We start from the raw sequence: 285,089 nt of genomic DNA, 5'->3' as shown, positions 1-285,089 counted from the left end.
TGAACAGATAACTGCTTAGATGTGGGGAAATGGGTTCAAGAACTTAAAAATCAGACGCAGTTACTCAGGAATACGTGCACGGAACGTGTTTTAGAAATGGCAACATAAGCCCCCATTTGGGGAAAGAGTCCAGGATGGTCCCCTGCAGCCCATGGGACTCCCTGGTGTGCACCCCCAAGGTGGCTGGAGGCTGAGGGAAGCTCCCAGAGGGTATGCAGCCACCAGAATTTTTTTTTTTTTTTTTTTTTTTTTGGCCAACAGTGATATTCTTTTTTTAAGTTTGTTTTTTTTTTTTTTTTTCAGTCATAGGGGGACACAATACCTTTATTTTATATATTCATCTCGTGTTGCTGACAGTGGAACCCAGTGACCCACGCGTGCGAGGCAAGCGCCCTGCCACTGGCCACAACCCATCCCCTACAGTGATAAGTCATTCACAAATCTACTTCATCTTGTAAAAATTTAAACGACTTCACCTTATGTTTCTTTTCACCTTATAGGCCAGACTTTCTGGGTCCCTTTTAGGAGTAAGTAGGTAAACTGTCAACCCCTTAGCCCCTGCTAAACCTTTCCTAGAGACTGCATGACGGGGCTGGGCCGGGGGCTCAGGGGTGGAGCGCCGGCCTGGCACGTGGGAGGCCCTGGGTTCCATCCTCCGCACCACATAAAACAAAGGTATCGTGTCCACCTACAACTAAAAAAGACGACTGCACGAGAAGTTTATCCCCCACCAAGCTGATCTCCCCACTGTTGGCAAGGCTCCTGCAGGGAGGAGCTTTGCCCTGCCCTGTGTGTGTTTTTATTACCTTTTTTGTTATATTTTATGGTTTTGCATATTTTTAAAATACTTCGAGTTGTAGATGGACACAGTGCCTTCATTTATTTTTATGGGGTGCAGAGGATTGAACCAGTGCCTCTCACGTGCTGGGCAAGCGCTCACCACTGAGCCCCAGCCCAGCCCTGTTGAATTTCATCCTAAGTAATCGAGTCAGAAGCTTAGCGTAACCTTGTGGGGTTTGGGATGGCTCTTCCCACAGTCCCCAGCCCCCCTGGAGGGCCACAGCTGTGGTCCAAGTGGGACTGGGGTGCAAACTACCACCCCGCTGGACTTTGGAGGGTGTTAGGAAACTGAAGGAGTGACCTCCCCCTTCCCAGCTGGGCAACAGGCAGCGAGAGCCAGGAGACAGTGTGGGCGGTTGAGGGCCCTTCAGAGCAAGCGGTCGGGGCAGTCCCCCAGCGCTGGCCGTCCTGGGTCCGCGGCACCCCGGCCTGCGGAGGTGGAAGCAGGGTAGCTTCCCGTGGCCCTCCTCAGGGTTCTGCAGAGAACCAACGGTGCAAGTAGACAGGAGCGTCCATCAGGGCAGCGGGCTCGCTCGATGGAGGAACTGAGAAGCCCCGGTGGGCGGCTGCAGGCTGAGACCCAGGGTCCCACCAACCTCAGGATCTCAGAACCAGGGAGGCTGGTGGGGGACCTCGCAGGTGGCACTGGAGGCCTGAGGGCCTGGTAGGACTCCGGAGTCCAAACGCCAGAGATGGGAGAGGAGCGAGCAGGAACCCACCCATCTCCTTGCTGCCTCCAGGCCTCCAGCTGCCGCATGGCGCCCGCCCACGTGGAGGAGGGACCTTCCCATTTGCTCCATCAACACACTCTAGCCCCGTCTTCCTGATCAAATGCCAGCCCTTCTGGGGTCCCCTGGGCAGAAGAGTGGCGGGCCAGATGCTCCTCGAAGCCCTGGGGGCATGGAAGCCTTACAGCCCCAGGCCTGCCCTGACCCGGCCCTGTCGTGGCCCCTCACCAGGGCAGCAGGGACCCTGAGTTCTCCCACCATCCCCAGCTTCCTCCTCAGTGGGACGCCCTCCAGAGCCAGCAAACAGTGGCCTTCCGAGCAAAAGTGAACAGTTGTCGCTTCAGGTGTGGGAACAGCACAGCCTCCCTTGTCGCGGGGAGAACTGTGCTGTGGGGCCGGAAGCAGATGGCCGGGGAGAAACCGACCTGTTCTTCACGGGGATTAGCACACGCAACCCAGCCTGGCTCAGAGGGAGCTGTGTGGAGCTCTGTCAAGTGCATGCACTGAGTGAGGAGAAGAAAGAGAAGCTGGTATGAAGGTGGAGGAAAAATGAATCTTCTGCCGGGTACGGTGGTGCACACCTGAAACCAGCAACTCCGGAGGCAGAGGCGGGAGGGTCGCCAGTTCCAGGCCAACCTCAGCAGCTTAAAGGGCCCCTGGGCTCCTGGGAGACCATCTTCCTGAGCCCCAGCCAAGCCAAGCCACCACTTCTGAATGGCCGCTCTGGTGCTGCCTAGGCCCAACCAAGGGGATCGGGAGGCCACCAGAGACAGGACAGCAGGAAGCCAAATGGCACAGCCGGGGAGAGGACTCCACACTCCGCAGCTCAAGTGGAGAGAAAAGGGTGCAGGCTAAGATGTGCCCAGAAAAGGTCCCCAGAAAGCAATGCCCGCTGAGCTCCTGCAGGAAGACCAGAGTCCACAGCCTCTCAGCCCAGGGAACAAGTGGCCTTGCAGGGCATTGACAGAAGGGGTTGAGCCAGCCCAGTACTGAGTAACAGCCCCTAAAAATCATGTACCTGACACATGGAAATACCCTAGGATCAGCTGGAACTGTCCTGGCCACGAACAGATGGGAAGAAAGAAATGCCTGCCCAAGATGGAAATTCAGAGGCAGTTCAGGACCCATGGGTCACTCAGGGATGTTCTATTTCTCTACCATCCGTGGTCTGCTTCTCCTGAGTACTTCAAGGTCCAAGAGAGCTGCGGAAGCTCCTGTTATCACTTCCGCGTTCCAGGCATGGAGCACCCATCTTGCCGAGCCGGCTTCTGTTAAGCAGGTGTCCCCATAGTTGGTGTTCTGCTTCCACTTACATCTCATTTACCAGCAGTTGGCCACATGCATGCACTAGTTGCCAGGAAGTCTGGAGAATTGAGTATTCAGTACTCGTGAGCTGTTAAAATGGAGTGAACCACTCACCTACCATCTAAGACTGGCCGTGAAGATAAACCCGCCCTTTTCTGCTAAGATCCAGCCATAAGGCTGCACGCCTGGTAAATGCGTTTGGGTACTGGGAAAGGCATGGGGCATATTTTTCCATCTGGTGGTCCAAACGTGTCTAACACGTCCCCTCTGTGGTGCTGGAAGAATGGACAGGGCACATTTTGTCCATGGAAGGATCCAGATCTCCGTGCTGAACTTCCATGACAGCCAGGCATTTCCTCTAATAAGAACACAAAGGAATCACTACTCTGGTCAGGATCAGGTTACAGGGCAGCAAACAGAGGAACGACCACACAGGGTCAGGACTGAGGTGAACTGTAATCCAAACGCGCAGGTGTCTTTAATGACCCGATCCCTGTACAGCTGCAGCAGTGTCCACTTTATACAGCCCTGGCTGCTCGGCCACTGCGACTTGTTTTTAAATGGACGGGTTTCTTTCTCTTCCTCTCTGCCTGCTCCTCCCTAATCTCTCCCCCTCCCTAATCTCAGGGGAAACAGGATCACCTTTCTTCCCCATTTCAGGCAGGTTTTTCTGTCCCAGCACACACCCACCGCAGCAAGGAAGTCATCCAGACTGTGGGAGGGCACCTCGAGATCTCAGAAGTGACTGTCTCCCAGGTGGGCAAGTGGCTTCCATCCAACAGAGAGCCTTTGAGCCTCCTCTTTAACTGTCCCCTGGTCCTGCAGAATCACAGCCTCTGGGACAGGAGTCCCCGGTACTTCTCCTTTGCTAGCAAAGCAATAAGCCTTTTTCCTTTTTCTCTAAACCCTGTCCTTGTTATTGGATTGGCATCGGGGACAAGGACCAAGTTTTTGCCAACAGAACCCAGATAATATTATATAAGAATATGTAAGTCAAAGAAAGTAATTTCCCCAAAATATTTCCCCAAAATACTGCAACATCTGGCTAATTTTCAGTATTGGTTTGCTTGTGTTCTGATCATTTTGATTGATGAAATGTTTGGTGAAATGCCAAGGCACTGGATATCTCTTGAGCTGTGATCTGTCAACTTGGACTCGGCAGTAACACCTTTATACATAATCGCGTGAACATAAAATGGAGAGGGAGCCAGATCACCACAGACTGTCTTTCCTGATCACCGTTGGATGTCAGGTCTGTCCACCAGCTGCAGCCCAAGGCCTTTGTGCCTCTGACCACTGGGATTTCAGCTTCCTGAACATTCCCCCGGGTGGAAGTTGGGCTTCAGACAAAGTCAGAGGAACTGTTGAGTCAGCTCAGGAGAAGTGAGTGGCCCAGATCCCGGCCTGAGCGCCTGCGCAGGTCGGTCTCAAAGGTCTCCTGGGGGCTGTGTGACGCGGGGTCTCTGACAAGCGCCCACGTACTGCGGTCTCTGTCCGCAGCGGGGAAACCAGCGGGCGGAGCCTGCTCCAGGTGCCCGGGCGGCTGGCTTCGCTTCCTCACTCGGAGCGTGGTGGGCGCTTCTGTCATCTGCAAAGCCTGCGCTGGAGCTACGTGCGGAGGCCGTCTCAGGAGCAGCGGCGGCGATGTCCAGCGGAGAGCAGACGGCCGTGCTGTCCAGGGTGTGGACGGCGACCCTGGGGCCCAGGCGACAGGGGTGCGTCACTGTGCGGCAGTACCAAGGAAGCAGCGCGGATGGAGCGTGAACTGATGCTTCCAAAGGAAGAAGCTCAGCAGTTCAGACTCGGGGATGTTCAGGCTGAGCCTGACGGCCGGAGTCATCTGAGTCTCTGAAAGGCCACAAGACTGGTGAGCCCGGCCGGTGGAGCACGCTATCATCCCAAGGCTCTGGGGGAGGCCTAGGCAGGAGGATCGCAAGTTCAAAGCCAGCCTCAGCAACTTAGTGAGACCCTAAGGAACCCAGCGAGACCCTGACTCTAAATGAAAAAGGGCTGGGGATGTGGTTCACTGGTTAAGTGGCCCGGGTTCAATACTGGTCCAAAAAAAAAAATCTCCGGGGAGGCATAAAAGGTTCAAAAATATATGGGGAAGATGAAAGAGGTCTAGAGGAGGGTGGTGATAGTGGCAGGAGCGTGTGACTGTGCCAAGGCCACTGAGCTGTGCAGTGAGAATGATTAAAACAGCAAGCTCCATGTGACGTAAGTCTTACCACCTCTAAACGTGAGGTGAAGTTTCCTCCTTCCTGTTTCTTCACCTGTAAGTGGGAATAATATTCACATCAGTACTTCACAGGGTTACTGAGGGGAATAAGATGACCTACCTCAGGTGCTTATCACAGTGTCTAACATTTAAATATTCACCAATATCAATATTATTATTAGCTAAATAATGTGTTATTTATATTAAAATTTACAACGCAGGGCTGGGGTGAGGCTCGGTGGTGGAGCACTTGCCTAGCATGCACAAGGCCCTGCGTTCCATCCCCAGCATCACAAAAACAAAAAAGTTCCTCGAGGAAAGGAATAAAGGAATATAGCCTATCGAATCAAATAAAAAGTGCACCGGGCCTCAGCCATGGTGGAGGTAACTCTAGACCTAAGTCATGCGGAGGCACCTGCTTCGGGCAAGATGTGATGAAGACAGCAAACTACCTCTGCGTCTTCCTGCCAGCAAGGAAAGCCAGACACGTCCAGCAGACAGGACACTGGCCCTGGACGCCTCAGAACCACCAAGGCCACCAAGAACAAGGCCGGTCTGAGCAGCAGTCACACCTGAGAGGAGCCCAGAAAAGACAAAAGGTAACAACCAAATGTCTCATGGAGTCCTCCGTGTGTTCCCAGGACAGACAAAGGACACTGGTGTGTGTTCCCAGGACAGACGAAGGACACTGGGTACTTCTGAATAAAGAACAGGTCTTTGTTAATAAGGATGGACCAATGTTGGTCCACCAACTGTGACGAATGGCCAGGTGGGAGGACTCACACCTGTAAGGTTAGTGACTAGGCTGAGGCAGGAACATGGAAACTTCCAGGCCAGCCTGGTGTCTTAGCAAGACCCCGTCTCAAAGTGAAAAATAAAAGGGACTGGGGTTGTGGCTCAGTGGTAGAGCACTCCTGAGTTCAATCCCAGTAATGAAAAAAGAAGAAAGTTATCATTCTGATGAAAGGGGAGAATAGGAGAAATTGAGAGTGGGGTCAATGGGAATGTCTGTGTTTATCTGTGCACTTTTTTCTGTAAATCTAAAAACTGTTCTAAAATAAAAAGATCATTAATTAGGAAGAGAGGAAGACTTAGAAAGGATTCGAAAGAGGGTAACAGTATTGAAGAAAGGCAAAGAAGATCCAACAAACAGATAATAGGATTCCCTGGAGAAGAAATTCAGAGCATGCAAAATTCTAAAATTAATAAATCAATGTTTCCTGAGGTAAAATTAAAATATTTGAAACTACATACCAAGAGAGTGCACTTGAGAATATCAACCCAAAGCCACCAAAACTAAACAATATTCCAGCAAACATCTGACTACTTCAATCATATACTCTATTGTCTTTCCTTTGGGAATCATTTGCTCTTTTTGCCTATGGAGGATTTTTTTTCCTTTCTTATTTATTTATTTATTTACTTATTTATTTATTGGTACTGCGGATTGAACCCAGGAATGCTTAACCACCAAGTCACATCCCCAGCCATTTTGAATATTTTATTTAGAGACAGGGTCTTGATGAGTTTCTCAGGGCCATGCTGCTGAGGCTGGCTTTGAACTCAAGATCCTCCTGCTTCAGCCTCCCGAACCGCCACCATGCGCAGCTCTGCCTTTTCTTTAAAGTCCAGCAGCACTTCATAGCAGAAGAACATCAAATAACATATTGAGGAGCACATACAAAGAAAATGTGAACCAAGAACATTAAATCCAATAAAACTCACTTTTTGAACGTTCTCACCATGTGAGAATTCAGGAAGTATTTTTGCGTCTAAGCTGTCCCTTAGGAGCCTGCGAGGGGGTGAGTCTCAGGCAGCAGATGATTACAGAGATGCTGGTTTGAGAGCTGCTGGTGAGAATGATCTACCTGTGAAGCTGAGGGCCAGGGAAAGCGGAGCGATCTTGGTCTGTGTCGTCAGCTCTGACGGCAGGAATAGTGCAAATAGTGAGTCAGGGGGAGGCCTGGCTGTAGCCGTGGGGGGTGCTCGCCCAGCACGTGCAAGGGTCCGGTTCCCTCTCCAGCACCCTAGGACCCCAGGCCCATCTTCTGCCTCTGTGTTCCTGGGTTCCAGCAGGTTGCCCTGATCTGAGCTAGTCCTCGCCCGTGTGCACACATGCACACACGTGTGCCCAGGTGTGCAGCTCTGGTGCCCAGCCCCAGGCAGCTGTGCTTGGCTCTGGGGCCACCTGTTCCCTCCCATGCTGGCTTTGTTTCTCCAAGTCAGGAGCTGGTCACAGCTGGCTCACTGCTTGCTTTTGCAAATGGTGTCTCAGTGGGGCACAGCCTGTGTGCACACTCTGTGACCACTTTTTTTTTTTGTTTTTTGCGGTACTTGGGATCGAACTCAGGGCCTTGTGCTTGCGAGGCAAGCACTCTACCAGCTGAGCTATCTCCCCAGCCCGTCTGTGACCACTTTTGCACACCAGGGGCAGTCGGTGGATGTGACAGAGACTGTCTGGCCCTCGATGGACGTTTGTGAACTGCTGGTTGACGTCAGGGGCGTTGCTGTGCCTCCTGGCTCAGCAGAAGGTGGGAGTCCTGCTGTGTGACAGCCGCCTCCAGGCTGGCTCCCAGCGCTGGCAGACGTTATTATCGGTAGCGTAATTAAATCTGCCAGCCTCTGGACCGTCTGCAGAGGCACACAGCCGAGTCCCGACATGAACCTCTGCGCCTGCCCCCAGCTTGGCCCCAGCAGCCTGCAGCTGTGCTCTGGGGGTCGCAGCCTCACCCCAGGGTCACGCCCTTCACCAGGAGGCGTCCGCTCTGTGTTGCTCAGGGAAGGGCTCCTAAACCTATGCTTGCACGGCGGCACGGTCACAGCCCCTTCTGACCCTCGCCCATTCCTTGGGTTTCCACACCATCAGAATAGTGTCTCTGGGGTCATTTGCTTGGATCAGGATCCAAGGTCCAGACGTGGTGTTTACCTGAAATGGAAGCTGGCTCGCTGTTAATCTGTAACAGGTCCCGTCTACCCACCCAGCCATGTCACTTATTTTTTTTTTTTTTTGATGAAGATAATCATTTAGCATTTTTAAAAAATTTTTATTGTAAACAAATGGGATACTTGTTGTTTCTGTTTGTACATGAAGTAACAGCATACTATTTGCGTAATCATACATTTACATAGGGTAATGATGTTTGATTCATTCCTTTATTTTTTTCCTTCCCCCACCCCTCCCACCTCTCTTTTCCCTCTATACAGTCCCTCCTTCCTCCATTCTTGCCCCCCTCCCACCCCCCTTATGTGTCATCATCCGCTTATCAGTGAGATCATTCATCCTTTGGTTTTTTGAGATTGGCTTATCTCACTTAACATGATATTCTCCAATTTCATCCATTTGCCTGCAAATGCCATAATTTTTTTATTCTTTATAGTTGAGTAATATTCCATTGAAAAGACCCCTGCCCCATCAGCTCAGGCCTATTTTAAGAAAAATCATTAACGGGGCATGTTAAAGGAATTTATCTGAAAATTTAGTTAAGAAAGGGGCAGGATAATTGGGAAAGTCAGAGCATGTCTGAACTAACAGGAGCTGATATGCAGGAACTATAAAACTGTCCTGTAAAACTTCTGATCCCAGATTCCTGACCAAGGACAGAGTAAATAGGATGAGATAACAAAGGACTGTAAATGACAAAGTAAAATTATGGCTTGTGAAGCATGTTATCTTAAGTTCTGAGCCGCTCTAACCCCCCCCCCCCCAGGGTTATCCTTAGTAAGGTTCCTTCTCGGGCCAGCTCCCCTGGGCTTCACAGATAAGATGGGAGAGGTCTGTGTTTATACATTCTTTACCATTTTTACGACCCGTGCTGCGGGCAATTTGGGAAAACCTGTGTCTCTATCTATCATACCCCCTCTCCAGTTAAAGTAAATTTATGGCTTTTCCAAGGATGTCTAAATGCTGGATTCAAAATAACCAATAAGAAACCTGTTGCCTACCGCGCGCGAAACCTGCCCCTTTACCCTATAAAAAACCTGTACCCCAAAGCCCGGTGTGCCAGTTCACCGAAGCTCCGGCTGAGGTTTTACTGAGCACCCGCAGGCGCCTGTGTAACATAACAATAAACTGCCTCTTGCTTTTGCAGCCAGTGATTACGTGAGTTCTTCCTTGGACAGGGGGTCTTAGGGTCTTTCACCATTGTATATATATACCACAGTTTCTTTATCCATTCATCAATTGAAGGGCATCTAGGTTGGTTCCACAGTCTGGCTATGGTGAATTGAGCAGCTATGAACATTGATGTGGCTGTATCTCTGTAGTATGCTGATTTTAAGTCCTTTGGGTATAGGCCAAGGAGTGGGATAGCTGGGTCAAATGGTGTTTCCATTCCAAGCTTTCTGAGGAATCTCCACACTGCTTTCCAGAGTGGCTGCACTAATTTGCAACTCCACCAGCAATGTATGAGTGTTCCTTTTTCACCACATCCTCGCCAACACCTGTTGTTGCTTGTGTTCTTGATAATCGCCATTCTAATTGGGGTGAGATGAAATCTTAGGGTAGTTTTGATTTGCATTTCCCTTATTACTAGGGATGTTGAACATTTTTTCATGTATCTGTTGATTGCTTGTATATCTTCTTCTGTGAAGTGTCTGTTCATTTCCTTAGCCCATTTGTTGATTAGATTATTTGTATTCTTGGTGTAGAGTTTTTTGAGTTCTTTATAGATTCTGGAAATCAGTGCTCTATCTGAAATATGAGTGGCAAAGATATTCTCCCACTCTGTAGGCTCTCTCTTCGCATTGCTGATAGTTTCCTTTGCTGAGAGAAAGCTATTTAGTTTGAATCTGTCCCAGTTATTGATTCTTGCTTTTATTTCTTGTGCTATGGGAGTCCTGTTGAGGAAGTCTGATCCTAAGCCAACAAGTTGAAGATTTGGACCTACTTTTTCTTCTATAAGATGCAGGGTCTCTGGTCTGATTTCAATGTCCTTGATTCACTGTGAGATGATTTTTGTGCAGGGTGAGAGATAAGGGTTTAGTTTCATTTTGTTGCATATCAATTTCCAGTTTTCCCAGCACCATTTCTTGAAGAGGCTATCTTTTCTCCATTGCATATTTTTGGCACCTTTGTCTAGTATGAGAAAATTGTATTTATTTGGGTTTGTGTCCATGTCCTCTATTCTGTACCATTGATCTACCTGTCTATTTTGGTGCCAATACCATGCCGTTTTTGTTACTATTGCTTTGTAATATAGTTGAAGTTCTGGTATTGTGATACCCCCTGTTTCATTCTTCCTGCTAAGGATTGCTTTAGCTATTCTGGGTTTCTTATTCTTCCAGATGAATTTCATGATTGCTTGCTCTATTTGTGTAAGGTACATCATTGGGATTTTAATTGGAATTGCATTGAATCTGTATAGCACTTTTGGTAGTATTGAAGCCAGAATTTAGGACAGGTAATTAGTGTAGAAATAGGAAATCGGGTCAATTCGAGGAAATGAAGCCATGAAGCCATCTGCCTCTGGAAGTTGGAGACTGCCCCTAGAAGAATGGAATGTCAAGGATCTCCAGAGTCCATTGATTATCAAATTAACCTGCCTTTATCAAGGACTGCAAGCATGGAGCTGCTAATTAATGCCCCTGGGCCCTTACCTGCCTGAATCACCTTGGCCCTCCCCTGCCCGTGGTTTCTCAGTTAATGCAAAACCAGGCCTAGTCATGTAGGCAGGAAGGAGAGATAAGTGGGGAGAAAACTGGAGAACAAGAGACTTTAACCTATAAAAGATGTAGGGTGCGCTCACTTCTTGGGACTTTTAGAACATCAGCCATGGCCCCCTTCTTCCTGCCGGGAGAAGCCTGTATTATTACCTTTAAATAAAACCTGCTTAATCTGCTTGCCTTGGCGTGCTTCTCTAGTGTTCAATCTTCAACATTAGAAGGAACAGAACTCGTCACCGGTAAACGGCGGTATCAGTATGGCTATTTTGACAACATTAATTCTGCCTATCTAAGAACATGGGAGATCTTTCCATCTTCTGAGGTCTTCATCAATTTCTTTCTTCAATGTTTTGTAGTTTTCATTGTAGAGATCTTTTACCTCTTTGGTTAGATTGATTCCCAAGTATTTTATTTTTTTTGAGGCTATTGCAAATGGAGTTGTTTTCCTCATTTCCCTTTCAGCTGTTTCATCACTTGTGTATCAAAATGCTTTAGATTTATGTGTGTTGATTTTATAACCTGCTATTTTGCTGAATTCATCAATGAGGTCTAGAAGTTTTCTGGAGGAGTTTTTTGTATCTTCTGAATATAGAATCATGTCATCAGCAAATAGTGCATGTCACTTATTTTTTAAAAAATATTTTGCAGTTCGTTTGTTGAGGAACTTAGGTCACGTGTCCCGTGGAATGTCCCAGGCTGCGGGTTCAGCTGGCTGCAAGGCCCAGCGATGTTCAGAGCTGCCCCCTTCGTTGCCCAGAAACGGACACTGATATCCCAGTGCTGGATGAGAGGGCAGGGACCGCCTGCGAGGCGCTCCAAGTCCAGCCCCACTTAGTAAAATGAAGACTGTTTGGGGTGCCGCTGGGGGCGCATCCGCCCCGCGTGCATGAGGCCCCGGCTCCTTCACCAGCACCGCGAAGAAAGAGAAGAAGGCTGATTGGCAGATGCAGTTGGCGACCCTGTGACCCGCCCTCAGAGAGCACGCCGCCCACCTTCTGCTGCCGGGTCTGAGCAGCCATCCGGGCTCGCCTCCCACCGGCGAGTTCCTGGTTCCTTTCTTCCTGCTCGTTAGCTGTGTTTCTTTTATAAAGAAGAGGCTGCCTTTGTCAACGTCTAAGCCATTCCAGGGTGCGGTTCAGAGTCAAGGCAAGATCAGCGTAAGGACTTGGTGCCTGCAAGCTCCAATAGGAAGGAGTGAAGTTTTCATTGTTTTAATATTGTTTGAAGCTCACATATTTTAGTGCACGTGACCATTATCATCGAGTTTTTGGTGATTGAACCCAGGGCTGCTTAACCCCTGAGCCACATCCCCAGCCCTTTTTATTTATTATTTTGAGACGAGGTCTTGCTCCATTGCTTGAGACTGGCCTTGAACTTGGGATCCTCCTGCCTCAGCCTCCTGAATCACGTGGGCCCCCATGCCAGGCCCAGCCTGTGACTCTTTATTGTGCTTCTGAATGGCGTTTTTGGTACGTAGAACATGCTTACAACCTTTTGCCATGGAATATTAGATCACAGAGGAAGGAGACAGGTAATGGAGCTTGGCCGAGTTCACCACCGTCCATGCAGAGGATGAGCCGGGAAGGGCCCTCCGGGGCCTGAGGGAGACAGAGGCCGACCCCTGTGCTCTGAAGACTGGGCTGAAAGTCACACGGTGCCCTGGGTCAGAACCTCATGCTACTTACAGAGACAAAATAAATAAAGAGCTCCTGGGTCAGAACAAAACACTAGCAAATCCAGTCCAATGATGTGGCTGAAGAAAGCGTGCCAGTCTGGAAGCAGGCGCTGGGGGCAGCTCCGTCCCTCCGCCACCGAGGGGACCCTCCTGGAGATGGGAGGGACCTGCCCCAAGTGAGCACTTGAATGGAACGAACAGCAAGTCCGCCTGGACGCTGGGCCGCTCACCAGCGAGCTCTCAGGCGGCCTGCTTCCTCCAGGCGGAAGGCCGGCCAGCTGAAGAACACAACACAGTGGGTCCTTTATTTTTTTTCCAGAAGCCGAGTCAGTCACAGTTCAGTGCTGTGTGAGTTTGGTGTAGCCAAAAGGTGGAGTGTCCCAAGATCCCCTGCAAAGTGACCTCACTTCCTCCCGGGGCCCTGCCAGCTTCCGCGCTCCCAGGAGCAGCACCAGCTGCAGACAGAGTCTGTAACCTGGGGACCTTGGGGGACAAGTACCCAGCTCAGCACTGGGGAAGACCCAAGGTGCACCTCCACCTATGGGGTGAGGCGCGCCGGGGCCAAGCTTGAACTCGCAGTCTCTGAGCCCAATAGGTGTTGCCCAGTAGGGGCCGGGTCACTGTCCAATCAGTTCTGATCCATTTAGAGGCACTAAAATGTTGTATAGACACACAGGACTCAAATGGGTAGCACCCCGGTGACAAGTGCTGCGTGACTAGTTCATTTTGGTATCATTCCAACATAAGGGAGACTTAGCACTGATGTGTCCATGCCAGGAGGAAGCCACCTAGACCCATCCCGCAGTTGGGGGGATAGTCCCTCCTGGGAGGTGTTGAAGTCATCATTGGGTTATTGTTCTTTCATTTTTAATGATGATTTCACAGTATCAACATATGAAAATATAGATTTATGTTTTTGGTGACCAAGAATTTGATTTATAGGTCAAATAAACGGAACCCAAATGGTAAAGTCAGAAGTCTGTAGAACACAGACTTCTGGTCTCTTTCTGACAAAGCAGTTTCTTAATGCTCCATAATTGTTCTATTGTAATGGCACGAGCCAACAAAATAGTCCAGAGAGACCAGACATAGGTAACTGACCACAAATCCAGCAATTCTCTTTTTGGTACTGGGAATTGAACCCAGGATCTCCCTGAGTAGCTTAGGGCCTCACTAGTTGCTGAGGCTGTCTTTGAACTCACAATCCTCCTGCTTTAGCCTTCGGAGCTGCTGGGATTACAGGTGTGCACCAAGCACAGCTGGATCAGTTCTTAAAATCAGCCTGTGGTTGAACCCACTAAAGGAAAACAGAGACTCAACGGTGTCTGCATGTGATATCATACAAAGAGAGGGATCGTGCAGCCAGGTCCAAGCCTTGGGAGAGCTGTCCACGCCTCTTGCTGCCTATGAAATGATTTTCTGGGTGTCCAGTGGGATTTTCACCCCTGTTCTCCGGTACCTTCTGCAGGCCGTCCAGGTCGGTAGCCTTCATTCAATGAGAAGAACAATCAGGACCAACGCCTTTTACTTTAGCAGCAGGAGGGCCAGCTGAGGGTGCCTGATATGGCCCCTCCCAGCGATGCTGGAAAGGGCTTCTGGACACAGTCCCCGGTGAGCCTGCAGGAGGACTTGACACCTCCCAGGAGTTTTCCATGGAAAGACCGGTCCACAGCCTGTGACTGTATCGCAAGGGCCTTGGTCGATCCTGAACAATAAGTGCAGGAGTTCATCCGAGCCCGTGGGTCCTCATGGAGTGTCAAAGGTCAGGTGGGGTGATTCTAAAGGCGACTGCTCACTTCCACCTGAAGGAGTGGGCGTGGACTTGAGTAACACCAAGGGCCAGGAGAGGTGTCCACTTGATGAGCCAACTGAGTGTGTCTAATTCCATTAGCACATTCCACCTGCACGCGCAGAAATGTTAGAATGTGGGCCAGGTTCTGCAAGCAGGCTGGTCCACTGGTCCAGTAAAATGGACGTACCACTCCTCAGGAAGGAATCCTCTTTGACAGCCATCCTGTGGCTCTGCACAGGGGATAGCTTCTCCCCCAAGGAAACAAGTAGGAACCAACACCAGGACGTGCACACGTGGTGTAAAGAGGGTTAGCATCATTTGTTATCTGATAATCATGCATTTTGTATCATTTTAATCCAGTAAGTCAAATACGTCTCTTTTAGATTGCCAGCCTTCAACACATGGACTTTTGAGGGACATTTCAGATCCAAACCATAATATTATGCATAAGTTTAAAGTTCATATCCATTGGCAAACTCTAAGAAAGGAACCTTTATTCATTCTTAAATCTTGCATTTTTATTATCCTTAAAATTTTTTTCCTTTAGTTGTTGGTGGACCTTTATTTTATTTAATTATAAGTGGTGCTGAGAATTGAACCCTGTGCCTCACAGGTGCTAGGCAAAGGCTCTACCACTGAGCTACAACCCCAACCTGCATTTTTATTGTCTTAGACACCTAATAGAGAAAAAATTATGTCTTAGTTATATTTAATGCTGATATATATGTCTGCTTTAATTAGACCAAGAATAGTTTATTTATCAAAGATATCTAAAGTCACGTGAACCTGAAAGACATCTGACTTAATTTAGTCTTTCTAAGAGGATAATTTTATTAACAATACTTTATTTTAGTCAGTTAAAATAGAACTCCTATAAATCCCTGGTAGAGAAATATTCACACATTCACACACTAATTTAGTTACTTACAAACACGCAGACAAAAGCAGAGTCATAGATTTTGCTTTGAAATTTATAGCCACGTCTCAGGTTCCATAATTGAAAAGTAAGGTACACCAAACTGTGAAAAGTATTTTCTCATCTGGAAAAATGGCAGGGGTGACTAATGGCCTTTAAAATATTTTTTTTTTTTTTTTTTTTTTGCAGTGCTGGGGATTGAACCCAGGGCCTTGTGCTTGCAAGGCAGGCACTCTACCAACTGAGCTATCTCCCCAGTCCCCCTAAAATAATTTCTTAACAGATGTATAGGTGTAAAAAGAATCATTAGAAATTGGTGAAATCAGGCTGGGCACAGTGGCACATGCCTGTAATCCCAGCGACTCGGGAGGCTGAGGCAGGAGGATCACAAGTTCAAAGCCAGCCTCAGCAACTTAGTAAGGCTTAGTTGACTCAGTGAGACCCTGTCACTAAAAAAATATTAAAAAGGGGGCTGGGACTGTGGCTTAGTGGTTAAACGCTCCTGGGTTCAATCCCTGGTACTTGTGAGGCACTGGGTTCCATCCTCAGCACCACATAAAAATAAATAAATAAAGGTATTGTGTTCACCCACAACTAAAACAAAAAAAAAATTTTTTAAAGGCATTGTGTTCATCTACAACTAAAAAATATTTTATCCAACTGCAAAGTAACGCGGGGAGGTCGTAGGAGAGAATCCTGGGCTGGGGTGTGCTCCATGGCAGAGCAACTGCTCAGCCTGCATGAGGCCTTGGATTCAATTCCCAGCACAGCAACAGCAAACACACAAAGAAAACAACTAAAAGCCCCTGAAGGATCCTGGCTGTGGCTGAAGTAAGTCAGAGAACACATCCTGTGTTTACCAAGGCTGGGACGTGAAGCCAAACCACGCAGTGACCTTCCCCATAGCTTCCTTGGAATTTCCTCCTTGCAGGAGCTCCCTGGGGTCCTGCTCTCCCTCCCTTTTCAGATGTTGCTTTTTTTCTTTTTTTCTTTTGCGATGCTGGGGATTGAACCCAGGACTTTGTGTTTGCAAGGCAAGCACTCTACCAGCTGAGCTATCTCCCCAGCCCCTGAAACTGCAGATGTTTAGGGAGCTTATTTTTTTTTTTTTTTTTTTTTTTTTTTTTTTGGGTGCTGGGGATCGAACCCAGGGCCTTGTGCTTGCAAGGCAAGCACTCTACCAACTGAGCTATAGCCCCAGCCCCTAGGGAGCTTATTTAATGAGGCTGCTAGGATGTGAAGATCGCGTAGAGACAAGGCAAACAAGACTCCCACAGTGATACAATGCCATTCGGCAGAGCGCCACCATTTCAGAGAAATCGCTACGTGCCAGATGCAGACTGTGCCCAAGACAGGGGCATTTGGAAAGAACACTAGTGTAATATTTACTTATTTACTTACTTATGTATATTTCTTATGGTGCTGGGGATTGAGTCCAGGGTGTGTGCCTGCCGGGCAAGGGCTCTGCCACGGAGCTACACCCCCAGCCCTGAAAACGAACGAAATAGCCAAAGAATGTAAAGCAGAGTTTGAGAGAAAGATCCGATCTGTTTTGCTGTCTTGCCTCGAATCACTGCCACCGAGGCTGCTTCCTAACATGTCACGGTATCCGATGTTTTTCGTTCTCTCTCCCAGCTTCGTTGAGCTTCTGAAGCCTTCTATTGTGCTGACCTTCTGGTGATGTGGCCTTGGCCGTGACCAGGGAGCTGTACCTCACATCTGCTGGGAAGTCGGCTTTCGTCACAGAGGCACTGCGCACCACCCCTGGCTATGTCCGCACTGGCACGCAGACAGGGCGTGAGGGCCACACCAGTCTCCCCAGGGTGGTGCACCCGCAGAGGAGCGGAGAGCTGCAACCCACAATACTGACTCTTTAACTTTGTTTCTTTTTTTATTTGTCCTTTTCAGATATATATGACAATAGAGGTTTGGTTATTTGTGGGGCTCTTACTATGTCGCCCTGCACGCCGGGGCTCAGATGATCCTCCCACCTCAGCCTCTGGCGTAGCTGGGACCAGAAGCTCACATCACGGCAGCTGACTTTGCTTTTGAATTTAATACAGTTTTTAATTTTGTGTGTGGGGTACAGGGGTTGAACCCAGGGTGCTCCACCACTGAGCTGCATCCCAGCCCTTTTAAAAACCTTTTTATTTTGAGACAGGGTCTTGCTAAGTGGACCAGGCTGTCCCTCTCGGGCTTGCCGGGATTACAGGCATGGGTCACTGCTGCCAGCTCTTTTAGCTTTTTTTTTTTTTTTTTTTTTTTAAATCATGGCTAATATCTCTAGGCCCGTCTAAAATGGTGGGGGAAATCAGCACACCAAGGAAGAAAAGAGAGTAGCTAACTCTCTTTCAGCTGAGAGGAAGTTGAAAAACACTTTTGCACAGCCTCAAAGTCTAAAAGGAAAGATTTCCGCTGATGCAGAGACCAATCCAAAGCCTTCTGGGTAAGTGATAGCATATCAGTTCTCCTGAGTCAAATCTGTTAAATCAAGAGCATGTGACTTTTTCCCAACAAGTAAGAGTATAGAGGAACTTGGCCTGGGGGCACATGCCTGTAATCTCAGCAGCTAGGGAGGCTGAGGTAGGAGGATCCCAAGTTCAAAGTCAGCCTCAGCAAATTGGCTAGGCCCTAAGCAACATAGACAGACGCAGTCTTAGAATTAAAAAATAAAAAAAGGGCTGGGGATGTGGCTCAGTAGTTAAGCACCCCTGGTTTCAAACCCAGTATCATTAAAAAAAAAAAAAAGGTATATAGAAAGGGGACGAAAAAAATTTTATGCAACCGCAGTTTTATGGAGTAGAATCATTTCATTAGAATTAAATGAAAATAATCATATAAACAATAATTGAGGGATATGGAAATGCAACAACCCCAGCGTGACCTGGGAAGTGGGGGGGAGGCCACACGTGGGCCAGTCATCCTTCAGTGACAAGGCAACCCTGGGGAAGAGCAAGCATGGGTCCTTTCCCGACGAATCCCAGTGACAGAACAATAGACCCTGGAGGGGAGGGGACAGTGCTGAATGCCGAACTTGGGACCCTCCATCCGTGCCCAGAAAACATTAGCCCAGTAAAAACAAGTCTGGATTCTCACAACCTTTTTCCTGAGTGCCCAGGTCCTGTTAAAATCTTCAAGAGCCAGGTCACACAGCCAGTGTGTGACCTATATGCACCCAGACCCCTCCTGTAATCCGGGTCATTCTCTACCCGGAAAGCGAGCCCTCCGATGCCCGACTCCACCACTGAATAAAAGGCACGGCTGATCCGTGAAGTCTGCTCCCGCCCCGGTTATTCGTGCCTTCGCTGTGGTACCGAAAACGTTTTGGTTATTTTTGCTTACGATACTAATCTAGGAATATATATTATTTATATAAAACATCTCATTTATAAGAATGCATACAGCCGGGTGCGGTGGCACACTCCTGTAGTCCCAGTGACTTGGGAGGCTGAGGCAGGAGGATTGCGAGTTCGAAACCAGCCTCAGCAATGGCAAGGCGCTAAGCAACTCAGTGAGACCTTGTCCCTAAATAAATACAAAATAGGGCTGGGGGTGTGGCTCAGCGCATGCTAGGCAAGCGCTCTGCCACTGAGCCCCAGCCCAGCCCCAGAGATTATCTTCACCATACACCGGATGCACACCTGGGACTCCACTCCCTTTCTGTCTTACCTGGGTTCTTTCTTTGGAAGACAGCTGAGCCCTGCAGGGTCTCTGCGGCACAGCCAGGACTGACCCACTGGGACAGCGGGCTGAGAAGATCCGGGTAGGTGTGTTGAGCTCTGGAGGAAATGTGTGCAGGCTTGAATGGTGTCCAGCTCTGTGTCCTTCCCAGGGCCTCTGAATGTGACCTTAATTAGCAACAGGACTGTCACAGATATAATTAGTCAGGACAAAATGAGATCCCACCAGAATCCGGTGGGCCCTAACGAGTCAGACTGTGTCTTGTGAGGAGAGAGGAGGCTCAGACACACAGGGAGGCCTGTGGAGACGGAGCAGAGGCCAGAGAGGCGCTGCTGTGAGCCAGGGAATGACCGGCCGGCGGCGCCCCCGAAGCTAGGAGGGATGAAAGCGGCTCCTACCAGGAGCCTTCATGGAGGGATGAGCCAGGCTCGCCTGTGGGTCTCAAGTTCTCCAGAACTGCCAGAGGGTATTTGTTGCTTCCCGACAACAAATTTGTGGTCATCTGTTTTGGGAGCTCTAGGAAACTAATGCATAATATCTACTTTTAATTTAAAACATAACAGTAAAAGACACCACGGGTCTTAACACTGTCAAGCAGAGGTGACGGGGGCCATCGTGTTGGACTAAGCTCCTGCACTGGACCCCGACAGGGCAGACTGGAAGCCAAGATGGAGTCACTCACGCTAAATTTCCACGTCTCCAAACAGGAACTAAGTTGCTATCTGACCTTCCAAGAAGTCAAAGGAGATAACTGAATTTCCCAAACTGGCCGGTTTCATTCAGCATAATCATTACAAAAAAAAAAAAAAGGAACTTGAAATAATCTGATTTAACCCTTTTTTTTTTTTTTTTTAAATAGTTCTCTTTCCCTGTCACATCCTTTACAAAGAAAGGAACTTCGAAGCTATAAACCCACTCTTTGTTCCGTTTCTGCTTTCGTTAGCCCTTCCCTGTCTGTAAAACCATTCTCTGTGCAACTCATCAGAACACTTTTATGGAAAGGAAGTTGTTACCTGATTCTAGAATTCCAAAATAAATCTATTCAAGATCTTTAAACTAAATTTGTGGTAGATTTGATTTTTTGACACACTCTATAGTTCCAGCAGTGGAACTATAGTTGGTATACAGGTGGTAGTGTGTAAGAAAAGGATTCTGAGCTGTGCGTGGTGGCTCACCGCTGTGATCCCAGTGACTCAGGAGGCTGAAGCAGGAGGACCTGGCTGAAGTTCCAGGCCAGCCTCAGCAACTTAGCAAGATGCTGTCTCAAAAATAAAAAGCAAAGTGGTTTGGGGAAGTAACTCAGGGGTACGGCATCCCTGGGTTCAATCCCCAATACGGCAAAAAAAGAAAAAACAAAAAAAGAAAAAATTTACATACCTGAAAATAATTGTGTTAATTTTTTACCTTACGAATATATAGAAAAAGAAAATTATATAAATATATACCCATCAAATGATTTGAATATTTTCCTGTATTTGCTTTATCTATTTTTAATAAATTATTATGAAATGACAGACATTATATATGTATTACTAAATTCTTTTGAGAAAAGGAAAATTCTGAGCTGTCTAAATTTAAATATAAAGCCCAGAGGGGAGAAGGAGGAAGAAATAAGTAAAGTTAGAGTTGCTGGTGAAACTAACCAAAGGATTATTTATGTTAAAACATTGACTTAAATCCCATCATCAACCAGACAGAATGAAGTACAACTGTAATCCCAGTGACTTTGGAGGCTGAGGCAGGAGGATCTCAAGTTCAAAGCCAGTCTCAGCAATTTAGCAAGGCCCTAAGCAACTCAGTGAGACCCTGTCTCAAAATAAGCTTGCCCCTGTTCCACCCTGCAGAGAAGGCGTTGCTGCTTTTTGGCGCAAATCCAAAAAATCATCCCTGGAAGAAGTGTTCTCTAAAACGCCTGCTGGCATTTGCTGCCTCCTGAGAGAGAAGAGCAGCTCAGGATGGGACCTGAGACCTCGGGATGGCTGTGCAAAGTCAGCAGAGTCAGACTGCACTCAGGTCACAGCCGGTGAAGCCTGTGTCATCTCGGGGTCTGATGGAACAGGATTCTAATTCCTTAACAACCACGCAGGCCAGCTTGAGAACTTTAGGGCCAACCAGCCAAAACTCCTCACAGCTTGTTTCCAGAAAGTGATAATAGAAAACACAGATGACTGGAAACGTGATGTCACCTTAGGCCAGCTTACAAGCACTGGCTCGGAGATGGAAAACTGGGACTTGGCAGAAGGAGTGGCCAGCTCGGCGTCCGTCCTTGTTTATCCTGTCTGCGATCGATCGGGCCAGAGGTCTGGCACGTCAATTTAGAAGTTTCGCACACATGTCCCTACTTAGTGGTTTATCCTTGATTTATTCAACGACAGGAATGCTGCTGAGGGCCTTCCCGTCCCCAGAGAGCGGCTGTGATGGATCCTGAGGGGGATCCTGCCTCCTGGAGTTTGCAGTGTGGATGAGGAGGGGCTCCTGCCGCAGTTCAGCACTCATCAAGAGCAGCACCTGAGGCCTGTGACTAAGAGCCTGAGTGTGTGAGGCAGGCGGCGACCCCAGGGAGTGCAGGGTGGCGAGCTCGGAGGGCCTGCAGCGCCCCACGGACTCCCCAAAAGTCACCTATGGACAAGGGCTTGGAGCTGGACGGAGGCTACAGACAGTGAGGCCCCACACAGGGAGTTCTGGAAAAGAGCCTGATTCCAGAAGAGGCTGGAGGGCCAGGTCTGCAGTACCCGAACAGTTTGGACGAGGCTTGTCCCCCGAAGGTCCATGTGCTGGTGGCTTGCTCCAACCTAGCAGAACCGAGAGTGGAGGCAGCATTCAGAGGTGGGGCCTCTTGGGAGGTGACTGGGTGAGGCAGAGCTCTCTAGCCTTGTGAAGAGACCAGTGGGTTAGAGCTTGTAAGAGTGGGTCACTTCCCCCAGAGAAAACTGTAATACAGAGCCAGCCTGGTCCCTGCCCGGTCTCTCTTCCTCTTTAAAATGCCGCTCTTGAACACACTCCCTCCACGATGCCGTCCGCCATATTGTGACGCAGCCAGGGTGGTTCTCATCAGAGGTCAAATAGATGGGGCCACCTGATCTTTAAACCTGTGAGGCAAACAAATTACTTTATAAGGGAAAGTCCCCAGTCTTGATATTTTGTTACAGCAATGCAAAATGCACAGATATTAGCACATAGTAGGTACTCAATGAACATTTCTGAACAATGACTATTTCCAAATTTGTCTGAAGACCAAAAAACTTTTAAATGTCCATTACAGAAATGTGAGATGTTGAAAAGTATCAGTGGGTTTCTTTCTAATAAAACTCTTCTTCCTGACTTAAAGGGAAAAAAAACAAAAAACAAAAAAACGGAAGAAAAAAGTCCTGACAGAGAAAAGCAAAGGGTGGCTTGGTTGGGAAATGCTGGCCACAGCAGTGTCGGGAGGAATCGTTTTCCAGCGAGAGGGAAGTGGGACGCCATGGGGGTGTGCATGAGCGGAGCTGGAGGAGACCACAGCGCTGGCTTCTGTTCAGGAGACACTGACCATTTCCCCCCAAAATAGACTCTGGGGAAAGAATGCCTCTCAGCATGTAAAAGTTAGTTTCAAACACTGGTCATCCAGCATAGGACAAGATGGCCTTAACATAAGCCCACATACTTAGAAACCTCCACGTCACCTGTGTAGACCCTAAGGAAGTGTGCGCGCACATCCCACGCGGGCCAGCTCCCTTAACTGAGGAGGGTCTGTCCTGTAGGAAGAAGCTGCCACCCGCCAGCGCCCGGGTATGAGCCTGTCCTCGCAGTTCTGGTCATGGGTGCCATAAACACCAGCTCCTTGCCATGTGCTGGCTCCTGGGGGGCCCTGCACCCTTCCTCTCCCTGTCTCTGCCCAGGGCCACCTTGTGTGGACCAGGTCTGCGGACTTGACCACCCACCCCCTTTCCAGGGGAGGGTGGGCTTTGGGGATCCCCCAGAGAAAATGGGAGGATGAAGGGGGTTGGGAAGAGGAGACCACACTTCTGGTCAGCGATGATGGCCGCTTGGACCAGGTGGCAGTGAAGAGAGAGAGAGACGCCCAGATTCTGGATGTGCTGGAAGCAGAGTCTGAATACCTGCTGACAGACTACCTGGGAGACACCAGAGGAGGTGGCCCCTGGCCGCTGGCCCGAGCTCCCAGAAGGACAGTGTGGGACTCCTGGATGTCCCGGCGGCAGGTGGACGTTCAAATCCAAGTTCAGGGGCAGGACTCAGCAGAAACACAAGTTTGACAATCGTCAGCTTGTACAGAGTTTTAAGCAATGAGACTGAAAATGTTAAAAATTGAATTAAAAAAATCTTTATTACTTGAAAGACATATTAGCTAATAAATATTAACCATTCTAAATCCTATTTGAAATTTGAAATATCTGAATTTGTTTATAATATTATCACTTAAATGTCAGGGACCAAGAAGTTCTTATTCTGAGAACATTCTGATCTTTACAATAAGCAGCAGCGCCCCTCCCTTCCCGCCGGCGCAAACTTCACCTTCCCGCCGGCGCGAACCTCACCTCCCGGCCGGCGCGAATTTGCACCCTATCAGGAACCCAGCAGAAGAACACAGCCAACCAGCCTGCACCTTGTCACACCCCTCCTTCCCTCAGTATAAATACCCCTGTGTGAACAATAAAAATTTGCAGCTTGATCAGAATTCCTGTCTTGCTGCCTCTCCCTGCGTCTCTTGTCCCTTCATTCCTTCTCTCTCAGGTTTGCGGTCCCGTGTTGATGTCCCGCGGGTCGGGACAGTTGGCGCCCAACGTGGGGCTCGATTGGAAACTTTGAGAAGCGGAACGCTGCCCTCCGGGGAAGACTTGGCCAAGCAGGATTCGGGATCGCCCTGGTAGACGCAACCGGGAGTCAGATCCAGGAGGAGAGTGAGGTCAGCGCAAGGTAAGTGACGTACCATGGGACAAGCAGTCTCGTCACATGATTTGTTTCTGACGGGTCTCGAGGAGGCCCTCAAGACTCGGGGAGCGCGTGTTAAGAAAAAGGATTTAAGATTATTCTTTTCATACATAGAGGATTTGTGTCCTTGGTTTCCCCTCGAGGGATCGATTGATGGTAAAAGGTGGCTCAGAGTAGGAGACTGCCTCAAAGATTATTATGAGACTTTTGGTCCTCAAAAGGTGCCCGTCACTGTCTTTTCTTATTGGAATTTAATTAATGAGATTCTTAAAAGTTCACCCTTTGACAGTGGTACTTTAAAACTTGTAAAGATTGGGGAGCAGGCAATGCAATCCACCTCTCGCCCCCCATCGGCATGCCCTTCGGTTAGTATTCAAATGCCCCCTGCTCAGGCTTCTCAGGACCCTGGGACCCTCCCAGACCCTGGGAACCTCCCAGACCCCACCTTACCAAAGGAGTCCCCTAAAAATCCCCCTAAGATTTATCCGGTTTTAAATCCCCATGATGAGTTGACCCCAGAGGATGAGGCCACCCTGGAGGAGGCAGTGGCTCAACACCATTTTCCAGACCTGCCACCTCTTACAAATCCACTTCCCACTTATACACCCCCTGCCTTTTGTGCTCCGGTCCCTCAGGGACCTACTGCCCCCCCAGACATTTTTTCCCCGCTTCCCTTGCCTAATCTAACCCCTTTACGCGAGTCTCTCCAACATAGGCGGGAACAAATCCAACTTTTAAAAGAACTAAAAGCCCTTGATGCCGAGCTTCGCTCACTGGCCTTGGGCACGGAGTTAACACAAACTGGCCCCAAACCCCTTAATACTCGTAAGGTGAAGCCGCGTGGTCAGCCTGTTCTTGCCTTTCCAGTCACTCGCAGTCAAGCAGATCAGCCCCCCCAAACTGAAGCAGAGAATTTAGAAGGAAGTCAGGAAGAGGAACCAGGGGAGGAACAAGAGGTAGAACCAGAGAGGGAACAAGAGGAGGACCAGGAATCAGGGGATGAGGAGGAGCCCACCTCTGGACAGAGTGGAGCCCTTGGTTCTTATAAAAGGCTGAGCCTCCGCTTTCTTGAAAGACTTAAAAAGGCTTGTACACAGTATGGCCCCACTGCACCTTATACACTGGCCTTGCTAGAGAACCATAGTACACAATGGCTCACCCCTAATGATTGGAAATTTTTGGCCCGAGCCACCCTCAGTGCAGGTGACTTCCTGTTGTGGAACGCAGACTTTAGGGAATACTGTCGGGAAACTGCCCAAAAAAATTCAACCAAGGCTTCCTCTAAATCCTGGACCTATGTTAAACTAGTGGGTAATGCGCCATTTGATACTAACCCTAAACAGGCACGCTTTCCTACTGGGCTCCTAGCGCAGGTTCAAACTGCTGGTTTGCATGCTTGGAGACGGCTCCCTCAAAAGGGCTCGGCCACCACCTCCCTAGCAAAAATTCATCAGGGTCCAGACGAGCCTTATAGTGACTTTGTTGCCCGGCTTAATCTAACTGCGGAGCGCCTACTTGGACCAAGTGAAAACGAGAGCTCCTTTGTAAAATATCTTGCCTTTGAAAATGCCAACCCAATATGTCAAGATGTTCTTCGGCCCCACAAAGATAAAGGGGACCTTTCTGACTTCATTAGGCTGTGTGCCGGGGTAGGAACAGCCCATGCCATGGGTCTCGCCATTGGTGCCGCCTTCACCAAGGCCCTTCACCACCCTGGCCCACGTACTTGCTTTACTTGCAAACAACCTGGCCCCGACCACCCCCAGAGCAAACCTAGGGGCAATAAGGTTTGTTCCCTCTCAGACTCCCAACCCAATCCAGGCTCCCTGTCCTTCTCCACAATCACCTCCCTCCAACGTGCTACCCCAGGCAGCGCAGGATTGGACCTCTGTGCCTCCACCGATACAATATTAGACTCTATGCAAGGACCTCAAATAATACCCACTGGGGTTGTAGGCCCCCCTCCACCTCATATGTGTGCTCTTATTCTTGGGAGAGCTCCTACCACCTTACAAGGTGTTCAGGTCTTCCCTGGCATCATTGATGATGATTACACTGGAGAAATTAAAATACTGGCCACAGCTGTTAACGGAGTAGCTGCCATCCCTGCAGGAACAAAAATTGCACAATTAATACTCCTTCCCCTCAATTCAGGAAATTCACCAGGAAACACAGCCTCCTTAGGTTCCTCTGATGTGTATTGGGTCCAACCTATCTCCCACAAAAGACCCACTCTTACCTTATTTATTGAAGGAAAGAAATTCCGAGGGATCCTAGATACTGGTGCGGATGCCACAGTTATTTCTCAAAAATATTGGCCATCAGAATGGCCCCTCACCTCATCACTAACTGACCTTAAAGGAATAGGGCAATCAAGAAACCCCTTAGTTAGCTCCAGGGTGCTTAATTGGACTGACACAAAAGATAACACAGGGAATAAAGGAACCGTTACCCGCTTCGTTGTTCCTGATCTCCCTGTCAACCTTTGGGGACGAGACATTCTAAGCCAAATGAAAGTTATTCTTGCTAGTCCCGACTCTTTAGTCACTCATCAAATGCTTCGTATGGGCTTTATCCCTGGTACAGGCCTTGGGAGGCTAGGACAAGGACAGGTTGAGCCTGTACAGCCCATACAAAAAACAGACAAATTTGGACTTGGGTATGTGGATTTTTAATGTCAGTCCCTGACCCTCCTGTACCCCATGCAGACAAAATTATTTGGGAAACTCAAACTCCTGTGTGGGTGGATCAGTGGCCCCTTACCCAAGAAAAATTAGAGGCTGCCTCTATGTTAGTACAGGAACAGTTGACAGCCGGCCATGTGGAACCCTCAACCTCACCCTGGAATACTCCTATTTTTGTTATTAAGAAGAAATCAGGCAAATGGCGCCTTTTACAGGATTTGCGCGCTATCAATAAGGTTATGCGCCCGATGGGGGCACTACAGCCAGGCATCCCTACACCGGTAGCTATTCCTAGGGACTATTATAAAATGGTCATCGACTTAAAAGATTGCCTTTTTACTATTCCTTTACATCCTGATGACAGACCCTATTTTGCTTTCAGCCTCCCCCGCATCAATTTTCAGGGCCCTATGCAAAGATTTCAATGGAAGGTCCTTCCCCAGGGTATGGCTAACAGCCCTAGTCTTTGCCAAAAATATGTTGCTCAAGCAGTAGACCCTGTGAGAGAGCGGTGGCCACAAGTTTATATATTACATTATATGGATGATTTGTTAATTGCTGCACCTAATACCTATGATCTTAATAATTGTTATTTGGATCTCTATAAAGCCCTTACTGCCTTGGGGCTTCAGATAGCCCCTGATAAGGTTCAGACACAGGACCCCTACACCTACTTGGGCCTCAAACTTCAAACTAATCAAATTCAAATCCCTAATATACAATTGCGTGTGGACCATCTCCACACTCTTAACGATTTCCAAAAACTACTAGGGGATATCCAATGGCTAAGACCATATTTAAAACTGCCCACCTATGTGCTTTTGCCTCTTAATGATATTTTAAGGGGAGATTCTGACCCTTCTTCTCCTCGAGAGCTTACTCCCGAGGCACAGCAAGCATTAATTCAAGTCACAGAAGCCATTGCTCAACAATTTGTTACACAAATATCTTATAACCTTCCTTTGGTTTTGGTTATATTACACACCCCTCATACACCCACGGGACTATTCTGGCAGCGGGATCCACATTTTAAAAATAAAGGTTGCCCCTTGCTTTGGGTTCATTTGCCCGCCACATCCTCTAAAGTTATTGCTGTCTATCCTGCTCAGGTAGCTTCTATCATTATTAAAGGTCGCTTGCTTTCTCGACAACATTTTGGCAAAGACCCTGATAGCATTCTGATTCCATACACTAAGGATCAAACCCAATTTTTGCTACAGACGAGGGATGAATGGGGTATTGCTCTATCAGGCTTTTTGGGAATAATCGATAACCACCTTCCCAATGACCCCCTTTTGCATTTTGCTCAGTTACATCCATTTATTTTTCCTCGGGTTACTCGGAAGGCTCCTATTCCACAAGCCCTTACTGTTTTTACAGATGGCTCCAGCAATGGCCGTGCAGCCTTTGTTGTTGATAATCAGCCCACCACCTTTGACACTGCCTATCCATCAGCACAGCTTGTAGAATTGTTTGCTATAACACAAGTCTTTATGACATTTTTTGATAAACCTATTAATATTTATACAGACAGTGCTTACATTGCCCATTCTGTGCCCCTATTGGAGATTTCACCCGCCATTAAGGCTTCCTCCAACGCAGCCTTTTTGTTTAACCAGCTTCAACGACTAATTCAGGCTAGAAAACATCCATTTTTCTTAGGACACATTAGAGCACATTCTGATCTTCCCGGTCCCCTATCACGGGGTAATGCTCAGGCTGATGTAGCCACTCGGTCCCTTTTCCCAGTTCTTATTGGATCCATCCGAGAGGCCACAGATTTACACAAACTTCACCACTTAAATTCTCAGAGCCTTCGGCTACTTTGTAAAATTACCAGGCAACAAGCAAGGGAAATTGTAAAAGCGTGTCCTGCTTGCGTTGTCTCCCTTCCTATTCAACATCTGGGTGTTAACCCTCGAGGATTACTGCCCAATCAGATTTGGCAGATGGATGTTACTCACTTTCCTGAATTTGGGAAAACAAAGTACATACATGTTTCCATAGATACCTTTAGTGGCTTTATTTTTGCATCACCGCATTGCGGAGAAGCTACCAAGGATGTCATTTCTCATCTTGTCTCAGCCTTTTCCATAATGGGAAAGCCAGCACATATTAAGACAGATAATGGCCCTGCATATACCAGTACCAAGTTCAAACAGTTTTGTGCCACTCTTCAAATCTCTCATACTACTGGAATTCCATATAACCCTCAAGGTCAAGGCATTGTGGAACGTGCACACCTCACCTTAAAAACCTGGCTTACCCGCCTTAAGGCCTCTTCCCTTGCATTTACCACTCCCAGGGATCGCCTTAATCATGCATTATTTGCTCTTAACTTTCTTACCCTAGACAATGAAGGACATTCGACCGCAGACAGACATTGGCATCCCTCTTCTAGTTCTGCTCGCCCATCTGTTATGTGGCGCGATCCTTTAACAAATAAATGGAAAGGCCCAGATCCCGTCCTCATTTGGGGACGAGGCTCAGCTTGTATTTTAGATCAAGAACAAGCAGCCCCAAGATGGTTACCAGAACGCCTGGTCAAACAGGTCAATGATTTACCACAACCCAGGGACGGAAACCTTCCCCCTGAGGATGAATCTTCCTCTCTTATAGATGCAGCTAACAATCTATGCGAAAAATCCCCTGAATGACAGACCCTGTTCTTGCACAACCTCTACAGCAGTGGCCTCAGGTACTGCTGGTTTGGGGGTCTCTCTTACTCAATATACAAAATTATCCAGACAATTGATTTCTGATGTACAGATACTCTCAAGCACCATACAAGATCTTCAAGATCAGGTGGATTCCTTAGCAGAAGTGGTCCTACAAAATAGGAGAGGTTTAGACCTTCTAACTGCCGAACAGGGAGGCATTTGTCTGTCTTTGCAGGAAAAATGCTGTTTCTATGCCAACAAGTCAGGAATTGTTAAGGACAAGATCAAACAGCTGCAGGAAGACTCAGAAAAACGCCGACAAGCACTGGCTGATAATCCACTATGGACTGGATTCAGTGGACTCCTTCCCTATCTTCTTCCCTTCTTAGGTCCCCTCCTTTGCTTGCTGCTTATTGTATCTATAGGTCCTTTGATATTCAACAAGATCATGGCTTTTCTTAAAGCTCAAATTGAGGCTATACAGGCGAAACCTATTCAGGTTCATTACCATCGACTGGAGATGATGGATCGTGATGATGATCTTAAAAGACCATCACCCCTGTGAGCTGAACTGGACAGCCAATGACGGGTAAGATTCGTGAGAGCTCATACCAACCTAAGACAGGAAATGAGGGCTAGAGCCTCATTATCCAATGACGGGTAAGGATGCTGCTCTGCCACGGACAACCTAAGACAGGCGCAGTTCCCGAGGGATTGTCACTCCAGCTCTGTACCTGTTCGGGCAAGCCGCGCCCCCGCCTCAGCGCATAGCCTCTATCACCCCCTTAAAATATGGCTATCGAAAAATGGTCAATAATTTTATATAAGAAAGGGGGAAATGTCAGGGACCAAGAAGTTCTTATTCTGAGAACATTCTGATCTTTACAATAAGCAGCAGCGCCCCTCCCTTCCCGCCGGCGCAAACTTCACCTTCCCGCCGGCGCGAACCTCACCTCCCGGCCGGCGCGAATTTGCACCCTATCAGGAACCCAGCAGAAGAACACAGCCAACCAGCCTGCACCTTGTCACACCCCTCCTTCCCTCAGTATAAATACCCCTGTGTGAACAATAAAAATTTGCAGCTTGATCAGAATTCCTGTCTTGCTGCCTCTCCCTGCGTCTCTTGTCCCTTCATTCCTTCTCTCTCAGGTTTGCGGTCCCGTGTTGATGTCCCGCGGGTCGGGACACTTAAAAATTTTTAATTTGAAAACATTCTATTAGTTGTGAATTGACAAATTATAGCTTTACATATACATGGGGTATAACATGAGGGTATATTTATGGAAACGATGGTGAATGATTAAATCAATTAATTAACATATCCATCACCTCAAATACTTACATTTCATATTTTTAGTGGTGCATCATAATTGTCCATAATGGTGGGATTTGCTGCTACATCTTCAGCTCTGCCCTCAAGTCCTTCTTTATGTGGGAGCGTTTTTTGTGGGGAGAACATCTGAAATTCACTCTTGGCAACTTTGAAGCGGGTCCCACAGGATGTTATCATCACTATGTTCCCCGTGCTGTGCGACAGGCACCACTTTTCCCGCGGGTCCAGTGGAGGCTTGGGCCTCCGGACTGTCACCAGCCCGTTCTCCCCACTCCCGCCTGAAGAGCAGAGTTCCATGCTTAGATTCCATGTGTCAGAGACACCCCGCTTTCGTTTCTCCATTTCTGGCTTATTTTGTAACGATCTCTGGTTCCATCCACGGTGTCACAAAGGACAGCATTTGCCTTTCGGAGCTGAAGCGTGCAGCATTGTGTGTCCCTTCTGATGGACACGGTGACTGCACCGTTTCCTGGGAGCAGTGCTGCAGGGAACGGAGGTGCGCGCTCTCTCTGATACGCCAAAGTCTGAACTGTGGGACCAGCATCCACACGTGGGGTTGCTGGTCCTGAACTTGCTTATTTATAAAGCAGAAACCCAGAACCTGCCCCTTCATTGTACCTGGGGCTATTAACAGACCATCTTCTCTGAGTCATTTCACCACAAATGGTGAGTGAATTTATGGTGAGGTGGCAACTTATTCCCCTGGCAACCTCTCTAACTCCAGAATTTTCCTCTTAATTGTTACTACTTAGTGGAAATTGGCCTGCCTTGTTCCCCTGAAATATCAATTCCCTTCAAATTTTTCCTCTTTTTGAACATGGTTCGGATATCATAGCAGGACTCCAGGTCGACCAAAAGCAGGAGTACCTTCTGCCTCAGCTGGAAACCATGGGGACACGGGGTTCCACCCAGGGCTGCTGTGTTCCAGAAGCTGTTCCCCAGTCGGGGTGTGAAGCCTCATGCCCCTAGGGCGGAGGCCGCCCCTTGGGCTCAGGTGTGTCTTAGTCCACTCAGGCTGCTGTCAGAAAACGCCATGACCTTATGGTGCTTACGAACGTATTCATCAGTTCTGGAGGCTGGGAAGCCTAGGGCCCAGGTGCCAGCAGATCCGGAGTGTGGCAAACTACTTCCGGTTCACGGATGGCTGTCTTCACTATTGCCTCCGATGGCAGAACTGGGCAGGGAGTTCTCTGGGGCCTCTTCAGAAGGTGAAGGTCCCTGATTCCACACACGAGAACTGTTAGGTATAAAGCCACCTTTTCCTCTCCCACTACAGGCATCACCTGTCAATCTGCAGTTAAGCCCGCCTTTCCCGTCAGGAATTTCCGGCTTACGACGCCGTAACCTTCCTGCCTCCCACATTACGTTCCAATATGTCATTGGTCCATCAGTCAGTCTGTAATAATTCTCCTCCGTGATTGGTTCCTCCCAGCCCGCGAAATTCCAATACAAAGAACCGTGCGCCATCTTCTTTTTTCTCTTTCCCTTTCCCCTTTCCCCCGAGCGGACACGTTGTGTCCGCTTGAATAAAAGTTCCTCGTGTGAGACTTGTATCTGCGGAGCGTCTTTTCTGGGAGTTATCGAGGAACCAAAACTGCCCCCTTTACATCTAACTAACAAGAACTCCACCTCCAAGACCTCCTCACCTCCCAAGTCCCCAAGTCCCAACTCCATCGCCTTGGGAGTTAGGGTCTCAACATATGTGTTTGGGGAGGAGGAGAGGACACAAACGTTCAGACCACAGCAGGCATTAAACTGCTCTGGAACAAAGTATTCTGAGATATGTTTTGTCTGTTTTAAAAGAACAGTATGTTAACTATAGAAAGTTTAGATCTTGCAGGCAAATAAACAAGGACGTTTAAAATCGCCCACTGCTAACATTTGGTAAACAGTGGTTGCATCTTTTCACCATGCATATGCACATTTTTCTTCCCCCCTAAATTGAGATTATGTGGTGAATTCTGTTTTGTAGTTCATTTTATTTCACTCAACCCCATGGTTAAGTGAACTTTTCTCAGTCATTCAATACTTTTCCATAATATCATTTTCTGTTGTGAATTAATATGGCATCATTGCAATCCGAGGTAAATTTTAAATAGCTGTTCATTTTGTAGCTTGATCATTCCCAGAATGTCCCCATGGCTCTCTCCACAGAGGTCAATGTCACCTACTTTTACCTTGTAGACGGGCCCCATTCACTAACGGATCTCCAATTGCATTTACTTTCAAGATTTCACTCAGATAAGTAATGTCTCAATCAAAACATCTTTGTAGGTAAGTCACACACGTTTCAAAAACAATGCCCTGTCTTGGACAGTCCTCTTCAGAAGAGTGAGAAAGAGTGATGGCCGGCAGCTCCGAAAGCCAAGTTCCTTGGGCCTTTGTTTTGAGTCCTACTGTGAATTACCTATTAATTAATGTAATTCTAATCAGTAGATTTGGCTATTTTGTTCTTACACCTGGCATGTTGGATGGAATGAACTGAAGAGCAGACGGAGCCACTCTGCTTACTGGTGTGCAGGGGAGAAGGGAGAACGGCCTGGGGCCAGGCCACAGCTACATGCAGATGCAGCTGGAGGCAGGAGTCACACCTTCATCAACTCCTCCAACATCTGTTCCGCATAGGAAGCATCCCGGCTCCCTGGGAGGAGAAAAAACAATCAAGACCGTAGGGACAATTCTGTGGAGGTTAAGATACAACACACTCAACAAACAGGCATCTTGGGTTTCAGCATCCTCTGTTCTAGGAGCAGAATCTCACCGGAGAGCTTTCCTTCCCTCAGTTAAAAGTGGAAGCACTGGGGAGGGCTGGAGGCTGGGGAGATAGCTCAGTCGGTAGCGTGCCTGCCTTGTAAGCACAAGGCCCTGGGTTCGATCCCAGCACTCTCATTTACCCTGTAAGGGAAACCACCCCGGACACGGGAAATCACATAAGGGAATTTACTAAGCAAACAGAGTGAGTGTCTCCGAGAAAATGAGAGGAAAAGAAAAGGGCGTGCACTAGAGAGAGTGGAAAGAGAGGAGGAGGAAAAGCAAGTGTGTAGGAGAGAGAAGCAAGAGAGGAAAGATGGCGGCTGAATCCCGCCGGGCTAACAGGGGACCAATTTCGGGAGAAGGACACTTGCAAGCTGACCGGGGAAATGGCTGCAACAGAGAGAGCAGGGGAGCAGTTTTATACATTACATACACATTAAGTTTTTGAGAAAAACAAATATTTTCAGTGTCTAAATGTAAATGGTTTCTACTCAAAGAAAGCACAAAAGTTGTCCTTTAGTTTGAGTATCATTTAGATCTGCTTAGAATTAAATTTAATTACCACCAGTTGAAATAAATGTTTCATTTTCATCTCTTATTTCATTTAATCTGATTTATCTTCTTCCCAAAGGAAAAACTGCAATTTTATTTCTGCTGGCAGCAGCAAGAATTTTTCCCTCCATAAATAAACCAAGTGGCAATATGCTTTACAAACCACATAATCTCAGGGTCAGAAAAAGAAAGCAAAACAAAATCAACAACAAAAAATGCTGAAGGAAGAAAATAAGTTTAAAATGTTTATTCAGGGAGCTCAGCGTCCGAGTGTGCCTAGCATGAGTGAAGCCCTGGGTTCAATCCCACCACAGTGAGTGAGAGGATGAGTGAGTAAACAAGTCCGGCTTAGGCAGTCCAGGTTGGGGGAGCTGGAGAGGCGAGCATGGGCGTGCGCTCTGCTCTGTGCCCAGGGCCTCCAGACACACGATGGCTGTAGAGGGAAAATCACCACTTGCATGTCAGTAGAGGACCTGGAACCGTTCCCCGGCCTGGAAGTTCTCCTAGACAACGGAGTACCGGTCCTTCCCTGGAGTAGCACTCGCCCAGGAATGTCTGAGAGTGAAGCCAGAATTGGGGACGGGCAGTTAGTGTAGAAATAGGGGATCGGGTGAAATCGAGGAAATGAAGCCATGAAGTCATCTGCCTCTGGAAGCTGGAGACTGCCCCTGGAGAATGGAATGTCAAGGAGCTCCGCAGCCCATTGATGACCAGATTTACCTGTGTTTGTCAGGGACTGCAGGCAGGGAGCTGCTAATTAGTGCCCCCTGGGCCCTTGCCTGCCTGAATCACCCTGGCCCTCCCCCTGCCCATTCACTCCTCACTTTATGCATCTCACCTGCAAAACCAGGCCTAGTCACTAAGCAGGAAGGACAGATAAGTGGGGAGAGAACTGGAGAACAAAAGAGACCTCAGCCTATAAAAGATGTAGGGTGAGCTCACTTCTTAGGATTCTAGAACATCAGCCATGGCCCCCTTTTCCCTTCCAGGAGAAGTCTGTATTATTACCATTAAATAAAACCTGCTTGATCTGCTAGCCTTGGCGTGCTTCTCTAGTGTTCAATCTTCAACATTAGAAGGAACAGAACTCGTCACCGGTAAAAGGAGGTACCAAGAGCATGCATAGGAAGTGCAGCAGGTCGCTGTGGACGGGCAGCGCGTGACAAGGACGGGTGGAGGGACTTCACGTGCACTTGGGCTTCCCAGAGTGTGTTCGTCACTTACACAGTAAAGACTTTAAAATCAGATACAAATCCTTTATGCAAGGTAGCATAAGTTTTGTTTTAAAAAGTTAAAACTTAGGCTGGGGATACAGCTCAGTTGGTAGAGTACCTGCCTTCCAAGCTATGAGTCCCTGGGTTCAATCCCCAGCACTGAAGAACAAAAAAAAAAAAAAAAAGGTTAAAACTTACCTAAGTTTTTTTTTTTTTAAAGTTGAGTTACTGCAGTAACTGCCCTTGGTAGATTCTGGGTAATCAGGTTTCCATCTTTTATAGTTTGTCATTCTTAGGAATTAACTCTTATTATATTTGAGACAGGGTCTCCCCGGGGTGCTGAGGCTGGCCTTGAACCTGCGCTCCTCCTGCCTCAGCCTCAAGAGTCACTGAGATCACAGGCATATGCCAACACATCTGATAATCACCAAGCTTTTATTTGACGCTGACACCTAGGAAAACAGCTGTGTCCCTTTTATCCTCATAGTTGCGTGCATCTGTTTATATAGTTGGGAGCCTTTCTTCTCAAACTGTGTGCTCAGGACTATTGAAATGATCACTCTGTGTCGTGTGCATGTCCAAGGAGAGCGGTTTGAACCTGGCACTCCTCATCCTGGTTCTCAGGATGGACTTGAAAAGCTCTGGTGTGTGTGCCTCTGTGTGGGAATGACAAGATGGCACTCGGAAGGCGGGAGAGACAAAGGTTTATCTTACGCCACTGGCCCAGAGGAGATTAGCCCTCCAAAACCCTGAGCCCTGACCCACAGTTCCTCACGATATTTACAGGTTATTGCACGTCATCTTAGAGCCATCCTATCATTGGGCTTCTTCCTCTTTATTATAAAAATTCCTAATCCCTGCGCTGAAGGGCTTCGCAGGGGCTCTAACACAGAGCTGCTCACAGAACAGAGAAGCAGCGGCTCTGTTCACAGGAGGGGGAGTCAGACCCCAGGGCAGCCGTGGACACTGCAGGAGGTAGGGCCTGGTTAATCAGGCTTCCTGCAGAGAGGTGGGGGCGGGAACGACCCCTCCCCAGGCACCCGACTCTCCCCAGAACGTTCTTGTAATTCCATTTCACAACCAGGTCTGGTTTTGCATCACACTCCTGCTCTCCCCAGGTTGAGGGGCTCTGGGGGTGTGGGGATCTCTTCTGCGGGTACCACTACCGTGCATGCAGGTCTGAGTTCTCCCTGCACAACGGGCATTTATGGCGACAGAGAGGAATCGCAGGACCCAGGGAGGGAGGCCGTGGCCTGCTGTGATTCCAGGCAGGCTGAGGGGGTTGCTCCACCCAGATGGGCGCCGGTCCCAAGGTTTTGCTGATGGCCTGGGGTCGTCACGACCTAGATGATGGGAGCAGTCGATGTGGGGGCACTGCCTGGTGCCCCAGCTGATCCTAATAACATGCAACCTTCCCTGCCTCCAAAACCACACCTGGGAAATCAGGTAACATCAATAACAAATGTAGACTTTTCACAATTTTTTGGATTGCTTGTCTGAGAATTAATCAAAGAGTCAATGTATCAAGTGCAGCTACTATTTGGAACTGGAAAACTAAAATGCTACCCAAATCTATTAGTCCAGGCACCGGGTCAGCACAGTGATAAAGGAGTCAGCAAACTCAGTTCGCAAGGGCCAAACTCTAGTTGAGCCACTCGCCCTCCCCCATCTCCAACTCCTGCTCCAGAGGTGGTTTCAGCCCTGCAGATTCCCACCTCCTCCTCAGCTGCCGCCTTCAAATTCTTCCTCTACTATGCAGAGCAGCTTAGCTGCCTGGGTTTCTACCTCCTGCAGCCACAAGCCTTTTAAAGGAACACACTCTAATGAGTTTCCAATATGCCCAATATATTCTGTTCCCTGTTAATTTTCACTGGCTCTCGGAGGAAAATCGCTGCAGGTGTAATTGTTTATTCATTCAACAAACGTTTCCGGAGCAAATGCTCTGAACCAGGCGCTGGAATGTGAAGATGAAGTGCAGAGGGCGAGTTGACACACACCCCACTAAGCTCACTGCCCTGTTCTGCTTCTTGGGTCACTCACTGCTCTTGTCCCAGCTGTCCTCTGCCTGGTGTGTGACTCCCCATCCTCCATTGGCCTCCGTAATTGATACTCAATTCGGATGTCATTTCCTGTCACTGGTCCAACCAGGCTGGCTGAGGATCATTTCCTCCCTGTCCTCCTGTCCCATGTTCTTATCTTTACATACGCCACAGGGGACCGAAACTAGCTCTGAAAGAAGTGGGAAAAGGAGGCTGAGTGAACCACATTCTTTCTGGTATAGCTTTTAGGTTCAAAGACTTGACTCTCCTGAGGGTTCCTGTCCCCCCAAATTCATACATGGAAATCCTAGCCTCCAAAGTGGGGGCGGGGTACCAGGAGATAACTAGGTCATGGTTGGGTGTAGTGCCCTTGTCAGAGTGATACAGACAGGGTGCCATCCATCAGCCAGGAAGCTCACTACCACACCCTGCCTCTGCCTTGACCTTGGACTTCTGTCCTCTAGAACCTTGAGAAATAAGTCCATGCTGTGTAGGAGCCATCTGGTTCATGGCATTTTGTCACAGCAATCTGAGTGGGTGAGGACAGTCCTCAGGTTCATGGATGCAGTAGCTTGTGACAGAACTTCTTCTGCTTCCTTTATATATATATAAGTTGTAGGAGGACACAATACCTTTGGTTTTATTTTTATGTGGTGCTGAGGATCGAACCCAGTGCCTCATGTGTCTGCGTGGGTGCTCTGCCACCACCCCAGCTCCAGAATCTCCTTCTTGAGGCTGAATAATATTCCATTGTTATGTTGCACCACGTCTTTTCCATGATCCATCCACGAGCGTTTCGATTGCTTCTATGCCTTGGCTATTGTGAATAATGCCCAAATCAACACAGGTGGGCAAAGGACTCATAGCAATCATGTTTTTAATTCTCTGAATGCATATCCAGAAGTGGGACTGATGGGCTGCACATCCATTTCAACTTTTTGAGTAATCTCCATATTGTTTTCCACAGCAGCTGTTAGGTAGGCGTTCAGGACACCAAGATGGCAGGGGCAGGGCAGAAGGAGGACACTGTTGGAGGTCAAGTCGGGGAGAGGAGTCATGTCCTTGTTACCATAAGTCCCATCAAATGACAAACCCTGCCACTTAAGACTTATCACCCTGACATTTCCCACCACGGTTCGTATTTCAAAATGACCAATGGGCAAAAATTGGACAGTATTCTAATTAGGTTTTCTAAAGTTGCCAAAGCAAGGAAATAGGACACTGTTCTAATCAGGTATCATAAGGTAACCAATGGGAGCAAATGGAGTAGGTCTTCAATCCAGTCCATATAGGGAAGAGGACACCTCACAGCTCAGCAGACAAGACACCAGTTTCCAGGATCTGGACCTTGCGCCTCTCTCTCACTCGGCCCACTCCCCTCTACCTTACGGAGTACTCCTTCCACCTTCCCCTCAACAAATCTGCACTTTGCCTGTTACTTGTGCATGTCTTGCTTAGTTCTTTCTTTGGATCACCAAGGACCGGGACCCTGATGATAACAGCTGTGCCATTTTACAATCCCACGGAGCATGGAGGTTCCAGTTTCTCCGCAGCTTCTCCCACACTTTATCTTTTAATAAATGGTCAGCCAAATGGCTACTGGGGGTGCGCTCTCATTGTGGTTGTTTTTTAGTTGTAGACAGACACAATATTTTTATTTTATTATTTCTATGTAGTGCTCAGAATTGAACCCATGGCTCACATGCTAGGCAAGCACTCCACCACTGAGCCACAACCCCAGCCCGGCATTATGTTTTGATTTGCATTTCCTGATAGAGAGGCCGAGCATCTTTTGGATAGAGAGGCCGAGCATCTTCTGGAATACATGTTGGTCATTTGCATATCTTTAGAGGAGAGACGTCTGTCCAAGTCCTTTGCCCATTTTTTTTTTTTCTTTTTTTTTTTAGTACTGGGGATCGAACTCAGGGCCTTGTGCTTGCAAGGCAAGCACTCTACCAGCTGAGCTATCTCCCCAGCCCTCTCTTTGCCCATTTTTTTTTTTTTTATTGTAAACAAATGGGATACATGTTGTTTCTCTGTCTGTACATGGCGTAAAGGCATACCATTTGTGTAATCATAAATGTACATAGGGTAATGTTTGATTCATTCTGCCATTTTTTCCCTTCCCCCCCACCCCTCCCATCCCTCCCCTCCATCTATACAGTCCTCCCTTCCTCCATTCCTGCCCCCCTCTCTAAACCCAACTCCAACCCCAACACTAACCTTTCCCACCCCCCATTATGTGTCATCATCCACTTATTAGCGATATCATTCTTCCTTTGGTTTTTTGAGATTGGCTTATCTCACTTAGCATGATATTCTCCAATTTCATCCATTTGCCTGCAAATGCCATAATTTTATCATTCTTTATGGCTGAGTAATATTCCATTGTATATATATACCACATTTTCTTTATCCATTCATCAATTGAAGGACATCTAGGTTGGTTCCACAATCTGGCTATTGTGAACTGAGCAGCTATGAACATTGATGTGGCTGTATCTCTGTAGTATGCTGATTTTAAGTCCTTTGGGTATAGGCCAAGGAGTGGGATAGCTGGGTCAAATGGTGGTTCCATTCCAAGTTTTCTAAGGAATCTCCACACTGCTTTCCAGAGTGGCTGCACTAATTTGCAGCCCCACCAGCAATGTAAGAGTGTACCTTTCTCCCCACATCCTCGCCAACACCTGTTGTTGCTTGTATTCTTGATAATTGCCATTCTAATTGGGGTGAGATGGAATCTTAGTGTAGTTTTGATTTGCATTTCTCTTATTACTAGAGATGTTGAACATTTTTCCATATGTTTGTTGATTGCTTGTATATCTTCTTCTGTGAAGTGTCTATTCATTTCTTTAGCCCATTTGTCAATTGGATTATTTACATTCTTGGTGTAGAGTTTTTTGAGTTCTTTATAGATTCTGGAGATTAGCGCTCTATCTGAAGTATGATTGGCAAAGGTTTTCTCCCACTCTGTAGGCTCTTTCTTCGCATTCTCTTTGCCCATTTTTAACTGAGGTTTGTTATGTGTTGTAGGAGTCCTTCACACAAAGGGTCACTGACCCTCTGGCAGTAAGTGATCTGCAAAGGTTTTGTGCCCCTCTGTGCATTTCCCTCCTGCTCTGTTGTCTCCTTTGTTCTGCAGAGGCTTTTATGTTTGATGTAGCCCCATCTGTCCATTTTATTTAGTTAGTTAGTTTTGTTTCCTGTGTCTTTGATTCCATATCCAAGAAGTCAGTGTCTGTTCCAATGTCCTGAAGATTTTTCCATTTTCTTCTGGTTTTAGGTTTGTTTAGATCAGTTTCAACACTTAGATTCAGGTCTGTGATTCCCCTTGAGTTATTTTTGTACAGGGCCTAGGATAAAGCCCACCTTCAATCTTCCACATGTGGACAGCCAACTCTCCCAACAGTTTGTTGAAGAGACTGTCCTTTCCCCACTGTGTAGTCTTTAGCCCTCTCATTGAGACTCATTTAATCACAAATGTGGGGTTTGTTTCTGGGCTCTCTATTCTATGGCTCTGCTCTATACGTGTCTTTATGCCGCTTCTAGACCTTCTCATTCCTGTAGCTTTGGAGTATGCTTGTTTGTTTGTTTGCAGTACTCAGGATCAAACCCCAGGGGCTCTGTACCATGAAGCTACATTCCCAGCCCTTCTTAAAAATTTGAGACAGGATCTCACTAGGTTGTCCTCAAACTTAGGATCTTCCTGTCTTTAGGCTTTCCCGGACCTCAATAGCTGGGTTTGCAGGTGTGCACCACTGTACCTGGCTGTAAATTTGGGGGAGCGGGTACTAGGGATTGAATCCAAGGGCATTTAACCACCAAGTCACATCCCAGCCTGTTTATTATTTTGAAACAAGAACTGCTAAGTTGCTGAGGCTGGCTTTGAACTTGTGATCCTCCTGTCTCAGCCGCTGAGCAGGTAAGATTACAGGCATGTGCCACCCCACCAGGCTGAAAAGTGCCTTATTCTTTTTTTTTTTTTTTTTTTTTGTGGTACTGGGGATCGAACTCAGGGCCTTGTGCTTGCAAGGCAAGCACTCTACCAGCTGAACTATCTCCCCAGCCCGCCTTATTCTTTTTGATGCTGCTGTAAATGGGATTCTTCTTAATTTCTCCTTTGGACTGTCCATTGTTTGTGCTTGGAAGCCCAACTGATGTTTGAGGGTCAGTTTTGTATCCTGCAACTGTGAATTCATTTAACATGGTGTTTGGCAAACACTGTAGGATTTCCTGCAGTTACAGTCCTGTCCTGTGCTGCGGGTTTATTTCTTCCTGGTCTGGATGCCATTTGCTTCTTTTTCTTGTGGAGAGGCGGGAGGGCGGGCACCTAGACAGGTTCCTGAGCAGCTTTTGGGTTTCCGCCTGAGCGTGGGGTCAGCTGCCATGTGCAGCCTTTCGATGGCCAGGCACTGGGCCTTCGTTCCTAGTGTGTGTCTCATCGGGCAAGGCTGTTGAACATCCTCGGATGCTGCTTCTGCACCAGGGCCATCATCTCCTGTTCCTGTCTTCCTGTGTGTGTGGCGCATTATGTCTGCTGATTTTCCACATTGAGCCATCCTCTGTTCCCAGGGATGATCCCACTAGGTGATGCTATAGAATTCTTTCAATGTGCTGCTGGGTTTGATTTGCTAGTATTTTGTTAAGAATTTTCGCATCACTATTCATTAAGGATATTGGCCTGTAGTTTTATTTTTGTAGTATCTATCTGGGGGTCGTGCTGGCCTTGTAAAAGGAGATACGAACTGTTCCTTTAATTTTTTGGAAGAATTTGTGAAGTATTGGTATCAACTGTTTTTTGTTTTTTGTTTTTTTTTTTTTTTTTTTTTTGGGTGCTGGGGATTGAACCCAGGGCCTTGTGCTTGCAAGGCAAGCACTCTACCAACTGAGCTATCTCCCCAGCCCATCAATTGTTTTTTTTTTTTAAAGTTTGGCAGAATTGTCCAATTTTCCAATGACGCCATCTGGTTCTGAGTTTTCTTTGAGGGGTTTGTGATTATTGATTCATACGTCTACTTGTTATAGGTCTGTTCAGGTTTTTAATTTCTTTGAGGATGTGACTTGGTGGTTGAGCACCTGGTGAGCATGGGTGAGGCCCTGGTCGTGGCCATCAGTGCTGAGAAAAAAAAAAAAGAAAAAAGTCCTCTTCTCTCCCTACGATTCAGCTTTGGTGGATTGTATGCTACTGGAGTTTAGTTCTTTTGGACTTTCCAAATTATTGGTATACACTTGTTCATGGTATTCTTATTTCTGCTACGATAGGTATAAAGTCTCTTTATGAGTCTATCTAAGGGTTTGTTAGTTTTTTATTCTTTTCAAACAGCTGACTCTGAGTTAACCTTTTTCTATATTTTACTATTGTCTAAAATTTTGCCCTAATTTTTTTTCTTTTCTTTTCTTTTTTTTTTTTTTTTGCTAACTTTGTATTTAGTGTTTTCTTCTTTTTCTACTTTCTTGAAGTTAACTTGAGGTCTTTTTTTTTCTTTTCTTTTTAAATTTTAAAAAAATTTCAATGGCTCTTTTGTTTATTTAAATGTGGGCTGAGGATCGAACCCAGGGCCTCACACATGCAGGGCAAGTGCTCTGCCGCTGAGCCACAGCTCCAGCCCCCTCTTTTTTCTTCTCTAACATAGGCAGTGACCACTATAAACTTCTTAGTTCTGCTTTTGATACACCCTGTAAGTTTTAGGGTATCCTAGTTTTTTTCATGTCTCAAGGTATTTCCTAATTTTCCTTGTGATTTCTTCTTTGACCTATTGGTTGTTCAAGAGTTTGTTGTTTAATTCCCACATATTTGTGGATTTCTTCAGTTTTCCTACTGGTATTGATTTCGTTTTCTTTCCATTGGGACTGGAAAACACTTCTAATCTTAAATTCTGTAGGGCTGAGTTAGTGGCCTACTGTGTGATCTGTTGTTAGGAAATGTTCTGTCTGTACTTGGGAAGAATGTGCTTCTGGGCTCCTGGATGTGTCAGGGCCAGGTGGTCTCTGGTGTTATTTAAGTCCTCTGATTCTAGTGGACCTTTCTATTACTGAGTACGGGTGTTGATACTCTCCTCCCATTATTATTTATCCCTTCAGTTCTTAGTGTATTTGGGTACTTTAATGTTTGTTCACATATATTTATAATTGTTGTATCTTCTTGGTAAACTGCCCTTTTCTGATGAGATCCTTCATTTGTTGTTGTTGTTGTTGTTTTGAACCAGGACACTTAACCAGTCACATCCCTAATCCTTTTTATATTTTATTTAGAAACAGGGTCTTGCTGAGTTGCTTAGGGCCTTGCTACATTGCTGAGACTGGCTCTGAACTTGAGATCCTCCTGTCTCAGCCTCCGGAGCCTCTGGAGTTACAGGCATGTGACAAGGGGCCCCGCTGAGTTTTTGACTTTAGTGTATGTTATCTGCCGTGCTCTGCCTGGCTTCCATCGCTGTGGGCTTACCTTTTTACCTCCTTCCACTTTTGCATTGTCTTCGTGAGTGAGTCTCTTATGGAGATGTATGCAGTGCCTGCTGACAAAGGGGATCTAATCCATTTACACTGGAAGTAATCACTGATAGGGAAGGGCTTACTATTGTCATTTTGTTCCTGTCTTGTAGCTATTTCTGTCACTTTTCCTATTGCTGTGTCTTCTTTTTTGTATTGACACAATTTGATTCCTTTTTCATTTTCTTTCTTTCTTTTTTTTTATTGGGGGGTGCTGGGGATGGAACCGGGCCTTGTGCTTGCAAGGCAAGCACTCTACCGCCTGAGCTATCTCCCCAGCCCCTGTATTTTCTATCAGTGTTGTGTGAGTGATTATCATGGTGTTTACTAAGACACCTTATTCCAATTAAGAAGCTATTTTAAGCTGATAGCAACTTAACATATATAAACACAAACTTCTTTACAATACTGTATTCATATATTTTAACATTTGAGTTATTTTCATGCTTTTGCTTTCAAATTCTCCACCAGAATTAACAGTGCTTAACACAGCACCAGCTAGTGCTGACGGATCTGCTTTCACCAGCAAACTTTAGGATTCTGTAGGCTTGCACGCTGCCTTCTGCTCAACCTGCAGGACTCCCCTTGGCATTTCCTGTGAGGAAAAGTTCACGGTGATGAACTTCCCCTGCTTTTATTTATTGGGTGTCTTTGTCTTTCAAATTTAAAGGGCAGTTTTGCTGAAGAGCATTCACGGAGGCAGCTGTTTTCCGCCTCGTTCTGCTGTTAGACTTCTGTTGAAAACTCTGAAAATATTAAGGGCAGCTCCCTTGTTTGTGATGAGTCTTTTCTTTGCTGTTTCCAAGAGGTTCTCTTGACTCTTCTTTCTTCCTTGGATTTAGGAAGGCTGGGTGGTTCTTTCTTTAGATCTGCTCTTTTCCTTTCCTCCTCCTCTCTAGAATGACAAAGTCGGTCCACTTGATGGTATCACTTAATTCCTTTAGGTTTTTTCCTTTTGTTCCTTTCAATAATTTCAAATGGGCTGATTTCAAGCTTCCTGATTCTTTCTTCTACCAACTCTGCAAATGAGTCTCTATAGTGGATTTTTCAATTCAGTTATTAAATTCTTCAGTTTCAAATTTTGCTTGCTTCTTTTGTTTCTTCGTGCTCAAATTAATGGTAAAGTTAAATTGCCTTTTTAACAGTATCAAGTGGGTCCTTGAAGCTGGGTGCAGTGACGCCAGCTGTAGTGCCAGTGACTCCGGATGCCACGTTCCGTATCTTCATGTGCCTTGTGGTTTTTGCAGTTTGGTGAGTTTGACACAACAGCCGCCTCTCTGTTTAAACACACTGGCTTTGTGCTGGAGGGAACATCACCAGGAAGCCTGGATTGATTCTGGGTTGCTCGTCAATGTTTTCACAAGGAATCCATTTCTCTAGCTTAGTCGTGTCATTTCCCTGTGCGAATGGTTTGGTGGCTCCTTTTTCAGATGGTCATCTCTTGCTCCCTCAGCTGTCAGTCTGCAGGACTACAGGTACACGGGTGTTGCAGCAGCAAGTTGTCAGCTCTGTCCTGAGGCTCAGGCATCCAAGTGCGGCAGCTGTCCATGAATGCCCCAAATAAAACTGAGACAGACACCAGTCCCTCTAGCAGCACCCTGAAAAAACCAGAATGCTGGACTCTTGCACTCCTCCCAGCTGAGTCAGAAGCTACAATGGGAGATGTCTCCTTACTGTGCCCCGTCACAGGCGCCTCTGTACTGCAAGGCCTGGTGCCACAGCAAGCTACCCCACTGGTCCTTGTGATCAGGGGCTCCCAGGCACCCGATCTACACCACGTTCATAAGTGAATCAGGTCAGGTGAGCCGGAAACCCGTCCCTGGGGCAGTCCTCTGAAAAGCTGGAATCGGACATGGTCCACACCTCTCTACCTTGGCCTTCCTGGAAGCTATAAGCCAGGTGTTATTCCAGCCATGCTGAGCTGTCGGCCTGGGCCAAGGCAGTCACAGGAGGTGAAATGAAACTTCTTACCTATTCCAATGCAGCTGTTCTTGGTTTTGCACTCATTTTCAGGTACTGCAACTGAACTGGTTTCTAGTATTTCACCCAATATATCTAGTGAGAGCTAGAATTTAAACCTGGCATTCTGTCCTTGTTCCCCCAAATTTTAAATGGATTCATTTTATAAAACAGAGATAATTATATCTTCCTCAAGGATGGTTGTAGGGACTGAATCATAAAATTGGCAGACAATGCTTAGCAGTAACAATCACTCAATAAAAAGAAGTAGCACTAAGTTTTCCTCCCATTAACCATTCTGATCTCTTCCAGTTCTGTATTCTCAAATTGGCATCTCTGTGGCATATGAAGGGCTGGTTCTTCCTATTCTGTCACTCTAACACACCCAAAATTTTAGCCAAAAAAGGAGAGAGAAACAGGTCATGGAATCCAGGATGATTTACGTGTCAAAAGTGCCGTGAAGTAGAATGTACTCTTTGACACTCCAAGTCCTTGTTTGCACAGGAGGGAGTCTGAGGTACAGAAATGACACAGCTCTGAAGGACTGGTGTCTGTCTCAACCTCAGCTGGGGCATTCATGAAAAGCTGCCACACCTGGATGAGGTACTCACTGCAGCAGCACCCATGAGCCTGCAATCCTGCAACCAGACACCAGAGGGAGCAAGAGATGATCTCCTGAAAAAGAAACCACCAAACCACTCACCAGGAATCACAGATGCGTAAGCTCCTGTGTAAATACAATTTTTATTTCTTTATAGTAAAATATATTTGAGATGGAGAAATTATCCTGGGTTACTGGGATAGGTCCTATAGAATCATAAGACTTTTGGTGTGAAAGGGAGAAAGATTTGCAATGCTAAGTTACTGGTTTTGAATTTGGTGGAAGGAGCCATGAACCAAAGACTGTGGCACCCTCCCGAAGGTGGAAATGGACTCTCCCCCTGGGCCTCTGGTTTCTAGAATTGTAGGTAAAAATAAATGTGTCATTTTATGTCACTAGGTTAGTGAATTTAGGACAACAGAAATAGTGAACAGATACAGTCTGTATAAGAAAATACTTTTCAGACAATTACTCAGGAAATAAAATTTTACTGTATGAAATTTACATTTGTTACATATGACGAAAAGTACAGTCAAAGATCTTTTGCTCATTCTTTTCCTAATGCATTCTTGCAAAGTCACATTTTTATATAGATTCAACAGTTGTTATAACAGTTATGCTGGCAATAAGTGTATAAATAAGGTATAAAACGAAAAACAGATCAAAACAGTGCAGGGGGAAGACCACTGCCAAAGAGTAACCTCCAAGAACTTGGGATTTTCCACGGCAAGGCAGGTGTTGTAGGGTCATCGCTCTGTAACTGAAGAACAAGATACTTTAATCTTTTACTGTCAAATTGCCCTTCCAATTCCTCTTTTACATGTTTTTCACTGTTAGGAAAAATAAAGCAATAATTTTCTACATCTTGCCCCCCCCAAATATAAATTCCTTCAAGTTCCAAATCATAGAGGTATGTGAGGAAGGCTGCAGACAGTCTACTACATAGAATCAAATTCACAAAGAACAGGGGTAAACAACTCCAGTGATTGGTATCAGGTTTCTTCTTAGCAAAAAGCATGAATTCAAAAGTAACGCCTGCCCCTTCCAAGGGCTGTCATGCTCCTATTTCAGGATAGAGAAAGTTCTTCACTCCACGTGCAATGGCTACAGGAAGCACTGCTTACAGGCAGCACCTTCTGCTTCCCTAAAACAGTCCTGAATTCCACAGAAGACCTTCCTAGAAGGATCTGTCTGATGTAACGAGTATGACAAGAATAATGGGTTCAATAGAGAACCTGGGCTTTCCTTTCTGGAAAATGAAGCAACTGTAAATAGACTGGTTAACTATCTTATTTTCAGAAGTTCAGCTTTAACTTAATTTCATATAGATATGTCTATATTTAATGTAAATTCTCACTTATCTACTCACATATATAAAATGCAAGTTAAAGAATACAAAGCAGACAAACCAGAGGCTGCTGGTATAGTAACACTTACACAAGGTTTGATGATCTGAAGCCATTCATTAAGATACTCGACAAGACCTAATGCGTCTGGGATATTGTCCCCCTCGGAAACAAATTTCAGCAGAATAGCCATTTGGATTTCTTTAGAACAGCTACAAGAAATAAAAAAGAATAATTCAGTGTTCTTCCACTCATAGAAGATTCTCTCTAGTGTGTTAGCTTTACAGTTAAGATAACCTGCCAGGTTTTAGGCAAGGAAAAGTCACCATCTGATAAAATCTCTGTCTCCCAGGGCCCCACATATAATTCTGTAGGTGTGGGGCAGGAATAGGAGCCCTGGATTACCCACCGGGAGCTGTACGAGTTGCGCCTTACCCCACAGCTGCAAGAACATCTGTCCTTGCACGGTTCAACTGCACTTGGCTATAGCATATGAACTCTGCTCTGAACTACTCCCCAGACCTACTTGGGAAGACAGTGACCTTCAGAAGGACCATAGCAAAGTGACCGGAAGAAACAACATCTTTGTTATTAGTTATCTAAGCCAGTGAAGGAAATCTGAAGACAGTGGAATGGCTAAAGGGAGGAATACTCCCACTACTTCTCAGAGATGGTACCTGCCTGCTGCTTGTTAGGTGCTAGGCACTGTGTGCAAAGTTTATGACTCGTTACTTCCTTGAGGAAGCTGTAATCATCTCTATTTTCTAAATGAATCAGTTTGAAATAGTGGGAACCAGGACAGATTGCCAGGATTCAATTTTTGCTCTCCACCGATCATTTGACCCATTTGACATGGGTCAAATTACTTCATGTCCCTCATCCGTAAAAGGGAATACAATGCCAGAACCCACTTCACAGGCTGCCGTGAGGCTTAAAGGAGGTAATAGAGGCAACAGGCTTAAAGGTGAAAAACTGACAATACTATGCAAGTGTCAGTTGCTGTGATGAGGCATCAGGTTTGAAGAGAGGGAACGCAGTTAACCTGCTCCAAGTTTCCCATCCAGTCAGTGGCAGAGGTGGGACCTGAGGCTAGGTCTTCCTAACTCCCAAACAGCCTCCCTACTATCACGTGCAGCTGCCTCCAGGCAGCAGTGAGATGGCAACACACTGATATGAAGTTTCCTGTTTGCCTACAAAAGCAAAAAAGTCCTAAAACTAAGAACTGCGAGAAAAATGTAATGTCGGAAGTTGAGAGTGCATGACTGACAGCTACAGAAAGAGTGGGGCGCAAGCAGGGTTCTAGGACAGAGACTGCCGTCCCCAAGGCTGCATGGAACCAGGACAGTTAGCACAGCACTCCGTCCTTGGGAAGCAGAGAGCGGACGTGGTCAGCATTACTCACACCATTCCACTCTGCAGTTCGCTTCAATCTTCATATGGAAGTACCATGAGTTCTGATTCTAGTTCCCAAGTGCTTCTGCTACAGTGGCCTCAGCGAAGGCTCCTTAGAGGAGGCTAGCCTCCCTGATGTGCTTTATTTTAAAGGTTCTAGCCTGTGCGGTGCTTTAGCTATGGAGAGCAGTGTAACAGCTTTAATACTACCACATGATCCTGCTGACAAAGGACGATGGAAGAGGGCTATTTTTGTTACTCTCTAGGACATTAAAATCTAGCACAAGATATATCCAATTTTTAAAGTACAAGTGTACTTCTATTCTGATTAAATGTGATCTCTGATCATCTACACCATTACCACTATATGTTATTGAATAACCAATATTTTTCAGATAGGAATAAATATTTGTTCTGATAAGGGAAAGCAAAATATGCACATTATAAATAAACTGGAGGGCTGGGGAGATAGCTCAGATGGTAGAGTGCTTGCCTTGCAACCACAAGGCCCTGGGTTCAATCCCCAGCACCGCAAAAAAAAAAAAAAAAAAAAAAAAAAAAAAAAAGAAAAAAAAAAGCTTACCTAAAATAAATAAACTGGAAAATATTTGTGATAAGCACTGAGGGAGAAAAAGGACTCAAAATTGTATGTCATATGACCTCAAGCATTTTTTTTCAATTTCAAAAATTCTTTTACCACAATAAATGCTTAATTGTACTGAACAAGGTTTGGTAATGAATGAATAAAAGATTTGCTAAAAGAAAATTCTTTGAGTAGGATGAACTCTAATCAGTGTAATAAATGTCAGAAGTATATTATCTCACAGATACATATACTTGGTTCAACTATAAAGAAGTTTGTAAGAAAACAGGATAAAAAAATTAATGGAGTGTGACTTCTACGTGACAAGACTATCGGGGATATTGCTGCTACCTTTGGGGCAAGCTTACAACTATTCATGGAGTTTCACCTGCATGTGGCTAACAATTCAGAGACCCAGGAGATCCAGAGCTCTTCTAGCGAGCGACCCCTCCTCTCTGGTCCTCTGCAAGGATTTCTAGTCCTCTGCACCCCCATTCCTTCAACTCAGTAGGATGCAGTGCTCTGCTGGGGCGCCCCCTGCTGGGCTGCAGTGCAGGAAGTGCTGCCAGCAAAGCTTTCTCTCAGATCAGACCCAAGCGCAGGCTGTGGTCCAATGTCTGAGAAACAGTTGTTTTCGTTTATTCTGTCAAATTTCTGGTTTTTACTGCTAGAGAGCAAGTCTGCTATCGAGTACTCTATCATGGTCAAGGCAGATGTCAGGGAGACTGACTAGTGAAGACTCAAGTGCCAGAGAGAAGAGGTGACACTACTATTGATTCTTGGAAACTAGGCAGGCTCCTGCCAGGAGGACAAGAAGAGACAGTGACAGAGGAAATGAAGAATCAAGAAACTATAAGGCACACAGAAAACCAAGGGTGGGATGGCAGAAGTCCTTCCTCATCAGTAATTACTCTCGATGTAATGGCTGAAACTTGATCCAAAGGCAGAATGGATAAGTAAAAGGACACGATCCAACCACAGGCTGCCTAGAAGACGCACTTTAGATCCGAGGACTCACACAGGGTGAAAGTGAAAAGATGGAAAGACACTCTGTGCACACAGAAGTCAAAGAAGAAGGGTGGTTATGTTAACATCACACAAAACAGACTGTAAGTCAAAAACTGTGCAAGAGACAAAGGACATTCTACACTAATGAAGTGTCAGTTCTTCAAGAAGATACAACAAATATAAACATATTAAGTGCAAAATAACAGTGTCTCAATATGTATGAAGCAAACAGCAACAGAAATGGAGGAGAAATAACTCTACAACAGCAAACATTGGATAGAAAAGTCAGCCAGAAGATTAGTAAGGAAAAAGAGGACTTAGACAATATTATAAATTGGTCCTAATGAATATATGCCAACCACTCCCCAAATAATAGCAATACTCTTTTTTTCTCAGATACACATGGAACATTCTCCAGGATTACCACAAAACGAGCACTGATAATTAAAAACATCAAAATACAAAGCTTTATTCTATACCAACAAATGAAGCTATAAATCAATAACAAAATTCAAAACATGTAGAAAGTAAACAACACTCTTGAACAATGGAACAAAGAAATCACAGGGAAACTAGAAAATACTAATAAAGGAAAATTAAAACACAAAACACTGAAACTGCCGGGCGAGGTGCCACACGCCTGTAATCCCAGTGGCTGGGGAGGCTGAGACAGGAGGATTGCAAGCTAGCCTCAGCAATGGTGAGGTGCTAAGCAACTCAGTGAGACCCTGTCTCTAAATAAAATACAAAATAGGTTGGGGACTTGGCTCAGAGGTAAAATGCCCCTGAGTTCAGTCCCTAGTACCAAAAAACAAAAAACACAAAAAACCCCACCAAAACTTACGGCATGCAGCGAAAACAGTGCAAAAAGGGGAATTTGTAATAAATGCATATATTGAAAAAGCAGAACCAGGTTAGGGCCATGGCACACCTTTGAGATTCCAGGTGCTCAGGATCTGAGGTAGGAGGATCACAGGTTGGAGGCCAGCTGGATAATTCAGCAAGACCCTGTCCTGATATAAAGATAAAAGGGCTGGCGATGTGTAGCTCAGTGGTAGACCATTTTTTTTTTTTCTTTTTTTTGGCCTAGCATGTCTTAGGCCCTGGGTTTGATCTGTAGTACTGTCAAGGAAAAAAGAAAATAATTTTGCAAATAATAATCTGTTTATACTTTGGGGAAGGAGGGAGAAATAAACAGAAGCAAACCCAAAGAGAGGGAGAGACGGGGAGAGAGGGGGAGAGAGAGAGAGAGAGAGAGAGAGAGAGAGAGAGAGAGAGAGAGACACACACAGACACACACACAGACACACAGACACACACACACACACACACACAGAAGCAGTTGTAAAGCTGGCACAAGGAAGAAAATAATAAAAGATTACAATGCAGTTAAGTGAAAGAATAGAAAACAGAAAAATCAGCAAAATCAAAGTTGGTTCTTTGTAAAGATCAACAAAAGTAACAAATCTTTAGCAAGACTAAAAAGAAAAAAGATATAAATTAGTAAATTCGGAAATGAAAAAGTGGGGACATACTAGGGATTTTACAGAAATAAGATGGAGAGTTATTTCATGTGTATAGATATTCTATTTAGGAAACAAAATTCTGGAAGTGGGTAGGGGTGACGGAGGCATGCAATGAGATTACACTTAATGCCATTTAACTGTACACTTAAAAGGTGATGAAAATGGTAAGTTTATATTATGTGTATTTTACCACCATTTAAAAAAAGTGTTCGGAGAAACTGCATGGAATGATCAGAATTCCTAAAAAGTTACACACTAATACAGCATTAAATATGGCTTTTCAGGAACCATGTCTTCTATAACCAAATTTAAATTTTTCCCCTACAAGCAAGATCTCTAGCATAGCACCTAATTTTTTCTTTTTTTTGCTACTGTGGATTGAACTCAGGGTCACTCAACCACTGAGTCACATCTCCAGTCCTGTCTGTGGCTCACTTTTGCTGAGGCTAGATTTGAACTCGAGATCCTCCCTTCTCAGCCTCCCTGTGGTCATATAGCACCTATTTTATAAATACATTCTTAAAATTCCAATAAAAATATCCAATACACTCCTAATTACCTTAAAATTTTTTTTATTTCTATTTTTTTGAGACAGGGTCTCAACTTCTGGACGAGTATTCCTCCTGAGAGCTAGGACTACAGGTGTGAATCGCCATGTCAAGCAATTTTAATTTGTTGTAAATAAAAGGAGGAACAGACACACTCACCTTTCATCATAGAGTGTTTTTGTGATCCCTCCTCCTGGAACACGGACACAAAACTCAGAATCATCCATTTGAGGGATGCATGGACTTTTTTCCATTTCTTGCCAGTTAAGGCTCTCTATTTTATTTTGAATCCTTTTGTGCACAGAAGGTGTAAGCAGGTACCGGAAGGGAGTACTAGAAACAATCACATAATTACCTTTTCAAAAATTCACTAACATGAACACTATGGCAAATATCAGTTTTTAACCAATATCTTCTTGGTCTCCATATTCTGTTGCATAAGGCAAGTAACGAGTTTCAGCAGATGGAAAGGTAACTCAGGCAAAACATATCTGGCTTGACATTTACATACAGGAGGGAGTGAGAGAGAAAGGAAAACTTGAACCAGTGATAAGTCTGTGAAAATAAGCCCATTTTCTATAGCTACACTCCCTTCTGCTATGGGGTCTGAAATGTCTATTGCAAGGATCCTAGAAATGAGGTCCCTTTGAAAAGTTAGCTATGGGCTTACTGATATTTTTTACCCAGGTTTTACAGGTGTATAAATGATAAAGGTTATGATCTAAATGAATCAAAAGTCAAATCTTGGAGAATATAAAAATATTTTATGTAATATTTTATCAACTATGTGACAATGACAAAATATCACTTATATTCTATTTCTGGGATACTTGGTCTTATATTTAAGAATTCACTCTGACAGGCTAGGTAACTATACTTATAGAAGACTGGACTTCTGTGAATACAAATGGTTGCACTTTGGAAATAAATAGAAATATCAATTTAATTTTCAAAAGTTAGCAATCAATACAACCTGGGTGTAGCTTGCCCAGCAGGCACAAGGCCCTGGGTTTGATCTGCAACATCACCAAAAAGGTCATCAATCAATAAATCTCAGGTCCCTTCTCTCTCTCATGCTCCTTACATATGACTGACTATAAATACCAAGAGCACAGTTCTAAAGCTTGCTCTCCATCAAAGTCCTAGCAACCTCACAGGACTGGAGGACCTACCTAACTACACTCTCCTTATCTCTTACCTTTCTTTCACCTTCCTCTTTCTAAAATGGCCACAGTATACACCATAATGACGGCAAGAACACACCTGCGCAGTTGGAGATCATTGCGCTGGTAGGAATGACTGCTTGAAAGGACGATGACTTTAGCACAGCCACTGCTTTGCACCCAGGAGAGCAGCTTTTCACAGAATGACTTGGATTTATACTTCGTATACCATTGAGAGAACAGACAGACAACGTGAAAGTGAGACCTTAGGGTATAAGAATGGTGTCTAGTTATCCCATTATGTGACGATGGTAAATAATTTCTAGATACTAAAATGATTAGTATTGTCAGATACACTTACTGTTTTTAAATTGAAAATGGAAGATAAAGGGCAAAAACTAATATACCTTGACAATTATAAAATAATTTTAACTAATTGTGAGAAATCTATATTTCTAAGGAAAATGTCTCATTTCTCTGCTTAAGAAATCTATTGTTACATAATGATCTCCACATGGTCATCATGAGGTGTTCTTGCCGGAAAGCCGCTGCCTGGAATCTGATCACGTGGTAGCCATCAGGTGAATGTAGAACGCTGAACGCTTCTCACCTCACGTCCTCACACAAGTCAACACGGGTAGAACAGGAGGAGGAAGGGGGCCAGGTGTACACCGAGGGGCACCAACTAAATGATGTAATGGAGACATGCAACATGTGAACCTTGACTGGGTCCAGAACTGGAGGATATTTGAGTAGGAGTGGGGGAACCCGAGGATACACTGGATGACACTTCTAAAGGAAGCATGAAATGCTTATTCTCTCGAGTGTGGTAATGATGATGGGGTGGTGATAGCGAATGTCTGTGTTCTTGAACATGCTTTGTTTTTCCAGTGCCGGAGAACCCAGGGCCTCATGCACACTAGGCACGCACCTACCACTGGGCAACAACACAACCCCTGTCCTTGTTCTTGAACACTGTGTGCTGAAGTATTTCAGGGCAAAATACCATATTGTTAGCCTATTTTTGGATTGCTTGGCAGAAAACTGTATATGCATGTGTGTGTTCACCTGCACAGAAAGAGAGATCAAGTAGGTGTAACAATAAGAGGTTAACAGTGGGTGAATATGGAATATGGATTATAAAATTTTAGGGGAAGACACCATACAAGAAGGGCAAGGATTCTCTGTATGCACAGGGGAAGCAGCGTTATGATAGGAAACAGAGTGGCTATGGTGGGCAGACTAAGCCAATTTTCAGGAAAAAGGTTAAAACTACAAAGAATATTGTGCTGAGGCTTGAGTGTGCTGAGCCTAACTGCAGATCTAAGAGAATGCTGGTTATTAAGAGAAGCAAGTGTTTTGAACTGGGAGGAGATAAGAAGAGAAAGGGCCAAGTGATCCAGTTCTAAGCTTCATTGTTTGTTATGAAGATAATAAAATGTTGAGGTTATCTTAAAAAAAAAAAAAGAATTCTTAAATTTAAAATGTGGTGGCTAACTTTTAGAAGGAAGAGAGCAGCAAAATACAGTGCGTAAGAGAGGCAGGCTCTGAAGTCAGGCTGCCTGGGTGGGAACACAGGTTCCTTTCCAGACTCTGCATCTCAGGCAAAGGGTTTAACCTTTCTGGGCTTCAGTTTCCTCCTGGCAAAAACAGGACTGTTGTGAGAATTAAGGGAAGAATGAAGTGCTCAGAATAGCATCAGTGCCAAGAACGGATGCTCCGCAACTGTTTTCTATTTTTAAATCATTATTTCCACCTACTAAAAATTCATTTAGAAGTATCTGAATGGTCCACCTTAATTTTTAAACTGACACTGATTAGGAAGACAATCAAAAAGCCATGGAGCACAACGTAACAATGTTAGTAACTCTCCACATGCAACTGTTATGTAAAAAAAGTGATTCTGATACTAAAATCGTCATAGCAACACTATTCACAAGAGCCTCAACCAGAAAAATTGAATGCAGCATCAACAGTGCAGTGGACCACCATGGTTCACTTATATAACAGAACAGGACGTGGGGGTCAGAGGAACTGCTACACGAATTGGCGTGGATGGGCCTCACAGGTGGAAGGCTGAGAGCAGGAAGCCAATGTGGTGGAGCTACGCCCATGTAAGAATGACTGGGACACACGGTGGCAGCCCTTGGAATGTGGACAATATTCTCTCTTGATCTTGAGGCTAGTTTCAGATTTTTACTCCTGAAATTTCATCGAGTTGTACATTTATGATTTGTACACTTTTCTCCATGTATGTTATTCCTCAATAAAAAGTTAAAACAAGTACTATGAAGTTAACCTTGTTAATAACATCCTGTATTTCTGACCTCCTGACCACACATATTTTAAGTCATTCCAAATAACCCACTCAATAAATATTACCTATCGACAGTTTCCCTGTGTGAAAAGCTGTCCTAGGTGCTGGGGATATCAGAGTGAATGCCATAATGTCAATTCTCTCAGGAAGCTCACTTCTTATTAGCAAGGAAGGTAATAAACATTGTCATGCCAGGAAGCGATGATTTCCGAAGAAAATGAACACAGAAAAAAGAGACAGAGAAGGTGGTCAGGGACAGCCTTTCTGATGAGACAATATTTAAGCAAATGCAAAAGGAAGTGAGCCACTTGGGTCTGTAGGGGAAAAGCATTCCAGGCAGAGAATCAGCAGCAAGGTTCTGAAATGGGCGTGAAGGGAAAGTGTCTGAAGAACAATGCAGGCAGCCAGGGAAGCTGGGGTCCAGAGCACATGGAACTCTGTGAGAACTGGCAATGCTCTTCAAGGCGGTCACTCGCCATGTGTGGGTTATGGAGATCTTGAAATGTGGTTGCTGACCCAGAAACCCAATGTCTAACTTCATTCACCTCAAATCAATGAGTTAACATTAAAACGGCTGCATGGTGGGGATGCTGGGAGTAGAGCCACGTGGCAGAGCCCTTTCCTAGCACACAGGAGGCTGGGTTCAATCCCCAGCACTGCCAATAAATAACAAATGAATGAATGAAGAGTGACATGGTGCTAGTGGCTACCAGAGCAGAGCCTTGCAGGCCCTGGTAAAGGGTTATGGATTCGCTGTGAGATGGGAAGCCCCTGGAGGGTCCTGAAGAGAGTACTGACGTGATGTGACTTGGTTTAAATGATCATTAATGTTGCTGTTTGAAGAGTTCATTGCAGGGAGTGGGCAAGAGTGAAATCAGGGGCTTGAGAGAGGACGAGCGATTGAGGCCGAGTGGCAGCGTGAGCCGTGGCAGTGGAGGAGCAAACCGGATGCACAGCACTTTGATACATAGGTAATTTGACAGACACCTAATTTATATGTAGATGCCACTGGTTGATGTAATACAAATGGAATAAACCTATAATATTCACATACTGAAATTTTTTCACAAACATAATCTGAACTGAGAATATCTGAGACCTGAGTTATAAGTCCCAATTCCTTTCCATGTATCCATGAAATGACGGTAACATGCTATGAGATTCCTTCTTCATAGAATCAGACCTTTTTTAACTGTATGCACAGTATAGTAGAAACCATTTTTTAATCTGATTTCTTAATGATACTGACTTGGTATTTTCTCATTACATTTTAATTTAATAAACTTAAGAAGTGAATATAACATACCAACCTTGATAAAAATGGATCTTAACTGAAGAGCCACAAGCTTCCTTGAAGACAATGAATATACTATAAGGACAAGAAGAAATTGAAATCATACAACAGTTAAAATGAAGGAGCTCTACAAGATGAAATTATTAATAACAAAAATAATATTTGAATAATAAATACATGCTTTTGCATCTATTTTCAATAATTAAAATATAGAACATAAGTGCTATGTTAATTTATTAAAATAAAACATTTTAGAAGTAATTCAAAATATGTGCCAGCGGGCTCTGTTCTGTGGAAAATACTCATTTCTGAAAAGCTAACAGTAGCATTTGTGCACTCCTGTAGTCTAGATTACGGCAGAGGCTGAGCTGGACAGCTTGAACCCTTGCGTTTGGGGCCAGTCCAGGTAACAGAGTGAGTCATGCATGTCTCTTAAACCAGAGAAGTATTTCCCCGGAAATTTCTGGTATTATGACAAAAATCATTTTTAAGAAAGCTCAACTTTTTTGTCTGATATTCTTCCCTCTTCTCTCTTGGAATAGTAATATTCACTGGGATTAACAGAAGAAATAGGTAAATTTGTGTTCTTTTGGAGTTTTTAAAACACCTCAAAATCACAAACATTTCTGTGAATCAGTGTGCCTATTTTTTCTGGGGAAAGGATTCACAGCACTCACCAGATTCTACAAGAAGCCAGCTTTGGAGATGTTAAAGGCTCCCCTGCCCAACTTTACCTCTGTGAATGAGAAGTTCTTGTATGAACCAAAGGCAGAACAGAGTCATTAGAAACAGAGAACTAAGCCACTGTGGCAAGGAGTAAGTTTTTGCTTTTAGTATCAGGGAATGAACCCAGGGGTGCTTAACCATTGAGCCACATTCCCAGCTCATTCTGATATTTAATTTTAGAGACAAGGACTCACCAAGTTGTTCAGGGCCTTGCTAAACTGCTGAGTCTGGCTTTGAACTTGCAATCCTCCTGCCTAAGCCTCCTGAGTCTTTGGGACCACAGATGTGTATCACCACACCTGGCTAAGGAGTAAGTTTTTAATTATTATAAATGGATTATAAATAACCTAGATTGGGCAAATTCTTTGGTGGGTCAAGTCTCTCCTGTTACAAGTTTCTGGGGGATTGATATCTTGTGGTTGGTATGAGTAGGGGTTATGCCACACTCAGCAAGTCTACTAAACACAACTATACTCAGGTCAAAGGGAGTAGAGAAGGAAGTTTAGGAATTAAGGAAAGGGGTATAAATTTAGGGAAAAAGGACTGAGGCACAGGCCACTCAGGCCTCTAATCTGTGACATACTCCTACAGTCCTGTGGTAGAGATTTTCTCAGTACAGAAAAAGATAAAAAGGTACCATCTGCATCAGTGTGAGCCTATCACAGTTCAGCTGCAACACTGTCATTATTCTGTAATGCAATAGTAAAATTACTTATCAGAAATGTGTACTACCTCACATGGGAAACAAAGAACTTGTTTGTAAAAGAAAACTAACAGCAGACCAACTGCAGACAGCCAGTGGAGCGTCAGCTGCCTGCTTCTGCCTGGAAGTTCACTGTCACAGTACCTGCAGGTTTGCTTACACGTGGCTGCCACCATTTTGAGACAACAGCCAGGACCTGTAGGACCCCTGGCCGGACTGACTGAGCCCCATCTCCAGGACCCCTCAGCCTGACCAATCACTCCCTGCCTCTTGGGCCCTCACATCGACTGACTGCTCCCCGCCTCCAGGACCCCCCAGAACGACTGACTGTGCCTTATCACCAGGAACCCCAGACTGACTGACTGCAACTCGCCTCCAGACCAGCAATACCCACCTCCAGGCCCACTGCCCGAAAAACCACACCCCACATCCAGGACCTCCAGCCAACCACGCCCACACCCCAAGCTGCAGCTCCCCATTTGACAACACATTTGGAAACCAGAGTGGCCATCTTGGATAATACTGGAAGCTGTATCTCTTATCTTTAGGTGTGGCAAATTTCATCCTGAGACACCTGCTAGAGACTTGAAGCTCATTGTCAGAAAAGGTTTTGGAAACCTGTAGGGTGACTATAAGCCTATGGGGGGGGAACTGCAATACCCCAGATCTGCACTGCTAGAGGGGAAGATACATGAACAATATGAAAAAACAAGGGAAGAAAATGATCCAAACAAATCTAGATTCTATACTAATAGAATCCAATGACAGTAAAGTAGAAGAAATGTCAGAAAAAGACTTCAGATTTTACATGATTAAAATGATTCATGAAGCAAAGGATGAGATAAGAGAGCAAATGCAGACAATGAATGATCATACCAATAAGCAGTTGAAAAAGCAACTGCAGGAAGCAAAAGATCATTTCAACAAAGAGACAGATTCTCAAAAGAAACCAACTGGAAATCCTTGAAATGAAGGAAACAATAAACCACATAAAAAACTCAATGGAAAGCATCACCAAAAGACTAGACCACTTAGAAGACAGAACCTCAGACAATGAACACAAAATATTTAATCTTGAAAATAAAGTTGCCCAAACAGAGAAGATGGTAAGAAATCATGAACACAATCTCCAAGAACTATGGGACATCATGAAAAGACCAAATTTAAGAATTATCGGGATTGAGGAAGGCACAGAGATACAAACCAAAGGAATGAACAATCTGTTCGATGAAATAATACCAGAAAATTTCCTAAACCTGAAGAATGAAATGGAAAATCAAATACAAAAGGCTTACAGAACACCAAATGCACAAAATCACAACAGACCCACACCAAGGGACATTATAATGAAAATGCCTAACATATAAAATAAAGATAGGATTTTGAAGGCTGCGAGAGAAAAGCATCAGATTACATATAGGGGGAAACCAATACGGGTATCAGCAGATTTCTCAGCCCAGACTCTCAAAGCTACAAGGGCCTGGAACAACATATGGTTGCCAACCAAGAATCCTATACCCAGCAAAACTAACCTTCAGATTTGGAGAAATAAAATCCTTCCATGATAAACAAAAGTTAAAAGAATTCAAAAATAGAAAGCCTGTGCTACAAAATATTCTCAACAAAATATTCCATGAGGAGGAAATGAAAAACAACAATGTAGGTCAGCAAAGGGAGGAAACACCTTAGAGAAAAACCCACTCAAAGGAGAAACCAAATCAAGTTAAAAACCAAAAATACGCTCCAAACTGGAAATACAAATTATGTCTCAATAATAACCCTGAATGTTTATGGCTTAAACTCACCAATCAAAAGACACAGACTGGCAGAATGGATTAAAAAGAAAGACCCAACAATATGCTGCCTTCAAGAGACTCAACTCTTAGAAAAAGATATCCACAGACTAAAGGTAAAAGGATGGGGAAAAGCATACCATGCACACGGACTCAGTAAAAAAGTGGGGGTTTCCATCCTTATTTCAGATAAAGGGACTTCAAGCCAAAGTTAGTCAGAAGGGACAAAGAAGGACATTTCATACTGCTTAAAGGAACCATAAATCAGGAAGACATAACGATCATAAATATTTATGCCCCAAACAATGGTGCATCCGTGGACATCAAACAAATCCTTCTCAATGCCAGGAATCAAACAGACCACAACGCAATAATTCTGGGTGACTTTAACCCACCACTGTCACCACTGGATAGATCTTCCAAACAAAAACTAAACAAAGAAACCACAGAACTCACTAACACAATCAATAACTTAGACTTAACAGTCATATATAGAATATTCCATCCATCAACAAAGCGAATTCACTTTTGTCTCAGCAGCACATGGAACCTTCTCATAAACAGACCATATGTTATGTCACAAAGTGCCCTTAGTAAATGCAAAAAAACAGATACTGCCTTGTGTTCAATCAGATCACAATGTAATGAAATTAGGAATCAATGACAAAATAAAAAACAGAAATAACTCCAACACCTGGAGACTAAATAATATGCTATTAAATGAAGCATGTATAACAGAAAACATGAGGGAGGAGACAAAAAATTCTTAGAGGTCAATGAGAACGACGATACAACATATCAAAATCTCTGGGACACTATGAAAGCAGTACTAAGAGGAAAATTCATTGCATGGAGTGCATTCAAGGAAAGAATAAAGAGTCAACAACTAAAGGACCTAACATTACAGCTCAAAGTCCTAGAAAAAGAAGAACAGAACACCACCAAAAGTAGAAGGTGGCTGGGGTTGTGGCTCAGTGGTAGAGCACTTGCCTAGTATGTGTGAGGCACTGGGTTCGTTCTCAGCACTGCATGTAAATAATTGAGTAAAATAAAGGTCTATCTAAAAAAATATTTTAAAAAAGTAGAAGACAGGAAATAATTAAAATCAGGGCTGAAATCAATGAAATTGAAACAAAAGAAAGAATTGAAAAAATTGACAAAACAAAAAGTTGGTTCTTTGAAAAAGTAAACCAAATAGACAAACCCTTAGCCATACTAACAGAGGAAAGAGAAAACTCAAATTACTAAAATTCGTGGTGAAAAAGGAAGTATCACGACAGACACCAGTGAAATACATAACATAATGAGAAGCTACTTTGAAAATCTGTATTCCAACAAAATAGAAAATACTGAAGACATCGACAAATATCAAGAGACATATGCTCCCAAACTGAACCAGGAGGACATACGCAATTTAAACAGATCAATATCAAGCAATGAAATAGAAGAAGCCATCAAAAGCCTACCAACCAAAAAAAGCCCAGGACCAGACAGATTCTCAGCCGAGTTCTACAAGATCTTCAAAGAAGAACTCATTCCAATATTTCTCAAAGTATTCCAGGAAATAGAAAGGGAGGGAACCCTACCAAACTCATTCTATGAAGCTAATATCACCCTTGTACCCAAACCAGGCAAAGACACATCAAGGAAAGAAAATTTTAGACCAATATCCTTGATGAATATAGATGAAAAGATCCTTAACAAAATCCTGGCAAACCGCATCCAAAAATATATTAAGAAGATAGTGCACCATGATCAAGTGGGGTTCATCCCGGGAATGCAAGGATGGTTCAACATCCGTAAATCAATAAATTTAATCCATCATGTCAATAGACTTAAGGGTAAGAATCATATGGTTATTTCAATTGATGCAGAAAAAGCGTTCGACAGAATACAACACCCCTTCATGCTCAAAACACTAGAAAAAATAGCGATAGTAGGAACATACCTGAACATTATAAAGGTTATTTATGCTAAGCCCAGGGCCAACATCATTCTTAATGGAGAAAAAATAATAAAAGCATTCCCTTTAAAAACGGGAACAAGACAGGGATGCCCTCTTTTACCACTTCTATTCGACATTGTACTTGAAATACTAGCCAGAGCAATTAGACAGACTAAAGAAATTAAAGTGATACGAATAGGAAAAGAGAAACTCAAGTTGTCACTATTTGGTGATGACATGACTCTCTATTTAGAGGATCCAAAAAACAACACCAGAAAACTTCTAGACCTCCTAAATGAATTCAGCAAAATAGCAGGATATAAAATTAACACACATAAATCTAAAGCATTTTTATACATAAGTGATGAAATATCTGAAAGGGAAATGAGGAAAACAAATCCATTTGCAGTAGCCTCAAAAAAAATAAAATACTTGGGAATGAATCTAACCCAAAGAGGTGAAAGATCTCTACAATGAAAACTACAAAACATTGAAGAAAGAAATTGAAGAAGACCTTAGAAGATGAAAAGATCTCCCATGTTCTTAGACAGGCAGAATTAATATTATCAAAATGGTCATACTTCAAAGGTACTATACAGATTTAACACAATTCCAATTAAAATCCCTATTACAGTTCTCATAAAAACAGAAAAAGCACTTATGAAATTCATCTGGAGGAACAAAAGACCCAGAAAAGTCAAAGCAATCCTGGGCAGGAAGAGTGATACAAGAGGTATCACTATACCAGACCTTAAACTCTTACTATAGAGTGATAGTAGTAAAAACGACATGGTATTGGCACCAAAATCGACAGGTAGATCAATGGTACAGGATAGAAGACACGGAGACATACCTACATAAGTACAGTTATCTCATACTAGCCAAATGTGCCAAAAACTTACAATGGAGAAAAGATAGCCTGTTCAACAAATGGTGCTGGGAAAACTGAAAATTCATATGCAGTAAAATGAAATGAAATCCCTGTCTCTCACCTTAGACAAAACTCAATTCAAAATGGATCAAGGATCTAGGAATTAGGCCCGAGACTCTTCACCAAACAAAAGAAAAAGTAGGCCCGACTCTCCATCACATTGGTTTAGGACCAGACTTCCTTTACAAGACCCCCACAGCACAAGAAATAAAAGCAAGAATCAAGAAATGGGCACCAATAAAAATTAATTTAAAAAGCAAAAAAAAAAAAAAAAAAAAAAAAAAAAAAAAAAAAAGAAATGGGATAGATTCAAACTAAAAAGATTTTTCTCAGCACAGGAAACAATCAATAATGTGAAAACAGAGTCTACAGAGTGGGAGAAAATCTTTTCCACACACACTTCAGACAAAGCATTCATCTCCAAAGTTATAAAGAACTTAAAAAACTTTATACCCAAAATACAAAGAACCCAATCAATAATTGGGCCAAGGAAATTGGCAGACACTTCACAGAAGATATTCAGGTGATCAACAAATATATGAAAAGTGTTCATCATCCCTAGTAATTAGAGAAATGCAAATTAAAACCACCCTAACTAACTCCAATTAGAATGGCTATTATCAAGAACACAAGCAATAATAAGTGTTGGCATGGATGTGGGGAAAAAGGCACACTCACACATTGCTGGTGGAGTTGCAAATTGGTGCAGTCACTCTGGAAAGTAGTATGGAGATTCCTCAGAAAGCTTGGAATGGACCCACCATTTGACCCAGCTATCCCACTCGTCGGTTTATACCCAGAGGACTTAAAATCAGCATACTACAGTGACACAGTCACATCAATGTTTATAGCACCCAATTCACAACAGCTAGATTGTGGAAGCAACCTAGATGCCCTTCAACTGACAAATGGATAAAGAAACTGTTGTATATATACACAATGGAATATTACTCAGTCATAAAGAAGAATAAAATTATGGCATTTGCAGGTAAATGGATGAAGTTGGAAAATATCATGCTAATTGAAATAGGCCAAGCCCAAAAAAACCAAAGACCAAATTTTTCTCTGATAAGTGGATGATGATATATAATGTGGGGGGGGGGCTTGGGGGGGAAGAAAAAAATGAAGGAACTTTGTATGGTGTAGAGGAAAATAGGGCAGGGCAGGAGGGGGTGGGAGATGGAAAGATAGTAGAATGAAACAGACAGTATTACCCTATGTATATGTATGATTACATGAATGGTGTGAATGTACATTGTGTACAACCCTAGAGATGAAAAGTTGTATCATTTGTGTACAGTGAATCAAAATGCAGTCTGTAAAAATAAAAAAGATTTAAAAAAAAAAAAAAAAAAAAAAAAAGGAAACTAACCAAAGTATATAAGGCTATGTGCCCCTAAGCTAGGGGCTCAGTCTGTGGATGATAATCTGCTGAGCCAGTGCTGGCGCTAATAAACACTGTTTCCTGCTGATGGCCTTGCTGTCCCATGTCTCTGTTTGAACAACAGTCCAATTCAACAGATCTAGGTGTAAAAAGCATATATCTATTTAAAGCACAAGATATACCATTTTCAATAACAGCAAGTTTCATACTATCCATGAATATATCATGCAATTATTTTTTGTTGTTTTTCTGGTTCCTTTTCCCCCCATGACAATGACAGTATGAAAACAACATCAACTTTTATGTGTTACCTTGTAGGAAATCAAGACAACAGACCTAACTCCAGGTTCAGAAAAGAGGGGCTAGAGAAGCCAAAAGATAGCACAAGGAAATAATCACACAAATGCAGAAGCCAAGACATTCTATAGAACAATGGACCCAGATTTCTTCAATAAATTGGTTTTGTGAAGAAGAGAAAAGTACTACTCTAGAATAAAAGTGATTTCAAGGTCACAGCCATCAGTATGGGTCCTGGTTTGGAGAGATTTATGCAACATTCTGAGGCAAAATGGGTCAATCTAAATACAGACTAAGCATGGGAAGATATTAAAATAATAATTTTGTTAACAGTGCTAATGTCATTTTAGTTACATGATAGGCCAATGAAGAATTATGGTCTTACGGTATAAGAAAAACTCAGGTATCAGTGGCACTGAACAACTCAATCACTCTGAGACTTATCTATATTGTATTATTATGGATTCTAAAACTTTGAGGGGATGACTATGAGGCTTAGATGAAATAGCATATATTAAATACAGGACTTGGCCTACTGGAATTTCTTTTCCACTATCTATAGTATTAGAGATGGTAACATATGCCAGTAAGAACAGAAAATAAAACAGGATAAAAGGAAAAAGATCTGTTGAAAAAACTGGAAATCTGAAAGGATATCCAGATTACAAGGACAATATATGTTCATAATCTTCATGAGTTGCCATTACACTCAATTTTTCTTTTCTTCTTCTTCTTCTAAGAAGTCATGTGAAAGGAAGTCTTGTATGTGAACCAGGCTTCTTGTCAAGAAGTCTTGCAGGGGCTGGGACGGTGGCTCAATGATAGAATGCTTGCCTAGTATGTGTGAGGCACTGGGTTCAATTCTCAGTACCACATACAAATAAATAAATAAAAGTTCATCACAACTAATAAAAATATCTTTAAACAAACAAACAAAAAATAAAACAAAAAAAAAAAACAAAAAACAAAAAAAAGGTCTTACAGACGGGCCAGACTCCCAGCCACACTCCTGATACTTCTGCCTCAGCATCGTGAGTAGCTGGGATTATAGGTATGTGCTGCTGTGCCCAGCTTAGTCCTTTCTCATTTAAAAGAAGTGTATCATGTGGAAGAAATAAACATGCTAGCTACAGCTTCAGCACTTACACTAAGCAAGAACTCTGCCTGGTGGTGGAACTAAAATGCTAAAACATAACCTCACTGTTCATACTAAGGATAAAGTCTTACTACTGTGGTCCACTTTATGCTTTGAAAATAGCCCTTGCTGCTCTGCCACTGCAACTTATTTTTAAAATACACAGGACACATTTCTTTTTTTTCCTCTTTTCCTGCTCCTCCCTAATCTCTCCTGTCCCTAATCTCAGGGGAAACAGGATTACCTTTCTTCCCCAGTTTAGGCAGATTTATCTGTCCTTGAGTACACACCCACCATAGGAACAAAGTAATCCAGACTTCGGGAATGGTACCACAAGATTTCAGAAATGACTATTTCCCAAATTAACAGGCAAATTACAATTCCAACAGAGAACATGTAGAATGTAGTCTTTGAGTCACCTCTTTAAGAGTCCCCTCTTCCTGCTGATGGAAAACTTCTTTTTCCTTTTTCTCCAAACTGTGTACTCATTATTAGATTGGCACTGGAGACAAGGATTTGAGCTTTTGGTAACAGAAAAGAACGTGCCAAAGACATGCCTTCAGCATTTATACTAATAAAGAATTCTGTCTTGTAGTGGAACTAAGAATGCCAAAGACATACCTTCAGCATTTGTACTGAGCTCTGTTGAATTGTCTTCTGCAGTTGCATATGGATTGTTTCCAACCATTGGCACCAGGCAATCGGTATAGAAGTAGCCAATTTTACGCATGTTCAATGTAGAAATGATCAGATCTATTGCAAGCTGGCCAACATTTCCAACAGATACTGCTGGCTGAAAAAAGACATGTTCAATGAGTCACCAAAATTAGGAGCACTTCAGTTTAGACAGAAGATAATAACTGATTGTTCTGAATGCTTATGTTCAGGTGCATAGTTAGATACTGACTCTTTCACACAGTAAAACTAAGTTCCTGCTCTTGTGGAACTTCCATTCCAGTGAAAGAGTAGTTAACCTGTAATAAATAAAAATAAATAGCAAAATACAGTGCTAGTACTATGAAGAAAAATACAGTGAATGAATGGGAGCATGTGTGTATGTAGTTGGCTGCAATTTTAAATGGAGTGATCCAGGACTTCGGGTGAGAAATCACTATAGATCTTAAAGCTGTAATGGAGTCTGAAAGAAACCTGGGAAAACAATACTCCAGGAAGCAGGAAATCAATACAAAGTCTGTAAAGGATCTGTGAAAAAAGTCTCTGAGAGATGGCATAGAGGTCCACACCTGTTATCCTCATGGCTCAGGAAGCTGAGGCAGGAGGATCACGAGTTCCAAGGCCAGCCTCAGCAAAAGTGAGCTGCTAAGCAATTCAGTGAGACCCTGTCTCTAAATAAAATACAAAATAGGGTTGGGAATGTGGCTCAGTAGTTGAGTGTCCCTCGGCTCAATCTCCAGAACCAAAAAAAAAAAAAAAGTCTCTTGGACTTCTTTCCATTTGTTTTATTAGTCTCCTTTCCATCCACTCCGAGGTCAGCATGACCTTTTCACACTAAACACACACACCCTTCCATAACTTCAAACAGCCAAACTGCAAAATTTACCTACATCACACATTAATTTTTTGGGCTCCAGAGTCTACTGGACATATCTACATAACTCCCGTTCCACTTGTATAAAACCAATTTTTGCCCAAACTTGTTCTCATATTTGTATTTTACAAAAGAACATTATTCTCTTGACTACCTAAACCAGGAAATGTCTTCCTTTTCCTTTATTAACTTATATATGACAATATTTTATCGATTTATCTTCAAAATACCTCTTTAATGAGCTCCTCCTCTGCATTCTTCCAGCAATCGCCTTTTTTTAGCCCTCGATGTTCTTACCTACGCTTTCTCCCACTTCTCACAGCTACCATCTATCAAACTCCAGGTTACCTATGATGTAGGTAAAAATCTCAAAGATTTTGCTACTTTGGTTGGACTCATCTGTGCCATCCTTGTCCTCACTATTGGACTGTTCCCGTCAGCATGTAAACATGTTATATCTTTCTTTCTAAAAAAATCTTCTCTTGGCTCCACATACTCCTCTCCCACCTAATTTCTCTTGCTCTTCATAGCCCAAATTAGCCAACAGCTGTCTACTTAACATACGAGGGAACTTTACCTCTGAATGAGGAAATGCGTGTACACACAGACACACACACACAATCTCTACAGCTTCTCAGATTTACTCAACTCACCCCAGTATGCTTCCCTTTTCACCACCCATCCCCCATCAGTAACTGTTTGCCCAGGTGACCGCCACTAACTTATATGTTGGTACCATATGCTTAACATGTTTGATGTTTTATGAATAAAAGAATGTTAGTGTCACTCCCAGTATTACACCACTCCAAACAGTGCATTCTTCAGTGGTACGTTCCGTGTTCACAGGGACCCCAGCTCTCTCAAATCTTTCATTCCAAACCTTTTTCCAAACCTTTTGCACCCGTCAGGTCCTCATTGCTTATGTACCTCTGGTTCAAGCATCCAACTTTCAGAAAAGCCCCCTCTCCCATCTTTCGGACACTATCTTCTCTGCAGCAGCTTTTCTTAACAAGCTCCTGTGTCCCTCTCTCTGTCAATTATCTAAGGCCTTTCTGCATCATTTTCAAACTTCTAGTATTACTGGTAAGGATTTCCAACTAGATTGTAAACACTCTGAGAAAAGCATCTATTCTTCTAATACTGGCACAAAATAGAATGTTTACATAAACAGACGGAATGCGGGCAATTGAAAGAGCAACAGAACTTCGTGTTAGCTACTAACAATTACTCTTATTACCTAACAGTAGTTCTAGTGACGATGATGTGTTAGCTGCGGACTTACTCTACAATTTTTTTTTAATTTATTTTTTAGTTGTAGATGGACACAATACCTTTATTTTATTTACTTAGGTGGTGCTGAGAGTGCAACCAGTGCCTCCCGCATGCGAAGCAAGCGCTCTGCCACTAAGCCACAGTCCCAGCCCTAAAGCAATGTTAAAGGACGGATCTCAGGGATGCGCTGCACGATGCGCACGCCACGTGTCTGCAGGACACAAACATGCTACGCCTCACAGGCAACAAAGACAACCGGTAAACGTTTATTTATAGCGCCGTCAAAGGCGGGATCCAGGCCACCGCCCAGCGACAGCCTCCGGCTCCTTCTCAGGCTGAACAGCTGAAATAAAGACGCGCGCCTTCCCCTCCCGAGGCCCCGCGGGCACCCCCGGGCGGGGTCGCCCTGGGGCGGCCGCAGCCCACACTCACCATCAGGAGCGTGAAGCCCGTCAGGTCCGGCACCCAGTCCCCGCAGGGAACAAACATGATCGCGGCGGGGCGGGAGGGAAGGGCCGCGCGCGGGCTGGGACAGGACCAGGGCCTCCGCAGGCGCACACGCGAGCGGCGCCGCCGACTCGCCAATCCCCAGAGCGCCGCGCGACGCGGCCGGGGTCCTTCGAGTCCCCCGGCGCCGGGTCCTGAGAAGCTGTCCAGCCTCCTGCCGGCTCGCGGCGCGAAAAGAGGCGGCCGGGGGGAGACAGGGGGCGGGCCTGGCCCTGGGAGCCCGGGCCGGGCGCGGCGACCCGGCACAGGGTGGCCGGGGGCGGCGGGACCGGGGCCTGTGGGGGGGCTGGGCGGCGAACGCAGATCAGGCAGCGCGGCGGGCAGCCCTGGGTCCGGCGCCGTTTGAAAACAGTTGGCGGCTGCGCGGCAGCAGCCGGGTTCCCGCCCAGCGGCGGGTCGGCCTGACGCGGCGTCGCGTCCCGCGGGACCCGCGCGAGGCGGGCGGCTGAGCCGCTTTGTGCTGCGGCCGCCACTGACGCTCCGGGGCCGGCCGCCAGCATGTCGCTGCCTCCGGAGAAGGCGACGGAGCTGAAGCAGCTCATCCACCAGCAGCTGAGCAAGGTGCCGGCGCGCGGCCCGGGCGGGTCGGGGCGGCGGGGCGGCCGGGGCGTTCTCCGAATCTGAAGCGGGCGCGGAGCCCGTCTGCGGCCGGTCCGCTGGCATTTCCGCGCCTCCCCTGCGCCGGGCAGGTGCGGCCAGCGCCGGAGAACCACCTGCGTGGCGCTGCGCTCGCGGCCGAGCTCTGGCTGGGGTCCGGCGACCGCCGCCCGGGCGGGGCGAGGGTCAGGGACGCCCGGCTCTGGCCTGCGGGTCTCCGGGCTGAGCGCCTCCGGCTGGGTGGCTCTGCCGCCGCCCGGAAGGCTGGCTTTGGTGCTGGGCGCGGGGAGAGGGCCGGCCGGGGTTCCCGCGCTCGCAGTTTGCCCTCCTCCCCGTCGCTCACCGTTAGTCTTAGAAGCCTGAAGCTGGAGAAGCAGCGCCTGACTGCTTTGTGATGTTGAGAGTTACTGTTCGAATTTTCTGCGTAGATGGACGTCCACGGCAGAATAAGAGAGATCCTTGCTGAGACTATACGGGAAGAGTTGGCCCCTGATCAGCAACATTTATCGACAGAAGATTTGATAAAAGCCCTTAGACGTCGAGGAATCATTGATGATGTGATGAAAGAACTTAATTTTGTTACTGTGAGTCATGTTAGGGGAAAAAATTTGGAAGTGTATTTAATCATGCATAACTCTTCAAACGGACTGTATTTGGGTCCTCTCCCTTTATTTAGTAAGATCACTTTAAAGCCATTCTTTCTACTGTTAGCTTAGTTTCAGCTTTGAGTATGGCAAATAGCATTTTATATCAATGAAACTTGAGTTATACATCATATTCCTTTTTCCGCACAACAGTATTTTGTTTTTCTTTACATAAGTAGTCATAAGTACACACCCTTTAGTCAAAGTGCTTTTTTCCAAGATTGTTTTATAACTTTTTTAGGTTGTTATTTTAAAGAAAATCTGTTCTGAAAGTTTTTAAAGAAAATAAAAACTACATAAGAGACTACATAAGAGTTCTGGAATCTTTTGATACATATAGGTCAAAACGGGTTGATAGCCTCTTGGTACATTAGTAAGTAGGCCCTCTTTTGAAAATGAGGCAATAATGAGAAACTGACCTCAATATCTGGGTAGTATAATGTAAAAATAGAATGGACTTCATAATACAGCAGGGAATTAAGTCTTTTTGTACAGCATCCTTTTTTGGTTTTTGAGGTTTATGAACCCATTTGTTAAAAAAAATTGACCTATTAAAAACCTCTGCTATATGAATGTCACTTTATTAAAACCAGTTCATGGTGGAATCCTAAGCCACTGTTATATAAGGTTTAGAGAAAGTTTAACCTTGTTTACAGTGTTAAGAATTTGTTTTGGGGGACTGGGATATAGCTCAGTTGCAAGACAAGGCCCTGGGTTCAATCCCCAGCACCGCAAAAAAAAAAAAAAAAAAAAAAGATTTTGTTTTTTCACAATCTGTGAATGGTAAGACTTGCAGGCAATTTGCACTTTAGGAATAACCAGTTTTACCATCTTTTATGCAGATATTTTTAGGTATTTTCATTATGCTAGGAACATAAAGTTTTGTGTTTTCTTTTTTTTTTTTTTGGAGGGGTCTTATGCTGCCTACTTTTGGTTTCAATGATTGGCATGTTCTTACTTAACTATAATTTTTGTTTTCTAATTGTTTTCATTTTTGTTATCCTGCTTTTTAGGACAATGTTGATCAAGAACTTCCTTCCTCTCCAAAACAACCTGTTAGTTTTGATAAACAATCAACACTGAAAAAAAGTATGTATATATACATATATATATTTAACATTAATTTAGTTATGGTTAGTAATGGGTATTAATGCACTATAGTGTTTGATATTTGATAGAAAAATATTCAGTATTTGTTTACCAAAATGAAACACTTAAAATTTTATGGTTAGTTTGTCTAAACGTGGATTCATTTTGTATGTAGTGTATCAGATTTCATATGTAGCAAGTAGATGTGAAACCAGGAATGCTGGTTTCTTATGTTTTAATATATTTTATAAAAACATTACAACTTTGCTTTTTTAATGGTAACATAATTATTTGACATATACTTGTTAAGTTGATAACTGTATGAATTGGTTTATGGGGCAGAGGAATGTTTTATAAGCAGCTAAAAAAGCAGTGAACAGGGAACCTTGGCTCTGATTCCTTTCCTGCTGGGAGGAAGTAGCCAGAATGTAAATTCAGAAAAGGATATTGTATTCCGTATCTCTTGTCAGAGTGCTAATGATCTGCTCTATAGTAAATTTGTTGCCCTCTTTTTTTTAGTCTTGGTTTTATTTCAGTCATGTTATTGTTTCCTAATGTCTTGATCACAGTCTAAGTTATTTGGCAGTTTCCTCATATATATTGCTACACTTTACAGCTAATATTGATCCAACACGGAGGTATCTTTACCTTCAGGTTTTGGGTGGAAAAGCTTTCTTGGAACATCTTCAAGAACCCGAACCTTTACCAGGACAAGTTTGTTCAACTTTTACTTTATGTTTACATTATCGGAACCAACGTTTTCGTTCTAAACCTGTTCCATGTGCCTGCGAACCGGATTTTCATGATGGCTTTTTACTTGAAGTACACAGAGAAAGCTTAGGTAAGGAATGAGAAAGACGTTTAACCGAGTAAATCTTTGTCAGGTTTTATTGCAGAACAACTACAGCTTTCCCTATAAGAAGAGGTTTTTTGGGGGGTAGGGGGTACCTGAGATTGAACCCAGGGGCCCTCAACCACTGAGCCACATCCCCAGCCCTTTTTTATGTATTATTTAGAGACCAGGTCTTGCTAAATTGCTTAATGCCCTACTAAATTGCTGAGGCTGGCTTTGAACTTGCTATCCTCCTGCCTCAGCCTCCCAAGCTGCTGGGATTACAGGTATGTGCCACTATGCCTGGCCTATAAAGGTATTTTATACATTTTAGTTGTCAACATAGCTTTATACGTAAGTAAAATTGTAGAATTATATCTTCATAAGTTTAGATTTTAAGATGGAGAATGCACTCATGAATTGTTTTTCCCTGTAAAAAAATGTTAATAAAGGCCGTTAATGTGATAAATTTCTAGATCCAGGCATTACATATCTTTCATTTTTCTGTAGATAATAGAGCGATAATTTCTAGAGGTTGAAGAATTAAGGTAGGCAGACACAGTAGTGTGGGGCCTATAATCCCAGAGACTCAGGAGGCTGAGGTGAAAGATTGCAACGTCAAAGCCAGTCTCAGCAACTTAGTGAGATCTTCAGCTACTTGGTGAGATCCTGTCTCAAAATAATAATGTGGTAAAGTGCTGCCTCTGGGTTCAATCCCCAGTAACAAATAAAAAAAGAAAAGAGTAAGATTCTCACCATGAACATAATTTAAAAAATTTTTTTTTGAAGAAGAAGAGTAAAGATAATTTAAGGATTAATGATGCCATGTTTGACATGGCATTTTATCGTAGTGTTTGCTTTATGTACTTTAAAGAACAAATTCGCACTGTCTATGCATTAAGTAACTGGATGACATCACATTTTTGCCAGTCCTCTTAGAAGTTAATGACAGACTGTATTCTTATTCCCATTTTTCCAAGACATACAAAATTATTCTCTTTGGTTTTATATGAGTTACTTATTTAGTATAATTGTCAGTAAAAGTTGTCTTTTATATTGGCCTAATGAATATGTAATGTGATATTTTTTCTCTTTTGGCTTATGTTGCTAGGCGATGGAACTAGAATGGCTGATTCAACAACAATGTTATCAATAAGCGATCCAATTCATATGGTGCTAATCAAAACTGACATATTTGGTGAGACCACTTTAGTAGCATCCTATTTTCTGGAATGGAGATCAGTTTTGGGCTCAGAAAATGGAGTAACCAGTCTGACTGTGGAGCTTATGGGTGTAGGTATGATGAGTGTCAATCTTAACTTTTTAGAGGCACAGTTTGTAAATACATTTTATATTTATATCTCAGAGATTCCTTATAAGCCAAGAGGGAAGCCTGTTAAAGAGAATTACTTCTTTATTTATATTTGGTAACAGGAGTTGAACCCAGGGTGCCTAACCTTTGGGCCACATCCCCAGGTCTTTTTAAAAATATCTTTTTATTTAGAGACGGGATGTCACTAAGTTTCTTATTGCCTTGCTAAGTTGCTGAGGCGGTCTCCAACTTGCAATCCTCCTGCCTCAGCCTCCTGAGCCACTGGGATTACAAATGTATGCCACCATGCCCAACTTAAGTAGAATTTCATTAGCATTCCAGTTGTAATCTTAGGGCACATCTTGACAAATAATACCAGTATAGCACTGGTCAGTCGCCCTTGACTTACAGAAATTTTTTTTTTTTCTGGAAATTGAATATAGAAATTTTGAAGGTTTTTGATTTTCATTTGCTCAAATAAGTATGAGACTATAAAGAAAAATAAGATTTTTGGCCTACAGAAATATGCGTGTGCAAAAAGCTTACTCCTCTCCAGCCTATGCTGAAATATAATGCATCTAGTCAGTACCAGTGATTTCTGAAGAATATGGAGTACATTTTTCTCTCAGCATTTTACAGTGGGCAAGTGAGATTTGGAAGAGGTGATAACTTGCTCAGTATGAGTATTAATAACTAGTAGTCCTTGAGGGGAAAGTTCATGCCTATCTTCTTTATCATTGTCTCCTTGGAATCTTGCATACTGTCTGTTATGTATGTTTGCTAATAAAATGGAAAAACCCAAAATCCCAAACCTACCAATGTTTTATGCATGACTTAAAATGGAATTATTTTGATATTGAAACTTCTTCACAGAGTTAAACCTGGCCAATGCATAGCATAGCTTTAGTAATGGTTTGGTTTTTAAATCAGACCTAGAATGTTTTTCCTTAAGTAAAAAGAAGAGAAAAAAGGTGTTCTTTATGCAGGAATTTTTTTTTAAAAAATTCCCAGGTATTTGTCTTCAAAAATAGGCCTAACATGATAATCACAGTAATGATCTGGAATCAAGCATATGCTGATTTACTGAAGCAATATTAAATACTTTGGGTATGAAATACATGTGTTTTCTAATTCTTCAAGTCTAGACATAGATTGAAAATTTGTATTCATGTGTGATGTGATAATAAGAAAGGGTAAAAGAATTATTCTACATGTCAAAGAAAACAAAATGCTTTCTGATGTTTTTATTCATGGAGACAGAATGAGGTATTAACAGTTGCATTGATTTTGTGTTTAGTGTAAGTCTGGTTGGTGAGATGCATTTAATAAAGATTAAAAGTTAAGAATCCCTAATCTATTAGATCAGAAAAATTTCTTAAAATGTGATTAGAAGTTAATCTTCTTCTAACTAGACAAATGCTTTGTAAAAAATAAAAACTGATTTTGTTCATTTTTTAATGTGAATGGTAAAGGAAATCTTGAATATTAATTCCATTTAAGTGGAAAACACCAAGCTAAGTTATTCTGGTTACACTTTGGTTGACTATACATAGTACTGAAACTTGCCAAGTTCTAAATCTTTATTTATGTTTATAGGCACAGAATCAAAAGTTTCTGTGGGAATTTTAAATATAAAACTTGAAATGTATCCACCACTCAATCAGACGTTATCTCAAGAAGTGGTGAATACACAGGTAATTCCTGGTTTCTCTTTGTATATTTGTTTTCATTGTAATATGTTTACCTGTTGATCCTAGAAAGTACTCCCTTTTTGAAATTGCCATGTATTTTTAAATTAGTATTCAAAGGTTAAAAAAGATTGAGAAAATGACAAGATTGTTTTTCTAGGGAAATCTGTGGTCTGCTTTGGTAAATGCAGTGAATATTTGAAATGAGCAGAATTTCAACATAAGAATTACAGAACTGAAGGAGATAAAGGAGTACCTCAGTGGGGTGGGGTTTGTGTTCATTTTGTAGACGTTTATTGAGAGATCGGTGTCTTGTTGTTTCTGTTCTGTGCTCAGCGGTTGGCACTTTTGGCAAGTTTGGAGAGGCTTTCTTCCCTGCTTCTGCTGTCAGGTCTCTGAGGAGCCACTTTCTTCTTGGTACTTGAAACCAGCAGGTTTCTCCACCCCTTCAAGGTGGGATGTACCACCCTTTTCTTGTTAGTCTTTGCATTGCAGGTCATGATACTCTGCTGCCTTGTGGCATGATCCTCCTTGACTGTATACTTCGGTCCTGAAATTGTGCTTTTACTCAGTCATACCCCTTCGTATTGTTCTTTTTGTGGTATCTTAGTTTTATTTACTTTTTATTATTATTTTTGCAATGTTGGGGATCAAACCCAGAGCCTTGCACATGCTAGGCAAGTGCTGTACCACTGAGCTTTTTGGGGTCTTGTTATTGGTTTTGGTTTCTCAGTTTTGCATTGCTAGCCCCTCTCCCCCCAGGTAAACAGCATCCTACTCTGCTTTCCTGAAACAGCTTCTTCAGTTCTGAACTCTCATCTTCCTTTAATCTCTGGCATCTGAGATTTGTGTTACATACACCTTAAACTACATAGTGGGAACTAACCTGATACTACTGGTAAATAAATAGAAATGTGTACATACACATACATTATGTATAAGTTTTACTTATATTACTTGTAAGTTTATATAATATATAAGGAAGTAAACACTTGGGTCCTATTTTCTTTTTAATATATTGACAAGCAGTGGGTTTTGTGTGTGCGTGTGCACCCATACTAGGAATTGAACCCCAGGCTTCTGGCATCTGTGTAGACACTCTACCACTGAGCTCCATCCCCAGTCCCAAGGGCTCTAATGTTTAACATTGTTTTATAAGCATTTCTCATGTTTCTGTTGTCATATTTGTTTGTTAATGACTGTATCGTAAGTTTATTCTCCCTATTTCTCATATATTTTAATAATTTCTCAGACTTTTTCTTTAAAATTGCAATTGTTAACATTTTCAGGTCAGAAATACTTACTGATCTTAAACAGATATTAAAAAAGGCCAGGCACTTTTCTAGATGCTGAAGATGCAGCAGTGCACAAGGCAGAGAGCTTGCTCTTTGGAGCCTAGATTCTGGTGAGAAGACAAATAATAAACATGAGTCCATAAGCAAAATACCAGATAGAAGATGTTAGGTGGAGAAATGTAACGGGTGAAATGTGCGATAAGCTATAGAGTGGATGCTGGGAGTGAGTGATTAGGGCAGGGAAAGGTCCAGCTGGCAAGAGCAGCACACTAGGCCAGAGCATTCCAGGCACGGGGAATAGTAGCTTCAAGCAAAAGTCCCTGACAGAAACAAAGGCCCTGTGTGGATGGGGCAAGAGAAGAAAATGAGATGGGTGCCAGGGTTTGGCAGCCCAGGCAGGTATTGTAAACAATAAATTGCATGTCTTGGGAGGAAAAAAGATCACTTTGACTATTGCCTGGAGACCAAATAGTATGGCTAGTCATAGAAACAAGGAAGTGTCCAGGCTCTTAAAAACGAGGCAAAGACAAAAATTGAGGCAAAAACCAGGGAAGAGAAGTGGATCTGTTATATATGCATTGTGGTAATCAAGGAGATGGAGTAGAAATTGAAAAAAAAAAAAATTGTTTTTTAAATTTTAAGCTTGCTTTGGAACGTCAGAAAACTGCAGAGAAAGAGCGGTTATTTCTTGTGTATGCCAAGCAATGGTGGAGAGAATATTTGCAAATTCGACCCTCACACAACTCACGGCTGGTGAAAATTTTTGCACAGGTAAATTATGTTAGATAAATTTCATTCCTGTATATGATATTTAGTATTATATATGTAAATTTTATTTAATTTGTACTTGTAAAATGCATGTATTCCAGATAAATGAAAGTTTATTTGTAAAACGCAATGCTGATTAGTGGCATAACACAATCTGTTTTATTTTGCTTTCAATTTTTTATTAGGCTTTTAAAACCCTTTCTGAATTTATTTGATGTAAAGTAGATGAATATTTTATTTAACCTGAACTCGACCCTTGCACAATACTTAGAAGTTAGATAATTAACCACTTGGATACTTTGCAATTTCTATGTAAGTGCAGCTCTTGTGTGCAGAACACAGGTTCAGGACATACATTATTTTCAGTTGGGTTTTAAAAAAATATTACATGCAGTAATTCTGAATAACCAAGATCTCTCAGTGACCCACTGAGGGCCAACTGCAGAATTCCAACAACAGATGCTTCTTGACTTATAATTGGGATTACATCCTGATAAACTAAAACCATCAGAAGTTGAAAATTTAATACATTTAACATACTGTACATCATAGCTTAGCAACACAGAGTGTCATTTGTTTACCCTTGTGGTCATGTGACTGATTGAGACCTGTGGCTACCTAGCATTGAGAGATGGTATCATACTGCATATTCCTAGTCTGGAACTCAAAGTTGAAAATACGAAGTATGGTTTCTACTGAATGCACTTAGCTTTCACACTATAATAAAGTGGAAAAATTGTTAAGTCAAATCATCCTAAGCCTAAGACTATCTGTATATATCTCTGTCTCTGTTTTTCCCGAATCTTAAGCCCATTTTCTCTTTAAGAAGCTATTATAGGGCTGGGGATATAGCTCAGTCAGTAAAGTGCTTGCCTTGCAAGCATAAGGCCCTGGGTTCGATCCCCAGCACCGCAAAAAAAAAAAAAAAAAAAAAAAGAAGCTATTATAAACCGTGTAGTGTGATTCTATATTTATTATAACTTTCGAGGAGCCATTCAAATATTTCACGTATGTTCAACTGCATGTAGATGCTTCTGTATATAAGTATAATGTGGTATTTTTTTTGACTTATTTCTCAGGTCCTAGCTTACCCTCTTCTTCCTGGATGTTGGTACAAATGAAAATGGTTCAGTTTCTAGATGGGGAACTTGGGAATGAGAGTCCCTGGTTGTCTAGTGGTGGGAATGAGGGAGATGGCTTCTGACTTCACAGAGACATTGTCAGTGCTTTAAATGACTGCGTAGGTAAGATAGTGCTGATATCATCACAAGGGCATGGAGAAACCAATCAAAATATAAGTAGCTTCCTGCTTTTTAGTCGAATTGCAGATTTTCACTCATGTGGAGTCTGGGACCAGAGAGGATTCAAGAAGTGGATCAGATAAATGACAGATCACAGAGAAAAGGCAGTGGACTAGGGGATGTAGCTCAGTAGTAGTAGCAATAGTTACCAGGCAACCCTGGAATTGATCCCCAACATCAGGGTGTGGGGAGATGGGGGGACAAGGAGGAGGAAGAAGTTGATATGCAGCTAAGGAAATTAAGGAACTGGAATTTTCTTTTAGAAAATATTGAACAGGGCTGGGGATATAGCTCAGTTGCTACGTAGAGTGCTTGCCTTGTAAGCACAAGGCCCTGGGTTCAATCCCCAGCACCACAAAAAAAAAAAAAAAAATTGAACAAATTTTCTACCTCTTAAAATTCATTGTCAAAAGAATTGAACCAGTAAGTTCATTTAATCTCATGATAATCATTTCAGATTGTCAAGTGGTCAGGTGTTCCCTGTCTTTGTAAACAGTGGGAATGAATAAGAAGTAGAGTCTTTCATAAGATCAAATGGCAACTCCTTGGTCCTGGCATAGTCAACATTAAATTGCATTTATGACTAGGTATTTGTGCTGTGTGCCACCTCTTTCTGTATATGTAGAGTAATTAAAGTGCCTGTTTTATTTAGTCCTAAGGTATTCCCAGTGCTTCTTCCCATATTTAACTGTCTGAAATTAAGGAAGAACAGTTATTTAAGGAAGTCAATCTAATTATTAATACCATAGTGTTGTGTTGTGTTTTGTTTTTGATTGAACCCAGGTGCACTTAACCACTGAACCACATCTCTAGCCCTTTTTATTTTATTTTGAGACAGGGTTTCACTGAGTTGCTTAGGGTCTTGCTGAGTTGCTGAGACTAGCTTCAGACTTGCCATCCTTTGGCCTCAGCTTCTTGAGTGATTGGGATTACAGACATTTACCACCATGCCCTGCTTAAAACCAGAGCTTTAAACTAGAAAATTATGCATGGCCGAACAAGAATTTATTCCTTCCAGGCCCAAGAGGAAATGAGTTTACAGCAGTATTAGGCAGTAGAGCTTTGCAGAGATGGCAGTGTTCTTTGTCTGCTTTGGGCTCTCCCAGCCTTGTATTGAGAACTCAGAATGTGACTAATGGAACTAAAACTGAAATTTAGTAATTAAAATTTAGAATGAAATTCTGGTGTTGTATTGCACAGTGGGTTGACTGTAGATAATAATAATGCACTGTAAGTTTTTAAAAGCTAGAATAAAGAATTTTGAATGTTTTCACCATAAAATTAGTAAATAAGATATATAGATAAGTATAATTTTTATGTATTGAAATTTTTTTTAAATCAATGAATTTAAAAATGGAAAAAACTTTCTTATTGGATAGTGCAGGTTGAGAAGTTGAAATTTTGAAATCTTCAAGAGAAATAATATATGGGGATTTATAGATAATATATTAAATATTGTTATAATGAAACATGATATATCTTGTATTCCAAGATGCTACCGTTGACGGCAGATAAATCTGTTGTTCAGGTACTTGCCCTTTTCTTTCCATTAGTGACTTTGTAAGAACAGGACTGTCCCACACAGGACTGGGTTCATTATTTTTACCTAACCAAAGATCTATGGACCCACCATGATTATTATATACTTGATAATCCTTTTGTTTCTTTTCTCCCTCACTAGCTAGTTTTAGTACAGTACAACACCAATTCATTTAAATGACATCTTTTGAAATTTTTAGTGGAAGAAATTTTAAATTAAGTTATAGAAATTGAACCTTAAGGCTAATAAGTTTTAAGAAAATGTTATAATTGCTTGAGGGTATCCTTTTAATGTTCTGCTTGTGATTTCAGGACTTAATATTCCCATACTACACTAATTAGTAATGCTGTATTAATGTAAAAGAAAACCAAATAATAGTTTTCCACTTTCCCCTAAAATTAGAATAATTTTGTTTTAAAAAATTGGTGGCAATAAGAGTTGAGAACTGTCAGAATGAGTGAAAATGATAAGTTGTTTTGTTCTGGATTGTGTAACAATTTATGATCAGATGTGTATAATAATCAAGTGTAAGGGATAGGTGAGCTTTTTTTCCTTGCTGAGGTGCAGGATTATTCTGGAGAAATGATGTCTTTGTGATGTAGAAAGATCAGCACTTCAGATCGTTGTAGACTGAGTTGGGTTTTGTCTCTGAGGAGCCCTGCCAGGGTCAAGAGTGGGAATGTAAATTGGTACAACCATTATGGAAAACAGTGTGGAGATTCCTCAGGAAACTTGGAATGGAACCACAATTTGGCCCAGCTATCCCACTCCTTGATTTATACCCAAAGGACTTAAAATCAGCATACTACAGAGATGCAACCTCATCAATGTTTATAGCAGCTCACTTCACAGTAGCTAAACTATGGAGCGTAGTTCACAATAAGGTGGCGGAGGTGGTCCTAGGGAAGAATAGAGTTAACTTTAGGTTAGGAAGAGTGGAGTGAAGGGCAAGGAAAGGGTTGTGGAGGCAGAAAGAAACAGGCATTATTACCTCCTGTACATGTATGACTGCATGACTGATATGATCCTGCAACGTGTACAATCAGAAAAATGAGAATTTATACTCCATTTATGTAAGATTAATCAAAATACCCAAATGCTTTCTTTCTACTGTCATATGTAAAACTAATTAGAATAAAATTTAAAAAAAAATTTTTTTTAAAAAGTGATAGGTCTCCAGACCTTGACCAGCCAGTTCTTTTTTATCACTGCGGCAGTAACTATGAAATTAAGGAATGTGTGTGCCTTGGTGATGTTAACTCCTCTCAGTCATGAGAGACTGTTACGCAGAGTAGTTACTTCCACAAGCATTAAGAGGTAGAATGAAAGGCATTTTCATAAAATGGTTTTTAAAATTGAACTTTCAGTTGACTTGGTTAACAAATGGCCATTTCCTGAGGATCTCTGAAGTGGGATGCTATAATGGAAACAAATTAGCAATAAGCTCTGATCATTGTTATATCAGCCAATCAGAGGAATTATTTGTTCTGTTAGGATACATATTAAATTCTGTTTGGTAATATGAAAGGGTCTTGCTAAGATGCTGAGGCTGGCTTTGAACTTATAATCCTCCTGTCTGAACATCCTTAGCCTATGGGATTACGGGTGTGCAGCGCCTTGCCCAGCTGTCATAGGCTTTGGAGCCAGACAGCTTAGGGTTTGATTCCTGACTGTTGTGTGTTAGATGTAGCTTCTCTTCTTTTATCCATGAAATGAAAATAATACAGATGAGAATTCAAGGAGATTATATGGACAGTTCTTAGCAGCATAGTGCTGGATTTAAGGTTAACAATAAATGGTATATAGAGTTATTTTATCTCACATTCATGTATTCTTAAAAAAAAAAAAAAAAAGATGTTAAAATTGGGGGATGATAATCTATCATTACAGATGATGTTCTCATCCTCTTCTTCCAGGATGAAAATGGAATAAATAGACCTGTCTGTTCCTACATTAAACCACTTCGAGCTGGCCGACTTCTGGATACTCCACGGCAGGCAGCAAGATTTGTTAATGTCCTTGGTTATGAACGAGCCCCTGTTATTGGAGGAGGAGGTAAACAGGAACAGTGGTGCACTCTGCTGGCCTTTCTCTGTAGAAACAAGGTATCATACACACATAGTAGAATTAAGTAGCAAGTACATCTTAGTTACTCTGAACTTAAAGTACACTTGTGAAAGAGTGACCTTAGGAAACAATGTACATACTGTTAACTTGAATGAGAAAATCTCATTCTTCCATTTGCCATAAACATTTCATTGTCTCAATACATACAGAAAGAAACTTAGCATCTTTGTTTTCTCACAGTTTCTTGTGTAACATTGTGATTTCTGCAAGGTAAGGATGTGTAAGTAGTAGTCAGAAACCAAGCTATAGAGTGAATTGGAGACTGCCTCATGACCAGAACTGTGGTCTTCTGGTACAATTCTTGTGTTAACTTTTACTCAGGTAATAATATATATTTTAAAACGGAAAATGGCAGTACAAAATGAATATGGGAAAAAAAACTTGGATTCCATTGTATTTTTGTTTAGTTTTAAACACAGTATGTGATTAAAGGTGTGTATAATTTGGTAATGTTAAAAATTTTTAATGACTCAATTTTAGGAAATAAACAGATTATGGGATGTCCCCTAGTCATCTGAACTCTAAAAATGATGATAACATAATGAACAAATAAGAGTATAACATTTAGTTCTATTGAAATAGGAAAAAAAGAGAACTTTCCTTCATCTGTTATTGTTTTGAAACAGTTTTACTTATTCTGAGGTTGAGTAAATAGTATGGTTATTCTAGGTAAAGCTCAATCTGTGGAAGAAAGATTTTTTTCTTTCTTCCATGGATTTGGATGATGTTGATAAGACAGTTAGAAAAATGATGCATGGGATTTTTGTTTGTCTTTGTTGTTGGTTTGTAGTGCTGGGGATTAAACCAAGAGGTGCTCTCCCCCTTGACTGTGTCCACAACCCTTTATTAAAGATAGTTAAAGAACATTTAACTTTACTTAGCAAAAAAAGATTTATTTCTAAGCTCTAGTTCCCAAAAGTTATGTTTATGGTCTTTCTAAAAATTTCAAATATAATAGAAATAATGTATTCATAATTATGTCTATAATTATTTTGTAAAGAAAATAATCACCTTTTTCTTTTGGTACCAGCGATTGAACCCAGAGGGTACTTTACCACTGAACCACATGCCCAGCGCCACCCCCCCACCCCCCCCACCCCCGCCTTTTTTTTTCTTTCTTTCTTCAGACAGGATCTGGCTAAGTTGCTTAGGGCCTTGCTGAGTTGCTGAGGCTGACTTTGAACTTGGGATCCTGTGCCTCAGCCTCCTGAGCTGCTGGGATTACAGGCGGGCATACACCACCATGCTAGCTTGACTGTTTTAATATTTAAAGGGAAAGTACATCGTAAAGGAGAAGCTTAAAAATTATTTAGTCTTTTATAAACAAAAGGCTTACAATAGTAAAGGTGAAACTTCAGAAACCTCTAATTCTTTTCCAAACTTACCATCTCTTTATATTTTGTTTTTTTTTTTTTTTTTTTTTTTTAGTAGATATGTTGCTTTTTCCATAAGTATAAATTTCCATAATTTCCACAATTATAACTATAAATAAAACTGTCTCGCTTTATAATTTAATTTTGTGCTATGATTTTTTTTTTTTTTAATGTTTGGTAGATTTTGTGATTTCCATCTTCTAATGGTCATTTCACATTTTCTTGAGTTCCAGTTGTAGGAACTGTTTCTTTTGGCCAACTTGTGCTTCCAGTTTTTTGATAATATGAATGAATTTTTAAAAATTACTGTAAATTTTGTTTTTATAACCAAACCTCGGGATAGAAAGTATGGATCTAAAAGGTTGTATGAAGTCAATTTTAATAACTATAAAATAGCACTTGTTTAGAATGCATAAGGCCCTTGGTTCCATCCCCAGCACCACAAAACAAAACAATGGGGAGCCACTACTTTAAAATTTCGAGGGGAAAGGAAGCATTCTTCCTTCTAACATTCGACTCGTTATTTTCAGGACTGGGGATGTAGCTCAGTGGTAGCTAGCGCTTGCCCACCAAGTGCATGGCCCTGGGTTCCATCCCCAGTACTACGGTAACAAAAAGTTTTTTTTACTTTGCATGTTACCTGTAGTATTTCAGTATACAAATACATATATTTACATAATTGTAGCCATATTGTTATTTTTATAGTTTTCCACAGAACATATTAAATATTTTCTATGTGCAGTCTTCATAATTTTTTTAAATTGTGAAATGAAACCATAGCAAAGAGAATTTGGAAAACGGGAAGAATGATGTATAACCTAACTTAATAATAGATTGTTGTCATTTTATTATTCTTTTCCCAGTTTTTCCTACATATGTATTTCCTTGAAATTATATACAGATGCCACAAATCATTGGTTTTTCCATTTATTTACATTTTCTGCTATATAATTTGTCAACTTGCTTATTCATGTCCTTTAGCTATTCATTTGTTAAAATCTTCCTAATTTGTATGAGTTCTTTGTAAACTTCTGAATCTAAGTGCCACCTTTTAAGTGTACATTATGACTATCATATCTGTGAGAACTTAATTTTTTAAATTAATTTATTTTGTGGCACCGGGGATCCTACTTAGTGTCTCATACATGCTAGGCAAGCACTGTACCATTGAGCCATGTTCCCAACCCCTGAACACTAACTTTGTAAAATAATTCAGGGGGGCTGGGATGGTGGCTCAGTGGTGGAGCACTTGCCTGACATGTGTGAGGCACTGGATTTGATCCTCAGTGCCACACACACACAAAAAAACTAAATTTAAAAAAAAGGTATAAAAATACATTCTGCAAAAAATAAAATAATTTAGGCCCTTCCAAAATTAGTATATTTCCCTCCATTCTTGCAATTTAATACTGAACTAATGATTGAAAAAGAAAAAAATTGTTAAAAATTTTGATTGTAATAGTGCAACAAATATTAAAATGAGGCAACAATATAAAGAAAGTACTTTTAATTCATTCTATCCTCTAGGGTGACTGTGAAGATCATGCTAACCTTCTGTGCAGCCTCCTTCTTGGATATGGGTTAGAAGCCTTTGTCTGTGTTGGGACTAAGGCAAAAGCAGTACCTCATGCATGGGTTATGACTTGTGGAACTGATGGAACCATCACTTTTTGGGAGAGTTTAACAGGACACAGGTGAGTCAACTCCATTTACAGGGATTTTAAAATGAAGGTATCAGTATTTTTAATTAGTTGATTTTTGTGGTGTTTGGGATCAATCCCAGGGCCTCAAACACATTAGGCAAGCACTGTACCTCTGAGCTGCATCCCCAGCCCTAAATATTTTAAAATACTAGTTTTTGTTTATATTGATGGTTCATGTTTATAATTTTAGTTTTTAGAAACTTTTTGGAGACTGTAAGAAATTATTTCAATTATGGCAGCTAAGTAAAAACTCCTTGAAAGTCTGTGCCCCTAAAAAGAAGTCTTTCCTGACATAATACTGTTAAAAAACAAATCATAGTGACTTTTTTTTTTGGTAGCAAGGATTCAACTCAGGAGCACCCAACCACTGAGCCACATCCCCAGCCTTATTTTGTATTTTATTTAGAGACAGGGTCTCACTGAGTTCCTTAGTGCTTTTGCTGAGTCTGGCTTTGGACTTGTAATCCTCCTGCCTCAACCTCCTGAGCCCTGGGATTACCTCACCCAGCTCATAGTGACTTTTACTTTTATATAATTGGCACAATTTTTTTCTGACAATCATACCTAGATCTGAAAATAAGTTCAATGGACTTTTTTTTTTTTTTTTTTTTATATCTGGCATTTATATTTTTATTTCATTGTACAATTACCAGAATTTGTTATGGTCTGTTAAAGTACTTTTAGTATTTACAATTAGGGTTTTTTTCAGTTTTTGGTTTAAAAAAGTCAAGCACTCCCTCTTTTCTGGAACATTCTCTACTTAGCTTCTATCCTTCTTCCTTTCTGGATGGTCTTTCTCTGTTTCCCTCATCTCATCTTTATTTATTTGTTTTAAGTTTTTTTAGTTGTAGATGGACACACTACCTTTATTTATTTTATGTGATGCTAAGGATTGAACCCAGTGCCTCACATGTACTAGGCAAGAGCTCTACCACTGAGCTACAACCCCAGCCCCGTCATCTCATCTTTAAGTGCCGAGTGTTATAAAGACATAGCCCTGGATTGCCTTCTTGTTTCCCTGGGTCTTCATTCTTCCTGGCTAATAATCATTTTGGTTAGTCATGCCTGTTAACATATAGCTTTTATTCTAATTGTATTATACGAGATAAACTTCTTTGATATTGACAGTAGACATAGAATATATCATATTGTTAGGTGAATACAATTTGGTTTCTATATAAGATGTTCATGCAGTTAATACAGAGTAATCAGATTGTGAAAATATGCAAAGAAAAAACAAGTATTAAACTTCAGTCCTTCAGGGTGGCTATGGTCTTACGTGTTAGACTAGTTTTTTTTCCTCAGTAAGATGCTGTCTGCAATTTTAAATTTTTCATTATGTAAAATTTATAATTTAATTTTTTTTTAGGTACATTCACAAACCTACCAATCCTGATGAGGCTCCACTTGCCGAACAGGCCAAACCATTGTACCCATATCGAACAATTGGTTGTGTTTTCAATCATCAGATGTTCCTTGGAAATTGTCAACCCTCTGACGCAGTAGAAACCTGTATATTTGATTTGAATGATGAATCCAAATGGAAACCCATGAGTGAAGAAGCAATTAAATCTGTGTGTGCTCCAGGAGCAACAACATCCCTTCCTCCCTTCCCACCTCTGTGTGCATCCACAATTGATGCATCTGTCACAAGTAATGAAATAGAAATGCAACTGAGGCTCCTGGTGTCAGAACACAGGAAGGTAATTAATGTCAGAATAGTTGTAGTTCATACCTTTTTCATTTTTTCATATATTGAACTTTTTTGTGCTTTTTATTTTTGTTTTTGGTACAGAGGACCACATCCCCAGCCCTTTTAATATTTTATTTGGAGACAGGGTCTCACTAAGTTGCTTAGGGCCTCGCCAAGTTGCTGAGTCTGGCCTTGAACTCACGATCCTCCTGTCTCAGCCTCCTGAGCTGCTGGGAGAGGATATCATTTTATATACATCCATCTAGGCAAAACAGATGCCAGTGTTGATATTATCTTTAATGGTATCTGTGAACTAGAAAGTGAGGTTCCCATTTTGCCACAGGAAAAGTGTAGTTGATCATAAACCTTTGTGATGAGCAAAAACCTTGAATGTTAAGTTAGGAATTAATAAAGATACATTATGGTAATCAAAAGATTCAGAAGTTTGAAAAGTTTTTGTTTGTAAATGTATGTTTTTTAATTCATGTGTTGTGTACAAATGAAACCATAATTGCCTTTAACATTCCATAGAAACATGCTTTAAGCTCCCTAAGGACCTATAGCTGGTTGTCTTTTTTTCTTACATTATAAAAGAGCATTTTATAGAGTAAGTGCTTAATAAATACTGAGTTTAATTATAATGTATCATTAATTTGTTTTTTCTCAAGTACTGCAAGTGAATTGATATAGGTTCAGTCTTTTTTCTTTTTAGAAATATATGACAGTAGCATGTATTTTGACACATTATGCATACATAGTGTATAACTTATTCTAGGCAAATTCAGTCTTATTAAACTCTTTAAAGTTAAATAAAATATGATCTCCAAATTCATTGACACTGCTGTGTTCATATTAGGACTATTCCATGTGGCCGCCTCTAGTAGATATTTTAAAAGTACAGGATATAAAACCTTCATGAACATCATTATATTGAATGTTTTTTGGTTGTTTAAGAACTGAAACCTGATAACTGTTAGTTCCTCTTATTTTTACTTCTATTCATTCTTAGGATGATTAATAGGAAGTTTTTAAAAAACTGGCTGCTTTTAAAAATCTTTTCTTGGCATCCATTAAAAAATAATCAACATTTTTATTTGTTGATTTGTATCATATTAATGTTCTTCACTTTTTCTTTTCCTCTTGATCTTGTAGGATCTTGGCCTCACAACTGTTTGGGAAGACCAGCTTTCCTATCTTTTATCACCAGCTTTGGCTTCTTACGAATTCGAGCGTACCACAAGTATATCTGCAGGCAATGAAGAGTTTCAGGATGCCATAAGGAGGGCGGTGCCTGATGGTCACACATTCAAAGGGTTCCCAATACATTTTGTGTATAGAAATGCAAGGCGTGCATTTGCCACATGTCTTCGGTAAGGTGGCATTTATGGAGGCATTACTTTTTTTCCTTAGAAATCTTAGAAATGAGTTATTCTGGTAGTTATTAGGAGTGACAACACAGCACGAGCAAAGACTTACCCTTCTTGCCACACATTTTGTTAGGTTTGCTGTAACCCTAAATAGTCTGGGATAATTGTCCCAGTGATTTCGGTCCAATCTCAGTTGAGGATCTCTGATCTTGTCTAGTGTATAGACTATGAGGAAAGAGTCTATAATTTGAATAGCTCAACCAAAATTATTGAGCCATTGATAGCAAAGATAGGATTTTTAAATATTAAGATACTTATTAAATATTTAGTTAAGTATTTAAATACTGACTTAGTTGGAAATAAGAAAGTAAAGCCTGTGGTCACTTCTTAATTGAGTAAATTTTCTTTCTAACAGATCCCCTTTTTGTGAAGAAATAATCTGTTGTCGTGGAGACCAAGTGCGACTGGCAGTTCGTGTCCGAGTGTTTACTTACCCTGAATCTGCATGTGCTGTTTGGATCATGTTTGCTTGTAAATATCGCTCTGTATTATAGAACTAACATTTCCATAAGAATTATACCTGTGTTTTACTGGAATTCTACAATTATATATTACTAGCTGTTTGGAGGGTTTTTTTGTTTGTTTGTTTTAATTATAGCGTCATAATCTGATTTGGATGTCTTATTTCAATTTTGTATAGACCTGACAATGTTTCAAAAAATCATGATGTATGTATTTAAAGTGTAGGGATGAAAAGCTTGTAAAAATCTTAGTTGAATTTAGTATAAATTAAGTGTATATTCTATTTTAATAAATGCTACTTTGTTTACAGATATTCAGTAGTTTAAATATGAATATAAAATTTACTCAGTTTTCTTTACATTAATAATCATAGAGGTATATGTCTAAAGGTTTGAACCATAGTAAAAATCAAAGTGATCATTATTTTTCATAGGTGAATGAATTATTTTGCAGGCATTAGGAGAAATTAACCTCACAAGATTTGTTTATTGCATATATAAAAATACATTTTCTGAATTACCACTTTTGTGTTTTACCCATCATGCTGGGGATATTTGAGACTTCCCAGAAATTTATGGGAAGTCTTTGAAATAAGAGTAGGAAATCAGTAATTTCCATAAAAGCATAAATATTAATAACAACTCATATGAAAGTACTTCAGTAATTTATAAATACTCATTATTATGAAAGTGTATTGGGAGCCTGGTACAGTGGCACACATCTATAATCCCAGTGGTTGGGGAGGCTGAGGCAGGAGGATCTCGAGTTCAAAGTCAGCCTCAGCAAAAGTTCTGTTTAATTCTTTTCATCATTCACTACTGTAAAGAAAATGATTGTTTTAAAAACATAAAACAAAGTTATTGCTTTATTTTTACATATAGTGAATATGATTTAACTTGTTTCAAAAATTTGGAAATATTATCCTTCTATCAGTTTTCATGGAAAATGATAATCAGGTATTTTCTTATGAGATGACATGATTTAAAAAAATTAGTAAAATAAGAATTGACATTTTTTTATCTGTTGCCACAATTACACATAAAGTATCAAGAGAGAAAATTGCTTGTAATTTTTAATTTTTGAGATGCACTATGAAGCACATACTAAGAGACAGACTGTACACTTTGCTAGTGGGACACACCTGTAATCCTAGCGACTCGGAGCCTTGGATAGAAAGATAGCAAGTTGGGCCAACCTCAGCAATTTAGCAAGGCCTTTAGTAACTTAGTGATTAGTGAGACTGCCTCAGAACAAAAGATGAAAAGGGTTGGGAATATGGCTCAGCGGTTAAGTACCCTTGGGTTCAATCTTCAGTACCAAAAAAAGGAGGCAAGACTGTATTATCATCAAGTGATTGAGACTGTTTTAACTTTTAGGTTGGGCTTCCTGCCTTCCCGTACCATAATAACATGTGTTTTGAATGTGCTTTTGGTATAAATTCTAAAATAAATTTGCTTTTTAAGCACTTTAATAAGAGTCTGGCATTAATACTTTCCTTTGAAGATAGTCTACTTCAATGACTTCAATATGTTTATCCTACTAATAATTTTTCTTAAGAATTAATTTACCTTGTATATTTAGCCTCTTATAAGGTTGTTTATTTAAAAAAATTTTGTAAAATGTGTAATGTGTTCTTTTTGATAATATGAATATTGACATGGTTCTCTATATTTATATATATATATATATTTATTTATTTATATAAACATTTAGTAGAAAATTATGAGAAGCCCAGAACCTTTATTTTTCATTATCAAGCATAAACCTGTTGAATAAAACTTACCTAAATCCAGTTCCAACTTACTGAATACTCCAAGTGCCTTGGGAATTTTTTTATAGTATTTAGGTATGAATTTTAAATATGATCTGCAACACAATGGTTTCATAGTTTCTACTTAAGTAGTATAGGAATTGGATGATCTGTTTGTAACATGGATTTAACCTTTGAAAGTAGCATTACTTTTCAGAAGTTGATAATTGAGAAATTTTGAGATTAGTCAAAAGCTATATAAAATCTTAAAATAGCCAAACTTTTAAACTAGATGCCATCCTATTTGAAGAACCACATCTTATTGTTTTACCATGATATGGTTAAAGCACAAATTCATTTATAATCATTAATGTACTTAAATAGGGGTATTGAATGTTGTTTAAGATTTTCTTCTGAGATTTGGTATATTCTTTGAACTTCCATTTGGCTTATAATTGGACTGAGAACCAACTACATAATACAAGTGTTAAAATAGTCACAGATTTTTAGAAGAACAGGGCATAAGAGCTGTTAATTGGCAGCAGTTTGAATATGTTTACATGAAATGAACGATTTATCTTATTCTATTGAGTTTAGATTTGTAATCCAAATTTCTAAATTCTACATGTTTTCTAGTATTTTTGAAAGTTAACCATTGAGTTTTTTGTTTGTTTGTTTTTGTTGTTTTGTTTTGGTTTTGGTTTTGGTTAGTTTTTGTTTTTTGCATTTGACCAAAACTGTCGAGTTTTAACTGCCTTTATATGTGTGTTCTCTATTTTAAAATGTGATTGAGTATTTCCTGGACTACAACTATAGAATTTTGAATTTGAATCTTAGGGCTTCCAGACAACAGGATTTATATTAGTGAAATGGAGATCCAGAGAATTAAGTTCCTCGCCTAAAGATACATATCGCTAGTAGCAAATCGGTTCTGGAATTCCAGTTTTGATTTTACTTTTACTTTTTGCTATAACTCACTGTGCACAAGTGTATGTTGTGTGTTTTTTATTTTGTGGCTGGGGAATGGACCCTAGCGCTTCACACGTGCTAGACAGGTGCTCTAACACTGAGCCACATCCCCCACCCTCAGGTGTGTTTTTGTCTGTGCAGAGGTGGTGTTGTTCTGTCACCATTATAGTTTAGAAAAATGTTTGTAGACAGCTACTGTCTTTAAAAAAAAAAAAAAATTGCTGATTGCCCCTCAGGCCACCATTCCTACTTTCTAATTTTCGTGTTTCTACCCCAAAATTAGAAATACGAAAGGTATTTCTTATGGCACCCATACATAACCTAATAAATTTATAACAATATATTGGGCATGGAGTCACTGACCACAGTGGGACTAGAATTAGTTTTTAGAGAGGATGACTTGGGAAAGGTGAGACCTTGAGACAGGTAGTGGGTGCCTGGTTACTTGTGGTGTGGTGGGTTCAGCAGATAGAGAATTTTGCTGTTTGAATACTGAGAGATTGAATCCATGACTGAATACAGTGTCCACTAATGTGCATCCATAAACTATCTCAGTCATGTTTAGTTTGTATTCTGAAAGAATTCTGAAATTCATTTACAAATTAGGTATAACTAACCAGTTGTTACTTTTACATTTTCTTTGCCAAAATGTACAGCGACAGAGTTGTAGGTCCAAAACAAGGAAATGAGTATCAGAAAGTACAAAAATCATTTAATTTGAATATAAGCAAAGATATTTGTCACCAGTTCCTAATTTTTAACTTCTTTATTGAGATTTAGTTTGCAAGCCATACAGTTAATTTAAACTGTACAGTCAGTGGTTTGGAGGATAGTGAGATGGCAGTCACCACTCAGTTTAGAAGATTCTTCCTCACCCCTAAAAGAAACCCTGGACTCTTCAGCTATCAGCCCCCTATCTCCACATCCCTTTTCACCCCAACAGTAAGCACTAATTTACTCTCTAGAGCTCCCTATTCTGAACTTCTACGAGTAGAAGTCTGGTGTCTCACTTGGCGTGATGTTTGCAGGTTCACCCAGCTCATAGCGTGTGTCATGCTCGGTTCCTGTTTGGAGTGAAGGCTGCACCATTGGGTGGATGCACCATACCTGTCCTCTTGTCATTTGTAGACATTCTGGGTATTCCCGCCTTTTGGCTGTTAGGAATAATGTTCCTATAAATGTTTGGGTTATTATTGAATTGAAATGGTTCTTAATATTATGTAGGTGCAAGTCTCTCATTAGATACATAATTTATAAATATTTTCTCTCTGGATTCTCTCTTCATTTTCTGTGATGGTGTCCTTTGAAGTACAAAGTTTTTAATTTTGATGGATTCCAGTATGTTTGCAGTTCATAGTTTTGGTGTCATATCTAAGAATCCATTGCCAAAGTCAAGGTTATGAAGATTTACCTGTTTTCTTTTTAGACTTTGTACTCTTGTACTTAGGTCTTCACACAATTAGGCAAATTTTCAGTTGCTTTTGTGTATGGTGTGAGATAAGGGTCCACCTTCGTTCTTTTGCATAAGCATACCCAATTCTAAGAGCACCATTTTTTGAGACTTTTTTTCCCCTGTTGAATTGTCTCCTCACCCTCATCAAAAGTTATTTGACCGTTGACCTATTGGTTTATTTTTGGACTCTCAATTCTATGTTTAGTACCACACATTTTGATTACTGTTGCTTTTGTAGTAGGTTCTGAAATTGCTAAGTGTGGTTTCCCCCAACTTAGTTCTTTATCAAGATTGTTTTGGCTATTCTGGGCCCCTTGCAATTTCATATTAATTTTAGAATCAGATTGTCAATTTATACAAAAAGCTTTTTGTAGAAAAGGCAGAAGGGACTGCCTTCAATTTGTGGATTATGTTGGGGAACATTGCCATCGTAACCAAGTTAGGCCTTTTGATATTTTGAACATGGTGTGATTTTCCATTTATTCCAATCTCCCTTCAACAATGAGTTAATATCGGGCTGGGGAGATAGCTCAGTTGGTAGAGTGCTTGCCTTGCAAGCACAAGGCCCTGGGTTCGATCCCCAGCACCGCAAAAAAAAAAAAAAAAAAAAAAACAGTGAGTTAATATTATTCCTATTTTTTCCCTTTTGATGCTATTATACATGGAACTTTTTTTAAATTTCTTTTTTAGATGTCGATAGACCTTTATTTTATTTATTTACTTATATGTGGTGCTGAGAATCAAACCCATTGACTCACACATGCTAGGCAAGTGCTCTACCACTGAACCACAATCCCAGCCCTACATGAAACTTTTTTTTTCTTTTTTTCTTTCTTTTTTTTTTTTTTTTTTGTAGTTTTGGGGCCAGGACCTTGTGCATGCTAGTCAGGTGCTCTACCAAAACTTCATTTCCAACCCTAGCATTGGATTCTTAATTTTAATTTCAGATTGTTCATTAAAAGTATATAAAAATGCAATTGATTTTTGTATATTGATTATATCCTGCAACCTATTGAACTCAATTATTCTAATAGTTTTTTAATGAATTATTTAGCATTTTCTTTATACACAATTGTGTCATCTACAAGAGAGATAGTTTTACTTTCTAATGTAGATGTCTTTTGTTTATTTGTTCACCTAATTGTGCTTCTAGCACAATGTCAGACAGAAGTGGAAGGGTGGACGTCTTCCTGATCTTGGGGAAGACATCCATTATTCCACCATTATGTTAACTGCGTGTTTTGTTTTGTTTAGTTTTGTTTATAGATGACTTTTTTCAGGTTGGGAAAGTTTCCTTTAACGCCCCTTAAACATTGTTTTTATTAGGAAAGGATATTGGATTTTGTCGAAATGCTCTTTTTGTGTCTGTTGAGATGATCACATGATTTTTGTTTATTATTTGATTAATAATAATACTAATGCATTAACATAATTGATTTTCAAATGTTAAACCAACTTTGAATTTCTGGGGTAAACCATACTTGGTCATGGTGAAAATATGATATTCAGCATCTGTATTTTGCTGAATTTGGTTTGCTAGTATTTTGTTGAGAATTTTTATGTATACATGAGATTTTGGTTTGTAGTTTTCTTTTGTTGTCTTTGTCTTAAGTAGCTTCAGAAAATAGCTTGGAAGTATTGTCCACCTCTTCCCTTTTTTGAAAGAGTTTATGAAAAATTAGTATTGATTAACTGTGGTAGAATTCAGAAACCATCTGGGCCTGGGTTTTACTTTGTGGGTAGTTTTTTTTTTTTTTTTTTTTTGGGTGCTGGGGATCGAACCCAGGGCCTTGTGCTTGCAAGGCAAGCACTCTACCAACTGAGCTATCTTCCCAGCCCCCTGTGGGTAGTTTTTTGATTATTAATTCAACCTATTCACTTGTTATAGTCTATCTAGAGTGTGGTATTTAGGGAGTTGTCCATTTTATCTAAGTTACCTAATTTTGGTGTACAGTTCATAATTCTTTTATTTCTATAGTGTTAGTGGTAATATCCCCTCTTTAGTTCTTTTTTTTTTTTTATTGTAAACAAATGGGATACATGTTGTTTCCCTCTTTAGTTCTGACTCTAGTAATTGGAGTCTTTTTTTTTAGTTTTTTGGTTTTTTTTTTTTTTTTTTTTTTTTTTTTTAGTACTGGGGATTGAACCCAATGGTACTTTACCACTGAGCTACATCCCCATTTCTTTTTTTTTTTTTTTTTTTTTTTTTTTTTTTTTGGTTAAAGTTGGAGAGAGGGTCTTGCTGAGTTGCCCAGGGTCTCACTGAGTTGCTCAGATGGCCTAGAACTTGCAGAGCTGCCTCAGCCTCCTGAATCTAGGTGGGTGTGCACCACCTCACCAGCCACCTTGTTCAGCCTGGCTAAGGACATAGCAATCATGTTAATCTTTTTAAAGATAAACCAGCTTTGGGTTTCCATTGATGTTTTTCTATTCCCTGTTTCATTAATTTCCATTCTGACTTATTATTTCCCCCTTTTTTACTTCTGGTTAGTTTGTTCTTTTTTTTTTTTTTTTTTTTTTTTTTTGGTGTAAGGTTAGGTTATTGGTTTGAGATCTTCTTTATTTAAACATGTGAATTTCCCTGTAAGCATGCTTCAGCTGTGTCCTATAAGTTCTGTTATAGTGCTCTTCATTTCCATTCATCTTAAAGTATTTTCTGATTTCCCTTTTGATTTCTTCTTCAGTCTGTCAGCTATTCAGGAGCAGCGTGTTGTTTACATGTCTATATGCGTTTCCCCAGTTTCGCCCCTGCTATTGATTTATACTTTCATTCTGCTGTGGCTGGAAAACATACTTTGTATTACTCCTATCCTTTTATTTATAAAGGTTTGTTTTATGACCTAGCATATAGTTTATCTTGGAGAGTGTCCCCATGTGCCTTTAAGAAGAATGTCTATATATTTTCTGTTGTTGGGTGGAGTGTTCTCTAAGATTCATGGTAGGTCTAATTGATTTATTGTGTCATTGAAGTATTTCCTTGTTAATCTGTTCACGTTCTATTCCAGTTGTTGGATCCACTATTGAAAGTAAAGTGTTGAAGTCTACAACTAACTGTTGGGTTGCTGGTTTCTCCCTCCATTTCTGTCAGCAGTTGCTATGTGTGTTTTGGTATGACTGCATCTTACCATAATATATTTCTCTCTCTCTAATAATATTTTTTGTCTGAAACTCTTTTTTTCTGGTATTACTGTAGCCACTCCAGCTTTCCTTGGTGCTGTTTGCATGAATATATCTTCTTTCCTCTTTCTTTGGTGGGGATGGGTACTGCGGTTGAAACCGGGGGCCTCACCTGTCCTAGGCAAGCACTCACTCACTGAGCTACATCCCCTGTTCCTCTTCTAGCCTTTCACTTTTGATTAATCTGTTTTTTTTTTTTTTTTTTGCAGTGTTGGGGATTGAACCCAGGGCCTTGTGCTTGTGAAGCAAGCACTCTACCAACTGAGCTATCTCCCCAGCCCTAATCTGTATTTTTGAATATAAACTCTGTGTTCGGTAAATTAAACTTTTTTAAAAAAAATTCAATCTTCACATCTGCCTTTTGATGGGATTATTAAATCCATTCCCATTAGTCTAAGAGAATATATATACCTCAGTAGTGGAGTGGGTAGCGAATATGTGGAGGACCCAGCACTTCCCTCCCCCAATTCTTTCACAATTAATGTTCTAATTGATATAGTTGGAGTTAGATCTTTTTTCCTTTGTTTCATTTCTATTTTTTTATTCCTTTATTCCTGTTACTACTTTAAGTGAATAATTTATAATGTAGCATTTTAATTAACTTAATGAATTTATCACTGTTTTGGAGGGGGTGTGTGTGGGTGTGTGTGCGTGTGCACACATACTTTGGGGTTTCCTGAATGCATCTTAATTTATCAGAATCCACTTCACATTTTTACTAGCTTAATTCCAGTGATATGCAATTTTTAAACTGAAGTTACAGTGTTTTGAATGAGAATTTATTATGTTTTTTTTTTCTGGAAATATATTACTAAAACTAATTTCTTTGGATTAGTTCAAAGAGGGTAAAATGGAATCATCAGTTTTTGTTAAATGTTTTTTTTTTGTTGTTGTTGTTGTTTTTCTTTCCTTTTTTTTTTTTTTGGTACCAACATCCTCAGCTCTTTTAAAATTTAAAATGCTTAGGGCCTCGCTAAGTTGCTGAGGCTACAATCCTCCTGTTTCAACTTTCCAAGCTGTTGGGATTACCATGCCTGGCTAGAAGAAATAAATTTTAAGTCATTTGTTTGTAATTTTCTCTGGCAACATTAGGTTCTTTTTAAAATGATGTTTTCAGGATTAATTTTTTTTTTTTTTTTTTTGTACTGGGAATTGAACTCAGGGGCACTGAGCCACATCCTCAGCCCTTTTTTGCATTTTATTTAGAGACGGTGTCACTGAGTTGCTTAGTGCCTCACTTTTGCTTAGGCTAGCTTTGAACTTTCAATCCTCCTGCCTCAGCCTCCTGAGTTGCTGGGATTACAGGCATGTGCCACCATGCCCAGCAAAGATGTCTTTAAGTGAAGCATTTTTCTTCTAAAATATGTAGAGTCCAGTCATTTGGTAATGCTACTGAATAGATGAAAATGCTAGTTTCTGTGTCGTGAACTACATAGTAAAACTTACTAGTAGGATACTGGTAGAGAAATTCTCATGGCAGTCCCAGTTTCTAGGACTGTAGCAGCCACATCTTTCTGGACCTCAATTGCCTCATTGTTAACATCCAGATCATAGGAGTTGACCTGCCTGGAGTTATAGATCTGGATTAATCTCTTGAGATCTTCTAACAGATCTTTTATCTGTTACTTTATAAACTTCCTTTTCAGCTATGTAACAATTTTCAGGTACTTTGAAAGAATTTTATTTACGTCTTAACATGACTGATTTACTTCAATTAAACAGATTCAAAGTCTACATGCTATGTGACTCTTAGTTGCCATGTTTATTCTCTTGCATAATAAAGTGCATTCTTGAGTGGGTGAGAAGTGGAAGTCCCTAGCTAGAGGTGGTGGAGAATTCCAAATACTTCTAGATATGCTAGGAATAGTGTGCAAGTGTATGTCCTCTACCTTGTGTCTAAAGTCAGAGTAAAGATTGTGAACAGTTGGTCTAAATTATCTAGGCTGTTACTTGAGTGTTTTGCTTTAGCTAAGGAAAGTTGGCCCAAGATTGACAACAACATAATAACATTGATAACAACATAAAATAAAAATTGTCTATTAAAATGAAAAAGTATACAACTTAGTCATCCCTGAAAATGACCATGGCATTATTTTTGACAGTATGACAGTTGAAGAATGACTATTAACCAAATCTTGCAAGGAAATCATTTTAATACTATTAAAAAGAATAACGTGGGCTGGGGATGTGGCTTAGTGGTTAAGTGCCCCTGAGTTCAATCGCTGGTACCAAAAAAAAAAAAAAAAAAAAAAGAATAGTGTAAGAAAGTTTGCTTAAGCTGTGTGCAGTGGTGCATGCCTATGATACCAGCGACTCGAGAGACTTGAAATTTCAAAGCCAGCCTCAGCAATTTAGTGAGGCCCTAAGCAAGTCAGCAAAACCCTGTCTCTAAATAAAGGTCTGGGGATATGGCTCAGTGGTTAAGTGCCCCTGGGTTCAATCCCTGGTACAAAAAAAAAAAAAAAAAAGAAAGGAAAAAAAGTTTGCTTAAAATAGTCTCATTTAACTTCAGATTGAACTCTGGGGAATCTTTTTACCAATTTCATTATCAATGATTTTTCTTCTAACTTTTTTTTTTTTTTTTTTTTTCTTTTTTGATACTGGAGATTGAATTCAGGGGTGCTTTTACCATTGAGATTGCCTTTTTTATTTTTGAACAGGGTCCCACTAAATCATCGAGGCTGGCCTTGAACTTCAGCTCCTTCTGCCTCAGCTTCCTGAGATGCTGGGATTACAGGTGTGTGTGCACCACTGCACCTGGCTATCTTCTACTGTGTCTTAAGAAGGATGCGATTGTGAGGCAGAAGAAGGAGCAGAGGTTAGAGGCTCCTGAGGAATGAGCATGTGGAATAGCTCCATTAATGACCCTTCACTGAGAAAGGACCCCAAGGACACAGGGCTTCAGGTTCACAGAGCACTTCTGGGAAAAACAGCTCAAATATGGGACTGGGGAGATAACTCAGTCGGTAGAGTGCTTGCCTTGTAAACACAGGCCCTGGGTTCGATCCCCAGCACCCCCCCAAAAAAAAAAAAAAGCTTGAATATGAAGAACAGAGCCCCATTTAACCCTTCCACTAAAATCACCCAGGCGAGGCTAGCTTAACCATTGCTTATTTAATTGACTTAAAGGGAAGCCACATTTTATGTTGGTTACATGCTGACCTTGGAAGAGAAAGGAACCTCTCAGGGTCAAAGGAGAACATAATCCAAGAACAGCTCCACACCTCTGCTGTATGTTAGGAAAAAAAGATTGGTTTTAAGCAAGAAAGGGCTGTTTTTTTTTTTTTTTTTTTCAACGATCAGCAAAAATTAGGCCCGGCACCATGGCATATACCTGTAATCCCAGTGGCTCAGGAGTCCAAAGCAGGAGGATCGTGAGTTCAAAGTCAGCCTCAGCAATTTAGTGAGGCACCAAGCAATTTAGCAAGACCCTGTCTCTAAATAAAATGTGAAAAAGGCCTGGGGATGTGCCTCAGTGGTTAAGTGCCCCTGGGTTCAATCCTTGGTAATACACACACACACACACACACACACAATCAGCAAAAATTAAAAAGTGGTGGTATGAAAAAAATATTTTAACTTTTCTAAATTCAGTATGAAAATGGATTGCCTTTAACTTATACATAACTCCAAACTCTGGTTTCTTAAACTTTTGTCAAGAATTCCCCATTTTAAAGCAGTTATTGTCAAAAACCAAATGCTTGCTATCAAATAAAGGTATTTTTATACTTTATATTAATATAGGATATTACTTATATCTGGATATATTACTTATATCTGTAGTCCCAACTTCTTGGGAGCCTACAAGTTCAAAGACCAGCCTGGGCAACATAATGAAGTCCATCTCAAAAAAGAGGAAGCTACTGCTTGTCCTCACTTTTTAAAAAAAATTTTTAATTTTTTGATATGGGTATTGAACCCAGGGGCAATCAACCACTGAGCCACATCCCCAGCCCTTTCTTATATTTTATTTAGAAGCCTAAATAAAGTGGGTTAGGGCCTCACTAAGTTTTGTTGAGGCTGGCTTTGAAATGGCCATCCTCCTGCCTCAGCCTCTCAAATGGCTGGGATTACAGGCATGCACCACCATACCCTGGCTTTGTCTTCACTTTTGGAATCTGATGGGAATTAAGTAATATGGCTAAAAGGAGGGTCTAGGAAGTTTGTTTTAGGGAGAGTATTTGAATAGCCTTTGGCAACGAACAGAAATTTAGGGTAAGTATTTGACCTTTGCAGACTCCAAATCCTATTGGCATAAAAATAGTGACTTGGCCTAAAATTTGGATCCATGTGATCTTTTCCATATTGAGTCTTTCTAATTAACTGAAGCTAATAATCCTACTTACACAATAATCAAAATATCATACTGGTTTTAAAATAATTGTTTCAACATTAAAAAGGTGAAGCATGTCTATTGCTTGGCCCAGTATTTTCCAGAGTTGTCTTGTATGTATTCATATTTTTACTGTTTGTGTTTTATCTTATTTCTCTACTTTCCCTCAATTTTTATCAAAAGGTATATAACTCCCTTTGGGATAGGTTAGGTAAGTTATAAATAGATTTTATAGAATGAAAATGTAGAAACATTGGTTTAGGATCTAAAAATGAAAGAGCACAAATGGATATTTTCCAGATAAATATATACTTTTTCCATAAGAAAGAAAAAGTTAATTCTTTAGAAGTTTAGAGACCAAAGGAAGCCAATTTTGTTCTTATTGGGTCTATGTACTTGTAGTTCTGGGGATAAAGTCACATGCTGGTTTTCATGCTGATTTTAAAGATCATTGATTACTATTCAATCTGATTACTAGAATTACAAGAGATCATTTTCAAATTGCACTTAGGATTGTTCCTGGAACTTTGCCTGTCTGTGGTGTGATAATTTATAATCCTTTCATGCGGATGAAATCAATAGATCAAATGAAATAAAAATGAAAGTATTTCAAAAGTTTTAAAAAAATCACTAGAAATTTATAAGGTATTATAATGATGAGCAATGAAAATTTAGGTTGCAACGTTGAAAAAATATGCTGTCCTATTTTTTTCCCCCTTTTTGGTGCACTTTTCTAGGTGAATGTGCCTCTTAGGAGCGACTGTCTGGAAGTGTCTGGGATGAGCTTGGGCTGCACATGCAGCTGTGCTCCCTGAGGGCCGTGCTCCCCGGAAGACAGAGCAGCTGCGCCAGCACATCCGGAGCATGAAGCATCAAGTACATTTATTCTGCAAAAATGATAAGTAAATATTAGGAAAAAATGTCAAGGATTCCTTTTTTTAATAAACACAGCAAAAGCAATGAAAACAAATCATTTTTGGAGTAACATGCTGTCCTTTTTCATAGATCTCTCAACACGTTGGGAAAGACATTCCAATGTTGATTTGAATTGTCTAGACATTTTAACCACATAGAACAATTTTTAAAAGGTGAAGTCACAGAGTGACGATAATATCAGGGGTTGTGATGTAGCTCAGTGGTAGAGTACTAGCATGCTTGAAGCCCAGGGTTCATTTCCCCAGCCCTGCAAAAAATAAATTTAAGAAATCAATGACAGGGGCTGAGGCTGTGGTTCAGTGGTAGCACGCTTGCCTGGCATATGTGAGGCACTGGGTTCGATCCTCAGCACCGCATGTAAACAAAGGTCCGTTGACAACTAAAAAATATTATTATTAATACATGAAAATATTTAAATAAATCAATGACAGAAATTGGGGCCGAATATACTGAACACAAGACATTTGAATCTTTGAATTTTAATTGAAAGTGAAAAAGACGGAAGGTGCCAACTTATTCCACAGGATTACTTGAACTCCACTGAGAATAGAGCTGGTAGACTTTGAGGGGCCCGCAGTCACTTTCAAAGACATCTTGTGATGATGGATGGGTGGGACTTATCAAAATTTCAAAGGGTACTGAAAATTATATAAAAAATTATGCTGCCTTTGTACAGAAAGTGTCAAATGTTCAGACTATATAAAATAACATTGCTGACCCTCTTCCTCCAGACCCAGTGGGTGACGGACTGTGTCTCAGTGTCACCAGGAAACTATTAATGTTCCTGTGGAACCAAAGTAGAATTTATAAGAACGTAATGGTACCTCTTTGAAAAAACTGATTGCTCACTGTCTGGTGCCTACCATCCACCATTTGCCTGCCTTTTGCCTGTCTGTCGCCTTCCTTTCACCTACCCATCACCCACCACCCAAGTTTCACCTCTCGATCTTCTGACAGCAGTCAGTAGACTGACCACAGACTGCCAGAGGAGCACCAGCTGCCTGCTGTTGCCTGGAAGTTCGCTGTCACAGTACCTGCAGGTTTGGTTACACATGACTGCCGCCATTTTGAGACAGAAGCCAGGACTTGTAGGACCCCTGGCCAGACTGACTAAGCCTCATTTCCAGAATTCTCCAGCCTGACTGACCACACCCTGCCTCTGGGACCCTCATATCCACTGACTGCTTTCTGCCACCAGGACGCCCAGACGGACTGACTGTGCCCTACTACCAGGACGCTCAGACCAACTGATTGCACCCCGCCTCCAGAATCCTGCAACCAGAATAACAATACCCCGCCTCCAGGACCTCCAACGACCACGCCCACACCCCCGAGCTGCAGCTCCCCATTTGACAACACATTTGGAAACCAGAGTGGCCATCTTGGATAATCCTGGAAACTGTATCTCCCTCCCATCTTTAGGTGGAGCAAATCCCATCCTGAGATGCCAGCTGGAGAATGGAAGCTTATAGGTTTTGGAAACCTGTAGGGTGACTATAAGCCTATAGTGGGGGAACTGTAATACCCCAGATCTGCACTGCTAGAGGGGAAGATACATGAACAACATGAAAAAACAAGGGGAGAAAATGATCCAAACAAATCTAGATTCTATACTAACAGAATCCAATGACAGTAAGGTAGAAGAAATGTCAGAAAAAGACTTCAGATTATACATGATTAAAATGATTTGTTAAGCAAAGGATGAGATAAGAGCAAATGCAGACAATGAATGATCATACAAATAAGCAGTGGAAGAGCAACTGCAGGAAGCAAAAGATCATTTCAACAAAGAGTGATTCTCAAATTAAAAAAAAAAAAAAAGCAAATGGAAATCCTTGAAATGAAGGAAACAATAAACCACATAAAAAACTCAATGGAAAGCATCACCAAAAGACTAGACCACTTGGAAGACAGATCCTCAGACAATGAACACAAAATATTTAATCTTGAAAATAAAGTTGCCCAAACAGAGAAGATGGTAAGAAATCATGAACACAATCTCCAAGAACTATGGAACCTCATGGAAAGACCAAATTTAAGAATTATTGGGATTGAGGAAGGCACAGAGATACAAACCAAAGGAATGAACAACCTGTTCAATGAAATAATGTCAGAAAATTTCCTAAACCTGAAGAATGAAATGGAAAATCAAATACAAAAGGCTTACAGAACACCAAATGCACAAAATTACAACAGACCCACACCAAGGGACATTATAATGAAAATGCCTAACATACAAAATAAAGATAGGATTTTGAAGGCTGCAAGAGAAAAGCATCAGATTACATATAGGGGGAAACCAATACGGATATCAGCAGATTTCTCAGCCCAGACTCTCAAAGCTAGAAGCGCCTGGAACAACATGTGGTTGCCAACCAAGAATACTATACCCAGCAAAACTAACCTTCAGATTTGGAGATGAAATAAAATCCTTCCATGATAAACAAAAGTTAAAAGAATTCAAAAATAGAAAGCCTGTGCTACAAAAATTCTCAACAAAATATTCCATGAGGAGGAAATGAAAAACAACAATGTAGGTCAGCAAAGGGAGGAACCACCTTAGAGAAAAACCCACTCAAAGGAGAAACCAAATCAAGTTAAAAACCAAAAATATGCTCCAAACCAGAAATACAAATTATGTCTCAATAATAACCCTGAATGTTTATGGCCTAAACTCACCAATCAAAAGACACAGACTGGCAGAATGGATAAAAAAGAAAGACCCAACAATATGCTGCCTTCAAGAGACTCAACTCTTAGAAAAAGATATTCACAGACTAAAGGTAAAAGGATGGGGAAAAGCATACCATGCACACGGACTCAGTAAAAAAGTGGGGGTTTCCATCCTTATTTCAGATAAAGGGACTTCAAGCCAAAGTTAGTCAGAAGGGACAAAGAAGGACATTTCATACTGCTTAAAGGAACCATAAATCAGGAAGACATAACGATCATAAATATTTATGCCCCAAACAATGGTGCATCCGTGGACATCAAACAAATCCTTCTCAATGCCAGGAATCAAACAGACCACAACGCAATAATTCTGGGTGACTTTAACCCACCACTGTCACCACTGGATAGATCTTCCAAACAAAAACTAAACAAAGAAACCACAGAACTCAATAACACAATCAACAACTTAGACTTAACAGTCATATATAGAATATTCCATCCATCAACAAAGCGAATTCACTTTTGTCTCAGCAGTACATGGAACCTTCTCATAAATAGACCATATGTTATGTCACAAAGTGCCCTTAGTAAATGCAAAAAAATAGATACTGCCTTGTGTTCAATCATATCACAATGTAATGAAATTAGGAATCAATGACAAAATAAAAAACAGAAATAACTCCAACACCTGGAGACAGAATAATATGCTATTAAATGAAGCATGTATAACAGAAAACATGAAGGAGGAGATAAAAAATTCTTAGAGGTCAATGAGAATGACGATACAACATATCAAAATCTCTGGAACATTATGAAAGCAGTACTAAGAGGAAAATTCATTGCATGGAACGCATTCAAGGAAAGAATAAAGAGTCAACAACTAAATGACCTAATGTTACAGCTCAAAGCCCTAGAAAAAGAACGGAACATCATCAAAAGTAGTAGAAGACAGGAAATAATTAAAATCAGAGCTGAAATCAATGAAATTGAAACAAAAGAAACAATTCAAAAAATTGACAACTGAAAAGTTGGTTTTTTGAGAAAGTAAACAAAATAGACAAACCCTTAGCCACACTAACAAAGAGAAGGAGAGAGAAAACTCAAATTACTAAAATTCATGATGAAAAAGGAAAGATCATGACAGACACCAGTGAAATACATAACATAATGAGAAGCTACTTTGAAAATCTGTATTCCAACAGAATAGAAAGTACTGGAGACATCAATGAATTTCTAGAGACTTATGATCCTCCCAAACTGAACCAGGAGGACATAGACAATTAAAACAGATCAATATCAAGCAATGAAACAGAAGAAGCCATCAAAAGCCTACCAACAAAGAAAAGCCCAGGACCAGACGGATTCTCTGCTGAGTTCTACAACACCTTCAAAGAAGAACTCATTCCAATATTTCTCAAAGTATTCCAGGAAATAGAAAGGGAGGGAACCCTACCAAACTCATTCTATGAAGCTAATATCACCCTTGTACCCAAACCAGGCAAAGACACATCAAGAAAAGAAAATTTTAGACCAATATCCTTGATGAATTTAGATGCAAAGATCCTTAACAAAATCCTGGCAAACCGCATCCAAAAACATATTAGGAAGACAGTGCACCATGATCAAGTGGGGTTCATCCCAGGAATGAAAGGTTGGTTCAACATCCGTAAATCTATAAATGTAATCCATCATGTCAATAGACTTAAGGGTAAGAATCATATGGTTATTTCAATTGATGCAGAGAAAGCATTCGACAAAATACAACACCCCTTCATGCTCAAAACACTAGAAAAAATAGGGATAGTAGGAACATACCTGAACATTGTAAAGGTTATTTATGCTAAGCCCATGGCCAACATCATTCTTAATGGAGAAAAACTAATAAAAGCATTCCTGTTTTTAACAGGAACAAGACAGGGATGCCCTCTTTCACCACTTCTATTCGACATTGTACTTGAAATACTAACCAGAGCAATTAGACAGACTAAAGAAATTAAAGTGATACGAATAGGAAAAGAGGAACTCAAACTGTCACTATTTGCTGATGACATGATCTCTATTTAGAGGATCCAAAAAACACCACCAGAAAACTTCTAGACCTCATAAATGAATTCAGCAAAATAGCAGGATATAAAATTAACATACATAAATCTAAAGCATTTTTATACATAAGTGATGAAACATCTGAAAGGGAAATGAGGAAAACAAATCTGTTTGCAATAGCCTCAAAAAAAAAAATACTTGGGAATGAATCTAACTAAAAAGGTGAACGATCTCTACAATGAAAACTACAAAACATTAAAGAAATTGAGGAAGACCTTAGAAGATGGAAAGATCTCCCATGTTCTTGGATAGGCAGAAATAATATTATCAAAATGGCCATACTTCCAAAGGCGCTATACAGATGTAACGCAATTCCAATTAAAATTCCTATGACATTTCTCATAGAAACAGAAAATGTAATCATGAAATTCATCTGGAAGAACAAAAGACCCAGAATAGCCAAAGCCATCCTGGGCAGAAGAGTGATGCAGGAGGTATCACTATACCAGACCTTAAACTCTACTATAGAGCAATAGTAGTAAAAATGGTATGGTATTGGCTCCAAAATAGACAGGTAGACCAATGGTACAGGATAGAAGACACGGAGACATACCCACATAAGTACAGTAACCTCATACTCGCCAAAGGTGCCTAAAACTTACAATGGAGAAAAGATAGCCTGTTCAACAAATGGCGCTGGGAAAACTGGAAATCCATATGCAGTAAAATGAAATGAAATCCCTATCTCTCACCCTGGAGAAAACTCAACTCGAAATGGATTCAAGGATCTAGGAATTAGGCCTGAGACCCTTCACCAAACAGAAAAAAAATTAGACCCGACTCTCCATCATGTTGGTTTAGAACCAGACTTCCTTAACAAGACCTCCATAGCATAAGAAATAAAAGCAAGAATCAAGAAATGGGATAGATTCAAACTAAAAAAGTTTTTTCTCAGCACAGGAAACAATCAATTATGTGAAAACAGAGCCTACAGAGTGGGAGAAAATCTTTTCCACACACACTTCAAACAGAGCACTCGTCTCCAAAGTTGATAAAATAACTTAAAAAACTTTACACCCAAAATACAAAGAACCCAATAAATATGGGGTAAGGAAATGGGCAGACACTTTACAGAAGAAGATATACAGGTTATCAACAAATATATGAAAAAGTGCTCATCATCCCTAGTAATTAGAGAAATGCAAATTAAAACCACCCTAAGATTTCATCTGTCTCTAATTAGAATGACCACTATCAAGAACACAAGCAATAATAAGTGTTGGCATGGATGTGGGGAAAAAGGCATACTCATACATTGCTGGTGGAGTTGCAAATTGGTGCAGTCACTCTGGAAAGCAGTATGGAGATTCCTCAGAAAGCTTGGAATGGACCCACTATTTGACCCAGCTATCCCACTCCCCAGTTTATACCCAAATGATGACTTAAAATCAGCATATTCCAGTGATACAGCCACATTAACGTTTTCAACAGCTCAATTCACAATAACTAGATTGTGGAACCAACCTAGATGCCCTTCAATTGACGAATAGATAAAGAAACTGTGGTATATATACACAATGGAATATTACTCAGCCATAAAGAAGAATAAAATTATGGCATTTGCTGGTAAATGGATGAAGTTGGAAAATATCATGCTAAGTGAAATAGGCCAAGCCCCCAAAAACAGGCCGAATGTTTTCTCTGATAAGTAGATGACAGTATATAACGAGGGAGGGGTGATGGGGGGGGAAGAGAAGAATGAAGGAACTTTGGATGGTGTAGAGGAAAAAGGGGTGCGGGGAGGGGATGGGAAAACAGTAGGATGAAACAGACTATTACCCTTTGTATATGTATGATTATGAACGGTGTGAATCTACATTGTGTACAACCATAGAAATGAAAAGTTGTATCCCATTTGTGTACTTGAATCAAAATGTTTGTAAAAAATAAAAAATATTTTAATTAAAAAAATTTTAAAAGAAACAAAATTGCTGATTTTCTAGATTTTCCTTCTGTGTAGAGATGGAACATCTAGCAATATTCTAGCCTCTACTGAATGACATACAAGCTCACAAAGGCAAAGGATTTACTTTTTATGCATGAATTTGCGTGCATGGGTGACACACACATACACACACACACACACACAGACACACACAAGTCCTTCTATTGTATATACCCTCTGTGATTCAGTGCCATGATGTTTTTCCCTCCCCAAATGTGTTTATATTTTTAAAATTATCATTTAGGAAAGGAAAAAAAATCTCAGTGTTACTAATTTTTTAAAGAACCTTTTAAAATTCAGTGTTAACATTGTTTGGATTTCTTTTCCATTTCCACTCCTCCTCCCTTGCTATTTGTTGTCCTTTGGTGGATGTTTATTTCCTACCCATGCCTAATACTAAGTAGCAAACGAGTGACTCCTGGGTTGCTCAGCTGATTAATTCATTTAACTTGTTTCTTGGCAGGTAAGGCAAGGACACCAGAGGTGTTTTTGACTGTAGTTGTCCAAATGCAGTGGGGCAGCAATATCCCACAAAGCCAGAAGATGGTGGTGCTGTTCACAAAAGTAGGCCATTTCACTCCACTGTTCAATCTACTTTAAGTCCCTTGATATTTTAAAAATCCACACAATCTAAACTTAAAAAAATAGCAAAATTTGGGAATGTTTGAGCATGATTTTAATCATAGTCTTCAAGGAATCAAAGCTTTTTACCTATGAGGGTATGGTGATATATAAATACTGCATTTTTACATATGAGATTATGAACTTATAATTAAGTGGTGCTACCTATGTCTTTTTAAAAATATCTATTTGTTTTTGTATTGAGGATTGAACCCAGGGGTGCTTAACCACTGAGCAACGTCCAGGGTTCTTAATTTTTGAAACACTGTTACTTAGGGCCTCCCTACGTTTCTGAGGCCAATCTTGAACTTGCAATTCTGCTTCAGTCTCCCTGAGTTGCAGAGGTTACAGGTGTGTGCCACTATGTCCAGATGTATGTCTTTAAGTGAAATTATAATAAGGTGACTGCACCCCATTTCTTATACTTCCTGAGTTTTGGCTTCCTCTTTTCCACATTCCAGGTGTATACACGGTGGCACCTTAGACATTAACAATAAACTGTTGTGAGTTCTTCTGCAAGAGTTAGCATGAGGTTTCTTATATTGCACATAAAATGGTAGTTCTATAAATTTCTTGGCTGATGCTTTCGACTCTGTAGAGTATTTGACCCAAGACTAGCCTTGGAATTAACTCCTTTACCAATGGGTGATTGTTTTACTTAAGAATTAAGTTTTATGGCTTGCTCAGCGGGTTCAGTGAGGCCCAGGATTTATTTCTTGCATTCTGTGGCTAATTGCCCTCAGCTGAGTTTTGCCACTGTGATATCAATTCCATCTCCTGTGAGCAGATTGGGTTAAGTGGGTTATGACGCGTGTGGATACTGGAGAGATTACCTTAGTGAGGGGCTCTTCTAATGATACCAGTGAATCTGAAAGGACACTGAAATAAACATCTGCAAATTGTTCCAGGCCCTGATCTAGGCGATTGGAAAGAGCCAGAGAGGGGCACCCGAAAAGTCTCCTGTTCTTACCGAAGAGAAGAAAGAGATATACAATAAAAATCTAAAAATCAGTGCAGGGTGCAGGGACAATGTCGAATCGGATGGTCAGGAGAGACTGCACGAGTCTCCAAAGAGTCGTGGGCCCAGGGGTTCAACAGGGAGGCCCGGGGAAACGGAGGCCGGAGCGTTTCAGCAGACCTTTCGTTTCTTGGGGATTCATTGCAGGCTGGGCTCAAGTTGCCAATTAGCATTTCTGTAAGCCTGTTCCGAGGGCGAGTCAGTGACAGCGACTACCTTGCTTGCATTGCAGGGTGGAATCCCGGCTGGCGCGCTCGGAGCACCGCCACGGTCCGCGGGAGGGGGCCGGGACCGTGCCCAACTTCCCGTCGCGCAGCCCCCCAGGCCAGGCGCCAGGGCCCCGGGCGCGCCAGCCTCCCGAATCCGCACGTCCTGCCCTCCCCCGCGCATCCCCGGCCGCGGGCCCCCTCCCTCGACCGCGCATCCCCCGCCGCGCACATTCTCTCCCTCCCTCCCTCAACAGCGCATCCTCCGCTGGGTTGCACGAGCCTCGGGACCGCGGACCCCCTACTCAACCGCGCGTCCCCGCGGCCGCGCCGAGCCGGGGCTGAGCACTTCCCGCGGACCCTTCCCACCCCTCCCTTCTGCGGCGCGGCGCCTCGGCCGGCGGGCCTAGGGGGCGGGGCCTAGGGGGCGGGCGGGGCGGGGCCGGCGGGCCTAGGGGGCAGATGGGGCGGGGCCATCGGGCGCCGGGGCGGGGCCGGCGGGCCTAGGGGGCAGATGGGGCGGGGCCAGCGGGTCTGGGGGCGGGTGGGGCGGAGCCATCGGACGCCGGCGCGGCCGGCGCGGGCCTGTCAGAGCTGCTGCGGCGTCCCGGCGGTCCTCGCTCGCCCACGCCGCCGGCCCTCGCTGTCCCGCGCCTAGGCGGCGCGCGCGGCCGGGTGGGGCGGCGGCTGGGGCGGCGGCGGCGCGCGGAGACGATGCCGCGGAGCTGAGCGGACGCGGGCACCCGGCGCGGCGCCTCCGCGGGATGGCGCAGGCGGCGGGCGGCGAGGGCCCGGCCGAGCCGGCGGCTGCGGCGGGCCCGCCGGACGCGCTGAGCCTGGAGGAGATCCTGCGGCTGTACGGACAGCCCATCAATGAGGAGCAGGCGTGGGCCGTGTGCTACCAGAGCTGCGGCTCGCTGCGGGCCGCCCGCCGCCCCCCGCGCCGCGTGCGCTCGGCCGCGCAGGTCCGCGTCTGGAGGGACGGCGCCGTCACGCTGGCGCCCGGCGACGAGGGCCCGGCGGCCGCCGCGGGTGAGCGGGGCCGGGCCGGGGCCGGGGCCGGGGCCGGGGCCAGGGCCGGGGGGTGGGCCGCGGGCCCGGGTCGGCCGGCCTCCTACGCGGCCGCTGCGGGTCGGCGCGCAGCGGGTCTCGCAGATCCGCGGCCTGCGGCTCGGAACGCCCGGTTGCAGCCCGGGGAGGAGGCTGCTCTTCGGGGAGAAATGAAAATAGGCCAGGGTTTTAGGGGCTCCCAGGGCCGGAGGGTGCGGGCTCGCCCGTGTGGCGCGTGCCGCGGTGAAGAGGAACAGGCCCGTGAAGTGGAAACTTGACGGTGCTCAGGGAGCGGGGACGGGGCTGGCCGCCTATTGTCTAGTGTCAGTCGACAAACACCTACCCAGGGCGGAGAGGAGGTTGGCGGCAGGTGCCTCCTACCGGGTTTGAGCTCATTCAGCCTTTTGAGAGGCAGGTCTGTTAAAACATAGGGAAACAACCCACCTTCAACTTTGAGAAAGTTGATGTAAGTGTCAAAATGCTGAAGGTGAGAGATGTAATTCAGAATTAGTCAGTAAAATGGCATCCAGTGAAAATCCTTTTCTAAATTGAAAAACATCCACGATTATAGTTATTCTTTCAGTCCTACCAGAACGTTTATCTTTGTGTGTGTGTCAGGTAAACCCATTTTGTATTTAAAGCCAGCCTTTAAAATTTTTTTTAACCAAGACAAGTCTTTCAAATTGCACATATTTATGGGGTACCATGTGATGTTTCCACACATGCATACATTGTTATTTAAAGCCAGCCTTTTGATAATTCTTTTGAAATTATATTTCAGATATTCTGGATCTGATGTAGTTCCTGAATCTGGACTTGGACTCAGTAGTACTAAATATTACTTTCAGTTACGAAGTATTAAGACAGAATGAAAATATACATTTTTGAAAGGACAGTGAAGCTGTGCCTTGGTATTTAGCTGTTTTCAATAGAGGTGGTGTGCAGCCTTTATTTAGAAGGTAGTATTGGCACTTTACAGAGAGAACAAACCCTGGTTGAGAATAGTCTGTCTCCTGAACTTAATCCCAGAAGAGTACTTTAGTTGCCAAAGACTGACAGGTTCTTTTTGTTGCTGATAGAACTTTCCTTGTGTGACATGAGTAATTTTCGGCTACATAGTACAGGTGGGAGTGTGTTGACTGCAGTGTGAGCAGAAATGACCATTGATGTGTCAACCATCCTCTTCCTCCTTGCTTCTGCACGTGACCTCTGCTGCCAGTTGTGGAGAGAACCTAATCAATGTGTTGATGAAGTCTTGAGCATTTCAGGCCTTGTTCATGAAAAATATTTAGGAAGTTCATAGTAAAATCTTATATTAACTTTTTTTTCAGGATTATGAGTAGATGCATGGCTGCAGAAGACACATTGTCTTTGAATATTTAATCATGTTTCTTAAAAGTGATGAGTAATTTGGTACTGTGCATACTTGTGTTAAGTTCTGTTTTTAAGGAAAAATCATATTTATACAACAGCTATTGTAAGGAGCACTTTCTTTTTCCTCTTGTATTTAGCATGATTATATGTAGTTAGCAATCAGCATTATTTATATTTTTAAATGTTATACAGTGAGTTATTTTCTAAATGGAGACTTAGGAAGTTCATCAACTTGCTGAAAGTCATAGTGGTAATTCTGAATCAAATCCAAGTCTTTTTGACCTCTATTCTTTGTAGCAGTGTGGAATGACAGATTTGGTTTGATTCCTTTCCTTTGTAGCTGAATGACCTTGAATAAGTTCCTTAACCTTCTTGTGTCCAGCTTTCTGTATAAAAGTAGAATATATGTCTTTTTTTTTTATCCAGGAAAGTTTTTTTTTTTTTTTTTTTTTTTTTTTTTTTGTGGTGCTGGAGATTGAACCCAGGGCCTTGTGCATGCAAGGTAAGCACTCTACCAGCTGAGCCCCAGGAAAGGTTTATGTGAACTAATAAATTTAAAGTGATTGACACTTTCTCACCCTCTCTGCTGGTCTTTTCACACCACCAAAGTGCCTGTAGGCTGCTTTTTATTTCTACTCAGAATTGGGACAAATGTCTAAGGGCTACTTTTCTTTTTTGGTGCCAGGGATTGAACCCAGGGCTTTGCCATTCTGGGCAGGTGCTTTACCACTGAGCTACACCCCCAGCCCCTAGGCAAGGGTTTCTCCATCTCAGCAACATTGACATTTTTAGTTGAATAATTCTTTGTGTGGGGGTCTCCTGTGTAGCATCCCAGGTCTCAACCACTGGATGCCAGTAAGCCCCAGCTCTCCCCGTTAATTGTGACAATAAAAAACCTGCATACATTGCCATCTGTTCTCTGAGGGACAAAATTATCCCCTGTTGAAAGCTACAGATGTGCCCAGGAATGTGTTCATGTGTAGCAGTGGATATTGGTTGTAGGCCTCAGGTGAACACACCCTTCAGCCTGTTGAGTGAATGGGTGGCGTTGGTGCTTGCTGCCATTAGTATCACCCCACTTAGCCCCATCAGAAGAAAGAGCACCTCATAAGCTTTACCAACTTGGGTGCGCTAGGCAAGTGCTTGATGACTGTGCTTCACCCCTAGACCAGTTCTTGTTTACTTTTTTTTTTTTAATGCATTTTGACTCATTGTACACAACGGAGCACAACTCTTCATTTCTCTGGTTGGACATGATGCAGAGTCACACCATTTGTGCAGTCATACATGTACATAGGGTAATAATGTCTGTCTCATTCCACCCCATACTCCCTCTTCTCTTGTATACTTTTAAAGAGAATGGTCCTCTGTCAGCATTTGAGGGAGTTTGGTTCCAGGTCCCCTGCAAATACCCAGATCTTTGGATGCCATATAAAGTGGCATAGTATTTGCACATGAACTATGCATATCCTCTCTAGATTACTTTTGACACCTAACTTGAGGGAACCCACAGATACTGAGGACTGACTCTGGAGATCCATCCCAGAACAGTCCCATTTAGCTTGGATAAAACAAGTAGGAGTACATTATAAGAGAAGTAGAAGATGATGAGAACTGTCCACGGCATAGAAATGAGACATTGGAAGGAAAAACAGGTAGTTTGGCTTAGCATTCAGGTACATCTCAGAGCCACACTTAGGGTCCTCATAAAGGCAGCAAGATACAAAACTGAAGGAGATAAGGAAAAGGGAAATTGTGAATTAGGATCGTAAAACCAGCAATGTGTTTGTGAAGTGTTTCTGTGATGACAGGAGGCTAGATTGCTTAGAATTGTGAGGGTTTATGAGTATCTTTAGGTAGTTTATATGCATTCTTCCCTGATGTTTAAGCAGATGTACTCATAAGACCTTACTGTGGGAAGAGGTTCTTAGGTGCAGGTTGATGAAGTTTTCATTTTCATGCCCTGATAGTCAAGGAGCTAAAGATGTGGGCCCTGGGTGCTCACGAGGAAACCTAACTGGCACTTAGAGTATACTTTGGTATCTTTAGAAAGGAGTAACTGATGATATTTAGGTGATATTCTAGATTTTCATAAGATTAAAAAATTTGTTTTTCTGGGTTGCCACAGAGTTACTAATAGCATCATATTAAAAGTTAGAATCTTGCATGGGCTCGTCAACCTTCAGGACTTAAACACATTTGTTAAATGAAGATCGTTATTTATTTCAAATTTTTATTTCAACATTTTTAATGTGCCTTTTTAGATTGGTAAAGAACATTTTAAAGATTATGGTCACATCTTGATTTTAAATAATCTTAAGGTTGGTAATAGGTTTTCCTGGGAGGAACAATGAAGGCTGTGTATACTAATAAAGGCATCCCTTGAGAATGGTTTCTTGGTGTAGGGAACATTCAGGCTTTGTTTGGGATTTGAAAAGAGGATATGATCAGTCAGGCTTCTCAGCAAGGTTCTTTATAATTTAGTGGTGAGAATGGTGTTGGGATAATATCCCATTTGATTTTAAAGAGGGAATATTTGTGAAGGTAGACCTAATGAAAACATGTGTAAAAACATTTTTGGTCCACTCCTGCTTTATTGCTTGAGTGTTCACCTCCTGGTCATTAAATTAAAAGAACATATGAGGTATATGTGTGAGTCCAGGGTAGGTGTTGGGGGTTAGTGGTGGACTTGCGGACTGGTGAAATGCCTTACTGGTTACAGGAATAGGTAAGACTCACCTTCTGGGCTGCGTGTTCAAATCTGTCAGCTTAATTCTGTCTAACGTGTATTCATTGGCTTCCTACTATGTGTGTAGTGTTCCAGTTTTCATGGGTTATTTAAACATAAATAGTTGTAGTCATTGAGGAGAGAAAATAAAACCTATACGGAGTGATAAATTTACCGTGAAGTTAAGATACCTTAAACTCCAAGCCCCTTCATTTACCCAGGCCCCTCCCAGTTCATTTGCACAAATAAATCATTATTAGATGACTCTCAGCTTCACCCTCCAGCAAACTTCCTTACTTCTATTTGAGCTGTATGCTCACAAGCACTGAGGAGAGATTCTAGAGTAGAGAGCATTATGGTTTGTATCTTTCTTTCTGTCTTATGCAAAGGAAAACAAAGAATTTATATTCAGGTGTTGGTGCTTTGGTAAGTTGTGCTCAGGAAAGCATTAGTCTCGATAAAAGTTTTTTTTTTTTTTTTTGGGTACTGGGGATTGAACTCAGGGGCACTCAACCACTGAGCCACATCCCTAGCCCTATTTTGTATTTTATTTAGAGACAGGGTCTCACTGAGTTGCTTAGCACCTCACCATTGCTTTGAACTCACGATCCTCCTATCTCAACCTCCTGAGCCTCTGGGATTATAGGCATGTGCCACCGTGTCCGGCTCGCTTTAAGTTTTGACTGAATGAAGGCAATCATTGATCTGCCAAGGGTCATGTGTTGGTAAGAGCCACTCGGCTGCTCTCCGTAAGGTCAGACTCGCCCTCTGGATCGTAGGTTCTGTAGGCAGCAGCTCCATCCCTCTTCTGTAGGAGTCATGAGCCTCTATACTTCCACTTGCTTCCCGTTGACCAAGTGGAACACAAGAAAAGGGCCTCTTCCCAAGTATTTAAAAGGATGAGGGAAATACTACCTGTCACCCCCCAAAAAAACAAACAAACAAACAAAACTTTATTTCGGGCAGAATTTTAAGATTACAGAGAAGTTACAGAGATATTCCCAGGGATTCCCGTGTACCCCTCACTCCCCCTGTGATGCTGGCATCTTACATCACTGGGCACTTTTGTCAGAACTGAAGCCAGCAGTGGTACCTGACTGTTACCTAGACTGCTGACTTGGCTCGCATTTCCCCAGCGTTTCTGCTCATGCCTCTTTCCACTGCAGAAATCCTGTCCAGGATGCCATCCTGAGTTAGTCCTTGCCCTGCTTGGTCTGTTTTGGGCTGACAGTTTCCTGGTGGAGTGTCTCTCCGTTTGGGCTTGTCTCATGTTTTCATGACTAGACCTGGGTGTGGGTGAAGAATTCCAGAGGTGAAGGGCTCCTCTCCTTGGTGGTGTTGGGGCCCGAAACATCAGTGGTTATGTTAACCTTGACACTTTGTTAAGCAAGTTTTTTCCAGGTTTCTCTACTAAATTACTGTTTTCACCTTTTTGTGCTCTTGTTTAGAAATGGGTTGCCTCCTCCAGCCTCATTCAGAAAGGGGTCCAGGTAATTAAACAGCTCTTGGAGACCGGAATGTCTCTTCTCTAGCCGAGATTGTCCCCACTCCCCCCCCCCCCCCCCCATTCACTTGTTGATTCAATCATCTGTTTTCATCAGTCTGGATTCCCACATGTTTTGTACTTTGGTTGTTATCCATTTACACTATTTTGCTGCTCAGATGGTTCTAGCTGTGGCCATTGTGGTGCTCCTTTGGGTTGGCCACAGTCCTTTTTAACCTTCGCCATCCTTTTTGGTGGCACACATCCTTGCTTTCTGGCACTGCAAGATGTTTTGAGTCTCGTGTTGTGTATTTCCTGTCCAGCACCTGGCTTCGTCTGAGCCTCCAAGGAGCTGTGGTTCCTTTGGTTGGGAATGGTTGGACATCAGAATTTGAGCCCCAGCCATGCTTGTTGCTGCTGTAGCTTAGTTTTAGTTTTAATGTGGAAGAATTGCAGTGTTAGCTTCGTTTTTTTTGGTGATCACACTGCTAGGTTTGGGGTTTCTTGCCAGTGTTTTATTCCTCTTGGATGTCACTGTCCTGTTCCTTTGCTCAACAGGTATTTACTGGATACCACAGAGCCAGGCTGAGTGGGGAGGGTAACACCAGTCTCTGCAACCTGTGTGTCAGAGGGAGAAACGCCTGGGAGTTGAAGCCAGAGAAACCTTTCCTGGGATGTCGAAAAACGTCAAAATAGATCTACTGGGTCCTGGGGTTGTGGCTCAGTGGTAGAGCGCTTGCCTAGCATGTGCGAGGCACTGGGTTCAATTCTAAGCACCACATAAAAATAAATAAAGAAAGGTTCATCAACAACTGAAAAAAAAAAAAAAAAAGATCTGCTGGCCCTGAGAGGAGGATGCCTCGATATAGCTGGGCCAAGCATTCATTGACTGAGGTATGTGGATGGTCAAAAAATGGTTTGGGAAATCTCAAGGTCATTGACCTCCCACTTTCAAAGCAGTTGTGGAGACTGGACTGGCAGTGCCCCTAAAATAGTAACAGAACCATCCAAGTTATCACCAATCAGCCACATTTGAAATTGTTCCCTGTTTTGCAAACGTGGATTTCCATTAGTGCTCTGAAGTGCAACATGTAGGTACAGTACACTCTCTGTGGTGTGTGGATCTGCTCATAAAACATCTTACACAAACAAAAGAGACGAAAACAAAAGTGTGGTCAGCACAGCGTTGGCTGAGTATTTCATATTGCTAGCTGGGATCATGTTGCTTTAGGGATCTAAGACTGAAGCATGCCATATAATGTGATGCAAATTAATTGGGAAGGTCCCGATATTTTCTCCAGTTCTAACCTCTTCGGAGTTACTTTGGTGGCACTGCCAAGTCAGCCAGGCAGGGTTTGCTTTTGACTGCATTGGGACCACCTGGTCCAGCCTTTGCTCATAGGTGGGCATCCTGTGCATTTTCACGTGTGTGGAGGGAGCTGTTTCCTGGTACCTTGCTTTGTTTTGCTGCTGGCATTATTCTCATTTGAAGGTTCTTAATGCCTCACCAGATTTTTAATCACTTCAAGCCCATTTCATCTGTACCTGAGCTCATTCAGCAGGTGGTGTTGGATTTACTCCTGGTGGACTGATAATGAAGTACTGTCAGGGTCTCTTAAAAACTTATTTTTTTGTGTGTGTATGTTGTACATATTTGAAAATAAATAATTCACCAATTTTCTTCTAACTAAGAAACTAATTTCACATTTCTTACTCAGAGCTTATTTCTTGGACTTCTTGGGCTTTTTCCAGTTTTCCCCCACAATTTTTCTTTTTTGAAAGTTCAGCATACATACTGGGAAGTGCCCAAATCATTAGTAATACAACCATGTAAATACTAACCCAGTAAGAACAACACTCAGCATACAAACAGGACCAGACCAGGGCAGGAAAGAGGACATCACCAGTCACCCAGAAGCCCTCAGCCCAGCTGATCATTGTCTTAGTTTTTATCACCAGAGATTGGATTTGCTTGTTTCTGAACCTTCTGTGTATGGGATCTTATATTTTGTTTGTGTCTGCTTTTTGAAATTTTTATTCTTTTGTTTGGTGCTGGGGATGGAATCAAGGACCTGGTGTTTGCTAAACATGTGCTCTGTGGCCAAGCAATACTCCCAACCCTGTCTGGCTTTTAATCAGCCTTGCATTTGTGACATACATGATTAGTGGCATGCTATTCAACCGTAGGACAGTACCTGAATTGATGTATCCTTTCTGCTGTTGACTTGAATTATGAATAGTGTGGAATTTTTAGCTGTTTCAAGCAACACTGCTATAAACACTATTGAATTAGTAATATTTGGCTTTTAAAAATCTGCTATCTTATTATTTGCTTTCTGTTTATCCCACCTGTTCTGTATTCATTTTCTTATTCTCTTTATGGATATTTAAAAAAATTATTAAAATTTCCTCCTTCATTGTAATATTCCTTTTTTTCTTGTGGTTGCCTTACAAAATGCATTATTGACTTATTAAGTCTTACATAAATTGCTAGTTGTATTATTTTCTGGAGGTTCTAAGGTCTACAATGGCCTTAGAACACTAATTCTATTTATTTCCTGTTTTTAATATGATTGCTGACATGTATTTTAGCTCATATGTTTTATTTATTTATTTATTCATTTTGATATCCAGGATTGAATGGCAGGGTTGCTTAACCACTGAGCTTCATCCCTAGTTCTGCCCCCCTCCCCTGCTTATTTATTTATTTATTTAGTTTTAATATTTTGAGATAGTCTCCATAAGTTGCTTAGGACCTCACTAAGTTGCTGAGGCTGACTTTGAACTCTTGATCCTCCTGCCTCGGCCTCCTGAGCCTCTGGGATTACAGGTGTGTTCCACTGTTCCTGGCAAGAATTCCTATGGCAAAGGAATAACTATTTGAGCTAATGGATATGCTAAGTACTCTGATGTGATCATCCTACAATATATACATGGTGAAATATCCCTTTATACACCATAGATATATATAGTTATTGTCTATTTGAAATAAAGTTAAAGGACTGGGGATGAAACTCAATGGTAGAGTGATTGCTTAGTGTGCATGAGTCCCTGGGTTTGATCCCCTGCAGGGAGAAGGGGTGAGGGGGAAAAGGGGAGAGAGGGAGAGAAAGAGAGAGAGTTTTTAGTGTTCGTTGTGGTGGGGTTTTATTCCTAATAATAATAGGACCTCATGGCCTGTGTTTTGCTTATAAAAACTGACCCTTAGGTTATACTGGTTGTGCTAATTTTTTAAAAAAGTAGTCATTTCTCATTTTCTCTACCTTCCCCAATATAATTAGGAGTCAAATTCCTATTTAATATACTTCCTTAGTATCTTTTCTTTCTCAGAAATAAAGCTGGGTCCTTATATTTGACCAGTAATGGTAGAGTGCCTTTAACAATCCCCATAGGCCTGGGCATGGTGGCTCTTGCCTGTACTCCCAGGGGCTGCGGAGGCTGAGGCAGGAAGTTCATGAGTTCACATTCAGACTCAGCAACTTAGTGAGACCCTGTCTTTAAATAAAATACAAAAAAGGACTGGGGATATGGATCAGTGGTTAAGTGTACCTGGGTTTAATCCCCAGTACCGAAAGAAAAAAAAAAAAATCCCCGTAGGTTGCCTGGTCCTGGGCGTGGCCTGTCTTTCTGGGTGTTTAGTAAAAATACCATATCAGGGGAATCCTGTTACATGACTTACTAATTTCAGGGATATTTGAGTGCCTTCTGAGAGAACTGTCCCACAGGTTGAAGATGCAGGGGGGGATATGGTGCACCCGTGCCAAGCAGCGGCTCGCAGCTGCATTGCCCTGTAGTGCAGGGCAGCGACTTCAGAATCTCAGAGGCATGTGGAAAACTTTGGGCCCAGAGCAGAGTGCTGGCTTCCCGGTGACACCGACTGGTATCAGAGGAGGTTTCGTTTCTGGACAACGTAAGGGTTGAGCAGTGGGATAAAAGGAAGGCCGAGGGAGGCAGTAGAAAGGCTGGCGGTGTGGAAGGATGTCTGTGGTAGGAGACAGCATGCCACCTGCGGGGTGGTGAGTGTGGCGCTGTGCTGCCCCCACTTGCCCTGGACATCTTCACTGCGTGGCTGCTAAGTCTGTCAACAGCCAAGTTCTCACGGGGTGCTTCAGGCAGCACTGCCACTTATTTGGACTTGGCATAGGAGGTTAAACCTGTTGGTCCTCTCTAGTGGGCGTTCACTGTGCCTGGGGCATGGGATGTGTGTGGGAGGGCATGCTGGCTGGGACCATGGGCACTGGAGAAGAGGCCGCAGAGGGCCGTGTAGGGAGATGAAGAGGAAGGGTGACCTGGAGGACTTTGTAGAGGGGTCCTTGATGGGGTGAGGTCAGGGCCAAGATGCCACTGGTCTTCCCCGCTGTCTTTAGAGCCAGTTGCTTTGAGTTGCAGAACCAGTTAGGGTTACAAGGGCTGCTCAGATCAGAGGGATGGAGGGCTGTCCAAGGGCAGTGAGACTGAAGAGTCGGGAACTGGAACAGGGTGTGGCTCTTGAGTTCTTGATGTGTGGGTGAGAAAGAGGAAGGAATCTCAGAGGCTCCCAGTCTCTCCGCCTGGGTGGTGTGGAGGCCAAGGGGCAGGTCAGGGAGGGAGGAAGATGACCTGTGCTTCATGGAGACTACTTTTCCTGTGGAGTCATGTTACCTTGTTCTTCCAGACACTTGTGAATCCACTGTGTGATGTGTGGTAACGTGGAAAGACTTGGCTGCAGAAGATGTGGTTTTGATTCTTGGCTCTGATGCTTATTGCTTGGTTGTAACCTCAGGCAAGCCATGTAGCCTCTGACTTTCTAATTTAAAAAAAAATCTATGAAATGGAAGTGATATTTGTTTACTTTTTTTTTTGTACTGAGGATTGAACTCAGGGGTGCTCTACCACTGAGCTTCATCCCCAGACCTTTGCATTTTTTATTTTGAGAGGGGGGTCTCATTATATTGCTGGGACTGGCCTTGAGCCTGTGATACTCCTGCCTCCTGTTGGGAGTTATTGGGGTTCCAGGCGAGCATCACCACACCTGACTGTTCAGTTTTTTTTACAGGATTGTTTGCAGGATTGAATGAGAAATGTGTGAGGGCATTCTGTCAGCTCATATGTACTGCACAAATCTGTTGGTACCGAGCTGTTAGTACCCTTTGTGAAAAGATGAGTATTTTAAGATTCTTTGATTCAAGATTGATAAGAAGTTCTAAAACAATGTCAGATATAATATCTGGAGATTCACAGAATGATTCTTGAGGTTGAAAACAGTTTGAAACTGCAGGTGTTCATATTTGTCTTAGTACTTGCTATCCCAGGTTGTGAGAATAGATCATAAGTACTATGAAGAGTTCAAATAGCAGAGGAGGGTAATTAGCCTTTGAGAACTATTTATAGTTTTACTTGGTTTCCATGTGTATATTCTTGTTTTTCCTGTTCTTTACTACTTTCTAACTCGTTGGATATTCACTTACTAATTAACTTAGCTTCTTTAAACCTTTTTTGGGGGAATGAAAGAGAGCTTATTTCCATTAATAATAAAAATAATGTAAATATAGCAGATCCCCTGAACTCTGGGAACAGATTTCACCTAAGACCTGTAAGATAAGACAGCTTAGAAGAAATGAAACATTTGGATGATTCTTTGCGTAGTGTGTTAAAATTTTGGTGGGAAATTGTCATAATGGTTGCTCCCAAACTCATGTTTTCCTTTAGTTAATGTCATTTTGTTCTGTTGGTACTTAAAGAACTTGGGCAGGGAATGCAGCTCAGTGGTAAGGCACCTGTGCACAAGGCCCTGGGTTCAATCCCTAGCACCAAAACAAGCAAAAACTCAGTATTTTACTCACAGGTATAATAAAAAGCAAAGCTGCTTCTTGACTCTCCCCTTCCCCTTTTCTCTTTCCACATGTGTCTGTGTGTGTAGAAAAATTAAATGAATGAAAATTGAAACAGATAAAAATTAAAAACATGTTCCTAAGTAGGTTTGTGTATGTGTGTTGTGGGGGATGCTGGGGATGAACAACCCAGGGCCTCTTTCATGCTGGGCAAGCACTGTACCCCTGAGTGACCCTCTCTGTCCCCAGGCCAACCTGGGTTTTTTGTAGTTTAAATCAGATATACCCAAATCTTGGTAGGGACGAGTAATAGAGAGGTCAGTGATATGGATGCCACCATCCATATCACTGACCTCTCTATTACTCGTCGTGATCTATCTAGGGGAGATGCAGCCGGCAGGATAGGAGTACCTGAGCTGTCTGGCAGGGCTCCTCTTGGCTGGAGGATCTCCATGCAGTCCTGTGCTACAGTGGGGAGGAGAGCCTAAGGATGTGCAGGGACGTGTATAAGGGACACAGGAGAACCGGACCCTTGGCTGACAGGGAGCCCTAGACATTTGGGATTGGCACTGCCAGGAGCCTCGTGTGGTGATTCTGCCTGGGAGTCTCCTAGTTCTTGTTCTTGAAGGAAGTGATATAATGCTATGGTCTTAAGAGTGTTCTTAAATTTCATGAAAGCAATATTGTAGTTAGTATTGCTAAGGAAAATTGAATCTGAATTTTCGTGTTTACAAAAAAGCGTCACAGATTCCGTTATCTCAGTTCTGGTGCGGGTGTGTCAGCGCTGAGCTCCAGGGCTGATCTCCCGCCTTCGGGTGCCCCTTCCCTGCACCTCCCACCTGCCACCTGCCCACAGAGCTCTTCTGAAGACTGAGTTCTGTGTAGCCATGACTGGCTGGCTGCAGCTGGCGCCAGATGAAACCTGTTCCCTCTTGGAGCTTTGGTGTTGCCACGTTATGTAAAGTAGATGAAGGTGATGTTTGAGCTACATTGAGAGAAGCTGTGCTGAAACTGAAGTGATTATTTTTCAGGGGAAAATACTTGACATTTAACGATGTTTATGATGGTTGTTCTATGAGACAACATTAAGGTTGTTGAATGGAAAGAAAAAAACACTAATAATTAAGAACGCTTCTTTGAAAAGTTAAATTTCTAATATAGTGCCATAGAACTGGTGGGAGGGCTGTGGGACACACTTCCTCCTACATTGGGGTGGTGGAGGCATTGAGACCTGATGAGGGAGAATAGAATCAAGGTGTTGATCCCACATGGTGCTCAGCCTCCACAGGCACTGCTTTCTTGTCTGGCTTGCAGCCTGTAGCCATAGCCAAGAGCCAGTAAGTAGTGTGTGCTGGAGAAACTCGATGGTGGGTTTTGATCCTTGGCGTTGGGTCCAGGACTAACCTCTGGCCCCTGGGAAGGTGACGAGCAATGATAAACAAACAAGGCTTTTGATGTTTTTTAAAGTAAGAAATTTAGTTATGAAATCTAGGATGCAGTGTAGACAGTCTTGAAAAAATAAAGCAGACATGTCACCTTTGTCACAAATCTGACTTTATAAAAATTCTAATTAGCTATACATGACAGCAGAATGCATTTCGGCTCACTGTATACAAGTGGAGCACAACTCTTCATTTCTCTGGTTTTACACGATGCAGAATCGCATCATTCGTGCAGTCATACGCATACACAGGGTAATGATGTCCGTCTCATTCCACCATCTTTCCCACCCCCATGCCCCTTCCCTTCCCCTCACTCCTTTCCGCCCAGCCAAAGTTCCTCCATTCTTCCCTTGCCACCTGTGCCCCACCCCCACTCCCATTATGGATCAGCATCCACATATCAGAGAGAACATTTGGCCTTTGGTTTTTCTGGGATTGGCTTATTTTGCTTAGCGTGATATTCTTCAGCTCCATCCATTTACCTGCAAATGCCATAATTTCATTCTTTAAGGCTGAGTAATATTCAATTGTGTATATATACCACAGTTTCTTTATCCATTCATCTGTTGGAGGGCATGTAGGTTGGTTCCACAGTTTAGCTATTGTGAATTTGAGCTGCTATAAATGTTGATGTGACTGCATCACTGTAGTGTGCTGATTTTAAGTCCTTTGGGTATAAACCAAGGAGTGGGATAGCTGGGTCAAATGGTGATTCCATTCTAAGTTTTCTGAGGAATCTCCGTACTGCTTTTCAGAGTGATTGCACCAATTTGCAGTCTGAACAGCAATGTTTGAGTGTACCTTTACCCCACATCCTCGCCAACACTTATTGTTGCTTGTGTTTTTGATAATTGCCATTCTGACATACATTGGAGAAAAAGATAGCCAGCCTCTTCAACAAATGGTGCTGGGAAAACTGGAAACCTGTATGCAGTAAAGTGAAATTAAATCCCTATCTCTCGTCCTGCACGAAACTCAAAGTGGATCAAGGACCTAGGAATTAGACCAGAGCTGCACCTAATAGAAGAAAAAGTAGGCCCAAATCTTCATCATGTTGGCTTAGCACCTGACTTTCTTAACAAGACTCCTAAAGTGCAAGAAATAAAATCAATAATCAATAAATGGGATGGATTCAAAATAAAAAGCTTCTTCTTAGCAATGGAAACAATAATGTAAAGAGAGAGCCTACAGAATGGGAGAAAATCTTTACCACATGCATTTCAGATAGATCCCTAATCTCCAGGATATATATAAAGAACTCAAAAAACACCAAAAAAACCCAAATAACCCAGTCAATAACTGTGCTAAGGAACTGAACAGACACTTCACAGAAGAAGATACACAATTGATCAACAAATATATAAAAAATGTTCAACATCTGTAGCAATTAGAGAAATGCAAATCAAAACATCTGACTCTTTTACCCCAAAAGTTGAAACTGAAGGTCCTAGAGCCTGCCTAGGGCAGAGCCTGTAGATGGGGGTTATTTTATCCCAAAGGAGAAGCCAGTTCTGGGCAGTGCTTGTCTGTGTGTGAATAGATGACAGACACTTGTTCCCTGAGTGGCGTTAAAATTAGAGGTTATGTTCCTGACCAGGATCTTGGGGTCAAAGTCAGGTATCCCTAAGAGCAGCAGTGTACATATCATGTCTAACATGTCTGTAATTGTTTAAAGTAGTAAGATTATGCTCCAGGTCCTTGAAAATGTTGATTAAATGTATCATGTGTGTTGATTAGTCAAAGGATTACTTTGCCCTCTCAAGTAGGTGTAAATCTTTTTTTTTTTAAGCTGTAATCTTAAACACAGCTTTTTTTCTTTTGCCCACAGTTATTAGTCACAACCAAGGAACAGTAAACCAAAGTAATACTTAGCAAACTTTGCTTCTAATATTCCCAAACTTTCCCCCTGTGCCAATCCTCTGCCTCACTGTTAGGCACTATTGATTCCTGTTCTTTCCCTTATTGAGTGAGGAGAGATCATGGTTAGGTCAGCAGCCTGGGCTCTTGGTCACAGATCTTGGATCTCTGAGGACTCATTTTATTTTTGAACTCGAGCCTCAGCTATAGCAGTGAGGACTTTACACCTTTCTTCTCACGTCTGGTCTTCAGATCAGCATTTGGCATATGTTTGATCTCTGTAAAACAAGTGTGAACTAGTTGTAAGTATTGAGATATTTCACTAGTAATAATTTTGTGTCTTACCTTTTAAAAGGTCACTGTGAGTGTTTGAATGGCATGTAGTTTTAGAAATGTCCAGGGAAGTTTGGACAGATACCTCTTGTCTTTTTAATATGTCTTTGGCAGAGGTGTTCAGAACAGTCCCAGTGTTCACAGCATTTCCCGTAAGATGGGGATCCTTGTAAAAATGATGGTCAGAGCATCTTCATGAAGTTTTCAACTAGAGGTGTTTAGTGTTAGGAGATGGAAAAAGTCATAATAACCAGAATCTCTCTCAGAGTGCCGTCAGTTTTGGAAGAAGCACTTGCAAGGTAGGACAGGACCCCTGGGTGTGCACAAACTGCACAGCCAGGGAGAAGCCATGGTGGAGACAGTGGAAAGGCAAGGGAAGGCAGAGACAGAGGAGAACTGAGGCTCCTTGCCAGCCCTGTCTTCAGAAATGTCAGTGATTTTTCTGCTTCCAGGCTAGTAATGCAAAAGTAGCAGACTCTTGGACCTTGAAGAAATTGGGTGGGGGCTGGGGCTGTTGCTCAGTGGCAGAACACTTGCCTAGCATACGTGAGGCACTGGGTTTGATCCTCAGCACCACATAAAAATAAATAAATAAAACAAATGTATTGTGTTAATCTATAACTTAAAAAAGAAAGAAATTGGGTGGTCTTTGTACTTAGGGCCCAGGCATGGCGAGGGCTTAAGTCGTACCAGATCCTGGAGAGATCAGGCAGCCTGTTGATGGGTAGCTAGTGTGGAAGAGAAGAATCTTTTTGAGTCATCTCCCTAGAGAGAAGCCTTAAGTTTAGGAAGAAGTCCCCCTGGATCACCTAAAAAGTGATGCTGAGGCCTCGCTCTGCTGTCTGTGTCCTGTGAATTGTGTGGGGAACTGTGGCTGACATCTCACCCAGGACTTCCTCTCTAGGGTTAGTGGAGTGTGCACGGTGTCCAGGGTTGTGTTTGTAATGGAGAGGGGATGTCCTTTTGCTTTGATGGTCCATGTCTTGGTTTTCTGTAAAAAAATCACCACAAAGTTTGCGACTTAAAAACAACAAAATTATTATCTTACAGTTCTGGCAATCAGAAGTCTGAAAATAAGAACGCAAATCTAGGCCTTGGCAGGCTGCGTTCCCTCTGGGTTCTAGGGAGAATCCATCTTTCCTTTTCCAGCTTCTGATGGCCTCCTGCCTTCCCTTGGGTCCCTTCCTTTTGGCTCCTGGCTGTCCTTCTCCTCTGATTCTGAGCCTGATGCCTTTGGGTCACCTGGGAGTGTTCCCATCTCAAGTTCCTTGACTACTCAGGCCTGCAGTGCCCTTTGCTTTGTGACGTAACACGCTCACGGAGGCTGGGGTGAGGACGTGGACACTTGAGGGGCCGTTGCTCAGCCTGCCAGTCCTTATTAGTGGGCTGATTACATTACTTAATTTCCAGGCTGCTGGTTTTAGTTTGGAGCAATGACAGATGACACCTTCTTTCCTACCACTCTGCCTTGAGCCTTTACTCAGCTCCAGTGTTGGACCATCTGATGTCATTACCTCGAACACTGGTCCCTGAAGAGAGGTGTGACAGCGTGTCAGGAGGCCTTGGGGAGAGGTGTAGAGCGCACAGTTGTGGGTTTTAAAGATTCAGGGGACAAGTATAAAAATGAGTTGAATTTCAGAATCTTCATAGGATAGAGCAGTTCTTTGTATTTCAAAATCTTTACCTCTTTACACGCGGTATTCCTAAACATAAAAATTTATATTGTTTTTCGATAGAACTTTTCATCACAAGCCTTTCTGGAGCGTAACCAAGACCTTTTTGAGCCAGGCATGTTGTTGCACACCTGGAATTGCAGCAGCTCAGGATGAGGCAGCCAACGTAGGGAGGCCCTGAGAAACCTTTTGAGACCCTGTCTTGAAAGAAAGAAGAAAAAGCTGTGGGACGTGACTCAGTGGTTAACCCCCTCTTGTGTTCCATCCCCAGCACCCCCCTGCACCAAAAAGGCATGTTGTTACATTGTGTGCCAGTTTTCCTTAGGTCCTGTCTGCAGGTGTCCTGCGTCTTTTGCAGGATTGTGGCGTCCACAGCCACCGTTCCTGAGCCTCCATGAGGTGCCCACAGGACCCTTTACTAGGTTTATTTTTTAATTTGATTTTCATATCAGCCTCGTGAGGTAGGTGTTACTCCCTTTTTTGTAGACAGGAAAACCAAAAACTTTTTTGAAGTCATATCACAGCTGATAAGAGATATGCTGAGGGTCCAGTTGATAGTGTCCTCTGAGGATTGTTTTGATCATCAACCACACAGCTCGCAAGATGACCAAGTCTGGCTTGAACACCAAAAGCTGTGGAGAAGAGAACACATTAGCTCAAGGGCTGTCAGGGCCACAGGAGGTTACGTTTTATTTTGTTATTCCTGATATCCTGGACCTTGATGAAATATGTAATCTTTACTTGGTTAGCAAGCATACCAAGTTCCCCTCCAGGTTTAGATTCTAAATCCTTACTGGTCTTTGAGCATCTTTACTAGTGAAGTTGTGGGACACAGAGGAAAGTGATTGATCATTTACAGCCCAGGTGAAGGTGTCCTGCATTTGGCTCTTTCTTGTGTCAAGGCATAACTTAGGTGACTGTTGAGTTGGACTTAATGAACACAGGTTCACCATCCTTGTTTTGCTGTATTAACAGGGAACTAGTAGGTGCTGCTTATGGATTCCATGTTTTGGAAGTCGTAGAAGTTCAGGTGTGATGAGGCTGCAGAGGTTAACTGTTCAGAACTGTTTTTTTCTGTAATAATGTAGCAGCTCCCAAGCATAGTTAGTATGCTTCCTTCTTTTAAATTTTTTTTTTTGTTAAAAAAAGGACAGGATATTTAAAAAAAATTTTTATGTGGTGCTGCTGAGGATTGAACCCAGTGCTTCACATGTGTTAGGCAAGTGTTCTGCTGCTGATCTTCAGCCCCAGCCCCACTATGCTTCCTTTTAATAAAAACCTCAGTCTTCTTTAAGAGTGCTGCTGTCGATCTAAGACTTCTTAGGGAATGCTGTCTTGAAAACAGGGAGCATGTTCCGGGGATCATTCTTTCTTCTCACCTGTTGAGTCCCTTGGCAAGTCCTATGGGCTCTGCCTCCACATTCCCTCTGAATCCTCTCCTTCCTGGCCTCATGCCTACCTCCCTGGGCTTGGCTGCCCCTGCACCGAGGACCATGCCTCACCTCCTTGCTGTTTGGTGCTCTCATTCTGCCCCCTCAGTGCTTCTGCAGATGGCACCAGTGCCGACCTGGAACACACCTGGAGCAGCTCACCTGCGTTGGTCCCGCAGGAGCCTCCTCTTGTGCTCAAGTGGCACCTCATGCCCCGAGCCTCCCCACAGGCCCAGTATCCCGCTCCCCGCTCCTCCCTTGTCCTTTCTGACCGTCTGTGTACCCACCCGCTGTCTTCTGGTTCTTCTTCAGCCTGCAGTCAGTTGTTCCCAGCTTCAAGATCTCTATCTTCTCAAAGAGTCTTACCTGGCCACTGCAAGGGGCGTCACTTCTCTTGTTCTTTCTCTCCCTTTTGTGTCTGTAATAGCAGTTATCACTAGTTGTGATTATTTTACTTGATGACTTTTTTTATTCTCTTTTTTGGTCTGTGGTATTAAATGTAAACACCATGGGGCAAGGGCCGTGTCCAGCTTGTTCACTACATGTCGTCAGTGCTCCTGATCATCAGTAGTACTTAGTAGGTATTTTGTAAATGGACAGTTGGGGAGCAAGCAGGCAGGAGGTATCTCTCAGTTTTGTCATGATAAACCATATGTGTTCACATATTTGGACCTGAATGTTGTCCAGTTTGGTCACAGAGGAAAATATTTGAGAATAATTCAGAGAATCATTTATTTGTCCTAAAAAGTTCAGGAATTCTGTGTCTCTGGGGGTATAGTTTGCCTTCTGCTTACTCAGCAGTTGAATCCTGAGGATAGTGTGCCGGCATGATAATTCAGGCATGTGGGAGGTTTCTGCTCCAGCTCTTAACTCAGAAATACTGTTCATCCACATGAAAACTTCAGGATATTTTCTGAAACTGTGCCTTATATTGTGTCAGAGTTGTGTGGTTCCTAGGAATCTGTGGCTCCACTGAGGGAAGTGAATAAAGTGCTGAGGTATAATCCTAATACCACTGCCCAGTGGCCTATTGTGCCACTCATGGAAATGACATGTGCAGAATTGCTGAGCACAGCTGCCTGAGGGTCAGCACTGAAGATTTAAGATGCATGCTAGATGGGGCTGCAGTTATAGCTCAGTGGTAGAGCGCTTGCCTAGCATGTGTGAGGTACTGGGTTCAATACTCAGCACCACATAAGAATGAATAAATTAATAAAATAAACAATGGTATTGTGTCCATCTACAACTAAAAAAAATAAATAAATAAATGAATAAACTGCTACTAGAGATGATGGTGTTGTCCTGGTGAGTTATGATGGATGTCTTATACCAGGACCTGTGTGTTTCTTAAAACCCTTCCATATCAGTTTATAGTGAGACACAGGGTGTTATGTTTTCTGGACCTTGAGGGGCTCATCTGGGAAAGCTTAAGAGCAGAGTCGATCTTTTAGATGAGTTAAAAAGAAGGGTTTAAAATGCAGCCCTGCCTATTCCTGTTGAGAAACACTGAGCTGAACTACTGTCTTCTTGTGCAAATTGTCCTTCTTATTAGTGTGTAAGTGCTTCTTGATAATTTGGAAATATTTTGAAAACGTGACGATTAAATGCCACTTTATGTTGTCCCATAGTTAATCTGTCCTAAACTCAGCTTGCTTTGTGTTTAATTGAAAGGTCTGCTTCACTGTGTTTATAACCCAACTCCCTGGGAAGGCCTTGCATCAGCATGGGCCACTGCAGGTGGCACAGATGAGCTCGTAGGATTTCTAGGTTCTGGAGGGATGCTGAGATCTGCTTGTATGCCACAGCTCCCAGTCCTTGAAGAAAGGCACAGAAGTTGTCAAGTGAAAACCCGTTGGTGCCAGACTGGAAGTTTCCAACTTGGGATGGTGTGAGAGTGATGGTCTCCCCCTCTCCCCACAACAGCCAGCACCCCTGTGATTCCCTCTGATCCCACTGGCTCTTGGAAGTGGGAGTGGTGGAGAGTGGTGAGGCACCCCACCGGCACACAGGCAGGTGAGGGCCTGGCGGTCCTCTGGGCCTGCCACCCACTGTGTGTCGTCATGTGCAAGTCATTTGGCTCTGCAGCCTTTCGGATTACTCATCTATAAAATGAGTGAATTGGGCAAGATCATTTCCAAGGTCCTAAGCTCTGATGTCATGTGATTGGGTTTTCTGATTCCTAGGTCAGCGTCTGGGCGACGACTTGGTGGTAGACTGGTGTAGGCGGTCAGGCACTTCATACTCATGACGTTGGCACATTCTCAGGAGGGACTCACCGGCTCACGCTGGATAACCAAGGGCAGTTGCACACTCCCGTAAGAATTCTTGGTATTCTTACAGGAAGGCGTTTTCAGTTTTGTAAACAGATCTTGAAAAGAATCTCTTTCATAGAATGAAATGCCCTTTTGACATTATCTTTCTTGTTATGTTCTGGTGCAAAGATGTTTTAGGCTTATTTGACCATTTCCCTGGCCTGGTCCAGAGTTGGCCAACTCCCGAGGGGTCCTGGTCCACTGAGGGGAGTGGGCATAGGTATGCCCTTGCAGAATGTGTGCCTGGAATGGGGTGGCATTGAGAAATGCCTCTAGTTCCAGTGGCCCACGGAGCTCTGCCCCTCCTTCCCACGCAGACTTGTGTTTTCCTTCCCCACAGAATTGTCCTCCCGCCTCCAGTGCATCAACTCGTTTGCTCAGTGCTTTAGTACATGCAAAATAGTTTCATGGTTTTCATTAGTACTACCACCAGCAGCAACCCACTACCAGAAAGGTCCAGATTTCTTTGCAGTTCTCTTTACCTTAAGAATCTGTCCTGCTGAAGCTACACATCCACAGTCTTACTCTTGGAGGTTACTCTGTCCTCTGTTACAGTTTGGGGTGGCCTCTCCCCTGGTGCAGAATAGGCCTTAGCAAATGTTCACAGAGAAGCAGTCTGCCCCCTTTTCTGGGCTGCTTCCATTCAACAGTACTTTGCTATATTCATTACCACTTCTGTAGGAGTTTAGTATAACTAATCTACTCAAAGCATTAATGGTTTGACAATCAGCTGTATGTGAATATGTAAATAAATAAAGTCTAGTGATACATAGAATCACATACTAATAATTTTATAAAACAAATACATAAATGTCATATTTAGCAAACCCTACTAAAAGCCTCGTTTATTTAGCTCATTATATATAGTCACATAGTCTTTATTTGCTTATTGCATATATGTATGTTTTAATTTGCAGGACCCAGGATCCCTTGTTTTCTGACCTCACCTGCAACTGGTGTTTTTTTTTTTTTTTTTTTTTTTGCAGTACTGGGGATTGAACCCAGGGCCTTGTGCTTGTGAGTAAAGCACTCTACCAACTGAGCTGTACCCCCAGCCCTGCAGCTGGTGTTTTTATATCAGGGTCATTAGTGATGGGAATTGTGGGCTCCTCTCAGTTTTTGTTTTGAGAGCTGGGTGGTCTGCGAAACCATGGCTCATGATATTCCTTTGGTGGTGCCATCATAGACTCTCAGGCATGTGAATTCATTAAGCATGAAAAAATGAAGCCCCAAGACAGAGGGGACCATTGTCATGGAGTAGGCTGGATGAGGCGCGGGTGGGGAAGGAGTGGAGTTAGTGGGGGCACTTGGAAGGCGAAGAGCAGCACCAGCAAATGACAGGTGACCTTGAGAGGATGAAGTTTGAACCATTAAATTTTCCAGTGCCCAACATGAAGGCGTTGCCTGTTCTTGTTGAAATGACTTGATGCATGGTTCTCCTTTAGAATAGCTGCTTTTATTTTTAGTGTTTTCACCACCCACATTGATAGAAATGTATGACCACATGTGTTCCTTGGCTCATGTCTCTGTGGTGACAGATGACACCATGTTGGTATAGTCAGGTCCTGTGCAATGCTGGTTATTCTTTAGGTGGTCCTCTGTTGAAAGAATTACTAAATTCATGATGTGCTATATAATCATATATTAAAGAAGAAAAACCACGTGTGTTAAAGAAAACATGAATTTGAAATGTTTCTGTTTACATTGAAGTGATCACTGTACCTTTAAAATAGAAATATATTGGGGGAAAAGCCCAAGAATCTTTAAAGTTTTCTTAAGGTATGTTTAAAATGTGTTTAAAATATTTTAAGATATTTAAAAAAGAAAGCAGAATTTGAAAGCATTTTTATTTTTCTTTTTGACTAATTGGTATGAATGCATATTAAATATGTGTATGTTTTAGATATTATTACAATTAAGCATATTCTCCCATCTTTTTCTTTATTGTTTTCTGATGGGCCCATTTAAACTTGACTATTAGAGCAAGATCTAGAAAATTGGTCATTCTGGCACTTTTCATTTGCATAGATATTTTTATAGATATAATGAAGTCATGGTCAGAGTAGCTCATATATTCATCAATGATTTAAAAATCTAAAATGCTTTGAAAGTAACTTTTTGCATTTTTATTACAGGTAAATTGGGAAATTCACATTGTACAGAAACAGAGGTAAGAGACGCTCAAGTATTTTGAATAAAGCTACTTTGCTGTCCTGTTTTGACTTAGTACTGAACTGTTTTTCTTGTTTTTCTCTTCAGAATATATTGGGAACAGGTATAAACCATGTATACTAAAGAATAAAAAGTGAGGAGAAATTAGTTACCTTGTCTACATGTTTATCGTGTCAGGGTATATTATAAAGAGTAACTTAATCTTAGTTTAAAATTGTTTTTGTCATATTATTTGTGGGATTGAGTTAGTTAAGATCCAGATCTCTGAATAAAAATTAGCTTAAGTTTCATTTATTTATTTTTTAATAACCCAGTCTAGTGCGTTGTGATAAAAACATCACTTAAACGTGTTGGACTCTGTGGGGCTGAGTGTAGGAACAAATAGGGACTCAGAAACAGTGTTCTAGTAAGAGTAATGAGAAGTCAAATGCTGCATTGTTCACACAGGTAGATGGATTACTTTCTAATCATTTAAATAATGTTCAGAACTGTGGTTGTGAAGTTTGAGGTGTTTCCGTGTGTCCCTGGGATGCCGGGCTGCACTGCAGCACTGGGACTGCACCGTGTGACACTCTTTCCACCCTCGTGGGGTGCAGCGTCGGGTACTTGTTCATGGGGATGCATAAATAAAGGATTTAAGAAATCGTGTTTTTGATTTTATAATGCCTCTGCATAATTGATGTAGGTTTTAGTAAATTTTAACTTAAGCAAAATGCAAGCTTCCCAAGGGATTATATTATGTAATAAAAAGCAAAAATGATTTTTGTTTTTTCTCTTCAACTTTGAAATAACTTGAGATCATTTATTTTTTTCCAAATTAGTTCTTAAAATAGGTAACTTAGTGTTTTTATATTGCTAGGGTTTTTGAGGCACCATCCAGTGTAAGGAGTGGGACTGGACTTGAGTCAGGATGGAGGTTTTATCTGGTTTCTAGGCGTGCGTCTTTCTAGCTCTGTACCATTTTGAGCAAGCCATTTTTTCTCTCAGAATTTTGTGTCTCTTACCTGTAAAACGTTAATGACGGTCCCTAGTAACTTCCTAGGGTCGTGGTCTTACATGTACAAATGCTTCATAAGCCTGAGGGCACTGTCACAGTGAAGACCATGGCGTTCCTGGCCCTCCTCAGCTCTTGGTGATGAGGTGTGGCGCCCCCGAGCCAGGCACCCTCCCAGGCACCGTACCTGGTCTCCTGCGCTCTGTTACATTGCCACAGGATCAGCTGGCTGTAACGATGGTGCCTTTGCACAGGAGCATCCACTCTTCTTGGCTCCTAATTGGTAGCCCTCTTCCTGTGATCCATAAATTAGGTCACCAGAAGAATTTTTTAAAAATTTACTAAGCAGAATTTTTAAAATAACTGTTTGAAGGGGGCAAATTATAGGAAAATGAAAAGTTCAATCTGGTTTAAAAAGTAGGTTCTGGGTAACTTTGTAGTGGTGACAGTTACCTCTGGAGAGGAGATTGAGATTGTGGATGGTTGTATTGTGTGAATTTTTTTTTAAAAAAGCTGAATGCCTCTGTATATTACTTTGATAATTAAAATACTCACAAGGAGGAGTGGCAAGGCAGTAGGAACTACATTTTTAAGAAGTTTGGGAACCTGAGAGGAGACAGTGCAAGAGGGAGTTTTGTGTTCTTGGGTTGGTTTTAGATTAGGGAAGATGTGCCTTTGGTGGTCAGGGGAGGTGGGCCAGGAGATGGTGAGACTGAGGTCCAGGTGGAGCCGAGTACCTGACCAAGCAGCCCCCAGAGTGGGTGGGAGGAGCTTGGTGGGAGCAGGACCAGGGGTCCCTGAGGCCCTTTCTGGGAATCTGCAGGATTAGAACCACTTTCAGAGTACTCCTAGGACATTGTTTGCCTTTCTTCTTCCCTCTCTCGAGAGCGTGCCATGGGTTTCCAGTGACTATGATTTGGGGTGGCCGTGGCGGCTGCGCTGGCTGCGCTGGCTGCAGGAGCAGACCCGAGGCCCCCTTGCCTGGCTGTCAGCCCAGCATCAGAGAGTTTTGCAAAAATGTAGAACAGTGTAGCCCTTTTTGCTTTTTGGAAAATATAGTTTTTTAAAAAATGAAAATTATTTATATGTTGTGGGGTTTAAATGAACTGATGATATTTTTAAAATTTGTTTTGAATTCTAACACAGCAAAGGTTGGTAGATCATAACCTGCCTGAACAGAAGCTCTCTGGAGTCCTTGGTGATTCTTGTAGAGCATAAAGAGTTTCTAGGACTGGGGCTGTGGTTCAGTGGTAGAGCACTCGCTGAGCATGTGTGAGGCACTGGGTTCGATTCTTAGCTCTGCATATAAATAAATAAAAATAAAGGTCCATCAACAACTAAAAAAATATATTTAAAAAAGTGCTTTTAAAACCAAAAGGTATGACAGCTGCTGGGTAATGTGCCCTTGCAGAGGGTCTCTTCCTGAGGAACAGGAATGTGGGAGCAGAGAGGGAACCAACCCTTCCTGTGGCCAGGAGAGCCAGGATGCGTCCTGCAAATTCTGGCCAGTGGCCTCTGCCCTGAGGCACTGCAGGGCCCTCGGGGCTCCCAAGTTGTTTTCTAGTGAGGAAAGAGGTGCAGCTGCTGTGCTTGCGGCAGGCTTGCTGTTGGAGGGTGGCCGGGCCCTTGAGTTCCTCCTGGTGGCAAGCGGAGCCGAGGGCGGAGCCCCAGCAGCCGGCCTAGGAGCGCAGCCCTGACTGCTCTTTGGGGAAGGGGGTTTCCTGGAGGCAGAGAAGGGCCTGCTCTTCGAGCAACCCGCTGGTGAAACCGAATCCCTGTGTCTCTCTGGGGCTTTAGGACCCTCATCAAGACAGCATAGTTGAAATGGACAACTCAATTCAAGTGTCCAACTGTGTTTTAGTAGTTTTTGTGGTACATAAAAATAATGTTAGGAATTATTTCTAGTTTTACTTATAATTCACTTTTTAATATTTTTCCCACATTCGTAGAAGCTAAAGTAAAATTTGAGTTTAGAGAAAGCAAGGAGACTACACAGGCACTCAGTTAACTTTACAAGATGTTTTGCTTTAAGATTAGCTAATGTTTATTGAAATCAAGCATTTTGCCACATTTGTCATGGTTTGGATTTTTTTTTGGCAGTACTGGGGATGGAACCCAGGGCCTTGTATGTGCTTGGCTGGTGGTGGCAGTGAGGGGTGCTCTGCCACAGAGCCACACCCCAGCCCACTGGAGGAATGTTTTAGCGCACTGGATTATACTCTCATTTTCCAGTATTTGAACTTGTAAAGGGAAATCTTTCATATGACTTCTTTTTAAGGACATATTTCCTTTTCATTTATTTATTTAATTTTTTTCTGTGCAGGAGATTGAACCCAGGGCCCAACCACTCTACCAACTGCACTATATCCCCAGCCTGACATATTCCCTTTAAACATTTTTTTTAATAAGCAATTAAATTTCCCGACTTTTTCCCCATACCCCATTTTTACATACAGTTAAATCAAGTTCCATCATCCCCACATATCCCCCTAAGAGCCCCCAGTTCTCTTTCTCCAAGCTTCTGGTGACCTCTGATGTGCCTGCTGTCCTTGCAACTCTGAGGAGGACGTGTGATCTGAATAGTGGCCCTTGCTCCTCCCTCCCTGCAGACGTGCATAGCGCAGGCTGGTGACTTATAAACTGGGAGTGACTGACCTGTACTTGGCCTGCCTGCCAGGGAAGCAGTTCTGACGCAGAGTAGGGGCAGCTCTTACCCCTAGTGTGCAAGTTTTTCCTTCTGCCATTATTTAAATAGTTTTTATGGATCATAAACTCTGAAGAAAAATTGTAGAGTACTAAAGATGTAACTTATTTGAATTTTCAAGTATTTTAACTGAGACTTTTGTTTTTTAAAAAGTTTTCCAGATTTCTTTACACACCTGTCTTCCATTAGCCACCACTAATTATGTAGCATTCAGAGGCCTTTCCCTTTAATAGGAAAGAAGGTTAAATGAATAACTAGAACAACCCTGCTGTTCCCTTGGTAGATTAGCTATATTTTAAGTGGAATAGGTTAACGTATTACATAAAGTTAAATTAACTTTTATCATTACTGTAATCTTGATAGAGCTGATTTAAGTGAACTTTCAATAGAACTGAGTTTAATCTGCTTCATAGCAGAAAAGTTTAAACTTTACAGAAGGAAACTATTTAAAAAATTTATGGTTATATCTTAAAAGTAGAGTTTATATATGCTATGCATAAGTATTTTGTTTCATTTTTACATGCATCTTTTAAAAACACTTTAGATCTTTCTCTATGCTAGGCACTGTTAGAAACATTCTTGTAACAAATTTATGAGATGGGCACTGTTATTATCTTAAAGACGAGAGCTAAGGTATGGAGAGGCTAAGTGAGTTGCAGAACTGCTCTTGTCTTCCCCTGCTTTCCTTTGCCCAGCCTGTGTGTATGTGTGTGTGTGCAGCGTGGGCATCTGCATTGTGCTGGTAATTAGGGCTCTGATTGGAGCACTGTGTGGCCTGCATTTCCTCACCCTGTGTGTGCCTTGGCCAAGGACATGCTCTTGCTCCATGTAATCAACCAGAGAAGGCATAGTGCAGTCTGTGGGCCTTTAACTCACAGGTTAGGTGGGTACGGATTTGTGCAGTGCGCTGCTTCTGAGTTACTCAAGAATGATTCAAGAACTGTCCTGTATATTAGAATCTCCTGGGAAGTTGGACCTAGAATTAATCTGCTTTGGGGAAAACCCAGATATCTTGGGAATGAGCCAAGAAATACATCAGAGATAGTGTCTGGGACTTACTCCATTCTGGTTGTGGATAGTTTTTACCCCAAACTGGACTATATGAATTATTTTGGTCTCCTGTACAGCCTAAAGGTAGCACATGGGAGTTGCTGCTTTGATGCAGAATGTGACGTTTTAAAATGTCCACTTTGTCTCTGACTTGATCTGCCCATTGCACTCTGGCCTCCATGCATACTGTTTCTTTTGACATTGGATCACCCTTAGTTAGTTTTATAAGCTGCTGAAAAATCAAACCTGAAAGAAGTGCATGATATTCTTTTGTAAAATATCTGCGTGTGTACAACTTGAGCTGCTTGGATGAGGCTTTTATGTGACTTTTTTCTGGTACTAGGAATTGAACCCAGGGGCACTTAACCACTGAACCACATCCCCAGCCCTTTTTATGTTTTATTTAGAGACAGAGTCTCACTAAGTTATATAGAAACTTGTTAAGTCATTGAGGCTGGTTTTGAACTCATGATCCTCTTGCTTCAGCCTCCTGAGCTGCTGGGATGACAGGCATGGGGCATACTATGTGACTGTTAAAATAATATTTGATACAAAATAAATCTTGGAATAGTTAGCAGAAACAGAGGAAGAATTGGTATTGAGTCTGCTCTTTTTAGCACAAGGCTTTGTTTGTCTTAAATTAAGTTGAACAGTTGATAAATGGAATTGCACCATAAGAAGTTAAAATGATGATATGCCTTATCCAAAAAGATTAGAAAAATAAATTCTGTAAACTCCTGGTAACATCACATTCTCCATTCTGCTTGGTCTGCAGGCTAAGAGGAGTGGGAGGGAATGCTTACATTCTACTTCCTGTTTTTTTTTTGTTTTTTTTTTTAAATGAAAACCCCCAGGTGTGCTAGCATTCATGTGGCCATTTGGTTGATGTTAACTTATATCATTTGGAAATTGGTGTGTGTTTCCTTAGACGAAATTGCTTTTATATGTCAGTTGCCACTTCTGATTGTCCCTTCTCTATGAGCATTCTCATAGATTGGTAGAGGGGTACTGGTGTGCTAAATAGACAGTCTTCTCAGATTTCCTGTAGACACAGACGGGCATTGTGATAGTGACCTGGAACACTTGGAATCTACTCTCCCCTCCCCAACCCAGACAGTATTCACTACTGCAGTGGCCTATCTGGGTGACAGTGGTCGGAGATAGATGTCTATGTCAGGGTGTAAACAAAGACAGTGGGGTCATATCTTGGTGCCAGCTGGGAGGCAGTAGTGGGGAAAGATCACCTGTAACAGGTATGCTGTTCCCAAAGGAAGGAGCGTGGGTATTTGTTTGGCAAGCCTGCATGTGTGCACACAGGAAAGCACATTGGGGAACCACATTTCTGAGCATGCTCAGTTCGAGGTTACAATTCAGGAACGTAAAGGTGGCAGAGGTTCCTGGACTTGCACAGCTCAGCGACAGGGAGCACATGGTCACATGGAAGGATGGCAGACAGGAGTACTCCAGGCATGTTGTCCATGGGTCCCAGAAAGAAAAGTGGGAGTGCTCCAGTGATCCCGACTGGTCCTGAAGGTGTCCTCCAGGAGCTTGGACTGAAATGAAAAGAAAGGACAGTCTTACCAAGGGAAGCAGCTTTGCCCAAAGGTGCCTGCCTGCCTCAGTGGCCAGTGGGAGACCTGATGTGACCACATTATTCAGTTTATACAAGTAGTGTTTTTTTGTATGACTTTTACTATATCCCAGACAGAGGATAATCGTTTATCTATTTTTGGCAAAGGATCTCAGAATAACCAAAAATGTTTATCCATAAGTGAACATTTTATAATCACTCATAATTATTATATAGTAAATGGAAGTTTCTCTTACAGGTAACTTAAACACCTCTAAGTATTTGGTTAAGGGAGTAGAACATTTTCTTAATAATTTGCCCTATTGGGGGGGCCATATCATCTTATCTTGATGAAAAGTTAAAATGTGTTTAATACGGCTGGAATTGTGGCTCAGTGGTAGAGTGTTTGCCTAGCACGTGTGAGGCACTGGGGTCGATTCTCAGCACCACATAAAAATAAATAAAGGTATTGTGTTGATCTACAACTAAATGTATTTAAAAAAATGTGTTTAATAACATTAAACTTGAGGGTTTTTTACCACACGCTATACAATGACTGGGCCAGATTTCTGTTTCTTTTTTCTCAAAGTACCTTTATTCTTCGTAGAGTTGTAAAAACTAAAACAGCACCGAAAGGTAAAGGAAGACAGTAGAAATGACTTTTCACCCTGGCACTTGGGGCAATGGCTGCTTAGTATTCTCCCAGACCTCTCTTCCCATGTGTATGATGGCGATATGTTAAATTGAGCCGGATCAGGTGCCACCCTCAGGGTTTTTTGCATAAAAAGACAAACTTGGCTTCAAGCAGCCAACTAGTCTGAGAGAAAGGCCTAGGTACATGAGGGAGCTTTCTAGGCAGAGGACACTGCTGTGGAGACTGGAGGGTAAGCTGTGCTGTTCTGTTTTGAGAGCATCGGGATGTGAGGGGGGTTGTGGAAGAAGCAGGGAGGACCAGCTGGTGTGAGGTCCTGCCGCTCATGCTAAGATGGGACATCACCTCTTCAGCGTAAGAGCCTCTCTGCCTGAGGTCATCTGGGTCACTCTTTTGATGCCTACTCTTTAAGTTGTGTTTGCCTGTGTTCTTTTGGGGGGTATTTGCGTATTCACATATCATCAGTTTATGCATTGTGTTTAAATTGTTACTGTGATCACACAAGTGCAGTTTTAAGTTACCGCAGCTGACTCATGGAAAGGTCACAGTTCACCTAGTAGGGGCAGAAATGCACTGATGACCTAGGGAGTGGCAGCCTGTGCTGGGGAGATCATTCTCGGATGGACTGGAGAGTGAGAGATGGACAGGTCAGCTACCTGGAGACTGACCAAGAGTGGCTGCTGCTGGACACAGCGTGTCTTGGTGTCTTCCCTCAGTCTGGTAGAGATTTTATGCATTTAGCAAATGCCATAAAATGGAGCTTAAAAAATGCCATTGTCGGTACAATTAGATAATTTACTTGAGATTGTAACCTAATTTTTTTGATGATGGTATTTCTTAATTTTTTATCAACTGTGTAAAGATGTAACTTGCAAACCATACAAGTTATCCATTTAACCAAAAAGCAATGTCAAGGATCTCTACGGAACTGTTTAGCTATTGCTGCAGTCAACTTTAGACTTCCTTCTCCCTCAGGAGGTTCCCAGTATCCTGTGCCTTCCCTTTCCAGCCCCACCCCACAGAGCCTACTCTGTGTCTGTGCAGATTTGCCCATGCTGGACGTTTCATGGAGGCTGGACACTTCACATAGCATGTGGTCTTCCCATCCGTCGCTGACTCTTGGCAGCGTGCTCAGTGCCCTCCATGTGAGAGGGTGTGTCCGTATCTGGTACCATTTGATTGCTGGATATGCCATGGTATTGTTGACAGCACATTTTGTTACCCATATATCTATTGATGGAATTCGATTTGTTCCCACTGTTTAGCCGTTCTGAACGATGCTGTTAGACACAAGGTTTTGTGTTGACTCGTGTTTTCTTTACTCTTGGGTGTACATGTAGGAGAGTAATTTCTGGTTAAACATGGAACTCCATGGAACTCTCAGGCTGCTCCAAGATGGTTTTCCAAAGTACCTCTATCCCCTGATCCTACCAGCAGTGTGGGTACTGGTCTCTCACATCCTTGTCCACCCATTATTATCTGATAGTTTGATTCCAGCCATCCTGGAGGGCATGAAATGGTATGTCATGTAGTTTCATTTTACATTTCTCATGGTGGTAAATGAGGTTGGGCATGTTTTCGTGTACTTTATTGACCGTTCGTGTATCTTCTTTGTAAAAATATCTATTAAAATTCTTTGCCCATTTTTGCAATAGGGTTATTTCTCTTTTTATTATTGAGTTCTAAGAGTTCTTCACATTGTGGAAACAAGCCCTTGTAAGATCTGTAATTTGTAAATATTTTCTCCCAGTCTGTGGGTTTTCCTTCTGCTTTCTTGATGATGTCCATGGAAGCCCTGGGTTTTAACGTTGGTGAGTCAGGGTTTCAGCTTCTCCTGTTGTTGCTCACTGTCTGGTGTCATGTCTTTGAGTCCATTGCCTCATGGAAGGCCATGAAGATCTATGTGGCAGCGGGAGCCTGCAGCTTCCCCTCATGTTCTCACAGCAGAGAGGACGAGGGTACAGATGCTGGAGGTGTGGAGGGGTGCGCTCCCTTTTGATCCTGCAGACGGATATTCTGGAAATAGGTCTCATTTAAGACTGGAATAGACCTGAGCTACTCCTCTTCGGTGGAGCACAGAGCTGTTCAGGGATAGAAAAGACATCGTGCCAGTACTTCCTGCCATGGCGATGGCAAGAGGAGATTAGTGGAAATATGTGAGACCAACTTCATTACTTGAATCTGGCATGCTGGTAACCTGGTCATAGGAGAACCACCACCCAAACGTGGATTTCTGTGGTATAAGTCACACTCCCGCCTGGCCAACTGCAGCCTAATTAGTTAACTTGCAGGATCCCTGAAGATTTGCCAGTTTGGCTCTTGATGAGTCAGTATGAACTCTGTTGCATACTGTCTGCTCCTTTCCTTGAAGTAGTTCTGTATCCTCTGTCACAGACCTGAAAACTGATGCTCATTTTCAGTTTTGCTTGTTTTCAGTTCATGACCTTTTGGAGCCTCTATTTCTTGTCTAACCTGCACATATTACCACCTATTCCTTGACTGCTGTAAGGATTTGAGATTAGATTAAAAAAAGAACTGTGGTTCTAATGTCATTGTCTTGACTTAAAACCTTGTCACAGAGGAACTCAGTTACCAGAGCACATACCTATTTTATGCAGGGTTGGGAGTAGGTATTGCAGTTAACTGTCTCGAGAGCAGTTGAGGAATATGTCATGCATCTATGTGGGTTTAATCTAGTAATTCTAGGGCCTTTTCCAAAGAAAATAACTACAAATATGTGCAAAAATGTAGTGGGAAGATATTTATTCACAGCACTGTTATAACAGAGGAAAGTTAGAATCTGCCTCAATGTCCTAAATGTGGTACAGCAGTAGTCAGTGTTTTTAAAACCAAATGGAGGGCTGGGGATATAGCTCAGTTGGTAGAGTGCTTGCTTTGCGAGTACAAGGCCCTGGGTTCAATCCCCAGCACCGCAAAAAAAAAAAAAAAAGCAAATGGAAAGAACAGCATTAGTTATGTAGAAAGATGGTCCATTGCAGTACAAAGCAGGTTACAAAATAGTAGGTACTGAAAGAACCACTCTTAAAAACAGAGCATGCAAAGGGTGTGAGCTCCAGGGCATGTGAGGTGATCGTCATCACAGTAGCGATTGCCTCTGAGACAACACCACGTGTTCTTTTAGCTTGCTTGTGTCTCCTGCACTTCATAGTGAACGTGTTTTGCTTTTGTAATGAGAAAGCCCTGAAAGAGGCCTGGAGGGGTGTGTCTGTGCACGCGCCTGTGTGCACCTCCCTGGGTTGACAGACATGGTGAGGGAGGCTTGCACTGCTCTCCCTCACGGGCCAGGAGTGACTGCTGCATGCTGCTGTGTCCCAGGACCCTGCTAGATGAGGGCATGGGAGGCCTAAGGGGCCTGTCTGCAGTTCAAGAACTATAGTTTAGTTGATTTCCGTAAAATTGAGTCTCTGTAGAGATCTCCATCATTTTCAGCTGGGAGATAAAATTAAAAAAAAGGGTTGTGATGGAAAGCAGCTCTAAAGCGAAACATGAAAGGTAAGGGAAGTTCAGAATTTGCAGTTAAACCTTCCCATGAGTGGTGGAATGAGCGGTCAGAGTGCGAAGGAGCACACGCACCTTGAGGCTGCCACAGAGCGCTCAGCAGCTGAAGCCAGGAAGCTTGCTTACTCTTGTGTGAATCTAGTAGAGAGGGCACTGCAGATCCAGTGTTGAATAGCGCATGGCTTCCCAGCTAATGGAAATACTCTCTGAAGTTTGCTTACCTTGAGCTAAGTAAAAAGCACATTTCATGTCTCAACAAAATTACCTTTTATTCTGTTGTTCAGCAGGTGTGAGGGTAAGGCAGCTTTTTTAATTATGTGTGTAGTACTAATAAAAGGGAACATTAGCAAGTCTAAGTGTACAAATCAGGTAATTAAAGGGAGAAAATAATCTGCTGACTTTAGGCAGGGGAGCAGCCCTAGATGGCTTGTCAGACCCTACCCTCTTCTCTCCTTTCTCCCTTCTCATCTCCCTTTCTCTCTCCCCTCTTTCCTTCTCCCTCTTCTTTCTTTTCCTTCTTTCTGCAAAGAGAGCTTCCTTTCTTTGAGGGGAGCATACCTGCTGCTAGGCTTTGAGGTTTGTCAGTGAACAAAACTGACCACACCTCTGCTTGCCTGTGGTTCACGTGCTAGTGTTATAGGTAACACAGACCAGTGTCTGTTAAGTATGGTATGGCATGAGGTGCTGTAAAGAAGAGTAAAAGATCAAGGAATGGAGCATGACTGGGCAGGGTGGAGTAGAAGAGAGGGTCCCCGTGGATTCTGCTTTTCAGTTTTGTTTGAGAAGGGGAGGCCTCTTTTTGAGGGAGTAAGCCAGGCAGAAGAAACAGCAAGTGCCAAAGGCGTGTGGTGGAGGGTGTCTGGGTGGCTCAAGGAGGAGGGCAGTGTGGCCGGGAGGCAGCAGGTCTGCAGTAAGTGCTCACCTGAGTGAGCTTGGGAACCTCCAGAGGTCTCTCTCACCCAGGAACAAGTCAACCAGCGAGCCATCTCCTGTGTCAGCAGCTGGTGATCGAGAGGGACTGTGACTGTATTTCAGAGCCCTGCCCGGCTGTCAGTTTCTTGTCTGGGGGTTAGTTGGTCCTCCACTGGGGTCTGCTGGCAGATGAGTAAGGTGCTAAAAGTTTGCTTTTTAAAACTTTTGGTAAGAAACACCTGGTACTTACCATCTTAACCCTTTTAAATGTCCTTTTTGTTGGTGTTGAGTACAGCCAGGGTGCTGTGCCACGAAACTCCATGACTCTCATTTGGCAGACCTGAAGCTCTCTGCCCTTCTCCCTGTGCCCTACCCTGGCAGCAGCCACTTGCACTGCCTCCGGTGGGCCACTCCAGGTGATTTCCGAGTGGCCTCGTGCGGCATTGTCCTTCACCACTGTTGGTTTCACTTGGCCGACGTCCTTGGGTCCCTCCTTGCTGCAGCCCGGGGCCCAGCTCCTTCCTTTTGAAGGCTGAGTCCTAATCCTTCTGTGCGTACGCTGCACTGTGTTTACCCACTCACCTGTGATGGACGATGACTTGCTTCCATTTCTTGGCTGTTGTGAATAATGCTTCTGTGAACTTGGGTGTGCACTCTCCCACTAGAGAGCTGACAACTGAGTGACCTGACCTGACCCGAGGTCTTCCCCTCCCTCTCGAGCCTGTGTGCAGACTTTGTGTTTATTTCCTGCTCTTTCTAACACTTACACTGCCTGGCACAGAGTGGGCATGCGCACATTTGAAGAAGTAAGTGGCATAAGAAAACACGGAGTGGCAAACCCTGGAGGCCATCTTGTGGTTTACATTGTGTCAGCTCACATCGTATCTTAAGGCAGGATTCTTTACTATTTGGGGGTCACTGACCTCATTGAAAATTTGATGAAAAATATGGAACTTGTGCAGAAAAGCAAAACACAGTTTTACCTACAGCTGCAGTGGTTCTTCAGTTCCTGACATCCATGGAAGGACGTCCTGCGTCACTGGGGTGTGGACTCCTCTCACTCTGCTGGTGGTGTGGTGTGCTCTTCTGCAGCTGTGCTAGAGATGTGGATCCTGTCCTGTGCAGGCGCTGTGGCCTTGCACGCACTGGTCTACGTGGCAGTCGCAGCTCTGGGTTCTTCTCCTACCTTGCACAGTAGACTGGATTGGAGTCTTCTCCGCAGCCTGGTCCCTAAATCCTGCTGATTTTGGATACAGAAACTGGAAAATCATGGCTTGAGAGCTTTTACTGTTTGTATTTTCCTGTTTAGCTTCTGGTCTACAGAGTCATGGTTGTCTTATTGTGTGACTGTGTCTCAAAGATATTTAAAAAATTTCCTCTTCCATTTTTTAGATTGTGTTTAGTGTGTTGTGGCAGTCTTGGTTACTTATTTTGGTGCTGTGGATTGACCCTAAGGGCTTGAGCATGGGATGACAATCTTAAAGGGTGAACTCACAGTACCACATGACTGAATTAATTTTCTATTGCTTTAAAACAATTTTGCCACCAACTTAGAAGCTTAAAACAATCACATATTTGTCATCTCATGTTTTCTGTGAGTCAGGAAGCTAAGTCTAGCTGGATGGGTCCTCTGCTCAGGGTCCTCTGAGACTGGAATCCAGGGGTCAGCTGGGCTGGGTCTTCTGGAGGCCCAGCTGGGGAAGGGTCCTACTCTTGTCTCCTGAGCTTGTTGGCCATGTTGCCTTCCTGTGATCGTAGGACTGACAACTTTGTTGTGTGCTGGTGTTGGTGCCTACAGGCATGTCTACAGTTCCTGCTCTGTAGGTTCCCCCGACAGTGCCATCGTGTGCAGGCCTTGGCTCCTGGAGGCGTCTGCGGTTCTTGCCGTGCAGGTTCCCCCATGACCACCTTTTTACCACAGCAGCTGGGAAGGTGACTCTGGCACTAGAGGCTGCAGCTCACTAACATAGTCGTGTGCTTGAGTCAGCCGCTTTCTGTTGGCTAGAGGCACATCACAGGTTCTGCCCATGATCACAGGGAAGAGTCACACAAGCATGAGCACAGAACACCTTGGAGTTTGCCCACTTCAGATTTACAAACAGCACCCCATGCCTCCCGATGGCTTAGAGGACCCAGCTTTGCTCCTTGGGTGTTCCTGCCAACGATGCATAATCCAGGAACATGAAACAGACCACACACCTGAGGGACCAAGTGCCCGGCTTCTGAAGTGTCAGTGTCATGAAGGACACAACTGAGAATTGTTCTGGATTAAAGGAGACTAAAGAGAAATGACAAAAAAAATCCAATGGGTGATGCAGGTTACCCCAAATAGTATAAAGTAAGTATTCTGGGGACAGGTATTGAAATTTAAATACAGGCTGGATTAGATTATATCTGTGGTAAATCTTGATTTCAATCATTGTACTGTAGACATCTAAGGCATGTTCTTAGGAAATAACAACAGCATTTGGAGAAGAGATGGTGATGTGTCCAGTTTACCCAGATGGTTTTAGCTGTGTATGGGAGAGTATGTATAAGTGTGTTTATGAGAAAAGACAATGGAGCAAATGTAAGCAGAATATGAACTGTGGATACATTTGGGTAAAGGATATATAGAAAATCTCAGTACTTTTTTTCTTTTTTTTCTTTCTGTACTGGGGATCGAACCCAGGGTACTTTGCCCCGGAGCTACATCTCCCCCGCTTTTAAATTTTGAGACAGGGTCTCACTAAATTCCCCAGGCTGGCCTCGAACTTGCAGCCCTCCCTGCTCAGCCTCCCAGGTTGTTGGGATAACAGCTGTACTCTTAGTGCTATTTTTGAAATGCCTTTATTTTTAAAATTGTATCACAAAGTACCTAAAAATGTAAACTGACTTCAATGATAAGGAAATTACCTCAGTAGCTGAAGTCCAGAAGAATTCAACTGGACAGCATATGAGATACCAGGCCCCTGGTCTGGGACCCCTGCAAGCTCCACACCAGAGCCACTCCCCTGCAGGGCTATCCATTTTTCTTGTTGAGCCTGTAAATGTGCTTTGGAAATTTCATTTTAAAATGATTTAAAACTTACAGGGGAGTCTCAAGAATAGTCCAGAGAAGCCATTGACACAAGTAATTACATTGATAATGTTTAAGCTTTTCCTTGATTGGTAGTTAATTTGGCTTGTGAAGTTTCATTGTTACTTAAAAACAAACAAACAAACAAAAAACTGTAAGCAGTGATTTATGTTAAAGCTCTGCTGGGATAGATACAACCTGAAAGCAAGTGGTAATGAAGCACTTTTCTTCTCATGTGTGATTTGAGTTTTATGTACCCTCTAAAGGAAATCTTAGGACTTAAAATATTGTATTTAAGAAAGAACCAGGAACTGGGGCTGTAGCTCAGCAGTGGGGCACTTTCTTGGCCCATGTGAGGCACTGGGTTCGATCCTCAGTACTCCTTAAAAATAAATAAATAAAATAAAGGAATTGTGTCCATCTGTAACTTAAAGGAATCATGACTCTGACATAATTTGAAATGAATTTCAGATTTGCACTATCTTATATTCATTACATATTTCTAATTTATAAAAAAGAAAAAATGTACTTGTTTAGGGAGATATAACTGTGCCACACAAGTACAAGAAAAGTGTGTGAGGAGTGAATGATACAGATATTAGTTTTCTGCCATATAGTTCAAAATTCTGAAATATCAAAGATCATATGCCCTTAGGTTTGATACCCAGGCTAGTCTGTTGTATAAAAATCTGAAGTATGAGACCAGGGCCGCCTCTGCACCCTGCTCCAGCGTGTCCACCCTCTCCTCCTGTGCCCTCTCCAGCTGCCTGCAGCCCACTATCTATCTAGACGCCAGCCAGTGGAGTGTGCTGGGCAGGGCCAGGGCCCACACACTGGCCATACGGTCACCTGGCATCTGCACCATTGAATTCCACTCTTCTCTTCCTCCAGCCTGCATAGTTAATTAGGCCTCCGGAAAGGGGCAAAGAAACTAGGCAGCTATTGCAGACAGTCAGGCAGCTCTAAAAAACAGTGAAGACCATATCTGCTCTGTGAATGCTCTTGGTGCAAGAGAACCCCAGTGTTCAGGCCCTTTGCACACAGTTCTTAACAAAGTTATTACTGTGCAACTTTCCCTTTTCTTCTGGCTAAACCTGCCTTTGAAATGTTTTAACTCTTTTGGAGGCCCGAGGTGAAACTATTCATGTGGCAGACATTCACAAGTGCCAGGCACAGAGACAGAGGTAATATTCTGCCCTGAGCTGCTGGCACTTAGGCCTAGGCAGGCTGCCCTGGCTCCATCCTGTCGGGGTTTGTCTTCAGTGTCTGTCCACGGGGGGGTTAAAGCAGCACCCGGTGTCCTGCTCCTGAGGCTCCCCTTCCCTGTGGTTGCCCGAACCATCAGCCTCTCCAGCTCTCCTTCAGACCCAGGGAGCAGCGGTGTCTGGTCGGATGTGCCCTTTCAACTTTTGGGATTTTAAGTAAACCTGATGGTTGAAGTTGTGTAGAGGGAGAGGGAGGGAAGGAGAGAGAGACCCTAGAGAAAGGATACAAAATGCCACAGTGAATAGCAGTTTTGAATAAGGAATAAAAAAGCGGGGGCTTAGATTTTGTTAAAGAAGCCAAGGGAGGAGGAGAAGGCGTTTGTCAAGAGAGGGGGCAGCTGGTGAGAGGTAGCAGGGCGAAGTGACTTCTGAGCACGCTCATGCTTAATGGGAGGAGGAGATAGGAAAGGGGCTAACAGCCCTGCACGGGACAGCTGTGGTGACAGGGTCTCATATCCACAGTGATTTCTTAAGGAACGTGTCCTGAGCTGTTAGTCAATTCCAAAAGTCACTTTTCCCAACTGAGTTTTGTGAGTTACTGAATGTCATTTTAAATATTAAGATTAACCATGTGTGAACGAGACAGTATTGTTTAATTTTTAAATTGGATCCAGTGCTTGTCATTGCAATGTGTAGAATTTTATGTGAGCCACAGTTTCTCCTGACGACACTTTAGCGTGACATGTCAAGGCTACTAACTCAAAATCCAGTTACTTACGTGGTCCACGCTGTAAAAATACGTCCTCTCCCTTTTTGAACCTTGTAGGGAATGAATTTTTTTCATCAGCTTCTATTTTATGGAGATTTGAGTACTCAGAGTGACAGACGGTTTTATTTGCCTGCTCCTACTGTATTTAGAGGAAAGCTGGAGTAGAGGGTGGAAGAGCAAGGTGAAGTATCTGGGAAAAGAAGAGGATAATGACTTGGAAATTAAAGCAAGTGCTTTCAAGTCTGGAGGGTCAGGATGCAAGCAGAGGGAGCAACAGTGTGGTTCACTTGACAGAGTGAGAGAGTGTTCTGGCTTCTTCCTGGGCCTCCGCTTGGTAGAAGACAGGCAGTGCAGGGCTCCCTCTCCTGCTCTCTGACTGGCTGGAAAGCTGTTGACATACAGCCAGAGGTGATTGCCATCTGCCCTCGACAACCCAGAGGCTGGAGAACAGGAGTAGACCATCTGATAACGTGTGCCTGGGCTGGCCATTGTGTCCTTCCCACAACAGGCACCTTGTGCAGCAGGTTCAGGGCATCAATGCTGCATTGTGGACCTGGTTTCTATAATTGGCGTGGCATATCTCCCAACCCTCCTCCCCCACTTTTTTCTCTGGTGGCAAATAGGTCAAGGTGATGTGGTGTGAATGGGACTCTCTGGGGCATAAGAGGCAGTTATTGAAGAGCAACTTCTAGAATGCCAGAGGTCTCTGTCCTCAGAGCGCCGCAGTTCTTGATGGTGTCTCCATTAGCAGTTACGACATCACGTCACACTCTGTTTACCTGCCTGTCCCACTTGACTCTGGGCCTTTTCAGGGCAGGGGCCCAGGCTCCTCTGTCCTCATGGCCACATTGCAGGGCCTGGAAAAAGGAAGGTCTCCAGTGGGGAGTGGTTGGATGATCATTTTAGAAACAGAAGCAACCTTACACTTCTTATTGGCAGACCTTGTGGAGGAGCCACATGCCTTGTGCTCAGTAGCACCTGGCCTATGCAAAGGGTTCCAGCCTGCTTTGGGTTGCTTATGCTAATTGTTATAAGAGGGAAAGAGAGGCAAAAAGAAAGGAACAGATCACCTCCAGCCTCATTTTCCCCAAATAATCGCTGTCAGCATTTTATATTCTTGCCCTTTTGTCTTGTGGGCATGTATGTGTTTTTCGCGAGAATCAGTTCACATGTGAACATGCTGGTTGCAACCAGGTTTTTTCACCCTCCTAGCTCAGTAAATACTCATCTTGACAAACGTCTTCCATATTCAATGCATTCCAGCTTCTGTACATGGCGATTAAGGTCGCATCACATGTACATGTTGTCGTTCACCCAGCTAGTCCCCAGTTCTTCCTGGTTAGGCTGCTCGTTCACTCATTTAGCAGAGAGCATTTGATCTGCACACCTCTCTGACTTCATCCCTTTCCCCTCTGTTCTTTATTTTGATGATACTGGTTGAACATCCTGAATCCAAAAATCTGATCTCCAGAATGCACTGTAACCCAGAACCTAGAAAGCCTGGACGTGACTGAGCCCAGGTGAATTCTGAGGAATGCCAGCCAGCAAAGCCTGTGCTCCATAGTTGGGCGACTCTGTACCCGGGGCACCTGTGACCCCAAGCGTGTGGGTGAGGGGTGCTAACCTTTGTTGGTCCATTTTTAAGACTTGAAAGCTTTATGCTCTTTCACTTTCAGACGCGTTGCAGAGCTTTTCCTTCTGCCCGGAACATGCTTACCACTTTGCCTGGCCAGTAAGCTGTTTTTTAAAGCCTTAGACGTTCCTTTTTCTTGAATGTTTTCCTAGACTGAGTTACTGTCTCTCAGAGGTTTTTTGGGTAGCATTTTTTTTTTTTTTTCCAGTGCTGGGGATTGAACCCAGGGTCTTGCGCATGCAAGGCAAGCACTCTGCCAACTGAGCTCTGAGCTGTCTCCCCAACCCTTGGGTAGCATTTTGTACACACTTGTGTGGGAGCAGCCTGCTGTTTTAACTATGTGATGTCTTCAGTGTGTCTCCCACCAGACCCTAGCAGCCCTCAGGAAAGGAATTGCACCTGATCTCCTGTTGTATTTCCCAGCCCTATGTGGTGCTGGATGTATAGTTCAGTTTGGATTTCTCAGCCCTGGTGGTTTCTGTCGGGGAGTTTTGAGTCTGGTCTTTCCTGGGGCAGGTACTGTGTGCTCTGACCTCCTGTGTCACTGCAGTAAATGTTTATTGAATGAGTGAATGCATGCACGAAACATTCTCCTTCTCCAGGGTGTGTCATTAAGTAGCCGAGTCTGACAAGCATGATAATGATGACCTTTCACTTACAAAGTACTTTATAGCACCTTTCATGTTGGAAAATTCTAATTTTTAGTAAATTTATTCTGCATTTCAAATAAATTTATCTGCTGCACAATACTTTAATATATTAATCTTTATTGGTAGTTAAATGGTTAGATGACAATAATTCTCATGTCTATCTCAAAAGTTCAAGCAGAGAATTTTCTTTCTAAGCAAATTACAATTGATACAATGTTTTTGGTTTATATTTGAAGCCTGCCTTAAGTAATAATTAGGCATGATGAGAATTTTGTAACAGGTTTAAGTTGATTTAAAACTGTAGTATAAAGATAAAGGCTTTATTTTTATAGGCTAATGACTCATAATAGTTGGGCTTTGATCAGGTCCTAAGAAGAGTGACCTGTGATGAATACTTAGACAGGGACTAGAGAACCTGATGGTAGTGGTAGAGAGCAGAAGTGCCCGTGTGGTCCAGGTCGCTCCCCTCGGCTATCTGTGTGGATGGCCCCCAGCTCACAGTAGTTCCTTTTGGATTTTTTGACCCTGGCTATTTCTGTCTTCCCTGGGCGGGCAGCGTGTGCTCTGGCCTCCCGTGTCCATGGAGCAGCAGTGATCACCAGGGGGACTCCCCATGCTCTATGGCACCACCAGATTGCTTGCTAAGTGTTGGGTAGATTGGGCAGATGCACTGCGTTTTCGACTTGGTGGGCTGCCAGGGACTCAGTTGAGGAGCACCTGTGTTGTCACTGAGGGACAGCTGTCTTCTCTGGGATGTGGCACACTTGGGGCGATAAACCTTTTTGGATGCTTTGCCCTCTCCCCGGGTCTGCAGCTACTGCCACGTGTGGTGGTGCTGAGTGGAGGTGAGCAGGTGAAGGGAGGTGTGGGTGGGAACTGCTGCTTTGCAAGGAGAGCTGGGGCTCCTGCTTCGGAGCCAGCGGCCATCCAGTGGGAGGGTGCTGGGCCTGGGGCTGCGACGGCACTGTAGCTCTCCACAGATGGGGAGAATTTGACAGGTGGCTTAACCTCTCTTCACCTTCATCTTCCTCTCCGTAAAACAAAGGGATGCGCCATCAGGTGGTCTGTAAACTCATGTTTAGAAATCATCTTGTCTAGTTTTTCTGATGCTCAAACATATGAAAAGAATCTTGCTCTTGAAAAAAGAAATGCTTGAATGAAAAATGATATGCCTTTGTGTAAAGCGTGATTCTCTCTTACATGGGTTTAACTCTACACATAGCTACACATTTAAAAAGTCCTCCAAATGAGTCTTCACCTAAGACACTCTAAGTTGCTGACAGTTCTTCATTACCTCAGAAAAAGGCGGCTCCTCTGTGCTGGTGCCCTGGAATCTAGGACAGTACCTCGGCGTTCTCATTGTTCACGACATGGTCTCGGTGCCCGTGACTTACCTGGACATCGCTGACCTGACCTGTGCTGCTGGTGGGCAGTCCTCTTAGATGTCAGTGGGCGTGGCTTGAACTTCATCTGTCCAAAATGGAATCCAGTTTTCCCTGCAGACCTGTTCATGGTGTCTCTGTGTCTGATGGGGCAGACCTAGGCATGCGCACCGTGCTTGTTGACCTCTAGCCATTCGGCTGTTAGTGCAAGACCTGGGTTTTGCTGTACCTTTATCTGCTGCCTTCTCAGCAGCGCTCCCTGCCACGCTTGAGCTCCATAGTCTGTCCCCAGACAGCCACGTGTCTGCCCTACCCGCTCAGCCCACCCGTGTGTAGCCATCCGCCTGGCGCCTGCTGCCTGTCCTGTTCACAGCTGCACACCACTGCCACTCACACAGCGCTATTTCCCTCCACTCAGCATCTTCTGATATGCTGCTATTTATTTATTAATCTCGTTTATTAGTATTGCTGTGGAGCACGAGGATGTCCATCTCTTGGATTCATTGCTGTCTCTGGCTTAATGATACTGAACAAATAACTTACTCTTGAGTCTTTTCTCACCTGAAAAAATAAAGATGATAAAAACAATAATGTGGTTATGAACCTTTTATTGACACCCTTGTTGTTGACTGCTCCTGCATTGAGTTTGTACAAGGCCGAAGAAGTCCTGACAGGTATGTGACTTCACAAGCTTGGTGCAGAGCTTATGCAGATAGAGTCCTGACTCAAGGCAAGGCAGCCCTGCCAGGCCTTACGGGACAGGAACCATGAATCCTGGTGGCCTCTGTGAGCTGCCAAGCTGCTTTCACCTTTAGCTCCTCAGGAGCATGTTCCCCTTCTCCCACCCGTGGCCAGAGGATCGTGGGTGGGTGTGGGGCTCACACCACTTTGGCACTGTGCTTTCAATTTGACTGGTCCATTGTGGCCTATTATTGGAGCATTTCGTAACTTTTCTTTTTTTGGTACCAAGGATTGAACCCAGGGGTGCTTAACCACTGAGCCACAGTCCTTTTTATATTTTATTTAGAGACAGGGTCTTACCGAGTTGCTTAGGGCCTTGCTAAGTTGCTGAGGCTGGCTTTGAACTCTGCATCCTCCTGGCTTAGCCTCCCAAGCCACTGGGATTACAGACATTCACCACTGTGCCTGGCTCATAACTTTTTTTTTTTTTTTTTAATTTTTTAAACATTTTTTAGTTGTTGATGGACCTTTATTTTATTTATTTTTTTGTGGTGCTGAGGATTGAACCCTGTGCCTCACACATGCTAGGCAAGCACTCTGTTTCTGAGCCCCAGCCCCAGCCTCTCATAACTTTTTTATGTCCAGTTTACAGTTGCATTGATAGAAAACTGGAACATAACCCACTTGGCAGTTAGGAGAGGCCTTGAGAATGACTTTTCACTTATTGCTTAAGGAAAAGTGTTACTGAGAGGCAAGATTAAGGTATCCTGGCATCCTAAATAGTCCTGAAAATATGTTTATCACGTATCTAAACCTTTAAAAATTGCAAACCTCTGTTCAGCACTGGTAAGTTTGCTTTGTGAAGATAAATCATTTATGAGTAGACAATAGGAAAGCATTTATCTTGATGAACGAATATCACTGTTGTATTAGACTGCTCTCCATAGTAGAGGGTAACTTAATCCTTGACATGAGATCCCTGCTTCCCTGTTCTGATACAGGAAGGTAAAGGTGTCGGTGGTGGCTGCCACTGGATTAGAACAGAAGGAGCTGGCACTTGGGGGTTAGTGCCTGTCCTTGCCCTGGCTCTTCTCAGGTTGGGCTTGCTTGTTTGTTTTTTCAGCTTGGCACAGGAATTTTTTCCAGAAACCATGAGCTGTAAACCACAGAATAAGCTGGTTTGCCTGAGGGCATCTGAAACAGAGGACATTTTACATACCCTTCAGTGTTTGGGCCCTCTGTCCCGGTGGTGCTAGTGCACGTTTGAAGGAAGGTCCTGGCAGAGCTGCCTGTGGACGCCCAGCAGGGAGGCTGCCTGCACACTGCACACACGCTTGGTACCTGGCCGTGTGTCCAAGGTCAAGGGCGTGTCCTCCTGAGCTGCTTGTCCCCGTCTTCAGCTCTGTTGCTTTTGACGTGTGAGTGGAGCACAGAGGTCAAGTCCTGGGCTCTCGAAGCAGACCTGAGTTTCAGTTCCGGCTCCATTACTTACTTTGCTCCTAATTATCTTACTTTCTTTATCTCTAAAGTCGGGTGTGTTAATATACCTAATGCCTATTTAATAGTACTATTATGACAATTAAATAGTGTGTGAAAATATTTAGCACAGGCCCTTGCACATAGAAACTCAGCTATTATGAAAATCTACTTACGCTGTATTTTTTTCATTCACTCTATATGTACAAAGTTATTCTTTTTTGTCAGGGGCGAGTATCAGGGGCACTCGACCACTGAGCTACGTCCACAGCCCTATTTCATATTTTATTTAGAGACAAGGTCTCACTGAGTTGCTTAGCTCCTTGCTTTTGCTGAGGCTGGCTTTGAACTCTTGATCCTCCTGCCTTAGCCTCCCGAGCCCCTGGGATTACAGGCGTGCGCCACCATGCCTGGCACAAAGTTATTCATATAGATGTACGGTAAAAGTAAGTGCCGGTGCTCCCTGCTAGATGCCAGGTGACCACAACTGCCATGGGACACTGAATCTGGGGGAGAGGGCTTTGTGTCTTGAAACCTGGCAGTCGTTAGAGGAAGCCTTGACTAGATCTGAAGTGGGAGAGGAAATCTAAGATGAAGCAGGGATAAAGTTTTAAATTGAAAGCTGAATAACTCTGAAGTTAAAAAAAAAAAAAAAAAAAGAAAGAAAAATCATTGTACTTTTTGAGTTTTGATAGAATTGTTCTGGAAAGCTGACACTTGCCCCTGAGGCACATCAGTGGGTCAGCTCTGGGAAGTGGGGAGGCAGTGGGCAGAGCCAGCCTGCGAAGTCCATGGAGCAAGGCCCAGGAGGGCCACCTTTAAAGTGGTTCTGGAGAGCACCGTGCCCTGCCAGATGAAGGCAGGGATCTCCCAGGACGGAAGCCATAACCCTGGCGGCAGCATCAGAAGTTACACCTGGTTTTGAAAGAGCGAGGGTTCGAGCAGCATGGCCCCCAGCCATTCAAACACTTGATGGTAAGCATGTTCATGTTTTGGTATCTGTTTACTTTAGTAGCAGTAAATGATATGGGAAAGTATGCTATTAACTGTTAGCTGGTATGTTTATGCTGATAAGATTTACTCTAGTGAACAGATCGAGTATGTTGATATCTAGGAAAACCTTAACGCAGTTTTTTAAACCCAATGTACTTTTTTCTGTATTAAAATGAGGCAATTTTAGAAATATGTGGCTGTCTATGGTGGGTGAGTGAGATGTGTGTCTCCACATGTGGGCTGTCACAGGGCTGGTGTCCCTGTCTGAAGACGGCAGTTGGTGTGCCAAGGGCTGGGCAGGGCTGGGGTTGGAGCAGTGAGGAGCGACTGCAGAAGCTGAGGCTGCCTTCGGGAGGAAGGCCTGGGATCAACTGTGACACGGTGGCATAGTTCTCGTGAGAGTCCTGAAAGCCACCCAGTCGTGAATGCTGGCTGGGCATTGTAAAAAAGCTGTTAAAAATTTAAAAAAAAAATGTAGTTGAAAAGAATTCTTGATGTTTTCAGGGGGCAAGATAGACCATTTACATGGAGCCAGGTTCTCCCAGTACCTAGATCGGGGAAGGACTCTAGGGCCTCGGCTGGGGCAGCGGTTCCCCAGTGAGGGGTCCAAGGTGCTTCTGGATGGATGGGTGCTGCTGCTCCCCAGCAGGTCTGCTGTCCCTCTCAGGCACCCAGACCAGCCGGGCGAGCTTTCCTTAGAGCAGCGTCCTGGCCTGTTGATTCAGCCTGGGTTTCCATACATTCAGCTGTCCTGTCAATGCTGTGGTTATGCAGTAGTTTATTTAGTTTGAAATGACATCGGACACTCTTGCATGGACTTACTGTGGCTGAAGACAGGTTAATTTTTTCGTGAGAATCTGAAAGCTTCCAAGTGGGAGCACTGGAATCCAGATTGAGGCCAGCTTGCACCCACTTCTCACTCGGTTTCAGAATTCTGTTCTACATGTAGTACTCCCTCCTTGACCTGCACAGATTTGGGGGCTGACTGCTTTTTAGTGGCTTTACAACATTGGCTGTGCCTTTGAGCAGGTTGCTTCACCTCTCTGTACTCCACAGTTTCGTCCTCAGAAGGAAGCAGGGTAAGAATTATGTCCGCTTGGCAGAATTCTTGTGAGGGTTTACAGCGTCACCCCTGGGAAGCTTGCCGCAGTCATGGCATGTAGTTTGTGCTTGGTGAGTGTGAACTGGTATTTCTGTAGACGGTTTCAGGTAGCTTTGCTTTACAGCCTGGAGTCAGGAAATGTTTTCTGAGGGGCAGGTAAATAAAATGTGTGCTTTTCGCATATCACCCTGTCACTGTCCTGCTGGGGCTCGGAAGGGAAGCTGGACAGTGCTCATCACATTGGTTGGAACATGTGCTAGGCCGTGTCGTGCACTGGAAGGGTGTGGGCAGCACACGGTGCCTTCAGTAGATCCGTGTGACATACATTCACCATAAGTGCACGCGGCCACAAGACGGCCACAGGGGCCAGCCCAAGCCCTCCTTGTAAATCATGCCACTTCAAGTTTGTGTCGTGGGGCTGGGGAGATAGCTCAGTTGGTAGAGTGCGTGTCTCGCAAGCACAAGGCCCTGGGTTCAATCCCCAGCACCACAAAAAAAAAAAAAAAAAAAAAAAAATTTGTGTCGTGTTAACTTATTTCCTCATCTACCAGGGCACGAGTAGTAGCTGAAGGGTTCAGTGGAGAGGATTGTCTTCACTGATTCCAACCTTTGTGCAGCATGGAGAAAGCGGTCGGTCGTTCTCTGCCCTCCATCTGATGCTTCAGTCCAGCCTGTGGGACTCCAAGGCAGCCTGGCGCTGCTGCGGAGCTGCCATTTACTAGGTGAGGGAGTGAGCGAAGATTTGGGACCAGCCAGGTTATTTGTGGGGCCTGGAGTTTGCTGTAGCAGGCTTGACTTGTGTAGTTATGCTGGCAGAAGAGCTCAGCTGTGAAACTTGTTTTTGCACTCTTGAATTTAAAGTTTGTGAAGGTGATAGAAAGAATCACACAGCGCAGCACAGTGCTTGCCCAGCCCGTCCGGTCTACTCGCCAGAAGTGACTGTTAGAAACTTGGCCATTCTTCTAGAAGAAGCCACAGGCATCTGTGTTTGCTGTGCACTTTATTTTAATGTGACAGTTTCACGTGCACTTGACCTTTCAACCCTGACGTGCAGAGTTGCCTGCTCCTGGTGACTCAGCTGCCGACAGTTCCAAAGCCTGCAGCGTGGTGCCCTTCTGAGCTCCTTCACACTCCAGGCCCTGTTGGATCTTCACACAGCCTCAGGGACGAGCTGGTGAAGGGTCCCCAGGCCTGGAGGGGTGTGGCCACCTTCCCGAGATGGCACAGGACTGTCTGAGGTGCTGGAGCTGAGGTGGAACCAGGCGCTGACCTCCCACGAGGCCACTCCTGAAGCTGTCACCGGCTCTCATTCTTGTTTATTCTTTGTAAGCCTTTCATGAAGTATAGTAGTCTTCCTTTTTTATTTTTTGTGGAAGGAACAAATAACTTTCAGCCAAGGAGAGAAGTACCTGAGTGTTTAGCTGCAGGTCTTCCCCCTGGTCCTGGTGACAGCCTTGTGCCTGGTGGGATCCCACCATCCGTCCTCTGCACGTCCTCTCACGGTTTCTCTGGCTTTCACATTTTTAATAAAACAATGCTGGTGTTTGGAGGGTTGGTATCCTACTGTCCCTCGTGTCACCTCAGCAGGTGTTCCACATGGCTTGTTCATCCTGTTATTCAGACATTTTCATCCTGAGTCTTTTTGGGGGGCCTGATTTGTAAGATTTGGGAGAAGGTGTTTTGAATTTTCCTTTTATAACTAGGGATGTATCATTTTCTCTTTGTATTTTTGATATTTTTAATTACAGCTAAAATATTTAGTCTCTTTTGAGTCTATATATTTGGTGCTTACAAGTTTATAACTGTCATTTTTTTTGAAAATTGCCTTTGCCTTTTAAATACTGTTTTCCTTAAGTTGTTTTTCTCTGTGTGTTGACATGGTACCCAGGTCGCCTTCTGTTTTGGGTCTTCCTGGCCTGTGTATTTTCTTCTGCTCACCCTAGACCACTCTGCTTGGTTGGCGGTGTTCTTGTGGTGAACAGCATGTTGTGGGACTGTCTTTCTTGAGACCTCATCTGTGAGTCTATTGGCAGGCATGTTTCGTCCAGTCACACTTAGCATGATTTGTGATGTATTTGGACTAATTTCTGTCATCTTACTTTGTGCAACTTGTTGTATTTGGCCTTGGGTCCCTGTCCTTTCTCTGGCCTACTTGGAAAGCTACGTTTGGTGTTATTGGGCATGGGTGCCTGTGTGGAGGTGCACTGGGTGGTGAGGCTGGAGTCCACCTTTGGGAGCTGTATACTCTGACCACTGTAGCGTCTCCTGGTTGTTGGTCATATCTGTCTGACCTTGTACTAGGATCCATGAGGAGAATGTTCTGGTCACGTCTGTCCTTCACTACTGTCCCTCAGCTCTGGGCACAGTATGCAGGTGCTCAGTGTACATTTTGAATGAATGAACAGAGGATCGTTCAGGTCACGCAGACAGCTTTACAAAGCTCTGGAATCTACCTTCATTCTTAGGAGCTCTGACTTGGTAGATTAAGAAACAAATTCCCCAGATTGTCAGGTAGACTTGGAACTGTTTGAACTCATGTTTTTATGAACTTTCCTGTCTTGAGAGACACTTTGGTTCCTTTGTTATGGTTAATGATTGTGAGTCAAATCATCCATCATTGGGTAATCTGTTTACCTGCTTAATGTCAGGCTGTTGTCCAATAAAGCAGGGAGCAGAGAAACGTTCTACCATCTTAGCTCTTTTTTTTAAAGTTAAGTTGGAGGATACCATTTGGGTAACATCAAAGCAGCAATGTTAAATTTTCCCTTTTTCTGAAATGATTCTTTGAGCTGTTCCCTATCTTCACGTGCTCTGTAAGAGTGGGCGTGTCTGGGCCTGCGCCTGTACTTCCATCAGCCCCTCCATTCCTGGAAGTAGATAAGGGGTTTGAGCACGGACCAGTGACCTAGGGATGGTCGGCTTCCCCATCTCCTCAGATACTGATTCTCGTAGCTGACATTTATCATGGTTTGTCATTTATGCAATTAACTGGCATACAGAGGGCCTGCTTTGTTACACCTCTGAGGTTTTCTTGGGGTTGAGTCTGTGGAGTTGGGAAATGCATTAGACTCTAAGCGCACACATCATGGGTGTAGCCTTGTGGAGTTGGAGACAGTTGCTAACGAAACCTGTGCTTGAACCAGTAGCCCGCCGAGTTCCTGTCTGTGCTGAAGCTGAGCACCTAGACATCAGGTGGGCCATGGTGAGTTGTTTGAATAGATATATTTAAGGGAAAATACTAGTGAGAACTGCATTTTCAGATTTACTCAGGTTAAGATACAAATAATATGGCTTTTTAGTTCTTAAATTTTTAATCTTTTAATCAGGAGCATATTATTTAACCTTTCAGTGCCTTGATTTTCCTGTTTTCAAAGTGGAAATTATACTTAGTGCAGTGTGGACTCTGAACTAATGATTTAAGCAACTTAGATGAAAATCACTTCAGTTCAAGGCACTGTAGGAATAGGAAGTTAACAGGCAGTCAAGAGCTCACCGTGGAGGTAACTAGGCAGGCCAGGATCGTGACTGACTCAGGGCTGCTTTGTGCTCCTGGTGACCTGGGCTGTGCGTGTCCTGTGGTGGTGGTCCTGCTCTCCGCTGTGGAGATCTTGACCCTGTTCTTGGACTGCCTGGCCTGGAAGCCTGGCGAAGGGGAGCTCGCCATGGCTCCAGTGGTGCTGCAGAGCACCGCCACGTTGCAGGGCATCATGCCAGAATGGGAGGCAGGACTCCCTTGAGGGTATCAGCAGGGTCATCTGGAAATGAGGAAACCAAGTCCTTGCCCCCAGAGAATGACCTGCTTTCCTTGCTCTGTGTCCACATCTGTGCTGATAAAGCCACATCGTGTGGTACTTTGCCATAAAGCTTCAACTTGATCAACTGGTGTTCGCAGGACTGGGTTCCTCCTGTGTAACATGCTGACAGCAGTTGAGTTGTGACGTTGAACTGTGTCCTTGGGTACAACCTGTGTGTTACCCTGTGGTCTCTGGGCTGTGATCCCTGGCCTGGGCCTCTGTGGTGCCTGTCTGTCGTCCGTCCTCTCTGTGACTGCACAGGCTCATGTGGCACACACTGCTTTCCTTTTTCTGGCTCCATACTGTTCAGCGAGTAGCTACTTCCCATATATGTCTTTTAAAATAGGAATTAACTAAAATTGTGTCGTATTTCCTTAGTCCTCTGGCTATATTTCAGGTATCCATGGGCCGCATGCTGGTGGACACAGCATGAGGCAGCTCGGATACAGAACATACCACCCTAGAAAGTTCTGTTGGGCATTGTGGCTTAAGATAAAGCATGCTGACTGTTTTTATCCACGTTTAGTTATTCAAGTGGGGTCTGCCCATCCACTCTACTTCAGGCTGTGACTTTAGATGTACCATATGTGATTCTTAGCCAATTTCCGTTTCTTACCTTAATGTTTTTACATTATTTTTAAAAATGCTTTCTTTGGGGCTGGGGATATAGCTCAGTTGTTAGAGTGCTTGCCTAGCAAGCACAGGCCCCTGGGTTCAATCCCTAGCACTGCAAAAATAAAACAAAAAACAGAAAAAACCTTGTTTCTTAATATGGTGCTTAGGTTTCAGTTCCTGTTGTCTGTGGTCTGGACCACTAAATCCCTGCTATGTAATAGAGTAGTTGTTAAGGACAGAGGTTTGCAGATGATGTTCATTTATGTGTGTGTTTTTTTAAAAATATCCATCTTGAGATCGTTTACATAACCCATAATTTACCATTCACAGTAAAGGCAGGAGTTCTGGTGCACGCCCAGCTGTGTGACATCACCACCATCTGTGTTCTCATATTGTCTTTGTCCCAAAGGTCTCTTGTACCCAGTGGCAGTTACCCTCGTCCCCCTTGCTCCCAGTGTCAGGTCTTCTGCCTGCTTTCCATCGCTGTGGATCTGCCAGTTCACAGCCTTTCACATTGCAGGTCACACTGTGTGGCCCACAGTGACTGGCTCTTTCCCCTGGAAGGCTCCTCAGGGTTCAGCCTGCTATGACTCAGCGATGTTCTCTTGTGTGGGCATATTGCGTGTTGTTTATGTGGACATCAGGTGATAGATATGGTCCATTGTTGTATTTTATAATCTTGTTTGAATAAAAAGTAATATAAAAAGCTCAGGAAATCATTGTGTTCTAAGGAACATGTTTAATTTTTAATTGAACCTTATGAAGACATGCAGGCTTGATTTGTTTTCTGAACCTTTACTCCTCCCCATGTCATCTAGTTGAAATGAGTCTATGTGTGTAAATGGGCCTGAGTAGGACTCGCTTGACCCTTGGAGTCATGACGTCTGGAGTGTCTTTACTGTTGTCATTAGACCCTTTTGGTCTCTCAGGTTTGAAAGGCACTGTAAATACTGGGAAGTGCTGGGGAAAGAGCAAAGAGCTTATGTCCAACACAGAACTACATGTGATAACACTTTAACAGAAATTGTAGGAAAATAGAATTTAATAAATACTTTACATTGTCACAACAGAACCAGTGAAACCCCAGCTTTCATGGCTGAGAATTGGAATGGCGACGTCCTTTGCTGCAGTGCCTTGATTCCATAACAAAACTTTGCACACGTGCAAATCCTCTCCATGAGCAGCTTGACTCAGCCACCCAGTCTGCCTCTGTCCTAACCAGGTCGTTCTTCACGTGGGCTCTGAGGCCCCTTCAGGGTCAGGAGTCCCACCAGAATGTTTGTTTTGATTCTAGTGATGATACACAAGTGAGTCCCACTCAAGTGCTGTCCTATGTGGTGCCTGCGGTCATCATGTGTCGGCTGCGCTGGCCTCCTGAGAAGCTGGTGACCTAAAGACAGCAACACCAAGTGTCCTTCTGGCTGCCCCACAGATGTTCTCAGGAGTCCTCACTTTCTCAGTTGGAGAGACACTGCCCTAATTTAAGTTTGTGACCTTTGAAAAGTTAATTTGCATAACATGTCTAATTTAAGATATTACTCCCCCTCAGTGATAAAAACTCAGGACCTCTTTATTAGAAAGTATAAATCTATTTCAATAACTACTTTTACTTAAATTCATTATCAGAGGTACAGATAACATTAATAAGCTATTAAACATCTCATTGTCAAAATTGCTGGACCATGCATTTAACTTAGCCGTATTTAGGAGTCAGCGCCTGTTACACTTATGAGCTCTAGACCTCCGATCTTGGCACCTTCTCACTTAAACGTAATTTATCCTGTTTGTGCAGTTGCTACTATGCCTAACAACATTCTTCTAAATGTTATACCTTTTTAAAAAAATACTTAGTTGGAGATGGACACAATACCTTTATTTTTTAATTATTTTTATGTGGTGCTGAGGATCAAACTCAGTGCCCCACACATCTGAAGCAAGCGCTCTACCTCTGAGCTGCAACCCCAGCCCTGTTATGCCTTTTTTTACCACTTGTGAAGTATAATTTTGCTGTTAATCCTTTGAATGGAATAAAATTAAAAGGGGATCCTTACAATCAGCAAATTATCTGATAGGACATTTTTGACTATTTTACTGTTGTAGTTTTCATAAGAAAATACTGGTTCAGCCGCACATGGTAACTCATGCCTGTAATCCCAGCTACATGGGAGGCTGAGGCAGGAGGATTGCAAATTTGAGATCAGCCTCAGCAACTTAACAAGACTTGTCTCAAAATAAAAAATAAAAAAGGGCTAGGGATGTAGTTCAGTGGTAGAGCACTCCTGGGTTCAATCCCAGTATTGATTAAAGGAAAGAAAATACTAGTTCCAAGGTACTTTTTTTTGGAGTGGGTGTGTAATGGGCATTGAACTCAGAGGCACTTGACCACTGAGCCACTTCCCCAGCCCTATTCTGTATTTTATTTAGAGACAGGGTCTCACTGAGTTGCTTAGTGCCTTGCCATTGCTGAGACTGACTTTGAACTCAGGATCCTCCTGCCTCAGCCTCCTGAGCTGCTGGGATGACAGGCGTGTGCCTCCGCTTCCAGCTCCAAGGTACTGTTGTGTTTGGCATTGTTCCTGCAAGCTTTGAATCCCGGTATCACTGTTCTCAATAACTCATTATTAGGCAAATGGCAGTGTCCATAAGTACACAAATTGCTATATCCAGTAGGTGGTAGTTTACATAGTCAAGATAATGAAAAAATTCCTTACAGAATTAGATTTTAAAACTGCAAAAATATATTTAATTACCGGTTGTCTCAAAGGTTAATATTAGGGGGCTGGGGCTGCAGCTCAGTGGCAGAGTGCTTGCCTACCATGTGGGATGCCCTGGGTTTAATCCTTAGCTCCACAAAATAAACAAATAAAATAAAGGCATTCTGCCCATCTATAACTACAAAAAATAATTTAAAAAGATTAATATTAGGAAAATGCAAAAAAAGAGATATTTGTTGATTGAACTAGTTTGATTTGAGAAAGCCAGGAATGATTCCATTCCAAGAAATAAGCAATACATATAAAAGTTATGGTCAACATACTGTATCTCTGTTTTAACCCGAGCAAACTTTTCTCTTCATAGAGGACGTTATTGACTTTGAGATTCTTGATATCCTTTGTCCAGAACAGGATCCTGTTTTAAAGCACGATTTGAAGAGAGTTCATAATCCTAAGTCCTTTTTTTCCATAGGTTATTCTCATTTCAGTACATAAGCTACAAAATGGCAAAGGGCTGAGTCAATTGTCAAGAATTTTCAGTGTGGGTTGGGTGTCCTTTATTGAAGTGCTTGGGACCAGAGTGTTCTAGATGTTTACAGATTTTAGAACATTTGCACAGACAAAATGCAGTATCTTGATGATGGGACCCAGGTCGAAACACAGAATTCTTTATTTCATATAGCCCGGAAGTAGTTTTATGTGATGTTTTCAGTGGGCCTGTGTTTTGGGGGACTTGGCTTGTGGTCTTCTGCTTTGTGACAGGGTCTCACTGTGTCACCCAGGCCCATCTTGAACTCCCACCTGGGCCTGTGCCCCTCTTGAGGTTGGCTGTGGTGCTGTCCACTGTGGCTTCATGTCTGTGCACAGAGTTTCCTGTTCGGATCCTTTGGGTTTTGGATTTTCACACCAGGGATGCTCATCCTGCCTGTGAATGTTAATGCATAATAACTGCCAGTGGGTACCCAAGACTTGAGTGCTGAAGCCTCACAGCCACCAGTGTGGCGGTCAGAGCTAGCATGGTCCTCCTGTGTGGTCAGCCTCGCTCACTGGGCAGTGCTCTTTCTCATGGGATCAGAGAAACCTTGGTGGGTTCTTCCGCAGCTACAGCTTTCCCAGTGATTTTCTCTGGTTGCAGCGGCTGTTCATTCCTCCAATCCTTTCTTAGTCATTTAGCTTTCTCATTGTTTTCTTGATGTTTTTGTTTCTTTTGCACCTTCTCCCTGGCTTCAGTCGATTGGGCCAGATCCCAGGGTTCAAGGGCACTTGCTAGGAACGGTGGAGTGAGGGCCGGAGCCTTTGTTGTAAGGAGGCCCCGTGTGTCCACCCTCCACACCCTGGGACATCGCAGTGCAGGCTCAGGCGGCAGTCTTAGGCAAGCCTGTTTTCAGACTCTCTCCACCCTTGGTTGTCGTCGTCCTTAGTTCTGTGTAGACTTCCTGAGGTTTCACTTGCCTTCGTCTTTCCCTCCTTCCTGTGACGCCTCTTGTGCACCCTTCCTTCCTTCCCCAGCGTGGGCACCAGCCCCCAGGACCACATTCACCCCTACCCTCCGCAGTGGTGGTGCAGGTCCTCATCTGGGCGGCTGGGCAGGGATGCAGAGCTGAAGCCCAGGCGCGCCCCTGCACACCTTCCAGGGCCCCAGCAGCCCTTCTGTCGCCCTGCTTCTCAGCTGGGGCACTGGGGCAGCTCGTTCTACATTGCACTCAGCTCACCTGGGTTTTGTTTGGTGGTCAGCTCGTCCACAGCAGCACCATGTGGGGTCACGGTAGATGCCCTGCTCACTCTGTGTCACCACCTGGGGCCCGTTCTTCCTACTGAAAATGAGTCCTTGGGTGAAATGGAGCTTGGAGTGTGCCTCGGCCCCAGGCTTCCAGGTGATAGACGTCGCTTTACCACAAGGCCCTTGGGGACAGACTTCGTGCCCGCTGGAGAAAGTGTTGCTGTACTTGACCCAGAGTTGGCAGATTCTTCAGCAAAGTGCATTTTATTTTTTCAGAGCAGGGAAAGGTTGGCAGGAGAGGACATGATAACATTGGACTTTCACAGAGACCGCGCTCCTGGGTGGCTGGGAACTGGGACCAGACTCTCTTCAGCCCCGCAGCACCCTCATCTCTCTCCACGCTCAGTTCTAACTGCGTTTTTTTTTCCCCATTCAAGAAAATAGAAACAAACCGAGAGTGCCACATTTCCCACCTCCCAGTCCCCAGTCCACCAGTTTGTGCCTGAACCAACCCCGCTCCAGGACATTATTTCAGAGGTGACTAGGAAGTGTGGTCTGCACCCTGTCCCCCGCTTTCCTCTCCTCACGTGTACAGTGTTCAGGAGGAGCCTGGATGAGAGTCCCCTATCAAGGGCGTCAGCCTAGACAGGAGGCAGGTCAGAAGGGTGTGGAGTCGGCAGAAGGAAGCACCCTGCATGGTCAGCTTGTTGAATGCTGGGACAGGTGCTTCTGAAGGCTTGGTGACAGAAGCCAGCTGAGACCTGCGCTGCGGCTCTGAGCTGCGTGGCATGGGAAGCAGCTGCTGGTCCCGAGGAGCTTGTGCACAGAAAGAGGACAGGGCGATTCCTGGATTTTTATCTTGCCTGGAACCCTTACTAACCCCTGTAGGTACAGGGACTCAGACTTTTTTTTTTTTTTTTTTGAGTGTTGCTAAGTGATAGCATTTTATAAGAAACTGTGGTGGCCCCTGTGTATGTGTGTGTGTGTGTGCATGTGCGTGTGTGTTTTACTGTGCTAAAATACACATCACGATTTTAACCATGATCAACATACAGTTTAGCAGCATTATTTCCATTCACAATGTTGACAGCTGTTACCACAGTTTCCAGAACTGCATTGCCCCAAATTGAAACTTTACCCAGTAAACCCTAGCCTCCCCACTGCTAACCTTGAACCTACTTCCTGCCTCTATTCTTATTCTGGATGTTTCACTTAAATGGAGTCCTAAAATAATGAACTTTTTGTGTCTGACCTCTTTTACTTAGCATAATTAGCATAATGTTTTTAAGGTTCATCTGTGATGTAATGTGCGTCAGAATTTTGTTCCTTTTAAAGACTGGGTAATATTCCACTGTATGCATAGCCCCAGTTTTTAAATAGGCCTCATTCCTCATCAGTAGTGTGTGTACATTTCTCCCTCTTGGTGGAAAATTCCTATCTTGTTTTTAGTCTTGTTCAGATTCAGTGGCCTTTGATGTTGAGTTTTTTTTTCCCCCTCCTCCTTAAAGTCCTTAAGGCCTGATTTTTTTTTTTTTTTTTTAATTCAAGGAGAACCAGTTCCAAAATTGAATGTTCTTCAGAGCAGGCCAGGCAAGTTCCCACGATGACGATGAGGTTTTTCAGAGGCAGCTGATTGTTGCTGTGATTTTTCTATACTCTTGCTAAAGTGCAGTTTATTCCAAGACCTGCTTACAAATTCCACTGAGCCCGTGCAGCCGGGGTGTTATCTTTCAGTGTTGCAATTTTGCACTTCTTTCTAACCATACCGGTCCTGCCGTATGGGAATCCCTCGGGCTGGGTGTCCCTTGAGCTGAAGTAATGGCCCAAGGTTACACCTTAGATGATAGGCAGAAGCATCTCAGACCCACTGACTCGGTAGTCTCTGCACAGTGGAAATAACTTGTTCAGCTATTTTAAAAAAATGATCATGAATTCTCACTTAAATATGATAAAATGCCAATGATTTAAATGTTTAAGTCAACGAGTTCTAACAGTTTTGTACACTGGTGTAGCCAAGGTTCCAGCCATTTCATCACTGGGAAGGTCCCTCTGCAGACACCCCTGCCCCCGGCCCAGGTTCATGTAAAAGTTGTCATGCTGAGTGCACTCCCGTGTGGACCCCTCTCTGTTCAGGGCAGGGCTGACCTCTGAGGCGCCTGGGCTCCCGTGTCCGAGCCCATGGCTGCGGCGGGCCCTAGTACTGTGCGGTTCTGGCAGCTGCTGCTCTTCTGTCTGTTGGTTTATTGCAGTTTGTTCATCCATTTCATCTGTTGTTTGACTGTTGGGGTTTTACAGATTGGGCCATTGAAAATACGGTTGCTGTGAGCTGCTTTTATGTATGGATCCTTTTGTGGGCATACATTTTCATTTTCCTTGGGTAAATAACTTGGAATGTAATTAGTGGGTAATAGGGTAAATGTGTTTGTTTATATGAAATTGCCATATATTTTGTAATTTAGTTGTATTTTCAGGGGAGTGGTACTGGTGATTGAACACAGGGGGGGTTAACCACTGAGCCACATCTGTAGCCCTTTTTAATTTTTATTTTGAGACAGGGTCTTACTGAGTTGCTTAGGACCCTGCTAAGTTACTGAGGCTGGTCTCAAACTTGGGATCCTCCTGTCTCAGCCTCCTGAGTTGCTGGGATTACAGACTTTAGTTAGTGCACCTGGCTAATATACTTGTATTGTTTTATATTCACATCAGCAAATCTGAAGGTTCTTGTGTTCCACATTCTCCCAATACTTGTGATTTCTGTCTTTATGTAGAGGACATAAAATATCACCTCATAATGTGCATTTGCTAGTGAGTGATGACATAGACCCCTTATCCACATGCTCATAAATGATACGTGTATCTTCTTTAGGGGAAGTCTGTGTTTAAATCCTTGGCCCATTTTTATTAGACTATTTATCTTAGTTCTAAGTTTTTTTGTTTTTGTTTTCAGGAATTAAACCCAGGAGTGCTCAACCACTGAGCTTAGCCTCCCTAGTTGCTGGCATTCCAGGTGTGCGCTACCGTGCCTGGCAGTTCTGAGTTTTTAAAAAAATATATTCTGGATTTAAACTCTGTATCACACACAGAATATATGTGAGAGTCACTTTAGTTTAGTATGTGACTTGCCTTTTCACTTTTTTTTTTTTTTTTTTAGCAGTTTTTTTAAAATTTATTTTTATTGTAAACAAAAGGGATATATTTTGTTTCTGTTTGTACATGGAGTAACAGCATACCATTTGCGTAATCTTACATTTACATAGGGTAATGGTGTTTGATTCATTGTTATTTTTTCCTTCCCCCCCACCCCTCCCACCCCTTTTTTCCCTCTATACAGTCCCTCCTTCCTCCATTCTTGCCCCCTCCATCCCACCCCCCATTATGTGTCATCATCCGCTTATCAATGAGATCATCTGTCCTTTGGTTTTTTGAGATTGGCTTATCTCACTTAGCATGATGTTCTCCAATTTCATCCATTTGCCTGCAAATGCCATAATTTTATTATTCTTTATAGCTGAGTAATATTCCATTGTGTGTGTGTATGTGTATATGTATATATATATGTATATATGTGTGTGTGTGTGTGTGTGTATATATATATATATATATATATATATATATATATATATATATACACATCTCACAGTTTCTTTATCCATTCATCAATTGAAGGACATCTAGGTTGGTTCCACAATCTAACTATTGTGAATTGAACAGCTTTGAACATTGATGTGGCTGTATCTCTGTAGTATGCTGATTTTAAGTCCTTTGGGTATAGGCCAAGGAGTGGGATAGCTGGTTCAAATGATGGGTCTGTTCCAAGTTTTCTAAAGAATTTCCACACTGTTAAGCAGTTTTTTTAAAAATAATTTTTTAGTTGTCAATGGATCTTTTAAAATTTATTTTTATGTGGTGCTGAGGATGGAATCCAGTGCCTCATATATGCTAGGCAAGCACTCTACCACTGATCCACAACCCCAACCCTGAAGCACAGGTTTAATTTTGATAAATTCTAAGAGATTTTTTTCTTTATGCCTACCTCACTAATAACATGACTATGGAAAATACTTAAAAATTGATAAAAAATATTTGCCATTCAAATTTTTATAAAGTTTAGTACATCTTTGATACGTGATCTGTTTAAAAATAATCTTGGTGTGTGATGTGAGGCATGGGGTCTGGGTCTGTTTTCCTGACGGAGACCCAGTTGTCCAGCCTGTCTATTGACCTGGTGGCCTCTTTCGTTCACCTGCCTTGGCAGCTCATCATGGACGTGCTCAGCACCTGATGGATTTACGGTTGTGTGCGTTTGTTCTGGGTCAGTGCTTCACGGCGTTGGTTCCTGCAGCTTTGTCCTGAGTCTTGAAGCTGGGTCACCTTAGTCACCCAGCTTTGTTCTTTACTGAAATCGTGAGTCTAGGTAACTTGCATTTCCATAGACATTTTTAAATCAATTTCTCTGAAAATGACGAGGATTTCGATAGGGATTGCATTGACTTTAAATCAGAATTTTACGTGTTTCTGTTTACGTAGGTCTTTGATTTCTCAGTGCTGTTTGTATCTTCAGCTTTTGATGAGTGTGTTTTCAGGAAGTCTGTCCACCCATCTGACGCTGTCCGTTTCTTAAGCACTGCTTTCACTGCATTCCACAAATCTTGATATCCTGTGCTTTCATTATTATGAAATATTTTCTAATTCTGCTTGAGATTTCTTTAGACAGGTGTTATAAATTTTTCAGTTTTGGAAATGTCATAGATATCGTTAACTGATTTCTGATTTTATTGCATTGCCAGCAAACATATTCTTGAATAATTTAGTCTTGAATTTTATTGAGACTTGGTTTCAGCATAGCTTTGGTGTTTTCTTGGTGAATGTGCCATTCACATTGGAGATAGTGTTCTAGGTATCTTAGTAACTGACCTCTGCAGCTTGTGGTGTGATGAATAGTCACATGGATTGTGGTGAGTCAGATAGGGCACGGGCAGGCGGCAAGCCTGGCAGCTCAGCCCTGGTCAGTGGGAACCTCTGAGAGGAGACGGAGGAGGTAGCTGGGACTTAAGGGCTGACAGAAATCTGTGGGAGGGCTTTTAGGCAGAGGGCACCACAGATAAGGAAAGGAAGGGACAGTGGTGTGGAAGTGACAGAAGCCCCTTGCTGGGTGGAGCCAGAAGGCTGCGGCCAGGTTTGCCAAGGCTCAGAATGACACCTCGATGGACTCGTGTACACTGACATAGGAAGGCCTCCGGAGGCGGAGCTGAGGGGAGCGACTGCCACGCGTGTGCAGAAGTACACCTTCCTGTTGGTCAGCGAAAGCCAGGCCAAGGGGCATGGGAGAGCGCAGGCGGCTCCAGCCTGGCCTCAGTCAGGGCCACGTCTCTGAAGTTCAGGGAGAGGCTCTTTGTTTCTTGTTTTATTTACAAAAATCACTGACCCTTTTGGGGATCTGATTTGCCACAGTCAAGTCATAGCTAACGCTCTGTCCTGTGAGTCCCGGACCCTGTCAGTCCACCATCTTGGTCTTTTCCCTTGGAGTTTTCTTTCTGTCACCATTTCAGCACACACGCAACTCCGCAGTTACACAGGACAGCACCTGCCTCTGCCCTGTCTCCTCGCCCTCAGGGAAGTCTCTTAGGCTGCCGCGTCCCCATCTGTTGACACGCGATGGCCCTGGCCGAGGTCCCCAGTGGCCTCTGCCTCTCTCACCTGGTTCCAGGTGTGCTCTGGCCTCTGGCCCAGCTCCGTACTGCGCTGAGCCTGCCTCTCCAGTACTCTCTGGTGTCTGTGATCCCTGAGTCTTGGGATTTCATCCTGTGGCTCTTTTATAGTCCTCATCCCTCTGTCCCCCCGAATCCCTGGCCGCCACACTGCTGTCTCAGCTCTGCTTTTCCAGAATGCCCTGTCGTTGAATATTACAGGATGTGGCTTTCAGGTTGGCTTCTTTGACTTAGGCACTTAGAGTTCCACCACACCTTTTCAGGACTTGATAGCTCATTTTCTGTTTCTGTCTCCTTTCCTCCTTTTTCTCTTTTCTTCTCTTGTTTTTGTGGTGCTAGGGGTCAGCCTGGCCTCTGTGCATGTGATGACGCAGTCTGCTGTGGAACTGCGCCCAGCCCTTGCCCGTCTTGCGTCTCGGAGTAGTGCCCCCTGCTGGATGTACCTCCTCTGCTGTCCCTTCATCTCCTGAAGGACGCTGGTTGTTTCCCAAGTTTTGGCAGTCATGGTTAACATTGCTGCAAACATTCATGTCTGGGTTCCTGTGTGGACAGAGGCCTCAGCATACTTGAGTGGACACCAAAGAGCATGATTTCTGGATCGTTTGGTAAGAGTATGTTTAGTACCTCCAGAAGCTGCCAGCCAGTCTTTCACCGCATCCCATTTTGAGATCCCAGCATTGGCGAGTGAGTTGGTGTGGCTCCGTCCTCATGGCCTCTGGCGCTGCTCTGTGCAGGTGGGCCGTGCAGGAGGGTGCAGCCTCTCTTCCCACGGTCCTAGCCACAGGTGCCTCGCCATGGAGGCAGAGCTGCTTTTCATGCCTGTCTGCCGCCTGCTTGTCTTCTGACCAGGTTTCCGTTCACACCGCTTGCCCACTCTGTAACTGCCTTTTCTTATCGAGTTACATATTTTGGGGAGTAGTACTTTATTGGGTATGTGTGCAAATATTATTTCCAGTTTGTGGCTTGTCCTTTCATCCTCTGAAAAGTGTTTTTACAGGGCAGAATTTTTTAATTTTAATGAAGTCCAACTTGATTTTTTCTTTACAGATCTTACTTTTAGTGTTATACCTAAAGAGTCATTGCCAAACCCAGGATCACCTGGGATCTCTTCCTGGGCTGCTTCTAGGTGTTTCAGTTTTACATTTTACATTTAGATCTATGATCCCTTTCTGATTTTTGTAAAAGGTTTATGTTTGTGTCTGGATTCCTGTTTTTGCATGTCGGTGTCTGATTGTCCCAGTGCCATTTGGGGAAATTGTCTTGGTCCCTTCTCCATTGCACTGCCCTGTTCCTTGGTCACAGCCAGTTGACTGTATGTGGCTCTGTTCAGGGGCTTTCTGTTCTGTTATGCTGATCATTTATCTGTTCTTTTGTCAAGTACTGCGCCTTTAAAAAATAAGATTGACCCTCTCCCTACTTGGAGGCTCTACCTGATGAAGACCCTGGCTAATTTTGAGTTCTCCATTCAAAATTTATTGTCTCAGCAGGACATCCCTGCTTACCAGGCATGGTCCCATGACACCCTTCCTGTGTGTGTGTGTGTGTGTTGGGACCCAGAGACTCACACATGCTGGGCAAGCACACTACCACTGATCCACATCTCCAGCCATTTTTATTTTTATTTCAGGACAGGCTCTCACTAACTGCTGGGGCTGGCTTCAAACTTGCATTCTCCTGTCTCAGTCTTCCAAGTATCTGGGATCACAGGTGTGCACCACCATACCTGGCTCCTTGGTAAATGTCTGCTTAATGAGCGCAAGAAATTCTGTGTGATGAACACTAGCTAGGTCAAGTCACATGAGAGAGTGCTTTTTTAAAGGTAGAGTTTACTAGATGTGAGATTGCAAATTAGTATCCAGAGATCATAGGAAGGTATTAAGTCTTTTATAATATTTTTTGTGAGCAAGATGCAGATAGATGTAATGAAGTTTTTAAAAGTTAGATTGTAATCAGTGTCAGCATGAGAAAAATGTTCCTGGTGTTGTGAAGTGTGCCATTTAGATGGATTTTCTGAATACTCTGAATGTGTACCTGATTGGCTGAGTGCATAAGTCGGGATGATCGATGATGTTAGATGGCAGTCTTCAGATTGTAAGTTCCTTCACTAAGCTGAAGTGATTAGTCAAGATGGTGCCAGTGTGATAAGACAGGCACAATGACTTTCAGCTGCCTTGAGGCTGCTGTGTCCTGAACATCTCGGATCTGACGCTGTTGTGGCGTCGCGTTTTCTCGGTGCTTCCTGGTGATGAAGGGAGTGTGTGTGTGTAGGAAGTGAACAGGTTAGAGGTTCCTCCATCCCATGAAGGGCGAGCGCCATGGTGTGTATGTCTGAAGGTGCCCGGTGCCATGACACCTGTGTTTCAAAGAGGTCGGTTGGTTCTAGAAGGCCCTCCCAGCTCAGGTTTACCTCAGGACAGTGAGTAGGTCTGGGATGCTTAAACAGGAGCAGAAGTCGTTTATCCCTGGGCTGGGAATCCCTCCAGGACGTTCCAGAGCTGTTCAGCAGGGTCATAGCTGTAGTGGTTTGTTGGAGTGACAGAGGTTGAGTGGCAGGTGTTTGCCCCTGTGTCTGTAAATTCCACATCTAACTTTAAACCATACGTGTGAGTGGAAGGAATTTGTATTTTGGTTGATTCATTCATTCATTAACTAATGAATCCTACTATTTGTAAAAAATTTGGATATGTAGAGATGAATCTCAAAAGGCTTTTGCCTTCAAGGAGCTTAGTCTTGTTGGGGAGTTAGGACATGCACACAGTGGGCCCCAACTCAGGGAACAGGTGGAATATCACAGAAGGTCACAGCCGAGGTCATGGAGATGCAGCAGGCACAGGGCTCGGCCCGTCTGGAAGGGAGGGAGAGACCTGATGCCACGTCCGTCAGGGCCCTGGAGGCCTCAGAAAGGAGGTTTTTTTTTTTTTCTTTTTCTTTTTTTTAAGTAGGGGATGAGGAGATGCACAGGAGTGGGATGTGGCAGTGCAGGAGGAAGCTGTGCAGAAGCAGGAAGGACACTGAAGAGGGGCCTAAAGGGAGCACTGGTCGCCGAGGAGAGGGCAGGACGAGGACCCACAGCTCACATCACAGCTTGCGATGGCCATGCAGGGAAATCAAGTAGCCAAGGTGATCTGTGGCGAGATCAAAAAATCAGACCGTTAGAGTGGATTTGTCATGTGAGACCCACATGTCCACTTGCAGGTCAGAAGACACACCGTCCACTATGACTGTGGAGTCGCTCTGTGAGGAGGACCGCTCCCCACGTCCTTCAGGAGCTCTGATCGCTCCCTGTGTGTGCCAGACCTTGCAGTGGGATCCGTGGCCCTGCACTGGAAACCCAAGTGCTGTGGGAATGACCTGGAGGGAGGGTGGCAGGGCTGCATGGTGGCACTGGGCCACCCGGGCATGGTGGGTGTGGCCTCTGTGATGAATGGCAGGGTCAGTCAGCCTCAGAATGGTCTGACTCTTGCAGACCTTTATCTTTGTTGGGTTGACTCTGGTGTTCCTACAAGGAAAATAGAAATAAGAACTTCATCTGTATAAGTAGAAAAGTCCTAGGTGAAGTAAACACAACCTAACCTGAACCATACAAGTAGTGGCAGTCTCACATCAATTCCCACACCTGAGCTGTTAACATACCCAGAACCCATGGAAAGTAAGGAGGTTGGGTTCCTGTGAGGAAGAATCCTAGCACACTGCCAAAAATTAGTATCATTAATCCTTCCCTGGAGAACCTTGACCTTCTACTGGGCATATTAATTTATTTTCCATTGCTATAACAAAATATCTGAGCCTGGGTAATTCATCAAGAAAATAAGTTGATTTAGCTCTCAGTTCTGGAGGTCCATGAGCATGGGGCCAGGCTCTGCTCGGCTCTGGTGAGAGCCTCATGGCAGGTGGCACCACTGTGGCAAGAGCGTGTGTGGGAAGGGAGATCGTGTGGTGAGACCAGAAGCCATGGAGTGGAGGGGTGTGGCTCGTTCTTTTTAACAACTCACCGTCACACAATTAACTGTGTGATGCTTCCAAGGGTGATACCCCAAACACCCCATCACGGCCCCCTAGGATCTAGGGGTTCCACCACTTCTCACTTCACAACACTGGGGACCAAGCTTCCAACAGATGAGTCCTCCGGGGACACAGTCACACTCTCCAAATCACTGGGGAAAGGGAAGTGATCAGACCTTACTGGTCATGGGCTCCAGACCGACACTGGTTCCAGGAGACCCCTGTGGTGTGTGGTTAGAGTAGTAATTGTGTTGACCGTTCTGGGTCATTGCCTCTGCATATAAACTTGGAATGCTTGCTGATGAGGCTGCAATGTGGCTCAGTGGTTGAGGGTGGTGGTGAACTTGCCTGACATGTTTAAGGCCCTGGGTTTGAACCCAGCACCAGGAAAAAAAAAAGTTTTTGATATCTGAAAAATACTGACTGAAATCACAAGTGGGATTGCATTGAATATATAAATCAAGTTGGGAAGAACTGACATTTTGATAATATTGAGTTTTCCTGTCCATGAACATGGAATGTTTCTCTGTTTTGGTTCTTTAATTTCACTCACCAGAGTTTTGTAGTTTCCTCACATAGATATTGTATGTATTTTGGTAGATTTATATCTAAGCATGTCATTCTTGGAGGGGGTGCTAATGTAAATAGTATTATATTTTTTATTTCAAATTCCACTTGTTCATTGCTGACATATATAGAAAGGCAGTTTACTTTTGTATATTTTGTACCTTGTATCCTGCAATGTTACTATAATTGCTAGGAATTTTTTTGTGGATTCTTTTAGACTGTCTGTGCAGACAAATCATGTTAATGATGAATAAAGTTAGTTATATTTCTTGCATACCTTGGATAAATCCCACTTCACCGTGGCATGGGATTCTTTTTGTACATTGTTGAATTTGATTTTTACATAAGTTTACAGGTGAACACTGTATGCCTAGAGCTCAGAAAGACATTTTCTGCAATAAATATAGGGTGGGATTCTCACCCTTCAGGTTTGTGTGCCAGGTTGAGTGGGAAAGCAGTGGTTACTTTGTTACCCTCTGAGTGAAAGGCATTTTTTTAAGTTGTGAGTCTGCATGATAAGCCACTGTAATATTAGCATTGTGGAACTTTGTTACTAACAGAGATCATGTTTTTTTTTTTTTTTTTTTTTTTTTTTTCAGTTTTGCAGATATCTCAGATACACTCATCACTGCTCTAAAACCAATGGTCATGTTATTTAGTGTATATCTGAAGAGGCTTGTATTGTATTGCTGCACTCTAATTTTAATAGCTGTATGTTAGTGTAGTTTTGTTCACAATCTCATATTTTATGAATTTAAAAACATTATTAATGGACAAGATTTGTGCTTCATTAGAATGCTAAATAGGTCGATGGTGTGTGACATTTTAATGGTGGGAGGTACAGGAGGCCTGGAGGCTGGGCAGATCTGGAGGTTGGGCCTTCATCCTTCTTTTCCTCTTGCTTCTTCACTGCCAGACGGAACAAACTGAATTCCATTCTTCCAGGATGCTTCACTTGGATGCTGTTATATTCAACCTGATTCACTCAGGATTCCTCCCTGCTGTTGCTTGATGGCACTACCATTGCGTGGTCCTTGTTGCTGGGATTTTAACAGCTCTCAAAATCAAGTCTTTTCCTAAGTTTGGCATCTAACTTGTTTGACGGCAAAACCTAACCAGTATGAAACTACGTAAATGTTCTTTCTTTTTCTATTCACTGTAAGTGGTCATCATTTCATTGCAGTAATATTAAGGTCTTTAAAAAATTTTTTTTATGTGTAGATGGACAAAGTACCTTTATTTATTCATTTTTATGTGATGCTGAGAATGGAACCTGGTTCCTCACACACGCTAGGCAGGTGCTGTACCACTGAGCCACATTCCCAGCCCAATATTAAGGTCTCGATTACAGAGTGCTGTCCCAGATCCCACTGGGAGAAGTACATGAGATAGAGACTGTGTGTGATAAACCTTTCTAAAAATCTGAAAATTCTTAACTCTCAGGTGCCTTTAAAGATTTCAGATAAGAGATGGTGGAATTTGATGGTTGTGTAGATAGCCTTGGAAACATTAGTATATTTATTCTATTTTGACATTTTAACAAGAACCAAAATTCACTGTAAAGTAAGTGGAAACCACCTGTATTCAAATGTAGCCAAAATAACTTTTCTTAGTAACTCAGATTTAAGTACAAATTCCATAACTTTTTGAAAAGATTTTTCACTTTACGTCTAAGAAGTGGATGTGTTTCTTTTATAAATTAATGTTTTTACTTAATTATGAGATATTATTTGACATCGCAGTGAGCCAGACGCTGTAGGTGTATATTCCATGGTGAACAGAACCAGAGAGCTCCGAGTGGAACTTGAGCCCTGGTGCAGGGCTAGCCAGGAGACAAACGTCAGCACTGTGTGCTCATTACTTCTTCGTGTGCAGGTGTTGAGGAGACGACAGTGTGACGTAGAGTCTGTAACCCAGGGAAGAATGGTAAGCCCTGTGAGTGCTGTGTGTAGCCCACGCCAGAGAAGCAGGAAGAGGGCTCCCACCCTGGGGGAGAGGCCAGGGAGGCTGCCAGGAGAGCCCACCAGAGCAGTCTTGGAACCTGAAGACCCATTGTTCAGATCCATTTTTTTTGAAATAGTGACTAGAGTTTCAGGTCAGACCATAAAAACTAATCAGACTATGTATTTTCAACAAAAAATATTGACTGATTAATTGGTGGATGGACTGATTGGTTGGAGTTGAACCCAGGGACACTTAACTACTGAGCCACATCCCTGTCTCTTTTTATATTTTGAGACGGGGTTTTGCTAAGTTGCTGAGTCTGGCCTTAAACTCAGATCCTCTTGCCTCAGCCTCCTGAGTCACTGGGATTATAGTGGTGTGCCACTGTGTCCAGCTCTATGGTGTTTTTCTGAGCAGAATGGGAAGGCAGTGTTGAGGAATAGAGTTCCTGTGCTGGCCAGTGTCCAGTGTGGTTGTGAGAAGGCTACTCAGCAGCGACGTGTTCGGTGTTGGTGGATGAAGTTCGTGTTCCTTGGTACTGGTGTGGGAGGTGGAGGCGGCGGGTCGTCTGGAAACTCTGCGACCTCAGGACTTGAAGTCTTTCATGTTTGTACTGTGTGGGACTTATACCTTTCCCAGGAATTGAATGTAACTCAGTAAGGGTTAAGTTATTCGCTACTCAGAGCTGAATTATAGGCCTCTCAGCTTGGGGTGTCTGTGAAACCTTTAAATGTTGCCTTAGAGTTCTGAAAGGATATGTTCCTTAATAATTCCTTCTTTTCTCAAAAATGTTTTGGGGAGATGTTGAGAATCAACCTCGTGAAACCAGTAGCTTAAATGAAAAGAGAATGTTGATCTTAACGTTTTGTAAATCCAAGAAAATATAAAAATGGTTGTGGGCGTATTATGGATTGGTTCGAGGGAAGCAAGGATGGCCATCTGAGTTGCTTTGTAGTACGTGTAGGCAAGACTCCTGAAATCTGCTTTCACGTGTCTGGAATGGCGTGGCATCACACCCAGCTGAAGTGTTGTGCTGCACGTTTATGCTTCACAGTTGGTCCTGTGGAGCCGGTCCATCGCCTCCTAACCTCCTTCTTTCGTGCTCCCAGGTTATCGAGTCGTTGGGAATTATAATCTATAAAGCACTGGACTATGGTTTGAAGGAGAATGAGGAGCGGGAGCTGAGCCCCCCGCTAGAGCAGCTCATCGATCGGATGGCCAACACAGTGGAAGCTGATGGCAGCAAGGACGAGGGCTACGAGGCTGCGGACGAGGGCCTGGAGGAGGAGGAGGAGGAGAGGAGGACAGTCTCCGCGGTCCGCTCTTACCGAGACGTCATGAAGGTGAGCAGCAGCTCAGAGCAGCATCGTGCCTGTTTCTCTGGGTGATTATTTTCAGCTTTCAGTCTAATGCTGCATACCTGTAATCCCAGCCACCTGGGAGGCTGAGGCCAGAGGAACTCTAGTTCCAGGCCAGCCTGGCAACTCAGCAAGGCTCTGTCTCAAACTAGGAAATAAAAAGTGCTTGGTACTTCTCACTTTAGGTCAGTGTCCTCGATAAGTAAACGGTCCTCACATACATACAGATTAAAATTTCACACGTGGTATTCATTTTATATTTTCTAGATGTTAAGGTCTATTTAAAAAAAAAATACAAACAAGAGGAAATCATGTTCAGTGAAGCCAAACACAGAGAGATGAGCAACTCTAGCTTCCTCATGTGGAAGGGGACAAGCCAGCCTGAGCCTGGGACAGTGACCGCTCTGGGTGAGGAGGGAGTGTGGGTTCTGTCAGCTCAGGCTGTGTATGTGTGTTGGTGTGTCACACTGACCCTGTTAGTATGTACACTCACTCATGCTAATCACAAATGAAACCCTTTTTTGCTTTTTCTTTCTTTCTTTTTTTTTTTGGCTGTACTGGGAATTGAGCCCAGGACCTTGTACTTGCAAGGCAAGCACTCTACCAACTGAGCTATACCCATAGCCCATGAAACCCTTTTTTAAAAAGAACAGTGCATATAGACACACCTGCAGACCAGACATACTTAAAGGCGCGCAGAGCAAAACGAACCTGCTCATTTTACAAAAGACCAATGATGAAATGGTGGTAAAAAAGCAAAGAGTGAAAGGTTTACATCAAGAAGCAAAACTACTCCCACCAGCTCAAGCAGACTGGCGGTCTTGGTGGTGTGCTGGAGGACTAGGAAGGAATCACGCCAGGGCCAGCTTGACAGTGCAGTGACCCTGGCCCTGGTGGTGCAGTGATGTAGTGGCCCGGTTGTTCCCTTGCACTGCAGGTTCCAAAGATAAGAACCAGAGATTAGTGAAGTCCTAAAATTCTTATTTCAAGTTCTTGAATACTTAATAACATGAATGCACACCTTTTATTTTTAAATTTGAGCAACTATGTTTGCCCTAACTTATTACTATGGTCTATGAAAAATAAATTGGTAAGAGTGCTTATGAAGAAGAGTCCCTCATGTATTGCAGGATATCTGTAAACCTGCCGCTTCCATTCTTAGCACTCTTGCTTAAGACTCTGGTACCCTCACCTCTTATTTCTTGATTTCTACACTAATTAATACTGGCACATAAAATTTTCCATATCTGTAATAATATGTTCTGAGTATTCCTTTTAGCTAAATGAGAGGAAAAATTATTGCTGAGACATTAGACAAGTAAACTGAACTTTTAAATATCATAGAAGCCATTACTTATGACTGAAGAAAGACATGATTTTGTGGTTTGGCTGGTGGGTTAAAAACCTCAATAAGTAATTGATTCTTTCACTTAGGAGAGAAATCAAGAGTTAACTGAAGAAATAAGACTGCATTCTTATTGTTGGAAGTGGAAATGCAAATAATAGTGCGATTAGCATCTTGGAGACAACTAGTTTTCAGTTCTTAGTGAGCAGGACCTCTGTAGTGTGTAACAGATATACAGTCTCTACCCGGATGGCTCTTAATGGTAATAGAAACAGAATACACACAAGCGATAGGCCTCTCAGATTCTTGGGTTGTCTGCGGAATCAGAAGCACAAGTGCTCATACATAAGTTTTTTTTCTGACTCTTTCCAGGGCTCTTTGCCTTTGAAATTGCAGGCACAAAATAAATTGCAGGCACAAATTTATGTCAGGACTGAAGTATGTGCTTCTTTAAATTTAAATATGACATTTAAAATACTTTGCATTTTGTTTCTTGAGAAACATGAGCATCAGCCCTCTAAAAGTATTAAGAAATGATGGCCCCATTATTTTGATGTATATAAATAAATCCCTGAATATACATTCTGTCAGCATTAGGAGGAAGGGGAGCTGTGGAGGTCGGGTGGACAGAGGTGATGGTGGTGGGGCATTCTGCACAGGGAAGGAAGCAGAGACGAGGCCTGGGACAGCAGATGGGCCTGAAGGCCTGGGTGGTGTGGGACCAGAAGGCGTGTGTGAGAAACGCCTGAAGTCTACTCGGAGAGTAGCATGTGAGCAGAGTTCTCCCGTGAGAGGAACGTAAACCTTTGTCTTTCAAATAGTCAGCAAGCCTTCAGTGTGCTTCTTTGTCTGGGAAATGCAGCAGGCACTTGGGTCCCCATTATGAGAAAGTTCTGGCTCCTGCTCTCGGAGCTGACCACATTCTGGGACAGGTAAGGTAAGCAAATAGCAGCCAGGTAAACGTGGGGCAGGCGTGTTGGGCAGGGCTGGCCCTCAGAGGCTTTTCTCTTCAGGACACTCTTCTTTCTACCAGAGCAGTTGTGATAAATGTGTTCCGTCTGGTGTGGAGGAGGAGTTTCTAGACGGGGTACTTTCTCCACACAGAGGGAAGGGGTGGCCCCTGCGTGGAGTGGGGTGCTCTGAGAGCACCGAGGGGCACTGAACTCAGCCAGGTGGATCTTTTCTCCTGCTGCATCCTGACAGTCAGGAACACAGAGCACTACCTTTTGCAAACAAGAATTTATTTTGTTGAAATTTGAGTGTGGTAAATTGTTTCACCTTGTAATTTACAGCAGCAGTGTAAGTTTACATATTCCTAATAAAAATAATTCGACAGTATGTGAAAAAGTTCAAAGTGGTTCACTGCTTATAATACAGAAGTAAAAGTCTAGAAAAAACTTGATTGTCCATTAATAGGGGCCTAGTTCAGCTATGGTACAACCAGTCGGTGGAATACTGGGAAGCCATAAAAGGGTTCAGGAATATCTCTTTATACGTGGTGGAAAAATCTCCAGGGTCTATACCTGAAAACATGGGAAGTGTGTGTGCTGCACTGGCACTTGCCTGGAGGGGGCATGTAAGACCACACATGGGTGGTGTGGCTTCCTGACTCGGCCCTCGCTCTGGACACCCCTGTGGAGAGGCACGAGTTAGCACGTGGCTCAGCAGCTAGGTGGGGTACCGTGTAGGCTGCAACATTAAAGTCACATGGGTTATGTGACCGTATAGGAAGCTTTAGTTTTAATACATAGGGGAAAACCACATCATTTGCACATATTAGATAAAGAATAAAAGAAACTCTGGTATTTCGAAGTCGTATGTCAATGATGTTGAGACCGAGAGTGAATCATCTGGTTTCAGAAACTCCCTCTTATTATTTAGCATTTGTACAATAAATAAAATATGTAGAATTTTAGATAAGTTGTTGCCCATGAATGGTTTTATAAGTTGTTTTCAGTGCTAATTCATTCTTCTGAACAATATCTGGCATCCCTAAATTATAAATAATGGGCCATGTTTATAATAAAAAAAGGTGACAGGTTCTTTGGTTTGGTATATACTGTTGCAATTTGCCTGCCTTTTTTTTGTACAGGGATTGAACACAATGGTGCCTAACCACTGAGCCACATTCATATCCCTTTTAATATTTTATTTAGACACAGGATCTTGCTGATTTGCTTGGGCCTCACTAATTTGCTGAGGCCGGTTTTGAACTTGTGATCCTCCTGCCTCAGCTTTCCAGGCTGCTGGGATTACAGGCGTGCACCACTGTGCCTGGCCTGCCTGCTATTTTAAAAGGGGAAGAATTTAAGAATAGTGAAGTAGGATTAGAAGTGGGCTTTATGTATTTAATTTTATAAATACCAAACTAGATTTGTCCATTGCAGAGTTTGTCTTTTTCAAAATGCTCATGTTGTAGAAACAGCTGAAACTGGACACATCTGTTACTTTAGCCTGTGCTTGCGGAGCTCATTCAGGGGATGTCAGACTGTTTGGTGGAGCTTGTCTCTAGTGAGTTATGATCTCTGCTCACACAGGCTGGCTTGCTGGGCAGTGCGCACTGCTCCCTGGAGTGGCTCCACAGAGAGATTTCTCCAGCCTTCCTGGTTCTGTGTTCTTAATTGTGCCATGGTTTTCAGGAAGACTTTATGGTCTCTTATTGTGTGCTATTTTATCACTAATTAGAAAAAAAGTTTCAATTGTTAATAAATAGAATTTCCAAGTTACTAACAATGTCTCAAATGTATCAAATAAAGGTTTTTCTCCTAGCAGGTACATTGTTTATGATGCAGATATATTTTATTTGCCAAAACAACGAAGTGAGAAGGTTTCAAAACGATGGCACGTAAGCAGGCTTTTTTCTCATCACATCAGTCTAGATGGAGTTTGCTGGTACTTTCAAGTTCTGTTGAAAATGTCTAACAAAGTCCTATGTTTGTTGACGAAATTTTCCAAAAAATCAGTTTTGATTCCAGTATATTAATAACAGTTCTATACAAGGAATTCAGATAATGGAATTATGAGACCTTAAATGATGTTCAGGGTTTTAAGAACCAGAAAACTGGAAAAGATTTTAACAGAACCAAATGGAAATTTGTGAGAGCCAAAAAAAAAAAAAAAAAAAAAAAAAAAAAAACCCCAAAACACAGTAACTGAAATAAAAGTTGAATGGATTGGTTCACTAGCAGACTAGACATAGCTGAAAAGAAAATGAGTATTGTAGAAACTGTGGTCATTAGTAGATACTCAGCAAAACACAAGACACAAAATGAATAAAAAATGCAGAATAGAGGTCAGACACAAAGGTTGTGCTTATAATCAAAGTCTTAAAGGACAGCAAAGAAGAGAAAGACTGACACTGGTGTTTGAGGACATATTATTTTCCAACAATGTGTTGTACATTCATGAGAACCTAACAACCATAAGCAAGGTAGATAGAAAGAAAAGTGCATCTGATTTCATTAAAATAAAACTCCTAAAACCCCCCCCCCCAAAAAAAAAACACATCTAAAATCAGCCAAGGATAATGTTCAAAGGAACATCAATGAAATGTACCAGACAGCTTAGCAGAAAGGATGGAAATAGAAGACAGAAGGGAGAACCATCTTCAGAGTTCCAAAACACAATCTAGAATTACTCAGTGAAATAACTGTCAGCAATAAAGATGAAATATCTCTTCTGACAAAGAGAGAGCTTGTCAAACAAAGATCATGCCAGGTGGAAGCTCGGAGATGGAGAGAGAATTAAAGAAAAGAAAAAAATAAACATGAAAATAAATCAAAAGGAATACTAACTTCATAAAGACAATAATAATGTCTTATGTGATTTAGAATTACATGAGAGTTAAAATATCCAACATTAGCACAAGTGGAAAAGTAAATGGGGTTAGTATTGTCAGGTCCTAGAGTCATGTGGCAGGAGGATTGTGTTAGTCAGCCTTCCCATTCTGTAATAAATACGTGAGAGAAGCTGATGTACCAAGAGAAAAGGCTTATTTTGACTCAGTTCTGAAGGTCTTAGTCTGTGGCCAGTTGGCCTGTTGCTTTTGGATCTTCATTGAGGTAGTACTTTGTGGCGAGGAGATTGTGGTGGAGCCAACTGATCACCTTGTGGCCAGGAACTGAGAAAGAGGACAAGAAAGTAGCTAGTCCCACCACCCCCTTCGGCAGCATGTCCCCGGTGGCCAGACCTCCCATTGGACCCTGCTCTTAGAGATCCCACCACCTCCTGAGAGTGTAGCTGGCACCTAGTCTTCAACACACAGGCCTTGGGGGACAGTCCAAATTGTAGCAGGGTTCGAGCACTGATATATTAGATTTTGATGAAGAACAGAGCTAATCTCTAAGGAAGCCAGTAAAAGAAAGTAAAAGAATTTATAAATTCTAAGCTGGTAGGGAGGGAAAGAGTTAATAAAATAATTTTGATAATGTGAAAGAAGGGAAGAATGATAAAGGAATGAAGAGCTATTAGACGAGTGAAACACGGGGAGGATGGTGTCCTAACACCTGAGCAGGTGGGCACTGCTCTGCTCAGGACGTTGTCAGCAGCCACAGCTGCCTCCACTACCTGAGACCACGTGCAGAACACCTAAAAGTAACGTGAAGTGTCTCCTTCAGAATTCTTACATGGACTGCAACTTGAAGTATTGTACAATATGTATTTTGTCAGGTTAGCTAAAATATATTCTCAAGGTCAGTTCCAGTGTTTCTTTGTACTCTTTGTACAGTCACTAGGTAATGTTACGTTACATATGTGGTTCACACTGTTTCTATGGATTGTACTCGCCTAAAACACTCGAGTTAAAAGACGAATATTTTTAGACTGCTCTAAGTATACAAAATACAGCCATATGTTGCTTACAGCAGAAATATTCATAAATACAAGGACAAAGAAAACTTGAAAGTAAAAGAACAAAAAAAGATACAACATTCTAACCAAAAGGAAGCTATTATAGGTATTCTTTTCAGATGGACTGGACTTAAAATGCATTACTGCAGATGAAAAAGTACACTTAGTGATAGAAATTCAATTTACTAAGAAATAGCAATTCTAAATTTGTGTGCACCTAATAACAGCCAAGGAACAGTAGCATTGACAACATATTCACTTAAATAAAATTAAAATTGATAGAATTAAATGGAGAAATGGACAGTTCCATGGTCCTTGAGGGAGGCATTGTACCTCTCACAGCATCCATCAAAGGCAGGGTGTGTGACTGTTGGAAGAACAGACTGACATCATAGAACGTGCCCCCAGGCACCGTGGCGAACACGTGCTCTTTTAGGTTTGTGTGAAACAATTACAAATTTGATCATTCCAGGACATGAAACAGGTCTTTCCAGATGTCCAGGGTTAAAATCACATTGACCAGTTCGTTGACTTTGCCTGGTGGAAAGTGGCCTGTGCTCTATAGAAACTGTACTTGGTGTTTGAACCTTGATCTTTTCCCAGGCTGGCAGGGTCTGGTGCTGAGCGGTCAGTGAGCCACAGCTCCCAGCCAGCTGCGTGATGTCCACCACGCTCTTACTTTCTTCATGACGATTAGTAGAATTTATGGTTTACAGATCGACTGTTGAGTGTGGTGTGAGCAGGAGTCATTGCATGATTTTCAGGACCTTGCACTATTAAAAGTGTGGGGACAGTTTCCCCACTGCCCTGCCTGCCGCAGAGCTGGGTGCTGGCTGTACACTAGTGGGCACGCATCTGCTCTGGCCTTTCTAATGGGGCTCAGTGGTCCAGGCTTTGGCCGTGCACTGTCGTAGTTATTGTGGCTCTGCAGGAAGTCCTGATCCAAAGTTCTTCCCCACTGAGTGCTTCTCACCAAGAGGGGATGCATCCGACCCTGGTTCCACCCAGCACCACAAAATGAAAAAAACCAGCCACCTAAGAACCCAGTCCCTCCGTTCCTCCTGCCCCTGGCATTTCCATTTCCAGCCTCTTCAGTTGATAGCAATTATTAAAATGTAATGACATGTTCATTTTAGTAATTGAATTAATGTCAAATTTATTAAGGGAAAACTTAGAGCTATTCATGTGTTTAACCCAGGGACACTTCACCACTGAGTTACATCTCTAGCCCTTTTCAGTTTTTGAGATAGGGTCTTGCTAAGTTGTTGATTCTGACCTCGAACTCATGGTCTGCCTTGCCCCAGCCTCCTGAGTCACAGGAATTATAGGTGTGCACCACCATACCTGGCTCTTACAGCTTTTTTTTTTTTTTTGCGGTGCTGGAGATTGAACTCAGGGCCTTGTGCTTGCAAGGCAAGCACTCTACCAACTGAGCTATATCCCCAGCCCTCTTATAGCTCTTTAATGAAATGGAATACTTTAAAACATGGCTGTTGTATAAGGATATATAATTATTATAGAAAGATGGTTATTCCAGTGCATCGGACTCCTGGGAGATAACTTTGCAATCTAATAAAATAAATGGTGCATGTGTGATGAATCCCACTATTATGTGTAATTACAATGCACCATTGAAAGATTTAAAAACAAATAAAGTGAATGGTATATGGTTTTTCTGAATCGCTCTGTGTAGCATTAAATGGTGTATTTTGCCCATAGGTGACCTCTGGGGGTCATGGGCTCTATAACGTCCAGGATAGCAGAACAGGCAGCATGAATGGCCTCGTGCTGCCCTCTTCTCCGCTCCCCAGCACCCTCTCCTCTGGGTCCACTAGCTTCTCTGACATTCTTTTTACTACATGTGAAGGTCAGCATGTACTAGAATGAGCCTGGACCTCAGAGCCAGGTAGCATTGTGATTGGATTCCTCTTCTCCCTGGGGAACTTCTCTCGCTGTCAGCTTCTCTTACCACAAAAAGGGGACAAGTGAGGTCACATGGAATAGTAAATGATAATATGCTGCATGTGTGGCCCTTCGGATTCAGGACCTGGCGTGATGACATTAAACAGCAGCTGTTCAGATACTTGTGTTTTATCAGTAAATGGTAATTCCCTTTGTGGTCCCAGCTGAACTTTGATGTATGCCTGTGCGTGCCGTGGGGCGTCGGTTGTTACTGGGTCCTTTCCCTCACAAGGAGGGTCGCCTTGCTGTGTGCAGGAGAGCGACTGCCAGGTGCGGCAGTTTCTAAGTCCCAGAGCCCTGACTGCAGCCCCACTGTTCTCTTCCGCAGCTGTGTGCCGCCCATCTCCCGGCCGAGTCGGAGGCACCGAATCATTACCAGGCAGTATGCCGCGCGCTGTTCGCAGAAACCATGGAACTCCACACGTTTCTGACCAAAATCAAGAGTGCAAAGGAGGTGAGTGCTACTGCTTGGGCTCGCAGACATTGTGGGAGACCAGCCTGTGGTCCCAACGCTGTCTCCTAAATGTTACCTAAGTGTCTGTCACCATCCTGCTTTCTGGTGAATACTGAAGATTGTTTAGGAAAGAAGCAACGTAGGCATGACGGAATCTCTTCTCTTTACCTGTGAACAGCGTGAATCCACTTTACTTTCATGAAACAGGTTTTTGTAAAGCTTCCTTCCTGGTGGGGAATAGAGATGCCAGGCTGGCTTCTCCAGCTTCCCGGTACCTGCCCTTCACCTGTTCTTCCACTCTTTACTTTCGTCCACTCTGAAACCTGGAGAGGACAAGGACTCTGAAAGGATGTGACCCTCACTTCTGGTTGGATTTGATGAAAGATTTAGTGGAAAAGTTGGAATTAATATTTGGATAACCTAAAATCTTACTTTGTTTTTTTTTTTAATTGTTTATTAATGTCTGTGAGTTTAAAATATTGTTAAGTCCAAAGAGAATCATTCTACTTTATTTAGAATGTGAATCACATCTTTTGTATTAGATGGTTGTGAAGATTCAGTGAGATCTTTTATAAAACGGCACAGCATCCAGGATCATTATAGGGAACAGAAGCGTTATTTCAGTGCCTGAAGTACAGAATTCACCTGAGGCACTAGGCCAGGATTCACTATGCACAGTGTGGGGAGGGACACGTGTTGAATACAGAAGCAAAGAAGGGAAAACTAACCTAGTTGCCAAGTAAGACATGGCCCTGGTAAAAAGGAGGTGAGTGTGTCTCAGCCACATCCTCCTCCATAAGCTGCCCCTACCTGAATCCGTCAGGTACCTGTGATGGAGAGCTCCAGGCTTCTTATATGCTCTAGGCAGGACGCTGCTTACAGTCTGGGTTTTCTTTCTTGCTTGCTTTCTTTCTTTCTTTCTTATAGGCCAGTGAGAAGCTATGCCTTTTTTTTTTTTTTTTTTTTTTTTTTTTTAAGTTTATAAAATTGGACCCCAGAGGAAAGCCATCACCAGGGTGGAAAAAGGTGAACTGTACATTGTTTGGAGGATCATCATACGTGTCACGCTCAGCTTGGACAGGATCAGAGGAAACAGGATCCCATACAGCTTCAAGTGAACCTGGGAAAACACCCTCAGCTCAGTTGTCTCAAGTAGTAGCAAGGTTAGGATTCAGGCCGTCCTCACCTTGCTGGTTGGTTGAGGCTGAGGTCGCTCTCCCCAGAGCTTTAGTTTTCAGATATGAGTACAGTGCTGCAGAGTTCGTGTGGCAAATTGGATGGCTACTAACATCTCCAGCACAGACGTTCTTACAGGCTGTTTCTGAGCACAAGGAAGAGTGTTAAGTATTTTTACCACTGTCGTCCTGTGAGCTTTTAAAGTCTTTTCTTGGCTCTTGATTAGAACTTGGCTCTTTCAGATATGCAAACACATTCTCAGAAAGAGGTTTAAGCACAATCAAAATCTACTTAGATTAGAAAACTCGCAGTTGGAGCAGCATTGCTGAGTGCCTGGCCTGCAGGACCAGCCGGTCCTGGGGCTGCTCCTTCCACCCTGCTTCCCCACCCTCCTGCTCTGGATCCTGTGCTGATCTCCCTCTCAGTCTTGCCCATCTGCTCAGGCTCTTCTGGTGGTCGGCATCCTCTGGAGGGATTTCATTGGTAAGGGAGAAACATAGCACTGTCCTGCCACCCTCTGCTGCAGGACTCTGCACCTAAACATACCTTTCTCCTCGTAAAACCTGTGTTTGTCCCATGTCGGAGTCCTGGCCCTGGTCCCGGCCCTGGCCCACTGCTGCCCACACAGGTCTTCCATCTCCTCAATTATCTCCCATCTTCCATTTTTATCAGCCTTTCCGGCTCCACTTCCTTTGGACTGGGCTCAATCACTTTCCAGTTCAGGTCTGCTGTCTTACCTCCATATGACACCAGCCTCCTAGGAGATGGCCCTCATCACTGAAATCCTCTCCATTAAGTTCATCTTCCTCTTTGTTGGTGGCTGGTTTTTATAGATCACAGAGTAACTGAGGAGTCCTGCTCCAGGCCCAAATCCTGTGTGTTCTGTGTGTCCCTGTGGCCCAGCACAGCAGGTGACAGGTGCGACCTGGCAGGCTTGTGGGCAGCCCGCTCCCCCCTGCCCCCCACCTTGGTGGCAGCCAGTGCCAGGGAATCAGAGACTATATGGGCAGAGGCTCATGGCAGTGTCCTCCTCTCTGACTCCACACTTCCTTTCCTGGCCCCTTCCTCTGCCCTCCTACAGGCCCCTCAAGAGCCTTTTGTCCAGTGCACCTCAGCAGTGAGATGACTTCCCCTGCCTGTGCGACCCTTGACCTGCCTCAGTGCCATCTGCAGGGAAGTAATAGGACGGGGCAGCCAGCACTTCCTGCCTGGCCTCTCACCTGCCCCATTGGAGGAGCAGCTGCTTGATTCTTTGGCTGGTTGTCATGACACTCTGCTCTGACCCCGGAGACTTGCTTTCCTGGTTGACATGTCTCCCGTCCACTGTAGGGGACAGTTCAAGCTCATTGTGTTCGAGGCCTCCAGTGTGCTTCACCTGCTCGCAGCTCCTTTGCAGCTCTGCCTTCCTGGTGTGCCCACTGTCCGACCGGAATCCTGAGCTGTCAGAGGGTGCCATGCTGTCGCGTGTGGGTGGCCCCTGCATGTTGGGCTCCCCATGTGTGTTCCGCTCCTGTCACACTGCCCTCTTGCGCCTTCTGTGTGGCATCCTCACTACTCACAACTCCCTCTGCTGCCCTGCCTCCCTGTGTCCTCTCACTTCTCAGGCTCAGTGGTGGCCGTTTGCTTACATCCTTTAGTCCCATCTGGACCAGATGCTGCTTTGTGTTTGAGGTCATCATGCCACATGGGGCACTTAAGAAACCCTCTAGAAATATACTGGCTTAGCTGAAACCATTTGTATGTTTCTGTGTCTTCCGACAACCTTAAGGATTTCTCCTGGTGGAGAGGAGTCAGTTTTGAAAGCACATTTGAAACATCTTGATCCCGTGGTCCTAGTGGACCCGGGAACCCTACGGGCTGTAGGTGAGGCCTTCCAGTGCTCTCACCATGCTGCAGGCTTGCACTCGAGTCTGACAAGGCAAGCTGTGGGGCACGAGCCTGCTGAGCCACTTAGTTACAGAGTTGATGCTGCACAGACTGCCTGTCAGCACTAAGGCTTCAGGAATGAAGTCTTATAGGGTCGGATAGGCTGTCTTAGGACATAAAGCACATGATTTAGGAAAAAAAGAAATGACAGAAATATTAAATAAAAAACAAGTAGGTTTTCTTTTGTAATGTATAAGGCAGTCTCAAAAGTGATAGAAAATTTTCATTGATGTTAGTTCAGTGGTTTTAACCTTTTCTTAAGAATGCTGAATTCATGCTACTAATAAAATATTATATATATATATATATTTTTTTTTTAATTTTTTTATTTTTTTGGCAGTTGAAGAACATTTATGGTGGGAAACAGAACAGCATAGATTCTACAAATAGGCTGCCAACATTTTTTGTGGGGAGGGGGGAAGCTGGGAAAGAGTGTTTTCAGAACTTTTTCTTTCCTCATCTTATATTGTGACTAGATTAATTTTAAAAACAAGACAAATTTCTCCCACAAATATATTCACTTACAATGGTTTGATTACATGCTCTACTGTATCAGCAGCAAACAGTCATTTTGGGGACTCACTGTGTCCTGATCAGCTGGGATGCAAAGGGAAGGGAAGGGATCCTGCTTCTGTACCGGAGATGCTCAGAGTCTCACTGGGGAGATGACAAAGTAAATATTCACAAGGCAACATAGTAAATGTAGAATAGTCTTCAACACTGTTGGCGCAGGAAGCCAGCTGGATAATTGTCTTGATGACGCTGGAGTGTATTTTACAAAGAGGGAAACAAACAGGACCCGGATGTGGCTGAAAAGGGTATGGTCTCAGTAAGCCAGCTCAACTATAAACAGGTGTAAGTTCAAGAAAGGATTCTGGAGTCTTCTGGTTTGGCTCCATCCTTCATAACAAAGGTAGGGGTACCATGACTTTTTTGGGTGCACAGGATGATTCCACAAAACAGATCTGGTACTCCATCCCATCTCACAAGATGCCCTGAAGTCTTGAAGCACGTACTAAGAAAACTGCATCCGTTTGGCCAAGTGAAAACTAAACTCTAAGGCATAATTTATTTTTTAAAAAAGTATTATAAATGCCAATTGATTTTTTAAAAAATTTATTCTTATTGTAAACAAATGCGATACATGTTGTTTCTGTTTGTACATGGAGTAACAATACCATTTGTGTAATCATACATTCACATAGGGTAATGAGGTTTGATTCATTCTGTTATTTTTTTCCTCCCCCCACCCCTCCCACCCCTCTTTTCCCTCTTATACAGTCCCTCCTTCCTCCATTCTTGCCCCCTCCCACCCCCATTATGTGTCATCATCTATATATTTTTTTGATTTTTTTTTTCTGAGGATCTCAAATACTTAATGCATTTTAAGACTCAGATAGGGCTGGGGTTGTGACTCAGTGATAGAGTGCTTGCCTAGCACATGTGAGGCACTGGGTTCGATCCTCAGCACCACATCAAAAAAATAAAGTTAAAAAAAAGAATCAGACAGTTTTTAGTGAAATTTTCAAAATAGCCTCAGATTAAACAAAATAAAAAATTAGATTATCAATGATCTTTCAAACTACCTCATATTAGCGTATACATAGGTGCATGTTTTATGTAAATTGGGGTAAAAATCATAATATTAGAACATTTGAGCTCAGCCTGATAACATTCCTGATTTGATGATCCAAAAGTACATTAATCATATTAAATTCCTTATTTGTTAAATTGGCAATGATTAAAATATAAAATCTGTCATGCATAGAATGCTTTGAAGTGTCAGAATTTTAAAAATCGGTTTTCAGGTGCCACATTGTTCTATAAAATGGTGATGATGTTCTCATTTACTGAACATGGGTACTTTAAGCTTTTTCCTCTCATTTCTTGGTGCTGGAGATCTAGGTGGGGGTTTTCTGTGTTGTTTTTGGTTTGCTGTTTGTGGTACTAGGAATCCAACCCAAGGGCTCTCTACCACTGAGAGGCATCCCCAGACCTTTTCAATTGAACTTGCCATTCTCCTTCAGCCTCCTAAGTGCCTGGGATTGTAGGCGTGGCCACCATGCCTACAATCCTTATGGGTCCTTCATAAAGCACATTTCCTGGATTTTATCATTTATTTATTTATTTAGAAGGTAAATTTGTTTCTATTTTGATCTCTTTTTATGATGTGATGTTCTTCTTACATGACAAAGTCCTTTGAAGTTATTCTCTCAGTGATAGAAAAGACTTGGATGGGCCTGCTGTTGTCTCAGAAGCAGTTTGATGTCCTTGCAAGTAGGCAGGCATTACCATGCCTCGTGCTTCGCAGGCAGCTGGTGTCCTTATGTGTAAGTGCAGCTGGGTGCATGGAGCCACCCCAGTCCAGAACCCTACTGTCAAGTCAGAGGAATGGTAGTTTGTTTTCATCTGCTGCTGTCAGGGTAATTTTTTTTTTTATCATCAGTGCCTGGTTTTGTTACTGTTAGGTGAAATCATCAGTCCCTGAAACTGCCAGACCTGCTACTTTCCTGTCTGCGTTCAGAACTCTCTGGCGTGGCCTCTCTTGCTGGCTTCTCAAAACACGCTCATGACTTTTACTTTGCAAATGAGTGAAGCGAGTCTTGGGGAGATGAGAGGTTCACACGGATGTAAATTCTCTGCACCACTAACACCATTATCTCCATCCCTGTCCTATGGTTCTGTCTAGCCATGTGCCGTGGCCTTTCCTTCTGTTTTCCCATGAGAAGTTGCAGGCAGTACATTGTATTGGAATGAAACTTGAGAGTTCCTGGAGGGCAGAGGTGGATACTGTGATGTAGACTCCGGAGCAGGCTAGGAAAGAAGAAGATGTGAGCTGGAGAGAACAGAATTTGGTGGTGGGAGAGACAGGTGGCACTGACCTGTCTGCATAGGTGGGTAGGGGGAGGGACGGACCATGTTAAGCTTAGGTATGAAGTAAGAGAGAGATTTGAAATGGGAAGATGGAGTGTCACAGAAATGTCAGTCACAGAGATAAAGTGATGTTAAAACTAGAAGGAATTGGTATCGTGTTCCTGGTATTCTCTTACCATTGCTGCCTGCACCTTAAGATGCAGTGTGCCTGCCCTCCATCCCCCCATGCTCCAGCAAAAACCTGTTGCATAGAAGAAGTTTATGATAGTAGGGGGAAATTGTTGTATCAGAGAAGTACATCTCTTAGAATCATTTTGAAAGAAAAATCTTTTTTAAGCAAGTAACTTGTTTTTTTCATTTATTTTATAATTTAACATGTATATATTAACATGGGTGCTTTTAAAGAGGTCCTTTATTATTGTATTATATTCTGCTTCTCTATATTAATGTGACCATTTAGGCCACAATAGCCTGTGCTTGAATTCTGTTCATCCATCTTTAAAAGCAGGGAGAGGGCATTGCCCTGCTGTTTCCTCATGATCATAGAAATCTGTGCAGAGTTCAATTCTTGCATCTTCATCTTGGTTGTGTTCATTCAACAGCCTTTTCCTTACTTTTGTATTAGTTTTTTTCTTCTTCTTCTTCTTCTCTTTGTGGTGCTGGGATCTAACCCAGGGCCTCTGGCTTGCTAGTCAAGAACTCTACCACTGAGCCATGTCCTACCTTTGATTCAGTCTTATTGTGTGAGCAAAGTGTATACATAAAAACATTTTAAGTACAAGCCCAGTAAAATTTGTTATGAGATTATTAATTACAATTTTACAGTATATTTTAAATTTGAGATAGACTTTACAGAAAGTCTTTTAGTGTTGTAGGTGTTTTAATCAAATTTCAGTATGCTGCAGATCTTTTAAAAAGTAGATTTAACTTTTTAAATTGGTGACTGACTGTAACATTCAGTAGACATCAGTACTAGATTGATGCCAGTAGGGACTAAAAATAAAATTTTTTATTTTATAATCTAGTGGTAGAAAAATCCTTATGAAGAAGAAATTCCTCATAGAGTAATAAAAGTCATGAATGAATGAACAGTGAAAATAACTGAGCATCACTCAGCATTACCTGCCCTTTTTATTGTAGGGGGACTTTATAGGCATGTTCCATGTCAGGGTTTGTTATCCTTGGGTCATGTATTCCGCCTGGTGGGAGTATCTGCCCTGGCTGTGGCTTGCACCATGCACATAACACCAAGCTGAGGGTGTTCCAGACATTTGGGCATTTGAGAGGCGAGATGTCTGAGATAGTCAGACTTTCTTAGGTTTCTTTGGGGCTGGATATACAGGTGTGGATTGTCCTTGTCATTAGCTGAGTATGTTGATCTTTGATCTTTGATGATCACTGATGTCCCTCAGTGTGGTGACATCTGTGGTGCTTAATTAGTTTCTCGTTGACATCTTAACCTCCTCTGATGAATTCTTTATTCATCCCCCTTTACTTAGGATTTTTCACTCATATCCTTCAAGCCTCCACTACAAAGGCACCTCAGGCCACCCCATTACACCTCCTCCTATTTGGCACATGCTGCCCTTTTCTGTTTAAGCCACAGTGCCTCAGCTTAGGGTAATACTGGAACCTTTGTCAATGAAACTGGCTTTTTTTTTGTACCAAATTATTCCATTTTGAAGAGGGTCAGTTCTAAGTGTTAGCAGAATGGGTAGGAGCCAGAAGGCAGCCTCAGAAAACCTGAACTGCTGATCACACCTGGTCCTGCCGGACATGGCCAACCCCTCATCTGGCCGTCCATGGTGGGAGGCTGAAGGGTTAGGGGAGATTGAATACCTTACTTGATTTTTATTAATTTTTAAAAGATTTTTATGGCAGGGCAGTTTACATGCCCCAAAGCCCTATGCAGCAGCTGAGCGCGCAGACAGCCCACACAGTGGTCACTTAAAGCCCTGTTGTCATAAGCCCTGAATATCTTGCTCCTTGCTTATGTTAGCACTTAATCCCGTGATATTCCTGTTAATTGGGTAGTGTTACCCTTTGCCTCCCGCTTCTTTGTATAGATAGGAAAACCCAAGTATGGTTTAATAAATGAATAAATTAGCTGCTGAGGGTGATAGAAGGAATTTGATCAACCATGCTTTTTAATTTTTTTTAAGAAATAACAAGTAACGAAACACCTGAGATAGCAGGTCAGGACGTGAAATACTTGTCTGAAAGTCTCAGTGTAGGAGAAACAGTGAAGAAACTGGGGATTTTGGTGTAGAATTGGAAGAGTGTAATAACCATTTCTAGATATCAGAAATGCTAGTGAGTAAAGAAGTACTACATTTAAGAAGAACTAGGACCTCAAGGCAGAATTAATTTGTTTGTGTAACAGCTGTTCGGTGGTGTGCTGTAACAGATGCTGCTGCAGCAGCAACCAGATTGCTACCATACTTACTCTGCTCCAGCTACCACTCCAAGACGTGTGCCTTAATCTGTTGAGTCCTAACAACAAGCCATTATTAAGTGCTGTTACTGGTGTTTTTCCCCTTGGGGAGTAGAGTGGTGAACAAGGTTATGTTAGCTTTTTGTCACTGTAACCAGACTACCTGACAAGGACGACTTAGAGGAGGAAAAGTTTATTTGGCTCTCAGTTTCAGAGGTCTCAGTCCATAGATGACCAACTCCCTTGCTCTGGGCCCCAGGTCAGGTAACACATCATGGTGGGAGGGTGAGGTTGAGAAAAACTGCTCAGTTCCTGGCACCTGGCAGCAGAGCCACGGGGCTGTAGGCAAGATGCACCCTGCCCGGGTTCCTCCCAGAGACCCTACTCCTCCAGCCATGCCCAACCTGCCTATGGCTCCCTCTCAGTCAGCCTATTCAAACTAGGTTGGACCAACTAGGATACAGCTCTCACAGTCTGGTCCTTTCACCTCTGCATGTTCCTGCATTAACACAGGGGCTTCTGGAGGACTCCTCATGTCCTAACCATAATAAAAGTGAATGAGTTTCTGCCCTCAGAAAACTTCTAGCTGAGTAAGGCTGACAGTCTCAGAGCAGCCGTCCCAGAATAGAGTGAGAAGACTGATGAGCGTATGCAAGGTACTGAGGATGCATCTAAGAGCATCTAATCCAGGCCAAGGGGACCAGTGCCACCCCCGAAGTGACTCTGAGCTGAAGCCCAAATGCTGAGCAAAATGGTGGATGGAAACAGCCATGTGAAGGCCCAAAGGCAGGCAGGGGAGAAGGCAGTGTAAGATGGCAGGGAAGAAAAAGGCAGACCTGTCCAGCAGGGGAACCACTGTCTTAGGAGGAACATCCCAGGAAACTGTTCCGGGCACCTGACGGGGGAGGGGTTGAAGGGCCAAGCTTCCTGCCCACTCATGCTCTGAGTGCCCTCTTCAGGAACCAGAGCAAGTCTATGGCCTTCAGCACTCTGAGCCCACTGCCGTGCTGCTTCCTTCCTTCATTAGTGTGTCATGGAACACGTCTGTGCTGCAGGCACTGAGCTTCTGAGCACATGCAGGTCACCAGGACTTGCGTTCAAGTGACAAAATGACCCTCAAAACGAGCAAGTCATGCACAGAAACATGAACTCACATCCCAGGGAAGGTCCTCCCTCTTTCTGTCGGTGACCAGATGGAGAACAGTTCAGTTATGAGGTACAGTTAGCTTTTAGTCATTCAGTCTTCTAGATATGGAACTCCTTTGTCTTAACAATAGTTTTGTTTTAAAATAGAAACCCTGATAAACGTGTGTCCGGACAAAGGTGGATGTGTGAGGACCCAAGCTCCTATTTGTAGCGTTAGGTCAGGGCTGGAATAGTGTGCCCAGGCCGGTACCCAGAGACCTCATGGAAAGGGGCTGCACTTGAGAGATGGCTCCGGGAGCCCAGAGGAGGGGAAAGTCAGGGATTGCTTCCATTTTCTCTGTGTTCTCTCCCGATTTCTTATTTGCTTTTTTGAAATTCTGAAGCACCCAATGGCTTGGGAGACTGAGGCAGGAGGATCGTCAGTTCAAGGCCAGTCTCAGCTACTTAGTGAGACCCTCAGCAGGACCCTGTCTCAAACTAAAATATTAAAAAAAAACAGGGGAGCTGGGGATGTGGCTCAGAGATTAAGTGCCCCTGGGTTCAATTCTTAGTATCAAAAAAAAAAAAAAAATTGGTAGCAACTTAGATGGAAAGCCAGAATCTGAATTTGGGTCTATTAGCCTTTGGCCCACAATTCTTGGTCATGTAGCTCTGGTGAAAGGGCCCTGGAATAGCAGTTTCCCTGTCTTCCCTTCCCCTCTCTTCCTTCAACTTTCACATCCCCTTTTTCATCTGGATAGTTGTCTGCCATGAAATGATCTTAACCCCTAGAGAGTGGAAAGAACATTAATGAACAAGTTTTAACAAAGAAGCAAAGAGCAAGCACTGCACCAGCACCTGAGAACTGGATCCACGACTAAGGGTGAGCTGGAGAGAAGCTCCCGGGATCCAGGAATCCTGGTTTTGCCTGGTGTCCAGACTTGGGATCATTTTCAGTAGCAGAGTTCGCTTCATTTGAGATAAGCTTACAATCTCAACATTTTTTCTAACCCAAAAGTTATATGATGGCTTCATAATGAACATGCACTGTGACTAGATTATGTCTATCTTGTGATTTTAAATTTGCTCTCTAAAATGCACATATTTCTATTGTTTGACCATGTACCTACTTTGTATTGCATTTCATTTAAAAAGTTATGATTACTTGGCATTTCTAACCCTGTCCCTTTTAAGGAAAAGGTCCATATTTAAAATTTTTTAAACAATTTTTTTAAGTTGTAGATGGACTCAATACCTTTATTTTATTTATTTTTATGTGGTGCTGGGAATTGATCCCAGTACCTTATAAATGCGAGGCAAGCGCTCTGCCACTCAGCCACGACCCAGCCCCTAAATCCTCCTCCTTACCCAGGTTCATTTCACTTTTGTCTTCTTTTCAGGTAACTCTTCGGTAACCCTTTTTTTTTTTTTTTTTTTTTTTTTTTTTTTTTGCGGTACTGGGGATCAAACTCAGGGCCTTATGCTTGCAAGGCAAGCACTCTACCAGCTGAGCTATCTCCGCAGCCCCGGTAACCCATTTTGATTGAACAACTTTATAAAGCTGATGGAATTTTGACCATTTCAGCAATGTTTATTAAGCATCCTTATTTTCACTGTACCCAGGATTTCATTTGAATTACTAAGTAGGTTTATTATTCTGTCCCCACCCAGACCCCGCATAAAAGCTTAAAATGAACTTCTTGCCTATAATTCTCTTAAATGAAATAACAAGTGTTGAATTAAATATTGATTTTTAAAATTCTTATCACAAAGATGATTTTTAAATTTCTTCTTGCCTTTATTTCAATTCATTTCTATGTAATTATCACAATAAATTTTTTTAATTCAAATTTAAAATTTTTTAGTATTAGGCATTGTATAATTCTGCACAGTTCTGCTTGAATTTTAAGCAAGTGTTTTTATCAGGATGTATATTTTTTAAATATTATTTTAACTATTTTGGTTTGAAATTTAAAAATTTAAAAAGTACAAGTTAGGTCATAACAATTTTAGTATGAAAAACACTATTATTCATTTTTACCTTCCATTCTGTTATACTGAGAATTGAGTTGAATTTTTTTGTCTTTCATTTCCCAGAATGTTGTAAAAGTTGTCCTGAGGAAGGAAACATTTTCCCCCTTTACCAGTGCTACTGGCTACAGCTATTTAAGTAACATTATTCTAGTGGGTGCAGTGGCACCTGCTGCAGCCCCAGCGACTCCAGAGGATTGCAACTTTAAGGCTAGCAAACTGCCACCCCCCCCAAGAAAAAAGAGATGGAGGGATGGAAAGTATTTACATTTGATTTTTTTCCCCAACCAGTTTGCAGATTATAAAATCTGCTTATAAAATTTAAAAATCAGACAAAACCCATTTCATAACAACTTAGTTAATTAATTTAAAAAATGCTCCCCTAACAACAGAAGGTACTTTCTACATGCATATACATTATTCCATTTGTAGTAAGATTATTTTGGCATTAGGTATTGAATCCAGGAGCACTTAACCACTGAGCCACATCCCCAGCCCTTTTTATTTTAATTTTTAAATTTCGAGACATGATTTCTCTAAGTTGCCTGGGGCCTCTCTAAGTTGCTGAGTCTGGCTTTGAACTTGGGATCCTTGTTTCAGCCTCCTAAGTCGCTGGGATTATAGGTGTGTGCCACTAAAATAATATTATTTTAGTAATAGTTTTATTTAAGATAAATTGAGCTCAAACATTTCATCTTGAAGTTAAGCTTTCTTGCACAGGACTGTTTGAAATAATATGTGTAAATTACTTAATAAAGTTTCTCAGTAGTTCCTCTATGTATTAAAAATATACTCATATAATCTTTAAAAAATTGTAATGAGCCACAGTTATTTCCAATTCACCTCCTTACCCTATAATTTCAATGTGTAGTTAAATATTAGTATCTAAAGATAAAGTGACTAATTTGGGCATTTAAAGTCATTCTCCTCTCCTAAGATCTTATTAAAAGAGAATTTTGAAACAAAGTCATGGGAGAATTATTTAATCATTTGGAAAATCAGGACATTAGAAGAATGCTGCTTTCATTTATTTTTAAAAAATTGGGGACAGTACTGAGGATTGAAGCCAGGGCCTCCCATGTGCTGGCCGATATTGTTACCACTGGCCCCAGCCCTCCACCTCTTATCAACCAGTGGCCTATGGAGGCCTGCCGCAGTGCAGATCACCCCTTACTCCAAACCGAGACACCTGCTGGTGGCGTGGTTCCTGTAGACCCGAAAAGGCGAAGCCCCAGGCCCAGGCCCCACCCTCGGGCTGGAGTGCAGCAGAATCCTTCTCACGCTGCTGCCCGGCCTGCTCTCCCATTCCCAGCACCCCCAGTAACACAAACCTGCGGCATTTAAGTGCCTGGAAATTCCTCGCTAGACTCTACCAAGGTGGTTTAATCCCTCCAAGTGGTGAACATGTCACTTTTGACAGACAGAATTCACCACTGGATGCCTGTTTGTGAGTTGGCCATGTTCACTTTAGTTAGGCCCTCCATCATCTGTGACTTTCAGGGTCCTTGTCACTGCCTGCCTATGTCTGATTTATTTCCATCTTGTGGGACGTTTGCCACGTCAGCAGTCTCACATCGCCCTCCTGTCTCATCACTGCCATCCCTGTGCAGATGTTTCGCAGGAGCCATTAGTGAAAGACCGTGGAAGAGCTCCTCCAGGGGCCCGTTGCACAGGGGAGGTGACACGTAGTTTTAAGTCGTTAACAGTGTGGAAAAAAAGTGATTTTTAAATGGAGATCTAATCAAAAGGGGAGACACATGTGAGCTGACATTGAACCTTCACAAATGAATTAAAATTATTCTCTGAGTGTTTGACAGACTTGTGAGTCACAGGGTAGATTTTGTTTGTTTACTCTTTAAGATGCCAGGAACTAGAGTGTTGGCATGGAGCAATTCTAATTGCCATCTTGACATGGTTATGTCAGAAATGGGGAGACTTAATTACCATGTGGGTGCTCCCAATTAGAGCTTTCTCACCATATTCTAGGCACAGGTTGGCATCTGTGATTACATTTGTGCAAGCAAATAAAAAAGAATTTCATTCACAAACTGAAATAGAATTCACAGAAGCTTGTCTCTAAAACTGGACAAATCTGTAATTGACAAGTAGCTCATTTGTTTTCTGTGAACTAGAAAACCCAAGCTTCTAAATCACATATGTGATCAAACTTGTTCAATTATAGTATTTATAGATTCTCAACTATTTTACCTTGATTTGTTGCTGAGCCAGGATTTTGATTTCATGAAGAAGCTGGAGAGAGGTATCATTTGGTAAAACAAACTCAAAAAGAGTAAAGTGCAATCAGATCCTCATGGATATCCATTGCTTATCACACCTACTGTCTCCTAGATGCCTACTATGAGCAGGGCTGCATTCTTCTCTGTTATGTTATATTAACAAAATCCTACAATCAGTTATTATTATCTGCATTTCACAGATGAAGATGAGCCATTAAATACCATACCCCAAATCACACAGCAGGAAAGTTTTTGAGCTACCTAAGTGTTCTGATCAGAAAAATAAGAACCTGACATTCTTAGATCATTCATTTAAATTATCATCAGTATTATAAAGAATAGATGGGTTTTCTTAGTAGCAGGGAGTTAGGAATTTGACCCCAGCCCAGACAGGCAGAGATGTGTGCAGGCCTATGTTCAGTTTGGGTGTTGGAGAGCCATAGGTGAGGTCGAGTGGGAAGGGGCCATGTTTGGCAGCTTTGGAACACAAGTTTGTATTAGCTGGTTGCCGCTTCTCGGGCTCGTCCACCAGAGAAGCACAAACTGCTCTTGTACGTGTGGGGATGTCTTCTGTCACAACTTTCAGTTGCAAATGATAGAACTGCACTCAAAATAGCGTAGGAAAGGTAGGGAGGAGGTAGGTGGTCGAATAACGGGGACCTTCAGGGGTACAGTAGCTTTAGGCACAGCTCTTATTAGGAACGGGCTCTCCCACCCATTTCCCAGGAAAGGCAGGAGACTGCTTGTCCTGCAGCTCTAAACATGTCCTCTCAGGCCATGTGACTCCAGTGGAAATTCATTTGTTATTTGGGGCAAAAAGTCTTGGAGATACACTATCTTGGGAACCCATCACAGTGGTGGTCTGTCTCGTCCTTGCCTGGCGAGTAGGGTAGGGGATGAGGTGCTGGCACTGGACTAGCTTTGCTCCACCATAGGAAGAGGGCCTTTGGCAAAGGAAGGAGCAGGACAGTTTCTAGGCCCAAGGAACAGCTGACCTTGAAGGGATATGTAGTCCAGTTCAAGTCATGATCTCCTTGAAATTCATAAAACTGTGACTACTGTGTTTGTAATAATGATCTTTAAATGTCCTGTGTTAGAGATTGAGTTTCCCCAGGAAGTAGACTCTGAGGGTGAAATCTGAATTCAGGAGGTTTATGAGGAATGCTCTGGGGACCCTGAGGGGTGCCGGAGCAGGATTGAACACACAGGTCACAGGTGCACCGGAGGCCCAGCTGACCCACCAGAAGCTGGGGCGCTCCTAGGAGATGTCCCAGATTGACCTTTGTACGTCCACACAGGCAGGACAGGTGTGGGCATTTCCGGGAGAGGGAGGGAGTGATGAGCAGAGTCTCTGCAGACAGTGGAGGAGATTTCCTTACCAAAATGGAGGGCGGTTTTACTGCATCTTCCGTTGCTTCATCTTAGAGTAAAATTAACTCCAGGAAATGTGTTAGGTTTTTTGTCATTTTTAATGCTCTCCTGCATGTCCCTGTGCTGTTGACCAGAAGGTACCAGTTTGAGGGTGCCCGCAGTGGTGCTGGGACCCGTCACAGGGGAGTGAGCAGGTAGACACAGTGGGGAAGAAACTAGAGCACAGGAGCGACTCAGGCCTGCAGCGATCACTAGGAGTCCAGAAAGGAGAGTGCACCTCACCAGAGGCCTCCCAGCCCCCACCACCTGTCTGATCCTGGAGACCTCTGGAGGGTGGTTAGAGCCATCCAGGCCTGTAAAGGTTCCCGCCCAGTTCCAGCCCTTTCCTCTGTCCTTCTGATACCGGTGACAAGTTCTGCTCCTCCTAATGTTGAAGATTGAACACTAGAGAAGCATGCCAAGGCAAGCATATTAAGCAGGTTTTATTTAAAGGTAATAATACAGACTTCTCCCTTCTCCCAGCAGGAAGAAGGGGGCCATGACTGATGTTCTAAAAGTCCCAAGAAGTGTGCTCACCCTACATCTTTTATAGGTTAACGTCTCTTTTGTTCTCCAGTTCTCTCCCCCATTATCTCTCCTTCCTGCCTAGGCCTGGTTTTTCATTAAGTGAGAAACCATGGGCGGGGGGAGGGCCAGGGTGATTCAGGCAGATAAGGGCCCAGGGGGCTCCAATTAGCAGCTCCTTGCTTGCAGTCCTTGATAAAGGCAGGTAAATTTGGTGACATTCCATTCTTCCAGGGGCAGTCTCCAACTTCCAGAGGCAGATGGTTTTATGGCCTCCATTTCCTCGATTTGACCCGATCCCCTATTTCTACACTAACTACCTGTTCTTAATTCTGGCTTCACTTCTGCTGGGTTAGAGGTCATTGGCCACTGGTATATGCTATGCCTTCAGCCCAGGTGACGGGAGAACTAGAACTTGGAGCAAGAACTCCGTTCCAACTGGACAGGAGGGGCTGAGCTGCCGCTGTGTGTGGAGAGCAGCCGCTAGAGCCACCAGAGCAGTGTGGCTGCTTGGGCTTGGCTGGCTCGGGCAGAGGGTCTCAGCTGGCTTGTTTTGATGCTGCTTGAGCCTGTTGACCTGCTGGAACTGTGATTGCTTCATTTCTTCAGTCAGGTGTTAGGAATGGTTCTTCTTCCTTTTAATTTTGACTGAGGGCAGTTCCCAGAGAGGAAGGAAGTGATGCCTCTGCGGACTGAGTGGGACACTTAGGCATGTAACCTGAGCGCGGACAGTCTTCCTGAGCTGGAGAGCGTGTTTCTGTGGCACAGACAGATGCCTCTCTCCCAGCTTCCCCTGGAGATTCTGAACTGAAAGGAGAAAATGCAGATTCCCTTCTGAATAATTTTCCCTCTGATTGAGCTTCCGCTTATTAAAGGTGACTTTTACTAATGAGCTATGAAAAGATGTAAACATTTAAACATTCTTGGTTGAAAGTGTCTTAATTCACCTAGGAACAAATACATACTAAATGCCAGTTGTGTGCAAGGCCTGTCAGTGAACAAGATGTGTGAAAGTGGCTTCTCTCACTCAGGGAGGCCAACAGTAGACACTGTAGTGAGTAAGTCGTGCACTCTTAGAAGTCAGTCGTGCTCTGAAAGAGATGTAGACCAGGGGAAATGCCATTGGCCAGGGATCTGGCGTGGAGTTTGGTCAGGGAGTCCCCATTAAGAAGGTGACATCTGAGCAAGGATGCAAAGGACATGAGAGTTGGCTCTGTGGGGTCCATTGGAGCCATCTGGGAGGAGGTGGCAGTGCAGCCTCAGGGCTGAGTGGGGAGGAGGAGCCGGGGAGCCGGGTACTCTGGGTTCCTGTGGCACATGGGTGGCTGCGTCTGGGCACCTGGGGCAGTTCACCTGGAGTCCCTTTTCTCTCACTATTTTAATTGTGAAACAAACAAAAAACAATGTACACTCTGTCATTTATTCTTTTGAATGGAGCCTGGATCCCAACACCAGAGCAACAAAGTACACTCAGCAAATCCCTCCTGTTTGGTCTCCTCCCAGTCAGTTCTGATTTGGACACTTTGTGAGGAGTCTGGACTTGGGTTGAACACTTACAGTTGCAAATCATTAGAAATTTTTTAAAAGATATCTGATCCCTATCAAAACAAATCAGGGTTTTTGGATATCAGAAATATTGTGTATGCCAGTTTGACACATCTAAAAAGTAGAAACAGTGGAGTCCTAACTTAGTAATAATGATTACAATTCAGATTGCATGTAAGGCCATGCCAGATATTACTACCCACTTTCTGCAAAGACCAGTTACAAGTCATAAATTCTATTCTCTTTCCTTACATCATATCAAATTTCATAAATATTCATGAATGTAGATTTTAGCAAAATAAAGTAGAACTTCATCCAGTTGTTCTGAGGGTTGTCCAAGACATTTTGGGTGGGCTAGGGAATTGTTGGTTGCCTGGAGGGATGCTCTTATCATAGCTGGATGAGGCCATGCATCCTACTCAGTCTGAGAGCCTGGGGCCATGGCTACCTGCTCAGGCCTGCAGGGCGACCTCAGGTGTCTAGTCTGTCAGAGCCCCAGTTCCCCTCAGCCTGGGCTGTGGTAGGGGTGAGTGGTGGTTGCCTAAAGGCTTGGCAACTTGTTTACTATGGCCCTACCACTCTACGTGGGTAAGACCAGCATTGAGAAAGAGCCCAGTTCCGGATGAGTGGGAGGGCCCAGAGGGATGGCACAGAGAAAAGTTCAGATGTGCATGTTTTGGGGTTGCTTTCCTCCAAAGAATATACGTGCCATCTCTACACTTAATCTGTATTTAATTGATCGTATTTTAAGATTTGATATATACTGTGATTTATTATACTTGGAAGGTATGGGGAGCTATCCTGGGGGCCTTCTCCATGCTAGGCAGCATGCCAGTAATTTACTGCAGCAGGTAATTTCCTCGCAACTTGGTAAGGGAGGTAGTGGTGTTTTCTATTTATAGGTGCCAAGAGGGCCAAAGTGGGTAACTTAGACAAGACCATAGACCCAAGGAGTGTCAGGGATCTTGTCATTTTGTCTCAAACAGGAAGCTTGACTTGTCTTTTAAAAATAATAGTGTAAACAAATTCTGAAATAACCAGAAATACTTTTTTTTTTCTAATTTTTTTTTCCTGGGGAGAGAAGAAATAATGCATTATTTACATTCCATTTTCCCTGAGTGTTCCAAGTAATTCCGTATCTTCCTGCATTAGCACTCCTTCATGTTATTGAGGACAAAGAAGCAGGTGGTGTGATCTGCCTTTACAGAAGGCCAATAGAGAGGTTGGGAAGCTAAGAATAAATGGTTTAGAAATGTTTCATTTGTATTCTCATATAAAACAAGTTAGATTTCATACGGCCATTGCTTAGATGTTGCCAGTTAGTGAGGTGACTGTCGGGAGGTCAGCGTGCGCTGCCTGGTCGTTCCTCTTGCCTGTATCCGTTTTCATGGGCTTCATGGAGGTGCAGATGCTGCATTTTCGTCCACAGTAATGCTTCTGTGTGTATTTCGTCTGATCTGTTAGAAGTTTTAATTTGAGAAGGCAGCCTAGTGAAATTTTCATGCCTCTTTTTACTTTAACTGATAGAATCTTAAGAAGATTCAAGAAATGGAAAAGAGTGACGAATCCAGCACAGAGCTAGAAGAGCTGAAAAACGCTGACTGGGTAAGAGAGCGTGATACACTTTCTGATCAGGTAGTGTCTCAAAACGGTGTGACTTTACATATAACTTATTAAGGATTGTAGTATGAATTGATATTGTATCAATTTGAATACTTGGTTTAACACAAGGAAACATCTTTTCCCATTTTAAAAAGCTTTCTTATTTATTAGAGCCACCCTCCATGTCTCTAGGAATTTTGGTATTTTAAAATGCTAACATTTCTAATTCTGTTAACACCTTGATGTATGCTTTTGTGTACTCAAAGTCAAACCTGTTAGGTTAGGTGCAAAACTAGCGGTGCAGTGCGCTCATTGTCTAGCAGACGGGCTGCAGCATGAGCAGCGTGGGCTCTGCCTCACTGAGCTCAGGGCGGAAGGTCGACGCGCAGGGCCAGTGATGGCGTGCGCAAGGGACGTGTCCCCAGCCTCTGCTGGCCTGGTGCCAGATACCAGTGACGCAGCCTGGGGTCCCCGCCCCCGTGTAAGACTTCGGCTGGGCTGGACAACGTGGAGACAGCAAGTGCCCTGAAGTATCCACAGTGGGCTCTGTCCAGGTGTCAGGGGAGGCCTGTTTTAGAATTCTGACTTTTTTGAGCAAGACTTTAAACCCAGGTGCCTCAATGGTGAGTGCTTATGGCTTCTTGGCTGACTTTGTCTTTTTAATATCCTAAAAATGTAATTTTTAGAATAGTTTTTGTTTGGTTTACTTAGCATTTTATACTCCAGGTTTTTCCTCTATTCTGCATGACTATGACTTTTCAGAGGAAACTAGTGAATTTATTTATTGATGCCTCTCAACCTGTGGTTCTTTCAGGCCCGGTTCTGGGTCCAGGTGATGAGGGATTTGCGAAATGGGGTAAAACTGAAGAAGGTCCAGGAGCGGCAGTACAACCCACTGCCCATCGAGTACCAGCTGACCCCCTACGAGATGCTGATGGATGACATTCGGTGTAGAAGGTACACCCTGCGGAAGGTGATGGTGAGTGACCACAGCCAAGAGTGCTCTCAGATGGTCATGTGATGACGGTGTTTGTCGAAATGACCTACTTGTTGTATTTTTTAAAGTATTTCTTTTTATAAAAGTAATACTTGATCATCAGAAGGAAGTTAAAGCTTGTAATTACACAAGCAAAGAGGAACTTTGTTATGTGGGTGGATAGCCCTCAGTCTTTTCTCTGTGATTTCATTTTGATAAAATGGGCTAATTTCATTTGTTGCCAGTTATTTTTGTTTGACACATTGTGAATATTTTTTCCTGTAATTTTAGTCACCATTACCCTTTCTGAGTGACTCTGTCTTTTGTAGCTATGGCTAAACCAGAGACCATCAGTCTCTGGATGGACCCATGTCCTGTTTGTGTGTCCTTAGATGAAAGTCATCTTGAACAGCCAGAATGAAATCCTTGGGTTCAGTCCAGCTCACCAGCATGCTGGGCAGCCCTACTGTCAAATACGCCCTGAATCTGACACTCAGCCCTTCCACTTTGGCCCCCCTGGTCTCTCACTTGGACTGTGGAGGTGGAGACGGAATGAGGCACTGTGCTGGGTCTGTCTGTACCCTGCACCCTCCTGGAATAGGATGTGTGGCTGCTGACTCTGCCCCGTCACTGCCATGCACTTGCAGTGCCGTGTGACAGCAAGAGGGGCTCGTGTCCAGATCAGATGCCAGGGCAGCACACGAGATGTGGCTCAGCCACGCCACAGCAAGTGTCTATGACCGTGCACAAGCAGGACGCTGCTGGGACGGCAGGGCATGCCACCAGTAGGTCTGTGTGCTCCAGGTGGCAGGTGCATCCAGATGCAGCTCACCTTGCGTTCCCATGGATGTTTGGCACAATGCTTTGGTCCTCTGTCTGCTTGCTCGCTATGGAGGGAAATGAGTCAAAGCCAGCATTCTGACACTTTTGCCCAGCCCGTTCGCCCTGTTCACTCCCTAGTTACCCATGGGTAGGTAGGTGGGTAATCGTTCTCACGGAGAGTCGGGTGTGGTTGAGAGCCGTTTTCATTCTGTAAAGATTGGGAGGGGCTGGGGAGATAGCTCAGTTGGTAGAGTGCTTGCCTTGTAAGCACAAGGCCCTGGGTTCAATCCCCAGCACCCAAAAAAAAAAGATTGGGGGAGACCATCTATTTCTTTAATGGTGGAGTGGTATTTCCTTGTATCCTGACAGCAAAAACATTAGAATAAAAAGAGGAGTGTGCTGTAGGTCTCTTGCCTGATGGTCTCCCCTCCCCGCCCTCATCCTGCCATGACTTACTTTCCCACCCCACCAACAGACATTTAGGTTGTTTCCAGTTTTCATCATTTTAATCAGTGTTAGGATGGTCATCCAAATAAAGACATTTAATTCACTTTTCCCTGGGTTTAAATTAAGAAGATTCAAGAAATGGAAAAGAGTGACGAATCCAGCACAGAGCTAGAAGAGCTGAAAAACGCTGACTGGGTAAGAGAGCGTGATACACTTTCTGATCAGGTGGTGTCTCAAAATGGTGTGACTTTACATATAACTTATTAAGGATTGTAGTATGAATTGATATTGTATCAATTTGAATACTTGGTTTAACACAAGGAAACATCTTTTCCCATTTTAAAAAGCTTTCTTATTTATTAGAGCCACCCTCCATGTCTCTAGGAATTTTGGTATTTTAAAATGCTAACATTTCTAATTCTGTTAACACCTTGATGTATGCTTTTGTGTACTCAAAGTCAAACCTGTTAGGTTAGGTGCAAAGAGAGAGGAATAGATAAAGATGAGGCACATTTAAAAATCTTTAAATTTTTAAAGATTTTTGCTAATCTTCTCTCCAGAAGGGCTGCACCAATTTGCATGCTTACCAGTATAATATTGAGATAATACCTTGCAATTCTGTTGATGTTACTGGGCAGTGGTATCATTTAAAAAAATGTCTACTTATTAGAACTTTGTCCACTCTGATTGGGCAAGAATGTAGCATAAATCTCAGGTGGTTTTCTTCCTTAACTAGAAGGTCTTATTGAAAAATTCATCAGTAATTATAGTAAGCCCTAATAGAGCATTAACATTAATAGTTGATCTATCATCAGTATTTTCTACGTGTTACCCTTGATATTGCTAAGTCTTCACATTTTTATCAGAGAAAATAATTGTCCTAAATAGTGGGGTAACCTGTCTGATACTAAAAATTGTAACAGCCTCACCTGGGATCTGGGCCTCTGTATGGTTTATGATCACCCTCAGTGAGGCTTATGGAAATAGTAATATGAGATAGAATGTGCATTGGTCAGCTTTTTTATCACTGTGACCAAAAGACCTGACAAGAGCAACTTAGAGGAAGAAAAGCTTATTTGGACTAATGGTTTCCAAGGTTCAGGTCATGGTCGCCAGCACTACTGCTCTGGGTCTAAGGACAGGCAGATTATGTGGAAGGGCATGGTATAGGAAAGCAGCTCAGAATATGAATCAGGGAATAAATATAAACCCACAGGCACGCCCTCAGTGACCCACCACCTCCAGCCACACCCTGCCTGTAGTTACCACCCACTTCATATCACTGGATGAATCCACTGCTTAGGTTACAGTTCTCATAATCTAACATTCTTGCTTCGTCTCACATACGAACCTTTGAAGGATATCACATATCCGAACCATAACAGAGTGACATCCAAGTGGGAAAGCATTGCAAGCATAATTATTTTTTTTCTGGGTTAAATAAAAGACTTTGAAAATGATAAGAATTTGGCTAGGTATGGGTGGCATGCTCCTGTAATCCCAGGGGCTCAGGAAGGTTGCAAGTTCTTGCCTCAGCAACTTAGTGAGGGCCTAAGCAACTTGGTGGGACCCTGTCTCAAAATAAACAAAAATGGCTGGGGATGTGGCTCATTGGCTAAGCACCCCCAGCCCCAGTCCCTGATACCAAAGAAAGAAAGTGTACAGGGCAGTGACATTTAGTATATTCACGAGATTGTACAGCCTCCACCTCTATCTACTTCTGAAATAAGTTTCATCCTCCAGAAGGAAACCGGTAGCCATGATGTATCATTTGCATCCCTGCCAGCCCCTGGCAACCACTTAGTTGCTTTCTGACTCTGAACTCACCTGGTCTGGAGTGTCCCATGAATGGAGTCATGGGATATGTTACCTTTTTGTGTCTGGCTTCTTTCGCTGAGCATCGTTTTTGAAGCCATCCACAAGCTAGCATGTGGGAGTACTTCATTCCTTTCTATGGCTGAATACTAATTCCATCTCGTGGATAAACCATGTTTCACCAGTTCATCGCTTGATAGACATTAGGTTCTTGTCACCATTTTACAGTTGTGGTGGTGCTGCTGTGGGCGTCACGCAAGCGTCTGAACATTGCACTGTGTTCTTGTGGCGCTGACCTAGGTGTGGTGTGTCTGGATCACATGGTGATTCTGTGTTTGACTCACTGAGCAGTCACTGAGCTTTCTCCACAGTGGTAGCACATTCGGTATTCCCGCCAGCGGTGTATGAGGGCTCCAGTTTCCGCATCCTCGTGCACACGTACTGTCCCTTTCTGCTTTTAGTCATGACTTCTCTTGTAGGCTGCTGTGGTACCTCTTGTGGTTTTGATTTGCAGATGACCAGTGATGCTGTTCTGCATCATTCGTGTTTCATCGCTCCTGTTCTCGTGTGCTTGTGGGCCATTGGTGTGTCATCGTTGGAGAGATGTTGGTTCGGGTCCTGCCCACTTTGGATTGAGCAGTTTGCACTTTGCTGTTGTGCCGTAGGAGTTCTTCCTGTGGTCTGTTTGCTGGACCCTTGGCACGTACGATTTACGAGGAATTCACTTCATTCTGCAGCTGGTAATTCTTCCACTCTCCTGACAGCATCCTTTGGTGTTCAGAAGGTTTTAGCTTTGCTGAGGCTCAGTCCATCTTCTTTGTCTTCTGTTCCCCTTGTTTCAGGTATCCATTGCCAAATCCAGGAAATGAAGATTTCCTTCTGTGTTCTCTTGTAAGATTTTTAGTTTTAGTCACAGTCAGGCCTCGGCTGTATTCTGAGTTAATCTGTATGAGGTCAGGGTCAGGCATCCTTTCTGTGTCTCGGCACCCAGCTCTCCCCGTGCTGTTCACTGAAGTTGCTTCACCTCCCCGCCACCTTTCAGTTCATCCATCTTTGTGCAGCTGATGTATAAATTCACTTCTGGACTCTGCATTATTTTTATTATTTTAATCTAAATGTCATTGTTTTCATTATTATAGCTTTTTGTAACTCTTGAAATGAGAAGTGAGCTCTTTTCTTTTTCAAGATTGTTTTGACTTTTCAAGATTCCTTGAAATTCCTTATGAATTTCAGGATGTATTTTTCTATTTAAAAAAAAAACATTTGGGATTTTGGTAGAGATTGAATTACATCTGTAGATCACTTAGGGCAGTTTGTCATCTTAACAATATTAAGTCTTCCAGTACACAAACATGAGGCATTGTTTATTTAGGTCTTTTAATTTCTTTAAGCAATGTTTTCTAGTTTTCAGTGCATAAATCTTGTGCCCCATTGGTCAAACTTTTAAAAAAAATATTCCTTTCAATGTTGTTATAAGTGGAATTATTCTTAAGATTGTTTTTGATTGTTCATTGTTGGCATAGAGAAGCTTTTGGTCTGTGTGTGCTGGTCTAGTGCCCTATGACTCAGCTGAACTTGTTTCTTCTGGTGGTTTCTCTGGTGGCTTCATGGGCACGTTTTGATTCATGCTCATGTCCCCTGTGCAGAGCCCTGTTGTACCTCTCCCTCTCCTGTCTGGGTGCCTCCTGATTGCCTGGCAAGGATTCCCAGCACCATGTTGACCTGATATGGCAGAAGCAGTGTCTGTGTCTTGTCCCTGGTCTTCTCACGGCATTCTGTTTTGCCACTGAGTGTCACAGTAGGTGTGGGTTTTCATAAATGACTAGTCATGCCCAGGAAGTTCTCTTCCAATTCGGGTTTGTTGAGTGTTTTGTTTTTTTTTTTTTTTTGTCACAAAATGGTGTTAGATTCTGTCAGATTCTCTTTCTGCATTAACTAGGACAATCAAGGAAGTTCTTTTGCTTCCTTCTATTAATGTAGTGTCCTACCCTGAGAGATTTGTATATGTTGGACCACCCTTATATTAATGGGATAAATTCCACTTGTCAAGATGACCTTTTTTTTTTTTTTTCTCCCAGAACTGGGGATTGAACCCAGGGGTGATTAACCACTGAGTGAGCAACATCTCCAGCCCTGTTTATGTTTTATTTTGAGACAGGGTCTTGCAAAATTGCTTAGAGCATTGCCAAGTTGCTGAGGCCGGTCTTGAACCTGGGATCCTCCTGCCTCAGCCTCCTGAGCCCCTGGGATTACAGGCATGTGCCACCACACCTGGCGGAACCGTCTTTCTGCCGTGCTGCTGAAGTCCCCTTGCTAGGATCCTGTTGGTTTGTGTAGCCACATGGTGTGTTGTTTTCTTCTGCTGTCTTGTCTTGTCTTGGCTGTGGGGCAATGCTGGTCACAGAGAACAAGTTAGGAGGTCTTTGCTCTTCTACTAAGTTTTATGAGAAGCATTTGGGCTCATTCTTTGCAGGTTTGAGTGAAGTTCACTGGGAAACCCTCTTGCCCTGGCCCTTTTCTGTCTGTCTGTTGATCGCTGGTTCGCTATCTTCCCCCTTCAGGTCCTCATTGGTGTGCTTTCTGTCTGCTGTCTTCTCTCTGTTTTCCCTCCCTGCCTGTCTCCCCTTACCACTTTTGCCCATTTGCCCGTTTCCTCTAGATGACCAGTTTGCTGATGTACAGTCATCAGGTATTCTCTTACAGGCCTTCATATTTCTGTGCAGTCTGTATAATGTCCTTGTTTTCTTTTTCTTTTTTCCTCCAAATTTGCTTTATATAATTGAATGGATATAAATTAATGAACAGAAATTTGAGCAAGATACATTAACAATGTAACGAAACCTGATTATCCAGTTTCTTTTGATTTTTCTCAAATTCATTTGAATGTTTCCATCATGGTGCTCATAAGGAAATTAAGCAGCATGTGGCTTATTTAAGTACTTAGGACTTATTAAATTCTTCTATAATTCAGTTATGAAGAATCTTCAAGGAACTAACGTTTTGTATGTAGAAAATAGAGTCAAACATTCAACTCAGTAAAAATTTGAAACATTTCTGATTCCTTTGTTAGGAGGAGACTGCCTCTCCTTTTGCTAATGAATGTTTTTTAGCTATAATATTCCTGAACTGAACAGATAAGTCACCTTAAGTACATAAGGAAAAATAAACAACTCTGATAGCTCCCGAGCCTAGAGATCGCGCTTTCTAATTTTATATTTTGGGTCCTTTTCTTTGGTTAGGCTAGGTAATGGTTTGTCACTTTTATTCTTTTTGGCAGGGAAATACCTTTGGTCTTGTTAACTCTGCCTGCTGCTCTTCTGTTCTCAGTTTCATTCGTCTCTTCCCTGTCTTTATGTCTTCTCTGCCCGGTGTCCCAGGCTGGTGTTTTGTTCTTTGGGGGTCCTCAGATTGTAGATGGAGCCCTCTGATTCAGCAGGGTTTTGCAGCTGTGGACTTCCCTCTGCGCTCCAGTCTTGCTGCATCCCCTAAGCTTTCCTTTCTTTCATTTTCTTTCTCAAGGAACCTGTTGGTGGTTTGGGACTATGTTTTTAAATTCCTCATATTTGTGAAGTTTTCATTTTTCTTTCTGCTTAGGACTTCTAGTTTCAGTCTGTTGTGGACAGACACAGAACTTGGTGTGGTTCCAGTGTTTTAAAATCTGCAGTGTGTCTCATGGCCTAGCGGGCGTCTGCCCTGGGGAGTGCCTGATGTTTTGGATGGAGCATTCTTTTTTTTTTTTGAATATTTTTTTTGTTTGTTTGTTTGTTTTTTCGGTACTGGGAATCGAACTCAGGGCCTTGTGCTTGCGAGGCAAGCACTCTACCAGCTGAGCTATCTCCCCAGCCTGGATGGAGCATTCTTCTAGTTGGTTTGTGGTGTTTCCAAGCCCTCTCTTTTCCTGTTGGTCCCACTGTCTAGTGGTGAATCCCAAATGGAGAATGGACTGTTGAGTCTCCAGCTGTTGTGGAACTCTCTGTTTTTGGCCTTTGCTCACTGTGTTTTGGAGCTCTGTGGTCCTGGTGCATGTCCACCTATAAGTCTTGAATAATCTGAACCAGGGCCTTTGTCTTGAGTGTTTCCTGAAACTCCAGACTGATGGCAGCATTGCTGCCCCTGCTCTCTGGTTACTGTTGCATGAAACATCTTTTCCATCCTTCACTCCCAAACCTACTCATAACTTTATTTTTAACTTTGTATTTTATTCTAGAAGTATACATGCTCATTGTGGAGAAAATAGAAAATATGGGTAAAAAGAAATGCTGCACAGTTCGTCTGCTCTTAAGATCACTTCTACTATTTTTATTTAGCATGTTCACTTCTGAGTTTTCTGTGTAAATGTGTAATGTATAATTATAAAAATAGAGTTAAAAGTGGACACAATGTGTTAGAACTCTTCCATCCTGCTTGATGTGTTATAACTTGGTTCTGTATCATGAAATACAATTTTGTGTCATTTTACAAAATTTTGATGACTTAGTTTTAAATAGGCAATAAATAATCCATGGTGCTAAATTAGAAAGACATGTGGTACATTTGTAAGTCTCCCTGCAGAGCCACTGGGTTTGGTTTCCTAGAAGTAGCCAAAAATCTGTCAGTCTCTGCACAGCTTTCCAGTGAACACACACACACATATTGCACCCCAGTCTGTGCTAATAACATTTGCACAGTTTTTCCATGTTATGAATGTTGTTTTGGGTTTTTATCTCTTACTGATGATTATGTTAATAGCATGTAAAATTTTTCTTCTTGTTTTTGCAGATTTATTATATTATATCCTACATTATTTTTAATGACTCAAATAATCTTGTGAGTGGGCAAACCATAATTTATTTAATTAATCTATTGGGATTTACCATTTTTTAATAATGTATAAAAACTGCATTAATTTCCTTAAATAAATCTAACCACAGAATTACTGGATCAGTGAATATTCATGCCTTTATGGCCTTTGATAAATACTGTCAAATTGTCCAAAATACTTGGAAGCAACCTGTGCTTTGAAAATTAGATTTATATTTGAAATAAGACCAAAGCTAAACTCATAGTTTTACCTATTTCTGAAGAAAGCTATTATTCATTTTCTTAAAAGTACATGTGTTAGAATAGGTGTCAGACCATGTATTTTATGCACCTTTTTTTTTTTTTTTTTTTGTGGTGCTGGGGATTGAACCCAGGGCCTTGTGCCTGAGAGGCAAGTGCTGTACCAACTGAGCTATATCCCCAGCCCTGTGCACCTCTTATTAATGTTTGAGTATCAGCAAATAAGCATAAGTCCCACCTTTGATTTCTAATCCTTTAAACAAGTATCAGTGTGTGGACACCAGTGAATTGTAACAGTGTGTTGAATCAGCCTTGCAGAGGCCAGAGGCAGCACAGTGGGGTAGATGCAACGGAACAGTTTTAATTTGATTTAATCTTTCTTAAACCTGTCTTCCTTTCATTTTCATGATAGGAAGTGGCTGGGAGGAGGCAGCAGCTGGTGGGGTGGGATGGGTGTGGCGCCATCCTGCGCCTTGAGCAGGGGGCACTCAGTGGAGCACCTTCCCTCTGTGTGAGAGTGACACCTCCCCCAAAAGATCAGGCCTTCTTAGATTTTAGCACTTCAAGTAGAACAGAAGGATTCCTCCATGGCACAGAAGCACTGCATCCTCAGCTGACTCTTTTCATGAGCAGAGTGGCCTCATTCTGTAAACATCACGAGGTCTTGCTATTTACAGCTACCATCAACTTTATGAGCCAGTTCAGCATTTTTCAAAGAAAACCACCACCCTACAGAAGCTGCTGTTAGAGCAAAATAAGGGAAAGAAGCGGGGGCGGGGGGGGGATCAGATATCATAAAGGTATAGAGAAGATCAGTGCAGCGGATGGAGGAGATCAAGAGGGGAAAGGGGAGGAAATAAACAAAGAAATGAGCAAAAGGAAGAAGAATAGAACAGAGAAGGACAGTAGGGGGAGGAGGAGGGAGGGAACGGGGACTGAAATCAAACTCCGTACATGTATGGTTTTGTCTCAAAAGGAGCCCAACCACTACATATCACTGTAATAAAGGAGAAGTAGCTGCAGGGAGTTATCCTGGGGTGGATCTCCATTCACACACACATGAGCAGCTCTATATGTATGAATGTGTGACTGTAGAATTGCCGTATAGGTTTTGAGGAGCTTACACAGAACCAAAAATTCATCGATCGTTTTATATAAGTTTATACACATGTTGGTTCTGCAAAGTGAAACATTGGTGTGTCCATTAAACGAAATACTAGAAGTAGAAATGGGTTTCCCCGTGTCTCTAAGAGTGCAGAGCACAGGAGACACTGCGCACCCCAGGTGCCTTAGGACTGACTGGTCAAGGCAGTCCTGGAGAGTGCCCTGCCGTGGTCCAGATGCTGGAGCATGGACAAGTCAGGCTGAACATGAGGTCATCTCCCCAGCCCGTGAGCAAGGACTCTCCCCCAGAGGTGGCCGGAGAAGAGGTTGGAGCAGGGGGTCCAGAAGAAGATGGGGAAACCATGGCTCTCCAGAGTGCACACAGACCATCTGGAAGAGCCGCTGGACTCAGAACAAGGGACCCAGGGTTCCACAGTCTAGGAAGGCAAGGACTAGGTTCCGTTTATTGGGACCCATGATCCAAGAACTATCAATAGACAGTAGAAGCATGCTTGGACCTGGAGTTCATTTGGTTGGTGATAGAGACGACACTGAAAAGCAGTGAAGGAAGAATGGCATTTCAGTAAATGGCGTATGTGCGATTAGATCTTATGGGAGAAGAGTGCATTTTGACCCTGACCTCCAAGTGTACCAGTGAGAAAAACCCAGTCTCACATGGGTTTGGATCTCAAAGTGAATGTGCAAACTGTAAGTTTCTGCAAGGCAGCAGTGTCTTCGCGAGCTTCTGGCAGGCAGTTTCTTAAACAGGACAGGTGTGCTTGTGGCTCCCGAGACACATACAGTAGTGTCCTGTTAGCATTATTTGCTGCACCAACAATGTGAGCATAATCCAGAGTCTGTCAATACTAACAGGAACAAGTCAGGGGACTATTGACAAGGAGTGAGCTGCCACATGCAGCAGTGCACTGCAGTCTCAGAGTGGTGAGCAGTAGAGGCCAAGCAGGAAAACCTACCCGTGAGTCCTCTCACCCGAGGCTTTAAGAAATGCGCAGTGACGCCTTTTCCCTGCTCTTCCCTGGTGATGTGTTATAGTCAGACTTTCGTCTTCCAGTTCTACAGGTAAAAATGTGTTCTTACTTAATTTTTATGTTTTTTATGAATAAGTTAGAGTATCTTTTTAATGTGTTTAAGCAGTTACGTGCAGTGGCCTAAGAGCATAGGCTCTAGCATTAGCACCTGTGTGGTACTCTTGCCCTTACCTTAATGATTTGGTCTGCTTGGCTTCTCTGCCTTGGATTTCTCATCTTTGAAATGTGGGTAAAAGTACTTACCCCAAAGGCCTGCAGTGTGTATCAAATGGAATATTTTTAAAGTGCAGAGATAAATAGTTCTAACAAATGCTTAGAACACAGGAAGTAGTATGCAGTATTTTCTAGTGGCTGTAGTTTTTTTGGGTGTGTGTGTCAGGGCGATTTTTGTTTTTTTGGTACCAGGGACTGAACCCAGGAGTCCTTAACCACTGAGCCACATCTCCAGCCCTTTTTATATTTTATTTAGAGACAGGTTCTCTCAGTTGTTTCTGGCCTTGCTAAGTTGCTGAGGCTGGCTTTGAATTCATCATCCTCCTGCCTTGGCCTCCTGAGCCACTGGGATTATAGGCTTCATAAATATTTTTGTAAAGAGTAAATGCACACTGTTTTCACTCATAATTCATGCATACCTGAAGTACTATGCCAGCCTACCTCAAATTTAATCCTGAGGTTTAAGCTACATAGATGTACCACTGTAATTCTCTATTTTCTGCATATTTGTGATACTATTTGTGATAATTGGCTCAGCTATATTTGGTATTGTTTAGATTATTTAAAGTTATAGAGATGTAAAACATTTGATTTTTTTTACCCCAAAATGTTTGAGTGGAATGCTTTAGTTCTAACAAATACCTTTGTCCTTTAAAAATAGATGTAAAAACTTAATACTTATTGTAATTCACAATTTTTTTGGTTTTTAAATTTTTTTGTGTTTTAGTTCTATATAACTGTGGGGTTCAACTAGGCACAGGCTTGTAATCCCAGCCACTCAGTAGACTGAGGCAGAAGGATTGTAAATTCAAGGGCAGCCTCAGCAACTTAGTGAGACCCTGTCTCAAAATAAAAGCTTAAAAGGACTGGTATTATAGCTCAGTGGTAGTGCTCCTGGGTTCATTCTGCAGTCTCTCCAAAATAGTGGGGTCTATGTTATATGCCTTTATGAATTTTGAAATCCCTATCAGTATTACAAGTCACAAATTTTTTAAATTCAGTTAATATGTGATAAATAAAAATTATTACTCTTGTAATCTGCTTGTAATTTTGTAACTAAATAACCAGTTCAGTAATTTAATTATATCTGTGTATTAATCTGTCTATCTTAGGGGGTGGTGGGGATCAAACCTGAGGCTTCGTGCACATGCTGGGCAGGCACTGTCACTGAGCTACTCCCTAGCCCAGTGACGTACATCCTAATAGGAGAAGAGGTTGTCTTTAGCCTTATGTTTTTTAAAATATGTTAATATGGTTTCTTTTATCTGTTTAGCTTGAAGTTCAGCTACCTAAAAAAAATTCATTTCAGAAACAAGGCAGAGTTCAGGATAGGTGTTTTAAAATATTCAAAGGGAATCTTTTTTTGTACTAGAAGTTTTGTGTTTGTTTAAGCCATTTGACCGAAAATTAAGGTCAGGTTTCTGTAACCAATCTTACTTATTTTGAATCTGCTGTTTGTGTCTACACAGGACTGTTTCTCTGTGCAGTTCAGACTTGGTGTGTACCTGTGGATCATTGCCCTGCCGGCAGGCTGAGTTCATGGGGTCGCTTGCCCTTGGCTGACTTACCCACCTGCCTGCCCTCTGTGGCATGCTGCTGCCCCACGTTCACAGCAGGGAACAGGAGGCAGCTCCTGCCACTGAGGAGGCTGGAGAGAATGTGCCTATTTGGGAATGGGGCCTCCCTTGAGCCGTGCTCTCTGTGGGTCTTGCAGTTGTGGTGGAGAGAATAGTAAAGCAAAGCATACGAAAAACAGCTGGAAAGGTAGATGTTGTTCTGCTCAGGAGTGGAATTGTGAGTCATAGGAAGCTCTGATTGCTTCATATGCTAAGGATTTTTAAAAATCTTATACAACATGAAGCCCTCAGGTAGGTTTGGGGTCACACTGGGGTCACGTGAGGCCCCGGTTCTGCTCCAGGTCATGTATCACACCTTCAGACCGAGCACTGGCAGCCATGTGCTGGGCTGGCTGGGCTTGAGAGTGCTGCTGAGACTTGCTGCGGGGCCACCTGCCCTCTGTCTGGCCTGGGAAGGGTGCCGGGATGAAGAGGCAGTAGATGTGGTCAGCCCAGCAGGCCTGGAGGTCAGTTCAGTTTGTTTTGTTCAGACAGGACTGGGGAACAGGTGTGGCCAAGTGGTCACAGCTGTGCCTTTGGAAAATCAGACTTGAGTCCAGGTTCTTAGTTTTGTGGCTTTCTGAGGATTTTTTGTATTTCTTAAAACTTTTATCTTGTTGCTGTAAAAGGAGAGGACCTTAGAGTACACGTCATAGGCGTCTGGGGCTGCAGTAACCCTTCTGCTTACTGGTCCTGGGAACGTGGGCAGCATCCCCTCTGCCCCACTGGACTGTCATTTACAGAGCATGATGTGTGTCACCTGTCCTTCCTGATAAGCTTGAGAATAGGCTCACCCTTGGAAAAAGGCTTTTTAATCACAGGGTTGTGTATTCCATTCACATGCATGATTTCAGAAACTTGGTTGGAAGGCCAGTATTTCAAATATCTCAAAATGATGGGACTAAAGAGAACAGTTACTTTCGCTCTGAGTCACAGACGTTTTTCTTTCTCTTTATTGATTTGAAATGTGTCCATGGTGGAGTCTGGCTGCACTTCACTAACTTTGAGATGTATTTTGGGTAACAGACATACCCAGGAACTCACCATGGTAATCCTGGGGTCAACTGAGTCTTGCGCCTTTTGTCTCCTTAGGTGAATGGTGACATTCCCCCTCGGTTAAAGAAGAGCGCCCATGAAATCATCCTGGACTTCATCAGGTCAAGACCTCCTTTAAACCCAGTATGTAGCTTTGCATTTCCCCTCTGTTGGAGATAACACAGAGGCACTCTCTGCCGGGCTCGGCCCTAGAACGCAACTTTCCCAAGTGGTTGGTTTGTCCACTGAGCTTTCATTTCAAAAATGATGAAGCCCAAGTGTACATCACATCCTTATGTCATAGAAAAATGCTAAACTCATTCACTATAGGGCCCTTAGGGTGTTTTTACTCAAAACAGCCTGACTCTGGTGCATGATTTGACTAGACGGTTGCTGACAGAAGCTCAGCGTAGGGCTCCCTGGTTTCCAGGGAGGAGGCCCACCCAGTTCCCTGTTCTGCCTACCCCTTCCATCACATTGGCACTGTGGCCTTCTTTCAGGGCAAAACCACCATGTTCTGTACCCACTTTGGGTTAATTATCTCCCCTGTTAACCAGGTTCTTCTGGTGACCACAGAGTCGGAGTATTCTAATCAGGAAGAGCATGGAGCAAGACAAAACTTGACAGGCACACTAGCTCCGCAGTTTAGCAACCACACATCTCTAAGCAGTTAATTGGCCTCCCTAAGCCTTAACTTCCTCAACCATAGGATGAAGAAAATAAAAATAGTCTAAGAAGGTTGTGGTGAGTTACTCAGAAACACCAGCTGGGAAGCAGCCTGCCTGAGCGTCCAGGGCTGCAGGTGTGACTTGAGCAGAGCAGAAGCTTCAGATCAGTGGGGCATTGGTGACCAAGGCCCTGTGAAACCTGGTGTTCTCCCCGTCACTGTAGAAATCGTGATGTTCAGTGACCTGTACTAGTTTATCAAGCAGCATTCTAGCCAATGAAGTAGCAACCACAACGTTGTGAAAACCGCTGAAGTGTGAGCACCGATCTCCAGCCGTTGTGCTCTTTTTTCCAGGCGTCAGCCAGAAAACTGAAACCAACCCCACCCCGGCCTCGGAGCCTCCACGAAAGAATATTAGAAGAAATTAAAGCAGAAAGAAAGCTGCGGCCTGTGTCACCAGAGGAGATTAGACGGAGCAGATTGGGTGAGGCCTGCCTCTTGCACTCTTGGTTTGTGGTCGCCACTGGGAAAGGTGTGTTTGTGTGACCAGCCCCATGGAAGTAATGGTGCAGCGTAGAGCTGATCGCTGCAGTTGTTCTCGATCACCTCCCTCCCTCACTCCGTCTCTCACTCATGCACACTCATGAAGTCTATGCTGGGAGTCTTGCCCGTCAGTGGAGGGAGCTTGGCCAGGCCCATGCAAGGCTGTAGGAGAGGCTCTGGACCTCTCTGAGCACACGATCTTCATTGGCAAAGAGGCGATAAAGATCCTCCCTACCGCACTGTGGCTTTTGTGTAAGAAATAGGAGTGTGGTGAAGACACTTCATGAACTGCAGCATCTCTCTAGTGACTAGGTGTTGCATTTTGGGGATGCACATGATAGATACATGCGTATTTCTATCATCCTAATTATAGGTGTGATGTGTGATAGCACCCGTTATCATCAGGTACATTTACTACCAAACTTCCTTTATATTTATTATTGTTAAACAATAAATATTTTAATGTGTACTTCACATGTTGACTTTGATTCAAGGTAGGACCATATTGTTAGATGTTTGTAAATATTTTTGTTTATACAGCTCTCCTCTGATTTGTAAGATTAAAGATGCCCAAAGAATTCAGAGAAACTTCTTTAGGAAAATAGATTTTAGTGGTACCTGAGAGGGAAACAGCCAGTCCTGTGGCATCCCACATGGCCACTTCTCTCCCGGATCCCTTTTCCTGCCTCTCCAGACTCCTCATGGGCCTTTAGTTTCCATGCTGGACCTCTGAGCAACCACACCCTCCCTAGGGTTTTGTTTCGGGCTGCCTCCCAGCTCACAATCTAAAGCACAGATCTCTAAAATTCAGGCCCTACATCTAGCTGTCTGCTAGATAGGGCCTCTTCATATCCTAGAAGCAAAACAAACCAAAATATCCATGAGTGAGCCCCTCTGCTCCCCCACCCCTCGAATCCCGTCTCACCAGGCAGGAGCTTCTTCGTCATCTCTGGCTCCTGCTTGCTTTGCAGGCCCTGTTTAGTTGCCCCCATTGGGAACCCAGCAGCCACTGTCCTGGCCAGTGCTGCCTCCCTGTCCTGGTGCGCTGCCCGCTGCCTGTATTCCCTGCTTCCACTCTGGAACCCTTCACTCAGACCACACCAGTGTTCCCCGTTCACCCTCACCCTCCTGTTAGTGTGACCTCTATGATGGTAGGGCCCCTGTCTCTCCTGTTCCTCCTACAGGGCTGGGCTATAGAATAGGTAAAAGTGCCTTCTGGTTACAAAGCTAGAGCAGCCAGGTTCTATCATTTTATCCCAAACAAGATTTTTTTGTTGTTGTTATTTTTTTTTTTTAATTTTATTTTATTTTTGTCGTTATTGTTACCGTTGTTGTTGTTTTGGTTTTCTTTTGAGACAGGGTCTCACTGAATTGCCCAGACTGACCTCGAACTTGCAACCTTCCTGCCTCCGCCTCCTGAGTGGCTGGGATTACAGGCGTGCACCAACATGCCCAGCTCCCTCCCTAGGTTTATGGCAGCAAGTTTTGTCTCTTGGAAACATTTAAACTTAGTATACTTGTGCACACCTGTAGTCCCAACTATCTGGGATACTGAGGAGGGAGGATCACTGAGTCTAGGAGTACAAGATCAGTCTGGGCAGCACAGGGAGACCCTGTTTCAAAAAAAGAAAGAAGGAAATAAATAATGTTTAAAGCATGTTAAGTGACAATTCCACATAAGCATTTATATAATTATGAGCCAAAACATAGAAACCGTGCAAACCAAGGGTTCTTTTCCTTGGAGTGCTTGAATGGGCCTGAGGAAAGTCTGTGGATCCCCTAAAATATAAAAACATGCACAGGGCTGGGAGTGTAGCTCAGCGGCAGAGAACTTGCTTAGTAGGAATGAAGTCCTGGGTTTAGTCCCTCACACCACTGAAACAAAAACGAAAACAAAAAAATGCATATTTCACAATGGCCTTCAGGATATCATGCTAAGTGAAATAAGAAAACAAATATTGCATTAATTTACTAATAAGAGGCTGGGACTGTGGCTCACTGGCAGGATGCTTGCCTATCATGTGTGAGGCACTGGGTTCAATCCTCAGCACCACATAAAAATGAAATAAATAAAAAGTATTGTGTCCATTCACAACTAAAAATATATATTTTAAAATTTACTAATAGGGGGACTCTGAACCATTCAAATTCATAGAGTCAAAAAATGGAGTGGTAGTTGCCAGGGACTGGGAACGGGAAGAATCCCTGGGCTTAAGTTTCAGTCAAGCAAGTTGAATAAGCCCCAGAGATTTGTTCAAAATAATATCTGTAGTCAATAATAACATATTGCACATTTGTTAAAATGGGGCTGGGGTGTAGCAGTGGTAGAACGCTTACCTTGCACTGCCAAAAAAAAGAAAGAAAATAGATTAAAGTAGTTTTAATTTCATTTTACTTTATTTTATTTTTAAAAATATTTTTTAGATGTTGATGGACCTTTATTTTATTCATTTATTTATATGTGATGCTGAGAATTGAACCCACACTGAGCCACAACCCTAACCTGGGTAGATTTCATTTTAAAGGGTTCTTATGACAGTGTTTTAAAAATTAAGCTTTTCTGTCACATTAAGGAATAAAATGATAACTATTTTAAAAAGAAAGGGAAGTCTGCTGTGGCACTTTGGTGCAGTGGGGTGCGTCCCTGGTTGCATAGAGGACTGCGGGTCTTGGCCTCCTTCCGTAACCTCAGTAGCTGCTTGGCGGACTGCGGCTCGGGCTCATTCACGCCTCCGGCAGCTTGAGGGCTTCAAGGTCTGATCCAAAGTGCTTGGTAAGCAGGGCTGGGCCTTGTCATCTGTGGGTCTTGTGGCTGGCACAGTGATGGACAGCGAGAAAGCAAGGGGCCGATGTCCAGTGGCAGTCTGGACCCCAGGAGCTGTGGTGTCGCCTGGCCCCTCTCCACGCTGCTGACACTTCTGGAGCTTTTCGGCTTGATGCAGTTCCATGTGTCATTTTTGCTTCTGTTGCCTGTGATTCTGGTGTCATGTCCATTGAATCACTGCCCAGACCACCGTCCTGGAGGCTTTCTGTTTTTTAGTGGGAGTTTTACAGTTCAAGCTTTCACTTAAGTCTTTAGTCCATTTTGAATTGATTTTTGTGTATGGTGTAAGATAAGGGTCCAGCTTCATTTTCGTGAAGTATTTTTATTTTAGTTGTTGATGGACCTTTATTAATCCATTTAGTTACATGTGGTGCTGAGAATCAACCCCAGTGCCTAACACATGTTGGGCAAGTGCTTTACCACTGAGCCACAGCCCCAGACCCCAGCTTCATTCTTTTGCATGTGGATACTCAGTTTCCCTGACACCACTTGTTGAAGAAACTAGTATCTGCCTTCTCCACTGTGGGTTCTTACAGCGCTGTCACATGTCAGTGAACCCTGTCTGAGCAGGTTTGTTCCCTTCCTTGGGTCTCAGTGCCTGTACTCCAGTACCCTATGTTTTGATTGCTATAACTTTGTTAACATCGTATTTGAACCTCTGCAAGTGTAACGCCTTCAGCTTTGCCCTTCTTTCTCAGGATTGATTGGCTATTCATCTTCAGTTTTCCCTGTGAATTTTAGGACTGATCTTCCTATTTCTACATAAACTACCACTAAAATTATCATGGGGATTGCACTGAATCTGTATTTAGCTTTGGGTAGTATAGATATTTTAGCAATATTAATTCTTGTGGTTTCCAGAATACGAGTGTTTCTAGGTGTTTTATTCTTTTTGGTGATAAATGGGATCATTTTCCTAATTTCCTTTCCAGATGGTTTGTTGTTATGTATTGAAATGCCACAGATTTTTGTAGTTGATTTTGTGTCCTGCAACTTTACTGGATTTATTGGTTCTGACAAGTTCTGTGACATCTTTAGGGTTTTCTGTATATAAGATCCTGTTGTCCACAGAGACAGTTTCACTTCTTCCTTTGCAGTCTGGGTGCCTTTCCATTCTTCTCCCCCTTTGTTGCCTGGCTATTTTCCTGAGGCCCGCCAGTGCTGTGTTCAGGCTTGCCTGCCTCCTGATGCTAGAGAGAAAGTGTTCAGCTTTTCACTGCTGAGTGTAGTGTTAACTGTGGGCTTTCCGCCCATGGCCTTATTGTTGCTGATTAACTTCCTTTTGTTCCTACTTCCTTGGGAGTCTGTGTCATGGAAGATGTTGAGTTTTGCCAAACTCGTCTGCATCACATGAACTGGTTCTCATAGGTTGAGCTGACCACCTGCCCCAGGGTTGAATCCCACCTGGCCCATGCCTGGTCCTTTCAGTGTGCTGTTGGAGCTGACTTATTGCTACTTTGTTGAGGATTTTTCATCTGTATTCATGGGAGATATTGGCCTGTAGTTTTCCATTTTCGTTTGATCTTTGGCTTTGGAAGACTGAGAAAGATTGGCATTCATTCTTGCAGTGCTTGGGGGAGGTCGTCTTGGCTCTTCTTTTTTGGGAGCTGGTCAATTACTGCAAGCTCTTTTCGGTATGTGTTCTTCAACTTCACTTTTTAAAAAATTAGATTCAGGTGCTACCTAGGCAGGGCGGGACCCCTACTTTAGAATCAGTAGGTAACAATTTTGTGTTGAGTGTATCTTACTTTAGCCTTGACTGTTGGGCTTTCACAACCACCAGATTTAGTGGTTCTATGAGAATCTTAACTTTTAGAATTCCAAGTTCAAACTGATCTTACACCTTAATTGAAAAGTAAGGGATTTGGATTCATTTTTTCCCATAGATCTACATTGATTTTTAACTATAAAATTGTGCTTGGGGAATTTGGATAAGTTTGGCAGAATTAAAAGTTCCCCTAAATATTTTTATAATGTTTCCTCTCCATTTATTTGTTAGTATAAACCCAGTGCAGAAATGGAGAAAATGTCTAAATGTTTAAAGAAGGAAATGTTACCCATAATTTCATCAGCCAGAGGCATCTACTGTGAGTTAGAAAATAAGGATAAGGAAAAAAAAACCTATGTCTGTACAGTGATATACAGTATCCCGTCTTTCCATTTAACATTGGCTGTGGCATGATAATCTTGCCATTAAATACGATGTAAAACGTGATTTATAAGGATATGACCTTCTAGCATGTGGCTAATTTGTGGTTCAGATACCTGCTCTCACCTGCTTTCCCTTATCATGTTAATTGCAGCGATCCTCAGTTGTCCTCTTGGTATAGAGAGCTTAGAAAGATACGAACCTCATCCCCCAAGAAATGATGGCGTTCCTTTTTTAAGTGACCGTCAGTCTTACTTCACAAGGTGTGTGCACATACCAGAGAAGAGCAGAATAAGAAAATGTTAGAGAAGATCAAGGAGTGCCTTGAGAATATGTGGTATTTTATTTGCTTTCCATAATTAGGAAAATCTACAGTAGATAGTATTTTAGAAATACATAGTTTTTGAATATTGAGTGGAAGCCTATTCTCACCAACACAAAATCCCTAATACTTTCCTCTGTCGAGAATTCCAGTGACTCAGGAGACTGAGGCCAGAGGATTGCAAGTTGGAGGCTATCCTGGACAATTTAGTGAGACCCTGTCTCAAAATAGAAAAACATTTTTTAAAGGACCAGGGGTGTGGCTCAGTGGTAGAGCACCCTGGCTCAGTCCCCAGTACTCGAGGGAAAAAGAAGTTACATCCTAACTTGTACATTAGGACGGAGGTGCTTAAAATATTACTTTGACCCATCAGACAGTGAGACTGTGAAGTGAAATAGGTGCCCCATTTGCCCCACCTGAGACGCAGATCCCTTTGTTGAAATACAGCTTTTAAAAACACCCACCTGTGATGGATACCGTGACGTGTGTGGAACCTCAGGCAGTGATTTTCCTTCACATCTGTTTTCTAAAAGGACACTGTACTGGGGTTTTGGGTTGTAGATGTGAATCATTCCTTGAAATCATCTACTGTCATACTTAGAAAACACACATTTGGTTGGGGTACGAGCCCCAGAGGCTGTCTTCCCGGAGGACACTGCTTGGTGAGCCTGTGCCGCCAACCTGCCCTCCTGCAGCCTGTCCTCCCCCAGCAGCACCTCAGGCCTCCAGAAGTCCTGCCAGGAAGGCAGCGGTGTCCCTAGATGACAAGTCTCCTGAGACGAAGGGCCGGCCATGAGGACTTTGTGAAATGGAGGTGGCCAAAAAGAAATAGTCAACACCTAGGATTATCCCACCTTGCTCGACTGGAGAGGATTTAGAGGAGTGGAAGGAAGAGTTTGCCAGGACAGCAGAGATTCCAGCGGTCCTGGAGAGCCCCGCGGGTCCTGGTAGGTCAGCATCTGCAGGCAGAGAGCAGGCGCGCCTCCTGAGGGAGGAGGAGTGGGCTGTGGGCCTCTGAAGTGCTGTCATGCACGCCGCTGTGCTTCTGGGCTGGTGTGGCCGTTTCCCAGCAGGGACAGGAAAGCCGCTCAGGGCACAGAAGAGACGTTCTCCTGGGCCTGTTACCACCAAGGTACGGCTGAGCGCTTTGGACTGCAGGGAAAAGAGGTGGTTCTTACTGTCAATTCATCCAGTCTCTCTTACAGCCTCCTCTGACAGCTTGGGTAAGGTATGATTCACGTACCCTAAAATTTACCCATTTAAAGTACATGATTCAGTGTTTTCATTTTATATAATAAATTTTAGAAACAAATTATTTGAGCAAGAGGGAAATAATGATCTTATCATAAGAACTAGTAATTACTGCTTATATACTGTGTGCCAAGCACCCTTTTTGTATGTAGTCATTTAATCTCACAACAGTTTATTAACACTTTGTGATGCTGCTGGTTCCTGAGACTCTTTTATGAAATGTTTCACCTTATTGAGAAAACCACATTTTCATCCTGACTTACATTATTGAAAGACACATTTATGTGCTAAAATTTCAAACATTTTGTACATTCCCCAAAATCATGTTTGTAAACATGCCCATTTTTTTTCTTTTGGTTTATTTTCTATTTAAGTGAAAAATCCATTTGTGATTCTTCATCTTCATTTTCAACATGTTCTTTCAAAGATGGTTTTTCCTACTGCTGGGCATGGTGGTGTACCCGTCATCCCAGCAGTTCGAGAGGCTGAGGCAGGAGGATTGCAAGTTCAAAGCCTGCCTCAGCAATGGCAAGACACTAAGCAAACCAGTGAGGCCCCGTCTCTAAATTGAAATACAAAACAGGGCTGGGGATGTGGCTCAGTGGTTGAGTGCCCCTGAGTTCAATCCCCAGCACCACCCACCCAAAAAAGGGGTGGTTTTTCCTTCTGTTGTTATTGCATTTCAAGTCTCAGTGACACAGTTGAAGCTCAGCTTCTTGCATTCAGACTCCACTCGCCAGCCCCACCTGGAGGCTGAGGTGTGTCCTAGGGGTCCGTGCTTCTCACCCTCTCCTTCTTCCCTGTATACTCCTAACAGCTGAATTGTTTTCTTTTATTGTTTGTTTTCTTTTTTTCAGCAATGCGGCCACTTAGCATGTCTCACAGTTTTGACTTGTCAGGTAAAAAAAAAAAAAAAAAAAAAAAGACATTTCACACCTGACGTGGGTTTGTGTGGTTTCTGTGAAACACATTGCATTCATCTGCTTGTTCAAACATGTCAAAAAAGAAAATTGAAAGGCTTTCTTCTAATCTGTGGTCAGTAAGACATTCTACCTGTTTGAAAACAGCATAGTTAAAATAATCCAAACTCCAACATCTGCACTGTCTTGAGCAATTATGCAGGAGCCATGATGCCATGCTAGAGCGCGGAGCTCAGCCACCACCCATGCGGTGGCTGTCACGGCTTCCAACCTTGGCCTTAAGAGGAAAACCTTTAAGGAAACCAAGTTGCATTGTGTCCCGTTCTCAAGAGCATTCAGTTTTTAGTAGCTGAACTCCAGAGAGTCAGCTGTTTGAGATTACTGCAGAGCCTCAGTTGACGGGCAGGAGCTGCCCAGTCTCCCTGTGCAGGTAGCTGTGGCCCGGGCATGAGTGATGCCCAGGAGCGAAGACTAGAGCAGGTGTGGCTCGGCGAGCATCTGTGAGCAGACTCCCAAAGCCAGCTGGTTCCAATAAAATATTTTGCAATTTAGAGTTTTTAATTTTAGAAGCCACTGTTTAAAACAAAATGAGATGTTAAAATTTTTTCTTCCAAAATTTCCTTTTAAATACTATGGGATGCCCTTAAGCCCTAGAGAAGGTGCAACATACCTTACATACAAATTCATGTGTAGAGAACCAGAGTTCTAACTTCATTTTCTATATTGAATATTTACTGTCTTTTAACTACAAAATTAGTTTCCAACTGCTTTTAAGTTTTCTGTTTATTTTTGTAGGTCTCAGGCATGACTAAAATTTTACAATCTTTTTGTCTGACCACTGAAGAGCTTTTTCTATTTTCTTTATTCATTTGGCGAGTTTTATTTTATCAACCATTTGCAGAGTAACCCTGTAAACAATATAGCCTGGAAAAGGAACTCAGGAAAGTTTGGGAACTTAGGTATGACTCCTGCTCTCCGGAAGTCAGCGGTCTCTTCCTAACATCTGCCTGAGGTGTCTCCGTGGCTGGACCGCTGGGAGTGAGCACGGCGTTGGGCTGGGAGCTGTTGGCGACGCTGGCTCAGGCACCCATGCGTGGCGCACCCCTCTCACAGGCTCTTGGGGTTCTGTGCTGGGGAGAAAGTTCTTGTTACTTAATACTCTCCGCGTGAAAGGGCAGCAAAGAGTTTTGCTTTGCTTCTTATCATCTGCTGTGATTTATTTTGTGCCTTAATGTACTTTGTGATTTCCAGCTGCTTCATTCTTGATGTTTTGTGCTACTTTTATGTTTTCCATTGTTGTGTTTTTGACTATTAATTGAAATGTCTCCAATTACAAATGGGAAAGAGTAGTCTATTCCTCTAATTGTTTAACGATGGTGGGTGTTTGCTGAGTTGAAGAGTGAGCAGACTAAGGAGTACACATTTGAAGCTGTAGTCTAGATAATGGCTTTGAACTTAAGTGTAGAATAATAAGACAGTACATTTTAGTACCTAAGGATGTCTCAGAGATATCATTTCTTAGTGCAATTTCTAGCAATCCAGTTGGCATCAGTTGAGGTAAGTGTAACTTATTTTTCCTGTGCATATGTTAAATGTATGACCTGCATTCTAGTTCTATTTCCTCAAACTCAATAAGGCAGCACACACACTGTTATATAAAATATTGAATATCATTAGTATCCGTTCTAGATTCTGAGCCTAATATAGGTGTTTCTAAAGCTATGTCTAAGTATTTCACATCTTTAATATAACTGTCACCATTTTTTTCCTCAAGAAGTGCTCTTACCTAGAAGAAATACACAGTTTAACCAAATACCAGCAGGCGTTTACGTCAGGAATTCCAGGCAGCTAGCTGAAGTGACTGCTGTCACAGCACAGTGTTCAGGTAGTCAGAAAGCTGTGGCAGTTTCTCAAAGTCCCGCACTGGAAATGGAATGCACTCAGGGCAGCCACTGTCCCTGAACCTCCCTTGCGTGCCACCAGTACTGTTTAAAAAATTTTGAATCTATCCTAAATGACTCTCCAGGGTCCTAACAATATCATCCATAAAATCCTGAATCTGATGTAGGAGTTATATTTTTTACAGGGTATTAGTAAGTATGTACCCCTGAGCTGCCTCCATGCCCCAAGTGCTGCCCATAGTGGGCACAGCAGGCAGGAAGTGTGGGCCGGCCTGGGAGGCTGGCCACGTCCCCAGGCTCCCGCCTCTGCTTTGCCACCTGCCGGCCGAGGGCGCTGCTGTGGGAATGTGGGTAGCTGAGAAAGGTGAAAGCAAGCGAAGCATTTGCGCTCTCCTGAGCCAGCGAACAGGGCTTTGGAGACGTGCATAGTAAGGATTCTATAGGTTGCTATTCTATTAGAATAAAGCTTTTAGAATTTTATTCTTCAAGACCATATTTAAACACTCACTTTTTTTTTTCTCAAATAGAAATTAGTAATGTAGCCCAGTCATGTCCTCTTTTGCTTTCTGGAAAACTTTTAAAATAATTAAGAGACTTCTCCTTACATCTTCTTATGAAAGGTTTATTTAATGGTTTCTACCTTTATATAAACCCTTGCCACCCATTCTGCTTTTTCCTTTCAACCCCCCCCCCCCCCCACCACCACCACAGTGACTTACTTGGTGTAGCCATTTAATACCTGGGAAGGCAGTGATAGAATGAGCGGGCGTGCGGCAGGTGTCAAGGGTGTGTCCTGAAGCAGTAAGAGCTGGCGCTCTGCCTTCTCCATGCCGCTTCTCCCCTTCCCTCTTCCTTTCCTGTTCCCGTCCTTGTTTTCTAGCTCATTCAAACCCTTCTTTGGATTCTGGAGGACATGTTCTCTGGCTCAGAGATCGTGACAATCACGGGAGCTGCCTGTCCTTTGCAGGAAGAACAGCGAGGGCTCTCTTGGTGGTGCGCAGGAAGGCACAGGAGGAGCGCTCTGGCACAGTGTCCTGGAATTGGCCTCTTACACTCCAGACACAGGCCTGTCGTTTGTTGAGGAGAAACCGACGGCACTGCCCCTCCTCACTCTCACTCACTCTCATTCTGTGGGTAGCACTGCTTCAGGCCAGGCCTCAGTTTTCACTCTAGGATTCCAGGCCAGCGCGCCCCAGGGCACGGCTTGGCACCAGAACTAACCAGGACTGGCATCGGCTCTGGCCTGCCTCACTCGCTCTCGGCTGCTGGCACTGCTGGTGCCTGCCTTGCCGGGCACGGTGTCTGAGCAGTTGTTACTGTTCTGCCCTCTCCGGGGCTCCCCTCTGTCCTTGTCCTCATGTTACAAAGGAAGGAGCAGCTTGGGCAGCTTGTTCAGAATCAGAGGCTTTGTTGGAGAGCCGCTTGCTTTTCCTTGTGTGTTATGTTAATTTTTTGCCCACATTTGAGGCCTTAATAATTTAAATATGATGTGTCAGAGGGAACATATCCCAGATTCTCTGGCATACTGATTTTGGATGTGTGAATTCTTGGTATATTGATTTTGAATTCAGGACACTTTCAGAACTTGGAGCTGTGCCTGTAAGCCTCCACATGCAGTCCTTCCGTGTGCCCACCTCTGCAGTCCTTCCATGTGCCCACCTCTGCTTCCGTAGAGATGGGAAAGCCAGAGTCTCAGAGCCTCAGTTTCATCTGGAAAACAAAAAGTCAGAGTCTGTAGGATTTCTACCAGGTCTGAATTCTGAACTACAGATGTGAACATGGGAGGTTTCCTTTAGTCAAGTCTTGACAGTTAAAATGTAAAAAGAGTGGTTCATGTGCAGAGGTGAGGCACCACTGTGCCCAGCCTGTGGCACCTGTGTGAGCAGGAAGTGCTTGTCGCCTGGCACCAGCTTCCAGCACCACTTACCTTTTGAGGCTTAAACACAACTGAGCTGCTGCCTTTCTTTCACCAGATGTGACTACCCCAGAATCTCCAAAGAATATCGGGGAGCCTTCTATGCTGAATGGAGGCCTGGCAGCACAGACAGAAGAAAGCGGGACCCGCACCGCCCAGCAGGTACCTGTGCAACGGAAGAAGCTCCTCAAGGCCCCCACGCTGGCCGAGCTGGACAGCTCTGACTCCGAGGTGAGGCCCGCCTGGGCACCGCTCTCTGGGCCTGTCTAGGTCACCGTGGCCTTTAGAGGTTGCTTCATCTCCTTCTGCGTTCCAGCCACTGAAGAGGATTCCAGTCAACTCGGGTAGCAGAAAGCGAGCAGCAGGTGCCGTACGGTCACTAGTGTAGACCAGTGCAGTGGTGCACTCCTCGGAGTCAAGGTTGAAATTTGGATATACCGCAGTCTTACATTATATGTAGGGTTAAAATTAGCCATCTTCAAACTTATATTACCTTCCCCTTGTTTAGAGAAGAGAAAAATAAAGACCAGAAAAACCTTTCTATGTATTCTTCTCCCTCTAAAATATACACGCCGGAACTGCAACTCTTTCTATAATAGTAATGTCAGCAGGCAAGTCTCAAAAAGCAAGCACGCAAGCAAGCACCCCTCGAGAGCATTCCCTGGGTTTCCTTAGCTTCCCGCCCTTCCCAGTGTCCGGCTCCTCCCGGGTGCCAGTGTCCTGCTGGGTCCCACTGCCTGTGTAAGTGACAGTGGCTTCTGCCCTGCCTTCCCTCATCTGGCTTGCCACACCATCTCTCTCTCCGTCTCACACACACACAGGCGAGTGTGTGGCTGCTCCTCTGCTCTCTCCCCAGTTGCTTGCACCAGCCTCCACATTTGCACTTGGATTGTCAGGCTCCGTGGCTGCCCCAGGATCCCCTAGCGGAGCGTTCTGCTGGCTGGGTCTGGTCCGCAGCTTCCAGGGCTCACTCGCTTCTTTTACCCCTGGCCTGTGGCTGACTCCTGCTTGACTCCTCCATCACCTCCTGCCCAGGACGGTGCTCCAGGCAGTGGTCCCCAAGACTGGCAGCCTCCACAGCCTTTTTTATGGTCCCTTCCAGAAGATACAGTGTGAACATCCCAAGTCCCTCAGGCTGTTTCCCCAGCCACGTGCCATCAGAACAGAAGGATGCTGCCAGGGGAAGCATTAGAGCTGAAGGCCAGGCCTCTGACCTTTGTCACTAGCTGCAGAGGTTGTGGCCTTAGCGGTCTGGAAGTCAGCACACCCTCCCTTCCTCTTCGCTTTAAGATGATTGATGTTGCTAAGTGTATGGAAGGACTAGTCAAAGGGATTATATGTTCCTTTTTTTGAAAATAATTTAAAAACTTAAATTTAGAGCATTCAAATTTTAGCATTAAGAAAACAGATAAACAGAAGGCCTCATATTTAATCAACTATATTTCATATTTGGACTTCGTAGTAATCAAAGTTTCATTAAAGTGCCTGTGCTCCTCCAGCGTTAGCTAGCTCTGGCGATCTGTTACCTGGTTGAAGCTGACTTGGAAGGCCATCTGTTGTAAAGTCAGAGGATCAGCTGACAGTCATCCAAATGAATGAAGCACTTGGAAATTCACACCAGCTTTCCTTCCAGTGTGGGCTAGTGAAGGTGGTTCTCCACATGGAACCTGCTCAGGCTCCTACCTCTCAGAGCCTGGGAGAGACTTCAGCTTTTTGGCTGTGTACCCTGCACCCAACGAGTACAGTAGATCCCTGTACCTCGAGGGCAATAGATCCCTGTGCCCTCCACTCCGTGAAGGGAGTTAATCCCCGCACCCTCCACTTGACAAGAGGCGTATATCCCCACATCCTACACCTGGTGAGAGGCGTAGATCCCAGTGCCTTTCACTCAGTCTGGGGCGTGGATCCTATGCCCTCTGCTAGACGGGATAGTACATCTCCATGCCCTCTGTCCCATGAGGGAAGTAGGTCCCTGTGTACTTCACCCATGAGGGAAGTAGATCCCCATGTCCTCCAACTGGTGGAGGAGTAGAATCAGGTATCCTGCACCTGATCAGGGGAGCTCTGATGAGTTCCCATTCTAGAACATTTCAGTTCAACCCCAGATGTATGTAACTGAAGAAGACATTGAAGAATCCTGCCTTTTGTAACCTGTGGTTGGTATTCTTCCGCCGCTTTTGTGATTTCTGATGCCAGGGCATTCCTAAACCAAGATTGACCTGAATTCATATTTGCTCTCATGTGAAAATGGCCACAAATAGGAAGACAAGGTGTGTCTCATGCCACATCACAGATTGCCTTTGTCTGCATTCTTGAGTATTTTGTTTTCTGCTTCTTAGCATATTTACCTCTTCTTCTATTTGGCCTTTTCACCAACTTGTTTTTCCCACTTTTTTCTGCTCAAATATTTATTGACTGACTTCATTAAGTATGAAGGTGGAGGCAGAAACACCATAGCCTTTGCCTTCCAGGTGTTTGTCATTTAAATAGGAAATGAAAACCCGCAGCCAGGAATCCTTACAGCCTTTCTAAGCACAGTGTCTGCGGACACTTTAGGCTGTGTGACTAAATGCACAGGAGTCTGGTGACCTCGGAGGGTGGAAGGCTGGAGCAGCCTCAGGCAGGTGATGGGATGTGGGTGTTAGAGGTAGATGAACGTGGTAGACAGATCTTCCCTTCTGCAGTGCAGATGGGCCACGGCATGCTCGTGCTGACCGTGCTCCAGGACAGGAGACTGTTCAGCCTCTGCTGTACCTCTGGCATGCGGTGGCTCTGCTGACTTACCTAGTGAATTCCTGGCCAAGGTGGCACCAGGAACAAAGGCCAGGTCAGGACTTAGGGCTGCAGAGACCAAGAAAAGGGACGCCTCAGAGAAGGGCTGATCTTGGTTTCTTGTTTCCTTTCTCTTAATAACCTTCTTCCCCATTTTCTTCCTTCCCTCCTGATTTAAGGAGAGGCTTCCGACCTTTCTTTAAGCACCAGAACTTTTCCTTACACCAGAGTTACTCAGAAGTACTGTGTCCATTGATTAGAAATGGAGGTGGAGGTCATAACCTTTCCCACTTTTGCTGCCCATCTTCCTAGCCTCACTGAGGGCCTCGTGGGGCACCACGAAGTTCATCTTCACTCCTAAGTGCACCAGAAGTGACAGAGCATGACCAACACTGAACTTCTGCCCCCTGCCCCCCATGGGTCTGTTTGCCACCCCGTGTCCTGCAGCCCCAGAGATGGCTGGAGGAGAAGCAGCTGAGCACCTTGTCCATCCCGACGCAGGACCTGAATGTAAATGCCCCTTCTCGGCCAACCCCAGTAGAGAGCTGTTGTCTTGCCCTCTTAAGGCCATCAGGACACCTCACTTACGTCCTTCTGCCTGAATACTTTATGTTCTTTTGAGAGACAGCTTCTCCTTCTCAGGATATCCCCTGGAGAGAACTTTTCAGTTGATGACATCGAACCAGCAGTTTCCTCATTGCTGATTTTGAGGTTAACTTGTATCTGTATGCTCACAGAGAGCAGTTTACTGTTTAGGTAATCCTTATTTTGTCCTGAATTTTCTTTTAATCAGCTACTACATTATTATAGATCAAATGCTCTTATTTTTAAAAGAATATTAAATATTTGTATCATCAATGATGAACTCCACTGTTTTATGCAAAAAGAAAATGGTCCTCTTAATCACTTTAAGAACTTGAGACACTGACTTGCTTTTTCATTTTCTTTAAGTTCAAAGTTTGTGATTTAATCAAGGAAAATCAAACTTTTTCTTTTCCATTAAGAAATCTATTTGCAGAAGTGCAAGCCATTGTTTTTCTCAGACTTATCCGGTAGCTTTGCCCTTTCGAATTACAGTCAAGTAAGCACTAGCTCAAGTTGGGGTTGGTGTCTTTGGAGCTCCTAGCTGTCAGACATGGCCTCCTGGTTCTGCCTCCAATGCTGGCCAGTGAGTGCTGAGCCATTGGTGGGGCCTTGGGAATTTCTATTGTTGAACTTGTCCATTGGTGGTGGCCAGAAGCCTCACACCTCTTAGGGCTTGGAAGTAGCTTGTCTAACCTGCCATTCTGCCAGAGCTAGAACTAACCTCTGTCTTTTGCTTACCAAAATATCAGAAGCATTTTACCATCTGATTAAGTGTCCTTTTTAAACATGATGGTGTTCTGATATCCATATGGTGTGCCATCATTAGCAATTTATCATATTTATTTGCCGAGTCCCCCATTTTAGAACATTTAGATTGGCACCAATTTACTGCCATTATAAGAAACAATACTATAGTAAACATTCTTATGTTACATTTTTGGATTATTTCAGAATATTTCTAGAACTACATTTAGAAGATAAAAGGATGTACATTTTTATAGCTTATATATTGTCAGTTTCCTTAAAGGAAATTATATGAACTTTTTTTTCAGTTTTAAGAGGTCGTATTTCTTTTTTATTAACCTTTCTATATTGGTACATTATAATTATACATAATAGTGGGAATCAATCCCAGTAACTCCGGAGTCTGAGGCAGGAGGATCGCAAGTTTAAAGCCAGCCTCAGTGACTTAGTTAGGCCTTAAGTAACTCAGTGATACCCAGTCTCTAAATAGAATACAAAAATGGGCTTAGTGGTTTTGTGCCCCTGAGTTCAATCCCCAGTACTCCCCTACCCTGCTCCCCAAATAGTGGGACTCATTGTGATATATTTGTACATGTACATAACATAGTTTGGTCAGTTTTAATCCCCAGCACCTCCCCTTCCCCTCTAATGGCCACTTTCTACTGAGCTAACTCTGAGCTAGACTTTAGGTATCAATTAACTCATCTTCAGAAGACCTTAGAAAGTAACTTAATCCTTATTTTAAAAATGGTAGCACTTCCTTGTAATCCCAGCGACCAGGAGGCTGAGACAGGAGGATCGTAATTGAAGTTCACCCTGCTCAATTTAGTGAGACTCTGTGTCAAAACAAAAAGGCCTGGGCTGTAGCCCTGTGGTGGAGCACCCCTGGCTTCAGTCCCTGATTCTGCAAAAAAGGAAGGGATATGTGGTTCCTCTTCACAGCTTGTATATTTCATGTTTTGCATTTTTTTAATTTTTTTAGTAGTACTGGAGATTGAACCCAGGACCTTCTGCTTGTGAGGCAAGCACTCTACCAACTGAGCTATCTCCCCAGTCCCATGTTTTGCTTTAAAAAAAACCAACACAACAGAATGCTTGTCTAAGTTCAGAGTGGGATTTGAAACCAGTCTAACTCCAAAGTCCACGTATCCCATGAACTTGCTAGTATTCCAACTAGCGAGTGTGTGAGAGTGCCTGAATTTAAAACAAAAACAATGTTTTTTAACTGGAAGAGGTCTAAGAAATTTTGTTCAGCATTGTTACTCTTCCATGAGAAAACAGCCCCTGGTGAAGGTAGAGACCAAGTCACAACAGTCACACTCTGTCTAGTGAACCTGTTTACTCCTACCTCCCTGCCAGACCTTGCGTCAGTTCCTAGAAATGGAGCTGTGGGGTCCCCGGTTAGCTCTGATGACCGCTGCTAGCCTACGTTGACAACTCTTCCCACAGTTTTTGATTGTTGCCATCTCAGAGCTCCAGAGAGAAAGCTAAGCAAAGATGCTCTGGCCTTTTCCAGGAAAAGGAAGATTTCCACTCCTGCGATGTGAGTCAGAGACCCAGGGCAGCACTGGTGCCAGCCCGGGAGCAGAGCGCATGCGCGGTTCTAGACTAGAGACCTGAGCATCAGCCAGGTTCCTGGGGTCAGACAACCCAAGCCAGTTCAGGAAAGGAGGCCAGGCAGAGGAGACTGGTGTTCTAGAGATGCCAGAGGCCGATCAGAGCCCCTCGGACAGGCAGCAAGTTTGGTACTCAACAGGAACAGGCTCGAGGGCAACCACAAGCAGAGGCGCGCACAGGCCCACACACACAACTCCTGCTCGAGAAGTCTAGCCTCAAAGTCCCCTGGGCCCTGGGTGTGGTGGCCCCTGCAACGGGAGCTTATCCTGGAGAAGGTTAGTTGTGAGCAGTCAGAAGACTGGGTGCAGCTTCCTGCCATGGGCATGTGGGGGAGCAGAGGACCATCAGCAACTTCTGGGGAGCCATTTAAATGGAAAACAATCCTTTAGGAGGCCTGGGGTGTAGCTCAGTGGTATGGCACTTCCTAGCATACCCAAGGTCCTGGGTTCCATCCTGCACTGCAAGAGGTTAAGAGCTATAACATTAATTCACTATATGTCCATGAAGGGGACATCAGATTCTATCCCCAAACCTTGGTTATTTCATTTTTGCCAAAGGACTTAAAAGTCAGTACACCATGTAGTTTTCTGTGTTGCTCTTTAATCTTGAGTGAATGTATTTTAAATAGAGAATGCAGCCTCTGAGTAGCACAGATCCTGCTCTGAACGCATTTCTTTCTCATTCTTACCTCCATTGCGTCTATAAGAGTGAAAGAAAATATACACCATTGCTAGGACAAAATCAGAATGCTACCTTTAAACTTACTTAAACTGAAATATTTATATCCCTAGAACCATATCTGCACATTTTCAGTGTTACTTTGAAAAGCAGAATTCAGGAGCAGTGCTTACTTTGATTTGCTCTCTGATCTGCATGAGGGGGTGCAGGGAATTCCTCCAGCCTGCTCACTGTGCATGTAACAACAAATCCCAGCATCATGTGCAACAGTAATGCACCAATAAAAAGTGTGGGAAGTAAAGAAAAGGAGACCACCCCTCCAGCAGAGCCCCCCTCCACAGCTCTTCTCCTTCAATACAGGACAATGTAGGAGGGACCAGGCCAAAGTGGGAGGCGTTTGCTTAAGGAAGACTTCATTCTGACAGATTTATTTAGGGAGCTTTTTTTTTTTTTTTCTTTCCCTGAGTTTTCTTAAAGAAATAAGGATGGTAATATCTTCAATAGACAAAGTTTGGTATTACAATTAGGTTCCACCTGCAAATAAAGAAATGTGGTCTGTTTTTCTCTTGACACTAACAGAGGTAATAGCATGTAAAATGGACTTCAAAATCCTTGTGAAGTGCCAGGCATGGTGGTGCAGGTCTGTCATCCCAGCTGCTTCAGAGACTGAGGCTGGAGGACTGCAGGTTCGAGGCCAGCTCAGCAATTCAGCAACACCCCATATCAAAATTTAAAACCAACCAAACAAAAAACAACAGGGTTTGGGATGTAGCTTGGTTCAATTCTCACTACCACAAAAAATAGTTCCTGAGGCAGGTGGGCGGGAGTGAGTGGGGCCGGATGGTTTCCAGGGTCTCCATCAGGTAGTGCTGTGCAGGTCCTTGGCAGGGAGGTGCCACCCCTCACTCCTTTTCTCTTTTCCTAAAATGTGCTCTTGGCTTCTGTTCCCTTCTGACCTCCGTAAGCAGGAGGTCATTCTTGCTGCTCCCTGGCTGTGTGTTTGAGATGCCCTGGGCCGTCGCACGCATGGACAGGGTGGTGGCCTGTACTGCTTGGCTGCTCTTCCTGGCATGTTCTTGGGACCACTGCTAACCCTGTTGGTGCCCACTGCCTCCCCTTGTGGCCTTTTCTTCTCCTCTGCTTGGACCAGATTCTTTACCCTGTAACCTAGTTGAAACTGATGGTTTCAACATGAAGTTTCAGGGGAGGCCCCTTTTTGGTGTCTGGCTAATTAATTCTAAGTCACCTTAGCTGAGAAGGTTCAAGGGAATTCTCACTATCTCACAAAGTCATGGATGAGTAGATTTACCTAATATTCTTCCTTCTCTAAAACTATTTAGCGGTATTCCACAGGTATTACAGTGGAATTTAGTTATTTCCTACTTAATACATATTTTCTGTCACAAAGTAGAGAGAAAATATTTCATAAATAAATACTGTACCTTATTTTGGTTTGCACTAAAGCCAAATTAAGGTCCCTTCTCACTGGTATCAGGAATTTGGATTTTACTTGGTGCACTGTAGACATTTTTCTAGACTTAAGACATTTCTGTAAATGTTTACTTCCATCCATGCATTCGACAAATGTTTCCTCATCACCCCTCAGTGACAGGTGTGGTCCTAAGCATGCACCATGAGCGGATTCCATTGTGCAGGAGAGGAACCATGCCCTCTCACAGGCACGGCCCTGAGACACTGCCCCGTGTCCCATCACTCCAGTGGGGCAGATCCAGGACAAACCCAGAGCCGTCCAGCCTCAGACCCTCCCGGATCGTCTCCACTTGCTTTGGACCTTTGAATTATAATTTGGCACCTCATGTAAAAGACCCGCTGGGTAGTGACTTGTCACTCGGTAGCCTGGGAGCACTGATGTCGGGACACCTCTCCCTTCCTCAGGAGGAAGTTCTGCACAAGTCATCCAGCAGCAGCAGCGCGTCTCCCTCCTTCCTCGAGGACCCAGCGCTGGAGGCCGTGTGCGTGAGGAAGAGTGAGTACCCTGCAGGAGCCAGTCCCGCCCCACCAGGCACTCTTGACCTAGATGGAGAAGCACTCCTTCAGGCACGCCCCCGAAACACCGCCAGGCGGAAAGGACAGGGCACAGTGCTAGCATTAAGCCTGGTTTTTTGTTTGCGATTTGAATACAATTTAAACCTAAGAACAAAATATCTGAATGAACATATAGAAAGAAAGTTTTTCTTATTTTATCTTTATAAGGGAGAAAGTAAAAAAAAAAAAAGAGGATACACTTGAGAATTTTGGTTTGGTATGGTTTGGGAGCTTTTTTGGCTATTCAGAATACATAGTTTTGCATGTTTTAAAAATAATGCCTGAGACTTGAGTTGTAAAATTTCATACGAGACGGTGCCTATATCATATTTCTGTGTGTGAACTTGAATGAGTGTTGAGAACGGGATGTTTCTCCTTTTCCTTTCTACTTCTGCCGCCAGTCTACCTTGCCGACTCTGCTGTGATGTTCCCTCAGGGTTTCCCCTTAGCATCGCCATCCCGGTCGTAAACTCTCTCTCCAGTGAAATCCGTGCTTCATCTTGGAATGCGGTCTTGTCACGAATGACAAAGGGCTTTCCGTTGGAAAAGTCAAACTCAGGTTCTCATTTGTAAGACTTCATTTCTGCGGTTCAATCTTCAGAGCCTCCGAAGTTCTTGCCCATATCATCAACACCCCAGCCAGAGAGGCGGCAGCCGCCCCAGCGTCGGCACTCCATTGAGAAGGAGACCCCCACCAACGTGAGGCAGTTCCTGCCCCCGTCCCGGCAGAGCTCCCGCTCCCTGGTAAGCACTGGGAAGACCCCGGCTCCTCTCAGAATGATAAGGAGAAAAACTTTCTGAAGGCTAAAGTGAACTCCACGTAATTATGAATATTGATTCATTTAACACTGTTAAGAAATAATCTAAAAATTCATAGCAAACTCTGACCACAGGAGAGGATTGTGTTGGAGCAGAAGTGTCGAGAAGAGAATTTTGACCCGTCGGTCCATTGCACACTACTTTCTACTGTGTTTTCTGATATTGGGCCAAAGCTGCTCTTTGGACTGGTTAACAGTTTTTGCTATTTTCCAGAGCATTCCAGTTTCGGTGGTTGGTTTTGGTTGTGTTACTGGGGATCGAACCCAGGTTGCTCCACCTCTGAGCTACATCCCTGGGCCTTCTTATTTTTATTTTATTTTGTTGCCCATGCTGACCTTGAACTTGAGATTCTCCTGCCTCTGACTCCCAAGTAGCTGGGATTGTAGGAGTGTGCCACTGTGTCTGCCTGATTACCTGGTCTGCATAGTGGATACTCGTTTCTCAGGACATGGAGATAGTAAATAAGTTCCTGAAAGGAAAATTGATTCTTTTTAGTCCCACTTGTGGTGGCATGTAAGGCTTCCATTTTTTACCCACAACCTAATATCTAATGTTTTTCCAAATACTCATGAATAAAATTCACCAGACTATCCTTAAGGCTGTGATGGATGTCAGAGTTTGCAATGTAGCAGCAGCAGATGTCCATCTGGGTAGGGGACAGTGTGGTCATTGTGAACACAGGGAGTTTGAACAGAGCTGAGAGCGCTGACATTGGATCAGGCTTCTCTGTTTTCAAATAATGCAATGAAAGTATGAGTGATCTTATGGCTGTTCCTCCTGGGGCTCCCCTAGCCTGTAAAGAGTCACTGAAGCACTTCGGGATCAAATGTAGCCTTGCAGTGGCTTCTCAACAGAGAAACAGAACACTGACCAGACAATTCAGACTTTAAATCCAGACTTTTGCCAAGTGCAGGGGTGTAATCCCAGTGGCTTTGAGGCTGAGGCAGGAGAATGGCAAGTTTAAGGCCACCCTCAGCAACTTAGCAAGGCCCTAAGCAACTTAGCAAGACCCTGTCTCAAAATTAAAAAAAAAAAAAGATGGAGGGAATGGGAATGTGCCTCAGTGGTCCCTGCGTTCAACCCTGGTACCAAAAAATAAATAAAATAAAACCCAGACTTTCACTAACACAAACGTTGTTTTACCAAAATATACATTTATTGTTACAACTTAATTATGTAAGCAAGAGCTGTCTGTGACGTTTGGCAGGTCTAATAATTAGGAAATTCCCTCTTGGCCCAGCTTTCCCTGGAAGCCAGTCTGTCACCCACCCATACCTGGTCTTCGTGGTCAAATAGCATCCTCACTGAGGTTAGACTCAAACTACAGGAACTCCAGATCAACTTCAGAGTGGTTCCACCTAATACGAAGGGCCACGACCCTCTGCCCATCAAGGGCTCCTGTGGGCTTGGTGCTGCTGTGAGCTGTTCCCCTGTGGGAAGGAAGGAGAGCCAGACAGACCGCATTTGCAGGCCCTGAGAAGGTCCAGGGACAGGCAGCAGGAGAGCAGCTCCGCTGGCACAGAGGGACAGGGAGGGCGCTGCAGCCTGGGGGTGCCCCCCGCCCCACTGTGGGCCACCAGCTACCACAGAGGAACTTCAGCTCCACACAAGAGACTTCCCACTAGCAGCTTATCTTGGGAAATCCACAAAATCACACTTGTGTAGCAATGCCCTCTAGCGCAATGGGGACTGTCTTATGAAGTGTGGTCATTAGGTTAAATTTGTGCCTTCATTTTAGAAAACAAGGAATAATTTTGTTTGTGACCCCTCGACCAGAAGTGGCAGGGATGCTTTGGTATTGATAGTGTTTATTTTATTGTGTCTTCTGCCCCTTCCATAGGACGTTTATGTGACATTTTTTTCCATCATTTGGTCCGGTGCCCAGGTGGTTGTCCATCCAGGTGAAAGGAGAGCGTCTTTCAGGACCTTCTGGGCGGTGGCTGCTGTGCTGTCCCCCCAGTGTGTTCTTGGCACGGGAAGCAGTGGCCGGTCCTGGCAAGCCCAGGGAGACTGTCACAGGACCAGCTCGTTAGGAAAACCCTCAGTTGGGCGGTGCTGTGGGGGCTGTGCCCCTGCCGAGGTCCCTCCGCCCGGCCTCTGGGTTGGTTCCTGGGCTGGCTGAGCGCGGGCCTCAGCTGGCCCTTCACCCCCTCCTCACGTGCTTCTTGTTTTGGTCTGGTTTTCTTTCATGATCTTAATTGCTGTTTTTTAGGTTCGGCGTCCTCTTCTGCTTTTCTTCCCCTGCCATGTTCTTCTCCCTCTGTTGTTCAGGTTCCTAGGATGACCAGTGTGTGGCCCCGGACGCCTTTCCGACCACTTTTCTCTGCCATACACACCGCTTCCCTGCTCAGCTCTCATCCTCTGGAAGCGGCCGTGTTTGGGGTCGCAGGGGCTATGTGTTTTCTGTGCGCCAGAGCTTTTACCAGCAGGTGGACCTCCGCAAAGGTTGGCCTCTTTCTGCCGGGCTGGGAACTTCTGTCTGACGTGGTGCCTCAGCTCCTGCCCTCTGCAAGAATTAACAGCCCGGGCACTTTGCTTCAGGTGGTTGATTCCGATCTCATGTAGGCTGCGCAGGTCGTGCCAGGGTCTCTTTCGAGAGGGGAACAGCGGAAAGGACAACAAACTCAAAATGCAGCATCACCTTAGAGAGCCGGGTGGGCGATTTCCTCTTGGAACCAGTCACCGGTCGGCGGGGTGGGGTGGCCTCCCATCTCCCGTGCTGAGGCTGAGGGCAGAGGTCCGAGACCCATTTCCCTGGGCCTGCCCCCCAGACAGAGTTTACTCCAGCCCTCGGCTGGCTGACTGGCGGAGCAGACTCCCGCCCAGGCAGCACCCCGGCGCCACCCCCTGGAGGTGGGCGCAGAGGCACCTCCCGGCCAGCGCTGGTCATCAACTGCATAGTGATGGACTGGGCGCTGCCCGGAGGCCAGCACCTGTCAAAGTGCACTGTGATGGACGGGTGCTGCGTGGCTGTAGAGAGGCTTACTTTTCTGTATTGATGTGGTTATTTAAAATGTTTTAAATCTGCATTTCATTGCATTTTTTGGAGATTTTTTCCTGCAGAATAATACATTTTACTGGTATTTTGAGCCTTTGGACCTAAGGACCACAGAGAAGCCTCTTCTGCCCCCTCGTGGGGCAGGCGCCACTGAACCCCCAGGTCCCGGCTCCTTGAGGCTCTCCTGGGGATGACCCAGCCGCTGCTTCCTTCCCCTTTTTTAAATACTCACCTTGGAAGAGAGAGGAGAGCCCAGATGTGAACGAGACACACACATTCCTCTCTCTTACTTCCCAGGAGACCTCTCCTCCTATTTAGATCTGACTTGGGCACAGTGTGGTTGGGTCCAGGCTGGCCTTCAGTACCGGTCACTCCTGCCCATCCGCACTTGACCACCAACCTCCCAACAGAGAGACTCTGCCCCAAAACCAGGAAGTGCTTTAGGAGGCGAGAGGAGTCACTCCGACCTTGATGGTGGAATTCTAAAAAAGATTACAGTAACTAAACTTCAGAGTTGCTATTTGTATTTATTTAAAGTTGCCTGCCTTTGGTATTTTAAAAACTTGAGAATAGGTACTTATTTTATATAGTTTTCAGGTATCTACGACTTATGTGAGAAGGTTTTGCTAGTCAAGAACATTATATAAAACATCTCTTTGCATTTCTTTGTGGCTCAGTAAGCAGAGTTTTACACTCTGATCTCTACTGCCTAACTGCCCCCTTCATACGGTAAAATAGGAAAGAATAGTCGATAAAAGTTCACCGTCTTCCTGACACGCACACAGGTTACATTCTGAGGCGTGTCTGTCTGTGTAGCAGATCGTGGTCGCTATTGGCCTCTCAGGACTACCCTCCTTTCCTGAATTTGGGAGTCACGTTTAAGTGCAGAGTAGCAGGGGACAGGGGTGCTGGCCCCAGCTCTCACACACAGGCCCACATCTAGCCATCGGTGAGCGGAGTGCCCCCTGCAGGAGTGACGAAGCAGTGTCCCCGAGGGCAGCGCTCTCACCCTTAAACCCTGCTCTGCACATTTTGGAGCAGTAGCTGCGCAGCAAGATCCGCAGAGTTTAATTTGATGTTGGAAATGTCAAATGGATGTTTTTCTCATTTGGGAGAAAAAAGACTTCTTGTAGCTATTTATCATTTTATTTCATGTTGCATTAGAGTGTTGTTGTCCTTGGGAAGGCTCTAGAGTTAAACATTAGCATTTTACCTGATATCATTCTACCAAAGGGTAGTCTGCTGGAGATTTTAAAACACAAGAAAACAAAGAAACACAAGTCTTTGATTCTTCCGAAGCTCCGGATTTGCAGATGGTTCAAAGCTTGATGAAGCCCTTTTGTGACTTCTGAGAAAGAGAGGGCAGCACAGGCTGTGGAGTGTATGGTGTGTGGTAATAGGACCCCACAAATAAAGTCGCCGTCCGTCCGCCCGAAACGTTCAGCAGCCCAGGCGCTGCTGGTACAGCTCATGGAACCGGCGCTGCGGGCTGTCTTCCGGCAGGCAGTGATGACGGGCGCCTGGGCTGTGCGAGTGACAGATTTAGGAGTGACTACCTGGCTACTTCTATTTTGCTGCCGCTGAGCAAGTTTATCACAGACTCAGCCAGAGCAGACGTCCCCTGCTCACGCTCACCACTGTGAATAGGAACGTGGAGAACTTCCGAAACATGCTGAAGCTGAGAAAAGCCGCCACCAGCTGTCGAGCCAGCTCTGCTTGTTTGGTACAGTTTCAGCGCTGACCTTCAAAGGGGTTCACTGTCCCCTTGGCCCCACTCTCTCTTCTCAGGGCAGAGCGAACCAGAGTGGATAGTGAACACATCCACTTTATCTATCATCTCCGTAAGCGGCTCCCAGAGAAAGAAAACTCTGTGATGGGTGATTTTTTTTTTTTTTTCTGATAAGTATTTTGGGCATCTTTGAGCAAATGATGCAACTTTTTTGAACAAACCATGTCCTCCAAATACTAACAAGCTCCTCGTCTTAAAAATTCAGTCGCAGGCTTTTTTCTCAAACATTTTTAAGCAGATTTACTCTTCCTTAAGTTTGCCTGAATAGAGATGGTTTTGTATGGAGTTTTAGTAAGAAGCAGTAGTGTTTCAAAGTACTTTTTTTAGTAAATGCTAATGTTGGTCCAGTTTGCAACCTAGATGAGTTTTGTTCTCTTCTGATTGAAAGGCAGAACCGAACGTCAGGGCTCTGTAAACTGACCGCGTTCAGGCACTGCCCTCGCTTGGCTGGCTGGGTCGCAGAGTGCCTGTGAGCGGTGCTGGCGTGTGTGGGAGTGAATCCTGATGTGCTGGCTCGAGGACATTCAGTTCAGTGTCACTGCACCACAATGGCCCCTTGAAGCCCGGCAGGGCCCAGTGCACCAGACCGTTCTGTCTTTCTCTCAGATCGTCAATCAAGAGCAGGGCCGGATGGAGAGCGGAGGGATCGGTTACATCAGCATCTTCGCTGCTGGTTCAGGGAAGCCCTTAGCAGGAGACAGCGGCATAAATACTCATTAGAAAGCCTTCTGAGTTTCTCCACATCTTCCCAGTGCTGACTGCGCATTCAGCGGTTGTTGGAAAATAGTGACCAAAACCTGGAGGCCTGTGGGCAGCCTGGAGAGGCGGCCTTGCGGAGGTCGACTGCTCCCAGTCTCCTGTCCAGGAGGATAGTTTTCAAATGTGCTGATGTAACTGATCACTAAATAATGCTTGTCACTATAAAGTACTAACCACCATCTTTTGGCTATTCTGGGTACCACAAATCAGTTATAAAAACAGGACCAATGTTGCAGATTTGCTGTTTTATCTGTTAGTATAAAGTGCCCCCAAAACATTAATTATAGGAGAAAATTGACATAAAATTGGCTTAGAAGAACAAAATTTATTTGAAGATTTCAAGTCTAGAAACACAGCTCCGCTGGACGGGATGGTCACTTGAGTCAAAACACCTGAATAAATGTGAGGGGCTTTAATTCATGGACCTTCCTGTGGCTCCAGGGCTTCAGGGGGTCCCATGTCAGTCATCTGTGTCTCAGTGCACTTGGAACTGTTGTGGTCCCCAGAGGGAGCCAGTTCTGTCCCAGTGATCATGGGAAACCTCCTTCTTTCCTCTCTGAGCTACTAACCAGGTGTCTGATCTGAAGGGGAGTGTTGCAGTTCCAGGACAGGCGATGGGCAGCTCTGCTCACTGGAGTCTTGAATTTCAGGAGGAATTCTGCTACCCAGTGGAATGCCTCGCTCTGACTGTGGAGGAGGTGATGCATATCCGCCAGGTGCTGGTGAAGGCCGAGCTGGAGAAGTACCAGCAGTACAAGGACATCTACACCGCCCTGAAGAAAGGAAAGGTAGAGCTGCTTGCAGGCACCCGGCTGGAGGGTAGGAGAAGGCATCCCAGGCGTGGTTCCTAACCTGGCAGGCTTGTCTGCTGGCTGCAGGGCTCAGGGTGTGGAGGGCAGTAGGCGGTTCAGGAGGCAAGATTTGTGCTCCTGTGATGGCCCTGCTCTGCCTCTCCTGCAGAAAGTCAAACTCTGGAGGTTTAAAGACCACCATTAAGATGGTGGCCCACCTTCATGACTGTAGTAGTCACTAGACTTCGAAAGGGTCTGTACAGAAAATATGTCTGAGAAGTGTGTGTGTGGGGAGGGGTTTCAGGACCCTCCTTCAGCCTGTGTCTGCCAGGGTGAGGTGCTGCATGCTGGGCTGCCTCAACCTGGAGCAGGTCCATGAAGTGCAGAGCAGGCCTGCAGGCTGTCTGGGCCCCTCCTGTCCAGCCTGAAGTGCACCCACTGTGGGCAGCCAGCAGCTGTTGGCTCTGTTTCTTTTCTCTTCCCAACTCTGTGTTTTTTAGCTCTGCTTCTGTTGCCGAACCCGAAGGTTTTCCTTCTTCACTTGGTCTTACACCTGCCAGTTCTGTAAGAGGTAAGGTACCTGTAATTGATGGAAAGATAAGATTAGCAGTCATGAAAGAAATACCAGTCACCTCCCTTGTTTCTGCGTTCTTGAACCCGGGGATATTAGGAGAAGCCCTCCTGCCCTGTTCCCTTGTGCCCTCCTTGCCAGTTAGAAATACCCATTTCCCCACAGAGAGTGGGCTAGACAGTGACTTGGTACTGAACTGGGAAAACGTTTGCTCATTATTTCTCTTACATAAGCAAGAGGATTCTAATACTCTGTCATGTGGAACAGGAAAACAAAAAATAAAAACCAAACAGGGATGGTTGCCACGTGACTTGGGAGACTAATAAAAAAATTCCAAACCGATATCAGTGGATCCTTTTATGAAAGACAAGTAGGAGTTTAGTTTTACAGGTGCCATCTTGGCATCCCCACTGAATCAGTTTGTTGGGTTCAGTTAGATGGGCCAGAGGGTGTTTGTAGTTAGCTGCGGAGATCCACAGCATGCAGCCACGGGCTTCTCTAGCTCTGTGGTGTGTCCATTGTCACATCAACTGATATTTCTGGTTTTGTACACAGGCCCGTGTGCTCACAGTGCTGCAAAAAGGTAAGCTTCACTGGGTGACATCGGAGCCGAGGTGGCTTGCTGCCCGCCTCCTCGCAGTGCCACTCACACTCAGTTTTATTTGGGGTGACAGATGCGACTGCCCTCCAAGCCATACTCCACTCTGCCCATCTTCTCTCTGGGACCATCCACCTTGCACAGAGGGGACAGTAGTATGAGGTCAGAAAAGCCCCCTGCAAGCCACCAGCGGCCCCTGCGCAGCATCGCCAGGTGAGTGAGGGGGAGGCCTGGGGAGGGAGAGTATGCTCCAGGGACAGGTGTTGGCTTCGGTTTTAAGACCCTTTCACGTGGGTCTCCAGAAGTCCCCAAAGGTAATTTGGGGGGATAATGGCTAGCTACTAAAGGATGCTCTAATTGGTCTATTTTGTTTCTTCTTTTGAAGTAACTGCTTTTTTATGTCCTTTAAAAGCCCTTCTTAAAACTAACTCCTATCAGTGGAATTAAAAACTTGCACGTAACAATCTTATCCTTTCTTACCTGAGTTTTGTGGGAAAAAATTTAAAAAAAAGCAAAACCAAAAACCAAATGTGTTCATTCTTGTGCGACAAGTCTGCAGCAGCTCTGGCTTCTTTGCTCCCGTAAGGAAGAAGCGAAGCCCCGTGCGTGCGGAGAGCTGGAGTTCAGAAGGCAGAGCTCACTGAGGCTCAGCCCTTTGCATTTAGTGCAGGGCAGGGTTGGTGCTGGTCCTTGAGAAAGTGGAAGGAAGAAGGCCGGCTCCACCCCTTCACATGGTGGCAGGCCTCTTGGCAGGAAGGTGGCAAGTTCAAGGCCAGCCTGGGCAGCCCAGTGAGACCCTGTCTCAAAATAAAAAATAGAAAGCTTAGTGAAACCCTGTCTCTAAACAAATATTTAAAAAGGGCTGGAGAGGTGGCTCAGTGGTTAAGTGCCCCTGGGTTCAATCCCCAGTACGAAAAAAGAAAGAATAAGGAAATGCGCAGAGGGTCCCTCAGATGTGACCAAAACGTTTCTGATGACGTTGGTCTAGTTGACTCCAGCTCTCTGGAATCCAGGTTGCCAGTCACCCAAATGCAGAGGTGGAGGAGGGGAATGCATGTAGACAGATACACACATGGCAGGAAAACTGATCAAAAGACAGTTTTTCAGGATGTGTCATAGGATGAAGATAAACGTGCTTCAGTTTCCCATGGTCTGACCTCCTGTGCACCATTTTCTAATCGATATAGGTCCCCAGACCCCTGGGAAAAGAACTCCTTCTTCTAAATTCTCAGTAGCATGCTCGAGCAACTTGCACCTTATGTCATTTAGCTGTTAAAGTGTGATCTGTATATGGTGATCAGGCAAATACCCCAAATACCCTATTTTCTTTCTTTTCTTTTCTTTTCTTTTCTCTCTTTTTTCCTTTTTGATATCAGGGGATTGAACCCAGGGGCATTTAACCACTGAGCCACCTCTCCAGCCTTTTAAAAATACTTTATGTAGAGACAGGGTTGCAACAAGTTGCTTATAAACCTTGCTGAGTTGCTGAGACTGGCTTTGAACTTGGAATCCTCCTGCCTCAGCCTCCTGAGTTGCTGGGATGACAGGCTTGTGCCCAGCTATTTCTGCTGCTTCTTAATGAAACATGTTTCCTGGTTTCTTTGCTGAAAACTGTTTTTTAACCTTGTCTCCAATAAGCAATTCCTCTTTGGAATTAAGTCACTCACCCTTTCCATGTTTTGGCAACAAGTCATTTTTTTACACATTTCTCAGTATTGCAGTAGTGAAATAAGTAAGAATATTGAGCAGTCTTGGCTTCTCCCAGGTTCTCCTCAAAGTCTAAGTCTGTGGACCGGTCGGATGAAGAACTGCACTTTCCCAAGGAGTTCATGGAGGACTGGAGCACCATGGAGGTGTGCGTGGACTGCAAGAAGTTTATCTCGGAGATCATCAGCTCCAGCCGGCGCAGCCTGGTGCTGGCCAACAAAAGAGCCCGGTTAAAAAGGAAAACACAGTCCTTCTACGTGTCCTCCCCAGGCCCCTCGGAGTACTGCCCTTCAGAGAGGACTATCAGTGAGATCTGAGCCGTGCCTTCCACGGGCCTTTGTGTGCGAGGACACTGACCGGGCTGCTCCTTTCCGTGGTTTTCTTTAACAGGCTCAAGTTTGTAGTGGACCAGACTACTGCTGTGTCACGCTGTCCCACAGACTCGACGCTGTGTTCCATCGATGTGGTGTGGGACAGGTCAACCACCTGCTGGTTGGCCTAAGGAAGGACAAGAAGTCTGGAACTCACTGTGCTTTGTGTGGATGTGGAAGCAGGAAGCTTTCCAGGTGCAGGTCCTCGCTGCCCCTCAGGTGGTTCCTGGCTGAGGCAGACTCCACCCCCCAGGCAGTTGGTCCCACAGACCCTGGTGTCAGCATGCTCCTGTGCAGCAAGTCACGCCGGCAGTCCCCGTGACAGTGCTCCCGTCCGAGGTACCTGTGATGGCAGGCCGGGCTGTCCCTCTCTCACAGCACAACACTAGAGGGTTTGCTGACACCGTCCAGCTGCTTTTTAAATCTCATTGCTCCGAGGTACACGTTACGCGAGGGACTTTGTGCAGCGCTGTAGTGCGGAGCATCCGAGCCAGCTGGAGCCCTCCAGGTGCCCTTTCCTCTGAGTGGCCACGCTGTCCCGGCGCCCTGGGTCAGTGTCTGCCGAGCCCGTGCCAGGCTCCCTTCCCTGTGGTGAATGTATTTCAGTCACTCCTAGTTTCTTAGTGGGGATCTGAGAATGAAAGCTTGGTGGGCTTCAGGACAGAGGTGACTAAACTGTCCAAGCAGCCTTGGGTATTTTGGTCAGTCCTGGAACGGCCTGTGACCACAGGGTGCCTGGAAAGACAGCTGGGGCCATGCGTTTCCATGACTTTGTAGTGCAGCTGTCACGGTGAATCAAGCGACAATTTGGTACCTAAGGTCTCAAACTGAAATTTATTTTTTATAAATGAATTTTGAAAGAAAAATATCTAGCTCTTTTAAAATTATATGAAAATGAACCTGCTGACAGGCAAGACTTTTGGATGCTTTTTGCACTGGTTTTCCTTGTAGATGACTTGAGTGTAGGTTGGGGTTTTGCTGAAGGAAGCCCGGAGGGGACAGTTCCCAGTTCCTGCGGCCCCTTGCCTGGGCCGCTTTTATTGTTTTGGTGTGCTTAGAAATGACCAGCCAACCAGCTTGGCTGATGTGGCTGCACGTGCACGGTGACCTCCTGACCTGCAAGGGCGTCTTCCTAGTGGCGTCACGCAGCCCCACCTGACCATGGCATGGCAGTTGCGTTTCCAGCCACATCAGAATATAGTAACATTTCCAGATTAAATTAACAGTAATACCTCAAAACTGCTCTGGTAGTAGTTTTTAAAGGATTGACATTTACAATTTAGTAAATGGCTTTAAATTACTGATACTTACGAAATAAACTTTAACAGTGGCTAAAATAATACATGTTAATAGTTCTTCTGTGTTGCATGTGAAAGCGGACCACCAGGAAACACTACTGACTCTTTGTTTCAATCATTTTAAAGTCTCTTTAAAGAGCTTTAGAAATTTCATTGGGAGGCTTGCTTACACAGTTTTCCGGGAGACTCTCTGCTCTCTAGGCAGTTAGGTGGGCCACCTGCTTTGGTGGCCCTGGGTTTGAGCTTCTGAAGCAGGCAGGTCACGGGGAGAGCGAGGAAAGCAGATGCAGTTTGCACGGTATACACATGCACACAGGGCCGTGGCTCGTTCCTGTGCGTGTCCAACACGAGATACGGCCCAGGACGGGGACTTCACTCCCATTCACAAAGCAGTTAGCTGGTCAACCCCTTCCCTCCACCACCTCGCACAGGACGGCAGGGCATTGCCAGCACCCCTTAGCAGGCCATGAGGTGTGGATTCTTCAATAGCAGGAACAGCTTGGCCAAGCGCACAGAGGTGAGCTGAGTGGCATGTCCGTGACCAACTCGCAGCGGTCTAAGAAAGGGCACCAGCATGGCTGGAACCAGACACAGCCTGCATTGTCCACACCTCCAAGATGGGTTCTGAGGTGGCCCTGGGATGTGTGTGCCGCGCACTTCCAACTACAGCGGGCAAGGTGACTGCTCGGCCCTCACGGGCCCGTGGGGCTCCCTCTCAGCCTCTCAGCCAGCAGAGCTCCTGCTCCTTCTAGAATGACCGCCCTATGCAGCTTCTGCATCCTGGCTTCCACTCCAGGCAGCGTGGGGCCTGCTGGTCTCAGTGGGAGTCTGGCTGTCCTGAGTGTGCAGACCTGAACAGTCACCTCCTCCTCCACCTCCCGTCTGCCATGAGGTCATGTTACAGGAAATCGTCCCTTCTGTGGCTGGACTTCCCAGAGTATGTAAGAATGCTTGTACATACTGTAATATACGTATTAATATTTAAAAGTCATTCCTTCTGTGGACAGTGAGAATTAACTCTCCCAGGCAAGTAAAAATTAAGCCAGGCAGATGACGTGTGCATTGACTTAACAATCTCACTAGATTTCAAGTCACATCGTTCAAATTCAACCAGAGGTTGTTATGTAAGAGTTTTAAAAATAATCTTATGTTGAAGAGATTATGTGATTAATACATGAACTCGTACCATGAAATTTTTAAGACTTTTATTTTTCTAACTCTATTAATAAATATAGGACTGGATTTTAGGTGTCATACAGGAAATGTGAAAGTTTTAAATTATGTTGCTATTTGCTAAAGCAAAACAGAAAATTTTGTACATGCAAAACTATTGAAGGACCATGAAGAATTGTGTGCTCCTGGCCGGGCCTCGGCCGCCCACAGGTGTGAAAGGTCCTGCCGGCCTTCAGGGTGACCTGATGGGTACTCAGTGTTTTCCGTTGAAGTGTTTTAAAATCTATGTAGGGAAAAATAAAATGGCTTTCGTCATACCTCTGTGTTGGGTTCCTGCTGTGAAGGGATGTCTTTGGTGGCTGGCTGTTAAGTCGCCGGGGTCAAGGTACTCTCCGCAGCACCTCACAGGCACTGAGGAAATGCGATCTGCAGGGACCACCCTGGAAAGACAAGGGTAGGTCAGCCACCAGGACGGCAGTGTTATCAAGCAGTGTGACTTTTTTTTTTTTTAACCTCATGGTAGGAAATTAAAATAGAGTATATAGCATTTTATTATATGTGGAAACAGACTACAGATAATGTTTCTCTAACAGCTTTCTGGATAACAGATGCCAAGAAAACAAAAACAAGAAAACACGTGAACCTTTTCATGTATGTCATTTGATGAGTTTGGGATAAAACTTTTTTTTTTTTTTTTTTTTTTTTTCCTGTTTTTGAAATGAGCGCTGTTTCCCAGGCTGACCCTCAATTCCCAGGCTCAAGCCGTCCTCCTGCCTCCCGCTTCCACATCTTGAGACACCCAGCACATACCACCATGCCTGGCTTTGATACATGCACCTAAGTAGCACTCCTCAAGTAACATCTTCCTAAAAGGTGAATGTAGGGAAACTTGTTGATCCTCTGCATATTTTCAACAGTATGTGATCATTGAATTTGATATTAGTCCATTTTACCAAACATGTTCCCTCAGTTGCCTGAATTTGTTTGTTTTGGTGCCTGGGATTGAACCCAAGGGAGTTTAATCACTGAACCACATCCCCAACCCTTCTTGTGTTTTATTTAGATACAGGGTCTTGCCGAGTTGCTTAGGGCCTCCCTAAGTTGCTGAGGCTGGCTTTGAACTCAAGATCCTCCTGCCTCAGCCTCCTGAGTTGCTGGAATTACAGGTGTGCACCACTGCGCCCGGCTGCCTGACATTTTTTATTTTATTTTTATTTTATTTATTTATTTTTTTTTGCGGTACTGGGGATCAAACTCAGGGCCTTGTGCTTGTGAGGCAAGCACTCTACCAGCTGAGCTATCTCCCCAGCCCTGCCTGACATTTTTTAAGGAGCTCTTTTTACTGAGTTTCTCTGTGCTATGCAGTGAACAAGACCAGTGTGTATCATGTGTGGCTACCTCATGATCCAAACATTCAGTGGCCTTCTAAGTCCAAGGCAGAACTCTTGATTCCATAGATACAGAAAATGGGGATAACATAAATAAATGGTCAGAGGTTTGAGTGAGTCTGTAAATACATATTTTTCTTCCCAGCTCCAATAGAGGAAAAGATCTGTACTTGTAAACTATCAGTACAGTGTCCTAACGAGACTGCTTTCCCGAAGGGACCTGATTCCACATATTTAAAGGGTATTTAAACACTGGTTCTGGCAGCTCTGTGTTGTGAGGTTGTGCCTGCTCACATGTGCACATGGGCTGCCTCCCTCCTGCCACCCAGGGGCACGTAGTCTAGAAACAGCTCCCTCTGCCCACCCCCAAAAAGTTCAACAGCTAAATGCCTGCTTAATACCGAACTCTGATCTCTCCCTCTCTCTCTTTTTTGGCATGGTGCTGGGAATGACCACAGAGCCCCAGCATGCTCAGCCAGTGCTCTGTCACAGAGCTACGCCCCTAGCCCTTTTTACTTTTTTATTAGACAGAGTCTGACTGGCCTCAAACTTGTGATCCTCTGCCTTTGCCTCTCGGGTCACGGGGATCACTGGCATGTGATATGGTGCCTGGCTCTCAGCTGTATTTCTCAGTGCTGAACACAAACCTGACTGTGAATATTATTACCTGGAAGCAAGAACAAGTGCAAACTGGGCTTTGCTTATCCGAGGCTCCAGGCAGAGACCAGTTCGGTGTTAGTAGTTGCTGTAAAGAACCCAAGTCCATCTCAGAATTAAAAAGAAAACCCTCAGGAGATGAGTGCTAGGCATGGGAACCCGGTGTGCCATTGTCTTCCTGTGGCACCATCTGGGCCCCAAGGTCCACCTCCGGCTCTCCTGGAGGCCCAGGCCTCGCCTACCCTGGCAGGAGCAGGCGCTGGGTCTCTGTGCCCCACGCTGTGCTGCCTCCTTCCTGCTGGAGATATAAAGAGAAGCAGGTGATGGTCTTGGTCTCCACAGCTGCCCCTCAGAGCTGATGTGGCCACTCTTCCCTTCTGGCCAGTGGCAGGGGTGGTCCTCAGCCTCTGCTGATGGGCTCTCCTGGTGCTGCACGGACGAGGCCACCTTCTCCCTGCAGAGTTCCATCTTCCAAGAGGTCAAACCCTTGCAAGTTCTGCCCTCGCGCACTCCACTCCCATCTGTTACTCCCGGGCTGCCTGTGCGCTCTACAGAACAGCCTCCTCTTCCCGAAGGGGCCTCCCCATTCTCCTGCCTCCCTGCGGCGGCACCTTCTCCTGCCGTGCCTGCGCCCGTGTGTCTCCCTGCTGCCCTTGGCCATACTTCTTCCCTGTCGAACCCCAGTTCCTGAAAGAACTACCTGGCATGGAACAGGCATTCAGTAAGTGCGGAGCGAGTCAACAGCGTGTCAGAGTAAGTGAGAGATGAGAGATGCAGAGATGGGTCATCAGGCGCCAGCGCCCGGCAGGGTGCAGCCAGCCACCGCCCACTGGGAGCTGCCTCAGGAGACCCTTCTGCACCGAGTCCTGCAGCCCCGAGCTGGCTGAGGGAAGAACCAGGGTCACAGCAGCTCAGCCCTAGCTTGGGGGACATGGAGCTCTCAGGACCCCGACTGGCCACCTGGCTTCCCTGGCTCCTCTCCAGCTCGAGAGCCCCCAGGTGGGCGGCCTGCACCCCTGGCCTCCTTCCATTAACAAAGATGTGCCGATGCGCAGGGGCCTGGGCCCTGACATGAGGCTGCTGCGTCAACAGGCCGGGTTTACTGCCTGCCTCGTACAGTGTGGTTGGCTCTCAGTAGGAATCATCAGAGTTTCATTAACCATTTTATTCCAGTTGAGCCAACGTAACTGAACTATTTCAAATTTGTCTATGAAGACAATGTGACCAATAGAAAGTGAGCTTTCGGATGTTACGATTCCACTTTTAGTGTGTCACTGTTGATAGAGGGTCTTTCACCGTTTGTTTTTGTGGCCGGGGTCTCGCTCTGTTGCCCAGGCTGGCCTTGATCTCCTGATCTCCGCGACCCTCCTGCCTCGGCCTCCTGCGTAGCTGGACTCCAGGCATGCACCGCACGCCTGGCTAATGTTTGTGGAGTCTCTGGGTGTGAGTGTAACTCGGAGGTAGAACGCCTACCGCACAGGCACAGGCCCGGGGGCCACTCCCAGCCCAACTAGTAACTAGCTAGCTTTCTGTTTTTGCTGAGCTAAAGTTCCTCCAATGAGCCGCGTCCCCAGCCCGCGGCATCTCCTTGAGTACTGCAGACCAAGGACAGAGCAGCGAGGTCGCCGTGGCCTGGGGCAGAAGACCGCGGCTTTCGTAAAGCTGCCTCGCCCCATTGTCTTTGCAGCGACCGGCGGCGCCAGAGCCTTGGTGAACCCCAGACTGCACGCCAGGAGAGCACGATCCTGGCTCTGGAGGAACCCTCAGTGCAAACAGGTCAGACGCGGACCACGGAAGCCCTGGGCCTGACCGGGGACCAGAGCCGCCCAGGCAAGGCCAGCTCCAGGGCCGGGACCAGGGCAGTTCAGGAAGGGGCGCCCAGACTCCGAGCGCCATCTGGCGACCACAGGCACCCCCATGTCAGGGCCTCAGCCTTGGTTTGACATTTTCCAGAGGGAACAAGAGACCTCCCATTCCGAGCCGAGTCGGAACAGGACTCCGTGGGGAGAACTTGCCACAGGACGGCCGGTGTGAAGGAGATCCGATCAATCAGGATCCAAATCCGGTCATCTGTTGCTGGGGAACAAATGGCCCCAAAGCTCTGGCTTGGAATAATAAGCACTTACTGTCTCACAAGTTCCCCTGGGTCACCAGAGCAGGAGCAGCATCAGCAGGGATCCACACCCAGGCTCGCAGTGACGTGTGTGCAGGCTGTTGTCCCGAGGGCAGCTCTGGGCTGGTGGATCTGTACCCCTGGCTTCCACAGGGCCCCGAGCGCTCTCAGCACACGCGTCTCTCGTCACCAGCCTCTGCGGTCACATCCCTCCTCAGCACGTTCCGAGATCACGCAGGCACCCTACCGCCTCGTGTCAGAGGTGTCAGAGGCCGGTGAGGAGCCCCTGGCACACAGCAGGACAGTGAGCTGAGGAGACAGAACCCATCTGAGGCGCTGGAGGGCACTTGGTTCCCAAATGGCTCCAGAGAGGAGCTTGCGAGGTCTTAAGTCACACAGCTGTCTGCTTGGGAAATGGAGGCAGCCGTGATCAGCAATGGGGGGAGGGTCTTCTGGGGGAAGGAGGCCAGTTGGTTTCATCCGAGGGACACGGGGACCCTGGGAAGCAGGGCAGTGTTCTTCATCAAGGGCCCTTGGCCTCACGGGTCCCATCACTGCTGAGGGTCTTAATTCATAGTCCTTTAAAAATGCCTGAGCCATGCTGGGCTCACAGGCCATAGCCGGCCAGCTTGCCCTGCGTGAGCAGTTCTGGGACCACTGGACACAGCACAGACCTGAGAAGCCGAGGCTCAGAAGCCCATCAGTCCCTATGAGCACGCATACCTTTTCCACTAGATGGTCTACAGCTGACCGGTGCCGCTTATTAGTAACTGAGAAGTTTCAAAAAAGTAAGCCAGGTGAGTTGGTGCAGCCGGGGAGGCTGAGGCAGGAGGATCACAAGTTTGAGGCCTGCCTCAGCAACTTAGTAAGCCCCCATCTTAAAACATAAATAAATAAAAAGGGCTGGGGGTATAGCTCCGTCATAATGTGTCCCTGGGGTCAATCCCCAGTAACAAAAAGAAAAGTTACAAGAAGTAAAAGTACCCTCCCTACGATGTGCTCCCAGCCCCACTTTCCCAGCCACTGGCCAACACGTGCCACACAGCGCCAGCCAGCACGGGCTGCACAGGGTCCTCTGGATTGATCTGGTTGGCCCAGTGTCTACACTCCCCAGGGAGGGCACGGAAGCTCAGCGCTCCAGCGGCCTGCCCCTGCTGGCTGGCACTCGCCCGGGAGACCCAGGAGACCCAGGAGACTGGCCCACAGTGGGGCCGCTCCCTTAGCTGCCGAGGCCCCCTGCACAGCCGGCCTCTCCTTGGAGGCTGAAGTCCAGAACCATGGAAATGTCTCCCACAGGCTGACTCCGCAGCCCAGCAGCAGAGAGCAGGGCTTGGCCGCGGGAGGCCCCGGGTGTGAGCTCGCTGTCGGGAGACTCTGGGGAGACCACGGCAGGGCAGAGAGGAAATCCTGGCCCACCTGCAGCGGGCTCCTCTCCTGTTGGCCGGCCCGCCCGAACACAGGGCCCAAGCACCGGGCGACGCGCAAGCAGAGCCGCCTGCTCAAGTCAGATGGTTCCAGCAGCACTTGGTTCCTGTGCCACATGGTCAGAGAGGCCTTCAGAGAAGGCGCCGCTCCTTCCCTAAGGCCCTACAAGGAAGGAGGCCGGACCCCAAAGAACCCGGCCCAGCATCTAGAGTACAGCGAGGCAAGTGCTGCCCGAACCACCCACACCAGGGACGGTCTGCTGGGCTCGCGGCCAGGAAACCGGCTTCTAGTAAGGACAGCTGGGATTCTGTGGGCGTGAGCGGTGTCACCTGGGGGCAGAAGAGCTGACGCAGTACTTGGTGTACTGAGCACATTCCTGCCAGACTCGGGGCCCAACAGATGTGAGGCTGGGAACCAAGAAAGGCCGAGCGCTGGGTGCGTCTCTGCACCGCCTGCTGTCCCCGGCTCGCAGGCTCCGGCTCGGCCACCCACAGGTGGGACGCGCTGGGGCACCACGGCTGGCTGAGCACTGCGTCCCTTCTCGTCCTGCTTCCTAAACAACCCAGGACAGCAGCACTCACACCGCCTTCCGCGCCAGCTAGGGGTCACTCAAGGTACCGGGAGGATGCACGGGTCACACGCGGAGGCGGGGCCGTTCTGCGACCCGGACAGGAGCATCCCTGGAGTCCGGAAGGTGCTGGGAGGCAACTGTACACGCAAGACAAAGCCCCTGGCAAGGGACACACTGCGGACAAGTTTTCCCTGCGTTTCCCTCTGAAAAACTAAACCAGCTCAGTTTAAATGGTTAAAGCATCAATAAGGAATAAAAGTCCCATTTCATACCCCAAACCAAAATGAGACCCGGACATTCCGCATTAACTGTACAGATAGGTTAACAAGTCCCACCCTGAATCCAAACGGAGGTCTGAGGTCAGTGAGGGGTAACCGAGTCTGGCTCTGCGTGTGGACAGGACGGCCGTGACCTGCCAAGGGTGCGCCGACCGCTCTGGCAGGCGGGACCACGTGGCCCTGTGGGAGGACCCTCTGCACCAGCAGGAGACTGGGAGACCGGCCGGGGCCCAGCAAGGCTGCTGCATCAGAAACGCCTGCCAAGGTGGCTAAAAGCCAGACGCCTGGCCCGCCGAGTGCAGCTGCGGCTGGCCACCCGAGCTCGGGCGTTGACCAGCCTCCAAGGCAGGACCCCGCCACCGAATCCACTCAGTCCTCCGAGGGCAGCGTTCTTTCTGAGAGTCCAGGGGAGTATCCACTGCCCATGACAGCCGCAGACCTGAGGCAGCCTCCAGAAGCGCCTGTGGGCAGGAAATCCTCTCCTCCTCTCCAGGTCAGGGACCTGCGGAGGGGTCGTCTCTGTGCACGTTGAGTGACTTCCTGTTTAGCAGACAACACATCTTCCTCCCATCCGAGAAAGGCGCACGGTGGGCCAAGGGCAGAGCAGAGAGGCACGCCGAGGCCTCACCTCCAGGGCCACCCTCAGGCGGTCAGTCACCCACTCCAGGCACCTCAGCCCTGTCAGGGAACAGCACCGAGCCCCTCCCAGGGCAGCCCAAGGGCCTCGCCCACATGTGCCATCCCGCATGGTGACATCGCGGCTCGCTGGGCTTGTGTTGTGTCTTTTCTGTTATCGTTTCTGTTACTGTGGGGACTGATCATCCAGAACTTCTGCCCACAGCATCTCAGGACACGAGGCTCTCTTGGAGGTATTTGGGTGTCTTCCAAGCAAGCGACTCATCGATTATGGAGACCCTGTCTTTTGTTAAAGTTGACTTTTGACCATTTTCTCAAGTTAGAAATCAGGGTTAAACTGCTTCTTGATACTTTATCATGCACACTTAGTTTTGTGCCGATGAATTCCAAATAGAAACAGTGGTCCGTTCACTTCCAACCAATCGTAAGTTACAAAGCCAAGCAGCTTCCTACTACCTCCTAGGTTTAGTGATCACTTGAAGGGAAAGAATCTTTAAAAATCTGTTAATAACTGAAGGCATGGGAGACCAAGAAGCCGAGCGCATGCTGGTGCTTGTTTCTACCCCACCTCCAGCCCCCAACAGTGGGACATAACCAGCTGACCCACACAACCTTCCTTACACTAAAAATGTGACCTTCCTCCAAAAACACCCGGGACCTCTGCGGCCTCCCCCCGCACAGATCAGAGAAGCTGCCCTGACACCATCCCGCTCTGAGTACGTGGTTTACACATCGCAGCCTCACACGCGTCCCTCCAGAACACGACTCTCGATGTCACACAATTAGACAATGAGCCTGTGAAGTGACAGAGCCATCCTGAAACCGGGAGCGAGGGCTGCACTGGAGAGAGCAGGGCACAGTGTCCAGGAGACGGTGCCACCTGCAGGGGCAGCCCACCAGCCGACTGGGTCCAGCAGAGCCAGTGAAGGTGGCCCCTGCGGTGCATCCTCCAGGGGACGTTCAAGAAGCAGAAACAAAGACAGTCACAAGCAGCGCGTGCAGCATGAGCCTGTCCAAGTTTAATGACAGAAGGGGACGATCAAAGCCCACACCGGTGCTTCACAGGCACACGGATTTCGGGAAGGGGCTGAGAGCAGGGGTGGGGTCGCCTGCAGAGGGAGGCCTCTGCTCAGCACAGGCCTGTGCTTTTCTTCTGACCCATTCAGCGTGATCGCTCTGGAGCTTTTTAAATGAGTGTTGTCTTAAACAACTTGGATTTCAGGACAGTGGGAAGCCTTCTGCCCTGATCCCTGCAACGTCAGGAAACGATGAGGAGAAAGTCGGGAGAACAAGCTGCAGAGACTTGGAGGTGTCGGCACCCCGAGGCCACCGGCAAAGCGCGAGCAGAGCTGGGCCGGTGATGGAAGTGGGACCGTCCAGTCCAGGCTAAAAAGGACATTTCGACTACTCAGGCCAAAAACCCTACACAGATCATAAAGGGTACACAGACAACAGAAGTTATTTAGGCCATAGACACTAGGTTGTTCATAAGGGTTACTTAGTCATAGAGGCTATGCAGCACATAGAGGCTACTCAGGTCATGGAGATCACTCAGGACACAGAGGCTATGTAGGTCTTGGAGGTTACTAAGGTCACTTAGGCTACTTATACCCAACAAGTCACACACATTATAGAAGACACACAGGGTGCAGATGCTAAGTAGGTAATGGGAGATATTCAGATCATAGAGGGATGCAGTCCACATGAGCTACTAAGGTCATTTAAGCTACTCAGGCCATAAGGACTATGTAGGCCATAGATTGCACCCAGGTCATAGACACTAAGGTCATTTAGGTTACTCCATAAAGGAGACACAGGTTGTCGTGGCTGCAGAGACCATAGAGGTTACATAGATCATGGAAGATATGCAGGTCATAGATGTTTTCTGGCTTATTGATGTTACAAATGCCAGAGAAGCTCTTCTGTTAGTAGAGGCTTTGCAAGTCTTAGAGACTACAAGGAAATAGAGGTTAATCTATTAGAGGACATAGAGGCTACTCAGCTCAAACGGAGAACTCAGAGTACAGTGGGTATACAGGCAGAAGAGTCTTCTCAATTCATAGATGCTACACATGACAGGGCCTACTCAGATCATATACTCTACATAGGTCATAGGACTGTGCAGGTCTTGGAATATGGACAGGTTGTAGATGCTATGCAGATCGTATAGGCTACTCACACACACATCATTCAGGATACAGTGGTAATTGAGGCTGTGGAGGCCATAGATGCTATGCAAGTTATAGAGACTATGTAGGTCTGAGAATTTATGCTACTAATAGGGGCTATTAAATTCCAAGAGGCAACTCTAGACATAGATGCTACAGAGGCCACAGGGGCGACTCAGTCTATAGAGGATTTGTAGTCATACTGGCTCTGCAGGGCATAGAGTTTATGCAGGTCATAGAGGCTATTCAAGCCATGGAGACTGCTCAGAACATAGAGACTATGCAGGTCAGAGAGGCAATGCAGGTCATGGAGGCTATACAGGTCATTTAGGCTAATCACACCATAAAGACTTCACAGGTTAGAGAGGCTGTGCTGGTTATAGAAGCTTTTCAGTTGATAAAGTCTACACAGGTCACAGAGCCTATGTAGGTCATAGAAGAAGCTCAGGTGATAAAGGTTATGGAAGTCAGACCAAAAAGTCTACTTAGGTCATAGAGAGGCCAGAGGCCTAGAGGCAATGTGGAAAATAGGAGGCACTAAGGTCATAGAGACTACTCAATCAGAGGCAATGGAAGCCATAGAGGGTACTCAGGCCAACCAGGTTATACAAGAAATAGAGGACACAGAGGCTATGCAGGTCATAGAGACCACACAAGCCATAGGGGCCATTAAGGTCATTAAGTCTATTCAGGCCATAAAGGCTACCCAGGTCATGGAGGCCAGACAAGTAACAGTGGATACCTGGTCAAAAGGGAATTTGCAGGTCATAGAGGCTACAGAGATAACTTAGGATACTCAGATAATAAAGAGGGCACCCTTGCCGTGGAGCTCATAGGGGCAGCTCAGGCAGGAAAGGCTATGCAGATCATAAAGCCTACTCAGGTCAGAGTCTACTTGGGCCACAGGGGATACACAGGCCAAAGAGAATTCTCAGGACGCAGAACCTATGTCAGTCATAGAGTCTATGCAGGTCATAGAGGCCACTTAGGTCACCTAGACTACTCAGGTTATAAAGAGGTCTCAGAGGTTATGTTGGTCATAGAGGCCATCAGGTTATAGAGAGAAGCAGGCAATAGAGGTTTCAGGTCATAGATGTTATTCAGGTCATAGGCAACTCAGGTCTGGAAGGATGCTAATATCATAATGTCTGCTAAGGCCACAGAGGCTATGGGACTACGAATGCCATTTACTAAGGCCATAGGTTGTACAGGTCATAGAGAGTAAGATGCTTGTAGAGGCTACGTAGGTCATGGAGGACATTCAGGCAATAGAAACTATGCAAACCACAGAGGGTACTCAGGCCATGTTCTCTATGCCAGTGACAGAGGCTATGCAGTTCAGGGAACTTCTATGGTCATTCAGGCTCTTCAGGTCATTTAGGTTACTCAGGACATGTCATAGATGCTACTAAATTCATAGAGGCTACCCAGGACATAGGGCATCCTTAGGTTATAGAGGCTACTCAGGTAATTTAGACTACTAAGGCCATAAAGACTATGCAGTCCACAGAGACTGCTACTCAGATTATAGAGGCTACTCAGGTGTAGAAGCAACATGGATCATGAAAATATGCAGGTCATCAATGTTACATAGATGATAGAGGCAATGTAGGTCACAGAGGCTATGCAAATCATAAGGGTGTCAGATGGTAGAGGTGATGCTGGTTACAGAAGCTGCTCGGTTCACAGAGGACACTTGAGCATTAGAAGGCACTCAGGCAATAGAGGCTATTCAGGCCATAGGTACAAGACACATCACAGTCTACTCAGGTCTTTAGGCAATGCACGTCTTGGGGTTATTAAGATCATTTAAGCTACTCAGTCCATAGAGTACATGCAGTTCATAGGGGAAGTTCAGAACTCAGAAGTTACACAGGATAAGAGGCTGCACAGATTAAAGAGGCTGTGCAGGTCATAAAGACTATGCAGTTCTTATAGGCTATGAAAGTCATAGTGGCTACTGAGGTTATAGAGGCTACTGGGGTAATTTAGGCTACTCAGGCCTTAAAGGCTTCATAGGTCATAAAGGCTGAGCAGGTGATAGAGATTATACTGGTCACGGACTTTACTCAGTTCATAGAGGTTACCAAGGTCATGAAGGATACTCAGACAATAGAGGCTATTTGGGCCACAGATGGTATGACAGTCTTAGGGAAAACTCAGGTCATAGAAGCTACTCAGGCCATTAAACCTACTCAGGTCATACAACCTAAAAAGTCACAGAGGTTAATAAGGTAGTTTAGGCTAATCAGGCTATAAAGACTACACAGGCCACAGAGGCTACCCAGGTCATAGAGGCTGCACAGACATAAAGGCTACACAGGACATAGCAGCTACTAGGCCACAGAGACTACTCAAGCCATGAAGGGTGTACAGATCTTAGAGGCTGCGTAAGGCCTTAGCAACTATTTGTCCCATAGAGGCTGCAGGTCTTTCCAGATATGCAGATCATAGATGTTACATAGAGGTTCCTTGGGCAATAGAGGCTTCCTAGGCCATGGCGGTTACTAAGGTCTCCTAGTCTACTGAGATCATAGAGGCTAAGAAAATCATAGAGGCCACACAGACACAGACACTATGCAGGTCATAGAAGTTCTGCAGTTCACAGAGGTCACTCAGGTCCTAGAGGCTACTTAGGCCAAAGAACCCATGCAGGTCATGGAGGATCAGCAGGTCATGGTGGCTCCTGAAGTCAAAAAGACTACACATGCCATTTAGGCTACTCAGGTAGTGAAGGCAATGCAGGTGTAACATGAAGTGTGACGTGTTTGCAGCTGCTGGATTTGGCAGGTCAAACCCAATAGACAATAAAGACACTCTCTTTATACAAGATAGCATTTATTTTAGCAATAATTATCAAAGCAAAAAGTGAAAGGCAAGAGAGAAAGAGAAAAAAAACACATCACCAGATTGGGGAAATGCCCACTCCTGAAGTCATGTAGCTGGAGAGTCCTGGACAGCTTTTCAGGGTCCTGACTGGGAAGTCCCAGGCAGAGCGTTCTCTCCACAGTGAGACTCCAGTCTTATTCCCAGTGGGGCTCCTTAAATACAAGTGAGAGCAAAGAAAGCACTGTTCAAATAAGCTGTGTGACCCAGCGAGCTCCTCTAGGACATTTCATACCCTGCGCACGGGCCAGATCCCAGAAGGGAGGGAGTGTCTGCTTAGAGAAGAGTGGATGACTGAGCTCCTGTGAGTGAGCCAAACGCACCAAGAAGACAGCCTTCTTTAGATGTTGCATTAGGGTGTGCAGAGGTCATGGCCGGCACGTGGCAGAGAAGAGCTTTAGTATTTTCCTTACTCTTTACTCAACCTTAAGGTCACATGTGTTCATTGTGTAGTCTGTGAACAATTTGGGGATCAACTTTTCATATCACTTTTTGATTTTAACATAAATGTAGATATTACAACAACACGGTCGGACAATAAAGTTATATATGTGTGGGGTTAGGGTTAGGGTTTTGGAATCCCTGTCAAAATAACATCATCCTCTTGGTCAGGGGAAAGGTAAGACATGAACCTGGCAATGGAGAACCTCTAGGTACTCCACACACCCAGTGAAAGGAGCAACTTGATTAAGAAAGTTTAAGTCAGTGTGGTTTTTAGAAATTAACTTCAAAGAGCAGAGATGTTACACATGGAATACAGAGCAAGGTCATATAAGGTAGCAGACATGGCTCCATCTGCCTACTCACTCACCCGCATACCCATTCTTGATCACAAATAACACATTCAGATGGAGAGTAAGTCACAATGTCTTCATCTACATGAGTACAATTAAATGAGGCAAAGCAAAATAGAGTTACACAAAAGGTACAATATCAAAATTACATAAAATATGTTGGGTGGACTTCATAAAACTGTATAGTCCCAATACAAAGTAAATGAGAACACTGCATATTAAGTGGCTGTAAAGTTATTCAATGTGCTTTAGAAATATAAATTGCAAACAAATTCCTTAAAGCGACCCACTTCCAGCAGTTAATGTCGTCTTTCTGTACTGAAGTAGACTTATTTTCCAGAGAACAAATAATCCACTTAAACAACAAGCTAGTATAACATCTATACTCAAATTAGCAAAAGGAGATTTACTGAACATGGTCAGGAACTCTTAACCATTTGGCGAGGTTTGGCATCAGGTTGAAATTGTAATATTTTTTTTAATCATACTGTTCTCTTTATTGTTATGTATTTGTGAGAATTTCCTTAATAAAATATTTTTTAAATTGTGTTTTGTTTTGATATTGTTATACCATAAAACATCAAAAATTTCCTTCTTTAATGAAGATTTCCAGAGTAAAAAATAGAATTTTCTGATGAGCCACTAATTAGTATATTAACTTAAATCTCCTAACAGTTACTTAGAAACTGACAACAAGAAATAATTTTTTAAAGATCGTACAAATTACTGTGTGTTACTACATCAATAAAAGAACACCAGAAGTTGGAATTTTAAGTCAAAAGCAGAAAGGTTCAATAAATCTAACATTAATTATAGGTAAGGGTGTGGGCTCTTGAATCAGTAAGATCTAGATATATCTTAGCTCTGCTCTGTTCTGTTCTGTTAGTCCTCAATGTGTTTGGCAGATGATTTAATTTCTGTGAACCTCAGGCTCCATGTCTATAAATGAGAATAATGAGATTTCTTGATTAGCAAAGCACTGGCCACAGGGCCTGGCACGTGGTGAAGTGCTCAGGAAAGGACTCCGGTGCATCTACCACCTCATTTCAGTCTTAAGTGCACATTTTCCCATGTTCTAACATCTAATCAGAGGATTGAGAGGTATCCTGCAATTGATGGTGTTAAGGAGTTTTCCTTCCCTAGTGGTATATAATAAAATAACGCTGCATTACTACAAAGTGAGAGCATCTAACATTCAATATAACATGGCATATCAATCATGATAAAGCTATGTTCCTGATTTCTATTTTAAGATCATTCTGAATAATGATTCTTATTTTAAAAAATTCCAAAAGCTGAGCAAAATATTTCCAACACATCAAGAGCGGAACAGTTTTGAGACAATCAATTTTGTAAACGTGTTTTATCAATTCCATCTTTGTATAAAGCATGTGGGAGAAACCTAGCCAACACACATGCAGCCTTAGTCACAGGGAAAGGTTCTTCATCAGACTTGGAGTCCGAGAGCCCGGGAACCTTCCTTGAGCACACTGACAGCAATGCCGCGGCCTGTCCATCGGCCCACTGTGACCTTCTGTCTCAGTCACAGCAGGATGGCCAGAGGACCGGGGTTGGTCATGGCAGCACTCCAAGGAGCCTCCCGGGGTCCCTGCTTCCCAATCAGAGGCTGGCGGTGAGCGGGACCACTGACGCCCCAGCTCCGGTGGCCTTGATGGAGGCTCCACCTCCTCCCCCGCTGTCTGAGACTGCGGATGATGTGGAGTGATGGCTTCCAGGGGACCGTGATGTGCCACCATCCTCTGGTGGCGCAGCAGCGAGACCCCGAGTGGCGCCCTGAGCATGGCAGTCCGGCAGTCCGGCAGCCCGTCCGCAGCTCATGCGTCCACAAGGCCCTGGAAACTAGTCCTGCTCAGTGTGTGGGCACTGCCTTGGCCTTGACCTCCGCCTTGACCTTGGCCTTGGCCTTGGCCTGGCCTCCCAGCTACCCTTCCCAACTCTGCCTTCAGCCCTGTCTCTCGCCTCTGCCTCTGGCTGCCCCAGCTCTTACCAGGATGTGACACCTAAGGTGGTCTCCCAGTAATGTAATACAAAGCTGCTCCCCTGCCCTTTACACTGCAGTCATTGCCCCGCCTCCCAACCACTTGTCAATCTGTGAACATCCTAGCTAGCTATTGGTTCATCAGTCAGCTTGCAAGTATCCTTCTCTGTTATTGGTCCCCTGTTAGCCCAGCAGAATTCAACTGCTTAAGGAGAGCTTCCCCGCCATCTTTTCTCTTGCTTTCTGTCTCCTACTCACTCTTTCTCTCTCCTCCTCACTTTTCACACTCTCTCTTGCATGTGCCCTTTCTCTTTCCTTTCTCTTTTCCTCTCATTTTCTCTCTTACCCTGCAGGGAGACACTCTGTTTGCTTAATAAACCCTCTTGTGTGAGTTCCCGTGTCCGGAGTGGTTTGTGGGTTCTTACATTGGTGCCGTGACTCAGATGGGCTCTTCCACTGTCTCTTAAGAAAGTGGAACCCCATCTGATGCCCCAGTGCCCCCTGGACACAGCCTCACCTTCCATTCAACTGACGCTCTGCTCTGCATCCATCACCGGACTTCAGATTGGTGAGTTCCCTAGGCGGGTTCCCCTAGGCCGATTCAAACACTCCTCTGCCGACCTGAGAAGCGACTGTTGAGTATCCGGGGCCCTCGAGGCGGCTGAGGGGTGGGGGCACCCCCAGTCATGACTTTTATAGTTACGGCTGGCCCCCTTAGTCGGTCTCATCTGCCAGGTGGGTTCCTGATTTTATGGTGGAGATTCTCTCTCAGGGTTGAGGCCCCTCTTCACGCTCACACTCACTCTCAAAAATCTGATGTCAGGTCCTCAGCCCTCTCAGTGCCTGGCCCACATTGATGCTTGTGTGACGACCCCATCACTGTGCTGCCTTCTTGTCTCCAGCCAACTAATCTGTGGCCTCGGGACGCCCTCATCACTAGCTTCTCCTCATCTCCACCATGGGATCTGGTCCTCCATTCCGGCAGATTCACCCCTGGGATGTCTAGTAGACAACTTTAGAACCCTTCGCCTGACCCCCGGCTTAAAGCCATCAAAACTTATTTGTTTGTGTACCCTTTAGATAATCAATCCAAAAAGGCCACGTAATTGTGGCCATCTTCTGTGAGCGAGCAGGCAGATGGAAAGGGAGTCCTTATCTTCAAGTCTCTTCTTTCTTGGGCTTCTTTGCTCTTCCTGCAAACTCGAATGCCTCCTTTTGGCTTCTTCTCTCCCTCTTAATCCCTCCTCCTCCTCCGACTTCAACTCAGCTAACAAACCACTCTGATACTGGTCCCCTTTGGCCCCTGCTCCTCCTTCTCCTTGTCCCTGTTCTGTTTCTGCTTCCATTCCCCTGCCCAGCCCCGGTAGTCCTCCTGCCATGAGGTCCTGCATACATATTCTAGTCCCCCCTACGGGAGGTGGCCGGTGTGGAGGGAGTAACCAGCCCAACAGTCAGTGGCATGTCCCAGTAAGGAGGATGATATAACAGCCCCATTCCTCAAAAGTAGTGGGAGATAATGTTTCACAATTTTCTACATCCAAACCTGAATTGATTACAAACCAGGAAAAAGGGTTAAAATGCCCTAGGCATCAAGTTTCTGCTAGAACATGTTAGCTCCTTTCAGATCTCAGTCAAGGCTTATATTGAAATGTAAATGGAGAAAGCCAGAAGGCACAGTGGGAGACCAGTCTCAAACCCAAGAAAAAAAAAGTGTCCATTTTAAATTTCTCCTGGGCTGCAACACAACACTTTATCTCTCCCTCTCACCCCTTCTCTCTGCCCTTCTCTTTCCCATTTCTCATGCTATAATTAATGACTATTATCCTTTTTCTTCTAGGACTTTTGTTTTTCTTAAATGCTATATTTTTGAGCTCACAATTTTGATCCTACAGACCTAGGTTAATGATTTTTGATCAGTTCTTTTTATCCAACTCTAGAGTTATTTTTGAATATCTGTTACATTGCCATGGAGATAAACATTACAAGGCCTTTGCTTTTGTGTTAAATATAAGCGCGCATAAAAATTAAATTTAAAAAAGTGGATCCAAATACTTTAAATTCATGTGATTTTAAAAGGTTCAATTTAAATTGAGTAAACTAATAGAAGTAAAATGTCTTTAAAATTAATTCACAAGTCTCTAGGTGGTCAAACTAATAAAATGTTGATGTTTATAAAATGTCTAACATCAATTTTTCTTCAATAGGAAAGAGGCGGCAAATACTGTTGGTACGCTTGTCTGATATCTTGGTTTTTTTACACTTGTCTTGTGTTTTACAATAAGATGAGTAAATTAGAGTTGACATGTATGGGATTACTCAAATGTATTTGTTAGGAACATCTGATTAATTTACAAAGTTATCATTTAATGTTCTATTATAGGACCTGTCATCAGTAGGGTATATGTAAACTTTTTACACTGAGATGAAAAAAATTTAAATGTAAAAGTTAGTGAGAGCCTGATTTTTTTAAAGGTTAATATCATGAAACATGAAAGCATTTTGCCACTTTGCCACACAAAAGGAAAGTTAAAAGCTCTCTCAACCTTTCTTTAATTCATGTTTTAGATATAATGTTAAATTGTGTTAACTAATGTTCATATAGACCCAGGAATCAATATATGTAAACTTCTTAAAATGACATTTAAGAAAGGAGTAAAGGTCAACATCAGAATTAGAACACTTCACTTAAGATTTGTAAAGAGCCCCGCCTTACCTGAGAAGGCTCTGCCTCCCCTCCCACCCTGCTGCATGTCAGAATGGCTCCAAAGTAATCCAGACTTTAACTCACTTAAAGTTATGTTCAAAAGTTTGATGTTTGTTGTAAAGATTACTGTGATCTCAACCAGGGGATATAATGAATAACTAAGCCAAAATTCAAGATAGCTATTGCACAAACTGAATGTTTTACTGTTGGTGATTCCATTTTGTATTTTCCTTGTAAACTCTATAACTGTTGCCTGTTTAACATTTTGCAGAAGTACTGCTTCAAGAGCAAACACCATAAATTAACTTGAAATAAATAGTAAGCCATCACCTATAGGACAGATAATGTAGGTCCCTATTAGATAAAAGGGAGTAAATAACTGTAAAGTCATAGACATTGAAATTAAAGCCCTGCACTCTTACTTTATGACTGGTGAGACTGGCTTGCTGGATGGTTAAGATCAAACTTAGAGATTGACAGGAACAGGTCACTTTGACCAGCTTGATCATAGACACCTAGTAAAACAGTCAAAACCAAAACATAGCCATTCTTGGGCATTTAAAAGAAATAATAGTTAAATGTAACTTAAGATGTACACTTGTGTTAGCCCACTAGAATAAAAACTAAAAGTTACAAAAGAGATTCTTAGGCAAATGTGCCTGATAACTATCAAGAGAAACTGCCAGAGTCAGAAGTTTTTAGTCAGTTTAAGGCCTACAGACCCAGGTAGGCTTAATCTATGTTCGCTAGTAACAGAAGTATAGAGATCTCTACTAAATGTTGTGTCTACATTCCTGATAACCTGGACAATGTTAAAGTTCCCAAATAAAGGCCTGTCCTCTCCAGCCTTTGTTGTGCCTTGTTATGGGAACAACTTCTCAGTTCTTCCACCCCCTGGTGAGGAATTATTGACTTCTGTCATCTTCATGATATTCATTGGCATGTTCCAGATTCTGCAATATTTATCTTGTACTAATCTCATTTCAGTACTCATGTCTTTTTGTTCTTCTCTCATAGAAGCACCCACCCCCAGATGCCTTTACAACCTGCTCTTCCCCAACCAGACTTCTACCATGGACCCCTCAATTGACCTGGTTTCTAAAAAGGGAACTCCAAACTGCTTGCCCCACACTGCCCCCTTCCAGCTCAAAACAGTCGTTGTCTTCCTTTCCCTACAGCAGTAAGGAGTTCCTAAAATTAGAGGGGGGAATGAAGCCAGAATTGGGGACAGGCAGTTAGTGTAGAAATAGGGAATCAGTCAAATTGAGGAAATGAAGTCCATGAAAGCCATCTGCCTCTGGAAATCTGGAAGTTGGAAACTGCCCCTGGGAATGGACTTTTTACATCTCACCTGCAAAACCAGGCCTAGTCACGTAGGCAGGAAGGAGAGATAAGCGGGGAAAGAACTGGAGAACAAAAGATTTTATAACAACAGAAACGGGGGAACGTAATACAAAGCTGCTCCCCAGCCCTTTATGCTGCTGCAGTCATTGCCCCGCCTCCCAGCTTCTTGTCAGTCTGTGAACATCCTAGCTAGCTATTGGCTCATCAGTCAGCTTGCAAGTATCCCGCTCCATTATTGGTCCTGTTGGCCCGTGGAACTTGACTGCTTGAGGATAGCTCCCCACCATTTTCTCTCTCTTCTTCTCCTCACATTCATGCTTTCTCTCTCCTACTCACTTTCTTTCTCTCTCCTCCTCACTTTTCACTCTCTCTCTTGTGTGTGCTCTCTCTTTTCCTCTCATTTTCTCTCTTACCCTGCAGGGAGACACTCTATTTGCTTAATAAACCCTCTTATGTGAGTTCCCGGGTCTAGAGTGGTTTCTGGGTTCATACACTCCCCACCATGCTGGGTCGTCCAATCGGGCCACACTGACACAACGGCCTCCTTCAGAGGTGTCCAACGCGCTACTGGACTGTATCCTCCATTAGAGCACTTCCGTCCACACACTTTGTAGGGCGGCTCAGGGGCAGGGCATCAGGCAGCCTGCACATGCGCAGAGAAACCACATAGCCTGCGCATGCCCGAAGGAGCCGCCAATCAGGTGCTGAAGAGCCACCCCTGCCAATCCCAGGAGGACCCGAGTCCTCAAGCTTCCCCTCCCCCACCCCATTAGAGAAACACAGCCCCATCGGGCCACCTGGGGCTTCTCCAGCCAGCGCCCTGAGGGACCCGCGCACCTCACCCAAGAGCCAGCCTGCATTAAAGTTTCTTTCTGATTCACGCCGGGCCTGTCTGTTCTCCCATTACTGTTGTCTGATCAGCTTACCCCAATCTGATCTTACACTCTTCTTACAGTCGGTATTTGTTTCCAGGAATTACTATATTAACCTTTTGGTGGAAGGTTATGCTTGGAGTCCATGTGTGCCCCACAGTCTAAATTCCTGGGAGAAAAATTCCTGCGACATATTTCTATTCATGAAAAAACTACTAATCAGTAGGAAGAATTTCTAAATCACTTTTACCAGCCTAAGTGACCACAACAGTGCTGTTTTTAGATTTTGCTATGACTGCCAGGGCTGTTTCCTTATCCACACTTTGGCTCCTGTTTTGACATTAGCGGATCCAGCCGCTCCCATGCAGGTAGTAACATCAAGAGGATCAGAAAGTTCCTCCCAATCTCCATTTTAAAAAGGTGTGATAATTAATTGAGCTAGCCTATCTTTTGGCATAATGTGTTCACTCCCTAAATTTGTAACAAGACTAAAATTTCTCCTATGTAATCAGAGCCAATCACACCTCCTAGTACATGAATTCCTTTTCTTGATAAGTTTGATCTTGATAAGTTTGATTTCTTGATAATGTATGTCCAAAATGATTTTTTGATATTTGAACACCTAGTCCCATATGCGCTGGTTTTATTTCTCTTATATGCTCCCTGCAATGATGAAAAATCATTGCCTACAGATCCACAAGTGCCTTGATAGGGGCAGTTGGATTTACATCTATTGCCCACCATTTTAAAGACAAATTCTGCTTGACTTCAGACCTCATATCTAGATTAGGAGGGGTATCATTCGGTACTTTCTCCTAATGGGTGAATGTTCAGATTGCACGAGGCTATAAACAGTTGATGTAAGAATTTTTCCTAACTTTTTCACTGCTATTTAAGCATCCCATTTGTTCACTAAATCAATCCAGCAACTTGGGGATAGTATAGGATATGGGAAATTCATTCAAACTTAAGATACAATACCTTTGAATTTCCTTGTCTTTAAAATGAGAAACCATGACCACTTTGGATCTGTAAGGTGCCCTCTATAATACCGAGTGATAATATCTAGGGTACAAGTATTCTTTTAGTAGCCCTTTTGTGAGCACAAGCAACAAGAGCACCCAAATACACACCCACACTAGGGCACACATACTGGCATCCTGTACTTGTGGAGAGTGGCCCTATGTAATCAACTTGCCATATCTGTGCAGGTCAAGTCCCTCTAGACAGCTTTCCAGTTATTCTTGGGACACCTCTTTCATTTTCTGACTGATTTCATATTCCTCTTTTACCTTCTTTAAAATAGACAAAGAGAGAACTATCCCCCAGGCTGGCGGCTACCTGTGCGTAGCTTGAACTCCTAGGTGACTTGAATTGTGCTGCACCCATTTTTGCAAGGTATATTCCTCAGGTTCTTCCCCTTTCACCATGACCATCTTTGCCAGTTGGTGGAAGAGAACACTTATTGGTTAACTTGCTTGTATGAAACCTACATAGCTTCCATTTTACAAACCTTTACCTAACACTAAGACAAAGCTCAGACAAGCATAGTTAGTTCTCAGATGTATCTATATCTCTAGTCACGTATACTTAGGGTGTGACCGTATTATAATAAAATCGAATAACAGTTGTTTATTTAATCAATTATGATCTAATCACTTAAAAGACTTTAAAATAGATTTGAACCCTAATTCCTTTAAGACTTGGTTTCTTTAAGTAACAAAAACTAACAGACACAAAAAATTATCCTGATAAATAAGAGCAGATGGATGTTAGAAGAAACCCTTGTTACTTCAACACACAGAGAATTAGATTGTGGTTTATATCAGTACATTAAAATTTAACTGTAGCAAACACATTAAATAACTTTGTGCTAATTAGAGTCAACTTAATCACATACACAATCTTGTTGGGGTCTTAAGCCCCCTTGCTCTTCTTGACCAGCGGCAAGGGAAGGGGACACTCCCCAACAAGGTCAGACCAGGATAGGTAGGGCCGACTGACCCGCCCGCTCCCAGCCCTCTGGGTGGAGGACAATCAGGCACGTCAGGGAGACCTGTCACAGCAGGAACTCATTTATTGAGGAAGTCGCACAGCTTTTATGTAGGGTGGGACTAGGCGGGAACCAATCAGCTTAAAGGTCAGCAAGGTAGGGGGGTTCACGCAGGGGAGAGTCCCATTGGACTATATGGCAACGAGCTGATCACGTTCGCATAACTGTTGTTAACCAATCCCTGACGGTGGTCCAGTTTATCATCATGAACCTTGGAAACCGCCTTTGAGCCTTGATCTTGCTCACTCACCAGGGAGTAAGGAGTCAGCCTGAGTTAGTTAACATGTCATTAGTCCCAACATATCCCCCTTTTTTGTTTTATATTAAGAGTGTGTCTGTCTTAGGTTGCCCCTGGGAGGGCCTTACCCATCATGGAATATCACCCTAGCAGTTTGGGGGTCCACCTTACTCGAAGGTGTGCCTGTCTTAGGTTGTCCACAGCAGAGCAACATCCTTACCCGTCATTGGACAATGAGGCTCTAGCCCTCATTTCCTGTCTTAGGTCGGTATGAGCTCCCCATGAATCTTACCCGTCTTTGACTACCACCTTAGCACTTCAGGCGGGCCCCTCAGGAGGAGCAGGGCTTAAGGGAGAGACACTTAGACCCCAGTGTCCTGATACGAGTGATCCATGATCCTATAGGGCTCCCAATCATTATTACGAAGGGTGGTATAATGCTGTCGGACCACCATGAGCTGCACAGACTTAGCCTAGCTTTTCAGGAAATGGATAAGCTTATTGATTATGCAAGGCCCAAAGGTGAACACAAGGATAATGGTGATTAGCAGTCCCCTAAGTGGGAGGAGGTAGGGGAGCCACCCGTGTAACCCAGTCCAGAGGAAATTAGAGTGGAGCTCACTCCTACGATGTTCCAATCTTCCTGTAGGCTTTTGATTTTATCTTGTACAATGCCAGAGCGGTTGGTGTAGAAACAGCACTTCTCACCAAGGAACAGGCAAAGCCCTCCTTCTTTCACCGTTAGCAGATCCAAACCATGATGATTTTGCAGGACAACAGTGGCCAAGGAATCAAATTGAGCCTGTAGATCTAAGATGGTAGAGCTGCAAAGTGCAATGTTAGGAGCTCTGTGTAGCTCTCAAGGAAGTCCACTGTCCAGAGTCATGAGGTCAGAGACCCCAGTCTCAATCACTGTTGTCCCATTTTTGCTACTGCGCATTACATTCTTTCTTAAATGTCATTTTAAGCAGTTTACATATATTGACTCCTGAGTCTATATGAACATTGGTTAACACAATTTAACATTGTATGTAAACATGAATTTAAGAAATGCTGAGAGAGCTTTTAACTTTCCTTTTGTGTGATGAAGTGGCAAAATGTTTTTATGTTTAACCTTTAAACAAATCAGGCTCTCAATAACCTTCAGAAATACATTTAACAAATTTTACATATACCCTATTGATGACAGGTCCTATAATAGAACATTAAATGATAGAAATAAATCCCCAATAAAATTTACTCTTTTTAAGTTTAAAATTACTATTACAGACAAGTTTAGTTTGGAGAATAGCAGCTTGATAAATTCCCTGCTTTAAAAACTTACATACCTGGAAAATATGAACACATTCAATATACAAAGAGTGACCATTTCACAATTACCTTTGTTAGGTATAAAGCCACCTTTCTCTCCCATTACAGGAACCACCTGTCAATCTGCATTATGCCCGCCTCTCCCGTTATAGGAACCCAGCCTCCCAACCCACCTGTCAATCTGTGTTATGCTCGCCTTTCCCGTTACAGGAATTTCCGGCTTACGTTGCCGTAACCTTCCTGCCTCCCACATTACGTTCTAATATGTCATTGGTCCATCAGTCAGTCTGTAATAATTCTCCTCCATGATTGGTTCCTCCCAGCCTGCGAAATTCCCATAACTAAAAAGAAACCCTGCGCCATCTTCTTCTTTTCCTTTCCCCTTTCCCCCAAGCGGGCACGATTTGACCGCATAAAATAAAAAGTTCCTCGTGTGGGACCTGTGTCTGTGGAGTGTTTTTCTGGGAGTTATCGACGAACCAAAACTGCCCCTAACATCTGGCCTAACAAACTTGACACTTTTATATTACCAAATTTATTTTTTAAAGAAAAATTTAGACTCTGTAACGTAGTTCAATACTCTAACAGTTGCTTAACCATCATTGTATAAACCCCAATTTTTAAGACTAATTGTTCTGAAGAATAAAACTTAATAGACACAAAGTTAAGAGTAAATTAGTGTTTCTAAGAAATCCTTGTCATTTTACCATATAGATTAAACTTTGGTTTATATCAGAACATTAGTATTTCACCTTAGGAAAAAACCTTAAATAGTTTTAACTATGTCACATACATACAACCAACTTAGTTACATGCAAACTTATTGAAACTTGCCCTTTACAGACTTTCCTAGCACTTATTTAGACCCTCATGTATTTTATCACATAAGCACTTTCTTACCCAGAAACATTTTGTTTTTCACTAAATATATTTTTTATTTTTTTCTTTCCTATCTGTTGACCTTTTTGTTCACATTCTGAAACAACTCTTATGAAATTTCTTAATTTATATAAATTACTCATTTTAATAAGATTAAATATTTTGTTATTTATAGTACTCTAATTGAAACACAGTTGAAACCTTTGGAACCCTTTGTATATAGAATTGTACCTGTTAGGACATAACTCTTAGTAACCTTGTTTTTAGTTTAGTGATGACACAAAACAATTTTCTCTACAAACACATTTGAGTAATCCCATGCATGTCAACTCTAATTCACTTATTTTCTTAAAAAAAAAAAAAAAAACCAAGATATTAGACAAGTGTCCTGAACAGTATTTGTCAGCTTTTTCTTGTTGGAGGAAAGTCCTAGAAAAATTGATGTTAGACATTTTATTAACATCAACATTTTATTAGTTTGACCACCTAGAGACTCGTGAGTTATTTTCAAGACATTTTAGTTCTATTAGTTTACCCAATTTAAATTGAACCTTTTTAAATCATGTGAATTAAAAGTATTTGGATCCATTTTTAAATTTTAATTTTAGGAGCACTCAGTTTTGATACAGACAAAACATGACATCAGACAGCACGACATACACATAACACAAAATCAAAGACCTTGAAACTTTATAGGTGAATCTCCATTGCAATGTAACAGATGTTCAAAAACTCTAGTTGAATAAAAAAAAACAGAACTGATCAAAAAAGTCATGAGCTCAAAAAAAAATTGTAGAATTCAAAAAAAACAAGAGGCCTGGGAAAATGTTACGGCTGTTAATTACTTTAGTAAAGCACCTTAAAATTTACTTTTGCTGGAGTTCAGGTAAGACTTTTTGCTCTTTTTTTTTTTTTTTTTCTTTTGGGTTTGCGACAGGTCTCCTACTAAGCATTCTGGCTTCCTTCATTTACATTTCAATGTAAGCCTTGACTGAGATTTGGATCTGAAAGGGGCTAAAATGCTCTAGCAGAAACTTGATGCCTAGGGCATTTTAACTGTTATTCCTGGTTAGTAATCAATTCAGGTTTGGACGCAGAAAATTATGAAACAATTATCTCCCAATACTTGTGGGGCCTGGGGCTACTATATCATACTCCTTACTAGGACATGCCACTGATGGTTGGGCTGGTTACTCCCTCCCCACCAGCATATGTGGGACCTCATGGCAGGAGGACTAGGTGGGCTGGGTGGGGCGAAGTTGGAAGAGGAGGAGGAATTAAGAGAGAAGCGCAAGAAAGAAGAGACTTGAAGATAAGGAATCCCTTTCCATCTGCCCGCTCGCTTGTGGAAGCTGTGTGCCAATATCTTTGGTAGCCACAATCCACCTTCCCAGGGAGTGGTCTTTCATCCCTGCACAGGCCAATTTGTGATCGGTAGTCATTCCTTCCCAAATTAACTTTTTAACATTTACCAGGAAGGCCATACAGGGAGGGGGGAGGTTAGAGTCTGTGAGTTCTTGCCCAGTATCATAAGATGGCCACCGGGAAGATTTCCCGCCATCCGGAAGGAGGAAGGCGAGGGCTTTCATTGGAGTCTGATGTGGCCCCAGAATACAAGATGGCAGCAATGAGCCTCCCCGGGGCGGTAGTGGGTCCTCCCTATGTGTAGAGGCTGGCTGCCCTCGTGGTTCCTCAACCTTGGGAGAAGCGGATGGAGGTGGATTGGTCTCCTCATTAAAGGTCTCCCAACGTTGTTTACTATGTGGCAAGTTTCTAGAAGGAGATGCAACGGGAGGAGCCAGTGGTTCTTTAGGTGGCAGCTCTTTGGGGAGAAACTTGGAGCCCCCTTTGGGAGGTCCTGGAGAGAAGCAGGCCTTAAGGGCGGATAATGTAGGGCAGACTCCCAATGGAGGACCCTCCCCTAAACTGATTTCCCTCTTCCTAACAAGTTGTTCTACACGATCCCATGTGGACCAGTCAAAAAGATTAGTGGCGGGAAGCCAAGGGGCCACCCAAGTAAAGGTGTCCCAGGCTTTTTCTGCCTGTGTATCAGACCACTCAAGGCCCCTACTCTTCAGCATGAGTCTAAGAGCTGAGAGCGCAGGGTCACCATGTGTGGTGTGTGTTTGCCCCATCTTTTCAGGGATGCCTTACCTTGGGACTCGCTTGGCCCGATCTGCCGGTACTTTTGGTTTCGAAACTGCCTCTTCGCTTTGGCTGCGGTTCAGCCTTGAGGGGCCCCACGTTGGGCGCCAGATGTCAGGGTCTTAAGCCCCCTTGCCCTTCTTGACCAGCAGCAAGGGAAGGGGACACTCCCCAACAAGGTCAGACCAGGATAGGTAGGGCCGGCTGACTGCCCGCTCCTAGCCCTCCAGGCGGAGGACAATCAGATGCATCAGGGAGACCCGTCACAGCAGGAACTCGTTTATTGAGGAAGTCACACAGCTTTTATGTAGGGTGGGGGCTAGGCAGGAACCAATCAGTTTAAAGGTCAGCAAGGCAGGGGGGTTCACGCAGGCGAGAGTCCCATAGGACTATATGGCAAGCACAAGCTGATCACGTTAGCGGAACTGTTGTTAACCAATCCCTGACGGTGGTCCAATTTATCATCATGAACTTTTGAAACCACCTTTGAGCCTTGATCTTGCTCACTTGCCAGGGAGTAAGGAGTCAGCCTGAGTTAGTTAATGTGTCATTAGTCCCAACACAAACTCTCTGAGATTTGCCTCCAGAAACCCTCCAAAACTTACTTAGACATTCTACAACATGCTTACATCCTTAGTTTTGTCATCTCTTTCATTTTGGACTTTAGCACAAGAATATTACCTTGACCAGAATATTTCTTGACCAGAAGCATTTCCTTTTCCTTTTAATTTTCTGTACTAAAATATACTTCCATGCCCATAGCTTTGCTATCTGTCTTTTCTAGTGTCAGATCCTTTTCTAAATTCATATTGTGAAACAATCCTTATAAACTTTCTGAATTTAGAAAACGTATTCCTTTTTAATGAGATGAAATACTTTGCTTTTTTTCAAAACACAGCTGCAACTTTTTGTACTCTTTGCATGTAGAAATATACCTGTTAGAATTTTAACTCTTAATAACTTGCTTTTATTAATTTCTTTTCTTTTTTTAATTATTATTGTATACAAATGGGATACATGTTGTTTCTCTATTTGTACATGGAGTCAAGGCATACCATTTGTGTAATCATACATTTACATAGGGCAATGATGTTTGATTCATTATTTTTTTTCCTTCCCCCCCACCCCTCCCACCCCTCTTTTCCCTCTATACAGTTCTTCTTTTATTTTTTATTAATTTAAAAATTTGTTCTAATTGGTTGTACATGACAGTAGAGTGCATTTTGACACATTGTACACAAATGGAGCACAACTTCTCATTATCTGGCTGAACATGGTGTTGAGTCACCCCAGTACTGTAATCACATATGTATATAGGATAATAATATGTGTCTCATTCCACCATCCTTCCCATCCCCACCACCCTCTCTCTCCCCTCACTCCACAGTGCACATTCCAAAGTTCCTTCATTCTTCCCTCCCCTCCCCACCACTATTGAACAGCATCCACTTATTGGAGAAAATATTTGGCCTTTGATTTTTTTGGGATTGGCTTATTTCACTTAGCATGATATTCTCTATTTCCACCCACTTACCTCCAAATGCCATAATTTCATGCTTATTTAAGGCTGAATAACATTCCATTGTGTGTATATACACCACATTTTCTTTATCCATTCAGCTGTTGAAGAGCGCCTAGGTTGGTTCCGTAGTTTAGCTATTGTGAATTGAGCTGCTATAAACATTGATGTGGCTGCATCACTGTAGTATATTGATTTTAAGTCCTTTGGGTATAAACCAAGGAGTGGGAGATAGCTGGGTCAAATGGTGGTTCCATTCCAAGTTTTCTGAGGAATTTCCATACTGCTTTCCAGAGTGGTTGCACCAATTTGCAGTCTGAACAGCAATGTATGAGTGTACCTTTTCCCCCACATCCTTGCCAACAGTTATTGTTGCTTGTATTCTTGATAATTGCAATTCTGATTGGAATGAGATGAAATCTTAGAGCAGTTTTGATTTGCATTTCTCTAATTGCTAGAGATGATGAACATTTTTCATGTTTGTTGATTGATTGTATATTTTCTTCTGTGAAGTGTCTGTACAGTTTCTTAGCCCATTTATTTATTTATTTATTTATTTTTTTTTGGTGTTAAGGTTTTTGAGTTCTTTATATATCCTGGAGATTAATGCTCTGAGATGCATGTGGTAAAGGTTTATTTTCCCATTCTGAAGGCTCTCTCTTTACCTATTGAGTATTTCCTTTGCTGTGAAGAGGCTTTTTAGTTTGATTCCATCCTATTTATTAATTCTTGATTTTACTTATTGCACTTTAGGAGTCTTGTTAAGTAAGTCA

At 43.9% G+C, this 285,089-nt stretch overlaps 3 protein-coding genes across 7 annotated transcripts; 2 read left to right on the top strand and 1 right to left on the bottom strand.

Moving 5' to 3' along the window:
- Nucleotides 1–46,499: 46,499 nt before the first annotated feature.
- On the bottom strand, nucleotides 46,500–69,556 carry Psmg2 (proteasome assembly chaperone 2). The gene is made up of 7 exons (XM_047527009.1): nucleotides 69,372–69,556; nucleotides 66,740–66,911; nucleotides 57,221–57,279; nucleotides 53,694–53,812; nucleotides 52,590–52,763; nucleotides 47,465–47,585; nucleotides 46,500–46,787 (listed from the first exon to the last, which is right to left on the bottom strand). Exons 1-7 carry the CDS (start codon nucleotides 69,426–69,428, stop codon nucleotides 46,689–46,691), a joined length of 801 nt encoding a protein of 266 aa, XP_047382965.1. The 5' UTR covers nucleotides 69,429–69,556; the 3' UTR covers nucleotides 46,500–46,688.
- A 275-nt stretch (nucleotides 69,557–69,831) lies between these two features.
- Cep76 (centrosomal protein 76) lies at nucleotides 69,832–101,871 on the top strand. 2 transcript variants are annotated; one of them, XM_047527030.1, is made up of 13 exons: nucleotides 69,832–70,007; nucleotides 70,472–70,627; nucleotides 71,701–71,776; nucleotides 72,393–72,617; nucleotides 73,720–73,905; nucleotides 75,517–75,614; nucleotides 77,546–77,674; nucleotides 82,429–82,617; nucleotides 85,540–85,706; nucleotides 87,085–87,418; nucleotides 88,561–88,778; nucleotides 89,191–89,306; nucleotides 101,717–101,871. In XM_047527030.1, the coding sequence occupies exons 1-13, from the start codon at nucleotides 69,945–69,947 to the stop codon at nucleotides 101,731–101,733; spliced, it is 1,974 nt and encodes a 657-aa protein (XP_047382986.1). In that variant the 5' UTR covers nucleotides 69,832–69,944; the 3' UTR covers nucleotides 101,734–101,871. The 2 variants fall into 2 exon arrangements, with proteins under 2 accessions (XP_047382986.1, XP_047382985.1); XM_047527029.1 differs by lacking the exon at nucleotides 101,717–101,871 and having other exon boundaries at nucleotides 89,191–89,610.
- Nucleotides 101,872–111,035: 9,164 nt separating this feature from the next.
- On the top strand, nucleotides 111,036–256,653 carry Spire1 (spire type actin nucleation factor 1). 4 transcript variants are annotated; one of them, XM_047526254.1, is made up of 18 exons: nucleotides 111,036–111,513; nucleotides 134,109–134,143; nucleotides 180,669–180,902; nucleotides 189,401–189,526; nucleotides 208,337–208,414; nucleotides 209,226–209,390; nucleotides 222,586–222,672; nucleotides 223,550–223,679; nucleotides 231,142–231,183; nucleotides 235,079–235,251; nucleotides 243,313–243,403; nucleotides 244,064–244,206; nucleotides 246,553–246,726; nucleotides 250,478–250,615; nucleotides 251,119–251,189; nucleotides 251,745–251,772; nucleotides 251,864–252,000; nucleotides 253,553–256,653. In XM_047526254.1, the coding sequence occupies exons 1-18, from the start codon at nucleotides 111,246–111,248 to the stop codon at nucleotides 253,809–253,811; spliced, it is 2,379 nt and encodes a 792-aa protein (XP_047382210.1). In that variant the 5' UTR covers nucleotides 111,036–111,245; the 3' UTR covers nucleotides 253,812–256,653. The 4 variants fall into 4 exon arrangements, with proteins under 4 accessions (XP_047382210.1, XP_047382211.1, XP_047382212.1 ...); XM_047526255.1 differs by lacking the exon at nucleotides 231,142–231,183; XM_047526256.1 differs by lacking the exon at nucleotides 246,553–246,726.
- Nucleotides 256,654–285,089: the final 28,436 nt, after the last annotated feature.

This window comes from Sciurus carolinensis, chromosome 15 (assembly GCF_902686445.1).
Source record: "Sciurus carolinensis chromosome 15, mSciCar1.2, whole genome shotgun sequence".
Classification (NCBI taxonomy): domain Eukaryota; kingdom Metazoa; phylum Chordata; class Mammalia; order Rodentia; family Sciuridae; genus Sciurus; species Sciurus carolinensis.
This window is presented reverse-complemented; position numbering and strand designations above follow the sequence as displayed.

Coding starts and splice junctions, on each gene's coding strand:
- Cep76 (XM_047527029.1), top strand. CDS start 69,945: ATGTCGCTGCCTCCGGAGAAGGCGACGGAGCTGAAGCAGCTCATCCAC. Junction 77,675..82,428: donor TGGTGAAAATTTTTGCACAG/GTAAATTATGTT, acceptor CTCTTCTTCCAG/GATGAAAATGGAATAAATAG. Junction 87,419..88,560: donor TGGTGTCAGAACACAGGAAG/GTAATTAATGTC, acceptor TTGATCTTGTAG/GATCTTGGCCTCACAACTGT.
- Psmg2 (XM_047527009.1), bottom strand. CDS start 69,428: ATGTTTGTTCCCTGCGGGGACTGGGTGCCGGACCTGACGGGCTTCACG. Junction 47,586..52,589: donor AAAACACTCTATGATGAAAG/GTGAGTGTGTCT, acceptor TATTTCTTGTAG/CTGTTCTAAAGAAATCCAAA. Junction 46,788..47,464: donor TTCAGATCATCAAACCTTGT/GTAAGTGTTACT, acceptor CTTGTTCTTCAG/TTACAGAGCGATGACCCTAC.
- Spire1 (XM_047526254.1), top strand. CDS start 111,246: ATGGCGCAGGCGGCGGGCGGCGAGGGCCCGGCCGAGCCGGCGGCTGCG. Junction 189,527..208,336: donor AAATCAAGAGTGCAAAGGAG/GTGAGTGCTACT, acceptor TTTAACTGATAG/AATCTTAAGAAGATTCAAGA. Junction 222,673..223,549: donor CAAGACCTCCTTTAAACCCA/GTATGTAGCTTT, acceptor TCTTTTTTCCAG/GCGTCAGCCAGAAAACTGAA.